This window comes from Eretmochelys imbricata, chromosome 1, assembly GCF_965152235.1.
Source record: "Eretmochelys imbricata isolate rEreImb1 chromosome 1, rEreImb1.hap1, whole genome shotgun sequence".
Classification (NCBI taxonomy): Eukaryota; Metazoa; Chordata; order Testudines; family Cheloniidae; genus Eretmochelys; species Eretmochelys imbricata.
In genome coordinates, this window is record NC_135572.1 from 237,477,019 (window position 1) to 237,765,376 (window position 288,358).

General features: G+C 42.4%; 6 protein-coding genes across 18 annotated transcripts in view; 4 read left to right on the top strand and 2 right to left on the bottom strand.

Moving 5' to 3' along the window:
• The first annotated feature begins 299 nt into the window (after positions 1 to 299).
• On the top strand, positions 300 to 65,959 carry TTLL12 (tubulin tyrosine ligase like 12). Its single transcript, XM_077825845.1, has 14 exons — positions 300 to 458; positions 17,342 to 17,517; positions 34,805 to 35,003; positions 36,017 to 36,176; positions 36,933 to 37,066; positions 40,438 to 40,514; positions 54,374 to 54,490; positions 54,589 to 54,783; positions 56,852 to 56,963; positions 58,869 to 59,020; positions 59,150 to 59,231; positions 59,746 to 59,814; positions 64,048 to 64,186; positions 65,268 to 65,959. The coding sequence occupies exons 1-14, from the start codon at positions 300 to 302 to the stop codon at positions 65,417 to 65,419; spliced, it is 1,923 nt and encodes a 640-aa protein (XP_077681971.1). The 3' UTR covers positions 65,420 to 65,959.
• A 2,688-nt stretch (positions 65,960 to 68,647) lies between these two features.
• Positions 68,648 to 91,072, bottom strand: TSPO (translocator protein). 3 transcript variants are annotated; one of them, XM_077825857.1, is made up of 4 exons: positions 90,932 to 91,072; positions 74,240 to 74,441; positions 70,006 to 70,144; positions 68,648 to 68,900 (listed from the first exon to the last, which is right to left on the bottom strand). In XM_077825857.1, exons 2-4 carry the CDS (start codon positions 74,419 to 74,421, stop codon positions 68,727 to 68,729), a joined length of 495 nt encoding a protein of 164 aa, XP_077681983.1. In that variant the 5' UTR covers positions 74,422 to 74,441; positions 90,932 to 91,072; the 3' UTR covers positions 68,648 to 68,726. The 3 variants fall into 3 exon arrangements, with proteins under 3 accessions (XP_077681983.1, XP_077681993.1, XP_077682003.1); XM_077825867.1 differs by lacking the exon at positions 90,932 to 91,072 and adding an exon at positions 90,823 to 90,901; XM_077825877.1 differs by lacking the exon at positions 90,932 to 91,072 and adding an exon at positions 90,410 to 90,810.
• Positions 91,073 to 94,311: 3,239 nt separating this feature from the next.
• On the top strand, positions 94,312 to 104,114 carry MCAT (malonyl-CoA-acyl carrier protein transacylase). Its single transcript, XM_077825890.1, is given in 5 exon segments — positions 94,312 to 94,596; positions 94,598 to 94,852; positions 97,248 to 97,335; positions 98,248 to 98,465; positions 98,781 to 104,114. Coding segments are annotated over 5 exon segments (1,269 nt in total). The 3' UTR covers positions 99,204 to 104,114.
• Positions 104,115 to 110,817: 6,703 nt separating this feature from the next.
• Positions 110,818 to 126,634, bottom strand: LOC144269887 (uncharacterized). The gene is made up of 5 exons (XM_077825904.1): positions 126,478 to 126,634; positions 115,376 to 115,520; positions 113,343 to 113,444; positions 112,046 to 112,166; positions 110,818 to 111,353 (listed from the first exon to the last, which is right to left on the bottom strand). Exons 2-5 carry the CDS (start codon positions 115,510 to 115,512, stop codon positions 111,252 to 111,254), a joined length of 462 nt encoding a protein of 153 aa, XP_077682030.1. The 5' UTR covers positions 115,513 to 115,520; positions 126,478 to 126,634; the 3' UTR covers positions 110,818 to 111,251.
• Positions 126,635 to 129,114: 2,480 nt separating this feature from the next.
• On the top strand, positions 129,115 to 162,974 carry TTLL1 (TTL family tubulin polyglutamylase complex subunit L1). 8 transcript variants are annotated; one of them, XM_077825974.1, is made up of 11 exons: positions 129,115 to 129,208; positions 130,128 to 130,202; positions 142,464 to 142,580; positions 145,785 to 145,993; positions 149,940 to 150,120; positions 151,517 to 151,651; positions 151,836 to 151,944; positions 156,212 to 156,247; positions 158,798 to 158,884; positions 159,940 to 160,103; positions 161,769 to 162,974. In XM_077825974.1, the coding sequence occupies exons 2-11, from the start codon at positions 130,174 to 130,176 to the stop codon at positions 161,896 to 161,898; spliced, it is 1,197 nt and encodes a 398-aa protein (XP_077682100.1). In that variant the 5' UTR covers positions 129,115 to 129,208; positions 130,128 to 130,173; the 3' UTR covers positions 161,899 to 162,974. The 8 variants fall into 8 exon arrangements, with proteins under 8 accessions (XP_077682100.1, XP_077682117.1, XP_077682108.1 ...); XM_077825956.1 differs by having other exon boundaries at positions 129,119 to 129,208; positions 156,212 to 156,355; XM_077825991.1 differs by lacking the exon at positions 156,212 to 156,247 and having other exon boundaries at positions 129,116 to 129,208.
• Positions 162,975 to 177,433: 14,459 nt separating this feature from the next.
• Positions 177,434 to 288,358, top strand: part of PACSIN2 (protein kinase C and casein kinase substrate in neurons 2) — a 120,629-nt gene continuing 9,704 nt past the window's right edge. The window contains exons 1-8 of one of the 4 annotated variants that reach the window (XM_077825926.1): positions 177,437 to 177,678; positions 222,076 to 222,194; positions 247,818 to 247,940; positions 267,202 to 267,358; positions 268,697 to 268,932; positions 269,747 to 269,902; positions 277,976 to 278,151; positions 279,499 to 279,619. In XM_077825926.1, the coding sequence (XP_077682052.1) occupies positions 247,881 to 247,940; positions 267,202 to 267,358; positions 268,697 to 268,932; positions 269,747 to 269,902; positions 277,976 to 278,151; positions 279,499 to 279,619 (906 nt within the window). In that variant the 5' untranslated portion in view covers positions 177,437 to 177,678; positions 222,076 to 222,194; positions 247,818 to 247,880. Of the gene's footprint in view, positions 177,679 to 208,319; positions 208,342 to 222,075; positions 222,195 to 247,817; positions 247,941 to 267,201; positions 267,359 to 268,696; positions 268,933 to 269,746; positions 269,903 to 277,975; positions 278,152 to 279,498; positions 279,620 to 288,358 lie in introns of those variants that run through there. The other 3 variants (XM_077825944.1, XM_077825916.1, XM_077825937.1) reach the window with 3 other exon arrangements.

The following is a 288,358-nucleotide window of genomic DNA, read 5'->3' on the forward strand; positions in this document are numbered from 1 at the left end:
GTGTGGTTGAAATCTGGAGGTGATTTTTTGCCGGTTGCCTATTTGCCAGCCAGCTAACGGGCTACGGCAGCGGCCGGGTGCAGCCCGGCTCTCCCGGCACTGGCACATGGCGCCGCGCTCTCTGCTCCGGGGGGCAGGCGTGGGGAGGAGGAAATAACCCCGGTGCAAACCACCCCTGCAGCGGAGGGGCCCGGACTGCGGGCGCTCGGTGATTCCCAGCCCCCGCGAGCGGCACGGGGAGCCCTGCGCCTTTAAAGCGAGTCCCCGCCCAGCAGGCTTTGGCGTCGTGCTCGCGGGCCATGGCAGGGAGACGCCCCAGAGGCGGCGGCGGCGGCGGCATGGAGGGGGAGCGCCCCGAGGAGCACCAGGCGTTCGTGGCCCTGCACGGAGCGGCGCTGGGCGCCTCGGCGGTGCCGCCGCTCTACTGGGAGCGCCTGCGGCACAAGCTGGAGAACGAGGTGGGCGCCGTGCGGGGCCGGGGCCGGGGCCGGGGCCGGGGCCGGGGCGTGGAGGGGGGGTCCCCCGGGAACATCCCTGGCAGGCGCCGGAGCCGCCTGCACGTGCTCCCCGAGGGTGGTACTTCCCTGCCGGTGTTCGGTTAAAGGATCTCCCGGCTGGAAGGGCTTTTCTCCCCGCTTTGTTTCCCAGGGAGCCCGCTGAACCGCTCCGCTCTCTTCTTCAGGCTGGCTTGGAAACGAAACTCGGCTCGCTTGGGCGCTTTGAAGTCGTGCGCGGTTGGCCTTACATCCTAGGGGAGGAACAGGAAGTGTGTGGAGAGCTTTTCTCTGGATCTTTCTACAAGTGTTTGAAGCTAATGATGATATTTGGCATCATCACAGTCTGTAGGTCTGGGTATCTTTAAAATGCTGCACAGATACCAATTAAACCTCTCTAGCAGGTGAAATGCAGCTGAAGTTATTCTTCCTTCCTCAGTATAGTTTGGCTTTCGGTGGCCGCTGGTGGGGGAGGGCCGTGACAAAGGGAAAAACTCCAAAAATATTAAACCACGCAGCAAATGCTCCTAGAACCCATAACAAAATAATAGTATTTTCTCTATATTCGCAAAAAGAACAGGAGGACTTGTGGCACCTTAGAGACTAACCAATTTATTTGAGCATGAGCTTTCGTGAGCTACAGCTCACTTCATCGGATGCATACTGTGGAAAATGTAGAAGATCTTTTTATACACACAAAGCATGAAAAAATATCTCCCCCCCCACCCTACTCTCCTGCTGGTAATAGCTTATCTAAAGTGACCACTCTCCTTACAAAGTGTATGATAATCAAGTTGGGCCGTTTCCAGCAGGTGAGAAAACCTGGATTTGTGCTGGGGTGGGGGGAGGTATTTTTTCATGCTTTGTGTGTATGGAAAGTGTAGAAGATCTTTTTACAGTATGCATCCGATGAAGTGAGCTGTAGCTCACAAAAGCTTATGCTCAAATAAATTGGTTAGTCTCTAAGGTGCCACAAGTCCTCCTCTTCTTTTTGCAAATACAGACGAACACGGCTGTTACTCTCAAACCTTTCTCTATATTATTAGTTTATATTGCAGTTGTGTGTAGAGGCCCGAGTAAGGATCGTGGCCCCCAATGTGCTAGGTACTGTACGAACACCCAAAGACAATGTCCTTGGAAAGCTTAAAATATAGACCTGTGCAGAGGAGGTTTCCTGGCAGTTTTGAAAAAAGGTATGAATCGATTTATTGCTCCATAGCGCAGGAGAGAGTGGAATTTTTTGTCAGCTGTGTTTTGTGAATCTAAAATAGTAAGCTATAACTAGGAAATATATCCCTAACATCGTGTAATCATTGATAGAAGGCTTTAGGGGTTTTGGAAGCTGACGGGTGGTGCTATGCAATAAGTGAGATCTAAAGAACATTGGGGAGAGGGCCTTGCTATATCATGTAGCCCCCAGCACTTGGCACTAAAGGGTACATTAAAAAACCAAAAGGAGTACTTGTGGCACCTTAGAGACTAACCAATTTATTTGAGCATGAGCTTTCGTGAGCTACAGCTCACTTCATCGGATGTGGCTGTTACTCTGAAACCTGTCATTAAAAAACCAGTGAGCTGTTGTATCTAAATATTGGTGTTTTCAGTAACCTTAACGTATCATGGGTTGGTGTGGTTTTTTTTTTAAAAACAAACAAAAAAACTCTCTTTATCAACCCATTTGACTTCCAGATTTGCCCACTTGGCTTTCTGGTTAAGAACAGCTCCATCCAGCTCTCTTGAGAGCCTGTAAGTGCCATCCTTTGAATTGGCTCTAGCTCTGGAGATTAGAGTATTATACCGAACTCTATGGGAACATGTACTGCCACTGCACCAGTGGACTTTCCCCCTTCATGTTTTCTTACTACAGACTGGCAGTAGCCACTTCAAAGTTACAACGGGAAACTAGCTTAAACTTTTTATGCTTAACTTGACTTTTTAAAACGAACCGGGAGGGGTGGGAGATCCACCTCATCTTCATTTACACAATTTCCCCCAAAATAATTTAGTGCCTGATAGCTCATCTGCACATCTTATCCTTGGGTACTAAATTCCTATGAAGTTCAAAAAATACAAAGAAAAAAGAGGTTCTAAAATGATGCAATTTAAATAATTTCTTGTTGTTGACTTTCTTAAAATGTCACTTTTTTTTTTTTGGTTTTGTTTTTATCATATGTCCAAAATGGTTTGGCCTAAAAACTCAAAATTCTGTCCCAGTCCTGAAACGACTTGCACATGAGTGACTTCATACACAACACATATGCTTAGGAGTCCCATTTGCAAGTTTTGTTGGCTTTGCTGGGGAGAAATTTATTTACATGTTTTAGGGGGAATTAGTGGGGGGGAAATTGTGATCATATTATAGGCAAGCCTGATAACACTGCTGCTGTTAAGGTTGCCACAGAGGTCTCATTATAAGACCCTGTTTCAAATTGCTTATGACTTTGCCAAACTTTAAACATTTGGGCTGAAATTTTCCATGCTGGTATCTGCCTCATGCTAAATTTTGTGGAAAATTTTGGTCAAACTGTTCATCTGTTTCAAAGAACTATTATTATTATTTTATTTTGGCCCATGTTAAAAACAACAAAAAGGTGACTTTTCCGTGATTGGAGCATGATTTGGAGCAGGGATGTGGGGGATGGGCCTTCATGATGGGGATGGGCCTGTGGAAAATCTGCCCCAAAATGACATTTCACCCACGCTCATCAGCCACTTGTAAGAATTTAACATCTAAATCCCTAAAGATTCTGTCTCTACTGGGCCCACTTGAGCATCTCATACCTCCTAGTGCAGACTTGCCTTTGCATGTGCCATCTGAGCATGCTCCCTCCAGCCCAGGGCTATAGGGCTGAAGCTGGAATTTCCTGGTAGTGGCTGCTCTGGTCTGAGGTGGGGCTGGATACCAGAACTGAGAGCAGGGAGTGAGTCTGTCCTGTGCTCTAGATGACGCCCTTACTGGGACCCAGACAGAATGGAGGAGGAAGCTGTCTGTCTGATTCTAATGCAGAGGGGACAAAAGCCACACCTGAGGAGTGAAAGGAGTAGATTGAGACAAGGAGTCTGAGTCTGGAAGTGGTGGGGGGAGGAGGGAGAAACTGCCTGGGGAGTTAGAGAGACAGACTAGCTTGGCAAGGAGGCTGGGAGCTGGGTGGAGAGGCTGGGAGTTGTGGTCAGGAGGGCAAGCGGAGGAGGGTAGGCTGTAGGTGGGAGTGCTTGAGGGAAAGAGCACTTGGGGCTGGGGGGCAGTTGTTGGCCTTATTGAATTCCGGGAGGCAACACGGAGACTGGACAAGGGAGACCAGGACTGACTGGATAAGCTAGGAACCAGTGGGTGGGACAGGGGAGGAGAGGTGACAAGGAGATGCAGTGGAAGGGGAGACTGGGATTGGCTGGACAAGGAGAGTGGGATGGGGAGGGTCGGGAGAGAGATAGATCGGATGTGGGACTGGGAGGAGGAACTAGGACTGCTGGGCTAGAAGATTGGGACTGAGACAAGGAGCCAGGGGTGGGAAAGAGAGAGAACTGGGACCGGGACAGAGCAAAAGGTCAAGCAGGAGTGTCAGCGCGGCCCCGACCCAGCACCTAGCTGGAGCGCTGGAGCTGGGCTGAGCCGCGTGGTGTGGCTCACGGGCCGTAGTTTGCACACCCCTGTCGTAGCCCCTGCACAGCTGCCTGCTTCAGGCGGTGTGGGAACCCACAGATACCCATTTTGTCAACAACAAAAAAACTTCAAAACTAGACTCCAGCGAGAGACTGTTGAATTGGAATTCATTTGCAAATTGGATACAATTAACTTAGGCTTGAATAGAGACTGGGAGTGGCTAAGTCATTATGCAAGGTAACCTATTTACCCTTGTTTTTTTCTACCCCTCCCCCCCCCCCCCCCAACGTTCTTGTTAAACCCTGGATTTGTGCTGGAAATGGCCCACCTTGATTATCATACACATTGTAAGGAGAACACTTTAGATAATCTATTACCAGCAGGAGAGTGGGGTGGGGGGAGGTATTTTTTCATGCTTTGTGTGTATAAAAAGATCTTCTACACTTTCCACAGTATGCATCCGATGAAGTGAGCTGTAGCTCACGAAAGCTTATGCTCAAATAAATTGGTTAGTCTCTAAGGTGCCACAAGTACTCCTTTTCATTTTTGTCATGGATATTTTTAGTAAAACTCATGGACAATTCATGGCTTCTGTGAATTTTTATTTTTTTGCCCCGAATTGTCCATGAATTTTACTAAAAATATCAGTCACAAAATCTTAGCCTTAATTATGATTCAGTCTTTATGTGATCACATTCTCTCTCTCACCCCCACCACGCTCCCAGACCCCTGCCTCATTCAGTACATAGTCTTGAGGGGGGAAATTTTATGTGCTCATGTGATTAAAGACTGTATCCTAATAAATGTGCACAATGGGACTGAATTAAGTTTGCAAAGGCAACCTAAATTCTGGCATCTCCTAACTTTTGAGTGCTTGATTTTGCAGCCTTAATAATCTTTTATCGTATTCACTCCTATCGCAAACTGTTCCTGTATAAAAATGCATATATGGGTGTAAGAGAGTGTGGAAAGAATAATAAAAATAGCTTGGAATAGGACTTACATACTCTCACACCAAGATAGGAAGGCCGAGGAATGAGTTAAGTAGGAGTTTATTAGAGGAAGGATGTAAACAGGAGGCAGTTAAAAGAAAAAAACAAAAAACTGGTGAAGTGGCTCTGAGTGCTAAATGGTTGCCTTGTCGGGAAGCTAAGAGGAACTCATAAACTGTCAGACTGTTCTGTTAAAATCAGACTGTGGCTTTTTGGTTTTGTTTTGCTAAAGAATGTCTGGTCCTGACTCCTTGTCTATTAGGGCAGGGCAGAGAAATGCTTTGTGCAGAGAGCTGCCATATGGTAGCAGGATGCTGTACTTGTTTCTCTGTTCCTTTTGCTCATGGTTGTAGTCCAAGTTACTCTGTTTGCTTGTACACCGAGCAATGTTCAACATTTTTAATAAATGTATATAGAGAAATTGGCCTGCTGCTGACACCAGGATCTACTGCTAAAGATGCTATTGCTCCCATAGAACTAGAGCGAAGGTCATCTGGGGGAGAGCTAGAAATTCAGAAGGAATTATGGTGAAGAGGCAGTGGACTGGGATAGACTGTAAGGAAAAGAGCGACACTGAGCTATGTTTCCTTACATAGAATGGGGAGCTCTCAGAGAGTCAGGAGTAGGAGGGGCAGGAGAAATGGCAGGCATGGGAAGGGTGGTTGAAAGGGATTGTGGGGTCTTCATTGTGGGGTCTTCATGGAGTAGAAGTTAAAGAAAACCAGTGAATCATGGAGTGGAAGAGGGGAAAGTCCCCTGTGTTTGGTTGGGTGGAAGGAATCTTTTCTCTATGTTAACTTAAGCAAGGCCTAAAATTTCCTAGCAATATAGAATTTTGAGTGTTTTAATGTAGATAAAAGTTCCCCTCTCCCTGTCAGTACCTCTACAATTCACACAAATAGAGCTCTTTCCCAACACAACCCTCAAACACATGTGCACACGCACGCATTCCTACCTTTGTTGGATGTGCCGAAACATGCAGGAGCTCTGTTTTAATGGTCTTCATAAGATGTTTTTGGAGCAGGTTTCCTCTCCTGTGAGTCATATATGTCGTTTGGACTTAAGTTGTTGGTTTTCTCATTTAAAAAAAACCTGAAATCTCCCAAACAAACAAAAAAAACTTTAAAAAGAGTTTAGAAGTGTTCCTGTGGGCTCTGCCAACAGCTAAAAATCATGTCACGTTTAATTACAAAAATTCTACGCTTCAAAACATTGTTACCTGAAAAGGTAAGAGTGTCTCTTGGAAATAAACCATTTTCCCATCCCCATGTGGGAGACTGCCGGTTCCCTCCTGCCATATACTTCATCCTTTCCCCTCCTAAAATTTGCATCTTATATACATCTGTAACAAATTACTAGGACATCATAAAATCCCATTTCTAGTATATTGTAATGCACAGTATTTTTGTACTGCAAAAAAGTTGCATGTATAGTTGTTACACCGTATAGTTCAGTACAGACTTGCACGACTTACGTAAGCCTATGAACCCCAACAGAGCAATCCGATTGTATTTATAATCATTTTTGCTGTTCTATCCACCCGCTACCCTATGAAGAAGTCCTGTGTGTTCTATAGCAAGGTGAACTTCGGTTCTGTGATAAGGCCTCTAGATTTTGGGGCATTCATTTGTGGCAAACAGAATCTTTGCAGTCGTTTCATTTCAGCTGGAAATTGAGGCTATAATGAAGCAGGAAAAAGAACAATACAGCCAGTACTAACAGGCTTTGTCACTGAGATATTATTGAATGGATTGTGCAGTGCTCCTGCACTTTCAGTATGCTGAAGATTTCTGTGTTGGTTGACAGCACAGCTACATTATGGAAATTGTCAGGGGTGCTGGAAGCTTTGGCAGCTGGATAAAGGACAGTTAGGGGGCATGCTTACGTGAGGAAGTAGGCTGGAATTGTGGGATAAGTATGTTAACTAGATGTTTCTGCCAAGGTAATATTCAGTTAAATGCTTAAGTGTCACCTTTAGTTTTCTGAGGTTAAAAACCCAATTGTGATGAATGCAGATTACCTTGAAAATATGAACGAGGTCGAGTTTGGCTGTCCTCACTTGGGAGCAATTCACACATCTCAGAACCATGTTCAAGGCTATCTTCACAAATATGGAGACTTCAACGGGTCATACTGAAAGGTGAACAGTCAGGCTGGAGGGAAGTTACGAGTGGAGTTCCTCCAGGATCCATCTTGGGGCCAGTCGTATTTAACATCTTTATTAATGGCGACGCAAAAAGTGGGATTGTGGTAATAAATTTACAGAGCACATAAAGTTGGAAGGTATTACGAAAATGGAGGAGGACTGGAATATCCTACAAAAGCATTTGGATGACCTTGAAAACTGGAGTAATAGAAACGGAATGAAATCTAATAGTGCAAAGTCATGTACTTGGGGACTAACAACAAGGATTTTTGCTATAAACTGCAGACTTCTTAGTTGGAAACAACAGTGAAGGAGAGAGACCTGGGCATATTGGTTGATCACAGCATGACTGGGCTGCCAATGTGATGCAGCCTTGGGGGGGAAAAAACCTAATACAGTCCTAGGATGTTTCAGGCGAGGCACTTCCAGTAGAGACGGAGAAGTGTTAGCTCTGTTATATAAGGCACTGGTCAGACCTCATCTGGAATACTGTGTTCAGCTCTGGTCTCCCATGTTTAAGAAAGATGAATCCAGACCGAACAGGTGCAGAGAAGGGCTAATAAGATGATCAGAGGAATTGAGAACCTGCCTTATGAGAGGAGACTTAAGAAGCTTGGCTTGTTCAGCCTATCCAAACAAAGACTGAGGAGAGAGGCGATTATTCTGCATGAATACATCAGAGAGATAAATACTTGGCAGTGAGAGGAGTTATTTGAGTTGAGGGCCAATGCTGGCACAAGAACAAATAGATATAAACTGGCCATCAGCAAGTTTAGGCTTGTAATTAGATGATGGTTTCCAACCATCCGAGGAGTGAAGTTCTGGAACAGCCTTCCAAGGAGAGTAGTCGAGGCTGTTATAAACATAAAGATAAGGGTAGCATAAAATCCCTCCTTGCAGCTGCACTGAATCGCTTTACCTGTAAGGGGTTAAGAAGCTTAAATAACCTGGTTGGCACCTGACCAGAGGGACCAATAAGGAAAGAAGATACTTTAAATGGGGGTGGGGGAAGGAGGTTTTGTTTGTGCTTTTTTGTTTGTTTGTTCCCTCTCCGGATGGGGGAGGAGGGGGAGAGAGAGAGAGAGAGAGAGAGAGACCAGGCAGAAACAACATTTCTTTTTTAAAAAACATACCTGAAATGATTTATTTAAGATTACAAAAATTGTAAGTAAGGCAAGGAAATGTGTTAGATTATTTTTTGTTTGTGAATTATTTCTATGCTAAAAGGTAGTTTTATTTTTGTGTTTTGTAACTGTAAAACTGAGTTTAGAGGGGGGGAGTCTGTGTTTTAAAATTTTGTTACCCTGTAAAGTTACCTTCCATCCTGATTTCATAGGTGTGATTCTTTTACTTTTTACTATTTAAAAAAAAATTTATTCTTTAAGAACCTGATTGATTTTAGCATCGTAAAGATAAAGGGTCTAGTTTGTACTTACTTTAAAGACAATTGGTTCATATATTATTCTCAAGCTTCCCCAGACAAGGGAGTGAAGGGGTTTGGGGGGATATTTTGGGGGAATAGGGACTCCAAGTAATCCTTTCCTGAATTTTTGTGTAAATCACTTGGTGGTGGCAGCAGTACCGTCCAAGAACAAGGAAAGGAATTTGTGCCTTGGGGAAGTTTTTAACCTCAGCTGGTAGAATATAAGCTTAGAGGGTCTTTCATGCAGGTCCCCACATCTGTACCCCAGAGTTCAGAGTGGGGAGGGAACCCTGGAAATAAACTGGCCATCAACAAGTTTAGGCTTGAAATTAGATGATGGTTTCTAACTGTCCGATGAGTGAAGTTCTGGAACAGCCTTCCAAGGAGAATAGTCAAGGCAAAAAAACCTAACTGGTTTGAGAGCTGAGCTTGGTAAGTTTATGGAGGGGAGGATGGTATGATAGGCCAAATGCTATTGTAGGCAATCTGCGACTGCTAGTAGCAAATATATCTGTTGGCCAAAGAGGGGACACTAGATGGAAGGGCTCTGAGTTACTGCAGTGAATTCTTTCCCAGGTGTTTGGGTGGTGGGATTTGCTGACATCCTCAATGTCCAACTGATCACCATATCTGGGATCGGGAAGGAATTTTCCCCCAGCTCATATTGGCAGAGACCCTGGGATATTTTTATTTTTTTTTGCCTTCCTGGCATTGGCCACTATTGGAAGACAGCATACTGAATTAGATGCACCATTGGTCTGACTCGTATCGCCATTCTTATGTTCTCTGCAGCATGGGGCACATGTCCTTTGCTGGTTTTAACTGAAGTAAGTGGTGGATTCTCTAACTTTAAATCATGATTAGAGGACTTCCATATCTCAGCCAGAGGTTATGCATCTGTTACAGGATTAGGTGGGTCAAGTTCTGTGGCCTGTGATGTGCAGGAGGCCAGACTAGGTAATCAAGATGATCTCTGCTGGCCTTAAAGTCTGTGAGGGATAGGAACTTTTTTTCTTTTTTCAATGCAAAAAGCTTAGATTTTTTTGTGGCAGACTTCAGTGGCCAAAGGTGTGCAAGGGTTGGCTTCCATGGCAACATCCATTGCCACAGAATCTCGGTTACATGGGGCCTCAACTATGTAAGAACCTAAATGTTTATATTGCTTAATGTACCATGGGGTTATTTTCCTTTTTGATATTTAAGAAACAAAGTAGAACATTAACAGCTTCTATTAATCGTAGAACAAAAAGCAGATGTAAAATTAACTGTGAGTGGGTTGGTGATAGCAAGTGATGAGGGATAATACTGCGGCGGGGAAATGGATGGATCCCTTAACTGTTCACTTCTAGGCATCTTAATATCTTGTAATTTTTAAAAAAATATGTAAAGTTGTTTTGGGTGTTAGCTGGTTTCATTTTTAATTCACAACGAGTTTACAGTGTGTGAGTTTATTGAGCTGGGGAGTAAGCTAGTGAGCAGATCAGGAAAATGCTGGTCTAAGGAAAACTGCAGCAGGAGGAACAAAGCTTTAGTTAAGTGTGAAATGTAATCCCTTCTCAGTTACAAGTAACACAGTGAACTACAAAATATTGGCCTATACATAAACACACAAAGTTGGTATGTTGGGGGTTTCTGTTATTTTATTAATACTGGTCAAACAAGGTTACAACCTTTTGCTAAACAACTGTATTTTCCATCGCTATCCAAACTCCAACAGTGATTATCTGCATTAAAGGGAAACTGAAATTACTAGCTCTCTGGTCCTGGTGTCCACTGGAATGTGTAACAGCAAATATATTCCTAATTAAAATATTACTTCAGTAATACTGCTTTAAAAACTCTAGTCGTCTTTATTCCAGCAGTATGTATGTAAATTCTAGCCAACACATCACTAACACCCTATCCCTCAACCCTACCCCAAGCAGAGTTCTGACCCCATAAAGCGGAAGTGCTGGAGACTCCATGAAATCCATTAGGGACTTTGCTGTTCCTATTGATTTTTGCATGGATGGTGCTCAGATACTCCAGTGACGGGCTATACTATAAAACCCTTAGATATTTTTCCATCTTCCCATCTTTCCTCCGTAGCAGCCCACCCACTATTCCTTCTGCTGTAAACTTGATGCTACAGCAGGTTACCCTAGAATGTAGAAGTATGGTTCCTGACTAGTTTTGCTTCACAGATGCTTAGTTGATTTTCCACAGTTCTCCTGCTAGGAGGATTAATAAAAATAATTATCTTGAAGCAACACTGGTTTGTGAGGTGCAGAGAAAAACTGATTACTTAAAGTGAATTCACTCAGGTAGGAAGCTGTTAGTGCTTAGAATTAGTGAGACTTTTAGGGGCTTGGTATTGTTTCCAGACTTGACATGTTAAACCAATAATTCTTCAGTATTTTTCCACATTTTTTTTCTTCTCAATCAGATTAGCTTTGTGCAAGTAATTCTAATGCCTTCTTAAACAATGTGGAGAGAACTAACGATCTGCCTGATCGTGTCTGGTCACATTTTGGACCTAAGTGGCTTAGAGAAGTAGCAGCTTTTGTACTAAGTTTCTGTCCGATTTGAAATCTCTTATGTTTTTTCTTTTTAAAAGTAGATGTTGGACTTGGAAACTATAAAAGCAGATATAGTTGAGACATTTCATGGTTGTGCAACAGACGTACAAGTTCACATCAGCTAGGATCTCAGAAAAGACTTATCTCGTAACCTATGTAATTAGTCTAGACTCTAGATCATGATCCTGCAGCTGTGATAGGAAGGACTGAAAACAAACCCCAGAGAAACTCTGACGATAGTAATAGAGGTAAGTGCATAGAAATTAACTAGCAGCACTGCATGAAATCATTCTGAATGCCCAAGGGTGAGTAAACTTGTGCATTTCATCGTTAAACTACAATGTAAAATGCATTTTTCTTTAATATAACTTGTAAAAAGAAGCCAAGCTGAAAACTTTCTTACCACTTGAGAGCTGATTGTAAAGGCAGATTTCCTCTTGGACTAAATCAGGATCCCTAATATGCATCAACACAATCAAGAGCTAGGGAACAAATTGCATTGATTGGTCTTGTATCCTATACCCAAACAGTTTAAGGCTAGGTTCTTGCCAGATTTAAATCTGTTGAGTTTAGTGAAGTTAAACCACAAGTGAATTTGGTCCTGTATTTTCAGCTTCTAAAAAGACTTTTTATGACATAAGTAAACAAAGGGACAGAACTACTAATGGCTGTGGAACAAAAACTTCCTGTCTCTGGCCATGTCCACACTAAAAACTTTGGTCAACGCAAGTTACTTTGGCTTTAACTGCACTGGCTTTATGTAGTGCTTGAGTGTGCGTGCGCTTGGCTCCTTTTGTCGGTGTTGTGCATAATCCTCAGGAGTGCCTGCATCAATGCACAGTGCAGTGCACCATGGGTAGATATCCCACTGTCCAACCTGCCATTGTACAATGCACTGTCTTTAGGGAAGTTTTGGCAATGCATGGTGGGACAAACGAGTAGCGCAGCCATGACTGGGAGCCAGGGGTCAACTTCTAAGCACGCAACTGCCTCCATCCCATACTGTCATTTATATTCCATAACTTTTGCACCTTTAAAAAAAATCCGATGAACGTATGCAGCCCTCCTCGTTGGCCACCATCTCTGACAGAGGCACGAAGCCTGCACGGCTTTGCACTCTTCTCATAAGCTTTTCAAGCACAGGATGCACAATCCTACTGTGTTTGCTGAGCCAAGAAGAACCAAATCAGTGCGGAACGCAGTAAGAACCAATTCAAGGTGGTTGGTGGTATTCATGGAGAAGTTGCAGATGGTGGAGTGCTGCTTCTGGGCCCAAAAAACGAGCACTGACTGGAGGGATCGCATCGTGCTGCAGGCTTGGGAGGACGAGCAGTAGCTGCAGAACTTTCAGATGTGCAAGGCCACGTTCCTGGAGCTGTGTGCCGAGCTCACCCCGGCCTTCCGGTGCAGGGACATCAAAATGAGAGACGCACTCACAGTGGAGAAGTGTGGCGATAGCACTGTGGAAACTTGCAATGCCAGATTGCTCCCAGTCAGTGGGAAATCATTTTGAAGTTGAAAAATTCACTGTGGGGGGGCATTGTCATGGAATTGTGCAGGGCTATTAATCGTCTCCCGCTGTCTAGAGATGTGATTCTCGCAATATGGAGGCCCGAGTGGATGGATTTGCAGAAGTGGGGTTCTGAACTGTGGTGGGGCAATAGATGGTACACATCTCTATTTTAGCCCCAGACGACCTTGCTACAAAGTACATCAACAGAAGGGGCTACTTTTCTGTGGTTATGGAGGCATTGATGGCTTACTGGGCACACTTAACTGACATCAATGTGGGCTGGTAAGAGAAGGTGGGTGACGCTCGCCTCTTTAAGAAAACAGGACTGTTCAGAAAGCTACAAGCAGGGGCTTTCTTTCCCAAGCAGCAGATTACCATTGGTGGTGGTCAAATGCCAGTAATGATCCTGGGAGACCTAGCCTTCCCGTGGCTCGTGAAGCCATATACTGGCCACCTTGACAGTACCAAGGAAAGATTCAACTACCTGCTCAGCAGGTGCAGAATGACAGTTGAATGCGCTTTTGGTAGATCGATGGGATGCTGACGTTTATTTACTCACAAGATTAGATCTCAGTGGGGAAAAACATTCCAATGGTTGTAGTCCCCTGCTGTGTCCTGCATAATATCTGTGAAGCAAAGGTGGAAAAATTGCTGCTCCACCTCCGAGGGCGGAGGTGGAGCAGGTGTCTGCTGAGTTTGAACAGGTTGACGCAAAGGCTATTAGAAAAGCTCGACGCAGATCTATATAGATCAGGGAGGCATTGAAAGAGAACTTTAACAGTGAACCACAGTAATGCATTGTGGCATACTGTGCTCAACCTGGCCTGGCTGCTGGGGGGCCTGTTAAGAGTTGTGTGGTGCTTGGTGTATATCTGAGAATATAACACTGTCTATCCACCTATTTTGCGGTGTTTGTTGTACACTTATGATTATTTTACTGTCCCTGATTGTATGAGTTGTTACACTGTAACAAGTGTTCTTTCAGAACTGCTAGGCATTCCGCAGCATATATTGTAAACTAATAAAGAATATTTATTTTAAAAAATATAATTTTATTCGGTAACTGACATACCCAGGGTACAGTCTGGACTGTTGAACAGCTGTGTCTCCTCAGCTCTCTAACCCGGGGTGCCTCTTACACTGCTTTGCTATGAGAGCTGCCACTTCTGGTCTGCACACACAGCCTCCAGCATGTAAGTTACTCCCAGTTATAGTGTTTGAGTGCTGTAGCCAGCTGCCCTTGAATTACGCTGCAAAGTCCCAGTTCCAGACTTTCCCCAGAAATGTACGTCTTGTACTGCCCAGCTCTATCCTGGACAATACTAGCTCATATAAAGTTCATTATTTTATTAATAGAAAGTGAGATGCACAAATCCTGTTATTCCAGATGGAGTTTCCCAAACACTTCAATTCAAACACATTGGTTTAGATCAAACAAGTTTATTAGGTACAAAAGGATAGATTCATTTTTTTAAATGAATATAAGTAATGAGGCATAAAAGTCAGAATTGATTACACGAAAAATAAAACTCAACTAATGCCTCACTTAAACTAGAATAAATTCAAAGCCAAGTCTCTCTCTCCATGTGTTTCAGCAGCTCTACTGGCTGAACTTCTTTCAGTCAGGATCCCTCCCCCAGTGCAATGCTGCTGCCTTTTGTTCTTCAGGTCTCTTGGATGCTGTAGGTAGAGAGAAAGGAAGGAATGATTTGGGGCATCTGCCCTCCCTTCTTACAGTTTTGTCCCTTGTTCAAGAAGCATCTCCAGCTGAGGTTCAAGAGATAAAACGTCCATGTGGACGAGAACACCAAGCTCTTTCTTTATAATATATATATTTTTTTATCTATGTCCCTTTTCTTGCCATTGAATACCCACTTAAGCATGTATTGGTCCATTTGACTTGCTTATGGCTGGCTGAGGCATCAGCTTGTCTTTTGTCTCTGAAGAATTGGTTTGGCCACTCCCCAGACGCGGAATATGTCTTAGTAACACAATACAGTGGAATCTGATAACTTATGTTGCCCACACATTAACAGGACAGTATTGACCAGTGAGTTATGAGTTTTCAAATGATACCTCAAAGGCATACTTGTACAAAGATTATCCTAATAGTATGCATGGGCTGAATACATGGATATAGACCATCACAGCAATAAAACCAGTACAAAGAAAAATCTGTGCAACTTAAAAGCAAAAAAAAAAAAAAAAAAACTTAATGGAACAGACTTTAACAAGGGGAAAGAACTTTCATGTCCATTTTACCTACACATACACTGACCTGTGAGAGTCATAGTTGCTGTATGTGAAGCTGTGATGGTCCTTAATGCTCCCCGGGCTGGAGTGGGAGTGGTAGAGATAGGGATATGACCCCTGATGCCAGGTGGAATATTGAGGGTAGGTGTAAGGAGGTGCCATAATGGAGTTCACCATTTACTGCAAAGGGAGGCAAGCCCATGATTGTTGAACCTGTAGGTCCAGAAGAGTTCGCAGCATCCATGTTTGCTGTTGCTGAAGCCCATTTGTGTCCTGGTGCATCTCCCTCTCTTTTCCTGCTGGGACCCCCAGGCCTTTCTCCTGTCTCCTTTCTTCCGGCTATCTGGAGGTTAGGTTCATCCTCCAGGTCCTCTGCTAACAGTCTGATGCAGCACTGTCTTGCAGTATCTCATTGAACATGTCATCCTGAAGCCTCTTCATTCTCCTCCTTATCTGGCTCAGGCATTCCATGGGTGTGAAGGGAAAGACCCTCAAGTCCGCAATGGCAGCAGCTGCAGATAAAACATTGTCGTGGAATGCTATGGAAAGCAAAACTTAAGATTCAGAACTCCCTTCCTTAGCTCCCACAAAGTTTTAAACAAGACATGCTCATTGACATGTCTGCTTTGGAGTGCTTGTGTATGGCACCACTCACAGCTCCAGCCATGGTGAGTACAGCCCACCAAGGGTGAGGGAAATGAGGGAATTTCTCGGTTGCATGAAACTATAAGTCTAGGGCAATAGCACTGAATATTGGCACCCTTTTCCACAGTGGGGGTGATTTTAGCTGATGTCCCTCTCTAGAGGGAAACAAAGGCACAAGAGAGCACAGCTGCTGCTGATGTCCCAAAGTCACCCGGGCCCATGTGCTGCTAGCCTTCTTACTGCAATGGTGCCTGCTGAAGTTATCGCTGACTGAAGTTATCGTATACAGAAAGTGTCCTGCTGTGGAGGAAGAAATAAGGCAGCCCTCCCTAGAAACCTTTGGGGGAAGTTCGCAGTGTGCATCCATGAAAATTGCATCAAGATATCTCAGGAGGATTCAAGGGATATAAACAAACTGCTCCCCGTGGTGTCCCCCCACCCTCCTGCCTATCTCTACAGAGAATGAAAAGCAGATAAGTGCTATCTCTTTTTGTTGTATCACTTCCTCTTCTGGTACGAGAAAATTAATGCAAGTCGATAGCTATGTCCTATTAAGTTGAGATTGCCATCACTTTAATGGGAAATAAATTTACACACTTATCCAAGGTTCCTTCCTCTGGAGTGGGCTCGCTGATGCTTGACTAGACTGCAGTGGAGTCTCAAACAGATCCTGGTTCATGACCTAGCTGGACCACCCAGTTGCATGTCCCGCATCCTCCTCCTTGTGCTCATTGTTCATACCAGGGGCCTGTGACCTGGGCTTCCTGGAGTGGTCTGTGGGATGGTAGTGGGGTCTCCACAAAATACGGCATACAGCTCTTTGTAAAAGCAGCTGGTCTGCAGCTCAGCATCAGATTGACTGTTGGCCTTCCTGACCTTCTGATACACCTGGTGCAATTCCTTTGCTTTCATGTGGCACTGCTGCTCGTGCCTGTCATACCCCTTTCTCCTGCATTCCCCTGTGCAATCTGCTCATAGATGTCCATGTTTCTATGGCTGGTCAGTAGCTGTTTGCACAGCCTCTTCTCCCCACAGACCTAGGAGATCCAATGTCTACTCCACGCTGGAGTGCATTGGGAACATGGAGCTGGCACAGTCAGTTGGGCAGTTGCACACAACAGTGGAGATCTGCTAGTTGTGGTCGTCAAGCTGGACAATCAAGGAAAAGGCAAGGGTCTTTAAAGGGGAGTGCAGTCTTCTGATTTCCATGACCCTTGGGCAGTGGAGTTCACAACCATAACTGGAACACTCAGCTCCTGGCATTGTGGGACAGCTGCTAGAGGGCTGTTAGGGTTGACATAAGTAATGAAGTGTCTATCCTGAGGTCAGTGCAGCACAAGCACATCGACCATGGCTCAATGCTGGTTGGAGAGATGGTGTTACTGTAATGGGGCAGTTACATCGGTGGGAGGCATGCACGGTTATGTTGACGCAAAGCTGCTTACGTTGACCTAACTTTGTAGTGTAGACCAGGCCAATGTAAACGAAATCTTTTTAATAACCCCTACCCCCCCAAAAAATGGGAAAGAATAAGTTTGTGCAATAGACTTTCCACCTCTTCTTTTCCAAACGCAAAATGTTTATTGAATCACAGGCCAAACTTGACTAGCCAGAACCTCTAAACGTTGGACTGTGTATGTCAGGTAACTTCAGGATAGATTGTAGTGCTACCACTTCAACTGAATGCTTCTGGTTATATGGTGCTTTCATTCTCAGGTGTTTGATGCTGGTGAGTTTTTTGGAATAATGCAAGTAGAGGAGGTGGAGGAGGAAGATGATGATAATGAAGAAATTGAAGGCGAATTGAAAAAGAAACCAAATCCTGGAAACGAACTCTGTTACAAAGTTATCGTAACAAATGAGAATGGGCTACAAGCAGCAAATCCCAATAGGTAGGTTCTAGTCTTCAGATTTATGCCAAATCTCCTTATTTGAATAACTTTCACTCCTGAAGTGATTGAGTATGTCACTTGTTCTGAAACTTGTTTGTTTAACTGCCTTCCCATAATTATTCTTTACTGAAGAATTTAATTCTCAGAAAGATGAACTGTCTGCATCTTGTAAAATGAGCCTCACAAATTGTATTTGATTGTGTGATCCTAGACACCCCTGTATTCATACCTTACACACTACTTGAATGATATCTGGACAATATAAGCCTTGTGAGGTATCCTTTAATAACCCATGGGTCAGTAACATCACTGTGAAATGTATGTGAGAATGCTATATGTGGAATTATATATAGTCACGGATATTACACTTTAAAGTCTGTGACCAAAAGATGTTTAAACCAGGGATGTCAGGAGGAGTTGATAAATAACCTCTTCCTTTTTTTTTTTTTGGGAGATATCCTAACCTCTCATGCCAGGGTGTGGCCAAATTCGGTGTGCTATTCATCTGTATCAAAGATTGCAGAAAGAAACCATTGCATTGTAAAAATCATCGGGGGGGGGCCGTGGGGGAGACAGCATGAAGTCTACACCAGACCGCATGGTGCCCACACGCAGCAGGGACAAGCAACTTCATCTTGGGATGCATTTCAAAGGTTTACTGAACTATACGCAGAGGGGAACAAATCCTTACGTTATCCTTCACCTGAGGAGACCAGGAAAGCCAGCACCTTGGACTGTGTGAGGATCCTGGCTAAGAGCTAGTCAGCTGTTTCTTCACCATCTTCCTTTTCAAGCAACTACCTCGAACAAAGACTGTAACTTATTAATGTAGGTCTTAGCTATTGGAAAAAGCATTTTTACTTGTTTGTAACCCTTTCTGTCTTAACTCCCTATGCTTGTGTGACAGGCATCGGTCAGTCCTCCGAGCCCCTAGGGGCGATGGAGAGCAATAGTCTCCATGGCAGGCCTCGGCCCCACCTCCCGGGCATTGGGGAATTAGCGGGAAGGTGTGCCAGCCGGAGTCAGTAGCCGGAGCGCCCCTGCCTGAGGGGCGCGCTACTGACTCTTGCCGGCGTGCCCCTCAGGCAGGGGAGCGCTGGCAAGAGTCAGTAGCACGCCCCTCAGGCAAGGGAGCGCAGGCCCACCCACCTCCACTGCATTCCAGCCCAGGGCCCTGACAGTGGCGGGAGGCGAAGGTCCCGCCGCTGGGTCAGCAGGGCAATCCACACCCGCTGACCAAACACACCCACCCCACGGTGTAGTTGGGCCCCTGGGCTACTTCCTACCCAGTCTCTCCCAGGCGGGCAGCTCGGGATCCTCCATCTCCTCTGGGTAATCTGCTGCGGGCAGCTCCGGTTCCTCCGGGTATTCCGCTGCGGGCCACCCCCGCTCCCCCTCAGTATTGGACTCACGCTGGCCCGGGCTGCAGTCAGGCCCCTCCAGGTCCTCTGGGTATTCAGCGGCCGGCAGTCCTGGTTGCCACAGGCCTTCCCCCCGGTCAGGCTCCACTTTGCCTGGGTCAGCAGCAGGATCGCGAGGGAGCAGCCTGTGTCTGTCTCCCTCCCTGGTGCTCTCCTCACTGGGCAGAGGGCCCTGCCCTTTGTACTTCCTGTCCCACCCTTCCTCTTCCGGGGATTGGTGGAAGCTTGGCCTGGCCTCGCCCACTCAGGCTCAGAGGGTGGCTCTTTACCCTCTGGTTCGGAGGGGAGCCACCCTGGCTCCCTACATACCCCACCCTTCAAATCCAGCTCCCGATCTTCGGAGCTGGCATCCCCACCTTCTCCGAGGCGGGATAGGAAATCCGCATTGGCGTTGTCTCGTCCCGCCCGATGGTGGATTGTGAAGGCATAGGGCTGTAGAGCGAGATACCATCGCATCAGCCTGGCATTATTGTCCTTCATCTTATTGAGCCATAGAAAGAGCTAGGGCCTCTTTCTCCACGACTGAGTAGTTCCGTTCTCTGGGGAACAGCTTCCGACTGAGGTAAACAATCGGGTGTTCCTCCCCATCCACCTCCTGTGAGAGGACCGCCCCAAGCCCAACGCCTGAGGCATCTGTCTGGACAATAAAGTCACGATGAAAGTCAGGGCTGAAGAGTATTGGATCGCTACACAGCCGTTCTTTGATGGTTCGAAAGGCTGTCTCGCACTCGTTGGACCAATGCACCCGGCGGGGACTGTCCTTGGTCAAGAGCTCTGTTAGCGGGGCCGTAATGCTTGCAAAGTGGGGCACAAACCGCAGGAAATAACCAGCTAAGCCCAAAAATGGACGTACTTGCCTCTTCATGGTTGGCACCAGACATTCCTGGAGTGCTTGGACCTTCCCAATGAGGGGGCAGACCTGTCCCCGGCCCAAGGTGTACCCCAGGTAAGTGGTTTCCTCCCGCCCGATTCGGCATTTTTTCGGGTTGGCCGTCAGCCCAGCTGCGTGGAGGTCCCGGAGGACTGCCGCTACTTGGTTAAGATGCTCCTCCCAGTTATTGCCATAGGTGACCACATCGTCCAGGTAGGCCGCCGCGTATTTCGTGTGTGGTTGCAACACCCGGTCCATCAAATGGTGGAAGGTTGCCGGGGCCCCATGTAGGCCGAAGGCATCTGGGTGAAATGGTATAACCCTAAAGGGGTGGCAAACGCGGTCTTCTCCTTGGATCTCCAAGGGGATCAGCCAGTACCCTTTGGTGAGGTCTAAAGTGGTGATATAACAGGCCTTCCCGAGCTGGTCGAGGAGCTCGTCGACGCGGGGCATCAGATAGACGTCAAATTTTGAGATGGCGTTGACCCTCCGGAAGTCAATGCAAAACCGCCAGCTCCCATCGGGTTTCGGTACGAGGACGACGGGGATCCGCCACTCGCTCTGGGAGGGCTCAATAACACCCAGCTCCAACTTCGCCTGGACTTCCTCCTCTATGGCCTCCCGCGTTCGCCTCGGCAATGGCCAGGTTGTGTCTCGGACCACCACACTGGGTTCCGTCTGGATCACATGGTAGGTGAGCGTAGTCTGCCCAGGTTTCATGGTGAACGTCTTGGGGAGAGTGCCTGTTCTTGCTGCTCGATGGTAAGTGTCTCTGCTAGCTGGGGTTCACCATTATCCAACTCCTCGGGTGGTTGGGGCCCCAGTTCCGGGGGTATGGGGCCACTATGAGCCCTTCCTGGTCCTGCCAAGGTTTTAAGAGGTTCACATGATAAATCTGCTTTTCCTTACGGCGACCAGGTTGCCGAATCTCATAAGTTACCGGCCCTGCCTGGCGGAGGACCTCATACGGACCCTGCCAGCGGGCAAAAAGCTTTGATTCCTCCGAGGGGAGCAGGAGGAGTACTCAGTCCCGTGGCCTGAATGATCGAGCCTGGGCGCCCCGATTGTAGTGTTGCTCCTGGGCTCTTTGGGCGGTGTTTAAGTTCTCCCTCGCGAACTCACCCGCCGGCGCCAGCTGCCCCTGCAGTTGTAAGACATATTGCGAGAGACCCTGTGTTGCGGACGGGTTGTGTTCCCAAGTCTCCCTCAAGAGGTCCAACACCCTGCGGGGTCGCCGCCCATAGAGGAGCTCGAACGGGGAGAACTTCGTGGATGCCTGTGGGACTTCTCGAATCGCCAGTAGTAAAGGAGGGAGCAGCTGGTCCCACTGGCGGAGATCCTGGGTGGGGAAACGCCGCAACATCCCCTTCAGGGTCTGGTTGAACCACTCGACCAATCCGTCAGTCTGGGGATGGTAGACCGCGGTCTGCAATTTCTTAATCCCCAATAGGGCATATACCTGGCGGAACAGCTTAGATGTGAAGTTGGTTCCTTGATCAGTGAGTATCTCCCGTGGGAGGCCCACCCTTGCGAAGATCTTCACGAGCTCCGCAGCAATAGTGCGGACAGTGATACTTCTTAAGGGGATGGCCTCCGGGAAGCGGGTGGCATAGTCCATCAGGACAAGGATGTATTGATGGCCTGCCATGCTTTTTGGGAAAGGCCCGACCAGGTCCATTGCTATCCGCTCAAATGGCACACCTATGACTGGTAATGGGACCGGGGGGCCTTCCGTACCCCAGCCGGGGCTGCATGTTGGCAGTCCGGGCACGACGCACAATACTCCTTCACCTCACGGTGGACGCTGGGCCAGAAGAACCTGGCCAGGACCCTGGCCACAGTTTTTTCCTGCCCTAAATGGCCGGCAGCCGGGATGTCATGTGCAAGCTTCAGGACACCCCAACGATGGATGCGGGGGACCACGAGTTGGGTCCGGACCTCTTGGGTCTGGGGGTCTCGGTCAAGGCGGTAGAGCCGATCGTGGTTGAGTTCAAACCTGGGCCACTGGGTGGTGCGCTGCGCCTCCACGACCTCACCAACCACCCGGGCCAGCTGCTCGTAGGCAAACCGGAGCGTAGGATCCTCCCTTTGATCTCGGCTAAAGTCCACCAGGTCAGGAGGGGGACCCGCTATTTCCAGGCCCTCCTGCCCGGGGGTGGGGCCTGGTTCCGCTCCAGGGTCGGAGCTCAAGTCAGGTCCTGTCCTCTTCTCAGGCGGGGCTCCCTCGAACGCCTCTTTGGTGGGTAGGGATTGGAGCATCTCGACGAAGTCTGGCCAGTCCCGGCCCAGGATCACTGGATAGGCGAGAGATGACGCCACCGCCACATTCATTAACTGCGTTTCTCCATGCACCGTAATGGGGACCCACACCGTGGGGTACGATTTTACATCTCCGTGGATGCACTGAATCCGTACTTCCCCGACGGTCCGCTGGGGGTCCAAGAAGAGCGCCTGGCGGACAAGGGTCTGCCCACAGCCCGAATCGACTAGACCCACCACGGGGACCCCGGCGACTTCCATGGCAGATGGGCCCATCGCTCCCCGGCACACACCAGGCCAAAGTTGCAGTCCATTGCCGGACAGCCCCGTTGCAGATGCCCATACTCGCCACATCGGAAACAAGTTCCTACTTCTGGGCACGCCAGCTGCGTGGGGGCACCAGTGGGGCCGCAGAGTGGGCTGGGACCTGGTGGTCGGGTTAAGCGTCCAGGGCCGGAGAGTGGTGTTGACTTAGGCCGTCGGGAAAACTCGGCCCTGCCGCCTTCTGGTCGTCGGGTATGGTGGGGTGCATTGGTTTGGGAGGTGGGTCCTCTCCGTTCAAGTTTTTGTGCATTGGGTCCAGGGTTTGGGGGGCGGGTGGCTGGTCCTATCGAGGCCTCAGCCTCGAGAAAGTCCTCCATACACGCGACGGCTGAGCTCATACTTTGTGGCCGGTACCTTAACACCCAAGCCCTCCCCTGGGGTGGGAGGATGTGCACGAATTGCTCAAGGATGACCTGTTCTGTCACCTCAGCTGCGGTTCGACGCTCAGGTTGGAGCCATCGGGTACCCGCGTCCTTCAGTTCCTGGGCCACCGCCCGGGGTCTGGCGCCCGGTGGGTAGACCTTTTCCCGAAACTGTCGCCAAAAGGTTTCCGGGGTAATGTCGAAGGCATCCAAGATAGCCGCTTTCACACAAGCATAAATGCAGTCCTCATCATCTGGGAGCCCACGATAAGCCTTCTGGGCTAGCCCCGTCAGGTATGGGGCGAGGAGTGTCGCCCATTGGTCAGGCGCCCAACCAGCCACTGAGGCCACCCGCTCGAAGATCACTAGGTAGGCTTCTGGGTCATCCTCAGGCCCCATCTTGGCCAGACGGATCGGTGGGACGGGAGGGGTCGGGGTGGCTGCCCGCTCTGGTTGAGCGCCACCATGGCCCGACCACAGGGTTGCAAGCTGCTGGAAGCACTGGGTTTGTTGTTCCTGGTGCTGGGCCCCCAGGGTTTGGAGCAACTGCTGCTGTGGGCGCCCAGCTGTTGCACGAGTTGGTGCTGCTGCTGTTGCTGGCTCTCAGCCAGGAACTTGATGATAAGCCTTTCCATCTCCATCTTTCCAATAGGGGAGCTTCGGAGGCGCCCTCTGACTCACCCCTTTCAGCAGGGGTTGGGGTCACCTGCCCGCATTCTCCACCACTTGTGACAGGCGTCGGTCGGTCCTCCAAGCCCCTAGGGGCGGTGGAGAGCAATGGTCTCCGTGGCAGGCCTCGGCCCCACCTCCCGGTCTCTCTCAGGCAGGTCGCTCCGGTCCCTCCATCTCCTCCGGGTAATCCACTGCGGGCAGCTCTGGTTCCTCCGGGTATTCCGCTGCGGGCCACCCCCGCTCCCCCTCGGTATTGGACTCACGCTGGCCCGGGCTGCAGTCAGGCCCCTCCAGGTCCTCTGGGTATTCAGCGGCCGTCAGCCCTGGTTGCTACAGGCCTTCCCCCCCGGTCAGGCTCCTCCTTGCCTAGGGCTTCACCTGGGTCAGCAGTAGGATCGCGAGGGAGCAGCCTGTGTCTGTCTCCCTCCCTGGTGCTCTCCTCACTGGGCAGAGGGCCCCGCCCTTTGTACTTCCTGTCCCACCCTTCCCCTTCCGGGGATTGGCGGAAGCTTGGCCTGGCCCTGCCCACTCAGGCTCAGAGGGTGGCTCTTTACCCTCTGGTTCAGAGGGGAGCCACCCCGGCTCCCTACAACTTGGTATCACTGAAACCTATGACTTCTTGTTTAATAAGCTTGTCTAACTTTTAATATACACTAATTCAGTACTGTGATTGAAATAAATGTTTGTCAACCCCCAATTAAATTAATGAGCTGAAGTATATTGAGTCTTTAAAGGAGCAACAAACTTCATATCTTCTGGGAATGTGCAGTGATGGGCTATGCATAGCAGAGACACATCTCTATGGAGCTCAGGGGCTGGAATTCAGTGACTGTTACTGTGAACCTAGGAAAGGTTAAAACTGGTAGAGTCTGGAGGAATTTTCTAGTGAGGAAGACTGGTGTGGGAGGGAGGTGACACACAGCTCACTCTTGCTGAGGCAGCGAGGTAGCACTGTGTCCCAAAGCTCTGGGTGTTACAGGTTGCAAGGATCACTGTTGTCTCTCTTTAGAATGTAGGAGGGCATGATCAGAAATCAGTATTTACGAACTGGGGAGCAGAGACTACTGGATAGCTAGTTGGTAGTCTCTGTTCTGTTACGAATAGCAGACAGTTGTCCATGATTAGTTACAGTTGTCTTAACAGCAGTTTCATCATTAGAGCCCTGCAAATCCACGGATATCCATTTTATATCTGTGGATAGCTGCAAATGTAGATATCTGTGGGCCATTTTTGCAGCTCGTGGACTGAATATGGATGCAAATTTTGTATGGCGCAGGTCTCTAAATATAGGATCTCAAAGGCTATATTTCCCCCATGCTGACTTATGCTGCAGAAGCAGCAGCCTTCCTCTCCAATGGACCTGATAGGGCAATGAAGTCTAGAGAGGTTTCCTAAATTGCTTGGCTGCTTAAAACGCCTAGATAGGAGCATGGGGGCTTTTGCTGCCTGTCTTGAGCTATCACCTCCCCTTTCCCTGGATAGGGAGGGGAAGAGGGAATGTAGGATCTCTAAGGTGGGGAAGCAGCCTAAACTTGCCAAGGCAGTCCCCCAGCAAAGCATATATTTAATTCTGTTGCCTATTTATTTCTTTAAGCCCTGTTGCTTGTTTGGGGGCTTTGGAGGGGGGAAGCTTGTGCTTTAGCAAGCCTATATTGGCTTCTTTGTGTATGTAATTGCCCATTCATTTAAATGAAGTAGCCTGTAGCTTTGTCATTGAAGTGTGTGGCTTGTTTTTGTCTTGGTGATTGGCAGTGGGCAGTGCCTCCAAAATGAGATTGGCTTGGTTTGGGCTTGCTATGAAAAGGCAGTGCAGTAGTTGTAGACCTGGGAGCATATGTGCTTCACACAACTGCTTCCTGCCTTTTTAGATCTCTAGTTCCAGAAGAGGTGAAAGTACAGCCAGTGTGGCGTAATGAGAGGTTTGTATCTCAACAAAGCTCTGCAACTGGGAACATACAACCTAGAAACCCAAACTGGACAGTCTCTACGTAAAAGAATAAATGGACACAAATCAGATGTCAAGAATTATAACATTCAACAACCATTCAATCTCTCTGGTCACTCAATTACAGACCTAAAAGTGGCAATTCTTCAACAAAAAAAACTTCAAAAACAGACTCTGAGAGACTGCTGAATTGGAATTAATTTGCAAACTGGACACCATTAAATTAAGCTTGAATAAAGTCTGGGAGTGGATGTGTCATTACACAAAGTAAAACTATTTCCCCATGTTTATTTTTCCCCCTACTGTTCCTCAGACGTTCTTGTCAATTGCTGGAAATGGTCCACCTTGATTATCACGAAAAAAGGTTTTTTTGTTTTTGTTTTTTTTCTCTCCTCCTGGTAATAGCTCACCTTACCTGATCACTCTCGTTACAGTGTGTATGGTAACACCCATTATTTCATGTTCTCTGTGTATATAAAATCGCCCCACTGGATTTTCCATTGCATGGATCCAGTGAAGTGAGCTGTAGCTCACGGAAGCTTATGCTCAAATAAATTTGTTAGTCTCGAAGGTGCCACAAGTACTCCTTGTCTTTTTGCGGATACAGACTTTCATGGCTGCTACTCTGAAACCTGTCCTTATGCAAGGCACTGAATTTAGCCTTATGGAGTGGAAATCCATCAACTTAATGGAAAAAACTCACAGATACAGACCTCATCTTCCATTCCAAATGCAAACAGGTGGACATCATACCAAAAGGACTGAAGGTAAAAAATCCATTACAATCTACAAACCACACAGACTGCTGACAGATTGTGCCACACGCACTCAAAGAAACTGCGGAACCGCCTGATCAACATCCTATACAGCAAATGGGAAAAATTAAGAATGAGCTCTCAAAACTGGATAGTCTCCAAAAAAAAAAAAAAAAAAAAAAAAAAAAAAACCAACCCTCCACACAAACTTTCTCGTGGCTGGACTTTACAAAAACTAGACAAGCCATTTACAACACACGCTTTGCTTCCCTACAAAAGAAAAAGGACACTAAACTACAACATGCCACAAGGGGCCACAACAGTGGTTCCCTTAACCCACCCAGCAATATTGTTAATCTATCCAGCTATACTTTTAGGACAGACGCTTCTGCTGGGCTATCTCAGGGCCTCACCTTCTGCCCTTACACCCCCACAAACATGATACAGTTCTGGGGTGACCTAGAATCCTATTTTCAACATCTCAGACTCAAGGAATATTTCCAACACACCTCTGAACAACATACTAATCCACAGAGACCTTCCTACCAACACTACAAAAAGAAGGATTCTGGGTGGACTCCTCCTGAAGGTCAAAACAACAGACTGGACTTCTACATAGAGTGCTTCTGCCGACATGTACGGGCTGAAATTGTGGAAAAGCAGCATCACTTGCCCCATAACCTCAGCTGTGCAGAACACAATGCCGCCCGCAGCCTCAGAAACAACTCTTTGACGACATAATCAAAAAGGCTGATAAAGGAGGTGCTGTCGTCATCATGAATAGGTCGGAATATGAACAAGAGGCTGCTAGGCAGCTCTCCAACACCACGTTCTACAAGCCATTACTCTCTGATCCCACTGAGGGTTACCAAAAGAAACTACACCATCTGCTCAAGCAACTCCCTGAAAAAGTACAAGAACAAATCTGCACAGACACACCCCTAGAACCCAAGCAGGGCTATTCTGCCTGCTAACCAAGATCCATAAATCTGGAAATCCTGGATGCCCCATCATCTCAGGTATTGGCATACTGACAGCAGGATTGTCTGGCTATGTAGACTCCCTCCTCAGGCCCTACGCTACCAGCACTCCTAGCTGTCTTCAAGACACCATTGACTTCCTGAGGAAACTACAATCCATTGGTGATCTTCCTGAAAACACCATCCTAGCCACTATGGATGTAGAAGTCCTCTACACCAACATTCCACACAAAGATGGACTACAAGCCGTCAGGAACAGTATCCCCGATAATGTCACAGCAAACCTGATGGCTGACCTTTGTGACTTCATCCTCACCCATAACTATTTCACATTTGGGGACAATGTATACCTTCAAATCAGCGGCACTGCTATGGGTACCCGCATGGCCCCACAGTATGCCAACAATTTTATGGCGGACTTAGAACAACGCTTCCTCAGCTCTCATCCCCTAACGCCCCTACTCTACTTGCGCTACATTGATGACATCTTCATCATCTGGACCCATGGAAAAGAAGCCCTTGAGGAATTCCACCCTCATTTCAACAACTTCCATCCCACCATCAACCTCAGCCTGGACCAATCCACACAAGAGATCCACTTCCTGGACACTACGGTGCTAATAAGCAATGGTCACATAAACGCCACCCTATACCGGAAACCTTCTGACCACTATGCTTACCTACATGCCTCCAGCTTTCATCCAGACCACACCACACAATCCAAGCTGTACGATACAACCGCATTTGCTCCAACCCCTCAGACAGAGACAAACACCTACAAGATCTCTATCAAGTGTTCTTACAACTACAATACCCACCTGCTGAAGTGAAGAAACAGATTGACAGAGCCAGAGGAGTACCCAGAAGTTACCTGCTACAGGACAGGCCCAACAAAGAAAACAACAGAACGCCACTAGCCATCACCTTCAGCCCCCAACTAAAACCTCTCCAACGCATCATCCAGGATCTACAACCTATCCTGAAGGATGACCCATTACTCTCTCAGATCTTGGGAGACAGGCCAGTCCTTGCTTACAGACAGCTCCCCAACCTGAAGCAAATTCTCACCAGCAACCACACACCACACAACAGAACCACTAACCCAGGTACCTATTCTTGCAACAATTAACTTAAGCTTGAATAAAGACTGGGAGTGGATGGGTCATTACACAAAGTAAAATTACTTCCCCGTGTTTATTCGCACGCACACACCCCCCACCCCCCCGTTCCTCACATGTTCTTGTCAACTGCTGGAAATGGCCCATCTTGATTATCACTGCAAAAGGTTTTTTCTCTCCTGCTGGTAATAGCTCACTTTACCTGATCACTCTCATTACAGTGTGTATGGTAACACCCATTGTTTCATGTTCTCTGTGTATATAAAATCTACCTATTGTATTTTCCACTGCATGCATCCAATGAAGTGAGCTGTAGATCACAAAAGCTTGTGCTCAAATTTGTTAGTCTCTAAGGTGCCACAAGTACTCCTTTTTTTCTTTTTGCAGATACAGACTAACACGACTGCTACTCTGAAACCATTTAATGCAGCATCTACTCCACCACTTCTGCCTAAGGGAAATGAAATCCACTGACGAGAGATCTCCGTAGTACAAGAGAGGTTCAGGGCTAAGTTTAGTCCTCACACTTATGCAAATTGTCCTATGCATCGGTGAAGGCATAATTTGAGCAAGAGCTGACTCTTGAGTTGACAGGATAAGCTCCTTTAATGATGCTTACGGGGTGCACAGCAGAATAAGTAGCAAGAGGCACAGAAAGCTTATATGACTGCATGAGGCACCTTTGTACAGTAACTCCTCACTTAAAGTCGTCCCAGTTAACGTTGTGTCGTTGTGTCATTGTTACATTGCTGATTGTCAAAGTTCCTTTCCCACTCTGAACTTTCGGGTACAGATGTGGGGACCTGAATGAAAGACCCCCTAGGCTTATTCTTACCAGCTTAGGTTAAAACCTTCCCCAGGGTACGAACTTTGCCTTGTCCTTGAACCGTATGCTGCTACCACCAAGCGTTTTAAACAAAGCATAGAGAAAGAGCCCACTTGGAGACTTCTTCCTACAAAATATCCCCCCAAGCCCTATGCCCCCTTTCCTAGGGAAGGCTTGATGATAATCCTCACCAATTGGTACAGGTGAACAGAGACCCAAGCCCTTAGATCTTAAAAACAATGAAAAATCAATCAGGTTCTTTTAAAAGAAGGATTTTAATTAAAGAAAAGGTAAAAGAATCACTTCTGTAAAATCAGGATGGTAAATACCTTACAGGGTAATCAAATTCAAAACAGAGAGAATCCCTCTAGGCAAAACCTTAAGTTACAAAAACAGGAATATACATTCCAACCAGCACAGCTTATTTTACCAGCCATTAAACAAAAGGAAATCAAACGCATTTCTAGCTAGATTACTTACTAACTTAAGAGGAGTTGTGAGGCTGCATTCCTGATCTGTTCCTGGCAAAAGCATCACAGGGACACAGACCCTTTGTTCCCCCCCTCCAGATTTGCAAGTATCTTGTCCTCTTATTGGTCATTTTGGGTCAGGTGCCAGCGAGGTTATCTTAACTTCTTAACCCTTTACAGGTGAAAGGGTTTTGCCTCTGGCCAGGATGGATTTTATAGCACTGTATACAGAAAGGTGGTTACCCTTCCCTTTATATTTGATACTGATCAATGAGGGAACATGCTCATTTAAAGTTGTGCAATGCTCCCTTATAACGTCGTTTGGCAGCCGCCTGCTTTGTCCACTGCTTGCAGGAAGAGCAGCCCATTATAGCTAGTTGGTGAGGGCTTGGAACCAGGGTGGACCAGCAGCCCCCCTAGCAGTTCCCCGCTCCCCTAAGTTCCCTGTGCGGCAGCCGCCCAGCAGGCTACCAATTGCCGGCAGTTCAGCTGTCCCTCCCCCCACTGCCATGTGCTGCTCCTGCCTTCTGCCTTGGAGTTGCTCCCGGGAGCCTCTTGCTTGCTGTGTGTGTGGGGGGCTAATGTCAGGGTGTCTCCCTCCCCCTGCTCCTGCACCCCGCTTACCCCATCTTCCATCGAGCGGGGAGACACAAGACAGGGCTCAGACGGAGGGAGCTTCCTGTCAGCAGCTACCGTTTCAGCTTGCTAATTAACTTAAAAAGGTAATGTACTTAAGAGTGGCGTCAACGTACTTAAAGGAGCAATGCACATCTCTCTCTCTTTCTCACACACACACACAGGGTGTGTGTCTCTGTCTGCCATGCTGTCTCCCCTCCCTCCATTCGTGCTGCCGTTTAGAGTGTGAGGCTACATTAACAATGGGTTAACCCTTGAGAGTTCAGCCAATTGCTAGTTCATCATTTAGCAATAAGGCGTCCCCTATGATGTATCCCATCCTTGACTTCACCACCTCAGTCAAGCTTCACAATCATCATCGCTGTGTACCAGTATTAAATTGTTTGTTTAAAACTTATACTGTGTGTGTGTGTAATAAAATATAGTCTTTTGTCTGGTGAAAAAAATTTCCCTGGAACCTAACCCTCCCTATTTACATTAATTCTTATGGGGAAATTGGATTCGCTTAACTTCGTTTCACTTAAAGTTGCATTTTTCAGGAACATAACTACAACGTTAAGCGAGGAGTTACTGTACTATATATACTACCTTACCTCCACAGTATTCTGTATCTTATGCAATTCACCTTGTATGCTGCACTCTGTACCATGCACTCTATGGCTTGTAACATGCAATTTGCACCCTATGTACCCCATTTATTCAGATTCAGCTAATACAGGTGAAAGTTCACTTTTCTTTTTTTTTTTTTTTTAATCATGTTGTCGGTTTGTCAGCTCAAATTGAAATTGTCACTGTTGCATCACCCCTCTGCACTTCCTTGCCAGTTGCCATCAGAAAAGTTTCCACATTCTGTATTTGAAAAGCCAGTGGTCAATGGAGAAAGAAATTGGAAAGAAATAATTAAGTGCTGGTGCATAGAGTTTGAAGGGAAATGAGAGGCAAATCATCAATTTGGCATACATTCAGATGCCATTTTAATGAAAAGGGGGATACTGTGTCTGTATGTGTTGCATGTGTCACGCAAAAAAATTTGTACTTTTAGTAGCCATAAAACCAGTACTTCAAAATTATTTGAACATAACCTGATTCTGGTCTACATTATTTATTATTTAAACATAAATAATGTAGACCATTAAACATAAATGTAGACCAGCATCAGGATCCAGTTTGCTGAAGATATTTACCAAGCAATGTGTCATTATCACATGAGACATGAAGACAAGTGTGACTCAGGAATTATTGAAGTGTGTAGCAACAGATGTAAGACCTTTCGAGGTAGTCCGTGGCAAGGGCTTCCTTGCATTTTCTCAGTGTTTGATTAACATGGGTGCCAGATATGGTCAGATGGATGCATGTGCACATACCATAACGTTAGCCCTGCATGCTGCACTTGTGGCATAAGAAAAAAGAAAACAAATCTGAAGCTGGAGCTGAAAAACATGCTTGGCACAGTGAGTGGAGGGGGTTACCCTCGATCTGTGGATGATTACAGAAAGGTTGCATATTTGGGAGTAACTGTTTGTTACATACAGTCACAACATGGTGGAGCGGGTGCTCTCAAACCGAGTCACACAAAGCACCCGCTCCACCATGTTATGACTGTATGTAACAAACAGTTACTCCCAAGTGTGACTCGGTTTGAGAGCAGGAAACCAAAAACTGCAGAGAACATTCGATCTGCTGTTTCTTGGGCACTCAGAAGATTTATTTTTTATATATACATAGCAGTACCAACCCGATGGTTTTCGTTATGGCCCGGGGAGCAAACATGGTTGCAGCCGTCGAGTCCTATGTGCAAATTAGCTGCTCAGTGCACATTATAAATACCATACTTGAGCAACAGAAATAGGAAGCAGTGACCAAACTGATCCACACATGCTGAAATCGTGTTACTTCAGGAGATCTGCACTTCAAAGCAGACTGTAGAAGTCTCCAAAAGGAGATATAGCAACACAGTGGAACAGCAAACTACTCCTGTTTAAGATAATTGCGGTGCAGTGGAACAGCATCTATGAAATTCTGACAGAAAAGGGGGATACTCAGCTCATTGATAGCATTGACCACAAGACCTTAAGCACCTTAATAGAGTTCCTTCAGCCCTTCAAGGAACCATCGGATATGCTAGAGCAGTCATCACAGCCCAGTCTCCACATGGTGCCCATTTGGTACAAAAGGCCAAAAACTCATCTCCATTTTTCCACCACTGATGTAGATAGTCTGTCAACACAAACCCAGCCTTGCAATGTCTCATGGAAATGGAGCCCGTGCACAGAGTAGTGGTTTTTCTGCACCCACAAATGAAGGGGATGAAAGTTTTCACTGAAGAGGAGAGACAGGAAGTTTATCAAGAGACCAAGAAGAATGTCTCATTGCAGCAGAGAAATATTCCTGCAATTAATCTTATTCTGCTTTCATCAGCTACACAGAGGCCATCACCAAAGGAAACGAAATAGTCACATACAGAGTCTTGAGGATTTGGATAGCGATTTGTGGAAGTGACAATGAGCAAGTGTCAGTGTATCCCCCGAAGCTGACCAAGAATGGAGATGTACAACTGCTGGATTGGTGGAGACAACACAAGCACAACTTTCCCCTTCTCAGCCGAGTTGCACGGTTTCGTGTGTTCTATCCCAGCACCCAGTGCACCCTCCCAGAGAGCCTTCTCAGTACCTGGGCACACAATTAATGAGAATCACACTTCACTTAAGCCAGAAACTCTGGATGATTTAATGTTTTTACACAGTAACGTTTCAAAGAAAATCAGCTGTCCCAAGGAAGACCTCTAAAATGAAGTCCCGCAGTTCAGGGCAAGTAGATAATTAAGCACTGCAGGGCTTGTATTGAAAAAGGTGAGCCCTGCACAAATTAAGCATTGTCTGGGCAGCCGGAGAGCACCTTCACCGCAGTCCTGCACCCATGTAGGGACACTGACCTGGAGTCAGGGAACACCTGCCGTTGTTGTTCCTCTAAAGTTAGTATTTATAAATCCTATTTATAAATAGTATTTATAAATTCTAACACTGGCTCAAGCAGGCAGACACATAGTGAAGGAAGGTACTAACAGTCCATCACATTTATAAATTTACTCAGACATCTAAATTCTGATATTCAAACCCCCCAGCTATTATAGTCTTGTGCTTCTCTTGAGTGTAAACTACCAACTTGTTGAACTGTGTGTGACTGGATTGGGACCAGAACGTTCACACATTTGTGACCTAATCAGAGTTTTGAAACTAGGTTTCCAAGGGTGAGATATTAAAGTGCTGCCTCTAACCTCTCTCTTCTTTTAATTTAAAAGCTAGAGCTTTTTGTTTTTCAGGGAATATGAGACATAGAAGCCAATAATGTGCATTATATGTGAGAGTTAAATGTTTGGTTTGGTTTTCCTCAAGAATCTCTTTACTTAGTAGAACTCTGAAAGGAATCAAACCAGATCAGTGTGAGAGAGAGTGTTCTAACCAAAGGCACGTAAATATTTCCCATTTTAAAACAAGTCATTCTACTAATCCTTTGTGATGAACTTCCTGCAATCCAAAAGGGGGCACTGATGGTCAGGTGATGCCACATTGTTTCTGAGGTGTTAGAGCAAGACTTTCAAAGCAATCAATGAGATATGGACACCTAATTTACTTGAACACTAGTGGGAATTTGATGTTCATGACTCTTGAGCAGCTTATAAAAATAGACTGAGATTTCTAGTAAGTGGGATTGAGTTGTGCTCCTGTATTTCTCTCTTTTTTTAGTGTCTGAGGTTGTTTGAGCAATGTGCTCTTACCCAGTAGTTCCATAATCAATCAATCAAATACGTTTATTAAATAATGTGTTCCAATTGTGGGCATAGGCTTGGGAGAATTCAATTTTTTTAAAATAATTTTGAATGATATCAGTGTTTATTTTTAAGCATTTTTGTTCTATTTTTAGTGATTGAAATTTTCACAGTTATGGGACATTGTGGTGTGTTCCGGACAGTAGGGGGGTCAGCCAATATTTAATAACATTAGACACTGGGACTCAAAGTTGAAGGTTTATAGCCGTTAAAACACAGATTGTCAGTATCACATGTCAACATATACAAAATAAATATCCTTAAATCAAACTAAGTTCTTCAGCAACATTTTTCTTTCTTTGCTTATCTGTACATTTGAGTTATTCTAGATGAAAATTTTTTATGTTGGTTTGTGTGTATATGGTGAAATTGACATTTACCAATAAAAATCTAATCCTGTCAAACATAATATGTAACACTTTCCTTTTTCAAACATGAATTACTCTTCACAGGCTCGTTGGAAGGTGAGCACTGCTCGCTCCATTTTATAGACTGGGGGAGAGCGGGGCAGGCAGGTTGGTGTATCAGAGGCCTCAGAGGAAATCCAGGATTGTAAACTGAGTTTCTCTTTCTGTACTTGAACTTTCAACCATACCTTTTATGGAAATCATAGTTACTGTAAGTACACTTAGTGCAGCCGAGGGAATACTAGGAAGATAATCCTACTTCTAGTGATGCAAAAAAACTCATTTTGGTGAAGAAATAACTTGGCTGTTAGGCTGTGCTTTCTTGCAGAAGGCTCTTCTCAACAAATGCATCTTGTTTTGTATGTGTGTAGACAAGAAGCTTATTGTTGTAACATTACTAAAATTCTATCCTTAGCATTTTCCTTATCGACCATGCCTGGACATACCGTGTTGAACATGCCCGCCAGCAGCTGTTGCACGTTCCCGGTCTGCTTCACAGAATGGCAAACCTCATGGGAATAGACTTTCATGGAGAGGTCGCGGATGAGGGAGCTATTGAGCAGGTGTTGCAAGAAATGTGGAAATACAACCAGACATACCAGCTGTCTCAAGGGGTAAGTGACTCCTCTAATCAAGAATATTGAACTGCTCTGCTGGATCCTGAATTTAATCATACCCATACATGGATAACTAATACAGATGTCTCTCTCCAATATAAAAACACTCCTTTTTGAGCCATTTAAGAATGGACTGCTGCTCAGAAGAGGGATAGCAAGTGCCTTGCAATTGTAAAAAGCAGTGACAAGCTGCCAACATTTTAACAAAGGGGTACCCATAAAGGTTTCCCTCTTAAACTATGAGAAGTTTCATGTAACAAGGAAGCGCATTCAGCAAAGAAGAGGAGTTAGAAGAATGAGAAATCTGTTGGCTGTTTTTCCTTTCTTAAACATTTTCCTTTAATTTACAAGAGAATAAACTCTCTATTATACCAAAATAAGGCAACATACAGTTAAGCAAGCAAACTTGCGTTAAGTGCTTTTGTTAGCAGTCAGTAATCATACATTGTGGTGTGATTCTGATAGATACTGTGGTGAAGTATGCTGACAAACAAAGCTGTGAAAGGGAATATTAGGATAACTCACTTCTTTAAGTGTTGTGTTCTTTGGTTTTTTTTAAACTTACTCTTCTGGGATGCAGGGTGGCCTAGAGGATAGAGCAGGGGACTGGAACTCGGGAGATCTGGGTTTTATTCTTGGTTGGGCCACTGGCCTGCTGGGTGACCTTGTGCAAGTCATTTGACCTCTCTGTGCCTCAGTTTCTCCATCTGTAAAATGGGGATCATGATACTGACCTCCTTTTGTAAAGCACTTCAAGATCAACTGATGAAAGGCGCTATACGAGAGCTAGGTATTATTATTACTATTCTACACTTTCTGCTAATCCAGAATTGTCTTAACTTTCATACTATCATCAGTTCTTTCTTCACTGGAAAATCGTTAAATCTTGGTCAGTTGAAACAGAGCACAGTAGTATGGCTTTAGCGTGAACCCCTAACCCCTTCTTTCTTGCGGCATTCTTTTAATAGCATGATGTGTAAGGGGTGTCTTTCTTCCCCGCTCCCTCCCAGACTGCAGAAGAGAAGGTTCCTGTCTGGTATATTATGGATGAATTTGGATCCCGAATTCAGCATTCAGATGAGCCTACCTTTGCAACAGCACCTTTGTTTTACATTCCTCAGCAAATTGCTTACACTGTTCTCTGGCCGTTAAGGGATCTTGAAACTGGTGGTAAGTGTCTGTACATCAAGTAAGTTATCTGTTTTTATCCAAAGTTTGGAACTCAGCTGAATTTACATACCAAACCAATTCTAGCTTACCACAATTCTGGTATAAACTTAAACTACCCCCACCCTCCCAACATCCTGTGTGTCTTTTAAAACACTAATACCTCTACCTTTTCAATGGAAAACCATATGATAGATATAACTTCTCACTCGCATCGTGACTCGCATTAAAGAGGATGCGGAGGCCCTCCTCTGCCCAGGAATAATGTTGTTGTTGTTGTTGTTAGAAAGAATTGGAGAGTTTCTCTTCGTTGTCCATCTGGACTGCTTTCGTTAGACAGCAGTGGATACAAAAATTACACAAACTACATTACAGGGACATTGTGTGCTTTACTTCGCAGCTTAAATAAAGTAAGGAAATGACAGATTTAAAACTGCGCATGTAGCCTTAATTTGGTGCCCGTCATCTGTCCTGTGCACTGAATGAGGCAGAGCTCCTGTGGGGAGGAAAATTAAGATTTGAACATATAGCTAACACTATCAGAATGCATACACAGGGAGCAGCCTAAGTAACATTTTAAATTACACATTTTAACAAACTACATTTTTTTTTTTTTAATCATTGCAGTTGTCACATAATTTATGGTTTAATTATGTCATTTGCGTGAACGTGGTATGGGAAGATTGTTGTTGGAAAATGACTAGCAACCCTACAATTACTTTTATATCCCATTTTCCCCCCCCCCCCTACCCCCGGTAGAGGAAGTGACTCGTGACTATGCCTATGGGGAAACTGATCGCTTAATCCGGAAGTGTATGTTGTTGCCGTGGGCGCCTACTGAGGTATTGGATGTTAACTATTCTACCCCAGAGCCATCAGAAGATCACTACCAGGTATAATTGTAATGAATCTTTGCTTTTAGGGTCTCTTTTATTAGGACGATAGCTTAAAACCTGGAATTGCTTTGGTTTTGTTTCTCTTCCTGACTGCAATATGAAGTATTAAGATTTCATAATATTTCTAAAATATTGCCTTATATAAATTTTAAATCCTATATAAGACAAAGGAGATGTAGTGAAGCCAGAAATAAAAATATATAGCAGTTCTAAAACTAAAACATTAGTGACTTGCCACATCTTGCAGTTCCCTTTGCTATCTCCCATCCAAACAGAGGCACAGAGTAGTCTAGTTCAAAGGCTTCTGACATGCCGTAAACCAAATTATGTGAAATTCATCATGCTAATTCAGCAGTTGGAGAAATTGCTAAATAGGTTCGTCCCGATTGGATTTATTGTTACAGAATATTTGGTCAATCCCGTAATATAGGAAGATTAATCTTTGTATGCAAGGAACAAAATCTTATTTCCAGCCTCATTATTCATTTTATGTTACAATTCTAAACCAATTAAATACTTCAGCAGGGACAACATTTCCAAGATGATGACTCTGCTTTTCAATTATCTTTCCCACAAATACTTCCCTTTTGAGCTTGTGTGCTGTGACAAAGAACTTGGTTATATTGTAAGGGTGTGAAGTGAATGTTCTCTTTTGGCCAATAGGGCTGCAAAAAAATGTGCCAAGACTTTCCAAAACAGGAGCCTAACTTTTATGCATCTGTGGAAACTGTTGATTGGTCATAGGGTGGATTGATTTTAATCATGGTTTAAATCAGCTGTTGGGAAACTTTTGATTGAAATAATTTATTTTAATCATGTTTTGCATTTATACTGCTTTTAAGAAAATAACTTATCCCATTTAAGAGAGGCTGAATCTTATTGGTGAATAACAATTTAAAAATGTTAATTTGCAACTAAACATAACCTTTACACTAAATCTGGTGCTATTTTTTGCTAACCAGGAAAATATGTTATATCTGTGTATGTTTATCTTTTTACTAGATTAATATTTTACTTTTTCAGGTTCAGTTTGGATGGAAATACTAAATCAATTAAAAATGCACAGAACAGTGTGTGTGTGTTTTGGGTTTGTGGGTTTTTTTAATTATTAAATTAAATAAAGCTACCTTAAATATGGGGGATACATAATCTCTGTGATAAGGAAAAAGAAAAGTTTATCAAAGTATGTTTTGCATTTAAAACTAATTTATAAAACAAAGGAAGTAATATTGGTAACTAGTGACCAGTCAGAAACCAGATTAGTCTGTTTCCACCCAAACAAATGAAAATACCAAAAATATTCAGTCTCTTATTACATATGTCAGACTTTTTTGAGGGGATAGTATTTGTTTTTGGAGGGCTGTATTTTCTTGGTTTAGAGACTAGGAGCAACATTTCACTTTTAATTTTGATAATGTTTGCTTTTTTGGGCAAAAGTGCCTTGAGCTCAGTATAAGGCATTTCTGTGCACAGTTTAATTCGGTTTTATAATGATCAGGTTAAGTTAGAGAAGTAGCATTTCTTGCAGCTGGTTGTCATTTTATCTGTGACAACGCAATACATCTTTACAAGAGAGATGACCTTTAGATCCCAGTTATTCTCTTTTCCATCTCATTCTGGTACCCACAAGAGTTGTCATGGGAACAGTTGACCGAAGCACAGGCCGCGTGAGTGCATGTTGCATTTTCATACCAATCAGTTTGATGAAATACCAGTGCAAAGTAACTCTGGGTGCTTGATGACCATCCTGTACACCAAGATAGGACACCATCCATTTTATGCAGCCAAGCAAAATTTAGAGATGAGTGCAAAATATCTGAAAACTTCCCTGAACACATTTGCAACTCATATTTTACATAAAAAAATATTTTTACAACTAACTTCACTCACAGTTTCTCCAACTTGAAAATATTTTATTTATAATATGTAACTAACCACTTACAGTTCATTAAACTTTTATGGCATCTTACTTTACTGAGGTTTCCTTCAAATTCTGCTGCATAAATTTACAATAATAATCTGTCCTGTCTTGAATCAGAAGGCCAATTTCCCCTTACATTGATCTGAAAGGCTTTAATATTTTGTATAGGAGCGTCACAGACATGATGCTTCTAACACAGAAGCATGTGGCTGGTGGATCACTAATCATCTCACTGTTACCCACTACTAACAGTACAACAAAGTAAACAAAAAAGCTATAACTTAAACTGGAATATTATTAACACTGAGTAATTTGATTTCTGTAACAGTATTTTGAAGTATTTTAAAAGCAGAAGATTACAATTTAAAGTGCAGACTTCTTTCTCACTGGGCAGTGAAAACAAGAAGTAATTTATATTCCTGCAATCCAGTCTCCATCCATTCATTCTCCATCTAATCCATTGTTTAGGCTTTTTGTTTGCATCTTTTAATTATAAGTAATTGAATCCCCAGCAACAATAATTTTAAGGATTAGAATCCTGTATCTGAACTAGATTTCCTGTCCCAGCAGTGTCCTATGTGGGGACAGCATCAGTGTATAATCTCCATTTTCAAGAGCTGCTGTAACTGTATCCAAAGGAACTAATTCATAGGTGCAACTGCTCCAGTTGCATGAGAGACCCTTTGCTTCTCATCCCAGATATCCCACACAGTTCCTTTGATGCAGGTTGCTGCAATGAATGGAGTGTGGCATTTTGTATTTTACAGTCAAATATGCCAATGACATCATGGATGGGGTTTTCCAAAGCACTCCGTGTTAGTCTACCACTAATGCCTTTGAAGTCAGTGATAAAATTCCCATTTATTTTAATAGGAGCAGAGTTAGGTCAACACAGCCTTCTGATATTCTGGCTGCCTCCCCAGTTTACAGTACATTAAACCATCATTTATGCAGTTAAGCTATACCTTGGCTGTCTTTTTAAAAAAAAAAAATCAATTTTTCTCAAACTCCCTTAGGACTCTAATTTATCTTTTGCTAAAAGACAATGTAATTGGCCAAGTGTGCAAGGGAACTTCTATCTAACCTGATGCTAATTTTTTATTTTTTTAATTTATTTAAATATAGGAGTGGAGAAAGGAGGAAGGATGAACTCTGAAGTGTTTGTGCTTCAGGGAAACTTCTATATGCCAACACTAATAAAACATCCAAGCACTGTTTTCCGTCCCATTGAATTTTTTACCTCTTGCATTTTTGTTAATTTTAATTATTTCTTTTTCACAGCTTCTCTGTTTCCATGCACTTTTTAAAAAAAAAAAAAAAAAAATCAATTCAATTTTGGCCTAAATTACTGTATACGTTCCTTTAACACGTTAAGATTGTGAGGTTTGATGGAAGTTTTCTCACTCTATTTAACACAAACTTGTTTGTTTTTTCTTTTGTTTTTTAGGCTATTTTAAACAAAAACAAGGAGAAACTGCCTGTGGCTATAAATCCACCAGTTTATGACAAGAATAAAATTTTCAAGTATGTATCTACAAACAAAATGCCTTTAAAATGCTTCCTGACCAGGACAGTTGCAATGTATACAACCTGAATAGGAGGCTTATCCTTTCCGGAAGGTTGGCATAGGTGCTGGGGGTGCTGCCACCGCATCCCCTGGCTTGAAGTGGTTTCCATCACGTACAGTGTTTACAGTTTGGTTCACTGGCTCTCAGCACCCCCACTATACAGATTGTTCCAGCACCCCTGCACAGGTGACATTATATACAGCTACGTGCTTGATCCACGCTTGGGATTCTGACTGCAGGACTTCCTAGTTCTTTGGTTGGAATCTGTCTAGGAGCAATGGATATTGCCACCTTTATAATTTTTACTCTGAGTTTTAGATTCTTGAAGAGATGCCACCTTCAGGATGAAAGGAATTTAGCACAACATGTTGGTGCTGGGGATCTCTATATTTTATTTATTTTAACTAGTGAATTGAATGTCCATGGGGAAAATTTTAAGTCTTCAGTCTATTCACAGAGCAAGTACAGCAGCAGTGGTACAAGTTTCCCCATGCTGTCTCATTGGATTAGACCATGCACATTCCATTTCTGATCTCTTCAGTTGCCCCTGTTACCAAAGTGTCACGTTTAAAGCTGGTCAGTTTTTTTTTTTTTTATTTCAACAAAATTTTGGGGAGAATACAGGTATTTCCCCCCCCCCTCCACCCCTCCCTCCCGCTTTTCCAACTGTCTTTGGGATATATGCCTTTCAGTACAACAGCGGCAGAAATGGCCCTAATCCTTCAGAGGAGGGCTGGAGGAAGGACCTGGTTGTGAAAGGTGGTTTAATAGGGTTTTAGAACAGGGTCAAAAAGTATGGTGGCATTGGGTGCTCGAGGGAATAGCTCTTAGCCATAGCCCCCACTCCAGTATAACGTGTGCTTCTGCAACAGATTTGCCATTAAACTTCTTGTATGATTTCAGTATTTGAGACCAGCCACCCAACCTCAATAGAATGAAAGGATCTTTTCAGTAAGTTATATAAGCATATCTCTTAATTATGGGCCATACAGTGGGATGCACAAACCTAAAGGACAAACATGGGAATTGTCATCTCTTCAGTTAGAAGCCCAGCCCGTTATTTGGGGGGTTTTGCTATACAGATCCATAGGCTAGCTTTTTTTTTTTTTTTTTTTTTTTTTTTTTCCTGAGGAGAGATGATTATAGAGCGTCTATTTTTCAAGTTGGGCTTCCCCCAGTTGTTCAGTTGTCCAGACACAGTTGAACTCTCATGTTGGAAAACCTGCAGAGGTAAGCAAGAGTTTGTTTCTCAGTGGGATTGCTGCTGCATGTCAGCAAGTGAAAATTAGAGGGCCAGAATATGAAGTATAGCAAGGATACGGACAACAATAACATTGCTCTGTATACCAGCTGTCTTTTCCCTACTAGAACTTCCATACACTGCCTCTCTTTCCCCAAGGTAAATGTTAGTTAAATGCCATTCACAGCAGGAATCCAAAGCCTTGCAACATTCGTGGTACTCCCCTTGGTACTTCTCATTCTTAAGGAATATCACCAGTGCTTGTATCTTCCCCCCCCCCACAGTCCTTGGTGTGGTCTCTTCTTGACATTAGATAACATCTAAAATAACTTATAACAATCCATCAAAGGCAGAAAGTCTCTGTTCTACATTTCAATCAATTGTAGGATGCAGCTTATTTCATGGGTGGGATAGGCCTGTTGGCATGACAGGCAGCTACATGGTGTGTATGTGAGAGAACTTTCTCCGCTCTGCGAACTGCTGTGTGGGCGCTCTGCTTCATGTTGTTGTGGGCAAGGGAGCCTAAGAAGGAATCAGAATCCATATCTTGTTGAGCCATTGACATTTGCCCCCCACCTCAGTGGCTTTCATACACTGTGGAGTGGGTTTATCTCGGGGCTGGAGAGCCTGCAGGCAGTGGCAGCTCTGTATCCATGTAAGCCCTGATGATTGTTGCTGGGAGGAAAATCGGGTGGGCATGCAAAAGCAGAGGGACATGCAGAGCCCAAATTTGGAGTTTTACATTCTGTGCCCCTTTTGTACAGGGAGGGCTAAAGTTCATATCCTGAAATCTGTTTCCAATCTGAATTTCTAAAAGGTGAATCATCGTCATCTTGCCTCAAAGTAGAGGTAGGACACAGAGCATGGGGAGGTGACAAATGTACAGAACAAATTCTAAAACCGTAGAACAAAGGAAATACTTAAAGAACAGGTTTCAGAGTAGCAGCCGTGTTATTATGTATTCGCAAAAAGAAAAGGAGTACTTGTGACACCTTAGAGACTAACATTTATTTGAGCATAAGCTTTCATGAGCTACCGCTTGCTTCATCAGATGCATTCAAATAAATTTGTTCGTCTCTAAGGTGCCACAAGTACTTAAAGAACAAATATTTGTAAAGGGGAGGTTAGTGATTACTGTTTTATGTAGCTTGAACTATTTCTACAGGGAAAATTTTATTCACTGGTGGTTGTCAATGGTTGTTTTTTATTTGTCAAGACAGTTACAAATTTCAGAAACAATGCTGTTGCGTAAATTTCTGGCACATAAAACACCCTTGTGTTAGGTCTGTTCTTTTTCTCTTTGTCTTAAGATCTTTTTCCAGCATTTCTCTTCAGTGCTATCAATCCTCCTTAAAGCTTCCAAAAGTGCTGAAAGAGCTGTCATCAGAAGAAATATTTTTTGTCTTGATCATTCTCTTCGGATTTGAGGTGTAGCAATTCACCCTCAACTCCAGACCCGTTCTTGGCATCACAGACCTTCATGGAGACTCTTTAATTTGCTCAGCGTCAGTGTGTTGGTCCAACATTGTTTGCACAACAACATGATTATATGGACCAAAACACTGACACTGAGCAAATTAAATTGTCTCCATGAAGGTCTGTGATGTGATAATAAAATGCAATCAATCTTATTCCCTACCCCCCTGATTTGTGTTGTGAATATGCAGGCTTTGATATGTTTTGGTGGTGGTAAGGAGGAAGTCATTCAGAAAACTCAAATCTATGCTGCTGCTTACTTTCCTTATTGGTTTTGAAGGATAATGATAAAGCTTCTAAATCAGTCAGATGTAACTTAGAATCATCGAAATGTAGGGCTGGTAGGGACCAGTTGCAGTTAGACATGTATCATAGGCTCCAAAATGAGATTGTGCATTTTTAGTAAGAGGTTTTGCAAATCCTAATACCTACCTTCGCATGCAATTTGAATTTGAAGAAAGGACTGTCATGGAGGTCTGTCTAGTCCAGTATCCTGTTTCTAACCCTGGCCAGTTCCAGATGCTTCAGAGGGAGGTGCTAGATACCCCCTAGTGGACCTTTGTAGAAAACCTGCTCATTGGGAAGTGTCTTGCAAGTCACAATAACTGGTTATGCCATTAATTGTGAGGCTGTAATACTTTCTGGTGTGAGAGAGCTAGAGAATATACCAGAGGTACTGGAAGTTTGTCTCTGATGTAATATGAACTGTTTATTAGACTAATTTTTTAAAATCCTGTTACATTCTTGTCCTCAATGGTACCTTGTGGCAGAGAGCTCTATAGTTCAATTATGTATTGTCCTATAAAAGTTTCCTTTTCAATTTTAAATGTTTTGCCTTTCGATTTCTTTGCATGTCCTCAGACTTCTAGGGAGTGGGGTTGAGCTGCAGCATCTTAAAAACCTGATCTGTTCCACATTTGAAGTGAGTGAAAAGGTCCTGCTCTTTGTGCAGAATTGTCTCCTTTGCAACTAATAGAAACAGACTCATCTGAGTTTGCTGACTCTAGCAGGCTCCCTGCAATCATTGTCGTCAAAAGGGAGAAGTCCCCTTGAACACACTGTGGACCATTCCTTTGTGTGGCTTTAGTAGTACAGGACTTGTGGTGCTGTATGCATCTTTTAAGAACAACTTGTAATTCCTGGGTTGGATAATATATTCATGAATCTTATGGTTTAGCTCATGCCATTGCCAGAATGATAGGTTAAAGCTGCAAGAGTGAATGTGGTGGTGTATCCAACAGTGTCCCTGACTTCCACCTGCTGTCCTTTCTGCATGGTTCTGGAAAACCATGTTGACTTACGTTTGGGAAAGGAGATACTGGAAAGCTATCCTCCCTACACAGGCTAAAGATGAGGTGGTTGTGTAGTCTGTCGTGTATGGTAGTTGTAAGGTGCATATGTCTGTGGGTAATGGAGTAGAGGGTATGAACTGTTAGATGCCTGACTTTCAACTCCCTTGGTAGTACGAATGTCCTTTGGCCCAGCCCAAACTGGGGACACACTGTATTGTGCTGGGGTATGAATGTCCCTGGTGTCTTCTTAATCTTAAAAGCCCTGGCAAAGCAGAGTGTTTTTTTCGTCAATAGAAGCATCTTTGTGAAGGCACCCAGCTGGCTCAGCAGCCCTGGTGCTCACTGAAAGATACAAGAATGACTTTAAAATAAACGTTAGGTTAGTGGTATCCCTTACAGCAATATCTTCCATGTGTCTGTAAATGTAGGTCAGTGTTATGAACTGTCTTGACAGTGTTCCTTGATAGCTGGACAGTTATTTTTATTTATTTTTTTTTTTAAAGGATATAGTTTTTGTGCTTAGAAGATTTTTTTTTTTAATCCTCCTCTTAAATTGTGTATGTGGTGGAGGAGCTTACTCTTTAAACCAGAAGTATAGAATAACCATATTTAGATCAGTACTTGCATTTCCCTGTGATGCAGTACAGTGCGGCACTTAGGCAGACCTATGTGAATTAATGCTCATGGGAAATGGATTTATTAATAGGATACCATGCTGGGAGAAGATGACCCACTTGTCAATTGAATTAATGATTAGCAGAAAGTACATCCAGCTCCTCTGCTGAGGAGAGCAGATGTCTGATGCACAGCTAGCAGCAGAAGTCTATTAAGATTTATTGGAAATGCTAAAAAAAAAAAAAAAAAAAAAAAAAGTAATGTAGAGGAGACTAGCCAGCCTGACACAATGTTGTCTAGGAGTGACGTGGAATGAAGACTTACTGAATGCATCAGCTGTCACTTGGAAGGGCCAGGCACCTGTTCCCCCTTCCCTTTGAAGTCCAAATGCCTTGTCTTTTGGCCCAGTATTAGCCACCAAATGGAGGAGGAGGAGGATGATCCGAGATGGGTTTCCATTAGGGCTCTCAAGTGATTAAAAAAGATTAATCGCATGATTAATTGTGCAGTTGATAATAGAATATCATTTATTTAAATATTTTTGGACGTTTTCTACATTTTAAAATATATTTATTCCAGTTACAACAAAGAATACAAAGTATTCTGGTCACTTTGTATTTTTTATTACAAATATTTGCACTGTAATACAAAAGAAATAGTATTTTTCAATTCACCTAATACAAGTACTGTAGTGCAATCTCTTTATCATGAAAGTTGAATTTACAAATGTAGAATTACAAAAAAAAAACCTCAATCCAAAAACAAAACAATGTGAAACTTTAGAGCTTACAAGTCCACTCAGTCCTACATCTCTTGTTCAGCCAGTCTTTCGGACAAACAAGTTTGTTTACATTTGCAGAAGATAATGCTGCCCGTTTCTTGTTTACAGTGTGGGAATAGGTGTTTGCATGGCACTGTTGTAGTTGGCATTACAACGTATTTACGTGTCAGATATGCTAAACATTTGTATGCCCCTTCATGCGTCAGCCACCATTCCAGAGGACAAGCTTCCATGCTGATGAGGCTGATTTAAAAAAAATAATAATTATTAAATTTGTTGCTGAACTCCTTGGGGGAGAAATGTATGTCTCCTTCTCTGCTTTACCCGCATTTTTTCATATATTTCATGTTATAGCAATATATTTCATGTTATAGCAATGTCAGATGATGACCCAGCATATGCGGTTCATTTTAAGAACACTTTCATTGCAGATCTGACAAAAATGCAAAGAAGGTACCAATGTGAGATTTCTAAAGATAGCTACAGCACTCAAGCTAAAGTTTAAGAATCTGAAGTGCCTTCCAAAATCTGATTGGGATGGGGTGTGGAGCCAGCTTTCAGAAGTCTTAGAAAAGCAACACTCCGATGCAGAAACTCCGATGCAGAAACTGAACCACCAAAAAAGAAAAATCAACCTTTTGGTGGTAGCATCTGATTCAGATGATGATGAAAATGAACATGTGTCAGTCCTCCCTGCTTTGAATCGTTATCGAGCAGAACCCATCATCAGCATGGACTCATGTCCTTTGGAATGGTGGTTCAAGCATGAAGGGGCATATGAATCTTTAGCGCATCTGGTAGTGAGTTAATCACATGAGTAAACTGCTGTTAATCAACAGCCCTAGTTTCTTCTTCAAGTGTTTGCTTGTGTCAATTCCATTCTAGGTGTGTGCACAGCCACGTGCACAGTCGTCGAAGTTTTTTGCCTTAGCAGTATCTCTAGGGTCAGCTGTGGTGCCCTCTTGAGTGCCCGGCACCAGAGGGGAAGGGGGCTTCAGGCAAAGGACCTCTGTCAGGGGACATGCCCGCCCCAGAGCTTCACGAGGGTACCACTGTGGTCTGACCCCCTAGCCCAGCCTGGGATCCATCTCCGACTCCTAAGAGTGGCCAGGGACCCTGGCTTCTCCTAGGGCCCTTGTTGCCCGAAGCAGCCCCGATGGCAAAAGAGCAAGCAGGTCATCTGGCACTACAGATGCAGTGGGCAGAGCAGCAGGTTCCAACAGCTAAGGAGCCATCCCCGGACGGGCAAGGGGAACCCGCCCCTTCCCTGGTGGTGCAGTCGGTTTTGTCATCTCCAAATTGGCAGTCCCCCCGATGACTTCAAGGAGCACCAGGTCCTCCTTAAAAGGGTGGCTACCAAATTGAACTTGGAGATTGAAGAGTTGGTGAAAGAGTCCAACCTCTTTAATGTTATATCCTCCACCACCCCAGCCCAGGTCGTGTTGCCCGTCTACCCAGGGGTCCTTAAGATTGCCAAATCGCTGTTGTAGACCCCCTCTTCCATTCTCCCTACTTCTAAAAAGGTGGAAAAGAAGTACTACGTCCCTGCAAAGGGATTTGAATATCTGTACACGCACCCTCCAGTGGAGTCATGGGTCATGTCCACTGTTAATGAAAGGGACAGGCAGAGCCAAGTCAGTGGCACACTGAAAAACAAAGACACCAAGAAACTGGACTTGTTTGGCAGAAAAATTTATTCAGCAGCCAACCTGCAATTTCAGGTGTCTAACCACCAGGCCCAGTTAGGCAGATACAATTTTAATCTCTGGGACTCCCTTAGCAAATTCAAGGAGACCTTCCCACACGACCGAGCCCAGGAGTTTGCCGGTTTACAGGAGGAAGACACAGTGGTGCGAGAGGGGCCTTCCAGATGGCCTGGGGTGCCACGGACTCAGCAGCCAGGATTTTCGCCTCTGCGGTGGTCATGAGGCGCAGCTCTTGATTACAGTCCTCTGGGTTATCCCAGGAGATGCATTCAGGACCTCCCGATTGAGGGAGTGGGGCTCTTCTCCAAGCTCATGGCTGCAAGGCTCTACGGACTTAAAGACTCCCGTGCCACCCTCCACTCCTTGGGCCTTCCTAGCCTGCTGAGGAATATGAAGCTGTTTCATCTTCCTCCGCTTCCCCAGTCTAGGTCCTGAGGGACTCCCGGCTAGGATAGAGAAAAGGGGTTTAAGTGGAGACACCCGTTGTCTTCCCATTCGCCTGCTCAGCCTGGCCCTCCCAGAAACCCAGGCATTTTTGAGGGTGCGCTTGAGGATGGCACCCCAGTACCCTCCCAGGATCCACCCTGCTACTCAACCACCTGCACCCCTTCCGGTTGGCCTGGTCACGGCTGACCTCAGATTGTTGGGTGCTCAACATAAGATCTTCAGATTACACCCTGCAGTTTGTGGCCAACCCTCCCACCCACCCCCCTTCCCTGTCCCTCTTCAGGGACCCTTCTCACGAGCAACTTCTTGTTCAAGGGGTAGAAAACCTCCTGCACCTGGGGGCAGTGGAGGAGGTCCCTTAGGACATGAAAGGGAAAGGGTTCTACTCCCGCTACTTCCTAATCCTGAAAGTTAAAAAGGTGCTGGACCTGAGTCGCCTCAACAAGTTGAAGTTTTACATGATCTCCCTGGTCTCCATGATCCCCACCCTGGATCTGGGAGACTGATACGCCACCTTGGACTTGAAGGACGCATATTTCCATTTTCCTGGGACACAGACACTTCCTCCAGTTTGTGTTGGGCCAGCACCATTTCCAATTCACAGTGCTGCCCTTCGGTCTCCTGTCAGCCCCGAGAGTGTTCACAAAGTGCATAGCACCAGTGGCCACTTACTTGAGGTGTCGAGGTCTTCAAATTTACCCTTATCTCGACGACTGGCTAATAAAGGGCCAGTCCTGGGATCTGGTGCAACAGCATCTCGATCTGGTTTGCTCCATCTGTCACAACTTGGGGCTGTTAATAAATGAGAAAAAGTCAACCTTGGTTCTAGTGCAGCTCATAGAGTTCATCGGCATGGTCCTCGACTCTACTCAGGCCAGACCTTCCGCCCCGAGACCTGGTTCCGAGTCATGGCAGACCTGATCTTGTGCATGGAAGCCCACTCTCTTACCACCGCTCATGCGTGCCTGCAACTGGGCCACATGGTGGCTGGCACTTACATGGGCCGGCACATGCGGCTCAATCTCAGGCCCCTGCAGGTGTGGCTAGCGTTGGTCTACATCCCCAACAGACACAGAATTGACTGTGTAGTCAGGGTCCTGGACCTCATACTGTCATCACTCATATGGTGGCAGAATTCTGCTCTGGTGTTGGAGGGAGTTCACTTCGTGGCTCCATCCCCATCAGTGACCCTCGTCTCTGATGCGTCGGGCCCGGAGTGGGGAGTCCACCTGGGCGATCTCAGCACACAAGGTCATTGGTTGAGTCACGATCGCTCCTTACACATCGTCAGGGAGTTCGGAGCGGTTCGCTTGACCTGCCAAGCCTTCCTACCTCACATAGAAAGCACGGTGGTCCAGGTCAGGAGGGACAATACAGCTGCTATGTTCTATGTCAACAAGCAAGGCGGGGCCAGATCATCTGCCCTTTGCCAAGAAGTCCTCAAGCTTTTGGACTGCTGTGTACAACATGATATCCATCTCATAGCTGCACGACACCACACCACGCCCTACCCCCACCCCAAGTCCAGAAACAGTTTGGCAGATAGCCTCAGTAGGGCCTTCTCGTCTTGCCATGAGGGGTCCCTTCATCCAGAAGTGGTCAGCCTCATCTTCCAGAGGTGAGGGACTCCCTGGGTGGACCTGTTCGCATCCAGGCAGAACAGGAAATGCCACTTTTCTGTTCGATTCTGGGGATTCACAGAGGCTCCCTGTAGGACGCTTTTCTGCTCCCGTGGTCGGGGCTCTGATGTACGCCTTCCCTCCCGTGCCGTTAATTCACAGGGTCCTCATGAAGATCAAGCAGGACAGGGCAAACATGATCCTCATACTGCCGGCATGGCCACGCCAGCACTGGTTCAGCACGGTGCTGGGCCCTCTCTGGCTGCTCCGTTACAGCTACTGCTCCGGCCAGACCTGCTGTCCCAAAACCACGGCAGTCTTCTGCATCCAAACCTGGTGGTGCTGCACCTGACGGCTTGGCTACTGCATGGTTAAATGCAGGGGAGCAGGAATGCTCGGCCAGTGTCTAACAGGTCCTGCTGGGCAACAAAGTCCTTCACCAGAGTGACCTACCTGGCCAAATGGAAATGGTTCGCTTGTTGGACCTCGGATAAAGGCATTCTGCCTGAGCAGGCCTCACTGCAGTTAATCCTGGACTACCTTCTACATATCAAGCTCCCCAGCCTGTCCCTTTCATCTATTAAGGTCCACTTGGCCACTATCTCAGCCTTCTATCTGCTGCTCAAGAGTAGGTCAGATTTTGCCTAGGACGTGACTGCCAAGTTCCTCAAGGGCCTCAAGCACCTCTATCCGCCTATCAGGGACCCCGTCCCTCTGTCAGACCTGAAACTTGTTCTGTCACAGCTTCCGGGACCCCCCTGTTAGAGCCTCTGGCTTCCTGTTCTCTCCTTCTCCTTTCCTGGAAGGTCCCATTCTTGGTTGCAATAATATCTGCCTGCAGGGTCTCTGAGATTAGGGTGCTTACCTTGAAACCACCCTATACGGTCTTTTACAAAACCAAGGTCCAGCTGCAGCTACACCCGGCTTTCCTGCCCAGGGTAGTCTCACAGTTTCATACGGGCCAGGACATTTCCTTACCTGTCTTTTTTTTTTTTCTAAATCTGCACAAGTCAGAGAAAGAGCATAGGTTGCATTCTCTAGACGTCAGGAGGGCATTAGCCTTCTAAATTGAAAGGACCAAGCCATTCTGCAAGTAGACGCAAGTGTTTGTCGCAGTGATCGACAGCGTGAAAGGTCATCCAGTATCTGCTCAAAGAATTTTTTCTTGGATCGCTCCCTGTATTCCCTGCTGCTCCGATCAGGCAAAGGCGCCCCTTTGGGCGATCATTACCACCCATTCAACCAGGGCACAAGCCTCTTCAGCAACTTTCCTAGCCAAGTGCCTATCCAGGAGATCTGTAGGGTGGCCACCTAGTCATCTGTCCATACATTTGGATCCCATTACACGCTTACCCAGCAGGCCCAGGATGATGTTGGCTTCAGTAGAGCAGTGCTGCAAGCCGCAAGACAGTGAACTCTGAGCCCACCTCTGAAATTACTGCTTGTGAGTCACCTAGAATAGAATAAGCAAGCATGTGAAGAATAAATGGTTACCTACCTTTTCGTAACTGTTGCTCTTAGAGATGTGTTGCTCATGTCCATTCCATCACCTCCCTTTCTCCCTCTCTGTCGGAGTTGCCTGCAAGAAAGAACTGGGAGGGCGTAGGGCTGGCGGCGCCTAATATACCGACGCATGAGCACAGCACTCAAGGGGACACCCCAGCTGACCCTCTGGATACCGCTAAGGCAAAAGTCTGCAACGACTCTGCATGTGGACGCGCACACGCCTAGAATGGAATGCATGTGAGCAACACATCTCGAAGAACAACAGTTACGAAAAGGTAGGTAACCGTTTTTTCCATTCACTGGTTCTCTTCTACAGCTGCAGGAGGGATTTTATTTTGAAGAAAAACCATATCTGATATACACCCAGCTTTTAGGGCCTGTTTCTCCTGCTGATTAGGCTAGAATTTAGCCACATGCCCATGTTGAGGCTGTGGATGGTAGTGTCATGGGTACATGCTGTGATGCCCACCATTTTGTAAAGTAAGTAGATTTAAATTAAATCTGGCAAGTGCAAGCTGTAGGAGGGGCAAAGGAAGGCAATAGCTTCCCCTAGTGGCGTCAGAAAATACTTTAGCCAATGACTTCCACTTATGACATTGGGATCTTTGTTTGCCCCTTCCAATATGTGTACTACAGGGCTGGCTTCCTTCCTTTATATAATGAAGTTCCTAGCCCCAGCTCTTCCAGCGTCTGATGTTAATATATCCATGCCCTAATTATGAACGAGGGCCTCATATTCCTACCCCAAGGCAGGCAACCATCATTGACCTGTCTTACAGATAACCTTGTGCAACCTGTATTACCTTATTTCAGGCAGAGCTGTGACTAGACCACAGCTATGTAATACGACAGACCCAAGTCTCAACCATGCTGCCTTTCGGAATGAATGCACCAGAATGAATGCACCAAATTATGTGCCTGGCTATGCTGCTTATATCCATTGATCTCATCACTAAAGCACACTCTTCTCACAGAACTGGCAATGGAACCCAGGAATCCTAATACCTAATGTTCCAGTACTGTTCCACAAATAATTGTGTAACAGACTGGCAAAATGTTTCCATACTGTGCTCTAGGGGCTTATTCACATAAAGGACAATGAGCTAGTACTGCTACCGTTTACTCCTGTAGTTCAAGGAAGGGACATCTTTGCTGTGGAACTGAAGGCCCTGTTCTTATCATGGGTCCAAACCTTGCTCATGAGCCACGTGGGGGAAAAACAATGTGTGGTCATGTAATTAAAGACTCTGTAATGGATAGGCACACGGCAGCTGAACTGAGGTTGCCTGGGCAACCTCGGTTCTGGCACTTCTTAACTTACCAAAGCTTGGGTCAGGGGTGCCCAAACTGCCGCCCATAGGCCGCACGTGTCCCACCAGAGCATTTTACAAGGCCTGTGGCCTGCTTCAACACTAATGGCAGATTGATTAATGTTTTCATGTTCACATCATTTTAGTTTACATGAGTGTGTGTAAATAGACAATACTGTACATAAATGGTCTCTATCTAAATATATACAAAACAAGCCGAATTTAAAATATAATTCAGTACAGGTGACTTTAAATCTGTTTGGCGCACACAAGGTTGTGCTTAGGTTTATGTGGCCCTTTTTGTAATAAGGTTGGGCACTGCTGACTTAGGTAAAAGACTATAAATGTCACATCACTCTTTGTATACCATGTATATATAAAAGTAGCATTTGGATGCCTCATGGCATTGCTGAAGTACTACCAAGCCTTTCAACGTTAAGCCGTCAGTCTGAATCCAGCCCAGCTCTGTAGGGAAGCAGTTCCCATCTAATGCATATTTGGTGGCCGCAATGTGAGATGAGTGTGGTGGGCCTTGGTACCAGCTTCCACATCAAACTTGCCACTATGCTTTGCACTGATTGGCAGACTTGGAGGAAAGGCTAAGAACTGTAAGGACCATGGGGAGAGTATTATTACTGTTACCCCTAGCTGAAGCTGCCAGATTGGGGTTGAAGCTTCTGGAAGGGGGTGGGTGGATGCATGCATGTGTTTGTAAAACTTCCTCTACTTCAGCCCTGTAGACAGAGGACTTAGTTCACCAGGGATGTCAAGCTGATACCTTTCACCTGCACTAAATTCACACAACTTTTTAAACTGAATATTAACATTATGTGCAAATACCTTATAACATAATTTGTATAATATGTTACACTTGGAGTTGCACAAAACTTGGCCTCAATGTGTAAACATCTGACATTTTTCTCTTCTGAAGGATGTCTTTTTCTCCCCCTTAACAGTAATGGAATATGAGGGGTCCAGCTGCAAAAACACATCCCTTGATGTGTCCTCTAATTAGATAGCAGTAGAAAAGGTGGAACAAAATCCTATATAGCCTGACTGCATCACGAACCAGTAGAAATGAGGAGGAGATGAAATGTGATGGTTCTCTGATGAAGTGATTAGCTGTTGTTGACACTATTTGTCTAAACGTCTGCAAAGGCAATTTTGGACTATTTTGTTTGTCTCCTCCTTCTCTTTAATATTTTTTTCTCTACATCTTGAACTGTTAGTCTCCCTTCCAAGCCACAAAGCCACCATAAAATTCTCTCCAGATTGCATTGCTGCTGAGTTATTTGGACTTGCTAAATAGCAAGGTCGCTTGTTAAACTATCAGATAATCTTAAACTGGGATTTTGTGTTGGAAACTCTTAAAGTATCAGACTCAAAACATATAATTTAGTTTTCGTTTGCTTTGTAACTGTTTTTTGCTACATTTTAAAATAGCTTTAAATGTGAATATCTTCATTGAGGATTTGTTGTGTCCCACCCTACTTGATGCTGTAGAGCTGCTTCTGAATCTGTAAGATCAAGTTCACTTCCTCGTTAGCAGGGCTGCAATGAGGCAAACACTGGAATATGACTTTTCTGCATGTGGAAAATAAAGACCTGATGCTCTGAATAAGAACTGAGGGTGCTCAGCTCTTTCTATTTACCATCAAGTATGTTTGCATAATTAAAAAAAAATTGACGTTTTAGAATCAATTAACAAGTGTAGTTCTTTTGTGTTGCATGTTTTTTGTTAAGATAGCCATTAGTTTTGATTTCAAGAGGGGAAACTGCTCTCTCATTGACAAAACATGTATGTATCTTTTCCTTTCTCCCAGGGTCTATACAGACCTTCCCCAAATCCTCAACAACTTGAAACACCCACGTTTTGAGTTTACCGAAGATGAGGGAGAAGCAGACATCCTCTACAACTTTTCCCACTTCAAAGATTACAGGTGACAGCTATTTCCTTGCAAGTACAAATTATCTGGCTGCCATATAAAAAGCTCTGTTCCATGGAGTGGTCTTTTTAAGTGATCTCCATCTCTTGTAGGAAACTAAGTGAAGGGAGGCCCCATGTGATGTTGAATCAGTTTCCATGTGAGCATCTCCTGACAGTCAAGGATTGTCTAGCATCCATATCTAGACGAGTTGGAGGGACGGAGGGGCCAAAATGGCTGCCTCGTACTTTTAACCTTCACACAGAATTACCCCAGTTTATCAGCTATTTTCAGCAACGCGAGAGGAGGTAGGCCATGTTGCTGTTGCTTGTCTTGCAATTTCCTAACCAACTTTCTCCAAGTACCAGCAAGTGCATGTTTTGGTTTAATTGGATTAAACAGCTCTTCTTCTGCCATTAATTTGTACTAGCTGCATTTCACTTATGTTCTAGTGGATTTTATCTGAAAAGTGTGGGCTTTACTTATTTGTTTTAATTCCAAAATATGTATTGTGACATACTGTGAAATATATAGGGTGGAATCATTGACTCCATTGAAGTCAGTGGCAAAATTCCATTTTACAAATGTACGAAGATTTACAACTTTTGTGTGGGCAGATAGCTTTCTCTGTGAGCCAATGGCAATTTAAAGCAGTTTAAAGTAGAGCAGTGATTGTGCCCAGTTTTCTTGGTTAAAACACATTTCCAAGCGGAAGTCAAATTTAGAATTAACCTTGGACTCCCTTAGAGAGGCTGAAAGAAAACGGACTCTGATTCTCGTTAGGCGTTCTGTGTTACCTTACTCATAAGCACTTCCTGTCACAGCAATCTCCTCCGGATCCAGGAGAACTGACCGTAACAAGGAATTTGTCTGGTAGGATACGTCTGCGCTTACAGCCGTGTGTACAGAACAGACCATGCCCAATTGGCATGGAGACCATGCCCTTAGGCAAGCAGAGTAGATTAGAATGCCCTAGACACCTGAACCCCAGGTTTTATACTGTACACAGGGCTCTCTACACACCAATCAGCACTTCTTTCATCTGCAATGCTATTTTTAGCAGGCTAATGTCCTGCTGGCAGAGCCTTTCCCCACCACTGTGAAAGGCTCCAGCAGCAGGGAAAGGGTTTGGCTACTAGAACCTTTCACTGGGTCATGTAGCTACACACTGTAGTGACAAATGTGGACACTTGCCTTTCACTGCAGTGTGTAGCTACACATGTCCCTATACTCGGCATGCTGCCATAAAGCGTAGACGTACCCTTAGTGAGGGACTGGGGGCAGTTGCTGTCTTGCTCTTTCACCAAAATAACCCCTATCTTGTCTCCCAGTTAGCTCCCTGATTGTCCTGGGGGTTGTGATTGATAGATGATCCTGGAACCATCTAGCTGCTTCGCTCTCTTCTCAAGACACTGTTTCTTTACCTCCTGAATGGACTTAACCATGAGGGGAAATTTTAAATGTATGTTCTTAGCCTGTAGTATTCTGATTGTTGGTTAACAACAAGTATGTGCAAGAGGTGATCATGAAGCCAGAGTGTGTGTGTTGGGGAGGGAGTTTCAAAATCAACTCTTTCAGTGAAAACACAGATCCTTCACTAAAACTAGTACTGCACACTGGTATTAAAACTTAACCACAGGCAGGCTTCCAGATCACCTAGAGAACCTTCTCTGCATGCCTTCACAAATTCATTGGGGAAGACGGGACCTCCAGGGTCACCTTGCTATTGCTCAGTAGCATGAACAGACTAAAGACCTGCATATCGCTCCTACTTTGTCCAAAGCTTTTTGAAGAGTCCAGCCTCTTCAGATATCTAGGTAGTGGAAAGAGAGTGAGGAGAAGGTATGCTCTCCTGAGCTTGACAGGTGCGTTTGGGCAAGGGATTCACATTACTATGTTCAGTGTTCAGTCCCCAAAAGAATAGCTGTCTGTTATGTAACTTGATTGGCTCAGAGGTGGCCTTGAGGAACCTAATTTACAAGTTTTAAAGCACCCACCTAGAATGTTCTCAAACTTTGTGATCACCTGGTCAGAATGGGCTCTTGACCTACAAACAAGCACTTATGATGTAGTAATGTATGTATGAAGGAAAAAGGGATTTTACCAGTGGAAGTATGGTAGGCCCTTGCTGAAAAAGAAAGTGAGAGCCCCCAAAATCCTAGCTCATGTCAGCTGTGATCCAGGAGTCCTTGGTTCTTGCACCCTCCCCTGCTGCATCGAAAAGAACATTCGGATTGGTAATGCATCGGTCAGTATCAGCATGTGGTTCAGAATGGAGGTTGGCCAGTAAAACATCTAAAGATAAATGAGGTGCGCACTGACATGCTGTGGCCTTGACTGAGTTTTTTTTTTGTTTGTTTGTTTGTTTTATTGTAGGGGAGAAGACAATCATTGGATATGCAAACCATGGAACTTGGCCAGAAGCCTAGACACCCACATCACCAACAATCTTCACAACATCATCAGGCACAGGGAAAGTAGCCCGAAGGTTAGAGGAAAGTAGGCTTCCCACTTGGTTTGAAGCAAGGTTTTTTTTTTAACTTGATGCTCTTTGTAAGAATAAACAAGAGGGAAAATAATTTCCTTCTTCAAGAGGTTGTAATAGCTGGTATATGTTTCTGAGCATTTGCACATTAAAAGGGTGAACTCTTGATGAATTCATATTGAAATCTTAGCGTTGTGCGGTGTTAGAATATTTTTCTATTTGCTCGTAGTAGACCATGTCTGTCTGTTTAGGACAGAAATAAAATTTTCCCTGACCGTAATGAATGCTTAAATGTGTTGCTCCTTTTATGCTACTCAGTAAGAAATCTAGAAGATGAATTCCCACTTTCATGTAGCTTCTGTTGGCTGTAAATATAAGAAAGTTATTGCTACTTCCCTCAGGTTGATCATTTCTCTGTCTCACTGTTCATATGCGCAAAATGCTTCTTCCACCAATGATGGATACATCACATGGCTTTTTATAGGAAGCCAACAGTGTGTGGTCTTACATCAGACTGTCACACAAGCTTTATGTCCCGTGACTTAATAGAATATCTGTTTTGGACTATGTGCCTTTTTTGGAATTCCAACATCAAATTAAAAATGCATGAAGAATTACAGCATCCTTTAGTTCAGAGAAAGCTGATAATATATAAAGTGAGACTGTTTTGTTTGGTTGTTTTTAATACAATACTTCTTAAAAAAAAATCTGTTTAGTTTTTCTGTAAACTAGCCATTATTTCAAAAGCAGTTTTAGAGCTGTGTTTCTATACCAGTTAACCAAAACTAAGCAGTGTGTAGTTAAGGAGACAAAACAAAATGTTTTTTATCTTATCAAGCACCTTGTAAACAAAGGGGAAATGTGTTTTTAACAACATAATCAAGGTCCTAGGTATTATGGATCCAGTTTAATGTGCTGCAAGACATTCTTAACTTTTATGGCATCCTTGATGGCTGCCCTTGTTCCTCACCCCATACCCCGAAGTCTCACTATCTCCCCTCCGTCCATGCTTACTTTGTTCATTGGTAGCTGTCACACACCACCTCTTCCCCTAGATCAGTGGGTCTTAAAGCCGGCCCGCCACTTGTTCAGGGAAAGCCCCTGGCAGGCTGGGCCTGTTTGTTTACCTGCTGCGTCCACAGGTTCGGCCAATCGCAGCTCCCACTGGCCGCCGTTTGCTGTTCCAGGACAATGGGAGCCGCAGGAAGCAGCGGCCAGCACATCCCTCAGCCCGCGCCACTTCCTGCAGCCCCCATTGGCCTGGAGCGGCAAACTGCGGCCAATGGGAGCCACGATCAGCCAAACCTGTGGACACAGCAGGTAAACAAACCAGCCCGGCCCGCCAGGGGCTTTCCCTGAACAAGCGGTGGACCAGCTTTGAGAACCACTGCCCTAGATAAATGAACACCAGCTCGTGGGGCTGAGGGAACTGAGAAGTTGGAGTAAAGGTGACTTCAGAGTAAAAGCAATTATGCTGCCATTTGTATGGCCATATAATTGCATTGCAAGTGAGGGCCTGAATTTTTTTGGTGGTGAAAAGTATCCTTGGACAACTGGAAGATGTCCGGTCATCTGAGGAGGACCAAATGTTGGGTTGGATTGAATCTTATGAAAAGGTTTATAATGTAAGCAGAGAATTAAATAGAAGATTTCAATGGAATGAGGAGGGTAGTACTTTAATTCTGTATGCTGACCTGATAAGAGAGCTTGCACTCAGGCTATTTGGCTACAAACAAAGGCTACGTTGCTTATATTGAGAAACTTTTTAAAAAGGAAAACTTGGCTTAATGTGTGTTGGTAGAATATCTTGGACTGTCCGAACCCACTGATACTTGTTTCTGTCATCACCTACTGTGCATCTCATTCCTTAGGGTTTAATTGTGTTCAATCTCTGTGTTTTTGTTTTAGGTAGTGTCTAAGTATATTGAGAGTCCAGTATTGTTTCATCGGGAAGATGTGGGGATGGTTAAATTTGACATTCGTTACGTTGTGCTTCTGCGATCCGTAAAGCCACTCAAGCTGTATGCTTATGATGTTTTTTGGCTGCGGTTCTCAAATCGGTAATAACCTTTTTTTTTTTTTTTTTTTTTCTCCTTTCTAGGAGTGAAGGAGTTAGCAGTATTAAATTGTGATCCCTTGCCTTTCCAAGATCTTATGTAATTAACAGTGTCTCTTTCTTTATTTGTTAGCGCATTTTCACTTGATGACTTGGACGACTATGAGAAGCATTTTACTGTCATGAACTATGCTTCTGGTGTAACCTTAAAACAGGTAAGCAAGTGATACACGAAAAGCAAATGTCTTCAGTCAATCAAGATGCTGGTCCTTTATCTGTGACTGTCACCAGATGCCCTGATGCATATCCACCCAAACAAACTTGACAGGTTATATCTGTTCTGATGCAGCTATTTTCCCAGATTGCAGATCCAGAGCAAATAGTCATAGATTATGGCACAAATTTTACCTCTCTAATCAAATCCATGTAAAAAGTATTAAAAGGACATCTTACCACTGCCAAACTGATGGTTTAGTGTATGTTTTCACCACATAGTAAAAAGGACTGTCTGGTAGAAAAGCTTGGAACAAATAGTTCTCATTTTTGCACTTTCTAGACAGTGAAATTCCCCAGGACCTTATTTGGATTTGTACCATGTGTGTCGATACATTCTGCAACTCATTACTCCTTCCTTTTCCGCCCTTTTTAAAAAAAAAAAAAAAAAAAAATCCTAGCTCCTGGTGGGAATAATCTAGCAAACCAATCTCTAATGCCATTAAATTATTTTAGGTTCACTATGATGAATTTATTCCTCTGTTTGAGAAGCAATATCCTGAATATTCCTGGAAAACTGTGCAAGTAAGTCACCAATCCCTCTTATCCATATAAGATGTTCACTACATTTTTCTTTTAGGCACAGATGTTTTTCAAAAGTTCAGGTGTTTTTACCAGGGTAGTGAGTAAATGTCTCTTCAGTGCAGCAAAAGCCAGTAGTCCCAGAATTTTAAAGTCTGCAAATACAAAATGCTCAGTCATCTGTGTTACTATTATATTACGGTTTTAAGTTTTCCTCCATGAAAAGTTGTCATGGTATACTGTGCTTGGGAACAAAATTGGTGTACTGATGGACAGACAGTGGAAGCAGAAGGCTGTATGTTTCCAAAAAGTTGCAGAGCTTGGTGGAGAACTCACCCCTAGTTGCAGAATGGCGCATAGATTCTAAGCTTTCATTTAAAATACTAATTTGTCACAATCATGAAGGCTGGCAAAACCTGGATTGTAAACAGACAGTGGCTGCAATGATATATCCACATGAATCTGCACGAAGCCTGAAATGGTACTACTTAACATGTGGACTGGTCCTTCCATTTCAGTAGGTTAACGCTGCTATTGAAAGATGACCATTTCAATAGCAACACGGTTAACTTTTTTTCGCTGCTGAACTTTTAAGCAAAGTTATTTAGAAACTTTGACCTCAGCCCCAAACTGCTTCCCCAAGATATGGAAATAATATCAAAATAAGAAAGAGTCTACTGTACTGATTGAGGTTTTGGTATTTATTTTCATATTTAGTCTCTTAACTACATAAAGCTGCTGCTTAATTTGTAATCTGCATCACTCTAACAAAACAGCTCCAAGGACCTTGTTATAGAATTGAGGTCCTTCTTGCAGTGTAGTACACAGCAGGCTGTTCTGAAGGGTGTGAATGCACACACTAGCCATTCTGGCATAGCAGATGGAAATGAGTACTTTACCAAGTACACCTTTCTGGTTCCTGCTCTTGAGGTGGTTACGCTATAAAGTTGGCTAGCACAGAGCCTACATTTCGATGCCTTTGGGATTTTTTACTACAAGAGAACAAAGGGCAAATGAATAGTTTAAAAGTGTAATGTCTCTGTTCTTATAACTCAGACCCTTAGCCAAACATATTGAACTAAAATTTTTCCTTTTAGGCTGAACTTTCAGTTGCTGTCCAAGCTAACTCTTAATCTTCATACATTTAGAATTCCATGTTATCTGAGCTTGATATAAAAGGCAGAGACCCCTAAATGTCCTGTCACCACAAAAGTGCTTTAACATGGCCAATTCCCTAGTGCCAAGATATGTTTGAACTATAGACCTGTGTAGAAGCTCCAAATGTGATAAGTCTACAAATGAAAATGAATAGAGGGTGGATTGTGAAACAGTCACCTTGGGTTATTTTGTGGTGGTGGGTGGCTCTCAAAAGAAGAAATTGAATGTGAAGGTAACTAGTCAATAGTTTGTTTTCCTATTTATCAAGAGCCAGGAAGTACAGAGGTGGTTGGTTAAGCATTTGATCCTGCAGACACTTACTCATGATTTTAGTCGATTTCACTAGAACTACTCACGGAAGTAAAGCTATTCAGGGTATATGAGTAGTTGTAGGATAAGCCTTAAAATTACACAAAGGAAAACCTTTTTTTAAACAGTGGCAAAGTATCCCTCAAGGAGTATTCTGGGCAAAGTGCCAAGATTTAGACTTTTTTTATGTTTACAGGAGGTATATTTTACTCTAATGTGGCTTGGATATTAAAAACTCCATGTACCATAACTCTTTGACATCCTTTTATTTGGTCTCCATATTATATCGAGAAATGTCATCACAGTGTGTTCAGACTGGAAATTGTTCAGTTTTTTTTAAAATTTGGAATCTTCTTTGTATGTTTGTAAAACGGTGAGAGAAAAGTGGATTGATTCAACGGGATGCCAAAACTTCTGAGCTGTAACTGTTGGTATTCACAGAACAACTTTCCTTTCCTTTTTAGGTTTCAGAGTAACAGCCGTGTTAGTCTGTATTCGCAAAAAGAAAAGGAGTACTTGTGGCACCTTAGAGACTAACCAATTTATTGGAGCATGAGCTTTCGTGAGCTATAGCTCACTTCATCGGATGCATACCGTGGAAACTGCAGAAGACATTATATACACACAGAGACCATGAAACAATACCTCCTCCCACCCCACTGTCCTGCTGGTAATAGCTTATCTAAAGTGATCATCAAGTTGGGCCATTTCCAGCACAAATCCAGGTTTTCTCACCCTCCGCCCCCTCACACACAAACTCACTCTCCTGCTGGTAATAGCTTATCCAAAGTGACCACTCTCCCTGCAATGTGCATGATAATCAAGGTGGGCCATTTCCAGCACAAATCCAGGCTTTCTCACCCCTCTCTTCCCCCCCCCCCCCCGGAAAAACTCACACTCACACTCACACACTCTCTCTCCCTCCCTCCCTCCCGCTGGCAATAGCTCATCCAAACTGACCACTCTCCAAGTTTAACCAGAATGTCGGGGGGGGGGGGGGTGTAGGAAAAAACAAGGGGAAATAGGCTACCTTGCATAATGACTTAGCCACTCCCAGTCTCTATTTAAGCCTAAATTAATAGTATCCAATTTGCAAATGAATTCCAATTCAGCAGTTTCTCGCTGGAGTCTGGATTTGAAGTTTTTTTGTTGTAAGATAGCGACCTTCATGTCTGTGATTGCGTGACCAGAGAGATTGAAGTGTTCTCCGACTGGTTTATGAATGTTATAATTCTTGACATCTGATTTGTGTCCATTTATTCTTTTATGTAGAGACTGTCCAGTTTGGCCAATGTACATGGCAGAGGGGCATTGCTGGCACATGATGGCATATATCACATTGGTGGATGTGCAGGTGAACGAGCCTCTGATAGTGTGGCTGATGTTATTAGGCCCTGTGATGATGTCCCCTGAATAGATATGTGGGCACAGTTGGCAACGGGCTTTGTTGCAAGGATAGGTTCCTGGATTAGTGGTTCTGTTGTGTGGTATGTGGTTGTTGGTGAATATTTGCTTCAGGTTGGGGGCCTGTCTGTAGGCAAGGACTGGCCTGTCTCCCAAGATTTGTGAGAGTGTTGGGTCATCCTTCAGGATTGGTTGTAGATCCTTAATAATGCTTTGGAGGGGTTTTAGTTGGGGGCTGAAGGTGACGGCTAGTGGCGTTCTGTTATTTTCTTTGTTAGGCCTGTCCTGTAGTAGGTGACTTCTGGGAACTCTTCTGGCTCTGTCAATCTGTTAATTTACTATTAATTTAGGCTTAAATAGAGACTGGGAGTAGCTAAGTCATTATGCAAGGTATGCATCTATTTCCCCTTGTTTTTTCCTACACCCCCCCGCCCCCCGACGTTCTGGTTAAACTTGGATTTAAACTTGGAGAGTGGTCAGTTTGGATGAGCTATTGCCAGCAGGAGAGTGAGTTTATGTGTGTGGTTTTTGGAGGAGGGTGAGGGGGTGAGAGAACTGGGATTTGTGCAGGAAATGGCCCACCTTGATTATCATACACATTGTGAAGAGAGTGGTCACTTTGGATGGGCTATTACCAGCAGGAGAGTGAGTTTGTGGCGGGGGGGGAGGCGGAGGGTGAGAGAACCTGGATTTGTGCTGGAAATGGCCCAACTTGATGATCACTTTAGATAAGCTATTACCAGCAGGACAGTGGGGTGGGAGGAGGTATTGTTTCATGGTCTCTGTGTGTATATAATGTCTTCTGCAGTTTCCACGGTATGCATCCGATGAAGTGAGCTGTAGCTCACGAAAGCTCATGCTCCAATAAATTGGTTAGTCTCTAAGGTGCCACAAGTACTCCTTTTCTTTCCTTTTTAATTTGCACTCCACCTGCTGAGGTAGCTTCAGAAGTGTAGTGCTGTACATGGACATGGATTCCATTCCAGCATTATAATACTTTTATTTGTAGGGTTTTCTGTAGTATATAGTAATGAGATAAATTCTGGGTGCTCAGCACTTAAAAAAATCAGACCAGTTATTAGGTACATTAAAATATAAATCTAGAAGCTTAATTTCAGGCCCCTATTTTTGAAAATCATGGATGTGGGTGGGTGTGAGGGAACAAATATTAAATTATTCCTGAAGAAACTTGACCCCTTTTTTTGAAAGTCTGAAGGTTCTTGTTGTCTGCAGGCTTGTCATTTGTGATGACATTTACAGTTTGAGATGACTCATAAATGAAACTTTCACCTACAAAAATCACTTTTATGGGGTTCTCGCAACTATTTGCATTTTATTCAGAAACTGACTTCTCTTTGACAATAGGCAGAGATTTTTAAGGCATTTGCTGAATTATTCCAAGCTGCTTCAGCTAAACCTGCACCGTTTGGCATCTGTGATTATCCATCATCGCGAGCAGTATATGCCATTGACCTGATGCTTAAGTGGGATACTACCAGAGATGGTAAGATTGAATTTATTCTCTCTCTGTTTTTTAAATTTGGTTTTTTTGCTCAAAGTTTTTGCTGTTTTTTAAAAAAAAAAAAAAAAAAAAAGGTAGGGCGGGCTCCATGATGTTTATACTGAAACAGACTGTTTTGATGTCTGTGGGGTTGTATATGTGCGAGGGTGGAATCCAGTCTCCTTGTTAGTAGTAATAATGGTGGAGATACTGCCGTACATCTGTCTAATTCTTTTTATTGGCTCTCGTCTGCTGTTGTTTCTGCTATGCTGATGTAAACATTTGAAGATAGGTGGGCATAATGCTTTATAGCGATCGGTTAATTCTAACCGCAAGCAGCCTTTCCTATTGTGGTGGTGGTGGTACACCTGTACAAGGAGAGCAGTCTCTACTAAAAGTAATTATTATAAACCCCATGATTTAATTCCACTATAATCATACAGGTAGGAAAGAGAATCTACGTTTTTTGTCTTACTCTTCAAACATTATTGCAATTCAAAAGGGAAACGCAACCTCCTGACCTTATTTTAGGGGTGAGAGGAAGTAGAGGGCTAAGTGGGGAGGTTCTGGGGCCTGTGGTGTAGAGGAGGTCAGACTAGAATCTTGATCACAATGTCCCCTTCTGACTTCGGAATCCATAAGTGGGAGGGGAGAAATTTTGTGCTGCAGCTGAGGAACCCAGCTCTGTTTCTGTAGCAGGTGAACTAGAGAGAACAATAGAGCAATACAAAGAGCAAAGGAGGCTTGTTGCCTAAAAATAAAGGGGGAAGCAGTCTTTTTTGGAAGGTGCATCTCAACGTTGTGGTTAAATAAGAAAGACACACTAATTCTGATCTAGTTAAACCAGTGCCCCTTTTTCTCATATGGACAAGGCCTCAGATTATGGCATTTGCCCCAGGAATGGGTTTGGTGTCTCACTACCTCATACTGTAGGCCTCAAAAAAACCCTCTCTGGGTATGTAGTAAGAGTTGACCATCTTCAGCCTCTTTCTATGGTCTCTACTACAGCAAAAGGAGGTGGCTCCCAGCGTCTCATGTGTACCTGGTAGTAAAATGGAATGTTTTGTTTTCTTTTCTTTTTCAGGGAAAAGAACTATGCAGCCTCAGGTCCTGGAGGTGAACTTCAACCCTGACTGTGACAGAGCCTGCAAATACCACCCTACCTTTTTTAATGATGTCTTCAGCACCCTATTCCTGGATGAAACAAATAATTGTCATGTGACCTATGTTGTTTAGGCCTAGAAGGCTCGACCTGGTTATTTGTTTCCTTTACAGATATGCTTAACAGCAATATTTATATCTCAGTTCTATGAGCTGCTCATGCGACTATTTTCCGAAAATGGTAATGAAGGAAAACTTTTATCAGTTGAATGGGCATATACTGCACTTGTAATCAGTAGTCTGTGTTTTCTTGTCTTGTTTAGTTCTAATCATCAACTTGTGTTGACTTAAATGTCTTATTAAAGCCCAGAAAAGTATAATAGTAACTGGAGCAATCAGCTGTTGTTTCTTAGGTAGCCTAGTATACCTAATTTGCATAGCAGGAAGTGTTGTACACGTTTTCTGTGTCTGCATTAGAAAAATAATTTCCTGTATCAAAATGTCTGAGGTCATACATCATCTCTTCCTCTCTGTGGAATATCATTATCTTCCAAGCACTAAAATGCTTTATTCCCCAAATTGATGTGAATTATCTTACTTTAGGGTTGCATCTGATAACTCCAGTGAGCGAACATTTATGAAGCCTGTTTGTAATAAAGTATTGCAGCAACATGAGAGTTAGTTTTTTTTCAATTAAAGGTCACTATACTTTCTCAAAAACTAGTCAGAGCTGCTGTCATCTTTTTAAAGTTGAATGAGGTCTATGAATATATCCCAATCTAGTAGTTTTGGGCTGTTTAGCATGCATGGTAATGCTGAAATTAGATGGAAACTGTAGCTTCTCTGTCACATATCAAACAATTCATTCCTTTGCCACAGCAATTAAGATTGAATATCATCTGGCAAAATTCTCATTGAGGTCAATGGGAGTCTTGCCTATCTAAGGATTTGATCTCAGATACCAAAATGAATAATTAATGAAGAACTGCACTATAATGAGCTAATTGGGACTTCAGAGGGGTGGGTTAAGGGCCATTACAGTTGCCAAAGGTCTGAAAAGACCTGGAACAGTATTTTATTTTAAGTAAACAATGCAAGAACACAGTATCCTTTTAATCTTTAGCAATGTCTGTATCAAGAGTTATGGCTCAGAATTTTGCCCCTTCCTAAGTAGTACTGGCCAAATTAAACTGTTTGTGTGTGCTGAGGAACAGTTAGTTCACATTAGTATTCTGCTTTAGCCAAACACAAGTTACACTTTTCTCAAACAAGCTATTGGGCTCACTATGGAGGTAACTGGGTGAAATTTAATGGCCTTCAGCCTAGATGATATAAGTGTCTCCTAACAAACTCCAACATCTTATGCTAAACCTTGGGGATGTTTTGCATCACGGATCTCAAACTCGAATCACCACAAGGGCAACATGAGGACTAGTACGTTGGCCCGAGGGCAACATGAGGACTAGTACGTTGGCCCGAGGGCAGCATCACTGACCCTGCCCCCGGCCCCGCCCCCACTTCACCCCTCCTGAAAAGTGCTAAGCGCTGCCAAACAGGTGTTTGGCAGCGGGAAGGGCCTGCATGTAGGCAGAGGAGCGGGGACTCGGTGCACTGGGAGGAGGGGAGCCTGGCAGGCCACAGGAAATAACTCCGGGGGTGCGAAGAGCTTGGTGGGCCGCAGGAAATAACCCCGCAGGCCGTGTGTTTGAGACCCCTGTTTTACACTGTATACATGCATTATTTATTTCTTGAAGTATTATAGCATTAAAAAGTGATATTAGTTAAGCTTTATTTTTTTGATAAACATTGTAACAAAAACTAACCAATTGCAGATTTTAAGCAAAGTGTACAAAGATACTATTTTAAACCGTCTTAATCTGCAGCAATCATAGATAGCTTCTAGCCTTGCACTGATATCAAGGAAGCAAGCAATATCACCAGTTATCTTTCAGTCTTCATGTAGAAAAGGGTTGATTATGCCATAGAACTTTTTTTTTAAAAGCAGATCTTCCTAATGTTCAATCTGAAGAACTGTCTGCCAAGCACTACCATATAATAATTCTGATTTCTGAGAAGCTTAGTTTAAAGTTACTTGATATACCTAGGAAACATGGCAGTAAAGGAGAGAGGCAATTTCAGGGCAAGTGAAAATTAGTCACTGCTGGAAATTGCTGTGGATCTGGGACAGGTTAAAAGAGGAAGGTTTAAATCCTAATAGTGTAAGTGGGAACTGGGAAGCATGGTCATAAAAGAAGTAGTAATGTGCTAGCAGTAGAGGAAAGGTAAAACTTCCTGTCCCAGGTACCTTGTACAAAAAGTTCCTGTTTCTAGTTCAGCCATTTACAACTCTGTGCCTTCTGGTCTAAGACTGCAACACTAATCTTGAAGCAGCAGAAACATCTTGTACCTGTCTCCAAGCAGCTAAAGGGGCACCAGCAGCCAGACATCCCTCCAGGGGAGGCAGCTTGCTCTGCTAGTAGACGAGAATACTAGCAGTCTGCTAGTGAAGCATCCAGGTTCCAAGCAGAACAAGTTAAAGGCACTAATTCATCTTTCTGTGATTTTTTTTTTCCCCCCTTCAGGTGCTCGTTGGATATACTCTTTGGGCGCTGTCATCAGTTCCTGACTGTGTGCTTTGGATTTTCTGTTGTCTATTTTTTTAGCCAAGTAAATTACACTAGTTGCAGTGGTAAGGAAATGGGGAGGGGAGGCAGCTTTCTTCTAGTTGCAGAATCCTTTTGGCTTTAGCCCTTTTAAAAAAAAACAACATGGTGTAAGACTAGTAAGTTCCTTATTGTTTAATATGTTTGAAACCTTCCCCCACCTCTCAACTATAATGGTCCAGGCTGCAAATTATACTATGCAGTCTAAGTTTATATGCACAAGTATGGGAATTCTTCCTCCATATAAGGCCTAATTGTAAACATTTCTAGGCACAGTGCTTTGAAGACAAGACACTGAAGTCAGTACAACAGCTGACAGGAATAAGCACTATGCCAAGTGGTATAAGGCTGAAGGATCAGGCGGATACTGAGTAAATTAATGTGAGGAACAATAGTCTGAAAGTCATTAATGGACTTCCATTTCTGGACATAATCAGCCCCCAATTCACATTAATTGCCAGTAATAGTTAAAAATGCTATCCATTAAATTATTTTTTATATGTAATCAACAGCAGGGGCAATAGGAGAGGTTGCAGATTAAACCACTTCATTGACTGTGCTATTAAATTCACTCATGCACACATTCCATTCGGATTGTGTAGTAAGCCAGCATTTGAATGTTGACATGAACACCACTTTGACTGTATTTAGACGAGACCTATTTTTAACTGTCTAATACAGTAAGTACTTCAAGCAATAGTAAAACAGGATTGCAATTTTATTTGGGAAATGCATAAAAAAATCTTCCGCCTTGACACCTTCTACCAGAAGATTCTGTATTAAGATTGCTTCTTGTTTTTATTGTCCTTCCAGATGCGGTAATTGAGCACAGAAGCCAAAGTTAACCAAGCTAAATAAGGGAACATCAAATATGCTGCTCTCTTGTTGACATGGTACCAGGTGACAGTTGTAGCTGTTGCTGCACCACTAGTGAGTAGGAGATTGACCAACCCCTGAAACAAAATAAGGTGGTTAGTGTTATTTTACATGCTGCATTTTTGTTAAGACAGTACGTAGATATTTGCACAAATTCAGACTAAACTTTTTTATAAAGAGTTCTGAAACACAGTGGAAAGTACATGCTTAAAAAAACTTAGAATGCCTCTTGCTGATACATGAATGTGTGCAGAGTGGGGCGATCAGTTTGGAAAAGGAATCATTTGCTCTTAACAGGACTGAACTGGCTTTGGAGACATTTTCATACAAATACAGAATAAATGCAAAAAGCTAAAATTAATACAACATTCAGCCTGAAATGTCATGTTTTAAATTCATAGCATTCACATCAATAACTCCAAAAATTCCAAAAGTTAAGTTTTGTGTTTGAATTTCTTTACTTCAGTATTTCAGGGATGGTGGATAGGGTGGTCTCCTGCAATTTAGGAGACTGCTTCAAATCCCTGCTGTGCTGCAGATTTCTTGTGTGACCTTCCACACGTTAGTGTTCCCATTTCCCCATCTTAAAATGGGGATAATAGTGCTTCCCGACCTCACAGGGGCACTGTGCAGATAAATACATTAAAGGCTCCAAGGCACTCCATTACTATGGTAATGGGGTCATGTAAGTATCTAAGAGAGCTGTGTAGTAAAAGAACCAGCCAAGTAGTTCATAGTGTGGTTTATGTCAGAGACTAGCTTCCCCTTCCACCCCCGGACAGCAGAGAATAATTAGTACTATCTAAAATTGACACTGAATTACGAGTCATCTCATAGTAAATGAATTTTCACAAGAACTTGTCTAAAGGACCCCTAGGAACTTTACCTTGGCATAGCTGTATTTACTTTAGTCACATGAATTATAACTTCTGTTAACAAAGGGTTGGAAAAAGACACAATTGAGAGCTAATAATGTAATGACATTGTAGATAAATTATGCATAATCTCGTATGACCATATGAGTAACAAGGGAATTTAAAAAATCTGCTACTTAAGCCAATTGTTACTTTCTATATGTACCAAAGTTAATTTTCAGAATAAAAAATTCCAAAGTCGCTACCTTGTAACTGACTATGTAAGGATACGATGAGACTTTAAATGTCAATATTACTTTACACTTACCCATCCTATTTTGTGAGCTCCAAAGAATATGGGAGTCCATGCCCAATTTAATGCCAGCTGCCCTGCATACAGCCCAAGTGGAACCATTGACTCTTCATTGAAACCTCCCAACTCCTTCCATACCAAGTAAGAACCATATCTGAATAAAATGAAGTACTCTGGCAAATTATACAATATAATACGTAGATAATTATTAACACATACTGTGGCAAACTAGGTGACTTTCACAGATAAGGCAAGAAAATTTTTCAAAGAAGTCTGTGACTATCTTATTTTCAAAAGTCACTTAAGAGTCTAAGTGCATTCACTTGCAAGAGACTTAGGCTGCCAAGTGACTTTTGAAAATAGGATGGAGTATCATAAGTCATAGTTTTGGGCTAGAATCCAAAATTGAAGTGCTGATTTATTGTGGAACCTTCAATATGTGGTTTTCACACCCCTATGCAATTCAGGCAAAATGAGAGAGTACATGGTACTGAACCATCCAATAAAAGCAGTAAATAAAAAATTTTGCAGTGGCTACTTTCATTCTTGGATATAGGGGAGCAGACGAACTACTGCATTTTGGACAAATAGAAGTTTGAGTTGAGACCTGAAGACTATAAAGGAAGCAATTGCATTAGTCTAGATGAACTGAATACATTAACAAGAGTTTCGGTAACTAAGTGTTCATTGTGTGGAATACAAAGATTGTTATGTCAGAAGTTATATCAGCAAATTTTCAAAACTGGGAGATAATCCGGGGTCAAGTTGAATGAGTAGGTTCCTAACTGGAGAGTGAAGTGTTGGATTTAAATGTCACATCACCTCCCTCTATTTAATGAAGTGCTTGTCATTTTTAAGGTATTAATTTTTTTTAAATGAGTTAACAGAAGTTAAGGCTGAAACAGGCAAAAAGTGAGGAGAGAGAGCAGTGGTGAATTTGGGTAGTGTCTGCATAGAAGTGATATTTTCATAACCACATTAGTGATTGTTTTTGACACCTCCTTTCTGAAATCAAGAGTGAAGAGAATAGGAGAGAGGAGCTTTTCTCCTGTCAGTGAAATCCTCTTGGTACTGGTTACTGGAAGATCTTCCAGAATACAGTTTTGCAATTGCAAACATACCAGAATTCTCATTGCAATCCATGCCCTTTTAAAGCCATAGAATGGTGCATTCTGGGATAACTTCTTAGTTCACTGAAGGTAAGACAGGATTACTCAAGGGTGAGGGATATGAAGCTCAAGCTTATTGTGTGCTGAAAGCCTCCCACATAGGGTTGCCAGGCGTCTGATTTTCAACCTGAACGCCCAGTTGAAAAGGGATGCTAGCGGCTCTGGTCAGCACTGGGGAACCATGACCAATGAGCGCTGTGGGGGCAGCGTGCTGAGCCTCCCATGTGCCTAGGGGCTGCAGGGACCTGGCGACTGCTTCCTGGGAGCCATGGTAAGTGCTGCTGGGACCCCGCTTCCACTCCCACACCCAAAGTCCCTCCTGGAGCCCACACACGGCAACACCCTGCCCCAGCCCTGAGCCCCATCCTGTACCCCACACTCCTCATCCCTGGCCCCACCCCAAAGTCTGCATCCCCACCCAGAGCCCTCACCCCGCTTCTGCACCTGACCCCCCTGCCCCAGCGTGGTGAAAGTGAGTGAAGATGGGGGAGAGCGAGCGATGGAGGGAGGGGGGATGGAGCGAGTGGGGAAAGGGCCTCGGGGAAGGGGTGGGGTGGGGCAGGGGTGTTTGGTTTTGTGCCATTAGAAAGTTGGCAATCCTACTCCCACAACCTGGTTAGCTGGATCATTCGGCACAGAAGTCCACTCCTTTTTTACTTTTGCTTTGTAGTTCACTTTAAAGTGTTAGTGGGTACTCGATTTCAGGGCCAGATGAGTATGTATTTCAAAAGACAGTCTGCTCCTTTGTGGTAGTAATTTGCCAGCTGTTTCAATGTAGTTTCATACTGAGATGAAGTCTACATTATAGGTAAGAATGCAAATTGAGTTGTGCACCTAGCTGGGCAATGGGGAGCTCCATATGCAGGCTTTGCTGTATAAATATTATTGAGCTCTTAAAAATTCACCTGCACATTTTTAAGCAAGATAGATTTTTAATTGTTTAGCTACAGATATGCATCTAAGACATCCACATGACTTTACCAGAGTTCAAATTCACTCACATGTAGCATGAATAAGTTTATTTTTTTATGTGGAAGTAAATAACCCAAGCTTGCATGCTGGCTGTTCCTTTTCTAAGGGCACAATTTGATATGCTGTCAATTTAACCACTATCCTCCCAAACAAATGCTTTTAAAAAAACAAAAAGGTTTCACATTTCTCCATCACTAGGAAACACCTAGACACAATTCAGCTTCCAGATGATTTGTGAAACTGTTGTTTAATAAGCAATTGCACTTGTACACAGATATAACTTTGGCTTCTGCTCTTGATCTAGATTTTCTGGCAAATTTGTAAAGTATAGTTCAGGGCCAGCCCCTTAGTTACACAACTCTTTGGGAGTGCTAGAGCTCTGCTAGATAATACCAGTATTGCATGACACAATCCCCAGACTCTTTTGTATATGTTAAATGCAAATAGAGGAACTGGATTTGTTGGGCACTCTGAGGAATCTCTGTGATGTTATGTATACGGAACACAGTGATCTGGTTTTGAGCATGATTGAGGCTCTGAGAAGAAACACTTAACTCCCCCTGGGATTAGGATCATTGTGATTTGTCATCAAGAATAAGTATGATTAGGACATTAACCATGGGAGGGAACAGAATAACAAAAAGATACTTTCTGTTTGCTTGAGGAGGGGGAAAGGGAAGGACACTATGTACTGAGCTGTAAAAGACTAGAAGTTTTTCACAAAAGAAGAAAAGACCAAAAGGGAGAGAAAATGGAAGGAGTGAAGGTGAGTGGAAATTAAGTGATAAGGCAAAGGCAAGAAGAGACATGATTCAGCATTTGTTTTTATGCATATTGCTTCACTACAATATTTTGCAACAGCGAACACTAAAATTAAGGAAATCTGTAGCATCCCATCATAACGACTTACTCTTAATTTTCTAAAAAGTTTTCCTATTTGGGGCTGAACTTTCCAGACTTAATAGGCAAAAAGAGCGCAAATTTGAGGAAAATCCCTTCCATTTTATTTGAGTTATAGAAGAGTTGGGCACTGTAGTAGGTTTGTGGGGAAAGAGACAACTCTGCTTCAAAGAAAAATTACTTTCTGCAGGGATCTGCGATAATGCAACTATGGCTGAACAAAAATGCATTAAACATGGTGTAGGGCTAGTCCTCCATAAAGAAGATGTGAAACAAATTGCGGGGGCTGAGTGTCACTTTGGAGCATGTTCATTGTGCAAGTTCTCATAGCCTAATGTGGCCTCCCCTCATGTGACATCAGTTAAGGAGGCTGGGAGAAAAGCACTTTCTCTTGCTGGGCTGTTCCTGGGACAGTTTTGTGAGGGAGATCATACCTGTCTAAAACACACAAAACAGTCCAGAAAAAAATCTACTTTACAAATAGTTTAGCTATTTTTAAAATGAGATGGAGTGATTAGAATATTTTTTGTATTACGCTTCAGCTTTTCTTTTAAAGTACCAATAGGTCTGATATTTGGCCCAACACACTTGCATCATTGCATCCCTTTTCATCATTGCCCATTTATTTGACAGTAATAGCCTAAGCTGTCATCAGTATTTTAGACTAATTCAGTTAGAGGGCAGCAGACTGTACCAGATAATGTGACCCAGATTAAAAGCACAGGTTTTTATTAGTGTTTTATAAGACAAGGGTTATAGATTCCAGTAAATTTAACTTACTCTTTACTGGAACAATCCAAATCTCAATCCCTCATTTATTTACTAATACAGTTAATTTTAGCTAGAAATGTCAGAGGACACATATACGGGCGGAAATGATTAAAAAACTCTTTCAATTAGTCAGCACATTACTTCACAGTTCTATTTCTCTTATTGGGGCGGTCAGAAGCAAATCAAAAATTCCTGCATTTAATACACCTCCCTTGTGAATACACATAAAGGGCAGTGTTTCCTAAGCAAGTGCTTACCTGTTGAACATTGCAGAAACAACATCGTCGCTCTTATAAATTAATTTAGTCTATATATATGCAATAACATAGCTAACTAACGTTATGCAATATGATTCTTTTTAACAATCCAGCTTTGCTACTGTACATTAAGCAACCATCAGACTAGTTAAGTGTATGTACACAATATAAAAGACATACCCCATTGCTGTATACAGAGTTCCCCAGACAGGGCCAAACATCCAGTTAGGTGGACGCCAGGATGGCTTCTCAAGAGATTCATACCATATAGGGATCTCTCTCTTTGTTATCATGCCTCCCAAAAACCCTCCTGTATGGGGCAAGAGTGTGAAACCAACAGCCGGGGCCCACTTCGGTACCATTTCCAAGACAGACGCTGAATCTGAAACAAATCCCAAACACCTGAATGTTTGTTTGCAAAGTGAATTTTTTAGAATAAAACTCTGGCCAAACACTTTCAGATTAAACAGATTTATTTAAGAGATAATTATTGTACTACTTAACTCCTCTTCCAGGGCCTGATCTAAAGCCCATTTAAGTTAATTTAAAGACTCCAGGCTCACAGGCAAGCTGGAACACCCCAAGGATTCTTTTCAGTTTTTCTTTTATAGGCAGTTTTAATCTGATGCATTGTTTATGATTCTACCAACAAAGATTTCTTGATCAATTATTCAGTCAATCACTGCACCCAATACACTGCTTCCTTACTCATTCATATCCCCTTCCTTGAGCTTGCTTAGCAGAGGTTACAGGTTTAAAAACAAACATCCATCTTAAATAGTCTCTTCAATTTTCTGGGGCTGATCCTCAGCTAGTGTAAATTGTTTTAGCTCCATTGACACCAGCTGAGGATCTGCCCCTATATGTTTATCTCTCCAGTCAAAAGGCTTCAGTCTTGTCAGGTGCTGAACATCCACAATTCCCTTTGAGCTCAATAGGAGTTGTTGGACATTAGTGCCTTGCCTGGTAAGCCTAAAAGAGAGACTCTCAAACCCATATTTGGATGAATGTCAGTCATTCACCTCTTACCCCAATTGCTTGTATATTGGTGACACTACTAGGTTTTCTTGGCATAGCATTTTACATAGATGGATGGTTTGGTGACAAGATGTAGAACCCTTAAAAAAAAATTTTAAAAGTACAATTTACATAGTGCCAAACTGCATTATCCCTCAGTTTATTTATTCATGGATGAAAATATGTGTATGTGAAATTCACCCAGGTGCAGAGGGTCAGCACAAGGCTTAGGACCAATATAAGCCCTCCAGCCAACAGTGGGTATAAGCGTTGGGGGTGAAGCTTGCCTGGTTGCCCTAGCTACATTAGCAAAGCAAAGGTAGCATTAAGAGTAAATAAATAAGCTGGAAAAGCTCTACCCCAAGTTTTGTGGCCAAAAACCACCTGCTATATACAATCCATATATAGGTTGCCAAAATAAGGGATTAAACACATACCAAAAAGGATAAAATAGAAAAGACAGATTTTGAAAGCATAGTAGCCAAGTGCATGCAACCCTTTACTTTTATTATTTGCATAGGATTATAATCTTGCCCAGTGCTTTATGTGACGCAGAGTAAGATATAGTCCATTGTTGTAGCTGTGTTGGTCCCAGGATATTAGAGAGAAAGATGGGTGAGGTAATATATTTTATTGGACCAACTTCTATTGGTAAGAGAGACAAGTTTTCGAGCTTAAATAGGGTATGTCTGCACTGTAATTAAACTCCTTTGGCTGGCCTGCGCCAGCTGCCTCAGGCTCACAGGGCTCTGGCTAAGGGGCTGTTTTAATTGCAGTATAGACATTCAAGCTCGGGCTGCAGCTAGGTTTGCCAGGCATCTGGTTTTCAACCGGAACGCCCAGTCGAAAAGGGACCCTGGCAGCTCCGGCCGTTAAAAGTCCAGTTGGCTGCCCCCACAGGGGCAGGCAGAGTGCCTATCCGGCTCCACATGGCTCTTGGGAAGCTGCCAGCATCTCCCTCTGGCCCCTAGGCGTAGGAGTGAGCACGGGGCTCCGCATGCTGCCCCCGCCGCAAGTGCCGGCTCTACATCTCCCATTGGCCGGAAACCTTTCCGACAACATGTCTTTCGAGATCTATGAGTTGTGCACATGCCTATCACAACGTGTGGTGTACCTCATCCAGTGCACTAAATGCCCCAGAACAACTATAAGGGTGAAACCAGACAATCAACTACACTCTCACATGAACTCGCCCAGAAAAATAAGACCAAAACACCCTATCACCTGTGGGTGAACACTTTTCACGAAACGATCGCTCTATATCTGACGTGAGTCTCAGACCTCCTTCTCAAAGGAAATCTATACAACACCTTCAAAGGATGAGCCTGGGAGCTTAAATTTGCAACTTTGCTAGACACTAATAACCATGGACTGAATACAGACACTGGATTCATGGCTTTTTACAACAATGTGTAACCCACTAACAACCCCACTCCCAGCAGCTCCCCCCCCCTTCTTTTTCTCACTATGACTGGAGGGGTATTAACAGGACACTTCACTTTGAATGGTCCCTTGAAATTTTGTGTTTACTACTTATGCTAAATAACGTATTCCACCTTGTATTTAGCTGTGACATTGAGTATGTTTCCCAGACCTGAAGAGGAGCTCTGTGTAAGCTCATCTCTCTCACCACAGAAATTGGTCCAATAAAAGATACCAGCTCACCCACCTTATCTCACAAAATAAGAAACTAATCCTGAAGAACGGCTACAGAGAGTGGAAGAGGGGACACAGAGGAATAACACAATACTGAAGGTCAGTGAAGTAAAAGGAAAAAAGAAGAGCTGTGAAAGTGCTAAAAAGAGAGAAAATAAAGATGCAGGGGGTGATTAGTTGTTTCAGAGGCAAGTCAAAGAAATGTGTCTCTTTGATTTGTTAGGGACCTTGGTTAGCATGATATGAATGAGTGAGAGCAGAAGCCAGATTGGAGAGGATCAAGGAAGCCCTGGCAATAGCTGTAGGCCATACAGACAAGGATTTTAAATGCAATGGGGAGGGGGACGGATAGACTGGAAAAGCAGCTGGGATTGAGAGAAGAATTTTTTCATGAGTGGGTAAACAAGAATGTGCCATTAGCCTGAGAAAGAAGCCAGAGGGGGGAAGATGTTTTGAAGATAAAAGAGAAGATGGAGAGAGCGTGCATGCCCAGGAATGGATAAGAGACAGAAGGGAGTGGAAGGGTTGGAGGTGGAAAGAAGGAAGAAATCGGAGCCAAAGTCTGTGCACAAGAGGAGGGGAGAAGAAAACATCCTGCTGAACAGTGTCAATTAAGTCTTTGATGGAGGAGGGAAAGCTGGGAAGAGAGTTAAAAACCTGTCCTGTGTAGTTTGTTGCTACAAGTATTGCTGTTGTGCCTCTTACCTAATATATTCTATATGCAGAGTTCAAAACTTATTTTTACCAGGTCGTGTTTTAAATGCAGCACAAGAATTGCAAGTTCGCACGTTCCTGCATTATTTCTTCTTAAATACCCCTGTGGGAGAAGTATCTCTGTTGAAGCACATACTACTTCTCGGGAGTATTGGCGACATGAAAGTGACACAGTGCTACTCACTTTCACTATCTAATTCTACTGGGACCCAGGGGAGTGACTATCTGCAGGACCAACAAGCTCCGCTGGGAACAGGATTTCCTAGTAGTTGTAGAGGATCATACCTCTGCTGCTTTTACAGAGTAATTTGGAAGGAGTCCACTAAGAAGGTGAAAATGATTGTGATCCTATTGCTCTGCTGTTCTTATGGTCATTGCTGGGGAAACATGGGGCTCAGTTCCCCACTGCCCTGCAGTTTGTAGTTACTTGTACAGTGGATGTAAAATGATATCAGATCAGAGCTGTAACGTTTTGCACCCTCGGTAAGTGAGTACACAAAGGACAAGTTAGTGGAGAATCTGGCCCAGTATGTATAGGAGCAGCAATACAGGGATCATTGTGGAATGGGGGAGAACAGGAAATGAGGGAAGACACAAGACCAGGAAATATCCACAAAACAGGAAGAGGAAAGATGTGCACAAACAGAGGGGGAGGAGGAGAGAGAAGGAAGGGAGCGCTGCAGTAGTGGCAGGACATAATTTGGGATTGATTTGGGTGCCCTGCCCTTTGGGCTAGTAATACTAATTAGTAATTATATAGCACTTTTCAAACAGAACTCAAAGCTTTTTGCAAGGGTTAGTAAGCTTCTTTATCCCTATTTTCAGAGCTGTCCCTAGGGAACGGCCAATCGGGGCAACCACCCTGGGGCCCTGCGCTTTGGGAGGCCCCACGCTTCATGAGGAGGCGGGTGGGGGGATAAAGTGATGGGGGTGAGGAGCAGTCCCCATACCAACTTCCCCACAGCACCTCCCCATCCCTCCCAGCGCTTACTGTTGTTCAGCAGTTTTGCAGCAGCTGGAGGAACTGGAGTGGGAGGGGAGAGGAGCAAGGGCACAGTGCGCTTGGGGGAGGGGCGGAACTGTGCAAGGAAGAGGTGGTGTGCAGGTGGGGCCTTGGGGGAAGGGGGGGAGTGGGGGCCGGGCCTGGGCAGAGCCAAGGGGAGCACCCTCTGGCAGATAGAAACTCGGCGCCTATGTCCCTGGGCCCCGCACCCCCCATAGGGACAGGCCTGCCTATTTTACAGAGGGGATACTGAAGTACTGTGACTTGCTCTAAGACACACACCAAGTCAGTTGCAGGATTAAGATTAGAATTTAAGTTTCTTAACTCCCAGCTCCAGGCCCTGTCAACTACACCACAACCATCCCTAGATGTGGGAGCACTATAATTCAGGTATTCAATCCCTGGGGATTAGCAACTGGTACCAATCTCCAATGAAAATCAATGGCTGAGTGAAAGAGCAGCACTGATTGATTTAGGAAGCCATGTGCAGCCCTCCATAAATGCTCCATTGGGCCTTTAAAACGAGAACAAGTGAGTGAAAGGAGGGAAGTGGGAGGAGAGGGATTCCCAGAGACACTGTTCCTGCAAAAAAGAGTAGAGCTGGAAACAAAATGAAAGATTTGGAAACAAACCAAGGATGAAAGAGAGGAGCAATGCACAACCAGACAGAGGTGATAAGAAAAAGAAGTAATGCATAAAATTCAAACGTGGTGATCAGAGGAGAAAAATATTAAAAGGCCCGATTCCAGAAAACCTTATTCTTAGGTGTCTTCCTTACATGAGTTTTCCAGTTGTAGGAGTTTCTGTTACACAAGAGTATAAAGAAGTAGCTATTGCTTAGACCTGAGATGTGTAAGCACTGGAATAAATTGCCGAGAGAGGTTGTGGAATCTCTATCACTGGAGGCTTTTAAGAACAGGTTAGACAAACACCTGTCAGGAATTACCTAGTTATTATGTAGTCCTGACTTGAGTGGAGAGCACTGGACTAGATGACCTATTGAGGTCTCTTCCAGACCTACACTTCTAGGCTTCTATGTTCTCCTACCACACACCCCATCTTTGCTCTAGATTTCTTAACACCATGACAAATTAAGCAAATCACATATAAAGCAGAATCTGCATTAGTTCCAAGCTTTTCTGACTTTACTTTTAGAGGAATTAAATGGCTTTCAGTTGCATTACTTTAGTTTCCCTTTATTTTCAGAGAGGAAACCAGTTATAGAGCTTACAAAATGCATTTCATAATAGCTGCTTGATAAGGAGTGTTTTCCTTTTTAAAAAAAAAAAAAAGTTCAAAGTGGATTCAGGCACTATACTTGTGTTCCGTGTTATACAGCACCGAGCATAAGGAGTTCTGGTCCATGACTAGGGCTCCTAGGTGGCTTCACAATACAAATACTAATAACTAATAATCCACCTGCTCTTAAGTCTGCTGACCTGTTTTGTGGTTAAACAATCACATTTCCTATTTTGTATGATGTTTTTCTCATCCTTATTCCTGTGCGAAAGACCCACACAAACAGGGGGAAATGACTAACAGGGTGAGTATTCTCCAGTAAATCACGTTGTTGAAAAAATAAAAAGTTAAGGCTGGAAGTGTTTCAAGGGATTCCATCCATCACCTAGAAGGTTACATTTTTCTTTACAATTTTTTTTTTTAGTTCAAAAGCCTGGAAGTAAACAGACAGGAATCCATCCAGTTCCCACACTGCCATATAAAACTTTTAATCCCTATAACACCAACCACTCTTAACTTTACCCCATTATTTGTTCTGTACTGGAAATATGCAGTTAGATGTATAATATTTATTAAATGTGTAGGAAATATTTAAAAAGTAATATACTTGTAGAGTATATAAAACTGTCAGATCTGACCTTCTCAGAGTAGGGTAAAGTATTTTTATTAATATAATTTGAATGACTGATATTTGCTGTTTGTAGCTTTGTATCTAAACCTGGAAAGTATATACCTTTTAACTATGGTGTAGCAACTAAGTTTGTCACCTTTTTGTACTGAATAATATTGTAGAATGGGTTAGTGATTTTATAACCTCCAAGTAAATTTGTTATTTTGATCTTTATATATCTTTGCAAATGTTAGATGATAAAGCTAAAGCTCAGTGGGTGGTGTAAGTTAATTGAGGTGATATTGACAGATGAAAGATTATATATGGTAGAGAGAAACTGGCTGGATCTTTTAACTATTCATTTTCTAGACTTAATGGTTGGGGATTATTTTATAGTTGTAGGACTTTGTAAACGATATGTGGGTGTTAAGTGAATTCTCTTGAAACACTTTAAACTTGAACAATACTCATTTTTTTGTTTGATTAGTTGTTTTTTTTGTTTGGGACTTACCCTGTTTTGAATAAGTGCCAAAAGCTTAACCTGGGATGGTATTATGTTAATAGAAGGAGAGGCCTGCTATAATGGACCCCATGAGAATCACTAAAACAGGGGTCCCTTCCTTAGACTTTAGCCAGTCTAAAGCAGATATGGGGAGCTTGGTGGGAGGAAAGGTACACCTTGGAATAGAGGACATTAGAGGGAAATACCTCTCATGGTTGCCTGTATCTCCCCTTGCATGCCTACCCTTGGTCCCCTATAGCTCTTATCCCTCATCTTCTATTCCCTACTATTATCCACCCTCTCCCAAAGCTTCCCCATTCTGAGACCAGGAGCATGGCTCTATGTTGCCCTTTCATATCCCCTATCCCAGCCCAAAAAGGAACCCTACAAAAAGTGAAAACATGGAAAAATTGCTAAGGAGGAGTACAAAAGAATAGCACAAGCAGGTACGGACAAAATCAGAAAGGCTAAGACACAAAATGAGTTGCACCTAGCAAGGGACAGAAAAGGCAATAAGAAAAGGTTCTTTAAATACATTAGGAGCAAGAGAAAGACAAGTATAGGTTGGCTACTTAGTGAGGAAAGAGGGCTAATAACTGATGACATCAAAAAAGCTAAGGTTTTTGAATGCCTATTTTGCTTCAGGTCTTCACTAAAATGATTAATGGTGATTAGATTCTAAACACAATTGATATTAACAACAAGGGGGAAGGAATACAAGCCAAAATAGGGAAAGAGCAGATTAAAGAATATTTAGAAAAATTAGATGTATTCAAGTCACCAGAGCCTGACGAAATTCATTCTAGGGTACTTAAGGAACTAGCTGAAGCAAGCTCGGAATCATTAGCAGGTATCTTCGAGAACTCAATGGGTGGGTCCCAAAGGACTGGAAAAGGGCAAAGATAGTACCTATCTTTACAAGGGGGAACAAAGAGGACCTGAGCAACTACTATCGGTTTGTAAACTCCTAAAGGATAATAGAATCATAGAATCATAGAATATCAGGGTCGGAAGGGCCCTCAGGAGGTCATCTAGTCCAACCCCCTGCTCGAAGCAGGACCAATTCCCAGTTAAATCATCCCAGCCAGGGCTTTGTCAAGCCTGACCTTAAAAACTTCCAAGGAAGGAGATTCCACCACCTCCCTAGGCAACGCATTCCAGTGTTTCACCACCCTCTTAGTGAAAAAGTTTTTCCTAATATCCAATCTAAACCTCCCCCACTGCAACTTGAGACCATTACTCCTCGTTCTGTCATCTGCTACCATTGAGAACAGTCTAGAGCCATCCTCTTTGGAACCCCCTTTCAGGTAGTTGAAAGCAGCTATCAAATCCCCCCTCATTCTTCTCTTCTGCAGGCTAAACAATCCCAGCGCCCTCAGCCTCTCCTCATAAGTCATGTGTTCTAGACCCCTAATCATTTTTGTTGCCCTTCGCTGGACTCTCTCCAATTTATCCACATCCTTCTTGTAGTGTGGGGCCCAAAACTGGACACAGTACTCCAGATGAGGCCTCACCAATGTCGAATAGAGGGGGACGATCACGTCCCTCAATCTGCTCGCTATGCCCCTACTTATACATCCCAAAATGCCATTGGCCTTCTTGGCAACAAGGGCACACTGCTGACTCATATCCAGCTTCTCGTCCACTGTCACCCCTAGGTCCTTTTCCGCGGAACTGCTGCCTAGCCATTCGGTCCCTAGTCTGTAGCGGTGCATTGGATTCTTCCGTCCTAAGTGCAGGACCCTGCACTTATCCTTATTGAACCTCATCAGATTTCTTTTGGCCCAATCCTCCAATTTGTCTAGGTCCTTCTGTATCCTATCCCTCCCCTCCAGCGTATCTACCACACCTCCCAGTTTAGTATCGTCCGCAAATTTGCTGAGAGTGCAATCCACACCATCCTCCAGATCATTTATGAAGATATTGAACAAAACCGGCCCCAGGACCGACCCCTGGGGCACTCCACTTGACACCGGCTGCCAACTAGACATGGAGCCATTGATCACTACCCGTTGAGCCCGACAATCTAGCCAGCTTTCTACCCACCTTATAGTGCATTCATCCAGCCCATACTTCCTTAACTTGCTGACAAGAATACTGTGGGAGACCGTGTCAAAAGCTTTGCTAAAGTCAAGAAACAATACATCCACTGCTTTCCCTTCATCCACAGAACCAGTAATCTCATGATAAAAGACGATTAGATTAGTCAGGCATGACCTTCCCTTGGTGAATCCATGCTGGCTGTTCCTGATCACTTTCCTCTCATGCAAGTACTTCAGGATTGATTCTTTGAGGACCTGCTCCATGATTTTTCCAGGGACTGAGGTGAGGCTGACTGGCCTGTAGTTCCCAGGATCCTCCTTCTTCCCTTTTTTAAAGATTGGCACTACATTAGCCTTTTTCCAGTCATCCGGGACTTCCCCGGTTCGCCACGAGTTTTCAAAGATAATGGCCAATGGCTCTGCAATCACAGCCGCCAATTCCTTCAGCACTCTCGGATGCAACTCGTCCGGCCCCTTATAATAGGGTTATAAGGAATAGCCAGCATGGATTTGTCAAGAACAAATTATGCCAAACCAACCTAATTTCCTTCTTTGATGGGGGTATTGTCTTTGTAGATGGGGAGAAGCAGCAGAGGTGAGATATCTTGATTTTTGTAAGGCTTTTAACACAATCCCACATGACAACTTATAAGCAAAGTAGGGAAATGTAGTCTAGATGAAATTACTATAAGGCATGTGCACAACTGGTTAAAAGACTGTACTCAAAGAGTAGTTATCAGTTGTTCACTGTCAAACTGGGAGGACATATCTAGTGGGGTCCCACTATGGTCAGTCCTGGATCTGGTTCTAATCAATATTTTCTTTAATGACTTAGAGGGGAGAGCCATTATAAAATTTGTGGATGACACCAAGCTGGCAGGGGTTGCAAGCATTTTGGAGAACAGGATTAGAATTCAAAATGACCTTGGAGAATTGGTCTGGAATCAATAAGATGAAATTCAATAAAGACAAGTGCAAAATACTTCACTTAGGAGGGGAAATTCAAATGTACAACTACAAAGTAGGGAATAACTGGCTCGGGGGTAGTACTGCTGAAAAGAATCTGGGAGTTATAGGAGGTCACAAATGGAATATGAATCAATAATGTGATGCAGTTCTGAAAAAGGCTAGTATCATTTGTAATACATAGGAGGTATGTGTCCTGCTCTACTCAGCACTGGTGAGGCCTCGGCTGGTGTAGTGTCCCATTCTGGATGCCACACTTTAGGAAAGATATGGACAAATCAGAGAGAGGCCTAAGGAGAGCAACAAAAATGATAGAAAGTTTAGAAAACCTGACTTATGAGGAAAGGTTAAAAAACCCTGCATATTTAGTCTTAAGAAAAGAAGACTGAGCGGGGACCTGATAACAATCCTGAAATATGTTAAGGGCTGTTATAAAGAGGACTGTGATCAATTGTTCTCCATGTCCACTGAAGGTAGAACAAAAAGCAGTGGGCTAATCTGCAGCAAGGGAGATTTGGATTAGATATAAGGAAAAACTTACTAAATATAAGGGGAATAAGGTTCTGGAACAGGCTTCTGAAGAAGGTTGTGGAATCCCCATTACTGGAGGTTTTTAAGAACACAGTGGATGCGATGGTCAGGGATGGTCTAGGTTTACTTGGTCCTGCCTCAGCACAGGGGGCTGGACTTGATGACTTCTCAAGGTCTCTTTCCACCCTACATTTTTATGATTCTATGTCCCTCCCCATGTTTTCCCATCCAGCACTTCTGCTCCTCGGCATTTCTCCCAGTATCCTACTCACTCACTCATCCCCCCACCTCTGCCAGGTGCAGCAGCGCACCCTTAGGCTGCAGCAGGTCAGTTTATACTTTAAAAAACATGTTAAAATAATTAAATTTATTTTGTGTACTCATGGTAACTGCACTAGAGTGACCCCAGCCATCGCAACAGGAACCAGAAGAAATAAGGAAAAAGAAACAAAATACAACATTCTGCCACTTAAGGCAGGGTGTTTCTCCACTATGGCCCAATACATGGGAAGCTATACTCAAGATTTCCTTCAGCCTTTTCCCCTTCTCTCTGAGTAAGGGCTGCGGGGAGGACAGCAGAAAGGGAGCAAACCACAAAGGAAGGGATGGTTTGCTTCAGCCCAGAGGAAAAGTAAATAGTTCTTAACCTAGGCGCCAACTCTGCGGGTGCTCAAGGGCTGGAGCACCCATGGAAAAAAATTAGGGGGTGCTTAGCACCCACTGGCAGCCAAGCTCCTCTACTTCCTCCCCACTCCTGCCCACCTGTGGCCCCTGTCTATCAACTCCTCCCCCTCCCTCCCAGTGTCTCTTGCATGTCCTGGAACAGCTGTTCAGCAGCATGCAAGAGGGGCTGGAAGGAAGGAAGAGGGAAGAGGTGGGGCGGAAAGAAGTGGGGTGGGGCCTGGGGCTGAGCAGGGTTTGAGCACCCCCGGGGAAAATTAGAAGCTGGTGCCTGTGGTTCTTAACTTTAAAGTCTTTTGTAAACTGTTTAGCCTTTCTGTGAATGCAAAAGAGCCAGCTTCCCACTTCCTCTTTCTTCCTAGCTTGGGTGTTTCCTGACCCAGTTACCTTCCAGCTCAGGGAGATGAGGAAAAGAGAGAACGACTTTTGTTGCCTCCTCTTTAAATCCCTGTTTTAGAGCGCTATTTACTAACCCCTTCTTTATCTGTCTTTGTGCTGGGCATGTATACCTTCTCACATCATCTTTAGATTATACATCTTTATAATTTTGCCACTGACATTACCCTCATCTAAAATTAAAAACACTAAAGGGCACTTCTTGCAGCATGGCCAACAAAACAAATGGTTTTGGTGTTTGTAGGCCTCACCATTTTGGGGATGTGAGGAGATGGAGGGAGGAAAAAAAACCCATTAGGAATAGTTTCAGAACATCAACAGCAGGGAATATTTTGCAACAGCACAATTTCATAACTGCTTTTCTTGTTCACTCCCTCTCCAAAAAACAAGCATCCAAAAACAGAACCAGAAATTCTACCATGGAATGAGATGTGGCATGCAAAATCTCAGGGGTGAGGAGGGAGTGGTTTTTTTCTGGGGTGTTTGCTGGAAGAGTGGATGGTTAGTAATGAGAATCCCGTTTGTTTTAATTATGGAGTGGCTATTACAGCGCCATACCTCAGAAGAAACCATGACACTGACTAAACAAAAAGAAAAGGAGTACTTGTGGCACCTCAGAGACTAACCAATTTATTTGAGCATAAGCTTTCGTGAGCTACAGCTCACTTCATCGGATGCATACTGTGGAAAATACAGAAGATGTTTTTATACACACAAATCATGAAAAAATGGGTGTTTATCACTACAAAAGGTTTTCTCTCCCCCCACCCCACTCTCCTGCTGGTAATAGCTTATGTAAAGTGATCACTCTCCTTACAATGTGTATGATAATTGAGGTGGGCCATTTCCAGCACAAATCCAGGTTTTCTCCCCCCCAAACACCCCCCCAAACAAACCCACTCTCCTGCTGGTAATAGCTTATGTAAAGTGATCACTCTCCTTACAAAGCTATTACCAACAGGAGAGTGGGTTGTTGGGGGCGGGTGAGGGGGGGAGAAAACCTGGATTTGTGCTGGAAATGGCCCACCTCAATTATCATACACATTGTAAGGAGAGTGATCACTTTACATAAGCTATTACCAGCAGGAGAGTGGGGTGGGGGGAGAGAAAACCTTTTGTAGTGATAAACACCCATTTTTTCATGATTTGTGTGTATAAAAACATCTTCTGTATTTTCCACAGTATGCATCCGATGAAGTGAGCTGTAGCTCACGAAAGCTTATGCTCAAATAAATTGGTTAGTCTCTAAGGTGCCACAAGTACTCCTTTTCTTTTTGTGAATACAGACTAACAAGGCTGTTACTCTGAAACCTAAACAAAGAGAGTTGTCAAAATGCACAAAGTAAAAAACAAATCTAGATAAATGTTTTTTCTCACTTATAATAACCTTAGATGTTGTCTGTAACCATAGAAGGAAACAGCACTGTAAATTTAAGTTGGTGGTATTTATCTAAGGACAAAATTTGTGCAATATGATATGTAGGTTTGGAAGGATTAGATTTTTATTGGTAGTATACTAAACATCAATTTCACTGTGCACATACACACCAACAACAAAAAAATCTATCAAAATGTATAGATAAAATAAGAAAAATACTGTCTGAGAACTTTAGAGTTTGATTTAATGATATTTACTTTGTATATTTGGACATGTGATATTGACAATGTGTTAACTGTTATAATGCTTTAACTTTTTGAATCTGTCATTTCCATAATTATCATCTGAACCCTCCCCATAATTTTCTGCAACTCTGAACATTTCAATCAATAAAAACAAAAATTCTGAAAACCCATAATTTTGCACAACAAAATATAAATCAATAAAAATTGAAAAAAGCTTAAACATCAATATTATCAATAAATTTAAATTCTGTCAAGCCTAGACTCTCAACCTTTCCAGACTCCAGTACCCCTTTCAGGAGTCTGATTTGTCTTGAGTACCTCCAAATTTCCCCTCACTATAAATCTACAAAATCAGACATAAAAATACAAGAGAGTCACATCACACTTACTGAAAACTTGCTGACTTTCTCATTTTTACCATCTAATTATAAAATAAATCAACTGGAAGATAAATATTGTACTTAAATTTCAGTGTATAGTAGATAGAGCATTATAAACAAGTCATTGTCCTTATGAAATTGTAGTTCATACTGACTTTGCTAGTGCTTTTTATGTAGCCTGTTGTAAAACTAGGCAAATATCTAGATGAGTTGATAGACCGCTGTGTACCCCCAGGCTACACCCTGGTTGAGAACCACTGGTTTAGTAGATGTACTTCTGTGACATTTTGTACTAACCATACACTTTCAGGACATACTTCATTCCTAGATTTGAGCTGTACTATTCATGCCTGGTAGTCATTAATATGTGAATCACCATCACCAGATCTGTGTCTAATTGGATGAATTATAATCTTTTGGGCAGCCACAAGCAGAAATAGGTAGCTTTTGCTGCTGTGGATATTTGGGTATTTGACAGCAGTGAGGAGTCCAAAAGGAACCCTAGGCTGCAGATTGACTTAACAACCTGAGAGCAGATGCCCTTGATAATGGGGGATGTTATAGGAGAAGCAAGTTATTCAAAGCATTTGTCTTTTCCCACCAGCATTGCTTCAGTAGGGCTTGGGTTCAGCTTTAGCCAGTTGCTCTTCATCCAATTTATCTCAACTCAGCATTGAGAAAAAGGGGAGAAGATGCTGTTTATATTTCATAAAAAAAACAAGCGTAGGGCTGGGTGGTGTCCCTATACCAGAAGTGTGCAAACTATGGCCCGCAGGCCACATTCAGCCCATGGGACTGTCCTGCCTGGCCCTTCAGCTCCTGGCCAGGGAGGCTAGCTTCCACCCCCTCCCCCACAGCCACGCCAGGGATAGTCAGGGGACAGGGAGCGGTTGGATGGGGCAGAGGTTCGGGGTGGGGGGGGAATGGGGAATGGGGGGGGTAGATGGGGGGGGGTACCGGGACCGGGGGTGCTGGGAATGGGTGGTCAGGGGACAAGGAGCTGGGGGGGGGGTTGGATGGGTCAGGGTTCTGAGGGGGGCAGTTAGGGGGCAGGAAGAGGGAGGGGGCATATAGGGGGCAGGGGCCAGGCTGTTTGGGGAGGCACAGCCTTCCCTACCCAGCCCTCCATACAGTTTTGCACCCTGATGTGGCCCTCGGGCCAAAAAGTTTGCCCACCCCTACCCTATACTATTGTCAGTTCAGCCCGTGTTGTCTCACTGACTCCTCCAATGACTTCACTTAGATGTTGAATAAGATGGAGGGGAAGACTGAGATTCCACATTATGGGATTCCATGGAGGAGGGTTCTGGGGGAAGAGTAATATTTTCCCATAATGATGACCCTTTGGTCTGAGAAGATGATCTGGCAGTATTACTTGCTATTCCGATTCATTTTCACCCCACTGAGTTAAATGACCCCATTCCTTTTATTAAACTGCTCTACGAAATGACTCACTGTTTGATGTTTCATAACACCAAACCAACGCCAAATGATTACACAAGCGCAAATGCAGGTTTGCATACTTTCACTTCTTTTTCTTGTAATATCTCCATTTGGTGCTCACTTTACTAAAGTGTGTTTCACTTTAGCCTTTCATGAATTCACTCCATTTCATGACATATAATCAGTCAAGAGAACACAAACAAGCATCCTCTTTTTTCCCCTTTAGGTAACAGGCAGAATAAGCTTGAAGTACATATACCAATTTAAGTAATGCATTTCCTCTCTAATAAAGCTCCACTAGTTTAAAATCATACTCAAACTATCTCGACCTACCTGGAAAAGCAAATATTGACAATATGAAATTCTGGATTTGAGAGGCTGGAATTCAAGGCCCCCATGAAGCCAAATGAGATAGGAACTGGGACAGGGAAGAGGAGTAACACATGCAATAGTCCACTAGCTAGGGCTTGATTCATTGCTGCTGGCACAGGAGCCAAACTGCCCCAGAGGTTTTACTGTGGTAGGGCAGCTTAAAACTACTGTGGGTTTTAGCACCAAAGGCTGAATCAGTGCATATTCTGGCTCCCTTGGTCCCATCCTCTCCCTATTTGACACCACCCGCTTTCTGTGCTTTGCTGGCCAGCTCCAGGTGCCACAGTAGTGGGCATTTGCACTGCTATAAACCCCCTTCTGGAGGTATTCTGCCACCATGGTGCTACAATCCAAGTTCCACTAGTGGAAGCCTGTATTACATAAGGGAAGGTTACTAAGCAGTATTTCCCATCCACTGGCTAGAACCAGTGATCCTTCCCAACTGTTTTCTTGTTGTGTTCATATAAAAATAAAGAAGAGAGAAAGAAAAGGAAACTTTCCTGAACATTTTAACTGTAATACTTCAAATGACAGCAAGCCCCTATAAATTAATTGTTGATCCAACAAGAACATTATTAGCATACATTTTATAGCATTTGTATTAATAATTATCAACATGTCCCTCAAACTATACTATGTATCTATCCGGAATCATTTAACCCAGCACTGAAATGAAGCCACCTCCAGTCTGTAACTCAGTAACCAGGAAAATGAAATGTACATAACAGGCATGGCAACACTGTAGGATGGATAAAGAACAGGAGAGAGAATCCCCCTAGGAAGAGGGCTGTGGGAGTAAGAGCATGCACACACACCCTTCCCCTCCCTGAAAGGGGCATTGCTCCCAGCATTTAAGCAGTGTGGTCTGCACCTGCCAACGGAGTGAGTGCAGGGCAAGACACATTGTAAGGATCTCTCCCCAATTCCCATAAGATGATCAGAAAACACACAGTAAATGTTAAATTTGGCATAGAATCACAACAGCTCTCCCTCGTTCACCCTGTATAACCAAGCTATGCTAACATGGAGCAAATAAAGTAGCGCTAGTAATAATTAAACTCCCCCCATCTAGGCATCCGAGGAAGTGGGTATTTACCCAGGAAAGCTTATGCTCCCATCCGTCTGTTAGTCTATAAGGTGCCACAGGACTCTTTGCCATCTATGGTGTATCTCACCTGAGAATCTCCAAGTACTTTACACACCGTTAAAGAGGCCTCCCAGCACTGCTGTGAAGCAGTCACGAGGACTGTGTTTTACAGATGAACTAACCACAGGTTGAGTGACTGGGCCGAGGCGAGGAATCCCACGCCTTGGCTGTATCGCTACTAGGCAATGCACATAAGCAGGTGCTGCTGTTCCTGCCGACCCGGTGCTGGCTGCAATATGTGACACTAGAAGACGGCCTCCGTGTTGCCAAACCCAGCACTGTGTGGCACCCTGGGGCTAAGCCCTCTTGCTGTTACCAGTGTCTCATCGGCCACGAGGTGTGGTATAAGGTGCCATTTCCCTCCACCCCTGCTGCTTCAGCCAGGCCGATCGACTTGCACAGGTGACACCCTCCCCTTGCTCCTGCGGCAACTGTGCTTACTGAGAGCTGCTTCCCTTCGAAATTAGCCGTTTCCGCCTCCCCGCGCCTTAATCCGGAGCCACTGACGGAAGAGTCTCCGCCACAAACTCATGCCCGGGGAGAGACTCACCCGCAGCTCGGCGAGGCAGAGGAGAGCTCTAGGGACCCGGCAGGGGTGCGGCGTCCCTCCTACGCGCAGGGGAACCGCAGGAGCGGCGGCGGCATGGCAATCGGGGGCGGAGCTGGGTGCTTTGGTGGCGGCCCGGCCCGGGCCAGCTCCAGCACGCACGGGGGGAGGAAGGGGGTGGGTGGTTTGGGGAAGTCATTATGTGAGGCTTTTGTTGTCGTTGTTTGTCTCAAGCCTCTCCCGCTCCGGCAGGAGGCGGAGGAGTTTGCAGAGCCGTTTACTGTATTTGAAATTTCAGCGCACTCATAGGCGTGGCCTACCCTAAAGGATCGCACAGCTCCAAGGTTAAATGGTCTAAGTTACTGAGCCCCTTTGGTTCTGAAATAGTTTAAGGTGCCCACGCTATCCAGGGTAAAAGGGTCCAGCTTGTCCACACCCAGCACTCCCTCCAGCGACTGCTGTGGCTGAAGATTGCAGCAGTAGCTCTTCTACTATTCCAGACCTAGTTCTCTCCTCTCTTCATTTTGTATTTCAGAAGGAGACCTGGTGGTTTAAAAAAATGGGGAGAAAATTTATTTTAAAACCAAGTTTTTAAAAAAGTCGAAATAATAAAAATATACAAGTTTTACTTTTAATAGGATATGCTGGGTCTTTATTGATGTAAGGGAAGGGTGCCAGTCTGAGCCAAGACCAGCCAAGTACAACCTGGACTTCTGCTGGGTCTGTGTGGAAATGGTATGGGAGGTGTGCACTGAGCTGTCACTAAGGGATGGGCAGTAGTATCATGCACCTGCACATGGAGGATCACTTCAGTCTAGAGTAGCACAAAAATGGTTCTAACTGAACCAGTGCAGTCTACAGTGGGTAGAAAATTTTTTTGGATCTACTGTACTTGTAATGGTACTTATAGCACGTTACAAGTGCTTTTGTATGTGCAAACTCCCCCCCCCCCCCGTAAATCTCAACTTATCTCCTTGTGTAGAACTCATCAATGAAATTGTTTTTAATTGTTCACTTTATTAATATAACTTCTTAAGCAAAGCTTTATGAATGAAACAACATTCATTCATAAAACTGATTACCCCAATAACTGGCTAATTGAGTTTCACTTTCAATCCAATTGCTGCTTAAATCACAGAAACTTACACTGTTTCAACATTGTAACTTCTGCTCACTGTTTGTCATTCCTTACACTTATCCATATTGTAACTCAAACTCCATTTTAACTTGTCCCAAACTCCATTTTAAAATGCTCACTTCATTTTGTAAAAGCTTGCTGCAACCTTCATTTTTGCAAAACCCTGCTGTAATCTTATTAGTTTAGTTTAGATGTGTGAATGAGGATGTATGGATGATGGAATCAACCTCCAGCCCCAGCCTGTCCTGATGAAATAAAGTGTAAACACCCAACGGCTGAAGATGCAGACAACAGCCCTGACAAAGTAAGAGAAGTCCACCCTCAAAAGAAAAGAACAAAAGTACAAGTGAAGAAACATCAAAGCCAGGTCCTAGGCTGAAAGTCATGCCTGCAATTGAAGGGTGATCAATCACACCGGACCCAGAGGCAGCGTAACCTATAGACTCTGGATTCAAACGAAAGCCTACAAAAAGGAGGGTCAGATGGAAGACTTTGAAGAGTAACATTCTGCTGCTAACATGGAAAGGCATCGGTGCATGCCCAACAGAGACCCCGCTCTTCCTTGTGCCCCGCTTTCCTGGCCAGTTAGCTGCCACAAGCTACAAACCCAAGCCACGAACTCAAGCTACATTCCGGACTGGTAACTATACAGCAGCTGCAGAACCTATGTGTGTGTATGAACGAATGTGTGAATGAATGTGAAACTGAATGAAATGTTATAGCTATAACTGACTGCCTACTATGATTCTTTTTGTATTCACAAAAGATCCTGATGTTTTTTATTTTACTGGTATAACACTTGTGGTGTTCCAGCACCTAGTGGATGATACCTGCTCCCTCAGGATCCAGTACCTTCCCCACAGTCCCATTTATCAATTAAGGGAAGAGGGAGTTGAGGGAGACTAGCTGGCCCACCTGAAAGGGATCCTGCCTGCTTCTATCTCTGTATCCTAGGAGACATAAAAAAAGAAAACCATTAGTTCACCAATAAAAAACTAATCCAATCCCTCCAATATTAAGGGCACAACACCTAAGGCTTATGTAATAAATACCTGGGAAAGAAAAAGAAACTACCTTGCATTTCCTATCAACAATAGGAATATCCCAGAGGATTATGAAGATCAAAACAGTAGCTCTCTTCAGCTTTCATTTTCAGTAATGACTATCAATTATTTGAATATAATTCCAGCTACATTTTCTTCTCAGGAAAAAAAAATCAAATATATTAGAACAGCCCCCATTGAAAGTAACATATTCCATCTGATCTCTTTCCTGTTTAGTTTGTCTGCTTACTTGAACCCTTAGGTTATGGGGTATGCAACCATGTACCTCTTTGTAGGCCTGTTTGAATTTGTAAATGTCTTTGGTACAGAACCCAACTAAAAGATTTGCCTAAACTGTTACATTAAGCTGAGTTAAGGGTTACAGTTACAATCCATTTTTCTGTCCATCTGAGAGGAAGAAGTGGATCCAGACAAAGTGCAGCCCCATTTACTCCTTAGACATCTTAATAGCATGCTATTGGCACTTGGTGGTCAATAGTACTGAGAGCCACTCAGTGACCTCAAGCCCTATAAGCGTGGTGTGGTGGTTTCTGTCCAAAACAAGACTGTGCAACCCCTCCAACAGGGCTCTCTCTGTGTAGCATCCTGGCCTGAAGCCTGAGTGTGAATTTTAATAAATCATGTTGTAAAGGTTCTGCAGTTACTTGGTAAACAGGTTGCTCCAATAAATAATTTACAGGAACAGTTTAAGAGCAAGAAGCTCAAGGCCAGCCCTCAGTGTAGGAAGTGGGTAGCCCCTGTGGTGTTACAGACAGTGCTTAAAAGTGGCCTGAAAACAGTGACAGGGCTGTTATAATTTGGGAGCACGACTTTGGTGAGGCAGAGCTCACAGTGCACCCCTCAGCTCCATTGCTATGTTATTTTATTGCCTGATCCAGGAGTTGTGACTCCTCCCCCCGCAAAGCACTGGTTGTTAGGAGCTAAAAGTCGGGCGGAAGGGACTAATGAGGAGGTGGGACTGAGCGTAAGGCAGGCCCTGGTGTGGTTATGGAGAGGTGCGGGTGGGGTGGCCTTTGACAGGGGGAGGGGCTGCTCCCGGTGTGTGCGGTGGGGCTCTCCGGTGGGTAAAGAGTAGGGGGGGGGGGGGGACTTTTTAGTTGGGCGGAACCTTTCTCTCGCCTCCTCTTTCCCGGCGCGGGGAAGCCTTTTCCCCCCGGCCTCAGGCGCGCGCCCGGAGCTCCATGTGGGGCCGCCAAAGCCGCGCAGGGCTGAGTCCGGTTGCCCTAGTAACGCGGGCTTCGGTGTGGGCCGGACGGGGCTTCGCCTCCCTCGCGGGACCGGCGATGAGCAGCTGGGCCGCGGCGGGGCGGCGGCTGAGCGGCTGCCGAGCGCGCGCCGCCCTCCCCGGAGCCCCCGGGCGCGGGGGCAGCTCGTGGCCCGGCGGGGGCCGAGCCGGGAAGCTGAGCGAGCTGCTGCAGAGCTCGGTGGCGGGCGAGGAGGAGGAGGAGCCGGCGCGGCGGCGGCGGCCCCCCCCCCCAGGAGGGCACGGTGCTGCTCTTCCCCGGCCAGGGCAGCCAGTTCGTGGGGATGGGCCGGGGGCTCCTGCGTTACCCCAACGTCAGGGACATGTTCCGGGTGGCCGAGAAGGTGCTGGGCTACGACCTGCTCTCGCTCTGCCTGCGGGGGCCGCCGGCCGAGCTGGACCGCACCCTGCACTGCCAGCCTGCCCTCTTCGTCGCCTCCCTGGCCGCCGTCGAGAAGCTCAACCACCAGCAGCCCAGTGTGAGTGGCCGGGGGGGGCGCCCAGCCCCGGGCTGCCCTTCTTGTCTGGGGCGTGCCCCGGCCCGCGGTCCGGTGCGGGCTCGACGCCCTGGCGTCCCGCACCGCGCTCTCTGGGCGGAGGTATCCGCCGCCAGGGTGTGCACCCCTGTGGGGTGGACCAGGGCCAGCTTTCTAGTTAGGCACATCATGCCTAGGGCAGGGTGACCAGATGTCCTGATTTTTACAGGGATGGTCCCGATACTGGGGGCTCTTTCTTATATAGGTGCCTATTAACCCCTCCCCCGTCCAGATTTCTCACACTTATTACCTGGGGTCACCCGAGTAGGGGCCACGATGCTTAGGTTTGCCAAGGGTCTCTAATCCCACAAACCCAAACACCCTGGCCTCGCCCCTGCTCACTCCATCTCCCCTCCCTCTGTCACTCGCCCTTCCTTTCATCAGGCCGCAGGAGGAGGTACAGGCTGCTCTGGGAGGGAGTTTGGGTGCAGGAGGGGGCTCAGGGCTGGGGTGCGGGGGGTGCAGGAGGGGATGAGGGGTTCAGGCTCCGGCCGGGCAGGGCTTACCTCAGGTGGCTCCCGGAAGCGATCGGCTTGTGCAGCTCCTAGGTTCAGGGTTGGCATATGGCTCTGCGCACTGCCCCTGCCTGCAGGCACCGCCCTCGCAGCTCCCATTGGCTGTGGTTCCCGGCCAATGGGAGCTACGGAGTCGGAGCTCGGTACGCCAACTTTCTAATCACACAAAACCAAACACCCTAGGCCTGCCCCTTCCCCAAGGCCCCACTCCTTTGCCCCTTCCCCAAGATCCTGCCGCCGGCTCACTACGTTTCCCCTCCCTCTGTGGCTCGCTGTCCCCCACCCTCAGTCACTTTTTCTGGGTTGGGGTGCGGGATGGGGTGAGGGCTCTAACGGGGATGCAGGCTCTGGGTTGGGGCCAGAAATGAGCAGTTCAGGGTGCGGGAGGGGGCTCCTGGCTGGGGCAGGGAGTTGAGGTGCGGGAGAGGGTGAGGGCTCTGGCTGGGAGTGTGGTCTCTGGGGTGGAGCTGGGGATGAGGGGTTTGGGGTACAGGTGGGGGCTCCAGGCTGGGGGGGTCAGGGATTTGGAATGTGGGAGGGGACTGTGGGTTGAGCTAGGGGGTTGGGGTGCAGGAGAGGGCTCTGGGTTGGAGGGGGGCTCAGAGTTGGGGTGCAGGCTTACCTCAGGTGGCTCCCAGACAGCAGGGCTAAGGCAGGCTCCCTGCCTCTCCTGGCTCCATGCTGCACCCTGGAAGCAGCCAGCTAGGCCAGGGGGCTAGGAGATTCTCTTGCCTGTAGGCACTGCCTCCCCCAGCTCCCCCTGGCCACAGTTCCCGGCCAATGGGAGTGCAGAGCCATTGCTCGGGGCGGGGGCAGCACACAGAGCTTCCTGGTTCCCCTTCCTAGGAGCTGGACCTGCTGACCACTTCCGGGACGCAGCGCAGTGCCAGGACAGGTAGCCTGCCTTAGCCCTGCAGTGCTACCGATTGGACTTTTAACGGCCCAGTTGGCGGTGCTGACAGGAGCCACCAGGGTCACTTTTTGACTGGGCATTCCTGTTGAAAACCGGACACCTGACAGCCCCTGCACCTAGGAGCCAGAGCAACGTGCCTATCGCTTCCGGGAGCCATGTGGAGTCAGGGTAGGTAGGGAGCCTGCCTTAGCCCCACTGCACTGCCAGACTTTTAGTGGCCTATTTAAATCTCCCGGATTGGTTTCAGTAGCCTCTTGGAGATGGAGGCTGATTGTGGGAGACTCTTGGCCTGCCGGTGTTCTAGTGGCACCTTACTTCTCTAAGGTTTCAGAGTAGCAGCCATGTTAGTCTGTATCCGCAAAAAGAAAAGGAGTACTTGTGGCACCTTAGAGACTAACAAATATATTTGAGCATAAGCTTTCGTCAGCTACAGCTCACTTCATCGGATGCATGCAGTAGTACTCCTTTTCTTTTTACTTCTCTCAAACTGTGTGCAACACAAAGGTCAGCTGTAGCGGGGAAGTGGGGGGGAGGAGCTGAAGATGCTGTACCTAGGGGCGCCTAAGATGTAAATCCGGCACTGACGAGGACCCCTCTGTGAGACATTCATTCAGGTCCATGAGCTCGCCCTGCATGTGTAAGCCTAAATGTTCCGAAGTGACACCTCATTTTAGGTGTGTCTCTTTTTGAGTGTCCAACTCAAAACATGATGTGCCTGTTACTAATGCTGAGTGACCTCCACTCCAGTTGAAGTCCATGGGAACTGTATGTGCTTAGTACCTTGGAAAACCAGCGCAAGGTGTTCAAAGTTGGGCATCCAAAAATGACATGGTTGCTTCTGAAATTTTGGGCTTTGGTTTTTCTCAGGATATCTTGATATGGTCTAATTTGTTTTGTTTTATTATTTCAGGTCATTGAGAGCTGTGTTGCAGCCGCTGGGTTCAGTGTTGGAGAGTTTGCAGCCCTAGTGTTTGCTGGAGCCTTAGATTATACAGAAGGTACTTAAAGGAATATTTCTAATGTATTAGGAATCATATTTCAAAGTGGTTTCCCCTCCACTCACATACAACTCTTCCAAAACACCTCTCTATGACAACTTTTCCTTGCTGCTTCACCTCCTTTCCTTCCGAATATACATTTCTAAATTCAGTTTCTGCTTAAGCCACTTAATACAGTATTTCACATTTAAATAAAAACCATTACATATTATATACGCATAGTCATAAAAGAAACATATTTTAAGCCTGATCCTGCAGTTTATTGCATGTGGAGGAAACATTTTTCTCAGTTGGAATGAAGTTGTGAGAACAGAATCAGTCCCTACTTCAAAGCTAGCTTAAATAGCTAGTTTAGATACTTGGGTTGTAGCATACAGAAATTGTTTCATTGTGTGACAGACTGTTAAGACGTTGACACTAAAAAAAGTTTCCTAGATTTATTATTGATGAGGATTATAATTGGTTATAAATAAACTAAATTTACTATAAGCCTAGGAAACTTGTAATTTAATACATTACAAGAGGATTATATTAATATTTTTTATAAAATTTTTAATATCTTGTGAAAATTAAAATTTTGTAAGTACAATGTTAAATGTTTTAGTTTTTGCCTTAAACTTGCTTTCAGAAAATTTAGAAATGCTAAGCTACACATTTTTAGGAGAACATATGATTACTGACTCTAAACACTGAGAAATGTAAATTATATGTAACTATTTTGAATTAAATATTGTGAAGCATTCACTGTTGGACTTCTGTAAAGGAAAGAGGTGTATATGAGAGGGATAAACACAATTTATATTAATGTTCTTTTTTGAAAGGTTGCTAATTGTCTACAGTATAACATTTTAATGAACTTAACCATTTTTTTCTGAAGTTTATGCTTATTTAGAATTTTTGTTCTCTCTCTAGCCTTGTACGCAGTGAAAGTGCGTGCTGAAGCTATGCAAAAGGCCTCAGAAGCTGTCCCAAGTGGGATGCTATCAGTTATTGGTCAACGTGAGTCAAATTACAACTTTGCCTGCTTCGAAGCTCGTGAACACTGTAAATCATTGGGTATAGAAAATCCTGTGTGTGAAGTTTCAAATTACCTGTTTCCAGATAGCAGAGTCATTGCAGGCCATTTGCAGGTATTACTTCAAAATAAACATCTAAACACATTTTAATAATAGTTTACCATTCTATAGATCTGTAGGAAGGTGAACAATATTGGCACAACTTTGGCCAATGTGAACATGTCAACAAAGTATATCGTTTGGGTTTCTGCAGTCCATGTCCAATCGTATGTTGTGGTCAAGTAGTACTTTTCTCTGAACTGCATGATTTAGGTCCCTGGGGGAGGATAAATTTAGTATGTGTTTTTGGAAGACGGACAAATCAGATTATTTACTTTACAGAATTCAGGGCAAAGTGATATTAATCAGGGCTTTTTCTTTTTCTTATAGGCTTTGGAATTCTTGCAGGAGAATTCCCGAAAATATTATTTTAAGCGAACAAAAATGCTTCCAGTCAGTGGTGCTTTTCACACAAGACTCATGGAACCAGCAACAGAGCCTTTGGCTGAAGTTCTAAAATCAATTGAGATTCAGAAACCATTCATCTGTGTCTATTCGAACGTTGACAGCAAAAAATATATGCATTCAAAACACATTCAGCGTTTGTTAGTAAAGCAGCTTGTTTCACCTGTTAAGTGGGAACAGACTATGCATGCTATATATGAAAGAAAACAAGGAGTAGAGTTTCCTTATACATATGAAGTGGGGCCTGGGAAGCAGCTAGGAGCAATCCTCAGAAACTGCAATTTAAAGGCTTGGAAGCTGTATAAACATATTGATGTTTCAGAAGATGAAGAAGCAGAGGAAATGTAGTTCTGAAGGAAAATCCACATGATTCCTCCCTTCCCCCCCCCCCCCCCCCCGCTTAATTTTAAATGATTTTATCACTCCTGAAAGGCAGATATGACAACCCCTGAAGACTGAAGTCCTCTCTTTATCTTATCCCCAGAAGAGCTCAGCACACACAATTGCAATGCAAGGTTTCCTTCCCCATATTACAGCTCCAGCATGCATCAGACTTTACGTGGAAGGATCACTTCTAAGGTTCGGCCATTCAACCTGTCATTTCTGAGACAGCCAACAAAGATGCCAGTTCACTATTAGATTTGGGCCCGGTCCTGCAAGCAAATCCACATATGCAGGCCCTTTTACCCATGTGGAGTTAAGTTGAAGTCAGTAGGGTTGTGTCCATGTGCAAAGGTCTTTTTGCTTGGATCTAGTTGCAGAATCAGGCCCTTTTTAGTATTATTTTCGTTTTTGGACTTCTGTTTATTAGGATCAAGAATTAATTTAGATAAACTATTGGAGTATAACAACTTTCAGTCACTACCATGTTTTGTTTTATAAGGTATCTAATCAGTGGGACAAATAACTGAAATGCTCTTTTTTTCTTTTTTCTTTTTTTTAAATTTTGTTTCTACAGGAAAAGTTTTATTTTTTTCCATGAGTCAGATAAATTAGGAAATTATTAGAAATACAGCTTTTTCTTAAGGTTGCATTAATAATACATTATTTCTAAAGCTCTTCCTCCATGAATTAATGCTATCCGTGTAGTAATTACACAAAGTCCATCTGTGGAAGGAAGTGTTTTCCTTCCTCTGTGCTCACTGTGTTTCAAGATCATTGTAGAGGGTTTCCTTTCCTAAGTTACCAGAGGCAGATGTGACCTTTTTCACCTTATAGGCAGTGCCACCCCTCTCAGAAGCTTTACCAGAATGCTCTACCACCAGATAGGTATAAATAGTAGGCTTGAGTTCCCTGTCTGTGGCACTTTTTTAGATAATACAACTCAGCCAGTTAGTTAGTTATTGGGCCAAGCTGATCCTTTGAACCTCTTTTAAGGAAGCAGAAAAATGGCTATACTAAATTTTTGCAGCTTCTCCTTACCCCTGTGCTTAGAATAGGGGCCGCAAGGAGTGTTCGAAGGTTAGTGCTAGAAAATACTCTATGTACTTCATCCTGCTACAGCCCTGAATAGAGGATCTTGAGTTTTTTGCCACAGCAATAGGAGAGGAATTCAGGTGCAGGAGGAGAGCTAGATCCTTCTACAGCAACAGTAAAATTATCTTCCCTTTCTACTTATGGGTTGGAGTGTGCTAAGTTGATGAGCAGATCGTATTGGTCCTCTGTGCCATACTAGGTGCAGTTCCTTCCCTTCAGGTTAAACAACTGAAGCAGCCCCACTGAAGCCTCTGCGCCCATCAGTACGACTACAAGCTTACATTGTATATGGGCTAGGCTCTCTCTGAACAGTGGGTGAAATAATGGTGCCTTGGGCCCCCTTTCCACCTACTCAGCCAACTAGTGGAGGTGCCCATGGAAGTTATGGGGTGGCTGTTTGCCTCCATAACTAAGGAGGCAGTCTCTACTTTCCGTCTAGCCCTGCATGGCATTCCACTATATGGGATGATTGATGTACTTAAGGCATATTGGATTATGCAGTGCCACTCACTGATCCTATCAAGGTTCTCTAGGGAGCATTCCTAGCCAATGGTTGATGAATTAGGCCCTTAAATGAAACAGGTTCTTTTCTTGTTGCTCAATGTATTAATGAATCTCCAGCTTCAAACAAGCATTCATTTAAAATAAAGCGTATTGTGTCTAAGAATTAATCTTCCCCTGTAGAATCCAGTCCTCAAACAACAAATCTGTTAGCAGTTTTAAATGTAATCCAAAAACAGAAGAGATTATTATTTTGAGTTTAGATGCTGCATCTCATTCAGTCTAGCCTCACAGCCATAGGGAAATACGACTCTGAAGCTTATTATTAAAGACAAGATGTTTGTGTCTATCTTCCTCAGACGGTACCAGACTGCCCATAGGAAAAAACATAGGTTTAAAAAAAATCAGAGAAGAAAGAACAAATTCTCATCTGGTAATTATCCCTGAGGCTCTTATGACACAGCCTTGAGTCAGAACTAGGGGGAAGAAGAGAAGGGTGAAGCCAAGCTATTTCCATGGCACCTATTTGAGACTGTTGAAACAATCATCATCCTGGATATTCAGCCCAAACATCTAGAGGCGCTTTATTTAAAAAAATGCAAAGCTCCATACAAGTGAGTATTTCTATCAATTAAAAAAGCTGTGCAAGCCTTTGTAATTAAAGGCAGAATAGAAATTCTCCACTGAAGTCAAACAAATGGAGTGACTAAAAAGTTCTGTTTGTTATTGAAGGACAAAAAGACTTGTTACCAAAGGTGGCAACTGCTGCAGCAAAGGTTAAGGACATCATTGTCATCTCTTCTTCCAAGGCAGAACTACTAAAAGCCCCTGAACAGGAAGATTTGAATCAGTACTCAGGTCTGACAGCAAGGTGGTGGTATCAGTCTTTTGATTTCCTGTAGCTACATCTTGCTTTTCAAGGGCCATTCTGGCATGGGCAGGTGAAGTGACTAATCTGAGTCCATCAAAATGCAAGAGTTTAAAAACAGTGTTTCAGAAGTCACAGCCTACCTGAGTCTATGTACTAGAGGGTTACCAGGCTGTATTAATTGGATCTAAACTTTGGATCCCACATGCATCTAAGCTGGCTGGGTGTGGGTAACATCCAGTCACTGTTTCTGGCTCTTGGACTCTGAGGCCCATGTGGTGCAGGCTTCCTGTCTGAAACCCATTCTTTGGATAGGAGACTCCACCATGTAACTGTGCTGAAACCCAAGACCATTGCTGAGGCTTCCTAACTGTCCCAAGTCACTTATGGATCCTTCCCCAGAGTCTTGACTCCCCCCCCCCACACACACACACACACATCCTCTGGTTTATAGTTTAATTTTTCAGGACATGTGTCAACTAAGCAACAGAGAGTTCGCACAGAAATTCCTTCAACATTCATAGCTACCACAGGAGAGTTACAGAACGACGCAAAGCAATGAATGCGTGAACACACAATCCCCACCTTCACCACTCTTGAGAGGCCTTGGGTTTTTGTCAGCATACTTGGGGAAAGACAGTGCTCCTCCACAGTATCTTGTATTTCTTGTGATGGGCTGGCTAACTTGCTTAGAGAATTTGTTCCTCTTAAAAACTGTCTGAGACATTTTTTCTCCTCTTCCAAGATGGCTGTTCCATGCTCCAACTCTCTATTAGCTGTTAGGCTGAGGGTAATGAAAAGTCAATTGCTCTCCTGATAGAAACCCCATTGCCTCCAAGGGTAGAATTATTCAATTGTTGAAGGCTGTAAAAGGGTAGGTGGCCCCTTAAATGAAACTGGGCTCGGTGCTCTTCTTCAGTCCAGGTGCTCACAGTTGGGCCAATTAAGAGGGTAGTGCAGCAACCCAGGGGGTATAAAAGGTCAGTTGGGTGTCAAAGCAGCCTGTCTGAGTCAGTTAGGAGAAGACAGCTGTTAGAGACAGAAGTGGGTCCTGGGAGAAGGCTGAAGGTAAAGAGAATAGCAAAGGGGTTTGCTGGCTGGTGTCATCCAGGCTAGGGCTGGAGAGTGTTGGAAGCAGAAGTAGCAGTGGGAGTTGCCTCCTGGCCATAAGCTAGAGCAAAGAGCTTGAGAGTGCAGGGGAGCAGCGGGGAAACTTACTGCTGACATCTCTAGTACTGGAGAGCTGGATGCATGGGAATAGCAAAAGGGCCAAAGGGAATAAGGGAATGCTTCCCTGGTAAAGATCCTCTCCCAGCATAGAAGTTTTTGGGGAGGTTCCAACTAGGAAGAGCAGGGTTGTACTCTAGCTGGAAGGACTAGGGTGGCTTGCAGAGGGATAGAAGAGGCTGGACAAGGAGCCTGCATATGATGGAAGACACTGAAGTATGGTGAGAATGATCTCCTGGTAGAGGGCCTGGGGGGGGGTCCTGCTGGAAAGAGGAGGGGTTTAAGGACTGTGCACTGGGGGTTATATGGACTATGTTTTAAGAAGGTTGTTATGAATTACTTGCACTATGTTTTGTTAACAAACTTAACTGACTAGAGGATAAGCTTGTGTGATGTACTGGGAACTCAAAAGGGAAACCGAGGTGGCGGGGGGGCACTTGCAGGGTTGCCCTGTGGCTATGAGGGTGCCCAGAAGGAGGCCATGTGGTTTATAATGGCCTGGGTTCAGCTCCCCAGACACAATCTCTTCCTGCTACAAAATGAAAATTCTAATCCACACTGAAGACTACAATCTTAAATGCTATTCATAAAACAAAAAGAAATTACTATAATACATGGACATAGACATGTCCTCCAATCTTATGTGTAGTGGGAGAACTGTTCACTGTTGCGCTATCTCCAAACTCTGAGATTTCCAGTGTTATTAGTGGCTTTGAACGCTGGTAGACAAACCTTTTTGCTTTGTTGCTGGAAAAGTGATACATGGGCACAATGGCTCATTGAGAACCTCAAATAATGTGATGGTAAAATAGGGAAAACTATACAGCAGAAGTGGCAGATAATGTCCCTCTCTTTTACCAAGCAACACAAAAAGAGCTACTCTGCAGAGCTACTAGTCTAGACTTGTGAGATGAGACTATGTAGAGGGAGATTTAGAATGGGAGGAAAGTAAAGAGCAGACAGTACCACCAGATGTTCTGCAATTAATATAGTTTAACCTGAGATCCTCTGTCTGGGGAAGTAGTGCCTCTAGGAGACAAGACAAAGATTTGCACAAATATAGGAGATGGCCAGTGTACACTACAGTTGAAACTTTACTAACAAATTTAAACATGCTTTTTGCTAGCACAACTTATCTGATTGGAGGGCCAGATTGGGGTTTTGCCCCTCCCTCAAAAAATTGATATCTATGACCTTAAAAAAAAAAAAGGAAAACCTAGAAAAATGCAGGAAAATAAATGCCATTACTTATTTTCTTCTCAATAGTTGCACAGAAACCAATACAGTCAAAGAATCCTCTACAATGTACTTGATATTCTTTGTGGTCCTGAAACAGAATGGGGATTCAAGGCACTCAATAGATTTAGTCAGAAATCAAGACCGAGATCTTAAATAACATTTTGTAGCAGCTCTGTCCCTTCAGAACTTTTACTCTTTAAGAGACCTAAAAGCAATTACATTCCTGGATAGTTATCTGCTGGATTGCTGCAAGTCCTAGCATTTCTCTTGTCACAGGAAGTGCTTCTAGTATAAGGCTTTTGGATACTGAAGTTTCTGAAAGTTAAAAAAATTCAAACAACTGATTCCTGGAGGGCTGCTGTGTTTACCTGTTCCTGGATAACCTTCAGCTTTGCCCACTATATGTATTTGTATATAGTAGGTGTTGGCGGTAGCTACCAGTGAGGTGCTCTGCTCTGGTTCGATGATAAATCAGCTGCGTATGTGTTCCCTCTGTGTGCTGCCCCAGCTCTGTGCAGACAGCTGACACAGCAGACCCCGAGAGAACCCCCAAAGAACACAGACTCTAGTAAGATACGAAGGCACCCGGCCAGGTTTATTGTCAAATGAAGCACAGTAATATTTTCCTATAGACTCTACAGGACCTTATACAAATATGTGCCCCCTGGCAATGGACGCAGCTCAGTCAGTGGTGGGACACTCCACTGCCCCCTAGGCTGGACAAAGATATGTGCTCCCAGACCTACTTTTATACAGTTGCAGGACAGATTACTCATCCCTACTGACGTATTGAGGTACAGCCCCTTGCCTCATTAGGGTGCTGTCTTCCCCCTTTGATCATGTTGGTTCAAACAAACAGATCTGTCCATCATGCTGTCCTTTTGACCCTGTCTTTGGGATGCACCTGGCTGTTCCTTGTTGTATCTGTGAAGTATCCTCATATCGGGCTGTCCAGGTGCCATCTTGGTACACGTTCCTCTTATTACTACTTGTATCATTAGCGTATGCTTTCTAGGAGCCCTTTTCTTGCCAAGTTCTGCAATTAGGGCCTGCCTCTGGCTCACAGTCCAGCTTTGCTTAGCAATGCCTGGAAGTACTTTGGTTCAGACTTTAGGCGTCAGACCAGGGCTCTGATACAAGGGTTTATGTTTCAGGGCCTCTTACTACAGTAGGGCTGTCCAGCAATTAAGCATGACTTTTTTTAAACTATGATAAACAATAATAGTATACTATTTATAAAATATTTTGGATGTTTTCCACATTTTCAAATATATTGATTTCAGTTACAACACAGAATACAAACTGTACAGTGCTCACTTTATAATATAAATATTTGCACTGTAAAAAATAGAATTTTTAGTTCACCTAATACACGTATGGTAGTGCAATCTCTTTATCATGAAAGTTAAATTTAGAAATATAGAATATTATACAAAAAAAACTGCATTCAAAAATAAAACAATGTAAAACTTTAGAGCCTACAAGTCCACTCAGTCCTACTTCAGCCAGTCGCTCAGACAAACAAGTTTGGTTACAATTTACAGGAGATAATGCTGCCTGCTTCTCATTTACAATGTCACCTGAAAGTGAGAACAGGTGTTCTCCTAGCACTGTTGTAGCTTGCGTTGCAAGATATTTACGTGCCAGATGCACTAAAGATTCATATGTCCCTTCATGCTTTAAGGGACCATTCCAGAGGACGAGTCCATGCTGATGATGGGTTCTGCTCGATAATGATCCAAAGCAGTGCGGACTGACAGATGTTCATTATCTGACTCAGATGCTACCACCAGAAGGTTGATTTTTCTTTTTTGGCGGTTCAAGTTCTGTAATTTCTGCATCAGAGTGTTGCTTTTTTAAGACTTCTGAAAGCATGCTTCACACCCTGTCCTGATCAGACTTTGGAAGGCACTTCAGATTCTTAAACCTTGGGTCAAGTGCTGTAGTTTTCTTCAGAAATTTCACATTGGTACCTTCTTTGTGTTTTGTCAAATCTACAGTGAAAGTGTTCTTAAAACTAACAACATGCTGTGTCATCATCCGAGACTGCTATAGCATGAAATATGTGGCAGAATGTGGATAAAACAACGCAGGAGTCATACAATTCTCCCCCAAGGAGTTCAGTCACTAATTTAATTAACACTTTTTTTTAAAATGAGTGTTATCAGCATGGAAGCATGTCATCTGGAATGGTGGCAAAAGCATGAAGGGGCATACAAATGTTTGGCATGTAAATACCTTGAAATGCCAGCTACAGAAGTGCCATGCAAATGTCTGTTCTCAGTTTCAGGTAACATTGTAAATATAAAGCGAGCAGCATTATCTCTTGTAAATGTAAACAAACCTGTTCCTCTTAGCAATGGGCTGAACAAGAAGTAGGACTGAGTGGACTTGTGGGCTCTAAAGTTTTAAATTGTTTTTTCAGGGCAGTTATGTAACCAAAAAAAAAAAAATCCATATTTGGAAGTTGCGCTTTCATGATAGAGATTGCACTACAGTACTTGTATGGGATGAACTGAAATACTGTTTCTTTTGTTCATTTTTACAGTGCAAATACTTTTAATAAATATAAAGTGAGCACTGTACACTTCATATTCTGTATTGTAATTGAAACTAATATTTGAAAATGTAGAAAAATACCAAAATATTTAATAAATTTCAATTGGTATTCTATTTAACAGTGTGATTAAAACTGCAATTAATCACAATTTTTTTTAACTGCAATATTTTAGTTAATTGCATGAGGTAACTGATTAATCAACAGTCCCAGTATATAGTAATGTTTAGAGATCCCAGTCAAGAGTGCAAACCCATTGTTTAAAGCTCTGGGCAAATGCAGAGGAAAAGACAGTCTCGGCTCCAAAGTGTTTACAATCTAAGAAGAGAGACCAAGAAAATAAGCAGACAAAATGTAATAAAGGGGAAAACCTTCAGTATGTAAGAGTAAAATATGCAAGACTTCATCTTCAAGTTTACTTTTTCTTATATAACTTACAATTCCATAAACTTTACTGGTTGTGGAAGTCTGCAGACATCATGCAAGATGTGCAGAGAATGAATTCTTGCCTTATTCACTCTGCTTGTACAATATGTACTTTAAGGTTGTAGAAAAATGTATAGGGATACACTATATTAATTGGGAAGTAGTCTGATCATTTAACTACAGGCTGTATTAAAGAGGCAAAACTGTACAGCCTTAACTCAAGCTTCTCCTGAATTTGGTTTCTTAGTGGTTCAATCTTAACATCCTTGTAATAGGAGAAAACTCAGTCCACACAGTGAATAAATCTATTATAGATATATTTGAAGAGTTTAGAAAGCAGTGTTAAAGAAATTAAATTTCTATGTAACTCTTCATTAAAATATCATACAGATTAAAAGAATAAATTCCAATGGTAATCCAAGAGCACAATACGTCTGAAAGGCAAAATTAATTGAAAATAGTAGGCCCACAATCTAATTACTGGAGTAAATTAAGAAGTTGTTTCTGTGGTCTGAAATTGCTCTTTGCCCAGACCTCTCAGTACAAATTCCACTCTTGGCATGTGTAAACATTAACTGTAATAAAGCAGACAAAGCCTCTCTCTGCACTTTATCTTCTACTATTGTAGACTGTCAGTTCAATGTTTAGATACGAATGGTTTCAGTAAGTATTCAGTAAAATATGCAGTGGATCACTAGACGGGTAATAGATTTGTTGGAATAGGTCAAGAGGTGGGGACTATGTTTTCTAAAGGTTGACTTACATGCTATACTAGGCATGTCAATGTAATGTTAGAATTTTTGCAATCTTAACAAAGTGAGGAGTCCTACCTAGTTTTACCTGATGTCTCATCTCTTTTGTGATGTTTCCATGCTGTCTTCACCTCTAAAATAAGATCTATTACATGTGACCTCACTGTTCCTAATGAGAGGGGGAAGGCAGGACACCAATCTCTACCTATAAATGCACTTTAAAAGCAAACATTTTGTATTGCAGCTGAAAGACAAATGACTGTAGTGTAGTTTGTTACAGTGCAACTATCCTCTCCTGATTGTAGCTTAAATAATTTCTCCTAGTCCTGAAAAACCCATATTTCTTCCAAAAGGTGGACTGCATCATTGTTAAAAATATCACCTCCACTTTGTCCTAGGCCATCTGTTATGGAGGAAATTTGGGATGGTAGTCTTCTTTGTGGCTGTGCCTAGTGTTTCTCTTCTTACTAGAAAATTCTTGTGTGCTTCAACACCCTGGCTGCTTATAAGAGCAGACTGGACAGGTAGAGCTGAGCAGAGCATGGCACAGTATGCTTTTGTGCTTCTAAAGCAAACCATAAATAGTATCAAATCTCATCTTAGATGTACCACCTAAAGTCCTATCACTTTTTTTTTCTATTGAATAGTTTTCCAGGAATCTGAAATGCCAAATTTTAATATTAGTTTGTATCATAATGAGCGTTTATGTATGTTTATACTGCAGGCTTAAACGTGAACATAATACTCTTGATCAAGGGGAAGCATGATAAAATTCTTCCTTAGCAAATGTGCCCAATGCTAGAAGCAAAGAGCAAGAACATAATATACAACCTGATCTGAGACAGAACACCGAAGTGTGGTCTTCAGCTTGAGTGTGTTGCACTCTTGCAGTTCCTGCTTAATTAGGGAGAAATAGAGACTAGAGGAAAAAGCACTTTTTTTGTCTAATATCTATCTTCTGTAAAGTAGGTTTAAACCAGACAAAAATCAGTCAAGCCCACAGCAAACCACTCGAGACAACTATCTCAGAAGTTTTGACTGCTGCACTTCCACAAACAGAACAAGCAGCATCAGCCCTCTTAATTCTGTCCCCATCAATAAGGCTGACATGACACATTTTGTAAATATTCCAAAAAGCCTGCCTACATAAAGCAGGCAAGAGGATGCCCACAGGTATTTGCAATTCCATATCATACATCTACTGGAAGACTGTAAAAAAGGGGAGGAAGAGTGTGTGTTTTAGTATTTTTCTGTGCTGGGTAGGAAAACAGTGATAATGGAAAACTTTCATATTTAAGTAAGAATCTTACATCTGTGATGCCGAATTGACACTTCCTAATGTTGTATACTCCCATCCTTCCACCTGCACTGACACAAAGCACAACAGGAATCAAAACCAATGCAGTTCCTCCGCACAGGGGAGAGGGCAAGCAGGATGCAAAAAGGTGCACTCAAGATCCAAATGACCTGAGTTTATAATCCCCTGAAAATGCTGCTAATAAGCTTTTCTTAAAAATAGCCATTGTCTGATGATTTTTGGAATCCGACCACAGCCACTTGTGGCTGTTTAATTAGATACTCCTTATTTCTGTGAATTTTAATTGTTCATACTTGATAAACAGAATTCTCTGGTTGTTGTTGCTCCATTCGTGTGATTGCAGCAGAACGCATGTAATAGAATAGTTTTAAAACCATAAATTCATTCACTCTAGGTGCAGTCTTCACACAAAAAAGACAACACAAGTTACCCCTCTATACTCCCCTGCTTCTGTGTAAACAGTAGCTACCATGCAAGTTGTACAGAGCGAGCAGGAAGTAATGCCATTATTCTTTTTATATTGCTGAAATGATTCAGCTAGGAAGACAGTATCAAATTGCAGGCTGAACTCCTCTAATATAGACTGTACTAACAATCAGTATGGATTTTTTTTTCCCCCATCTTCCACTGAGTATTTACTTTAAAATATTTTCTTTGTGATCTATTGCAAAATCCTCTTACTGAAGACAAGGATAGAGCAAATAGTTCCTAACCAAAAAGTATGGAACATTTTGTTCATGAACCAAAATTTCACTGATCCCAGATCAATTTAGACAACTTACAGCATTAACAGGACTCAGACTGAGAAGAGCTGGTATGCTTAGAAATCTGATACAAATTGAATTTCCTAGTCTGCACCAGCTGTGTAAACTTTCTTTAAAGACAGATATTTTAGAATTTCAGTGAACCACAGTAACAAATGACTGATCAAAGCTTGAACAGCCACCATGGCGTAAGTATGCTTTTCCTTATTCATTTCAGTAAAATTTCCTTAATAGCAACTGTGCTCTGATTGCAAAGAAGGAGAAAACAAAAATAAACTTGCTAAACTGGATTGGTTTTAGTGTACATTGCACTCACAAAACAGTTGTGGCTTCCAAAAGAATAGGATATATTTCAAAAGAAATTCCCAGGAGTTGATTCTTTCATAATCCCTTTACATGATTTTTTATTTTGGGGACCTTGGTGCAGCAGGGTAAAATCCTGGCCATAGTGAACTCAGTTAGAGTTTTCCCACTGACCTCTATAGAACCCAGGATTTCACTCCAAGATCATAGGCTCTGGACTATATAAAACTTTTAATTCCTCTCCCTGTCCTACCAGGGAATCCTTGCACACTCACTGGGAAGAGACTATCCAAGGCATGATTGGATCTAGCATGAAGAGGCAGAGTTTCAGATAATTTAGTTGCTTACCCTTAGCCTAGCTCATCCTTCTAATTTATAATGAACTGTCATTCTACATGCTAGTTTTAGCTGACAAATTATGAGACCTTAGGACATTTTGTACTGTCTTAATAATATGACAGTCTTCCACTGTACAACAATATATATTTTTCCACATTTTGAAAAAGTGAAATAGTTGACTCTGGAAAAATATTTCAAGCAACAATTTTCATTTTAATTTAAAATCTTTACGATTTTAATCTTTGCTATAAGTTTTACAATGTAAATGTTAAAGGATGACCAGCAGTCCTTCTACCTTCCCCAAACCAACATTTAAAAAAAAAAAACACACAAAACTTTAGGTAATTTATGTTGCATATAAAGGAGACAGAAACAGACTCTTTAATCACCTAGACTTACACATTTCAAAACTAGCAATTCAGGCAGTTATCCAGCAACAACCCCATATTATTTTAAACATTTTTCTTTAAAAAAGTATGAAACAGCAGTGACCCAGCACTAGCCTAGGTTTTAAATATAATAGGGATTTCATTAACAACACTTTAAAAAACAAACTAAATGCCACCTCCTGGGTGTTAAGTACAATGGCCATGTCCAGCAATGACCTCCTATTGCAACTCTTTATATTAGTTCTGCAATCCATAACTGACAGTCCACCAAAATAAGATGACAAACAGGGCTGCCGGCATCAACTTCTGGCACATGGACTTAAGAGGAAGCCTAGAAATCTGTTCATGGTAGGGAGGGGGAAAAAACAGAAGCTTAATTAAAAATCACAAGGAGTAGCACAGAAAAGGTAACCTGCACACACAACAGTAAGTTTAATATTAAAGTAAGACAGCAGACAAGCTGCTGGAGCAAGGGATTGAGAACTGGGACTCATGGGTTTTAGTTTTGACTATCAGATGTGTATGTAATTTGTAAGGTACTTGAGGGTTCTTCAAGATACTAGACAAATATAACAAACAGTTCAACTTCTTTCATCTAGAATAGGAGTAATTGCGCCCTTTTACACTGAAAAGTCCCTTATTTATACAAACTAATAAATCCAGACAAACTCTAGAGCATCACCGATGTCCATGGGATTCTGGACAGGCACAAGGATCTGCCCACATGGATCCAGTTGCAAACTCAGGATTTAGTCAGTGCTTTAAAGGCACTTGGATATATATATGAAAGAGAGAGCGCTGTTTCTATATCAAAGGGAATTTTCAGAGTAAAAGGCTGAGCAAAGAACACAGGCTAAACAAATAGGCCCAATCACACAGTCACGTTACATGCTTAACTTGCTGACATCTCAGTCAGTTAGGCACGCAAAGGAGACAGGACCCAAAGTCACAAACTCCACTTGATGCTTTTGTTACTACTCACTTTCCCAAAACACAAAGTTGGGAGGGTAAAAAAATAAAACAAAGCTTACCCATCTTCCACAGGGAACAACTCTCTTAGTCCAACCATAGTTCAAAAGACTTCTGAAACTTTTTATAATACTTTTCCAAACATGCATATGGAGTATTTTTAAAACATTCACAGCCATCCTGCTAACACACAAAACAAGAGTGTGATAAGAGAGTTATCCTGCTAACTGAGATTCAATTTACAAATGAGCGGGGAGAACGGGGGGGACGACAAAGAATGATTTGTTTTAAAACAAATCTAAACTACCACAGCATTCTTTAAAAGTTAGGAAGAACTGTGAACAGAAAATAAAATTAAAAGCTGTTTTTTCCCCTCACACTGACCAGACTTGTATTATCTAATACCCTCTACAAATTAAACTTGAGGTTCTGCCCATAATATATGAAGGGGTGGAGATGGGTTTCCCTCAATGTTCTGCCGTGGAAAGTCCCTAGCACAAATAGTAAATTCTATTATCCCTCTTCCCAGGTTATTGGTTTTGTTGTACTTCATGTCTTCTTCCATCTGCTTATTTGTTCCCCTTCACCACAGGATCTGATCACCTCAGTCTTAATGTATTTATGCCCCCCAGGTAAGGAAGTATTTCTATCTCCATTTTATAGATTAGAGAAAATAGGATTTGCTTAAGATCACACAAGGAAGCATGCAATGGCAGAGGAGAGAATCCAGCACCTCAATCACATGACCATCCTTCCTCCCTAAAACGTACAGCTGAGCAATCTAACAATTACCCTGCTGAGTGGCTGCACAGGCACGATGGGGCAAGTGTGCTATATGTTTTCAAGGGCTGCAGTCAATTACTTCCCTGTCATGGAGCAAGAGGGGAAAAGAGGCAGAACTGTGTCTGAGGAGTGCCTGAGGCATAAGCTTCTTGGGGTGGTGCAGCTTACAGATCTCTTCCTGCTCAAGGATGTGTCTGAAGATAGTCTAGCCAGTGTGGTACTCAATTTCAAATACTAGTTTAAAAAAATACTTTGTTTTAATCTTGTGAATTGAGGCAGATTGAGTTAAGGGAAACAAAACTTGCATTAGGCACCATTATACTCTTTATCCCCCCTACCCCTGGAAATATACCAGAATCAGAACAATCAAAGACAACTTCCTTTTTTAGATATTCTACGTACATTAATACTAGTAAATAAGAGGTACATTTTTTATCTGTTGATGCAACAGAAAAAAGTGATTCATTACAGTGCACTGACTTTATCAAATACCGCATATGACAAGTCTATTTAGCTAATGAAAATCTAATACTAATGAGTATCTGTACACTGAAAATATCCAATAACATGTTTTACCCCTGTGCAAGAAGAAACAGCATGTCCTCTAACTTCCTAGTGTATGTGCTGTTAAATTCATCCCCAATGACTGCCAGCTGATGGCCAACTTGGGTGGCAGAGCTGTAAGAAGTATTCAGCACATGTTTGTCAAAGAGGAAAACAAATGGTTATAAAATTATGATTAAAGCACGCTGAAGATGTTAAACACTACATACCAGTGCTGATTATCAAACCTGTTTAATTATTTCACTAACAAAGCATACAAGTAGGGCACTTACAAATTTAGCACCAAGATTTTTTTTTTTAAATGGATACCTAGAATTGGGCTCCTAAATCCATAGTTGGGTGCCTAAATAAATGGCCTGATTTTCTGAGTTAAGTATTCAGCACTTTTGAGAATCTGGCCACTTGTTTAGATAGTTCTATCAGAGGTGATTGAAAAACAGACTTTTTGTCATGGGGAAAATTGTGATATTTCAACATTTTCTGAACAGGGATGAAAAGTTGAAATAGCGGAACTTTTTCTGGAACAAAAATTTCAGAAAATTTTAATTTGGACATGTCAAAATTTAAGGTCATTAAACAACTTTTGCCATGGAAAAATGTTGATGTCGATGAAGCCCCATTTTCCAACAGGAGAAATTTCCATTTGAAATCTTTCAGCCAGCCCCCATTAAATATAGAGATGAGTGCCTACAAGTAGGCTCCTATTTTTAAAAAAATCTTGGTCTAAATGCATACATATGATCGATCCTGTCCTTGGATACACAGTCAATCATGGATATGTATCTTGTTAATCCATGTTTATAAAGCATCGAGTACCTTTTAAGTAAGGAGTAAGTAATGTAAGTGCAAAGCATGATGGTTTGGCATTTGGAGTAGGAATTTCAGAAGTGCCTAAAAATGACTTAGGAGCCCAAGTCCAATTGAAAGTCTATGGAACCTGTAGTCCTCAATCGTTTAGGCACTTCTGAAAATGCCACCCTTTGTCATTTAAAAGGCTGCCTCTTCACCTATAACCAGTCATGATAGTTGAAATTGACTTATGGTCTTGCCGTCAGCTTCCAGAGACAACTTCTGGGGCTGTAGCAGACCTCTTTGTGGGCAGTGGGCTCAAATTAATTTCCCTTGGCGATCTATCAGAACTCAGTAAGCTTTAAAACAAGATAGAATACAGGCACTTATTTTGTGCAGTATTTTGATGTGTTGTCTGAACAACAAAATATCAGTAATAGAATTTCTATCTGTGGACAGTTCTGCAAACACTAGTTTTCTGAACAACAAGTGTAGTCTAGCAAATAAATTATGCTACCCTTATGCTCCAGAAGGATCTGTGAAAATACTGCACATCCATGAATAGACATTAAAAAGACAATTTGACAGGAAATATGTAAAATGGTTTTACATCCCTCTGCTAAAGGTATACATTCATTAGTTGGGGTATGTAAATATCTACTGTATATTTAATCTATGAAGAGTGTTGCACTGGCAGAATTATGGAAAAAGTCTCAGTAAAACTTGGATTGAGGTTTCAAAGGCAAAAAGAAGGATTAAATCAATGGCAGAAAAGCAGGTAGACTGAGACTAAACACCTGTGTCAACAATAAACCATTGCTTTTTGGAGGAGAGAGAATGTTTTATTCTAATAAACCATATAGAAATTTTCATAAGCATGGAAGACAGCTTAACACCCCCCTGAAACAAAGTATATTTCAGAAGGCCTTAACAAAAAACAAGTCTTTATCCCCAAGCAGCTCCTCACAAGAGGTAGCTAGGGAACTCTGTAAAATATGGCTTCCTCAGCTGCTTGTTACAACAGCTGGGCTTCTAATGAACAGCCACATCTGCGACTTCATGCTGCATAGAAAGGTGAAATCTTCTAGTGCAGAACAGTCTTGTGTGATCAATATTAAGTGCTACAGGCCACTACAACCATATTTATTCTGTGTTTCGTGAGTTTTCAGAGTAATCGTTTGGCATAGTAAATATTCCTAGTCAGACGGGGATTTTGTACGTGGGTCTGGGAGGGGAGAATTAGTACAATATGATACCTGATATTAAACTCCATTTGCTCTGTGTTGTCTGGAACTGTTAAGAGTCTATTCTGGATTTCCTCATTTGGTACTGCTACTCCGTTCTGGTCATGAGAGAGAACAAAATGCCTGGGGATTCTTCTTGGTTGAGACATATTTTATTCTGAAAAAGGAAAGTAAAGAAAATCCTTAACATTCTGTTCAAATGTGTTGTAAAGTGCAATATTTTCATTTTAGTTACAAATACTGTTTTAAATAGCTAGCTATTCTTTCAGACTTGAGCATTTCTACATTGCCAGGCAGAGACTAAGGGAACCATTGGTTTGTTTAAGCCTTCTAAAAATGGTCAATGTATGTTCAGTAGCTTACATTTTAAAAGAAAGCAGTTTATCATACTGCTTTTTGATTTCAGCTCATTGCAACAGAATATTCTAGAAATAGGAACATAATTAAAAGAGAGGTGAAACTACTAAGAAGTTATACATACATCAAGATACCGTTCTGTAATGTTTGCAGCACTACTACAGGGAGCTGCCTAGACATGTAAATCGCTCCAGCTGACTAAGTTGCAATTCAGAAAGCTACCTAAACGCACACCCAACTTTAATGGGACTATATACATGCTTAAAGTTAGGCGCATCTTTAAATACCTTCCTGAACTGGGACTTAAGGCTCCAATCCTGCAATCCAAGCTACAAAGAACTCATTGCAGTATCAGAGTGTAGAGTCTCAGTACTGCAACGATTAAAGCATACGAGTGATTTTATGCACAGGAGCAGTCAAGGGGCATGTCTATACCGCAATTAAACACCAGCAGCTGGCCTGTGTCAGCTGACTCAGGCACGTGGGGCTCAGGCTACAGGGCTGTTTAACTGCAAATGTAGATGGTCAGATTTGGGCTATAACTCTGGGATCCTTCCACCTCACATGGTCCCAGAGCCTAGGCTCCAGACCGAGCCTGACTGTCCACACTGCAGTTAAACATCCCCACAGCCTGTCAGCTCATATGGGCCAGCCACAGGTGGTTTTTAAATTGTAGCGTAGATATACCCTCTAGGACTACTTGTATGCACAGTTACTGGTCTGCTTAAGTCTTTGCAGGATTAGGGCCTGCAGTAGAACGTGGTCCTGCTCTCATTAAAGTAAATGGCAAAATTCCATGGATTTCAGAAGAGACAGGAGCAAGCCCTTAGTACTTCTCAGTAGCTTTACCTAGATTACCAAAAACATTGAAGATCTATTAAGCAGCAATCAAGAAACCTACAGTAAAATATAATGCTTCTACTGTAGTATTCATTAGTGGGTTTTTTACTTGGCTTCCATTACAAAGTAAGATGACAAAGCTGTGCAATGAGACAATTTAAGAAAGTATGCAAACACTTGAGCAACCACCTCACTCTCTTAGGTCATTGCTTGGTAGTTACAGGTGGCTACGATGGCTTTCCTTTTGGTCCTTGGGGCTCCGACTGCTGAACTTCTTGGCTGACTTTAGGACATAATTCATTTTTGGATGGCATATTTTTGGACTACCCAGTTTTTTGTCCCCTCCCTTATCTTTAAATCCCTAACTACTTCATCTTGTATTAGTTTGAGAACTAATTCCTTTGGTTGGTCTGCCGTGAAAATGGATTTCCCCAGGCCAGATTCCTTTGTCCTTTTAGGCACTCTATCTCTGTGGGCCAAATAACTATAACACAGACACTACTCAGTTATGGAACTAAATGAGACAAAGATATGTCATGTTGTTGATCATGTTAACTTGTTTTTGAATTTCACAGAATGCTGATAAAATTATGTGAAAATTGATTTGAATTGCTTATACGCAATTGCTTTTTAGATTGTATGCTCTTTGGGACATGGCCTATGTCTTTCCTCAGTATTTGGAAAATGTCTTGTAGTTAATGGGTACTACCACAATATAAAATATTTAACAATTATTGTATACACATTCTTGCATAAATAAATGGCCATAAATACAACTGGAAGCTGCCAATGAAAAGCTGATAATATAGTATTTGACTCTACAAAACTAAAGAATCTTCCTGTTAAGAAAACTTGATATGATTACCATCTTTTATATAAAATAAGGAATTTCATGGCTCAGTTATGCATGGCAACAAATTAAAGTAGTTATAGCAATTATTTGTGCTAAATAATTAAATTTTATTTGTATCATTTACATTGTAATTGCCAACCTATTCATATTCTAATTTTTTTCTTTTTCTTTAAATGTATCCAAATTTCCAAGAGGCAGCATGGCTTGGCAGTAAGAAGTAGACCTGGCAGTCAGCAGTTCTGAGTTGTTTGGTTCTGCCACACCCCGCCCCTCCACTACTGAGTTGCATTATGATGGACAAACCACTTAAAGCTAGATTCTGCCACCCTTATTCATGAAGAGCAGTATCTTATTCCTTTATTTCAATAGGCCTACTCAGGGAGTAAGGTATCACTCAATGAAAACAAGTGATTAAAATCTGATCCTATTTTACAGGATAGGTAAGTTTCCTAACCAGTCATTGTTTTAAAAAAAAAAAAAAGTAGTTTTACATGATATATCGGTTTCTAAAATCACCCTGCCAGTTACCTTTAATGTTTCTACCCCCTGCTGCTGTATGAGTAGTCTGCGCAGGAATAGTCAGCACTGACTGACTGAACAGGGAAATAGTGAAATTGATTAACAATCCAAAAAGTGCCGTCAAATGTGCAAAGTAAACATATTGTAAAACTAGAAAATATTTTCTCTCAAGTGCGATGCTCCTTGCAATACTAAGAGATAAAAATCACACTTCCATTTAAAAATTTAAGATGACAGTGTCTTTTTTAATGTTTTTCAAGCACTTAGTCTCTGACAAAGGTGCTGTGGAGGTGTAGAGGATTATTATATGGAGTGAAATATACAGGTATTTAACTCTGATATTAAAACTACACATCACTATTTTTATAATAACTGTCTGTGGACTGAACAATAGTGCGTTGAGGAAACTTCTCTAAAAAAGGTATTTTTTCCCATATCTAGAATAGAAAGAGAGGTTGGTTTCAGATTCAGAGACACACAGTGGAAATATCTATATCTGTAGGAGATGAAAACTGAGTTCTGAAAATGACCTATAATAAGACAATGTACCACAGAAATCAGACATGTAAACAAACCATACAATACCATGGCAAAAGCCTAAAGCACAACATATGTTACCTCACACCTGTTATAATACCTTCCTCCCACAGGCTAAAAAAGAAACTGTCTATATATATATATATATATGGTCATGCTGTTCAGAATTCAGCTGCAGCCGGGTATGCTGTTTTTGCCAACCAACTTCTCTGAATGTTAGAGCAAGGAAGATCTAACAAAGGGGGTATTTATAATAGTATTCCATGGTGTTGGGAGTGCCCTGTCAGAGGCAGCCTTACAAGGACTACGGACATGCTGAAGACATACAAGACAAATAGGTTAGTTAGTGTCAAAGCAGAAGTTTAACAGAATGTTTTTGGTTTTGAAAATGTTGGGCCAAATCAGGCCCTATAGTGATGTAAAAACTGGGTGCAAAATGGCATATATATTAATGCTGCAAAAGCAGCATTATTCTGGCCTGTTTTCTTTCCCGACTATAGCCCTACAGAGAGCTGGGCAAGGGAGCAACTCCCTTTGCTAGAACACTCCTGAAACCGATCTGGAGAGCCCGCAGAGTGTGAATTTGGACTCTGGTGAGCCTAGCAACTGACATAACTATGATGCTCCACTTGTCCCTCCTTTTTTCCAGCTATATATGTGGAAGAGGTAGACTGAATTTGACTTGTAGAATGTAGGTAGGTTGTGAATACCTTAACACTTCTATATCTCTTTAAACATTATCTAACCTTTTCAGCTCTGCAGAGAGAGAGGGATGTAGAAGCTCTATATGGTCAATAACCTGGTCAAACTAGCATACATGCCAAAAAGGTCATTCTCCTGTGCATGGCCCTGATTCAGCAAAGCATATGCTTAACTTTAATGGGACCATGGACGTTAAACTTCCTGTGTTTAAAGTTAAACATGTGCTTTGCTGAATCAGGGCTTAAATCCAGATTTTTTTTTTTTTAATTCTTAATACCTAACTCTAGGCTAAGTATAATGCCTCTGAATTAACATAATTATGGTTGGATGATATAGCACCTTTGGCAGAGAGAGTATCTGAACTGTCTTCTGAATTTTACTGGGGCACAACTTAAAAAAAAAAAAATCACACTGATTGATTAAAATATTTGACCTACTATTGTTATAGGTAACATCTAAGACTGTTAGAAGAAATAGGAGGGAAAATCTTTCCTTTGTAGATTTGACAGCACTTTGTGTCAGTTATCTCTATTTGTGCTATATCCACTCAGCAAAAGGGGACAGGAAAACACCTTTTAAAAATAGGAAAATGTGGTCGTAGCAGGGGCAGTTGGGGACAAACCTAGGACCTGAAATTAATTTGAACTCTTCTTCAATTTGACTACATTATGTGGTTGTTAGTATCCTTTAAGAAGGCAGTCACCCTGATATTTCAATCTAAACAGTTTAAAAATTGTCTTTAATAGAGCCATGTCTTGGTAAAACAAAGTGAAACTAAAGATATGCTATAATGAGTGTGCAGTCATTTTAGAGACAGTTATATGGGGAGAAAACATACATGCCCTGAAAATAGTATACTAGGACTGACCAATCTAGTTGCACTCTTGGGGGCACAATCCTGCAGTTTTTACTCACTTGTGTAGTTCAATTCTTTTCCAGGTGCCTACCCATGTAAATAAGGACTGCAGGATGGGACCTCTTACTCCTTTACATTCAGGTATCAAGGCATATCTCAAACTGTTTCAGATTCTACCAGCTGCATATGCAAACTGAAATTTAAATGGAAAACAAATAAAGGCTTGGCTGTTTGCATACATGTCTCTACTATATATCCTACTATCCAAAACATGACGTCATGCTCACCTTTGCAAATACAAATCCTATACAAGAGGACACCTCTTTTGTAGAATGGCAGAGGATTAAGCGCTAATTAGCATAAGAGATAAAGTAGTACATTAGTATCTCTCTCTGTTGGACGGTACTCTTAAAATCCCAAGTTATTACATTTCAGGAAGCTCTAGGTACTATTAGTGCTTAAAACTCGGGGATAAATGACCAGTATTCATTTTTTCTGGTTAGGCTTCAGGATTAATTCTCAATTCCTTAACAGATCAGATGCAGCAATCTGCTCATCCTTTGCTTCCTGCTATTTTCTCTGTCAATTTAACTTCAGTGATCTTGGCCACAGCTTAAATGCAAACAGTTCTTAAAACAGCCTCAAATTGTTCTTAAAGGCACATTTTTCTAGGACTATAACATATGCATTGTATTTACTTTATTCATTTCCATTACATTAAATTAGTTGTATAACTAAGCCTTTACCTCAGAATTTGTTATGAATCAAATGGTTGATTACATTGATAAACCCACTCCTTAAGTAACACTGATAACCTGCACACTGGAAGAAAAATCCCATGCTGCAGACTTTAAATTGCTGATGCTTTTTAAACTGCAGGTCTTAAGTATGTTGACAGTGTCTGCTGAAAGCATACAAGACGCTTTAGGATGAAACCCTGGCCCTACTGCAGTCAATGACAAATCTCCCACTGGCTTTAATCGTGCCAGGATTTCATTTATCTGATTTTGCACTTAGACGCTACAGTTATGGCCACCCTAGAAATAGCTAAGATAGTTTGCCAAATGTCTCACAAATAACCATTGGCTATTCCTGCACTGACAAGACTGCCATTTTTGTAATTTTTTTTTTTTTGGTTGTTCCTAAATAATTTTAAAGACTGATTTGTTAGTCCTCTTTTTAGGAAAAATAAGTTTCCTTCATTTTGTGACAATTACAGAAATATCACTATCTTTTCATATTTCCCTTGTTCTACTTGCTCTCAGAACAATACTAGCATAATTATCTCCATCCAGAAAGATTTTGCTTTAGTATTTGTTACTTTTGAAATCAGAATTTACGTTTTGTTTTCCCCACTTCCCCCCAAAAGGCAAAGAATTTTTAAAATTAAGTAAGATTACATTTAAAAACTACTACCCCCTCAAAAAGAAAAGGAGGACTTGTGGCACCTTAGACTAACAAAATGCTCAAATAAATTTGTTGGTCTCTAAGGTGCCTCAAGTCCTCCTTTTCTTTCTGCAGATACAGACTAAAACGGCTGCTACTCTGAAACCTACCCTCTCAAAAGTTGTCTTAAAGCAAGCTGTGGAATGTAGGCATGAAAACATTTGTATTTTTGGTAATAGGTAGGTAGACCACAAAGCAGCAGAACATATATTTTCTTCTATTAGGGTATAAATTCCTTCTAATATATATATATATATATATATATATATATATATATATATATAAAAATATATTTTGTTCTGGTGTTTTTGTTTTTAGTTTTGTGCTAATAGTTCAAAAACGACACTGGCAAAAAATAAATTTGCCTCGTATATGGATATTTGTGAATGTTATGTTGCATTTTCACTACAGTTATTAGAGCTGAGCTTCTTATAAAATCTAACATCTGTATTTTTTCAAATCAATTTGAGATATTATCCTGGACTACTTGAGGACCTGATCCTGCAGTCAAATGTTAAGTGCCTACAATGAGTTCATTTGCTGGACTCTAGCATCAGGGTCCACTTTTATTGATTGGGCTGAAGAATTCAGACCTTTACTAGTATCAGGCTCACCCTTAAGGTGCTGAGCATGCTGACGAGGTTCCAGCAAAGCATCTAAACGTGTGCTTAACTTTAAACAAATGAGTAGTCCCATTAACTATAAATATATGAATAATCCCACTTAAGTCAAAGTGGTTAGCTGCTTGGTTGAATTGCAGCTGGAGCGTTCAGCAACTTGTAGAGTCAAGCCCCTTGATAGTCGTCTTGTATAGGATCCAATGGGATTCTCCCTTCCTGCTGTTAGATTTTAAAACTGAGACTCTCATTTAATTTATTCACCATTTATGCTGTCTGTTTACTTTTTACACGTTAGTTCACACAATGAAAATAGTTCTTAGTTTCACTTTTTGGGTCTTATGTACTGCACAATACTATTGTATTGATGTTTATTAGTTCTTGGAAATCCTTCTTATGTTATATTGTGGTGGTATCTTTCACATTAAAGTTTGTTTTTTAAAACATAGTCATAGATTCCAAGGCCAGAAAGGACCATTGTGACCATCTAGTCTGCCCTCCCATATAACATAAGCCATAGAACTTCCTCAAAATAATTCCTAGAGCAGATAGTTTACAAAAACAACCAATCTTGATTTAAAAACTGTCAGTGATGAAGAATCTACCACAATCCTTGGTAAGCTGTTGCAATGGTTAATAGCTCTCACTGTCAAAAATGTACACCTTATTTCTAGTCTGAATTTGCCTAGCTTCAACTTCCATCCATTGGATCACGTTATGCCTTTCTCTGCTAGACTGAAGAGTCCATTATTAAATATTTGTTCCCCGTGTAGATTAATCAAATACCCCTTAACCCTCTCTCTGTTAAGCTAAACAAACTAAACTCTTTGAGTTTATCACCATCACATTAAAAGGAACAGATTTTTGTTGTAGTAACTGCTGGGGAACTCTTTGCTATACATTTTTGCCAATCAAAGCATTATAAAGCATCTCTCTAATGGTATTCAAATCGGTACCATGTGTAGCATCTCAAGAGACATGGTTCTTAAACCAAAGACCAAACAAGCAGAGATCGCTTAATTGAAGTAACTGCAGCCTGAGTTTCCAAACAGGAAGAGAAGTCGTCAGGACTTTCATTACAGTATCCCCTTGCTTTAGGCACAATAGTCACTGCTGTTCATCTTAGCTGGTGTTAAAGTTCCTCATATTAACGGTGTTGGTTGCCCTGTCCATCTTTAGACATCGTAAACTTCTGTCACTTAACTTAGCCAAAGAAGGCTCAGCACATGTTTAAGCTCCCTCCCTCAAATAAAGGATGCTTTTTGAATTGGGGCCTTAATCCTTTGTAACTTTGAATAATTTTGACACTTTTTTTCCTCATTGAAGTACTGGAGATTACAAATGGAGTAGAAACATGTTTTTCAGTGTGTATTTTGCTACATATGTATTTAAAAATAGATTTAGAGACTTCAGTGTTTACTTTGTTAGGCATGGTATAATAAACAGTGATCACATAACCATGTCAAGTCATGTTACCATAGACCTGTAAGCAACACTTCCACAATTGTTGTAAACTGTAACTGAAGCAGCAAAAATGCAGCATTTTATTCAGTTGGACTGGACATGTTAGAAATGGCATATGAAAGACAAATTGTTTTATAATACTTTTGGAACTGAATCATTCAAAACTTTTAAAGATTACTGTTCTCTCCTTCTCTCACAACCACTTTTGAAAGAAAAATAAGGGATAACAGTGTGTCCTTAACTCACTCGCTTTCGTGGGTTTGTCACAACTAATGTGACACTCCCATTTTATCAAACATTTTTTGTAATTGTTTTTTAGAAGAGGAGATGAGGGTAAACTACATATTATTTGTTCACATTCCTTGGGTAAATACACAGAGCCCGATATTTCAGCCTTTATTCATGGAAGGGTTGGATTTTAATGTGATTATCTGTGGATCCATTTCTGCCATCCTTATTCACCTTAGGTCTGATTCTGTATCACTGAAACCAATATAAGTTTTACCACTGACTTCACTCAGAGCAGGATCAAGCCCATTATGCAGTACCTTATTCTGCAAGCAGCCCCATTGTCCAGTGGAGTGAGCTACTACGTAATGTGAGCAGAGTTTGCAGGACTGAAGCCATAATTATGCCTTTTCTGTCACCTTTAGATACTGTCACTGACACTATTTGTACAAAAAATCATTAAAGGACGGTTCTGGGGAAACAAATTGACCAAGTTGCAGTGGACTATCTTCTTAAATTTTTGCTTTGTCATCATGTTTATATCTAAAGTGGCTTTTTAATATAAAGAGGGACAAAGCACCTTCAACTAACAGGCTGAGTAATTTTTATTTTTTATTATATAGAGTCAAAAAAATTTTTTGGAACACTCAAACTTTTAATGCAAGATTACCCACTGCACTTTTGTACGTATGTCAGTGGTGTGAAGGGAATAAAGATGGAGGAACATTTTTGTCTTGTTTTTCTAAAAGGAAAGAGGGTTTCTGATAAGACTTAAAATATTACAGTTCAGCTTGAGGCTAATAGTCACGTTTCAATTTAAACTCCTGTGTATCTGGTTTATAATAGGACTGCTATCAGTCTTTACCACATTTGTGTAATGGCACTTTCTGATATGGTCTAAACTTTATCTGAACTCTTTACACTGACTTTAGTAAAGCACCACCTGGATTAACTCAAGATTGTTTTAGTTGTACTCGTAACAGGGACTGAGAGTTTATAAAATTGTATGGATTTATTAATTCTAACACTAGCTCAAGAACCTTGCCATTGCTAACTTCAGCACTCAGGATATGTAAACATTTCTACAAATTGGGGAGGAAGGCAGGGAAAAAGCAATTGAATAATGTTCTTAAATTTTCAGGGACAATCTGTATCACCTACAAATTTAGTTATAAAATTTAGTCTTTCTTCAAAGGCCTTTTAATTTTATTTCCTGGTTTAATAAGAGAGAAAGTACAAATTCTCGAATTTAATTTCTTTGTAATTTGTTTAGAATACATCTAGACTACAGTAGCTGAGTACAAAAAGATACTATCCCTACCAAAGAAATTTTTTTTTTTTCCCTTCAAAAAAATACACACTACATGTCCCTTTTAAAACCCTGCTGTAAAGTAAACAATCCAATAAAATCACCAGCCCGGCCCCCATTCCACACAGCACTATCAGATCTAGGCCTCCACCCCATACACTATTGGTCTTAAAAATAAACATTTATTGCCTAAAAGGATTCCATACCTTTTTGCATTTTTAAAATTAGTAGATCCACCCAAGTTACAACTAATGAGTTATTCACTCTAGCATATGGAAAATAAATCTCTAAAGGGTAAAAAAAGTAAAGACCTGATTCTGAACCCATTACAGTCAATTCCAAAATGCTGCTTGATTTAAATAAATGCAGGACTGGATTCTCAATTAGTGCAAGAGGAAATGTTTTTGAAATGCACATGATCCTTAAAAGCAGAGAAACAATATAGTCTTATATATATGGGTCAACCTACTTCCTCCTTTTAAAATCAAAGCTCTAAAAGCTTTTTAGTTGTTATGGCAGGTGATATGCTTCTTCTGTTGTTGCCGTCAAAGTTTAAAAAAAACCAAACACTTCGACGTGTGGTTTCTAGTGTCTCAAAAATAAGAAAAGGAGTACTTGTGGCACCTTAGAGACTAACTAATTTATTTGAGCATAAGCTTTCGTGAGCTACAGCTCACTTCATCGTGTGCTTTGTGTGTATATAATAAGATCTTCTACACTTTCCACAGTATGCATCCGATGAAGTGAACTGTAGCTCATGAAAGCTTATGCTCAAATAAATTGGTTAGTCTCTAAGGTGCCACAAGTCCTCCTGTTCTTTTTTGCAATTTATTTGAGCATAAGCTTTCGTGAGCTACAGCTCACTTCATAAGAATGAGTTTGGTTGGTTTTTTCTTTAAACAAACCCTACCCAGGTTTGACCAAACCGAAAGCTTATGGCTGTATACAAAAATTACGTAGTCCCTCTCTCATTGTACCAAAAAAAAAATAAAAAATAAAAAATCGCCTCCTGTAATGCTACAGCGTGCACACTACACCTCGGGACAAGCACACGCGAGGCCGGGGAAGAGAAGCAGTAAGACCTCTGAGAAAGTAATAGGAAGGGGACTGAAATCTCGCCTCGAGCGAGCACATCTCTCAACGCGCCGCCACAAGTTACAGTGCCTCTTTCCCCTCCACGCCTCAGCGCCCGGAGGCAGAGGCTTTGCGCGGCGGGCAATAAACAGGGGCTGAACCCCCCGGCCCTGGTCAGCCCCAGCGCGCCGGGCGGGCCAGCGAGCCCCTCTGCAGGCTCAGGGCACTCCCCAGCCCGCTCCGTGCACCCGGCCGCCTTGGAGGCGAAATCCTCAGCATCCCGCGCAACAAGTGTGCCGCCGCCGCCCCTACCTTAGCTGCGCTTGCCGTCGCCGGCCGGCGTGGAAGCGACCGCTGCCCTGCGGACACAGAGAGAGAGAGACACACAAGCCTTAGTGCCCCGCGAGCCCCCCCGTGTCCCGGGCTCGTCCAGGGCCGGGGCTGGCCCGCGGACAGCTAAACAGGGGCACCGTACTCACCGCAGCGTCACTTGCGGAACGGCCCCTATTGTCCGCGCTGCGCCTGCAGCCGACTCGCCGCGCCTCCCGCCCAGCCTGCGCCGCGCCCCGCCCTGCTCCCGCCGCCCCAACCACGGCTCCCCGGCCCGCCCCTGGGTGGGAGCGCCGAGCCGCCCGCCCGGCCCCGGCGTGCGCTTTGTGTGCTTCTGCCCATGCCCGGCCCGAGCCGGAGCCGGAGCCGGAGCCGGGCCGTACGTGCCAAGCGGTGCGGACCTCTCCCCCCACCGCTAGCCTTGCAGGCGAGAGCGGCTGCTCTTTGCACGGAGCGCGGCGGAGCCTGCCCCAGATGTTCCCATAGCGACGCGGAGCAGGGGCGGGAAGGGGTGCGGAGCTGCGAGGAGCTCGGCGCGCCGAGCGGCGTGTGCGGAGGGATGAGGAACTGAGGGGCCGGGGTGACGAACAGGAGCGATACCTGAGCGGAGAAGAGCTGAGTGGGGCTGGAGGGACGAGCGGAGTAGGAACTGGGGAGGAAGCTTTTCTGATCGATTTCCTGTTTTCAATAAATGTCGACCAAAGTGGGATTGTAGCACTTTGACATGAGGGGACTCTCCAGCCTGGTTTTTCTCAAAGGGCTAGTCATTAAGCACCCCCCTCACCCCCCCGAGCCAGCAAAACACTTAAACACAGGTGCTTAATTTTAAAGCATGTGAGTAGTCTATGGCACTACTTGCTTGTTTACAGTTAAGCCTGTGCTTGAACGCTGTGATGGATTGTGGCCCAAGGATTGGATACTTGCAGCTGTCAATCCTCCACTTTTGCTAAATTCAGAAGTGGTTGAGGGAGCTCAGCGCTTCACAGGATTCCACAATACTCCATAGTATTGCTCAAGGAAAATTACTTTTTAACCTGTTTTGTTACCCCCCAAAACAGGTTTTAGTGTGCCACTAGAATAACCTCCCTATCACCCCCTTAATCTAAGGTATGGATCTCCAGGGTAGCTAAGGAAAAACTTGGGAGACAAAGATACAGCCTTTTGATAAGTGATTGACACAGGAAGTATCTTTTCATTAATGTAACTAACAATCCCTAATACAATAAATCTAAAAACCTAAATAAAACACAAATCCCTTATTGCAAGTTAAATAGGGTGACCAGATGTCCCAATTTTATAGGGACAGTCCCAATTTTAGGGTCTTTTGCATACAGGCACCTATTAGCATACAGGCACCCCATCCTGATTTTTTTACACTTGCTATTTGGTCACCCTAAAGTTAAAGGGCATACAAACTGCAATTGCATACAATCCAAGTGATTCTAAGTTATCGCACTCTGTTACAGATGGCCAGTCTGCAACAGATCACTGACAGGAGTTCTTAAATTGTACTGTGTGTTACATTTATAAATTACAGTTAACACACTCTCATACATATTAATACTAAACTATGATTACTCTGGCAGGCTTACTCTGTCCTGTTGGCTTTCTGGTGCTGTTGTTGTAGCTACCTTTCTCAGTCAGCTCTCTTCAAGTCTCTTGCCAGTTCAACTGCTCTCTACCTCTCACCTGCTTAGCTTCTCTCTGAATTCTTCATCCACTCCTTACTTAACCATCTGCCTTTTATACTGTCCTGTCAGCTGTCAGATCCTTGCTGCACATGCTTGTTGTCTTACCAAAGATTTTCTGCACCTGCTCCCTGCCAAACATTCTTATCAGTAGGGCCCTACCAAATTCGTGGCCATGAAAATGCATCACGGATCAGTGAAATCTGGTCTTGTGTGTGCTTTTACCCTATACTATACAGATTTCGTGGGGGGAGACCAGTGTTTCTCAAACTGAGGGTCCTGACGCAAAAGGGAGTTGCAGGGGGAGGTCACAAGGATATTTTAGGGGGGTCATGGTGTTGCCACCCTCGCTTCTGTGCTGACTTCAGAGCTGGGTGGCCAGATAGCAACGGCTGCTGACTGAGGGCCCAGCTCTGCAGGCAGCAGCACAGAAGTGAGGGTGGCAATACCATACCATGCCATCCTTACGTCTGTGCTGCTGTTGGCAGTGGCTTTACCTTCAGAGCTGGGCTCCTGGCCAGCAGCTGCTACTCTCTGGCTGCCCAGCTCTGAAGGCAGGAGTGCTGCCATCAGCAGCAGCCCAGAAGTAAGGGTAGCAGTACCACAAATCCCCACCCCCCTACAATAACCTTGCTACCCACCCCCCACAACTCCTTTTGGGGTCAGGACCACCCCTATAATTACAACACCTGAAATTTCAGGTTTAAATATCTGAAATCATGACATTTATGATTTTTAAAATCCTATGAGAGTGACATTGACCAAAATGGACCCTGTATTTGGTAGGGCCCTACTTATCAGATTGAATGCATGCCAACAATGCCTCATTCTTGGATGCATGCCAGTATTGCAAACACAGTGCACATGCTCATTGCCGTTGTTTACCTCAGAGCTATGATTTGCTGACCTTATCATCTGACCTGCAGCTTCTAATGGTGGAGTGACTTTTGCTTATTCAAAATAAAAGCTAGGGGCACAAAATGGAGTCTGAAGAATTTCTCTGGTGTCAAGAGAAAGCAATTGAGGTACATTTTAGTGTGTCTCTGACTGATCTTTAGGAGGGATAAATATGGCCATAACATCGGGAGATGTTGATTACGTTCCCAACTTTATTTTGAACAGCTTAGAGAGTATGGAAGGATGGGTCTCATAGAGGATAAGAAAGTCATATTTTCAAGGTCAAAGTCTGAAAGGACTTTCCTAAGATTTTTATGTTGGTAATGGGAAAGAGAAGATTTTGGAAATAGAGCAGAAATAAATCATTAAGGCTTAGTGATAGATTGAGGCTGTGTTAGAATAAGGAATCAAGGAATACATGAGAAGGGAATATTAAAGTAACATGAGAATACATATTTTAACATTTTCTTTGGTGATGATTCTCATGGTGGAAAAAAAGTCGTGGAATTTGTTGAGGTAATAAAGATTACTATTATTCATAAATTTGTGTGTTTGTATATAAATACACACTCAAAGGCCTTATTTTTGCTATAAAATTTTATATTAGAATTTGACTCTAGCAAGTTTAACACTCATGCTGATCAAAGCTTCAGAGGGGTAGCCGTGTTATAGACTAACAGACGTATTGGAGCATGAGCTTTCGTGGGTGAATGCCCACTTTGTCGGATGCATGTGGGTATTCACAACGAAGTGGGTATTCACCCACGAAAGCTCTTGCTCCAATACGTCTGTTAGTCTATATGGTGCCACAGGATTCTTTGCCGCTTATGCTGACCAAAGTTTGCAGTCAGTGTAAACAAGGACAAGACATATTCAACATTGTGTTAGCTAGTCACTACAGGACTGGCTTTAGGGCTCCAAATAAGCCTTCTCCCACATTGCCAGAGTGCGAATGGATTGATGGGTTTCATTTCTCAGTGATTTTCTTCATGTGTAACGGGCCCACCTGCGAGGGGTATTAGTGGTCTGTTTCCTTCCTTATTGCAGTTGCATATACAGAACGGAAGACCTGGAAGAGATAATCCGCTTTCATATGGTCCACTGGAGATGGAAAGTTTGTTGGTAAGTTTCCTGCCCCTCCAGGTTAAGCAGGAAAGAGAAGATGAAGTCAGGCATGCAGGGTCCCAAACACAAGGCCACAACTAGTCCCTCCTATTATGTATATGGTAAAAAAGTTAAAATGTTTCTCCTACTTGAAGGAGGATGTAAGAAAGATGGAGTCTACTTGCTATACTCCAGCTATCAACCCTTGAATACCCTCCTCACACCTTTCTCATTGAGGTTAGTGAGGGTGAACAGTTTCACTTGAGGAAAAACATTAAAAAGGCAAAACAAAACTACTGCTCCATGCCTTATTGTCCTGTCAAATAGGGAGACTGGATCAATTCATGCCTGTAAAAGGACTTTGCCCTTTATTTATTGTATGATATCATCTCTATGGCACAGAAGGTAAACAACATAAAAAAGCGAAACAGTGGCATAGATACTGAATTCTAAATCAAGTGAGGCTGTCCATAGATTACACAAACCATTTTTTCAATGTAAAAGAAAATAAGAAATATATAATAGATGCTTTCTTTCCTACCCCTAGTGAGTGACCCCAAGGATCGGTTGCAGGATAGTGGTCTTTCCATTGCCTTCAAGAATTCAAGGGGCTTTGGATCAGGCCTTAACTTCTCTGAAACTCAGCTGTACAATGAGTATGATACTTACCTTCAGTCTCACTTAGATGTGTTATGAGACTGAGATATGTAATGTTTACAAAGTACAACCCTCAGATAAAAAGTGCTATGAAAGTTCAAAGTATTTTATAAGTATTTTAAAAGGGGATTGTATTTATTTATTTTAAAACTATAATTTGTTAATAACTTATTTGAGCTTTTTTTACAGGCAAACTCCTCTTAATCATCTGATAATTTAAATCTTATTTTGATTGTGTTTTGCACTGCATAAGGCCTCATTCCAGCAAACATTTTTACACATGCTTAACTTTTAATATATAAGAAGTCCCATTCAAGTCAGTGAGACTACTCATGCTTAAAGCAAAACACATCTATAAGTGATTGCAGAATTGCATTGATCCTGCTATAGAACTTTTTTATAATTATAAGCATCCTGGTAAAGCTGTGTTTGGCCTTAATTACACAATATTCTGAACTATAATTTTAAAAATTAAAGTACATAATATAAAAAGTTGAATAAATGTATTGGTAAATTGCAACTATGTTGTATATCAGTGGTTCTCAACTTATTTATCATTGTGGGCCGCAGGGACCAGGTGGCAGGGCAGTAGCAACCCAGACCCCGATTCTGGCCCCCGGATTCCTGCTGCGCAGCTGGCCTGGACCCCCCACTGTGTGCAGTCCCCCAGGTCCATTTAGTTTTTCTCACTTGTGTCAGTTGTCACAGTAGATATTTTTTCATGGTTAAAGGAGGTCCTCTCCATGACTGTTGTCACGGGCAGTGGGTGACCCCTCCCCCCAACTTCTTTGGGGAGGCTAGTCCATTGGCCTTGCTTTTCCAGCTGAGGCCCTACCCCCACCCACTGGAGCCCCAACCCATCCCTCAGAGCTGGGCCGAGCTGCTGGCCCCAGTACTGGGACGCCCCACTGCCGCCCTGGGCCACTGAAAGGCCGGAGCTCTAGGCCGCCGGTTGGAGTTGAGTGAGCCCCCCACCGGCTTCATGTAGAGGGGGAGGCAGAACATGGGTGGGGCCACAGCGTGAGGCAGGGAAGGCTTAGCCTTCCCTGGCCTTTGATACTCGCCACCCATGACTGTTGTATCCTGTCATTTCCACTGCATATGACACAAGCAAGAAAATATAGGGCTTTGTAGGCTTTAGTCCCATAGATTCTAAAAAATTGTGGAGTATTATTAGTCTCTTCCAAGAATTCATATAATTAGATTCCATTATTGCTTCATAGTTATGTCCCTGGAACTGACCTTATCACCTGAATACAAAGCATAAGTATTATATTCAGATTGATTTATGGATTTAGCTGTTATCTATCTAGCTGTTTCATTCCAGCAACTGCAAAAGTTTACCTTATTTCACCTATGGTCAGGTTATTCTATTTTTAAATGTGATCAGTTGTCTAAATCCATTACTATTAATCATTTATTTCTCCCTTTATTTCCACTATAACTCTTCTGGCCTTTACAGTCTGTTACGAAACATGTACTTAGTTTTCTATTAACCTTATCACTGGAGGTCAGATTCCTTACTTTCCTCTGACATTCTGCAAGGAGTTCCACTATATAGTGTCTAAACTTAAAATAGCTGTTGCTTGCCATATGCTGGCACTGATGCCGCTAATCTATTAGGTGCATGACTCACCTATCTTCTGGCATCTTTCTTTCAAGGTCCTCATAGCACAGCTGACTATTCATGTCAGCAAGTGTCTATGTGTTATTCTTTATATTATGCCTGAGTGTGCCAATTGCTAATCCTGGGACCAATCCTGCTTCCACCAAAATCAATAAGAGTTTTGCCATCACATTCATTTGGAGCAGGCTTGGGCCACTTAACCTCTCACTTTCTAGCAACTAGCTTTTTCTTATTTCCAGAGTAATTTGAAGAAGGAGAAAGAGGTGTTTAAGAAAGAAATAGACTGCTGAATAACACAGCAATATAAATTAGTATATGTTTCTAAGATGGTCAAACAATGGATGTCAGTAGTAAAATATTCTATACCAGATAATACAAAGCAGTATCTAATTTATATATTATAGGAGGCACATGTAGTAACACCTATAATAAAGTTTGTCTGCCTCTTTCCAGTATAAAACCATGTTTTCAGTTGCATTAAATTTGCTGAACTTTGACCACGTGGGCTGAAATTTTCCATTGAGGGTGTCTGCCTCAAGCTGAATTTATTTATTTGTTTAATATTTCAATAAAAATGCTTCAGCCATTACTAAGAACAAGGTTAAGGAAAACATGCATAATTTTGCTCATGTTCAAATCTTTCTTAAACTGTTTTATTTTTAGAAGCTCTAGCGCCTTCATGCCTTGGAGCCGGGACTTGACATTTGGCTGGGGTTGCTTTGGTGTCAGGGATGTAATTTTTGCTGTTCCCATGAAAATACACCCACATTTGACCAAATCATGAGCATCTGAAAATCTCAGTTTGCACATGATTAGTAGAAGCTTCTTTGAGTTTGGCAGCTAAAATCTCTGAAGATTCTGTCTGTACTGAGCATGTTCTAACCCAGGTCTGCAGGGGCTCAGTGGAACTTTCTGCCATTGATCCTCCTAGCCACAAGGGACAGGTGTGGTTCCAGGCACAGGAACTAAAAATAGGACGGTCTTTCCTATGCTTTCATTGCTCCACTCCTTTCTGGTGCCTACACAATGAGGAGGAGTGGATGAACAGCCTGACTTAAATGCACAGAGGACTAGGAGCTGGGCCTGGGGAAGCCAGGGAGTGGGATGAGGATTTGAATCTGAGGGGCCTGGGAGGGTGTCTATATGAGGTCGCTGACTGCAACAAGGACAAGGTGGAGAGGCTGGGGCACAAATGTTTGTAACCACTAGACAGTGCCCTCAGTATCTGGAGTAGAACGCAGGATTCCTGAGTCTTACCATTCCTCTGTTGTCAGCAAATATCTGTGAAATACGCTGGCAAAACATCCCATCCTTCTCTAGTGCTAGCCCACACCAAAGATGTTAACCTGCTATCTGTTACTCTGTTATCTCAAGAGGCAGAGGTCTGTGCAGTGGATCTGAAAGTTCTAGCCCTGTTGATGAACCATGTGAGTGTCGATATAGTTCTACATGATGGAATTTCTTTTATTTTTTCTGTTTTTTTTTAACTCTAGGAAATTACATTTAAAAGACTACATTAAAGTTGCGAAGTTGCCATTAAAGTTGCAATGTTAAATACTCAAAAGTTAGGAAATGCCAGCATTAAGGCTGCCTGTGCAACCTTAATTTGGCCCCATGTGTGTATACACTGTGATTAAGGCTAAGATTATGTCACGGAAGTCACAGATTCTGTGACTTCCAGAGACCTCCCTAACATTTTCCACTTCATCCCTGGGGAAATGGTAGGGTGACTAGATAGCAAATGTAAAAAATTGGGACGGGGTGGGGGGTAATAGGTGCCTATATAAGAAAAAGATCCAAAAATTAGGACTGTCCCTATAAAATCGGGACATCTGGTCACCCTAGGAAACGGGGCTGGAGCTGGTGAGAGCTCTGGAGCTCCGAGCTGCTGCAGGTGCGAGAGGTCCCCACAGCTCCAGGCCACAGCAGGGGGCCCGTAGCTCTGAGCAGCCACGGGCGGCAGGAGCCCCTAAAGCTCTCTGCCACCTTGGGTGGCTGGCGGACCCAGAGCTCCAATCCACCACAGACGGCAGGAGGACTCTGGAGCTGCCAGCCACTGTGCAGGGACCCTGGAGCTCTGAGCCACTGTGGGTGGCAGGGGGACTCCAGAGCTCTCAGCCACTGCAGGCAGCAGGGGAACCCCGGAGCACCCAGCCCCAACCCCAGAACTCTGAGCTGCAACAGGTGGCAGTCACCCCAGAGCTCCAAGCCGCTGTGGGCACCAGAGGGTGCAGCTGCAGCGGATGCTGGACCACCCCCTCCTCTCCCACAGCAGGGTTCCAGCTCTCACCCCCCATCAGCCCAATTTTGTGTCAGTTATTTCTAGTAAAAGTCAGGGACAGGTCACTATTGCCTGATTTTTGGGAGGCTAATAATATTTAGATAATACGGGTTATAGGCTCGCCAATTACTCAGATCAGAAGATAATAAGGTTCTTGTCCCAGAATCAGGCTACACAGAATTTACAGGGACCCTTGAGATGTATGACAAGGAAACTCACGCTGAGAACAAAATGCAGCCTTAAAGCCTTTTATTGAGATAAATGGAATAGTAATGAAACTGTAATCAAATAATTAATCAATTACAACCGCAATAATATTGTTCTAATAATACATGTGGTATTATATACTATAAAGGCTTTTCAATTAATATACTCACACCCTTCCTTGATTACCTTGTGATAAAAGACAAAAGACCAGTCTTGCCTCTGGCATGTCAAGAGAATTCAATGTTCCAGGTTCTTGAAGTCTTGAGTGAGAGGTGAAGAATTTAACACTCCAATAATAATTTTAATATTAATGGAAAACAGAAATCAGATAAATCAATATCTTTAGAAGAAAATAGAAAACAATTTGCACAAAACTTTTGGGACTTAAGCTTCATTTAAAAAAATACTTCCCTAATATTTTTTATTTGACGCTTGCCAACTTGCCTTTCTTTTTATTTCAGTTGCTTGAAACAAACTAACAATGAATGAGCTGAACCTACCCAACATGGTGGTTGCCCCTTTTATAGGGCCTGAGCTCTAGGTGCCCTCCTTCCTTATCCAAACTTAACTCGCTCACCCACAAAAATGTTAGGATACACTTACTCTTTAGGGTGGCATGTTTGTACGTATTAATGACATATTCATAACCATTAGTGACCATTAGCTCATCCTCACCTCTGTTATTTCTGTCCGAACTGGTTGTTTCCATGTTCTTTGTAGTGTATCTGTTAAATCTGAAAAAGGCCATGAACTTGGGTGACCTTACCTACCAACTTGATTTAACATGCCCACTTTTCTCTGTTAAAGGTTCCAAACATATATACTGCATGCTCTAGCTCATCATCACCTATCTCGAACATCTGTATGCTAACTTGGCCTAGCTCAACAGATAGGATGTGGACTGTAGGTTCCTTGCATTACAGCTAAAATACTCAAATACAAACAGCCAAAATACTCTAATTATAATAACAAATAATAAACCTAAAATATAACAAGTGGTTAAACTCATAAGAAAAGATATATAGGCAAGCAAGCAGGCTAGCCTTATAGGCTACATCACAGGCTTCCGTGAATTTTTGTTTATTGCCCATGACCTGTCTCTGACTTTTACTAAAAATAACCATGACAAAATTGTAACCATAATTGTGGTATAGTCTTTAATTACATTATTATATACTGCTATTTTCCATGGGGGGAGGAAGGGCTGTAAAAGTCTGGGGATGGGGGTGTAGAGTGTGTGTGTGAATAGTAATTTCTATACTGCAGAGGGTGTCTGGGGGCAGGAAGGAGCTCTCTACAGTGACAAGGTGTCTGTAAGGGTTGTAAGGGGTCTCTGTAATACAGTGACTGGCTTTTTAATTTTACAAGCAAACACTTTCATTCTTTCTCACATGCTGCCCCTCATGCTTGGAAAGAGTTCTCCCATTTTCCTCTTTCAAATTCGTCCTTAAAACTCTTCTTAGCTCTGATGCCTGTAAAAATGTGACAAGCTTAGGCAGCTGGTGTGCTGAGATTGCTGCCTATTATGCTGGCAGATAGTGTCTTCTTGTGCTCCCCCATTTGCCTGTCTGTCTCCACCTGTTGTCATGACTTATGCTTATATTGTAAGCTCTTTGGGGCAAGGACTGTCTTTTTGTTCTGTATTTTTATGGAGCTTAGCACAATGGGGTCCTTGTCCATGACTTGTGGCTTGTGTGTGCTTCCATAATAAATAATAAATAGGGGGGGTGGCTATTAGGGATGTACGGGTCTGGGGGCTCCACAGTGCAGAGGGTGTTAGTGGTGTAGAAGGGTGGCTGTGTAGTGCTGGGATGTCAGAGGTCTCTGGTTCAGTGGGTGGCTGTGAGGTGCAGGGGTCTTTGGGGTCTCTATGGTTCAGGGGTGGCTATGCAGGTCCAGGGGTCTCGTTGGTTCAAGGGTAGCTGTGGTGGGGTGTGTGGAGTCATTTCAGTGGTTCGGGCATGGTTGTTCAGGTATGACGGTCTCTGTGGTTCAGGGATGGCTGTGTGGGGCAGCGATCTATGGGGTCTCAGTAATTTGGGGGTGGCTGTGGGGAGGGCCAAGGGAGCGTCTGGGCTTTCAGTAATTTGGGGGTGGCTGTGCAGGTATGGGGATCTCTGGTTGGGGGTGGCTGTGGGACAGGGCTCAGGGGGTCTCTAGGATATTTGTGATTGGGGGTGGCTGTGGGGGTATGGGGCTCTCTGGTTGGGGGTGGCTGTGGGGCAGGGGTCAGGGGGTCTCTAGGATATTAGTGATTGGGGGTGGCTGTGCGGATATGGGGGTCTCTGGTTGGGGGTGCTGTGGGGCAGGGCTCGGGGGGGTCTCAGTAATTTGGGGGTGGCTGTGCGGGTATGGGGGTCTCTGGGATCTCAGTGATTGGGGGTGGCCGGCTCTGTGTTATGGGGGTCTCTAGTAGCCGCCGCCCCTCCCCCGGAAGTGTCCCTCGGCGGGGTGGCCGCGTCCCCTGTTATCAGGGAGTGGCTCCGGAAGCGGTAAGGGCGGCGGCCCTGCTGCGGCTGCTCCCGCTTCCCCCCCACGGGATGCTCGCGGCCGGCCCCTCTCGGCAGCGCAGGCGGCAGCGGGGGCGCATGGAGCCAGCGGGACTGGACGGGCGGGGGCGCGGGCCGTAGCGGGGCGGCGGCGGCGGCGGCCATGGGAGCGGCTGGCGGGGTGTGAGGAGGAGCCGGGGAGCCCCAGCCGGAGTCCCGGCGGGAACAGCCCCCTCCCGCGGGCAGGTGAGAGCCGGAGACCCGGCGGGGCCTGCAGGGGAGGGACCCCCATGGCGGGCAGCGGCTCCCGCTCAACGCCCCGCGCCCCAGGCGGCAGCGGAGCGGGACGGTGCTCGAAAACCCTTCGCGCAGCGACGCACCCGCCCCCCGGGGGGGGGAACCCCTCCCCCAACACACCAGCCCCCGCCCACGTTGGGGGGGGGGACCCGCCTCCCACAGCTCAGCCTTCCCCAACCCGCCACATGCTAATCCCTCTGTCCCTGGGTGCCAGAAGGGGGGATTCTGCCCCAGCTCATCTACACTGCTGCTGTGGTGACAACCCATGTCACGCTGATCGTGTATTGCTGTGTCTCAAGCCACTCTATACCCTGTACTCGTGATATATCTTAAATGACCTACTTTATGGAAATGTACATTGAAATACACGTCTGTCTATAGAGACTGCTGAAGGGCCCACTCACTTTCATGTCTTGGGGCTGATTTTTTAAAATTGTATGGGTGTAATGGTATGTATTTTAATACAGGTTTAAGTATACAGAATTTAATTCTGCATAGCCTTGACACTGGTACTCCTTGGGGCTCTGACCCTGTAAATGCTTACTACCCAGTGAGTTGGTACTACCATGAGTTCCTAGTCTGTGATTTTTTCCATTGTGACAATGGGACTACTCTCAGTAGCAAACGCTATGTTCAGTAGTAAACGCTTGTGGGAGTGGGCCTATGGAGTTTGTATTTATCTAGTTTATATTTATCACTTTATATGTGATGTGTTTCTAGTCATTCTGGATTACTGATCTCTCTAGTTCCGATTAATTTACTTATATTTTTATTTTGTTATGTGTCAGTTCATTGTTCGTTCATCAGTTCATTTGTTATGTAGCAGTTCAACTTTTACTGTTCAGCCCCTGTTTATTTGATATTTAAGAACTTTTAAAATATACCCGGTATCAGATAAAATGATCCTGCAGTTTTCTTAGACAGGCCAAACTTCCACTGACTTCGTGAGATTTTTATATTAACTTTAATTGGTGTTGCTTGAGTATGAACTCAGAATTGTTCAGGGGGTTGGGGTGTGGGAGGGGGCCTAGGGCTAAGGAAGGGGGTTTGGGGTGCTGGCTCCAGGAGAGGGCTCAGGGCTAGGACAGGGGGTTGGGGTGCAGGAGGGGGCTCAGGGCTGAGGAAGGGGGTTTGGGGTGCTGGCTCAGGGAGGGGGCTCAGGGCTGGGGCAGAGTGTTGGAATGCAGGATGGGATAGGGGGTGCTGGCTGTGGGAGGGGGCTCAGGGCTGAGGAAGGGGTTTGGGGTGCACGAGGGGGTTTTGGGTGCTGGCTCAGGGCAGGGGGTTGGGGTGTGGGCTCCCGGTTGGCAGTGCTTACTGTGGGCAGCGGGACTAAGGCAGGCTCCCTGCCTGCTCCGGCCCTGCGCCGTTCCCAGAAATGGCCAGCACGTCCCTGCAGACCTTGGGGGAGGGCATGAGGCTCCGTGTGCTGCCCCTCCCTGCAGGCACCGCCCCCGCAGCTCCCATTTCCTGCAGTTCCCCCTTTCCGGCCAATGGGAGCTGCAGGGATGGTGCCTGCAGAGCCCCCCAGGGCCGCTGGGATGTGCTGGCCACTTTCAGGAGCGGTGCGGGGCAAGGGCAGGCAGGGAGCCTGCCTTAGCCCTGCTGTGCTGCCGGATTTTTAGTATCTGGAGATCGTGGTCGACTGGATTAACCAGTCAATCGTGATCTACCGGTTGGTAACCACTGATCTAATCACACTTGCGGGGAAGGGGAAGTGGAGGAGGGAGAGAGGCATATAGGATATAAATCCCTATAGACTGAGCATTAGATATTGGATTAAATTTATAGCCTTAAAGTATTACCTATACTGATTGTAGCCTTAAAGTATTACCTATACTGTTGAATATACGGTGTTACTTTCCTATAATCTTTTTCAGAGTTACTGTAGCCCGTTGACAAAAATATTTTTGCTTGCCGTTATTTGTAAATACATTATAAAAAATACAAAGCTTTAAACAGTCTAATTATGCATCCTACTGGGATAATCAAATCATCCAAATATCCTGAGTGCTAAATTTGAGTCTCTTGTAATATTGACCTCCCATTAGATCTTGAGTCCTTTAAAAATAGGGACATCAAGATTTAATGTTCCTAAATGAGACGAAGGATGGTCTTGCGGTTTAGACACTGGGGGTTAAATTCTGTGCTTAACTTTGGCACACACTTCCTCTGTCACCTTCAAAAAGTTACCTAATCTCTCTGTTGCCCTGGTGGGGATATTTCCCATCCTCATCATTGTGTTGTGAGGATAAATTCACCTACATCTGTGAAGAACTCAGATGCTACAGTAAGGAGGGCCTGTTTAAGTACCTAGATAGAGTAGGTGTGTGTGTTTTAATTATTTAAAAAAAAAAAGGCAGAAAAAGAAACTTTGTAGTAGTCTTTAATCACCACGTAGAAGCAATAAAGGAGGGTACAAACACAGTTCATTTTTCCTGTAGCTTTGAAATTCACCTTTTACCCTGGAAGGTGGTTATATCCCCAGAGTTTAAAGAGGGGAGGGGACTAACTAGTCTGCTGTGGTTTAATAGACTGGAGGAGTCAGTTTTAAAAATCTCTAGAAGACGCTCCTCACAGGTCTGAGTGCATGACCTCCTTGGGAGCAAGATACCAGAACTACTAACTGAACCTCTCTCTCCCGCCTGGTCGTGTAGAGCTGTTTTGCTAGGCCAGTATCTCCTATGCGTTAATTAAGAAAATATAGGATGTGTTGTAATATTTTAGTAAAAAGATAGCCCTGCGGAAAAGATGCCGTGGCAGCCAGCTTCCTTTGTATTTAATTTTGGTTTTCAGAAATTAGTTTATTGTGCCTCTAGTTTGTAATAGATTACTTTGAAGTGAAGAAAAGGGCGAGAAGCCCTGAATGCTTGCGCTTTTAATAATACAGTGAGATCACATATATTAGTGAGTCATTTACTGACAATGAAAAACAGACTTCCCTTCAGTTAAATGAGCCCTTTAAAGCCTTTGCAGGATCAGGACCTAAGATAGTAGAAGGAGGCACCTGCCCTGAAGAATTTACAATCTGAATAGACAAGACAGACAAAGGTAGGAGAAATATAAAATGGAGATAATACTTCCTCTGAGGGTTGAACTTGAACCACAGAGAAATTAAGTAATTTGTCCAAGGTCCCATAGGAAGTCTGTAGCAAAGCTGGGAATTGAATACAGAATTCTCCTTCCTCTGTAGGATGGAGCACGGGTCACTTGCGGGAGGATTTTCTGCACCTTGAAGTCTTTAAACCATGATTTGAGGACTTCAATAGCTATTTTTCAAATAGCTATGTGGGGAGCTAACTAGGCAACTCCTCCGGAGTTCAATTTTAAAAGTAACTTTTGGATTGAATAGCAACATTGGGGTTTTGCGTATCATAACTTAACCCTGTTGAAGACAAAGACCGGTCATCTTTGGCTCCACTAACCAATTTAATTTGCATAATATTTAAACCATGCTCTTCCAATTAGTTCCATTCTGCCAGATGCCTGCACCCACTGAGATCTTCAGTGACTTCATTGTAACATGTCTCTTAGATTTTTTTTTTTGATTGTGTATTGGAAGGGTGTTATGCAGCTATGTGAGAAATGAGATATAGGAAGTGAGCTCTAGATGACAGGAAGTGACTGTTTCATCAGGGTGTGGTTTTTAAGGGCTCTTCTTCAATAAGCATTGTGAGGACCTTGACTCGGGAGATTAGTAATGTTAACTCTCTTGAGAGTTGCTTGTCAGTGTATCCAACCAGAAGCAAGTTGCTAACCAGCAGTTGTATGAAATAAAGAAACAATAATATGAAAAACAACAAGGGGATATTGAAATTAAATAAAAAAATTATGTCCTACAGTATGCTGTGGATATTTGATAGAGGATTCCCAACACAAATCCTTTACATAGTCTCACATTGTTGTTTTCATAGTTGCTGAGTAAGGTGGGCCATGAAATATCTGCCATTTAAAAGAGACATATTTTCATTTAAGTGTTGACTATAAGTGATAAAATTTCCAGTGCACTAAATTTTATTTTGTAAACATTATCCAAGATAAAGGCAAGTTGGTGGTCTCAGTTCAGTGGACAGATAGTCACTAACACAATTGATGCTAATCAGTACTCTTGTTAGCAGTTTTGGAGAGGCCATAGAGACTTGAATTACGTTCTCATTCCTAAATATAGTCCCTTAGGTGAGATTTGAGAGACACTGTCAGGGCAGCATGAAAGAGGGTTGCAACTACTGCTGCCCATGCTATATCTGTTCTGGGAATACATATAGGACTTCAGTCTCTAGTGCTAATGCAGCCATCACCTTTCTTAAATGCTGAATGAATTTACTTCCTCCTCCTCTAAAAAAAGTTAAAGGTAAATTACCCTGTGGATACACTTTCATTTCCCCATTTGGATTTATCTGGTCTGTATTGGGAGCTTGATAGATTCATGGAAGATAGGTCCATCTATGGCTATTAGCCAGGATGGACAGGAATGGCGTCCCTAGCCTCTGTTTGCCAGAAGCTGGGATTGGGTGACAGGGCATGGATCACTTGATGATTACCTGTTTGTTTATTCCCTTTGGGGCACTTGCCGTTGGCTACTCTCAGAGGACAGGATCCTGGGCTTGATGGACCTTTAGTCTGACCTAGTATGGCCCTTTTTATGTTCTTATGTATCAAGTACAAAATGAAAGAGAGGCAGTCTTGAAAGTATACAACGTTACAAGTTGATTTTTCTTTAGGATAATGGCAGGAAAAGTGAAATGGGTAACTGACATAGAAAAGTCCGTGCTAATAAATAACTTTGAAAAGAGAGGATGGATTCAGGTGGCAGAAAATGAAGACTGGAATTTTTACTGGTAAGTACATATAAGAATTCTCATAATTTTCAATTTGTGACACATTTTCAAATGTACTTTTCCATAACTAAAACCAGTGTTAATGATTTATTGTTAATGTTCACTAATGTCTTGTAACATTGAGAGGGAAGCATGCCTCCATTAAATTGCCAGTGTTTTCTGCAGCACTGCAGGGCCTTGATCCTACAGTTACATCTGCATGAGGAGACCCTTCTACCTGTGCAGGCCCCATTGAACTCAGTAGGGCTCCCCATGGGTGCACGGGTCTGTCTCTAGTAATCCAGTGGCAGGATTGAGGCCTAGGAGGTAGGTGTGGTTTTTTTTTCTTGGATTGTTTCATGGGTTTGGGGCGGGGGGGAAGGGGAGAGGTTGTTTGTTTTGAAAGGCTGCCACCTGAAACATATACAGTGTAGTTTTAGCTATGTCAGTCTCAAGATATTAGAGAGACAAGGTGAGGTAATATCTTTTAGTTTTACTGGACCAACTTCTGTTGGAGAGAGAGACAGACTTTTGAGCCACACAGAGATCTTCTTCAGGTCTGGAGAAGGTACTCTGAGAATCACAGCTAAATGCAAGATGGAACCGATTGTTTAGCATAAGTAGTTAGCATCTATACTAAGGGACCATTTAAGGTAGAGTGGCCCATTAACACCTCTACTTTCATGGGGCAAAAAGGGGGATTAGTGTGTTACAGATTCTTATTACAACCATCTGTACCCCACTAACCCCCCTTTTTGCCCCATGACTGCAGAGGTCCACTTTTTGCCATGGGCCCGGCTCCCTGCCCCTCATCAATCCACGAGGCCCCACCCTGCCCCCCCCGGCCAGGCTGGAAGCTGCAGCCTGGTCCAGGTAAAAGTAGCCCAAGTAGCAGGGAACTGTGGACCTTCCACCTGCCTGGGGGGAGAGGGCCTCTGAGAGCAGCCCCCAGCCTGTGCCCCCATCCCCAGGCTCCCCGCCAGGGCAGACTGAGGGTCTGCATCTCCCCACAGCTGTCCGGGTGGCTCTTACCATGTCCCAGCTGCAGCTCGTCAGGCATGACCTGGGGGCCCAGAGCCCGCACCCCCTCCCACATCCCGAGGTGCCGCCCCCAGGTCATGCCTCATGCTCCCCCCGCCACACTTTTAGGAAGAATCCCTCGCCCCTGATTATTGGTGTTTTAATTCTGTGCTGCTATGGCTCAGAGTGACACTGGTAGCCAACCCTCAAGCATAAAGGTCTCACCTTGGCTTCCACCAGCCTAACTGCTCTTTGCAGGGTGACCCCAACTGCCCTTCTGGTTCCAAGTCTCCTCAAATTTGTCCACCCTGAGTTCTTAATCACCAGACACTCAGACTTTTCCCCTTTGGTTCATCACCCCCAAAGGGGAGAAACCAGTCCCCCAGATACCAGCTTGCTTTGGCGCACACACTCCACACCAGAGACCTGCTTGGGGTACAAATAAACAAAAAGTTTATCTAATAGAAAAATCAGAGATTCAAAGATGAAATTGTAAGGGGAAGCAAACACATTCAAGTGACACAGAAAATAAACGTAAAGCTATAACCTTAGGCTTTACATTTTCAAGTGAGATAAACTTCACTTTCTAACACAAGTTGCCTATTGCCTCTGAACAGTTTCCCAGCATACTCCGTGTCATAGAGAGGATCCACGATTTCACAGACAGCACTGCCAATTGACTGTCCTTTAGCTTCTGAATGGAGACCTCAGTTTCAAGCCTCCTATTTGAAAGGGCTTTTTCTTTTCTTTTGTTCTCTTGTCTTGGCGACTTCTGGTTATTCAGGGTGGGAAAGCTCTAGCTGGGATGTCGGTGTTTTCTCACTAAAGCTATGTCTACACCTCACAGCTTTTAGCGACACAATTGTGCTGCTACAGCTGAGCCACTAAAAAGCGCACAGTGTAGCCACTGTTTGTCGGCTCTCCTACCGACAAAAAACTTCCATCTCGTACCCTCTCCCCCAACGAACAGCGTTGTCAGCAGGAGAGTGCTCCTGCCAATAAAGAGCTGTTCACCCTCATGTCTTGTCGTCGGCAAAACTTTTGTCTTTCTGGGTGTGTGATGGTGTGTGTGTGTGTTTTAACACCCCTGAAAGAAAAAAAGTTTTGTCGTCCAGTTGCCAGTGTAGACATAGCCTAACTCTAATGACCCATCCTTTGTCTTTTCCTGGATTGTACAATATTAGGTGCTTGGAGCTAGTCTTTTCTGTTTGGGGAGGCAGACCCTCCCTGCCTGATGGCACTACAAATCACAAGCACCGTTTTGTGTATACGTGAATTCTTAAAGTCATTATGGTCTGTATATAGATCTCATAATGACCATTAAGTTTAGAACATTACAGACTTTCATAAAAGACCTTACTCAGCATTGTATAGAATCAGATGATTCATTTGCCTGTTTGGAATTCAGGCCTCTTGTCCTGTTGGAGTGTCTGGGCCTTGATTGTCATAGTCAGTCACATTAAAAGGTGCAGATCTGTGACCCTCCCTCTTCTTTCTTACGTGAGGAATGAAATAGTTAGCAATGTGGATGTCAAAGTGGGACCCACAACTTATGGAGATGAATATTGCAGTTCACACCTCCCAGTGCTATTGTTCCAGGCTCTTTGCAGACTCTCAGATATGTCTGAATCGTATTCATATTTTTGAGGTTTCCTTCAAACCATAGGTTAGATTTCTTTTCTTTTTATAGAAAAGGAAAGTTGAGATTTTGAAGAACAAGATAGTAGCTCCAGAGAGGTGCTGCTATGGTGTGTGAGCATCTATTGTGTATTTCCAAGCCCTGTTGAGGACTGATTGGCCACTGATAGTGCCAGGATAGGATGGGCACAAGTTGATTCCTTTCTGTCCCTGCCCTGGTTTCAGAACTGATGTAGGAGTAAATAGTGCCTGTAGGCCTGCAGTCTTGTCTGGAGGGGTTTCATCTGGATTCATTAACATTGATTCAGGATGTGCTGAAGTTTCAATCATAACCTAAGTATACATCCTATAAAGAGAAAAGTTAAACACAGAGAGAGGGCACAGATTCCCTTAAAAGTAGTATTCCTTAACATTATGGTATGTTTGGTCCTTTTATCTTTTAATCTTCTAAATTCAGTACATTAACCAAAGTGGAATTAGAAGATAAAGGAGACAACAACTTGATTGTCGTCCTTTTGAATGCTGTTGCTTGGGAGGAAATCATCTGATATTTGTTTCACCTTCCAGGATGAGCGTACAAACCATCCGCAATGTTTTCAGTGTGGAAACTGGTTACCGGCTTTCTGATGACCAAATCGTCAACCATTTCCCGAACCACTATGAGCTGACAAGGAAGGACTTGATGGTGAAAAATATCAAGAGATATAGGAAAGAACTAGAAAAAGAAGGGAGTCCTCTTGCAGAGAAAGATGAGAATGGAAAATATATTTATTTAGGTATATATTTCTGACTGCCAGCATCATTCTTGTTATTGACCACACATAGACTATACATGAAAAAAGTTTATTTTGTGATAATAGTAGGATAAAACTGCAGATTAATGCACTTTAAACAAAAGCAGTACTGGATGTTGGAATCTGTTTGGGATTCTTGCCTAAGATAGATAAATTTACATGTCACAGCTTTAGTATGATGCTTTCAGAAAATTTAGTGCTCAAAGATGTCAGAAAGTCTTGGAGACAAAAATTGCGTATTTTTTTTATTTGCAGAATAGGTTTGGTGTGGGCAGTGAAATTGCAAGCATCACCAAATTACCTGTCAAAGTGCCTCAGTGCTGCTCTTTAAAGACTATTTTTAAGGGTGCCATAATTCAATGTCCACATTCAGTCCTTAGCATCTTTGCTAGTATCTTGTCAACGGTATGTTTATAGTCGTGGTTCTAATTATGTAGCAGGGCTGCAACCAATAACTGAGTTCCCATTTCTGTGTAGTCAAACAGCCATCAGATGGTAACAAAAATTAAAAATTCTGTGCAATATTTTAAAATTCTGCAAATTTTTTGTCAAAATAATATAATATAATCAAGCTGGTTTCAGTTATTTTTGGTAATTTAATTAAGCTACAATACAATAAATGGAGAATGGGAGTAGGGAGCATTGGAGGAAATCACCAAACCCCCTTTGTATAATAGTAATGTAGCTAGTACTGCCCCTTTACTTCTAGTTATTAGTCAACAAATATATGCAGCCATATGCTCAGTGTTACTGAAGAACAAGTGAGGGCTGGGGACTCAAACTCACAATTTATACTGTCTACTGACCATCTCCGAAAATGTCAGTTGCAAATAGTTAACGGAGCACATTTTGATAGGAAATTAATTGTTTCATTCCAAAAATTTTAGACCAGTTCTAATCACTAAAGCACCATAAGCATTTATAAGGCCATAATGTCCTTTACAGTAAGGCTCCTTTGTACCACTGTGGCAATGTAAAGGAGCCTTAACATTTTTTACACCTGTTTTATACTCCTGGGGAATTCACTAAGCAGGCACGCAGCTACGTTCTGCTCTGCCTGAGGGAACAGAGCCTGCCCCACGCCTACCTCTTCAGAAACACCCCAAAGCCCTGCCACTCCATGCCAAGTGTAGTGAGCGAGAGAGACAGTGTGTCTCTCTCACACACACGACTTCGCAGCCCCCACCGTGAGGTGATTTGTTTCTACCAGCTGCTTTGAGTGCCCAAACCAAACTGCCTGCACTGCCGGGGAGGAGGTGCATGACCGCTCTTGCGGCTTCCCTTTGCTTCCCTGTCAGAAGTCATTTTTCTGCTGGGAAGCAAAGAAATCTGTGGGGGCCATGAATTCTGCGCATCCACAGTGATGCAGAATTCCCCCCAGGAGTAAAATGTAGGACACTGCCTTGGTTGGTGGATTTTTGAACCAGTGTCTTGGATAAAAGGCTCCATCACCTGTTTATTTATCCTATAACTTTCTCCTCCTCTACTGCTTCACTGCTGATCCTCCACACCAGTGTCTGTGATGTTGTATTTTGTTGATGATTAATGATGTCAGAGTTTGGGATGGGTCTCTGGTGCTTTTGTGGATCTATCTAAAACTTGATGTCTGTTGAATCACTAGATGGGAGGTAATTCAGTTGGAGCTTTGCATTTTTTTTAGGACTGGGATCTGGCTAGTGTTTGGGGGGTGTCAGGAGCGAAGTAATGGGGGCCATTTAACATTTAGTATGTGGGTAAAATTGCAAAATGAAAACAAGAAATCCCAGATGTTTTTAATTCCCTTTTGATGTTTGCATAACTTTATTAAGTATACTAAATTTATTTAGTTAACCCCTGCTACTCTGACCCCTGAAAATATAGCAGCCCCAAAAAAACCTTTCTTGTGCCACTGAAGAGAACAAAAAAAATTGCACAGAAGATTTTGATGGTAGTAGGTCATGGTTAAGGCTAAGATTTTTGTCATGGCTATTTTAGTAAAAGTCATGGACAGGTCCTGGCCAATAAACAAAAATTCATGGAGCCCGTGATCTGTCTGTGATTTTTGCTGCTCCATGGTTTCCCCTGCAATGTGGTGGCTGGAAGTTATGGGGTTCCACCTTTGCCTGCAGCAGCTGGAAGCTGCATGGGGGCCCCCTCTGCCCACGGTGACTGGGAGCTGCAGGGTGACCATATTTCCCAAAGAGAAAACAGGACACCCCCAACTACAAGCCTGAGCGCCCCCCCCCCCCGAGGACCCCTCAGGAGTCTGTCACCTGTTGCTGGAACCTCGCAGGGGACCTCGTGTCGCTGCTGTCACCTGTTGCTAGAACCCTGCCACGGTCCTGCTGGCTGCCAGCTCCAGAGTCCTGCAGTCCCTGGAGCTGAAGCACAGAATATCACGGATGTCATGGAAGTCATGGTTTTCAATAGCCTTAGTCAGGATATTGTTCTTGCGTGTGAACAAGCGAGTAAAAAAAAAAAAAGTCAGGCTCACTCACCACACTAACTAAAAGAACACACCCAATTCTTAGTATTTTATATAGTATATTACATTTTCAAAGCTCTTCTCAAACATTGCCTTGAAAGTTAATGGTTGAATCTTCTACAAATAGAAAAAATGAGGCAAAGAGGCTGTAACTTGCTCAGGGCTTCAGAGGCAGTTAATAATTGGGATTAACGCTTGGGCATTCCTGGTTCCCTGTCCAAAACTCAGAGTACTGAACCATATGCCCCTCTTGTATACCACTACTCACATGTATGGAGGAAGACAAATCCAATTGCAGACACATGTTTTAAGCTTCTAAATTGGTGCTAATAACAAAGTGAATGTTATTTTAAATTGACATACTTTGGGTGGCCCCTTTTAAAAGTTACTCTGAATCACTGTCACAAAAAGCCATTATTTCCCTTTTATTGAGGTTAAGAATTTTCTCACTTTTTAATCAGAACTATACCTCACAGTTCTGGAAGTGTGGTTGAAGGCAGGTATATCAGTTGTAGAATAGTTAAAGCCCTTTTCCCTATGAAGTGGAAGAGGTTAGCTCAGATTAATTATGGACACCTGAATCTAATTAACCTCTTCCATTAATGGTGAAAAGAGAAGAGGGTTGAGACTCAAGCTGCAGAAGGGTTGTGTTTATTAAGGGGATAAAGAGCTGATTTTTCCTATAAGGGAAAATCTAGTCTTTATATCTGTTTGGAGAGAGGGCCTTGGTTCCCAGCATAGTTGGGCCCAGAGTGGGTAGAGAGGGTGGTTGGCAATTGGTAGCCAGCAAAAGAAGAAGCAGTACTCTAGTGGGAGTTAGGAAATGTAATTTTTCTGTGTTTGTTTAAAGAAGCCTTTGGGCCAACCCTAAGGCCTAAACAGTAAATATTATAAATAAACCAATGTGAAGTATTAAACCTCCGGAGTGGGACTGATTTACTCCATACCCTCTCAATGCAGAGAGAGAAACTCTCAGCCCTGATGTGACAAAAGAGGTGTGTTGTTACGGAATCAAAAGAAGAAGGATGAAAGAGGGTGTTGGGAAGGTTTGCGGTTTCATGCAGAGACTTAGCTGTGAGATTCTAGAACTTTTTACCAACTATTTCATAACTAAAAGAGCTTTCTCTTATTCGTGGGACAAAATATTTAAAGCCTTTACAAGATTTTTCACTTTAGAACCCACCAAGTTCCATTTTTTCCAAGTTGTCCCAGATTGAGGTGTCAATAGAGGAGGTTTTGGAACAAATTGCTAAATTAAATAGCAGCGGTCACCAGGATCAGATGGTTTTCACCTAATAGTTCTGACTATGTTCTCTTATATCAAAAGGGGGTAGATCAGACAAGGACACAGGAGTCAATCTGTACTGAAGAATGGAAAGCCAGCGAAGATATTTTTACTTGTATACATCTGATATCCTTGCTAGATCTAATGTTCTAAATCTTGCTTTTTGTTTACTGATTTAGATTTTGTGCCTGTCACCTTTATGCTCCCTGCTGATTACAACCTGTTTGTTGAAGAATTCAGAAAAAATCCTTCCAGCACCTGGATTATGAAACCTTGCGGGAAAGCTCAAGGGAAGGGGATATTTCTTATCAATAAACTCTCTCAAATTAAAAAGTGGTCTCGAGACAGTAAAACATCTTCGTAAGTTTAACTTCCTTCCCCCCCAATTTTTGTGTATTTTGTAATATTCTATCACAGTCTGGCATGCTTAATATCAATTCACTAATGGAAAACTCTTTCCGTCCACCAAACCACTTAGCGTTACTTCATTGTAGTTGCAATTTCTCATTTAATGACTTCCTGCTTCAAACAGCTCTTAGTGCCAATTATTGCATTTGGTGCCATGTGGCACAAGCACTAATTCAGTGAGCTACACTATATAAATATGCTTTCTGTGAAGGTGCAGGGTTAGTATGCCCAGTTATGTGAGGAATAAAATTGCATGGGCAGACTGGAATAATGATTTTGCTTAACAGCATTGAAGAATTGTGAGTTAGAGGAAAGTCTTTCACTTCTAGTAACTGACTTCATTTTCAGCCTGAGGAAGATTGTGTGACATTGTACAACCCCATCCCCAGTTGAACTATGAAACTCTTCACTGTTCTGAGTAGAAAAGCCCAGTCTGCATGGACTGCCTTTAATAAGAGGCCTGGCGAGAGAGGAGCTATTAGCTGGGGCCTATTAGGGAGTTAAAGAGCAGAGCTAACAGCTGGGCCTCATGAATACGGAAGTCATAAAAACTAAGACTTTCATTGAGGTGAGAGAGAGGAATAAAGCATCCTCATAATGAGTCAGAAGAGGAAGAAGTTTGGGGAAAGGGACCATGATCCTCGTTTTTGTCTCCTATCGCACCCAGCAGAGAGAAGGAATGTGGCTGCTCTACCAACAGAAAAGTCTGTATTGCTTTACCTTTTTTGTTAGCCCATTCTGATTAAAAGAGTAACCGAGAGACAAGTAGCCTTCCAATACAACAGCAACCTGAAGAACTGCTTTGTGCTTTTTTTTCTTAGTTGTCTTTTTTCCCCTCAGGTTTAAAAATGTTGGTGACCGCATTTCTGAGAGGAGGGGTAGTGAACTTATAACAGTCAGATCTTATTGAAAAATACTGGTAATTTAAGAGGCAAACTGATATTGACATTAACGTGGCTTGATGGTTTAAATCATCAATATTGACTACTGATAAACATAATTGCAAAAGCCCCAATTAGTGACGCACTCAAGTCTGAATTTAAGAGTTTTGCTAAATAAAATAGCTTGTTGAGTCAGAGCCTAAATTCTCTTCTTATAACAGTGAAATGTAAAAGACTTAAATGGACAGCTAATCTCACTCATTTGTTTTAGCTACGTTTTTGTACACAGTGAAACCAAGTGCCCTGCGCACATTAACCAGCATAATATTAAAACTTAATTGAAGAGTGATATAGGATTTTAGTAAAGTAAGAACTTCATTACTTTTTGAGAGACTGCTTCTAAGGGAGGGAAACATTTTAACATTTAATCAATACATTCTGAAACATAAAATATGTACTTTTTCTAGGTTTGTATCTCAATCTTCTAAAGAAGCCTATGTAATTTCTCTCTATATCAACAATCCGTTACTGATTGGTGGGAAGAAATTTGACCTGCGCTTGTATGTTTTAGTGTCTACGTATCGTCCACTGAGGTGTTACATGTAAGATCAAACTAATTTCTCACTTTTAAAATAAAAAAAAAAATAAAAAAATGTTAAGATGTAATTCAGGCAAAAGATTCTGCACGCATTGTATAGAGAAATTTACCAAGCATCTAGTATTTTAAATTGCTGTTTTCCTCAACTCTAGTTGCATTTAACATATTAAATATCTTTTTTGTTTCAGGTATAAACTTGGATTTTGCCGGTTTTGCACAGTAAAATATACACCAAGTACAAGCGAATTAGATAATATGTTTGTACATCTCACAAATGTTGCGATTCAGAAACATGGGGTAAGTGCTTGAGTTTTAAAAATGCTAATTTAATAGAAAACTGGATTATTTTAAATGGCATAAAAATGGAATATAAGTGCTTGTGTATTTTGTTCTGTTCTTCACACTCCTCCTCCTCATTATGTCATCTGAGCTAAATATTTGTTATGAGTTTTATTTGCAAAACATAATTGATTCATATTACTTCAAAAACACATGAGATAATAGATGGAACACAGCGCAGCACTATAAGGTGGATATTTTCAGTTTCAAATTGCAACAGTTAAAAGCGTATGTATTGATAAGTCTATAAAACTGTACCTAAGCACTAGCATTTTTAAGTGGCCATAAATGTGGCTATAGATAAATGTACAGCTTTGTACCTCATATCCTCACCCCAACGATCAATAATAAATACTTAATCAAATTGTACCTGATTATTTTGTATTTTACATTTTTGATACAATGTCTTAAAATAGATTAAATATAGTATTTTAAATCGTAAAGTCTTTAGGGCAAGGTCTTTCTTCTACTGTATTTGTACAGTGCATAGTACAACAGGGCTCAGATTCGGACCAGGGCCTCTGGGGAGTACTGTAATAATAATACAAATATTAAACATTGTTATATTCTGACTTTAGTGGCTCTAAGCACAAGTAAATTTGAAAGACAAGGTCACTCATCAATGAATGCTCTTCTCCCCCCCACCCCCCCAATACTGAATATTCCTTGTCATCTGAGAACTTAGCTCTCAAAAACATTCCAGCCAGCTAACTGATAAGATGGGACACAAGGAGAATTGGTCTTGGAGGTAGCTGGGTCCAAAGCTATTTAGAACTTTATACGTAATTGACACCCTGCATTGCACTAGGCAGTGAACAGACTGATGAGGTTGAGATTGGAGTGTAGGTTATAGGTACACGTGTCCCGGTTAGCAAGTAGGCCATATTCCCTATCAGCTGGATTGTATTACTGTTAAGGTTAGCTCTACTCCCAGTAGTGTACATTAGAGTAGTCCAGCCTAGAAATGAGGGAGGAATGAGTAATAGTAGTAAAGTCTACTTAGGAGAGGAAAGGCCAGCAGAAATTGTTAAAACACACTTCTTTCAACTTATAAAGAAAGCAACACAAAGAGTAGTGGATCTTTGTGGAAACTGCTAAAAGGGTCCTTGAGAGTGATTTGCCATCTTTTGGCAAGAAAATGAGTCTGAAAAGCATGAGCAAAGCCTGTGAAAAGTAACCCTTTTCACCTCTGAAGCGCCCACAGACAAGTCAAAATCTGTTCTTCTGCTACATGAAAGCTCTGTAGCTATGGAAGTGATCTTAATCAATCAGATAGGTAAATGCTAGAACAAGATTCTTGCTTCTTGTATAAATTATTATGAGTGCCCAAATTATCCCAAGATTAAGGTCATGAGTTTCCTCTGAAATCTTAGTTCAAGTCTAGGGAAATTAACTTTTAACTTAAATTATGTATTAGTATTCCAGTAGTGCTCAATGCTCCCAATCAAGATTGTGGTCTCTTTGTACTATGGGTGGTGCAAACACATGGGAAGACATAGTCCGTCCCTCAAAAAGTTTATAATCTAATTTCTGATATTATCAAGCAAGCACGTGAAACAAAACAACAGGAACAAAGGGGAAGGGAAATTCTCCTTCAGTAATAATGAATAAACACTTGGATATTTGGGGCTAAATCACTGAACTTCTGTGTGTGTGTGTATGTAAACAAAATAACGGCAATCCCTTCTGTCTCTGCCTAGCCAGTATTGTTTGGAGCTTTCTTGTAGGCCTCATGGCAGATATACGTAACACAGTGTGGTCCAGTTTGCTATCATGTTCTTTGTTAGGCAGCACATGATATGCAGCACTCTATCCAGTCACATCTGCTCAGTCTTTCAGGACAGGTATTCTGGACTCAAAGTGTAGATTGAACAGGGTTGCAGCTTTGATGTACATCCCCTAGCAGGAATTTGGAATCTTAAGAAGTTTCTCGTGGGGCAAGTTGTATGAATCCTATATTTCAGATGCTTCATTCTGTACAGGTTCTCAGACCATACAAAGATAAGCACTGTAGAAAAGCCTATAAATAAATACAGAGGCTTCTCATGCTTTGTTCTCAGATGGGTAAACTCAGTCTTCCACTAAAGTTTTATTTTTGTTTCCAGGGCATGTGGTGGTTTATAATTTAGTAGCCTCACAAAATAAATAACGTTCTTGGAAACTCTCTGAGAAAAGCCTTTATGAAGCTAAAAAATATACACTGAGAGTTACTGTAACATTCCCCAGGGTACAATCTGAACTGATAGATAGCTGTGTTTCCCTCAATTCTCCAACCTGGGGTGCCTTTTACACTGCTTCGCTATGAGAGCAACCATTCCTGGTCTGCTCTCTCACCGCCTTCAACATGTAAATCACTCCCAGCTATATTGTATGAGTGCTATAGCCAGCCACTCATCAATTACACTTCAAGGCAACACCAGCAAACTCCCAGTTCCAGACTTTCTCCCAGAAATATGTGTCTTGTACTGCCCAGCACGGGACAGTACACACTCATGTAAAGTCCATCAGTTCATTAATAGAAATTATATGCACAAATCTTACTATCCCAAATGAAGTTTCCCAAACACTTCAATCCAAACACACACTGGTTTAGATAAAACAAATAAGTTTATTAACTACAGAAACATAGATTTCAAGCGATTACAAGTAATCGGGCATAAGAGTCAGAATTGGTTACAAGAAAATAAAAGGTAAAACACAATGAATATCTAACTTAAAAGCTAAATGAATTCAAAGCAAAAGTTTCTCTCACCACATGCTTCACCAGTCTTATTTCTACCAGGACCACTCCCCCCAGTTCAGTGTTAATTTCCTTGTCCTTCAGGTGGTGTTGATGCCTGAGAAGAAAGGGAGGAGTATTTTGGATCCTCTGTTCCCTTTTCTTATAGTCCTCTTTTTCTTTGAAAATCATCTCCAGCTGAGGTTCAGGAAACAGATGGTTTGTGGGAATGAGAACCTCCAGCTGTTTCTTTTCCAAAATGTAGATTTCTTGCTCACGCACTTTTTCCTGCCAAAGAATGGCCACTTAAACAGGTGATACTACATTTGATTTTGTTGACACCTGGCTGAGGTGTCAGTTTGCCTTTTGTCTTTGAGGAACTGCTTTGTGTCTGCTTTTCTAAACTTGGAACGTGTCTCAGTAATATTATACAGTAGAATCTTATAACTTTACATACAGTGTTGTCACATATTTTACCAGGACAATAATGATCAGCAAATTATGAGTTTCCAAATGATACCTCACAAGGCATACTTTGTACAAAATCCATTTTGTATTGTAAAAAGGGTGAACATAGGGATACAGACCGTCACAGTTACTCTGGAGCTTCATTAGTGTGTGTCTTGCTTTCCAGTTCTGGAGTACCCTCAGTTTGTCGCCTTTGCCTTTCAAGCACAATATATTTCAAAGCTTCACAGGTTAGCTTCCTAAAAGGATAAATATGTGGGATAAATACAAAGTAGCCTTCTTTTCCATTTACAGTTGCAGTACAGTCTAATATTCTAGTGGTAGCCAGATATACTTTTATCAAAATTATGAATTAAAAATTAAAGATCACTCTTGTCATTGTTTCTGTATGTTCATGACTGAGACTAGTGCTGGTGTCTCCCAGTAAGTGCTGACTATTAGATCAAAATTTTTTCCTGCTGGAAAAAGACTGACCACTCACAATAGAAATGACTGGTCATATTTCATGTGTTTCAGAGACTTTCAAACTTGCTGTCAGTGCTACATTTTTAAAAAGGTTCACTTAACAGTGGTTTAACCATTGTTAAATTAACCACTCTTCATGTCCTCCTCTCCAGTGAAACAACCCCCTCCCCAAGCCTAACCCTTTCCTTTCAGTCTTGAAAATCTGATCTCCCAGTCATTCCAATCCTAACCTGCATTTCCTGTGTCCTCTCCTACATCGTTACTGTCAAAATGCAACTTCTGTTTGATTGTTGTTCTTATGTAATTGTAATTACCACAAGGCAAGTTTTAACACTTGTTTTTGTGACTTGCTATGTAATTAGATGTAGGTGATTTTAAATGTGTTCTGTGTTGCACAGAAGGCAGTGCAAAGTAAAAATTGGGGCCTTACAGAGCCTGCAAAATGTCATACAGTAAAAGTAGTTTTAAAAAATAAACTTGTACGTAAAAACAAGTGTCAGTTTGTATGGATGAGAATACATTGCTGAATAATTGCAAACTCCATGAGACTGAATTAACTCCTTAACTCTGTAGGATGACTACAATCATATCCATGGAGGCAAATGGACAGTGAGTAACTTGCGCTTGTATCTAGAGAGTACTCGTGGAAAGGAGGTCACTAACAAACTGTTCGATGAAATTCATTGGATAATTGTGCAGTCGCTGAAGGCTGTTGCAGTGAGTAGTGTTAATAGAATGCTGCCTGTGTTGCCCTCATGGCTGCAGACTTTCAATAATCATGAAAACAAATTTACAGTAAAGAAAAAAACTAAAGCAATTCATTTCCTGCTGCTGGATTGTTGTTTTGAATGCTGATGCTCTCATGCTGCTGTCTTCCTTTTTTGTTCTTTTTAAAAACTGTGTCACCTCTCAGTGTCCCTGTAAAGCTGAGAGTGCTTGGAGAAACCTGATTGGGTGGGCAAGCTGTTTGTGTGTATCTTAAATGAGTAAATTAATATCTGGGGTGCTGAAACCATCACAAATTCTTACTCTCATTTAAAGTCACTTTATACTGCCCTTGTGAATTACCCTAAGCTCTGCCCAGAGCCATGATGTGTTTCAGTAGTAACAAATTTGTCGTAGGAGGAAATAACCTGGGAAGACAACTTGTCAAACAAAATGCCAGGGTGTTAAGGTTCTTTCTTCCATTTTGTTTAGAGAATTTGTATAACTTATTTGCAGCTCTCTGATCTGTGAGTAATATAGTTATCCCAAACTCATGCCAAAAAACTGTGGCACCATCATGTTTCACCTTTCCTCCTGAATAGCTTGACAGAGCTTTATAGTATATGGGTAACTTGCAGGCATTTACAGAAGGCAGTTTCCCAAAGTGCCAAATTAGATGGTAGAACAGGGGTTGCCAACCTGTGGCTCCGGAGCTGCGATGCGGCTCTTTAGAGGTTAATATGCAACTCTTTGCATAGGTGCTGTCTCCGGGGCTGGAGCTACAGACATTAACTTTCCAATGTGCCAGGGGGTGCTCATTCCTCAACCCCCTGCTCTGCCCCAGGCCCTGCCCCCACTCCGCCCCTTCCCCCGAGCCTGCCATGTGCTCACTGCTTCTCTCCCCACCCCCCAGCCTCCTGCGCATGCGAAACAGCTGATTGCAGCAGGTGGGAGGGAGGTGCTGGGGGCTGGAGCAGGGGGAAGCTGATGGGGTGCTGCTGATGTATTACTGTGGCTCTTTGGCAATATACATTGGTAAATTCTGGCTCCTTCTCAGGCTCAGGTTGACCACCCCTGTGCTAGAAGAAAAGGCAGCTCATCCCAATATTAACAGAATTGTAAAAGAGAAGAGAAACAATGTGAAGAGCGGAAGGAAAACAAATAATGTACAGAGGAGGAAGTGTTCTGATAGCTTCATTGCTCCTTTCTATTTCCTAAACTTAACAGGAGAAATGCTTTTCCTTCCTTCCCCTATGCCCTGCAAGACTGAAAACCTTTCAATATTAATTTCTGGAAACCATCTCTACTGACCTGTTACAAAGGGTTCTTTAAATCAGTGGTTCTCAACTTTTCCAGACTATTGTACCCCTTTTAAGGAATCTGATTTGTCTTGTGTACCCCAAATTTCACCTCACTTAAAAACTACTTGCTTACAAAATCAGACATAAAAATACAAAAGCGTCGCTGCACACTATTACTGAAAAATTGCTGACTTTCTCATTTTTACCATATAATTATCAAATAAATCAATTGGAATATAAATTTTGTACTTACATTTCAGTGTATAGAGCAGTATAAACAAGTCATTGTCTTTATGAAATTTTAGCTTGCACTGACTTTGCTAGTGCTTTTTATGTAGCCTGTTGTAAGACTAGGCAAATTATCTAGATGAGTTGATGTACCCCCAGGGGTATGCGTACCCAGGATTGAGAACCACTGCTTTAAATGATCCGGTGAGTGGTGCACAGGAGAAGCATTCATACTTTAAGACCTTAGCTGATGCTGGAAAATGAGTGATTTTCTTGAGAATTTCCATCCCAGCATTACTCAGTCCCTAGTCTGTTTTAGTTTTTATGACCATAGTGGACTTGAGATAAAGATAATGATATAGAGATAAAGTATTTTAAATATAAGGATCTAGTCAGTAACTGGGGTTGAACTCCATCTTTGCTGCATCGTTACAATGCTATAATAAACATTTGGATAAGTTGTATTTAATTTGAAAGTGAAAGTGTTAATGATTAGGTAAATTTATATATTTATATATAAAAATGAAAGTATTTCTAATTTCATGTATGGCTTGAAAGCCTTTAACACTCTCTTGTCTTCATACTCACCAGATGCTGTAAGATACACAGGTGAAACTGAATGAAAGCTCTGTAGTCAAATATGTTCTGTTAATACACTGATTAGTATGATAATACTCAGACACCGCTTGAGAAGATGACATTTTTATAAAAAACAAGTCCTAAATATATTAGTAAAATGTTATTGTATAGGGAAGTCAGAGCAGAAAATTTGTACTAAGAAAACTGCCATAGACAATTGGTATTATATTTGTACATGATACCTAGAAAAATAATAGTAGAGAAATATAATAATGTATAATCTTTCAAGTTACCTAGTAAATCTTTCTTCTTTAATATGCATACATTTCTTCTTAACTTGTTTCAGCCTGTAATGAACAATGATAAACACTGCTTTGAGTGCTATGGATATGATATTATCATTGATGACAAGCTTAAGCCATGGCTTATTGAGGTAAAGTTATGTACATTTTATAAACAACCCTTATCACCGTTTCCTTTCACAGTATACATCTGTTCTTTCAAACCTGAGCTTGAGTTTTCCCTTTTCCAGATGAAGGTGTTTAGGGAAGGGTGTTGGAAAGTAAAACGGGCAACAAAATGGGCTGTGAGAGTTGCAGGATATCAGAATTCAGGAGAAACCTCTGTTCTGGTCTGGTGAGCAAAAATCAAATCCAGGTCCATTCATGATGTGCTTGGACTCCAGGAGCTGTCTGAAGGCCAGCAATCTTACTACTGCACCAGTAGCTGGAAGATTGGCACTGGCTCAGTGCAGTGTAACTCCAACTCTGCTAAAACTCAGATACTATGTAAAACACAGCTTAAAATTGTAGGAAAGCTAGAAAATAGGGGATACAAATATTAGAAGAATAAGCCTGAAATAATGCAGGGTTGTATACATTTATTGTATGAATTATATAAACTACTCTGGTATGGTTAACTCCTGTCCAAACCCCATGTCTCATGTATCACTGCCCTATTCTTTTCCCCTACATCTTATCTGTATACGTAATGGTTAAGCATACATTTAAAAAACTGTCAGATGACTTACCCTCTTTGCCAGCCAGATAAATGTGTGAAAATGGGGAGTTCAGAGGAGGGATACAGGTAAAAAGCAATACACCAAAATAAAGAGCCCCACAGATCCATATGTAACAACTGCTAGGAAGGGGCAAAGTGAGTGAGAAACTTGCCTCTTCTTTATTTGGTGTGAACTAAAGGTATAAATCCCCAGCTGCTGCTTGATTAGCATAGCTTCCAACAAAAATCTACAGCTATTAGAATAGGGTCAGGAAAGACCCTAAGGAGAATGAATGATACTTCAAAAATAAAATCTGTAGGAAATACACTGTTTCCTTGCAATGGTTTTGTTCAAAGAAAAGGCTCTATGCTGAAATGCTGATGATTAGTTTATAGGGTAGAATTCATTATCATTGTACGTTCTGTCTGTGTGACCATATTTTAGTCAAAAAGAAGTTGCTGAAAATGAAATGTTTTTGTTTTTAATAGGTCAATGCTTCCCCTTCTCTTACCTCCAGTACAGCCAATGATCGTATTCTCAAATATAATCTTATTAATGACACACTTAACATTGCTGTGCCTAATGGTGAAATTCCAGACTGTAAATGGAATAAATCTCCACCAAAAGAAGCTCTTGGAAATTATGAGATTTTGTAAGTTTTAGCAATGTCCTACGTAAATATGAACATGTCCTTCTTGAGAGAGAGAAGATTAATTTAGAACTATGTAGATGTGATGAAATTCATCCAGATGTGGAGGAAAAATATAAAGTGCTCCGTATCACTTATTTACCATGTTTAGGGCTGGAATAGCAGCTTCCAAGGGTTTGCACTCCTGCCTGGGGCCTTAGTTGTGGGTAGATGTCCCCTTCCTGGTGAGCCCCTGCACTTCACCTTTAAAAACATTGATTTATTCAGGGTATATGTTGGTGAAATGAATTTCACTCTTAAAGATATATCTAACAGATATATAGTATGTATTTTAGACTGCGTATAAGGCATGGGTAACAGTTAAATGCATTATATGTACCAAGAAAATTTTTAAAACTCTCTTAATTCATAGGAATGATGACACCCAACCGTTGTGATTCATTGATGGGATGTTAACAGTGAATTTAACCTGGTATAATGAATGTGTGATGCAGGGGGAAATTAGAAAAAGAGTATCCCTATTTTAATGTATGAGATGGGCTTACGCATTTAGGGGGATGCTGAATTTGTAATCAAATTCCCTATTCCATTTGAAACCAGTTTCAAAAGCTAAATGTTTGAGAGCCTGGTCAGGAATTAATAGTACTGTAGTACAGTATGTTAGCTGACCCACTAATTCATGCCATCTATTTTATCTAAGACCCCAATTCTGCAAATACTTATGCATGTGAGTAAATTTAGTCACATACATAAGTGTTTGCAAGATTGGAGAATACCTTTATAATTAATGTTAGCTATGTGATAGCTATGAACACTGATGATCCGCATTTAGTATTAGTTAATAGGTTCAGATGGAATCCTGTTTGACTGAAAAATATTGTAGCTGTATCTTTTTATTTTGATTATTGACATTTATATATTTAGAGTCAAATTCTGCCTTTGGATGCCTCCAGCAACTGTTAAATCAATGGATAGTGGGATTATCTCAGACCATACTGAGTTTGTACATTTAAAGAGATACTTGTCACTGTGGCAAGCTTCACAAAATACTTATCAAAAATACATTAAATTGATGGGTACTTCTGATGTTGATAGATTGTGTTCAGATTGAATCTTATATCTTGACTATCTAATCAGCCCACCCTTTTTGCTTAATTCTATTAACTTTGTGTCACAATCCAGCTTTTCTGATGTTGCAGTTGTTTCTGTGTTTGATACACTGGATTGTGACATGACTGAATAAGCAGCAAGCTAATGTTTCTATTTATGCACAAGTCTATTAGTCACAGGGATGAGAAAAAAATGCAGAAGTACATGCCTCAAATAGTTTCACAAGCTCTACAATTATTTGTGTCTGCTGTAATAGAAACTCTGAGGATGATGTGCCTGTTTTTCATAAATAGTTACTGAAGTATAATAAGGCTCATTTTATTATAGTGTCATAGGGTTCAATCCTGTGAACACTTACTCACATGAATAACTTATGTGAGGAGTTGCATCTTAAAACGAACTATTCATGTGGGATGAGTGTTTATAGAATAGGATCCATACTTTAAAAATGTGAATGCTAAATATTAAACAAAAAAGATGTAAGGAAAGGTCATTCTTATGATCTCTGCTGTCCAGTGATTAGGAGACTGAGAGACTGAAAAAATAATTATATTTTAGGTATGATGAAGAGTTGGCACAAAGTGATGGAGCTGATCGTGATTTGAGAAGCCGTTCTGGGCAATCCATTGGACTAAAAGGAAATCGAGCAAGAGATTCAGGAAAGCCTGTGCTCACCACGTGGAAGTAGTGACAAAATCAAATTAATATCAAATCAGTAATATCTTACTGAAACTCAGTGCTATACTCTTGGCAGAAAATTTTGAACTGAACACTCTGGCTTTGGACAGCTTTCTCTCCTTTGGACAGCTTCCTTCTCTATTGTGTATGGGAGTTAATAACTCTGAAACAGGACAAAACACATCAAAGAAATATTTGTACCAATATGAGACAGGTTTGTATGAAACAGGCTTTGTAACGTGAGGTATCTAATCAGCTATTCTAATAGTAAACTCACTAGTTTACTGCAAGAGTATTATGCTGCATGTGGCTATAGCAAATCAATTGTAATGTAAAGAATTAACATATTAATTGCATTAAATTTTTAAAAGCATAACTACTCAGACTTGAGAACCATGGATATTTTTTCAACAAATGGCTGTTTTCACTTATAACTCTCTTAAAGAACCTTCTTAAGAAATCTGATGTTAATTCAAAGTATTCATTTTTAAACGAACCACTGGTTTGGTGTGCAAGATTTTGTTTTCCAGACTGTATATTGTAAGTAATCTATCTCTACACTTGTAATTATACAGTTTTAACTCCTTTGTAATGAATTAAGTGTGTAAAAAATTTGTGGTCAGGATTGAGTATAGATTCTGTAGGAAACCTAGAAAAAATAGAATTTTGGACCTCAGGGTGTCATTTCTCTGTGTTCCAGGATTAATCTTGAAAATAGAATCTAGAAAGGTCAGAGGTGATGAGTATTATTGTTGTATAGTTTACATTGGCATGATGACAATTAAATTCCTTGATACAAGTGCAGTCTCTTCTGGCAACATTTACAATACAAGCCTTGCTGAGCTGTGATTGTCAATGCACAGTTAATGATTTTTAGCTAATGTTGAGATTTAAAAATAAATAAATCCCAAAATGCTGAGATTTTCAGATGCATTGAAGCTATAACTCCTCCGGAATTAAAATTACATGGAAGGGGAGAATCTCTCATATAGCAAGTTGCTGTGTTATCACATTTGACATTTATTTTTACTTCTAAGGTGATTTTGGACATACCTGAATAAACTTCTTCCTGCTTTTCCTCTTGAACATACTGTAATAAATGTCAACCCCGCTGCTCAGTGATGCCTGTAAATCTTTGCTTGCATCTATACAGCTCTTTATATATGTGTGCGTAGACATAGGTATGTCTGTATTTTATATATTTTATGTTCTGTAACAAAATTCCATTGCATTTAATAAGCCATCTCCTATGACTCTGATGTCAGAAGGTACAATAGCTACAAATAGCATAAAGCGACATAAGTTAAAAAGTCAATGATTGCAGTCTTTTAACTTGTAGAATATTATATATATAAACTAATCAATTGTATGATTGGCGGCTACCTCTGATGTCACAATTTTAGCACTCATCAAGAAGATACTCAGAGCTGCTTTAACATACAGCCCAAATTTTGCGGGAGAAAGAAATCTCCAAAAGTACTTGAGCTATCATAATAAATCTCTGCTGAGCACCTGGATCTCCCTAAAGGATTAATAGCTATATAGAATGAATGAGGGACATTTTATATGCAATTCTAATCATTGTTGATCTTGTAGGTTCTGTTTACATATAGAAAGTCAAATGCAAACCTTGGCATGTCTTTCCACCAAATCCCTGGTCCTTTAAAGTTATGGAAATTCACCCCTTTCGTTAGGAGCACTGTAATAGGTCATCAGAAGATTGTGTCTCGAACTGAGATTAAGGAGTACTTTTTACATGATAAAGAAATTAAATCCACATAATTTCCAGCTCCCTCATGTATTGTTGTGTACCTCATTCTGGGTTTTGTTTGTACATTTGAGCCTTGGCAGGGTGAGACCTATGTCTGGAATAGATTTCTGGTATTGAATGCCATATTAGTGATGACTTGTTTAAGGGCAGATGTTTCCTCCTCCACCTCCTAGGCACTTGTTGCTAGGAAATGTGCAATGGTTTAGGCATTTGGAAATATTACACTGCTGTAAACAGGAGTATTTTACAGCATGGTTGATTTCTTAATCTCTTACAGCTCCATTTTTTTTCTAATTTCAGAACATCCAAACTGTGATTCTTGGCTCTTTCTCCCCTTTCTACATCCCATCCATGCACAGTGGATCTATCTGGTAGCATTTGGCTACATTCATTCTCATAGTTCCATTACAGTAGCCTCGCTAATACTATCACTGTTATGTATTGTGTGTACTACCTCATTACCCTTTTTCTGTATGAGGACTTTATGGGGTGAAGATGGTGTATGGAGAAATCGGACTGTTTGCAGTCAAGATCAGACTCTTTGCCTTTATGTATAATGAAGTTTTATTACACTAGAGTCATTGGGACATTATTAAGCCTGCTTCTAAGATGGAGCTAATGTGGACGAGCAGGAATAGGCCTGGGATATGTTGTATTAATGGCAGTGGAATAAATGGGTCTAGAGTCAAAGATAATAGTATGATCCTGGCACTGTACACCATTAAAGAGTTAAACATCATTTGGGGTTTGGAGTACAGGAACATTGACCATTTCATGGCAAGCGCGTTAGAAAATTAATACAAATGTTTGGAAAATTATTGGATACACAAGAGAAAAAAGAATAAAAACCCAAACAAAGCATATTGAAATTGAGTGGTTATGCAAAACACTTAAAACCTATTAAAGGCCCCTTTTTAGACAGAGAATAACTATTAGTTTCTTATTCTGTCAAGCAATCCTTTTTAGTGGGAAAGAAATGGTTAGTCTTGTTAAGTTTCAAGTGGACTGCTCTGCATGGTCATACTTTTCCTGTTTTTTACAAGACAGTCTAAAGGGGAGAAGATAGGATAGCAAAGCAGTAGGGGAAATACAGTATGGCTTTCATTGATCTCAGTCACAGATAGATGCTTTGAGCTGTCAGATAAACCACCTCAGCTATTTCTCTGAACCCTGGCTCACTTCCCTGGTCTGGGATCCCATCTCAGTGGTCTAGTCAAGTACCTCTCCTTTACTGGTCCTTCTCAGGCTGGGCAGAGTTGGATGAGCTGTCTCATCCCACCATACTGGTGCTGTGCAGTGCAGTTGGTCTCAGGATCAGGTGAAAAACCGAGGCGGGGGGACATGAGTAACATAGAGGGAGATGGAAAGGAATATGAGGGAAGGGAAGACAGCAGGATCTTGCATGCATCAGACTGGGGTCCTTCATGGTCCATTAGTGATAACAGGGTGTCATCACTTGTGTGCAGGTCTGGGTGTCCTGATGACTGAGGGTCCCCAATGAAGGGCACAGCCTCTGGAGTGGGACAGAGACCTGCCTGCCTTTTCCCAGGAGTCCACTGCCATTTTAATTCTCAAAGTCCACCCAAAAGGGCGTGATGGGTGGAATAGCCCATACCCTTGTTACTTCGTCATCCAATTTGTCCTAATTGGCAACACATTAATTTCTGATTCCATTCTCCCTTTGTTTGCCAGTTATGATCCTTACGCCGTCCTTGGGTGGTATCAATAGATGGCTCCTTTTTTGACTAATCCAGTCTTATTTTTCTAACTCTTGCTGACATAGAGAAACAATTTTATGTAACAGGCTAAGTTGGATTTTCATTACCGGACAATTTAGAGCGGTGGTTTTCAACCTTTTTTCATTTGGAGACTTATAAAAAATGTCAAATGGAGATGTGGACCTCTGGAAATCTTAGACATAGTGGGGTCCACAGACCACAGGATGAAAACCACTCCTTTAGAGGACCAGGCCACTGCACAACAGATAGCAAGGCCAAGTGCTACTTTTACAAGCGGAGAGACTTGCTGCAGAACACACCCGTGATGCCGCTGCTCAGTTCTGGCATCCCACTGACATTCTAAAGAATAAGTTCTTTGAGGAAGGGACAGGATATTGCTGCACATTTGTACATGGGGCCCTGACTTGGTTAAGGCAGCTCAGCATTACTGCAATATAGGTGATAGATGATGATAATCTGTATATGCAAGTGGCTCCTACCTGATGCTGTTACTGTTGGCATCTCTGGTGTTCCATAGTTACTTCCTTAACACTTTTATGTGTAAAGAATGTGCCTTGTTGCCTTGGCTTTGCCTATTCCTTATTTCTAGGACACTTGTTGTCTTTTAGAGATGATGATCTCCCTCAATATTTTTAAATCTATCTGTAACATACTAACTTTATCCCAATGTACATCTCTCCTAGAGATTTAACTTCCATTAATTCACATTCAGCATTAACCAAGTTGGGACATAGTTGTTTCTAAGACCTCCATCATCCTGTGACAATTAAGTGCAACTAGAAGGCACTTGCTGTCATTTCTTGGGCTCCTGCCTTTGAAATTCACATCCCTGTGACAAACAGTGGAGTGCAAATCATTTCTATTTGGTTTATCTCTTGTCTGTTTTTTTTAAAAATTGTTTTATACCTGATACAGTGATGACAAATCAACAGTGGTTCATTCCTGCTATTCACATTGAGTGTTTTTATGTAATTGTTTTGTTTTAAAAAGGGGAGAGGTGGAAGGTGTTCAGGGGTTCACCTGTTACAGACCTAGGCGTTCTTTAAATCAAAAAAATAAATAAATCTCTCCCAATCATGTTGTCTTCCTCTGCTGACTTTGGGTGAAGTTGCAGCCCTGTTGAAGTCATAGGAGTTTTGCCATTTAATTCACAAGAGCCAGGATTTTGCCTATGGTGTATACTAAGTTTATATTTATGTGTTTGGGTCACACATAATATTCTCTCACACAGAGCACAGCAAAGTTATAGAACATCTGTATATTGTTTATATTCTGGACGTTTTAGTAGTGTAGCTGTCATTTTGGGCCTGAGGCTGGTTCTCATCTGTGTTCACTTTTCTGTTGGGAAAGTATATTCTTAATTTGTTTTTTAACACTGTGGTGAAGTATCTTTGAAAAATCGTATTTTACAAGCCATAACCTTCTCAAAATGTTTCTGAATGTAATGTGATCACAGGTTTTTGTATATAATTTATAGTGATGATAGGAAATTCTGACTTTAATTTTAAACACCCAAACGTTAGCAAATTCAAAGTCATGGCCATGACTCAAGCCTCTTGTACACAGCAAAGTATTTTATAGTATTGTATAAGCTGTTAATTTTATGTCTTTGTAACGGTCTCCTGCAGACCCATAAACATGTGTGTAACAAGTCCCTTCCAAATAAGATGACCATATAAATAGTCAAATTAACTGAGTCCAGTGGGGCTAAATTCACTCCTTTTCCCAAATTAAGAGTTTGTGTGTGGATATAAGTGAACAACCAGAGATTTGGTCCTTGTCTTTTAGACGAAAAATTAAATTGTTTAGACTGCCACCAGAATGACTGTCTTCCTGATCCCTCTTTGTTGTTAAAACAATGGGTCACAGGGTGGATGTATTGGGCTACTTCCCTTTCTCAAGTCCTTTTTCAAGCAGGCTTTGGCAGAGGTAAAAATTATTATTCTTAGTTCTAATATATAAAAATTTAACAAACACGGGTATACGAAATGAGAATAGAAAAATTGTATAAAATATGTGATTAACCACTATCTTTGTGCTCAGCACTGTAGAGAAAACAAACAGGAAGACATTCTCTGCCTTGAAGAACTTACAGATAAGTGAGACAAGATTCAGAGAGCAAATCACAGGCAGGAACCTCAACTGTTAAACTGTGTGTGTGTGTGTGTGTGTGTGTGTGTGGTCCTAATGAAAAATAGTGCTTCTTTAGAAGGAACTTAAACAAAGTAAAGATACAGGCTACAGCTATACGAGAGAGTTTAAAGCAGCAGAGCTGCAGTAAACTCTAAATGTAACTGATCTAAGCCAATGGGAGTGAACTCTCGTCAGCTTAGCTACTCTAGCCCAGCGAGCGGCGGTAGCTATGTTAGCAGGAGATGCTCTGCCGCTGACATAGCGCTGTCCATGCTGGCGCTTAGGTTGGTGTAACTTACATTACTCGTGGCCAGAGCCCTCCCCTCCATAGGTTTGGGAGGCCCCCGCACTTCAGGGGGGGCAGGGCAGCCCAGGGGGCTAGCATGGGCCTGGTGCCGGCAGCAGGGGTTGGGCCTGTGCCCCATACTCACCAGCCCGGGCGTTTATTTCCTTTTCTTGCCCACAGCCCCACAGGCTCAGGCTCAGTCTCTGGCAGCAGCAGTGAGCGACCTGGCCCCACCCCGCTCTGCTGACTCCTGGCGTTGCCTGCCGCCACAGGGTCCTAGCTCCCCGCAACCACTAGTGCCAGGGCAGGCTGACCCCGCCCTTCTGCCTCAGATAGACCCTTCCATTTTCCGATGGGACCTCCACCAGCACAGGGGGCCCCCAGGACATCTGAGTGCCAGCCAGTAGTCTCCATTGTCCCTCACCCATCGTCCAGCACTGGTGTCCCCCTAGTGCCCCACACCTCCCCCTTGCACTGCCCTTTCTCCCCCCTCCCAGCACTGGGTAGGGTCCTCCAATGACACCTCAAGGCCAGGGCCAGCCCTTATCACTCCCCTGCCTCAGGGTCCTCCTTGCCTTTCAGCTCTTCAGCCTTCAGGTCCTTCTCCCCACAGTACCACCCACCAGGGACTGGGATCCTCCAACCATCTGCTTTTCCGCCTCCCCTTCCCCCTCCCAGCCCCCAGAGAAAACAGATCTCCGAGACCCTCCTCCATGCTGGAGGGTCCTGGGGTCCCCCAGCACCAGGGCACATATAGGCCCTCCGAGAGCCACCCAGTTCCCGAGACATGGGCTCTCAGTGTTGCGAATGTGTAATTACATTTTCAAAAAATCCACTGAGGGTAATGAGACCATATGCACCTGGGAAGTGAGTTTGCTGTAAGGAAGTCCAGGAAGGTGGATTTCAGAATGTAAGCAGCGTGACACTGATCGTGATCGGTGAGTTTTTTTTTTAAATTATATGAACTTCATTATAATTATAAAAAAGAACTACAATATAATATAACATAATTATACAGCTGGGCGCTATCAATATTTAACCTGCCGCCAGCCGCTGCCCTTGAAGTTCACTCTAACCAGATTTCCCCTGTATAACAAATATTAAGTAGGGCCCCATACAGGCTAATTTGCCCCAGGCTACGCACCCCCCTAGGGACGCCCCTGCTCATGGGGGTGGTTTTTTCACGGTCCCGAGCAACATAAGTTATACCGCAGCAAGTGCTAGTGTAGACATAGTCCTAGTACACGGAGCGTGACAGCGCGTTGTTTCATGTATGAGGACAACATGGCCTCAGGCACAGATCCTCAACGGTATTTAAGTGTCTAATTCTCATTGCTTAAATACCTTTTGCAGATCTGGGCCAAAACAGGAGTGGGAGAAGGAAACAAAGGGGGCATATACATATGTTTATTTTAAATTGTTTATTCCTAAGGAACACAACCCTGTACTGCTCATTAACTAAATCTAAAATTAAGACAAAACTGACAACAGCCACTCTCAGGTCACCCAGAAAGTTTTTTCTAGCTGGACTGGGAAAAGCCTAAGGCTTACCATGCTCTCATTTGAGAGTAAGAGATTATTATGATTATGAGCCCCTTAGTCCAGTACAGCGAACCTTTGCACTCAGCCAAGCAATCCTAAAATGTGGTCTGTTGTGCAAAGAAGTTTGGCAAGACTTGGCAGCTGCCCCAGGGGAGCAAATACATTGGAAAGACAGTCTGCAAAAATTCTGACTTCAGCTAGTATAACTTGACAGGCAGAGCTAAAATAGGTAAACTCCCTGTCCCTAAAATACTACTCTTCACATGCTCAAGTGATTATTGGACTGACAGACAGCAATGTATGAATAATTAAACAGACAAGCACAACGCAGGCAGGATAATTATTATAACTACATCTATAAAGGGGATATTTATTGCCAGAATTGGATATGTAGGTGAAATTTACTTACTAGACACAACACTAATGTTTCTTTCTATTAATTCTTTAGTATGGAGATGATAAAACTTTCACAAAGAACAGCTTTCTACTGCTGCTTTAGGAGCTTTATTAGAATAAGGGAAATAGTATTGTTCCTAAATCTACTTTTTCCATCTGCTTCACAGTAGAACTTCTGCCTAGAATGTCCCCTAGTCCTTCCTGCCTGGCTTCCTGCTATAGAGTTAAAAAAACAATGCACATGTTTACACAGAAGACAGACGGTGCTAAACTATAACACTGGAACACAACAGATCAGGCTCATCTATCTGGAGAATAATGCTCTGTAATTATAAACAGTTCTTCTTAAGCAATCACCATTCAGTTTACACAAGTGGGTGTATAACCAGAAGATAATTTACATTGTGGGTCTGATTTTTAAAATAGCCTCTTTTAAGCCTCCACAGTTGTGGGAACAATTTCATGCCATCTGGTAGTTTGATATTTAAATATTAACTGTTATAGTACTGACATAATAACTACTCAAGATAGTTAAGTCTCAGGCAAACTGCAAAGAGCTACAAAAGGATCTCTGAAAACTGGGTGACTGGGCAACAAAATGGCAGGTGAAATTCAGTGTTGATAAATGCAAAGTAATGCACTTGGAAAACATAATCCCTACTATATATATAAAATGATGGGGTCTAAATTAGCTGTTACTACTCAAGAAAGAGATCTTGGAGTCATTATGGATAGTTCTCTGAAAACATCTACTCAATGTGCAGCGGCAGTCAAAAAAGCAAACAGAATGTTGGCAATCATTAAGAAAGGGATAGATAATAAGACAGAAAATATCATATTACCTCTATGTAAATCCATGGTATACCCACATCTTGAATTCTGCATGCAGATGTGGTCGCCCCGTCTCAAAAAAAGATATATTGGAATTGGAAAAGTTTCAGAAAAGGGAAACAAAAATGATTAGGGGTATGGAACAGCTGCCGTATGAGGAGAGATTAAAAAGACTGGGACTTTTCAACTTGGAAAAGAGACGACTAAGAGGAATATGATAGAGGTCTATAAAATCATGACTGGTGTGGAAAAAGTAAATAAGGAACAGTTATTTACTCCTTCTCATAACGGAAGAACTAGGGGCCACCAAATGAAATGAATAGGCAGCAAGTTTAAAACAAACAAAAGGAAGTATTTTTTCACACAATGCACAGTCAACCTGTGGAACTCCTTGCAAGAGGATGTTGTGAAGGCCAAAAGTATAACAGGGTTCAAAAAAGAACTAGATAAATTCATGGAGGATAGGTCTATCAATGACTATTAGCCAGGATGGGCAGGGATGGTGTCCCTAGCCTTTGTTTGCCAGAAGCTGGGAATGGGCAACAGGGGATGAATCACCTGATAATTACCTGTTCTGTTTATTCCCTCTGGGGCACCTGGCATTGGCCACTGTCAGAAAACAGGATACTGGGCTAGATGGACCTTTGTTCTGATCCAGTATGGTTGTTTTTATGATGTCCACAGTTAATTGACCTGAAGAACTGGAGGCTGTTTCTGAAAAACAGCCTCATAATTGCATTACTCTTTTGCCAAAATAAAAAGAAAGTATATAGTTGAGGAAAACTGATTTTGGCAGTTGTTTTATTCAAACAAATTAGATGAATTTATTTGAAAGGTTATTCATCTTGATTTCTAACAGTAAAAAGGTGCCCATTTATTACTCTGAGCATTTCTGATATGTGTGTATGTATTAAATTACAAAGAAGACAGAAGTAGGAGCAAACTCAGAAAAAGTCCAGCAAATTCCATTCTCAAATCAACCCCATAGCTGAGACTTTCCCAACTATTATGGTGTAACCAGTGGCTCTCAACCAGGTGTACATGTATCCCTGGGGTATACAGAGGTCTTTCAGGAGGTACATCAACTCATATAGATATTTGTTAGTTTTACAACAGACTACAGAAAAAGCACTAATGAAGTCAGTACAAACTAAAATTTCAAACAAGTACTTGTTTATACTGCTCTATATACTATACACTGAAATGTAAGAACAATATTTATATTCCAATTGATTTATTTTATAATTATATAGGGAAAAATTAGAAAGTAAGCAATTTTTCAGTAATAGTGTGCTGTGACACTTTTGTATTTTTATGGCTGATTTTGTAAGCAAGTCGTTTTTTAAATTTTAAGTGAGGTGAAACTTGGGGGTAAGCAAGACAAATCAGACTCCTGAAAGGGGTACAGCAGTCTGGAAAGGTTGAGACCCACTATTGTAACGTACAATACTTTGTAACTTACACAAGATGCACCTTTAGATGTTCTTTAGATTATTCTGTTTTCATATTTTATATCAATATAAAAATAAATTTATAAATCACCATCTAGTACCATTACAGCAAATTACCCACTAGAAAAGTAGGCACAGTATATAATGACTGATCCAAAATATTTCACATTGGAAAAAATAAGATAGATATACAAACAGCCTCTTCCAAATAAGTTGACCATTTAAATGGTCAAATTAACTGAGTCTAGTGGAGCTAAATTAATTTCTCTCTCTCAATTCAGAGTTTGCTGTGTGGGTATGTATGAACGCTAAGGCAACTATATTGTCCCTAAAGAAAATGGTACTTGTTTGAAATCTTAAAATTTTTAAAAGATTACAGATATTATCTGTTTTGTAGTTATGACGGACTCTTACTGAAGTGATGTAAATATAAGAATAACAAAAACATAGCTATACAACATGCAACAACTGAAGGAATTGGGTGGAATTTCTATGCAGAGAAAGCCATCTGTACATAACAGAGCATATGGGAGGTATCAAAGGACACAAAAGTATATTTAAAAATAGTTAGACAGTATTGCTAATAGTTTGTTTCTATCCACTACTCATGCAGAGTTGAGAGGAAATCAGAGACGTTTTGGGGCAACTTCCTGTTCTGTTCCTAATACCAACACCAAGAATTTAATTGTCCACCAGGAGGCCAATGTGAGCTATCAGCATTTGGCCCTCCTATTTAAAAAAAGATTAACTAACCTTTGCCAGGCCAAATTTGCAACCATTTAGCATACACTAAATCCATTCAAAAAGGCTTGAATAATCAAGGTCCACCATGAATTTGCGTGTGAGCTAATATTATTATTTCGGCCATTAGTTTCTCATGCCTAGAATACACCAGAAAATAATTTAATTTGAAAAATTAGATTTTTTTAATTGTTCCAGTCAAAATTATTTAAACTATTAATGGATGCATCAGCATCTCTCACTAAATAATTACAGTGGCAGAACTTTTTAGCTTATCTCATCGTGCCAGAAGGGTCCGGTAGGAAACACTCAATCTGGCAGTAGATATAGAAATATGTGTAGATATAAGTCTCACTTCATTCAGTAAAAGCAGAGACCTCTGAGCCTGAATATGTATATAAACAGATTCTTAATCTAAAATTCACATTTTATGAATGGGAAAAAATTATTTGAGAAAATGTTTATGTGCATTGTTTGAGCATTTGATTATGAGAGTGTATAATGTGTATGGTCCTAATTCTTAAAATTGTTAATCATGTGCTTAACTTTACTACTGTGAATAGTCCTGCTGAAGTCAAGTAAAGCATGTTCATAGGTGTTTGCAGGATCAGGGCTTCTGGGTGTGTGTGTGTGTGTGTGTGTCTATATATATATATATAGACACACACGTGCACACAGACACGCACACACATATATATCTATATATCCATATGTAAAAACAAATTTTGCTCTCAGATGTAAATATAGTATAATTTCATGTGGAAGTCAATAAGCTGATCAAAGATATACACTGAATGATTTTAACAGTGCTGTATTTTAATTGCTTCCAAACCACCCCCAAGAAAATGGGGGAAAGTGCAATTAAAATTATATTATTATAGTATTGCCTTCTTGGGTGTCTGAAAGACTTCCTAGTCATTCTTTAAAAAAGAGTGGGAGGCATTCTAAGACCAGAAGAGGGTCTTAGCCACAACTAAAGTATAAATAGTAATCCTTAATATGGTGCACTAGGGCAACCAACCATTCAAATATTAAATTAAGATGCATTATGTAAATTGTCTTAATTTTTTCTTTCAATGTAGCTTTATTCTTTCTTTCTGCTTTCCTTTTACATTATATATTCTTTTGTTTTTCTTTATTTTCTATATTGTAATTTTTTAGAGCTTATTATAAATATGGGAAATTGACATGAAATATTGGAAAATATGCAAATATAATTGTATTTGACAGTGTAATCTCACACCAGCCTCAATGTGCAGTGTTAAAAATCTTCATCCAGATTTTAGCATAAAACTGTTGTTTAAAAATATTCAGTTCTGTTCATCCTTCCATTCCATTTATGTACACTTCAGCTAGAGATTCTTATTGATCCTTTTAAAGCATCTTCAGGACATCACAAGCTTGGCACTGTGTTATGATTCTCAGTTCCATACAATATTGGGGTCATGGAGCCCACTCTTGGAAGGCCTCTATGCATCATTAAAGTAATTTGAGTTCCATATGCAGAGGGCTTGCAGGACTGGGACTGGCATACTGCTTTTGCACCAAAACACAGGAGGGCCAATTTAGTGTATCCATCAATATAAAAACAGGTGTATGGAGAAATGAGGCATGTACAAGTCCACACACAGTGACAGATCTTTAGATGAGTAAGGAATTGCCGTCTTCAGCTAAAAAGTCAGCTCTGAATTTTTTTTGCAAATGAACCTGGACCTAATTGTATATAGCTTTGCACCTTGTGTAGCCATTTACACTATTGTAACATTGGTGTAAAATTAGAGTGATCCTCTGACTTACACAGGTGATAGTGTTTTATATACACTTGCTACTCATTTTGCACGGGTGCAAATGACTCAGAATGTGCAAGGCAGTGGATAATCACGTCTCAGAGGAATAAATTATTCCCATTATTTTGCCACCCAAACCCACAGTTCTTACTCAGTCAAATTCCCCTTGACTTCAGTGTGCCTGAATATGGACTTCAAGAGTGGACCAGTGAACTACAGTTAGTTTCTGGTTCATTCTATTTCCTAAATCTTCTAACAAGTTTGAGCATTTTTGGATGATGCATTCCAGCTAAAGAAATAAACAAGTGCCTAAGGGAGGTTGAGGATGAGGAAAGTTTAAGGCCCAGATCCTCAAAAGGTATTTAGGCACCTAACTGGCATTGAAATCAATGGGAGTTAGGTGCCTAAATATCTTAGAGGATCTGGTCCTAAGAGCTTTGGTAAAGGTGAGTTTTAGCTCAGATAGTGTTCAGGCAAAATGAAAATAATAGAATTTATGATCATGTGAAATAGTTTGTAATTCTATGTGAAGTTAACTGATTGACACAAAGCTTCATTTCATACTGCGGTGGGAAAGTCTCCATAGGGGAATAAAACAAAATGGAAAAAGGAATGTAAGCAAATAAGTTGCAAGCATCAACTTCTTTTTAAACTCGGAAGCATTGACCTTTTCCTATCCAATATCAAATGAAGTCCTATGACTGTAATGAATCTGAATCATATTTCTGGGGATATATCTTCTGAGGGTAAAATTCATCCCAGTGCAGAGGCCTCATAACACGCTCCTCACTGAAGCATTGCTTAAAAGTTGCAGAGTGCCTTGTGTATGTGCTACTGCACTAGGATAAATTTCACTCTCAGAGAACAAATATAACTCTAATTTATGTTAATGAGTTATGCACATGCATTGACAGAAGACTATAATACTCTTGTGACAAAAACTGCCATAATAGAAGAAGGAACTCTAGAGCTGTATCATAGCCCTAGGAGCTGATCCTCTACTCCTACTACCTTCCACCCAAACTGTGCAATGTGAGAACATTGTAGGCAGGCTGGCAGCAAGTGCAGAAGGTGGGAGGAGAATTTTTAAAACTTAAGGGGAAAAAAAAGAGTTAAAAACATGGAACTCCTAATGAGAGACAAGAGAAAACATAGGATGGGGGGGGGGGTGCGGTGGGGGAATTAAGATGTTGTGATTACTGTAGTCTTTGAGCTGGACTTTAAGAGGAAATGCTCTTCCCCTGTTTAAAATATATAGGTTAGCAAGGGCAGGAACAGGATAGGAGAAGAATTTTACCAATGGTAAATACTATTCAAGTACAGTGCATTCCAGTGATAGAGGAATAACCAAAGAATGTTATTGTAAAGGTGACTTGTTCAAGGACAACCTCAATCTCACATGTAGTTGACTGACAGAAACACTAAGGCCCATGCATTTTGATTCTCTGTGAATTATGGGTAGGGCCCGACCAAATTCACAGCCATGAAAAACACGTCACAGACCATGAAATCTGGTCTCCCCATGTGAAATCTGGTCTTGTGTGTGCTTTTCCCCTATACTATATAGATTTCACAGGTGGGGGGGGAGCAGCATTTCTCAAATTAGGGGTCCTGACCCAAAAGGGAGTTGCAGGGGGGTCAGAAGGTTATTTTAGGGGGGTTGCCACACTAATTTCTGTGCTGCCTTCAGAGGTGGACAACCAGAGTGTGGCAGCTGCTGACTGAGGGCCCAGCTCTGCAAAAGTAAGGGTGTCAATATCATGCCATCCTTACTTCTGTGTTGCTGCTGGCGTCAGCTCTGTCTTCAGAGCTGGGCTCCCAGTCAGCAGCTGCCACTCTCCAGCTGCCTAGTTCTGAAGGTCCTGTTTCCACCACCAGCAGCACAGAAGTAAGGGTAGCAGTACTGCAACCCCCCCTACAGTGACCTTGCAACCTGTGCCCCGCACAACTCCTTTTGGGGCCAGGGCCCCTACAATTACAATACCATGGAAGTTCAGATTTGAAATTTAGTATTTGTTAAATCCTATGACCGTGAAAATGACCAAAACGGACCCTGAATTTGGTAGGGCCCTAATTATGGGCTTTGGTTGTCAAACAAGAGGGGTACTCTGTTACTGAAGGAGGCATCCTTAGGATGAGAAGCAAAACTGAGGTCTTGACCTTTCTGAGCCATTAAAAATTCCTTGACACTTTTAAATTCTTGATCAAATTCCAGTTCAGGAAAATTAATTTTTGCTTTCCTACGTTTCCACGGTAGTTTAAATTGGACAGGACATTTTTCTTTACTGCCTATGCTAAAATATTGCGCAGTATTACTTTTGTGCCATTAGAGAGCAGCCATGTTCATCTGAGAGAGCTGGCTGCAATGGCGTGGTAGGCAAAGCGTTAGGATTTTTTAGCATGAAGAGTACTATAAAAATGTGTAATATTTTGATGAGATGATCACAATGAAAGAAAAAGCTTCTTTTTCTGTGAGGTCTAACCCTGAGATCTGTATGTTACCAGTCTCTGAGAAAGTACAGAATTAATAACAGTATTAGTAAAATCTAAATAGTAATATTGAATTATCAATGTTGGGCCATGGATTGATTCTGTAATAAACTTAGTTAATGCAAACAGCGCAATGACATTTTTTAAAGTATGCATTTTCTGAGCACTTTGCCCTCAGGTAACGTATCTTCAGACGCGCGCCAAGGCAAGCTTTTATTTTACGTTAGCGGCGAGAGCATCGACAGCTCAGCACCTAGGACCGACACGTTGACCGCCTCACGCCCTCACCACTCGCCCACCCCCTCCCACTTTCAACTTGCTCTACCTCCCTCGCTCCGCTTCCTCAAATCCCTTCGCCGAGGAAGTGATTTTGATCGACAGTGGAGTGCGTCAATGGGATTCTCTTCTGCGCTGCCGGGAGGCGTGTTCACACGTAGCTTTCCTTGTCCAATCAGAAGCCCGCTCTGCAGCAGCCAATGGGGGCTTGCGGCTCGCGGGCTGGAGCAAGGGGGGTGGGCGGCAGTTGGTTCGGTTGGAGCCGAGCGAAGCAGGGAGCTTCCCGCCCGACCTCGAGTCGCCGCAGAGGAGACGAGGAGTCGCCGCTGCCGCCGCCGCCGTCGAAGGTGAGGGACGCGCCGCCGGGCGGGACTCGTACCCCGCTGCCGGGAGGGAAGGAGGTGGGGGCTGCGCAGCCCCGCCACCCTCTCCGGCTGGGTCATCCTGGAGGGGCGGGGCCCGGGCGGGCCGGTGAGCGCTCCCCCTCCCGCCCGGTTTCCATTGGGCGAGTGATGGGGCTGCAGGGGCAATCGCCGGCCCCGCCGCCGCCCAGTGACCCGGTATCACCTGGCGGCCGGGCTCGTGTGGGGAGCTCGGGGTGTGGGCCCCTGGGAGCGTCCTGCAGTCTCCAGGAAATAAAGGGCGTGTCCTGTGAGGAAGCCCCCAGGAATAGGTCCAGCCAAACGGGCAACCCGGGGCGGGGGGCACCCAGCCCCTCATCTCGATGGGGGGCGCAGCTTGTGCCGGGGTGGGGAGGTGCTGGAGGGCTAAGGAGCTGGGAGTTTAGCGGGGAGGTAGGTGGTGAATGGGGCAGCGGGGGAAGGGGCTGGGAGTTTGAGGTGGTGAATGGGGGCAGCGGGGGAAGGTGGTTCTATTGCTGCACGTTGTGTCTGCTTCTTTGACCCACTGGCTTGTTTCTGTTCAGCACGAGGGTGGCAGGGTCATTCCTCTCCCTGGCCCCCAATCTGGGGTAGCTGAGCTGAGGAAGGTGGAGCTTCCCTTGGGGAAGTTTGGGGAGGGCAGGGCGACAGGGGGGCCAGGAGAATGGCCCTGGGAAGGTTCTGATTCTGTACCAGGGAAGGTGAGAGCTGCTTGGTGAAGTTGAGTGAGCCATTTGGTAGGGAGGGGGGAGAACAGCCATAAAACTAAAGTGCTCTCTCCCTTGCTCCCCAAATCCTAAGACAATCTAATGCAGTATCTGGTTGTGATCCCTGCACTACCCAGACAGCCCACAAATAAAACAGTCAAGTGTGATTCTCCAGTGAGAGGAATTTGAGAGTGCGTGGTGTCTTCTGAATACCGGTAATGACACAACGAGGCTGTGCTGCCTTCTGTCACCACCCTCTTCCTCTATGCTCCTTTTCCTTTTTTCCAGGAAGAATCATCCTACACAGTGAAACATCTTTTGACTTTGTTGGAAGTGGGTTGAGCCCACTGAGACTGACTGGTATCTACAGTATCTGGCTGTATCTGTCTTTACCAGCCAGTTGGTTTAACTCTGGTTGAAGGTATTCAGAAGCTGGTATACCCAGTCTATACATGCCTCCTCTGCGGGCTTGTGCGCTCGCTTGCTCTCTCTCTTTCTCTCTAAGAGCAAAGGAGACCAGAGACTTGTGAAAGTGGCCCCACCTACTTGTTTACACAATTTAAAACACTCAGCTTTCTTGGTGGCCCACCATTCTGATTAAAATCAAGGACGATTAAAGTATTTTAAACTTAGGATGTAAATTCATTTAGCCTATAATTATTCCAATAAGTTTGATAAGTCTTTTTCCTCATAGCTTGGTAAACATGTCAGAGTGCTGTGTTAAATGTTCTTAATGTGCTCCTATCTACACCTGACTCCCATCTACAGACTAGTTGAAAGGTAGCTAATAAGGACTGTTTTCTCTTGTTCTCCATTGGAAAGTTTCCTTTGTGCTCGTTTGAACGTAAATCAGGGCTTGGCCAGCTACTGTGCAAGGTTATGCCAACTAAAATACAAGGCCAATAGTTCAAAAAAGTTATAACAGGTGTACTAATGTTTTGCTGATATTGAGCTGTTGATGAAGGTGGCAGTATTTGAGAAATGAGAGAAAATACTGTGATGACTTAGGTTGTCTGTTGGTCTCTTTATTAAACTAGTCTAATATAATTAAGACAATCTATGTAAAACCTTGGTTTTTTTGCTCTCTTTGGTGTGAACAAACATGACCGACTTAGTTTAATTTCTCATCTTTAAACTGAAATTATAAGGCAACATGCACATTGTACATTCAGCATATAGAGCATTCTTAATTATGTTTTTAAATATTAAGTTTGATGATTGGTTTATCTTCCATACCACACTTTATCACTGTCTGTCTAGAATTACTTATCAGACTTAAATGTATTCTCTTTTGAGACAAAAATCTATTATATGTTCTTCTAGTTATGACTAAACTAGCTTAAACAAGAGTGGGTGTTAGAACACACACACTTAAAAGTAAAGATTGCTTGGGGAATGCAGCTTCATACCAAAGGTCAAGCAGCAATACTTCAGAAATAAGACAGCATATACACACACATAGTTTGTGGTGAAGCAGGCTATTAATGGTTGACAGACACTTCAGACCTGTCTTGAAATAAAGTTTTGGTAGCATTCCTTTTCTCAGCTCGAGGCTCCTTCCTATCAAAAATGCATATGGCCTAAGGATCTATATCTGTGATGGCTAATGCTGAAATTAACAAATACAATTGTTTTAATTGTGTGGGTGGTGTTTGGTTAGTGATATATGTCCGTGTGGACATAGATGATGATAAAGCTTTTTATAGCCAAATGTGTTTGGGTATCTGGGAAGGCCTGTATAATTCATGAGTTGTCCAAGTAAGTGGCAATAGTACTCTCCAGCATTGTACTTCTCATTTTATTTTTTATTTTAGTCTTTAGTTTACTTCCACTCTGTAAGTACATTTATATAATGACTTTCAGTTTATGCTGTGTCATACAATGTAGGAATTTGTGCAATGGTCTTCCTGGAAAAATATTTGATCTGTGAATGTCTAGAAATAACTTTTTCAGGCAAATGTCTGAATGTAATACTTTTCCAAATTAGGGTGTCTCTGCTTGTTTTTTATACCAGTGGTTCTCAGGCTTGGGTTTATGGACCACTGTTCTCTTTTCATAAAATGAAATATTTTGAGAACCATGGTCAGATTTGGGAAGGTAGGCAGTCCTTGAGGAAGAGGCTTAATTACAAAGTGGTCCACAGAATGAAAGTATAGAAAATTCTAGATGTTGACATGATAATGCTGTCTTTTGTTAATGTAGAAGCTCTCAAGAAATCTGGCTAATAATGCAACAATTTCTTGTAGTTATCCGTGAGTATGTTTTTTTTTTTTTAAAAAAAAACAGTTTTCAGTCTCTTAGTTACTGGACTTGTACTTGGAAAAAGTAGTTTCAGATCGTGAGTGACTGACTCAGCTCAGGAAGGTTGTATGCAAAGATGTCCTTAAGTTACTTGTGTTCTCTTCTGATTCTGGGTTGTTGAAAATGGCACAAGGTGCCACTGACCCTAAATGTCATGTCTTCTGTGTTGGCCATTGAGAGGAGGTGACATAGAGCTTCATGGCGCCTCTGTCACCCAAAAATTGTCCTATGGTCAGGAGAGCTTACAGGGGCTAAGTAAAAGAGTAATTTTCTGCTGTTGGAATGCTAGAACTTTCTTTATGTATTTCAGGCTCTGGTCAGTTATTTCAGATGAATCTTTTGTGTAATAACTTTCTCAATTCCTAACTTTAGGTACGGGGTTGTTGTTTTTTTGTTTTTTGTCTTTTAAACTAAAGAACATTTCAGTGGTTTGATGCCTAGAATGCCCTCTGAGGTTGCATGAAATAAGTGGTCCTATTCAATATCTATTATTTTATCCTCTCACACTATCTGTCATTAATGTAATTTTTAAACTTGTCTTCCACTCTCATTAAATATACAGGTCACACTAGTGTATTATGTATTAGTGCAGTTTCAAGTGCACAGTAGGTTAGTTTCCAAGGATCAATATTATTTTCTGTACTCATTTTTTCAAGAGCTATTTATCTGGCTGCATTAAACTCCCAGATGTGTTGGGTAAAGGGAAACTTTGGTGCATTTACTTTGAAGGGTGCTCCTTTTCATTTGATTTATAGGCATACTGAGGAAAATGAGCAAACTTTCCTTGTCATACAGAAATTAATATGCTAAAAAGCTGTACTTAGCTGAAATGGTTTCACAGATACCAGTTATTTATTAGGTTTCATTTAATATTAAACTAGTTTTTCCATTCAAACAAATTATCAGTTTGGGGTTAACTTGAAATCATGAGGAATTTCTTTTTGGCACACGAAGGGGAACAGAACAGGAAATAGCAATACCGATGTACTTGTGTACTGAGATACAGCTAAACACTGAATCTGTTCAGGTGGAACTGTGTGATTTTAATACTGTGCTGAAATGTGTATGTTGTCTGGATGATTAGCTCATGAGGATTGATAAATGATTTTGATTGAAGTTGAACTTGAGAAGGCAGACAACCTACTGTGGGTATTCAGTGAAAAACAATGTTTAGAATCTGTTTCAGAGTAGCAGCCATGTTAGTCTATATTCACAAAAAGAAAAGGAGTACTTGTGGCACCTTAGAGACTAACAAATTTATTTGAGCATAAGCTTTCGTGAGCTACAGCTCACTTCATCGGATGCATTCAGTGGAAAATAGAGTGGGGAGATTTATATACATAGAGAACATGAAACAATGGGTGTTACCATACACACTGTAACAAGAGTGATCACCCTATACCGGAAACGTACTGACCGCTATTCCTACCTACATGCCTACAGCTTTCATTCATACCACACCACATGATCCATTGTCTACAGCCAAGCTCTACGATACAACCGCATTTGCTCCAACCCCTCAGACAGAGACAAACACCTACAAGATCTCTATCAAGTGTTCTTACAACTACAATACCCACTTGCTGAAGTGAAGAAACAGATTGACAGAGCCAGAAGAGTACTCAGAAGTCACCTACTACAGGACAGGCCCAACAAAGAAAATAACGCCACTAGTCATCACCTTCAGCCCCCAACTAAAACCTCTCCAACGCATCATCAAGGATCTACAACCTATCTTGAAGGACAACCCATCACTCTCACAGACTTTGGGAGACAGGCCAGTCCTTGCTTACAGACAGCCCCCCAACCTGAAGCAAATTCTCACCAGTAACCACACACCACACAACAGAACCTCTAACCCAGGAACCTATTCTTGCAACAAAGGCTGTTGCCAACTGTGTCCACATATCTATTCAGGAGACACCATCATAGGGCCTAATCACATCAGCCACACTATCAGAGGCTCATTCACCTGCACATCTACCAATGTGATATATGCCATCATGTGCCAGCAATGCCCCTCTGCTATGTACATTGGTCAAACTGGACAGTCTACGTAAAAGAATAAATGGACACAAATCAGACGTCAAGAATTATAACATTCAAAAACCAGTTGAACACTTCAGTCTCTTTGGTCACTCAGTTACAGACCTAAAAGTGGCAATTCTTCAACCAAAAAAACCTTCAAAAACAGACTCCAATGAGAAACTGCTGGATTGGAATTAATTTGCAAACTGGATACAATTAACTTAGGCTTGAATAGAGACTGGAAGTGGATGGGTCATTACACAAAGTAAAACTATTTCTCCTTGTTTGTTCCGCCCTCTACCCCCCACTGTTCCTCAGACGTTCTTGTCAGCTGCTGGAAATGGCCCACCTTGATCACTACAAAAGGCCCGTCGTCTCTTCCCCCCCCCCCCCCCCCCCCGCTCTCCTGTTGGTAATAGCTCACCTTAAGTGTTACAGTGTGTATGGTAACACCCATTGTTTCATGTTCTCTATGTATATAAATCTCCCCACTGTATTTTCCACTGAATGCACCCGATGAAGTGAGCTGTAGCTCACAAAAGCTTATGCTCAAATCAATTTGTTAGTCTTTAAGGTGCCACAAGTACTCCTTTTCTTTTTTAGGTTCTATGTTAGTAATGCAAAGATCACCATATCTTGAATCTCATTATTCTTTTCTCTGATATCCTCCAGGGAGACATGTTTGATGAGAGAAGGTTGGAGTAGAATCAGGACAGTAGGACAGAATTTCTGTGGTGTGTAAATGCAGAACCTCCCTTAGTGTGCACTTAAAATAATTTGAGCAATTCTGTCTGTTTGAGCTTTTGTCAGCTATTGCACATGGGCATTGTATAATATTGAGTGCACAGGATGTGTCAGTATTTGAGGAGGCACCCAACCCTTATTGATAAACAGGTATAGAAATAGGTATGGGTAAACATTCAACAGTAAAAAGTTGAGCTAGATCTGAGGAAAAAATAAAATACCTCTAAGGCTTTGTGATGATTATTGGTTCAACAGTTTAAATCATGCAAATATTTAAAAAATGCCCTGGCTCAGATACCACATTTGTGATCATGGTATAAATATTTTGACAGTGTTAGAAATCTGTATCTTGAAGAGTTTTTGGTTTTAGCTTAATGCAAGGCATTAACTCTTTCATGCTATTTATAGGGGACTGCTGGCAATTGAGAAAAGCATCTAAAGTCTCTTTGCTCTCTACGCAATAGTAAAAGGGGAAAGAAAGTACGGTAACCTAGTTTATTATTCACTACTTCAGGAATGGAGAGGAAGAGAGCAGATGGAATGGAAATAGCACATCAAAGCACAGTTCCAATCCTATTTTACATGTAACAGATCAGTGTTGAAACTAATTTCTCTTTTCAACACTCCTTAAGGGATATACTTGCAGATGCAGAACAAAGGAAAAACAGATTCCACAGGAATATGTGCAAGGTTCGTAGATAATCAGTGATATTGTAAACTCCTTTGGAAAACACATGTTTAAAATCTTCTGACAACAATCACTATCCATATACCTGGAAATCATTTTGGACTCTAACTGCAAAGTATAAGATGTCTACTCACCCTGAAATTGAATGAATGTGATGTTGTAATCTTCACTACAAAGTGATTTATTTGCAGTAACTTGATATTCATTGTGTCTATATCATCATGTCTTTGATGTGATGGCAGTAGCACAAGCATCTGACTTATTAATTTGATTGACTTGTTTCTTTGATGTACTATGTTAAACTTGGGTCTGCTGAGTAGCAGCATGCTGCACTGCTTTTTAACTGTTGTGCCAACTGCAGATAAGTATTTGCTAAGTTCCCAAAGGAATGACCACATTAACTGTAAAATCGGCAAAAAGTCCTGTGGGACCTTATAGACTAACAGACGTACTGGAGCATGAGCTTTCGTGGGTGAATACATCCGACGAAGTGGCTATTCACCCACGAAAGCTCATGCTCCAGTACGTCTGTTAGTCTATAAGGTGCCACAGGACTCTTTGCCGCTTTTACAGATGCAGATGGCTACCCCTCTGGAGCATTAACTGGTAACTCATGTCACAGCATGCTGCTTTTTGGAGGGCCATAGCAGAATATAGTCAATTCAACATGACCTCTGGGATCTGAAAATAACTTTTAACTGTTTGTACAGAGTGCCTTTCCAAGCATAGTTAGTATAGTCACTAGGCACATAGTGAGGTATGTGATTTTTGCATTGGTGTATGTGGTTAGTAACTTATGTCAGGAATAAATACAGCCACAATTTTACTCCTTTAAACTCACTCTTTTGTAGGCAATGAATTTATAGCTAACATAAAGGGGAGAGCAGACATCCCTGGCATAAAGAAAAGGAGTACTTGTGGCACCTTAGAGACTGGTCTTCTGCAATTTCCACAGTATGCATCCGATGAAGTGAGCTGTAGCTCACGAAAGCTTATGCTCAAATAAATTGGTTAGTCTCTAAGGTGCCACAAGTACTCCTTTTCTTTTTGCGAATACAGACTAACACGGCTGTTACTCTGATCCCTGGCATATTAATTCTAAAGGGGAAATTTAGGGTACAAATGTCAGCTTGTGATAAAAGGAGCCATAGGACAAATGAATTTGATGAAAACCAAAGAGATGCCTGTATTATGCCTCCAGTGTTCTCTCCTAATGGGAGTCTTCTTGGCAATCTGACAAATATCTAGGTCACTGCTGAACGCAATAACACTGTTCTTGTCAGGAGATGTAAGAAATCCATCAAATAGGTATAGATAGGCTAAGGCACTTTTGCCTGTCTTTATGGATCCATGTGAATATTGTTTAAAATGAATACAGAAAATAAACTACCTAAATATCATGTTGCCATTCTCAGTCCTTGAATCATCTTTAAGTGTTGTCTTCAGAGTCTTAGGGGCTGGAAAGAGGACCCAAGTGGTTCTAAACAAAAGCTTCAAGGGGTTATTTTTAGCTGTGTTTACATTATCTAATTCTAATTTAAACTATAGCAAATTGCATTTAACCCTGAAATGGCAGCTGCACCAAGTTGACAGTGGGGTAATCTTTGGGGTGAATGTTCCTTGGTGGAATTATCTTTCAAGATACTTATCTCATTCCATGCTGAGATGGCACTCTTGTTCCACAGTAGTAGAAACCAGTTGTTTTGGCTGTAGGGACAGAGGGTGGATCCCGTTTACTTTACACAAGACCTTCTGTTTAATCCTTGTGTATTAAGAAAATATTTTGAGAACATGGTCAGTTTTGTGGCATTTAAACACACATGCATACATTGCCAAATGGAAAAAAAAAATCAAGCAGTTAACTGCAGTTTCAGCAGTTTAACCTTCTAGAATGTGAGAGATATGGAATATGTCTGCAGCTGAAGACCCTTCTGGCCAAAGCAGTTAGCTAATATTCCCCACTTTGCCCAGGTAGTTTCCATTAGGAGGGGTTCTAAAACTGGCGGTTGGGACACCTCAGGGGGTTGCAAGGTTATTACATGGGGGGTCATGAGCTGTAAGCCTTCACCCCAAACTCCGCTTTGCCTCCAGCGCTTATAATGGTGTTAAATATATTTTAAAGTATTTTTAATTTATAAGGGGGGGGTCGCACTTAGAGGCTTGCTATGTGAAAAGGGTCACCAGTGCAAAAGTTTGAGAACAACTGCGTTAGTATAACAAATTGATGAGTTGGGTATATTCTTTGGTGCAATTCTGTTTGTTTGCAAAAAAAGGAAACAAAATCCTGTTTCTCCTAACAGTAGAAACAAACAGCAGGCAGTTTCCTTGCTCACAATTTCCAAGTTTGCCTCTCCAGTGAGTTCTTTGCCCCGAGGAACTCTGTTTCGCTGTTTCTCTCACTTTCAGCTGGCTTTCTTGGCTGTTTTGAAAGCTGTGTGAGAGAGAGAGAAGCAAACAGTCCCTTATTCCCTGTATTTGTAATCAAGGAACCTCTTGGCTCACATGCCTCTGCTTCTGATCAGGCCTTGCCATGTGGCCCATTGCTTTGGATGGTGGCTTCTGTTACCAGCTACAGCTGTGTAAAAGGAGCTTAATTGGTCCTTCTGCTTCACCTGAAAGATGGCTGTTTGGCACTCCCATCAGCTTTAACCAGGTCTGTGACTATCTGTAGATGAGACCAGCCGTTAACACCTTCCAGCATGAGAATATGTTAGAGGCTGCAGATAATGTTCTCTACCAATAGGGTTAGAAGAGTGGACATCTCTTGCAGAGCAGAAACCATAAATGATCTTGTCACCTAGAATTTTTTTTTAAGAAAATGAAAGACTTAGATTTGAGTTTGAAATTAACTTTGAAAATTCACGAAGAACAACTTTCAGTCTGATGGGCTATGTAAATATTCAATATTAAGTATGTACTCCAGATGTCTTACTAGACCCCAAAATAATTGCTTTCTGAATTTTTCTGAAAGATGGTTATGGTGTAGCAAGGAGAAGTTTCATATACTGTATGCCTCGTACCTATCATAGCTCACTTTTGGGAATAAGTGTCCAAAAGAATGGACTGTCAGTGAAGATTGAGATAAATGATCTTTTGTTAATGAAAAAAACTAATCCTTTCTGTTGTACATTAAGTTGTAAATATGATTCCAAAGAATTATGCTGCCAGTACCACTGGTCCCCTCCTCTCCCCCACCCCCCAACCCCAACTAATTAATTGAATGCAAAACTACACCAGGAATGGAATGTTAGTGTTCTGCTAAATGAATTAAGGTTAAATGAAGCTATCCAATTTCTACACAAATAAAATGAGCACTCGTGATGTAATGTGGAAGTCTTTTTCTGGAGCTGTGTGACAACTAGCTGAAGTGTAGTCCAACGCCTGTTATCTGCAGGATCCAATTGTATGGGCTAATGTAGTGGAAACTTGGAATGAGTTTTTTATTTGTTCCCTTTCCTCCTCTTCTATTTTTTCCTTCTTGCTGTTTTATAGTTTCAAATATATCTGAAACATCCACCTGAGGGTATGTCTCTTACCTAATATCTGTCCTCTTGTATAGTGCTATTTGTAGACAGGCATTGACATTTTGTAGAAGTGCCTACTGATGTCATTTTATACATGTAATCTTTGACTCTTGCTTTTGTTTAATTTAAAAGGATAAATAACTTGAATTATCCAATTGCACACAGTATAAATGCCAACAGTACATTGCGTTGTAAGATTAGTTAAATATTAGGGTGCCTAGAGCTTTTGTATAAGTGTTTATTTAAATCTTAATAAATAAAAGCTTTTATACCAAATGCTGCTGAGGACATATCAGACAGAGTGGTAAAGATTGCATAAATACAGTAGAGACACTCATAGCTGAATTCCATTGTTCTTCCACAACTCATGTTATGGGAATTGCATTCTTAAAGGGATGATGTATAGGCGCACTTGCTTTAAGTTTTGAATTATCATACATTTATTGGGTCTTCACTGAATTTAAATGCATAGCACCATATAACAGGTTAAAAGTTGTTAACTCTGTACTATAAACTAAAGGGATGCTGAAAATAGTTCAGATCCAAAACTCACAAAACTGAAGGCATGCAAAACCTCTTGTACTCATGGAACCCCAGTATTGTGCTAATGCATGAGAACCGGAACTGACAAGTGATTCTCTTCTCCCCCCCCCCCCCGAGCTGAATGAAATTCAAAGTATAAAGGAAAAAAGCCTCAAACAGTTTACAGCTAAAGATTTTTAGAAATAAAGAGCTGTGTGCATGAATGTGTTTACTGCTAAGTATTCTTGTCTTATGTATGTTACAAATGCTATGTATTAAACAAGTAAACACTAAACAATCTATGAAGGCACCCTAGCAGCTGCACAGGTAAAATTGCACTGAGATTTCAGTTAATGCCAGATTAAAATTCTTCTATTTTCCTCTTTTTAATCATTAACAGTTGGAGACTATATTCAAGCCTACCAGTGCAAAGGACAGTTCTTCTTTGAGCACTGGTCCCTATGCATATTGCACACACAGATATGGATGCAGCTGAGACTGGAGATTTGTAGCAAGTAGTGTCTGTTGATCTGTGCCTACCCAGTTGCCATTCTCGTCCTTTGAACTGAGGGCATAAATGATGGTGTGGGCCAGTGCCTTTCCAGTTTCTTCTTACCACCGCGTGGTTTGAGTTGAAATCCCATGACTCCTTTACAATCCTCCTCTGTTACAGAAACTGTAAATATACATAGTTTTTAGTAAGATTAGATTTAGTGTTTTTTGTATAGATAATATAGTTGTCTAGTTCCTTCCTGCCTTGGGAAGATTCTCTCCACAAAGAAAGGCTATACCCAGATTCCTGGGGTTTAAGAGTGGTATATCCTGCCCTTGCTCCTGCTCTATCATTGATGAACACCAGTATTGTCTTGGGGAGGCTCACCGTTGCTGCCAATTTCAACATATGCCGTTGCTTCCTTCCCTGAATCTGTGAAGGATAAGAGCTCCATGTATAGAAACACTCTGTGGAGACAAGGCCATGAGACCCCAGTTAGACCCAGTGTAACGATGCTGGTTCTGGTGGGACCCAACAGAGTGCCAATTCAGGACAAATTGCTTACAGCACAGCAGTTACAGCCCAAGGCTGGAGTTCCTTTACTAATTAAGGCAAACCAAACCAGCCAGACAGAGGAAGACTTTGGTTTTACCCCACTGGCTAACCATAAGTCACACGAGCAATTCCCTTAGACGCTCCAGTTTCCCAGAATCATCACCAGTGCCACTCGTTATGGGGACAAATGGTTATGAAAACCAATGCCTCAGTAAAAAAGAAAAGGTTCTCTCGATCCCAAAGGACCAAGCCTCAGACCCAGGTCAGTATAACAAATCAGATCTTGCCTATAAATCACACTGTTGCCAATCCTTTAGAATCTAAAGGTTTATTCATAAAAGGAAAAAGATACAGATGAGCGCTAGAATTGGTTAAATGGAATCAATTACATACAGTAATTGGATAAAGAAAAGAAATACTAGTGGCACCTTAGAGACTAACCAGTTTATTTGAGCATAAGCTTTCGTGAGCTCATGAAAGCTTATGCTCAAATAAATTGGTTAGTTTCTAAGATGCCACTAATACTCCTTTTCTTTTTGCGAATACAGACTAACACGGCTGCTACTCTGAAACCAGTAATGTCATAGTTCTTGGTTCAGGCTTGTAGCAGTGATAGAATAAACTGCAGGTTCAAATCAAGTCTGGAGTACATCCACTGCTGGGATGGGTCATTCAGTCCTTTGTTCAAAGCTTCAGTTTGTAGCAAAGTCCCTCCAGAGGTCAGAAGCAGGATTGAAGACCAGATGGAGATGGGGTATCAGCCTTTTACAGTCTCTTGCCATATGGTCTTTGCTTTTTGTCCCAAGGACATGCTATCCAGCACATGGCATAGAAAAATCTTAGAGTTCTGTCCATAGGCAGGTCCCTGCATATCTTGCTGAATCACAAGGTGTCTCTGCCTTCTCTCAATGGGTCAGTTGTACAGCTGATGGTTCTTAATGGGCCATCAAGCAGGCTAGGCAGAGCTGACACCAACTTGTCTGGGATGTCACCCAGAAACATAGCATAAGTTTGAAGTTATGAATATTGGCTCTATACTGTCTGTATTTCAACTACTAAAATGATACACATATACAGGTAACATAATTATAACCAGCCAATCATAACCTTCCCATAGACACCTCACATGACAACCTTTGTACAATATTTGCTGCAAATATATAACAGTGATCTATATGATTACAGATTCTGTCAATAACGTCATACCCAGGCTGAGGAGACTGTCCTCATGCAGCAACCTCAGATACTGAGCAGTGTTTCTCTCTGAGCACGAGCTCTGGAGAAGAGATCAAAACCATGAAGTCTCAGAAACCCTCTCAGAAGAGTATGGAATATAAATATAAGGACAGATCACCATTCAGATCTGCCTCTAAGGGCATGGTTACACTTGCAGATGAAGAGCGCTTTGAGTGAAACCTGCCTTCAGAGAGCTCAGTAGGGAAAGCGCTGCAGTCTGTCCACACTGACAGCTGCAAGCGCACTGGTGTGGCCACATTTGCAGCACTTGCAGTGGCATTGGGAGCAGTGCATTATGGGCAGCTGTCCCACAGAGCACCTCTTCCCATTCTGGTGCTGTGGCTTGTGGGAAGGGGGCGGTGGGGGTGGGGCATTCTAGGTCCTGTCCCAACACCCAGTGATGCATCGGTTCACATCCCAGCAATCCCTGTGCTTCCGCCCACATTTGCCGCCATGTTTCAATGTTTTTTGTACTGTGCGCTCTGTCTTCCCTTTTGGTGTGTGGGAATGGAGCCCGAACTGCTGAGGAGTATGCTGACGAGTTTCGCCAGCATGTCACGTTTGGCAGTCGAGTTATTCCTTATGGTCCAAAGTGACAGTGAGGGCTCCGATGATATCGACTCGAGTAACGCATATGAGGCTCATGGACATGCTCACCACCGTGGAACACCGCTTTTGGGGTTGGGAAACAAGCACTTAGTGGTGGGATCACATCGTCATGCAAGTCTGGGATGAGGAGCAGTGGCTGCAGAACTTTCGGATGAGAAAAGCCACTTGCATGGGACTGTGTGAGGAGCGTGCCCCCTCCCTGCAGCGCAAGGATACGAGATTGAGAGCTGCCCTGACGGTGGAGAAGCGGGTGGCTATTGCAATCTGAAAGCTGGCAACTCCAGACAGCTACCGATCGGTTGCTAACCAGTTTAGAGTGGGAAAGTTGACCGTTGGAATTGTGTTGATGTAAGTTTGTAGGGCCATTAATCGCATACTGCTCAGAAGAACTGTGACTCTGGGTAATGTGCATGACATTGTGGCTGGCTTTGCACAAATGGGTTTCCCGAACTGCGGAGGGGCGATAGATAGCGCACACATTCCAATTCTGGCACAAGCCCATCTAGCCTCAGAGTATGTTAATTGGAAGGGGTATTTCTCTATGGTTCTCCAGGTGCTTGTGGATCACTGTGGGCACTTCATTGACATTAACGCAGGCTGGCCTGCGAGGGGCATGACGTACGCATCTTTTGGAACACTGGTCTGTTCAGGAAGCTGCAAGCGGGAATTTTTTTCCCAGACTAGAAGATCACTGTAGGGGAAGTCTGAATGCCCATTGTGATCTTTGGAGACCCCGCTTACCCTTCAGTGCCGTGGCTCATGAAACCTACACAGGGAGCCTTGACAGCAGCAAGGAGAGATTCAACAACAGGCTGAGCTGGTGCAGAATGACTCCGAGTGTGCTTTTGGCCATTTAAAGGGCCGCTGGCGCTCTGTGTATGGGAAGCTGGCCCTGGCCGATGACTGCATCCCCGCAGTTATATCCACGTGCTGTACCCTCCATAACGTTTGTGAAGGGAAGGGTGAATGATTCTCTCAGGCAAGGAACTCGGCGGTTCAACACCTGGAGGCTGAATTTGTACAGTCAGAGAACAGGGCTATTAGAGGGGCCCAGCGTGGGGCTGCAAGGATTAGGGATGCCTTGAGGGAGCAATTTGAGGCTGAAAGCCACTAGTAATATCTGGTGCCCTGCACGGGAGTGAAGTGCAGTGGTTCCAATGTTAGTAGGAATCTGTGTTTGCTTTGCTGACTTGCAGTGCCTGTTGCTTTCCTGGGCTAGGGTTTTTTTTATATTTTTGCATAAAGAATGTTTTCAAAGCCAAAAAATCCATTTATTGAAAAGAAACACAACTGCTTGGGAAACAGAAGGGGCAAGGGGGTGGGGTGGGGAACGGTACAATCACAGATTTGCGTATGTCCTGTTATCATACTCAGCCTTCTTGTCTGGAGTGCTGTGCAATGAGTGCTGAACTTCAGGATGGCTATACTGCATGGTGATGGGGGTTGTGTGCAGGGGTAAGGGTCGTAGTTTTCAAGGCTGGGTGGTGAAGCTACAGGTGTTGGAGGCAGCTGGTGGTAGTAAGAACCCGGATGTTGGGGAAAGTGGGTTGGAGGTGACATGAGGGCACAAGGGAAAGAGTTCTGGGACAAGGGCTGTATGGGGGGGTCGGGCATGGTAGTGCTCTGCTTGCATGGCTACGAGTGCCTGGATCGAGTCCGCTTGGCGTTCCGTTATGCTTATCAGCTGATCCGTGCTTTGCTGACGAAGCACCGCGCTTTTGTGCCGGCGCTCCTCATTCAGCTGGCGGATCCTTCTTTCACTGTCCCGCCACTCCTGCGCTTTTTGATTTTTCATTACTTGAATGCTGCGTTACTTCATGCAACATATCTTCCTTGCTTCTACGTGGCCTCTTTCTGATTCTTTGGGGTCTTTCGGCCAGTGATAACATGGGCGGCTGAGATCTCAAGGTTGCATCTGTAAAGGCAAATGCAACACTTAACAGAGGCAGCATTGTTCACGTCAGTCAGAGCAAGGATTCCCCCTAACTTAAGGACAAGCAGTCTACACAATAGCATAATTTTCCCATCCCAAAGTGAGCGCACATAACCCACGGGAGCCCCAAAATGGTGAGTAAGCACAGGGTCAAGTGTGACTGATTGTTTCACGGCTGTATTGTCCTCTGGGTTTATGTGCCTTGGGGAGAGCCAACAGCAGCAGGGGGCCCCTATACTGAACACTGGTCCCCACATTTTCCACAGGAGTTCATCCTGGAAGATATCTTCTTGCTGAGGGTAAAGTAGGAAGCAAGAAAGGGTCTTCTGCTGCCATGCGGCTTCTGCCCTGTGTGCAGCAATGGTCCGCCCTGCCCCTCACAGCACAGTGGTGCGGACAAGTTAGCCTTAGTGAGACAGGGACCACAGTGGCTCTCCCGAGAAACCTGCGCAAGCTCATTGTCCAAGTTCTGGGTGAGACCTTTGAAGAGATCACTGAGGCAGATTACCGTGATGTGAGAGAGCACATCAGTGCCCTATTCTGCGTTCTAGGCATTCATGCGGCCCTAACCCCAAGAGCCCGCACCAAATAACTTCCTTCGCAAAATAAAAGCCGCTTACTGGGAACCTTCTCTGGTGTTTGTCCTTCCCCAAGCACCGGCTGCCACGACTGGCTACCTTCCTCCTGGCTTGAGAGCAGCTCGGGATTCTGGGGTGTCTTCCTCCGCCTCGGGTACCTCGCTCCCTCTTTGCTGCTGCTCCTCTTCCTGCCTTTGCCTTGTTGAACTGGGCTCTGAAGTGTCCATGGTGGTACTCGGAGTGGAGGTGGGGTCGTCCCAACTATCGAGTCCAGCTCTTTGTAGAAATGGCAGGTCGCAGGGGCAGCACCAGAGCAACTGTTTACCTCACGGGCTTTATGGTAGGCATTCCGCAGCTCCTTCACTTTAATCCTGCACTGCAGTGCGTCCCGGTCATGGTCCCTTTCCATCATGTCCCATGATATGGAATCATAGAATATCAGGGTTGGAAGGGACCTCAGGAGGTCATCTAGTCCAACCCCCTGCTCAAAAGCAGGACCAATCCCCAACTAAATCATCCCAGCCAGGGCTTTGTCAAGCCTGACCTTAAAAACTTCTAAGGAAGGAGATTCCACCGCCTCCCTAGGCAACGCATTCCAGTGTTTCACCACCCTCCTAGTGAAAAAGTTTTTCCTAATATCCAACCTAAACCTCCCCCACTGCAACTTGAGACCATTACTCCTTGTCCTGTCCTCTTCCACCACTGAGAATAGTCTAGAACCATCCTCTCTGGAACTACCTCTCAGGTAGTTGAAAGCAGCTATCAAATCCCCCCTCATTCTTCTCCTCTGCAGACTAAACAATCCCAGTTCCCTCAGCCTCTCCTCATAAGTCATGTGTTCCAGACCCCTAATCATTTTTGTTGCCCTTCGCTGGACTCTCTCCGATTTATCCATATCCTTCTTGTAGTGTGGGGCCCAAAACTGGACACAGTACTCCAGATGAATACAGGGGGACAATCACATCCCTCGATCTGCTCGCTATACCCCTACTTATACATCCCAAAATGCCATTGGCCTTCTTGGCAACAAGGGCACACTGCTGACTCATATCCAGCTTCTCGTCCACTGTCACCCCTAGGTCCTTTTCCGCAGAACTGCTGCCTAGCCATTCGGTCCCTAGTCTGTAGCTGTGCATTGGGTTCTTCCGTCCTAAGTGCAGGACCCTGCACTCATCCTTATTGAACCTCATCAGATTTCTTTTGGCCCAATCCTCCAATTTGTCTAGGTCCCTCTGTATCCTATCCCTGCCCTCCAGCGTATCTACCACTCCTCCCAGTTTAGTATCATCCGCAAATTTGCTGAGAGTGCAATCCACACCATCCTCCAGATCATTTATGAAGATATTGAACAAAACCGGCCAGGGGACCGACACCTGGGGCACTCCACTTGACACCGGCTGCCAACTAGACATGGAGCCATTGATCACTACCCGTTGAGCCCGACAATCTAGCCAACTTTCTACCCAACTTATAGTGCATTCATCCAGCCCATACTTCTTTAACTTGTTGACAAGAATACTGTGGGAGACCGTGTCAAAAGCTTTGCTAAAGTCAAGAATCAATACATCCACTGCTTTCCCTTCATCCACAGAACCAGTAATCTCATCATAGAAGGCGATTAGATTAGTCTGCCCAAAGGTATCGAGCACAGCTGGGACTGGACAGCTTCCTCCCCCCAAACACTGATGAGGTCCAGCACCTTGCCATTGCTTCATACTGGGGATCGCTTGGCGCGTGGAGGCAAGGTCACCTGGAAAGATTCGCTAAGAGCACTCCACGCCTGGCTGAGCAAACAGGAAGGGGATTTTCAAAATTCCCAGAGAATTTAAAGGGTGGTCTGATGGTTGGTCACCTGAGGGCAGGGCAGTAGAGTTCAAAATGATGACCAGAGTGGCTAGAACAAGCATTGCTCTAGTGGGGGCGCACAAAATGTTATTCTGCTTGCCAAGGTGGAGTACTAGGAGCGCTCTAGCCGCGGAGTCAGAGCGCTCTATGTGCCTTGCCAGTGTGGACGGGTAGTGAGCTAGTGTGCCTGGGACTCCTTTAATGCGCTCTAAGTCGTAAGTGTAACCAAACCCGCAGAAACAGAAGACAAACCAACTCCCAAGCCAGGTGTCAACAAAGTCAAGTGGATTATCACCTAGTTAAATGGCCATCCTTTTTCAGGAAGAAGGGTGCAAGCAAGAACTTTACATACTGATAATAGAACTACAGGCGAGGGGTGTTTACGCACCCTCCTCCCCCACTGTGTAAACAGACTGGCTGTTGCCCGAACCCCAGCTGGAGATAATCTTTAAAGAGGGGAGAATGGTGTAAGAATAGAGAACACACACAACACAGACTACCTCTCTCCTCCATACTGTACCTTTCTACTCAACTCCTCTCTGCTCAGGGTAGCAACAATGCCTAAAGAGACACTGAACTGGGGGAGGGGTCCTGTCCTGAAGGCTTTCAACTAGTAAAGGCTGCAAAGAGCAAGTGGTGAGAAACCTTCTGCGCTGAATCCATTTAGCTTGCTAAATTAGGTATTAGTTTGCATTTTATCTTATTTTCTTTGTGACCAATTCTGACTTCTATGCCTCATTACTCGTAATAATTTTATATTTCTATAGTTAATACACTGGTTTAGGTAAAATAAAACGAATTTATTTGGATTGAAGTGTTTAAGAACCACCACTTGTGACAACAAGGTATGTGCATATCGTTTTCCATTGATGAAGTGACAGACTTCATATGAGCTTGCCTTGTCAAGTAGAGAGCTGGGCAGTACAAGATGCACATTTCTGGGGGAAGGCCTGGGACTGGGAGTTGGTTGGTGTTGCCCTACATATAATTCGTGAATGGCTGGCCAGAGCGTTCATGTAATTCAGTTGGGAATGATTTTGCATGCTAGAGGCTGTGTGTGAACTGACAAAGAGTGGTTCTCACAGCAAAGCAGTGTAAAAGGCACCCCACATTAGAGAATTGAGGGGACAACTGTTCAACAGTTCAGATTGTACCTTGGGGAATGTCACAACCTTATCCATAATCCCCTCTTCTATGTGGACCAGTTCTCCTCAGAGCCTTTTTGACACCAGAAGAGACTACCTTGTGGAAAAGAGGATTCTCCCCAACCACGTCCACTAGCTAGAACACTATCCCTTTGGTATTGCCAGCCTCACAGAGTGGAACAGGAACCTAACTTTTCATTGGACAAATCTGATGTTCCTGTTGAGCCTTTACCTCCGAGGAAGACAAGTCTAACCTCTTAGTGTCCTCAACTTCTGTACATTGAAGCATCACTTCAAGGCTTCTCCATAGCATTACTTATTGGTGTGCAGGGGGAGCTGACTCTGGAAGTCCTGGGGTGGGAGGGAAAGGGCTGTATATAGAGGGTGAACATGAGGGTTTTTGATGTGAGCTGGATGGTGGGAGAGAAGCAGGGCCAGAGAAGAGCTGCACTTGAATGAACCTTCTATTTTGATGAGATTTGGGATGTTGACTCAGAGCATAGAGTTCATTGGCACAATGTTAGATCCAAGGTGGCAAGAGTATATTTACTTCAGTAGAGGCTTCAGACCGTGGTCAACCTCATAATGTTCACCCCAGTGCTCCAGAATAGCCTTTTCAGATTCACAGGACATATGGCAGTATGCACTTATGTTACACAATATTCCAGACTGCATCTTTGACCTTTACAAGGGTGGTTGAGATACGTGTATCTGCCCAACAAGCACAGCGTGGATCGGTTGGTTATTATCACTCAAAGTCCTGTCTCTGACAGGGACCTTATGGTATCCACCAGCAGAGGGGTGTGTAGGGTTACAAGGTTTAGTATTGTGTGTATATATATAATATTTCTCCAAAGGTGTCTTTTAACATCTGCTGAAAGCTTGTCACACTGGTCATCATAGTAATTTCAAAATGTACGTAGGGATAATATGTAAGGAGTTATACACCCATACTGAAAATTATGTTTTTAAGGTCTGTCAGATGGGGCTGATTGCCAGAAGGTGAAAAGTGGGTTTCTTTCAGGCAGAAGATGCTTATCTATCTATCTGGGTATATGTAGATTTAATATTGTAATCTTCACAATGAACACCTACCTACAGTCTGAGCAAAATGCTAATCAAATAATTGCAAAACTTGAGAGGAGATTCTAGACAGGAAGAAACAAGTAGCAGAGGGTTACCCTGTTTAAAAGTGAACACAGTAGATCATTGAACGACATCTGGGGGTGGAGAAGTACGCCGTTATCCTTCACCAAGGGTATAGGCTGCCAGCTGGCTTGTCTTATGGATGGAGGGTCCCATCCTGTCTGTCTCCTGGGAGAGAAACTTTGGGGGAGCTAATTTTTTATGACATGGGAATTTCTTGTTAAGTTTAGGCTCTAGAAAACGTTATGATTTTATTTTTTATTTAACCATTTGTTTCTTTTAATTCTACTTCTCAAATCTATTGTTTGTTAAATAAACTTCTTCTACTGTTTGTTATAAATATGTCTAAGTGCTCTGTGATGAGCAGAGTGGTGATCCTGAGGTGTAAGTGGTAAACTGGTGCATATTATTCCTTTGGTAGTAGAAGATCTGGGAATTCTGAGTGTCCAGTGCATTGGGGATGGGCACTCCAGGGGGTGCTTGAAGGACTCAGTAGAGTGTGCCTATTGTTAACCTGTAAAGAGAGAGCAGAGCTAGAAGAGACCTGGAAGTTGGTGTTCATGTTGCTGGAGGCTGGTGGTGTAGGGAAATTAATCCATCGCAGGCACAGACAAGGCTTCCTCATGTTGAAGGGCAGGTGGTAGTGAGGTGCCTAACAACCCTGGGTACCCCTGGAAAGTGTCAGTGTCCTCATCAAATTGAGGATGGATTCAACACAGGTGTGCAGTGGAATGTCTTTTCCAGTACTGCTACCAACAGAGATTCTAGTTATAGATGTCTCCACCCAAGGCTGTGGAGTGTCACAGTTTAGGTAACTACAGCTGTATTTCCCCTCTGTGGTCTAGCAAGGCACTCCCCTCTAGGTTTCTGGCTCCTCAGTTGTCACCTTTCTTGGGCAAAGACTTGCATCTCTCTCCTTCCTGCACAGTTCCCTGCCTACGCTTTAAATTTCCCGGCAAGTAAATTACCCAAGCAGGCCTGCTTTACTGTCTCCTCAGAGGCTATAAACAGCATACTGTATATACTCGTTCATGAGCTGAATATTTTTGGTGGTAAAGTGACACATCAAAGAGCAGGGGCTTATAAATGGGTCTACACCAAAATTTGATGATTTTAAACTCTATGAAATCATTGAATTGAATATCTAAATATATCGTTTTGTTTACCTGGAGCATCTGCAGGCATGGAGCCCCTCAGTTCCCTGTGGCGGCGGTTTGCCGTCCCCAGCCAATGGGAGCTGCGAGAAGTGGCGCAAACGGTAATTCTCCAGTTATAAGGTCTGACACAGCTTTTCCTAAGCAAGCACATTCTGTCTTAAAGTGAAAGCATTACAGAGAAAACATATTACAACAATAAGAGATCCTACGCATATGTTAATAAGCTTATCAGAGATCACCTTAGCTCCGGTAGGAGTCACTCCTTCAATCCCGACGCAGGAGCTCTGTGGTTACAAGTTCATAACTCGTTCTGCTCAGAAACAGAACCCCTATGCATAACTTAGCTTCTCTGTTTATACAGCCTGAGTCTTTACCTACTCATGGTCTTTGCAGATCAATCAGCCAGACAAAGGTCCATTTCTCAAGGTGAAGCTTCCAAAGACTGAGGTTTGCATAACTGTGGGGGTACATTTGAGTATACCTCCCTCTAGAGATTCCCTGGAAAACCCATTTTCTTTAAAAGTTCATTCTTGTCTGGCACATTGTTTCCACTAGTCTTTTGAAGTTCATATCTTCTTAGGGTTTACCTTAGTCATGTCTCCACTCTAGAGCCATTATGTACAATCCCACAATAATATATAAACATTTACATTTTTAATGAACTCCTAAGATACTTAAACTTAATTCAATAAGGGTTGTCCAGGATATTGTATAAAAATTGCCAAATCTGTCGGTGCATCTCGCCCACTTCTGAATTCAAGGGAAATGGCCCCCTCAAGAGACCTCACTACATGTAATTCGGAGCAATTTTGTTGGTGTGCAGGGTTTGACAATATAAGTGTTTGTGGACAGCACCACAGAGATTCATTACTTCAAGAGGCAAAGGGGAGCCAGGTCCTCACCACTATGTCAGGAATCCATACATCTCTAGAATTGGAATATCTGTCATCAGGGAGCATTCGTGGCCCTTCACCTTCCTGGCAGGTAGAATACCTTAGCAGACATACTCAGCACAGAGTTATCTGAGAATCACTATTGGTATCTTAAGAGTTCAGTCTTCCACAATGTCTTTTGCAGATGCGGGTTCCCACAAGTGAATATGGTTGCAACATGTCGCAACAACAGATGCCAGAGATTCTGCTCCAGGGGAGGCATGAGCCCTCAGATGCCTTTCCCATTTTGTGGCTCCTGGTCTTATATATGTCATCTTTACAATACTTGGGATACTGAGAAAGCTGATGAAAGATGCCTGCCACATTATCGTGGTCACCCTGACATGTGCAAACTCACCTGGGCCAGTTTCTGCTCTCCAGTTTACTGAATCTTGATTAAGGAAATTAGATCAAGCAGGTCAGGCTAAATGATCAGTCTGTCTATCATAAGGGCAGCTAGTTCCTGCAGCCAGACCAGACATCTTTGCATTGGGCAGCCTGAATCCTGGCTGGATGACAGATGCAGAGAGAAGCTGTTCTGTTGAGGACATCTTACTACCGAGTAGGAAACATTTGACCAGACTGATGCACGTGACCAAATGGAAGAGGCTTTTTATCTGGGCATTGAGCAACAGCTTTCACCATTGACAGCTCTGATTTCCACATTATCAGAATAATCATAATTATCCCTAAATTCCATAAGAATGCACCTGGGAGTTGTCTTTGCAAGTCACTCCCCTGTCCAAGGCCACAGCATTTTCTTGCATCCCGTGGCAGTGAAGCTTCTAAAACGGCTTTCCCATGGGTTCCCTGACCAGTGGGAAAACTTACCTTAGTGGGATTTAATCTGGTTTTCACTGGACTGATGGATTTCTCCATTCAAGCCCGTGGCTACTACCTGGTTCTTTACTATGTTTTCATGAAAACAGCTTTTCAAGTAGTCATCACATCAGCCAGAGAAGAGGGGGAGATCCAGACCCTTGTAACAAGGCACCCTTGCATGTTCCTTTATAAGGACAGTTTGCCTTAGACCCCACCCAAAGTTTCTATCCAAGGTAGTCATTTTCATATCAGTCAGTATTTATTCACACCCTGGTTTTCTTCCCTAAATTCTTTTCACCCAGGTAAAAATGAAAATGCCACATGCTAGATATTGAGAAAGTTGTCCTTTTGTTTAGAAAGGACCAAGCCATTCAGGTGCATGCCTACACGCACATATTCTCTTGCTGTCCAAGTGGGTCTCGGACTGTATTAAGACTTGTGGATTTTTAGCTAATTAAGAGCCCCTTGACAAATTCGGGCTCATTTCACTAGGGTTCAGGTGGCATCTGCAGCCTGTCTGGGTGGCATCTCCATAACAGAGAGATGTAGGGCAACCACATGGATCTCGGTGTTCGCTGGTTCAAGTGTCCAGATCAGATGCTAGGCTTGCTGGATGGTCCTGCAATCTTTAAGTAGGACTTCTCTTGCCTGCCTCCAGGGCCTGGGCAATTCTTATTACTCAACAAGAGTGGAATCTGTGTGAACAGTCATTCAAAGACAGAACAGTTACTAGCTCTACGGTAACTGTGATTCTTTGAGCTGCGTTGTCCACACAGATTCCATAACCTGCCCTCCATCCCTGCTAGTCAGAGACCTATTCTCATGGGATTCTTTATGGTAAAAGAAGTCAGTATGGGTTGCAGCTGCTCCATCCGTTGTGCTCTCTGCTTTGAGAGAGTGGCCAAGGCGCAGGCCTCAGTGGACAATGCTGTTCAAAAGAATCTAATCTTGCATGTATGGGATCCATGTGCGCCAAGATTGGAATCTGTGAGGGCATGTAGAGTAAGTAACCATTCTTTAAATGTTGGAATATTTGTGTAATGTTAACACTGGATATATATTGGGGTTGTCTTAGATATGAACCATTGTTACTATATCACAAGCTTTGAGTAATGAATGCAAGAAAAGATAAAGTAGGTACACTTTATGAGGAGAACATAGTTCTTCTTTCACCTATACTAGGAAGAAAATAAAAATATATACAAACTGGGGATCATTAGTGCCTGAATACACCTTTTTCAGAGACTAGTTTCTGGCATCCTAGTTTACAACATGAAGTGTTGCAAGCAATACCATACCATTCATTATATGAGGAAGATTAGACTAAACTTAATATGGCTTTCACATACTTCACTGAGGTGGGGATGGGAGTTTACTAGTACTACAGTGATGATCTTACTGGATTTCATGTGTCTTTTCCAGGAGAAAAGAGTGAAAGCTTTCAGTGTGTCTTGAAGTAACACTGAAACCCTTAGAAGCTCTTGATGCTTGTCATTTATGTAAAGGTACTCTTACTGTGGATGCACAACATTTATTTCACATTTCTTAATATATAATGGATGAGATATTAAGTTTCTTGGTTTATTAGCCTTGAAGGACTTGGATTTCACCAAAGGTCTTGAACCATTTAACTGTATTTTCAGTTCAATTGCATAATGTAGCTGTTAACTGAATTTCTACAAGGGGTACATAAGTTTTTCCAGGACACTTTTTAAATGTCTTGTTTTGATGGACTACTTTTTAGAAGAGAGTCAATTCATGGAGCATTTGTCATGCTAGTTGAAGCAGAAATTCTTGCAATCAAGCATTTTTGAATTTGTAAGACCATAAATCACTCTATTTACTATAGCAGAAAGAGACTAGAAATTTGGGAAAATGAGCATGTGCAATCAAAGTTTAATCTCATTTGATTAAAAAATGACTTAGAGTTCCTGAACATATGCATATCTCTTTATACTCTTAGTACACTACTTGTTGATTTGGGTGGTCTCTGCTTTTGTAACTGACAAGCAGTAAGTCAATCCAAAACTTTGGGACCATTCTTGGGTTCCTTTCCTAGCAGTTGTGATGTCCTTCCCAAGTTTCTGTTCTTCTTTTAGTGGGGACAGTTGCAGTAGTGGTGCTCCTTAGGGACTTTCTTTAGAAAAATGAATGGTTGGTGGGTCCAGGGTCAGATATAAACAGTATTAGTACTGTATCCTTCCTCTACTGATAGCCTAGGAGTTCTGAGAAAAATCATTTGTTTATTTCTGATCTCTTCTGACTTTTTGGTCATTTTTTTTAGAACTTAAAAGGGACCTCTCAAGGTGATTTGCAATTTTATATGTTAATGTTTCTCCATCTTCAAACAAAACTAAATTCAGACATGGTGTAAATACTTTTTAGTTGCTGATTTGCAGGATTAAGCGTGGATTGGGAGTTGGAATGGAGTTATAATCCCTGGTTCTGATATTTATTTGCTGTGTCCTTGCTGATCTGTAACCTGTCTGATTCTAACCAATTAAGGTGCCACTAGTACTCCTTTTCTTTTTGCCAATACAGACTAACATGCCTGCTACTCTGAAACCTGTCTGATTCTGTTTCACTAGCTGTAAAGGTAGGAGTAGTGGTGTTTTTTAAATCTCAGGGATGTTGTGAAGCTTAACGAAAGTCAGCAATTACACAGCACTTTACTATTAGTGAGTGCCAGAGGTGGAATATTCTAGCTTCTGGTCCTGGGTTTAATCCACTAGACTATGAAGCACTGCCACTCTCTCCCACCTGCTTATTTATGTGAGTTTATGAATTTTTAATAGGATAGGGGGATGTCAAGGCAATATTATGTAGAACTATTACATTCCTCTTCTTCCTGCACTGATGCAGGTGCGCCAGTGCAAGATCTCTAGTGTAGCTGCTCTAAACTGATGGGGGAGCTGTCCTGACAACTTAATTATCCATCCTCAATGAGCGGCAGCAGCTATGTTGGCAGGAGACGCTCTCCTGCCAACATAGCGCTGTCCACGCTGGTGCTTAAGTTGGTGTAACTTCTGTCACTGAGGGGGGCTTATCTAACCCCCTGAGCAACATAAGTTATGCCGACATAAGTGGTAGTGTAGACACAGACTTAGTAAAACAAACAGCTTAATGTACACAGAAAACATTGTAAATTGTACTTTGGAATACTATGAATAATGTTTAAATAAAAACTATTAGTAAAAAATATATATAATATTCATATTCAAATACAAGATTGCAACATAACATTTTCTATAGTTTAGCACACATTCCCCTCTGATCTTCTCTTGGATGACTTCTCATCTTTTTCGGGTAACCATAATGTGTAATGTATTTCATCTGGACTCCTTAGAGCTTAAGAATAATGAGAGCATCTCAGTCCTTTCAGACTCTTCAGAAACCTGTTAACAAGCAATCCGGGGATCTCCACAGATAGCAGCATTACAGCCCTTGGTTTAATAGCTGACTGTGTCCCCAGTTGCTGGGGAAACAGATATCTGTATCATGTATCCAAAGTGGCATAGGTATTGGGGTCATCATATAAACTAACCATTTCCTGGCTCTCGCTAGGGGCTCATCACTCTCTACAGGGCACTATCTTCTCCCAATAGGCCCAGCTAAGTCAGGCAAGAATTTACCAAACTGTTGTCTCATTAAATGCTGCCCCATTCTCTCTCTTTAACTAAGACATAATCCCAGTTTGAAGCAGTTAGCTGATAGCTAAATGTAAGTTCTATAGGCTCTGTAGCCACTAGGGGAAATGCATGCACCTCCCTCAGCTCTCCCACTAGGTCCATAAACCACACTGTGATGGATCAAATATTTATCTTAAAGGAAAGCTTCCCTATTAAGTAAAGCTGGAATAATACACTCACCTGTATCCAAACTGGTACAGGGATTGTGATCCAGCCCTCTCAGAAGTTACGTCTCAGTCCTTTGTGGAACAGCCATTGAGTCCACAGGGCTGTCTTTAACTCCTATCTTTATAATGCATCCGATGAAGTGAGCTGTAGCTCACGAAAGCTTATGCTGAAATAAATTTGTTAGTCTCTAAGGTGCCACAAGTACTCCTTTTCTTTTTGTGGATACAGGCTAACACGGCTGCTACTCTGAAACCTATCTTTATAATGTTCCCCCTTGCACTCTGGCTCAACTCTTGGAGAATGACTGGGTGTTTGACTTCTCAAGTGAATTGCCCACACCAAAATTTTCCTATATAGCTTCAGAAACAGCTCATGAGTATGACTAGTAACTGCCATGCCCTATTTCTTGATATTTCTGGACCCTTCTAGGTGAGTTGCCCTGGCCTGTACTCTGCAGATGTGCAGACAGTACTTTAATTAAAATGTATACTATTTCCAACTGGTTCTCTCCCTTTCTTTGGTCCAAACAAGGTCAAATTCTGCAGTATAAAGCACATGGGTTTCACTTGCTTCAGTGCAAATTTTAGCCCCTCTTTCCTCCACCCTATTCCCAGCTGCTTCAGGAGGTTTTAAAGAACATGAAACCTAATATTTCACCAAATTTTCCTGATTTTTTTTTTTAACAGCTTTACCTAGCTGTGGAGTGCTGATCAAGAACATATCTCACTGTGTCAGCAATGGTCTGTAAGATTGTCATGCTTCAGTGAAAATCACAGGGTGGGCTTAGGAGTAAGGTTGGATAGGACCACTCTGTCTAGCAAGGACTCTACAGTTTTCTCCAAATGCTTTTAGTTTTTCTTCTAAGAATCGTAATAACTAGCTCAATAAAGAAACTGTATGCCCTTGCCATCAAAAAGTTTTCCTAATGTTCAAGGTACGTATAGTCTCAACTTCATACTATCATGCTGTGGGAAATGACTCAAGTTAGGGTTTGGCTGGTAGCTGCTGTTGGTTAATATTGCTAATTTTTTAATTCTGCATCATACTATGCAGGTTTATTTCACCATTCTTTAATTTCCAAAAATTGTGATGTCGTTTCAATGTGAATTTAATATTTCTTTATCTTGAATATGATTAATTAACATGAAATTGCATCCTCCTAATAATTCCTTTCTCTACCATCTTAATTTTTGTTCCTTCCTGCCATCATATGAAGACTGAGCACTTTTGAATTGACAACCTTCAGTATTTAACAGCTTGCTGATTTAGAATTCTTAGTTCTTTTATCCATCTTTTGTGTCAGTCCATATGTTTGGTTACTGCTCTTCTCTGCAAGCAGGTAGACAGTGTTTTGGGACTCTTTGATGATCATGCTTTGCATTTGAGGTGCTTACCGGTTACCAGAGTTCAGCTGCTTCTAGGCAGCAGATGGAGTATCAGTACCATTGTCAGAGGTAAACCAAAAGGAGAAAATTGAGCAGGTCTCATAGGCCTATGAAGATTTGTATGAAGAAGCAGCTGCATACCAGTGACTGCAGCACCTCAAGACATTGACATTCTATAGGTTCTCAGTCCCGTGAGTAGAAGTCCTGACCTCCCAGGTATACAACACGGCTCATTCTTTCAAGAACTCCAAGGCCAGGAAGCATCCACAATACTCGGCTTTTATTACACACGTCATATCCCACATTTCCTGCAGAGTTGTGGAGGGTGTAGAAGACCAGGAGAGGGCTTTTGGCTTAAAGAGAAGGTATTCAAGGTAATGCTGAGATCCTCCGTACTCCAGACTCTTTCTCAACTATGGGGTCATGGTTTAGTTCTGAGATTGCAAGGGGAGGTCTGCTGAGGCAGGTGGTATCCAGGAGAGCAAAGAAGTCCACCAGTCTACCCTTCCATCTCCTTTTTAAAGGGACCACTTCCCCTTGGATTACCAGTTGATTCATCATTGGCAGCCTCTACCAGCTCTGCCTAACCAAATGTTGGCCTCTTTTGTAGCCAAAAGCTGGTTGCTTAATATCCCCCACTCCAAAGTTTTCGTATACTAATTACCTTTAGATTATATAAAGAAAAAGTTGTCTTTCAGAGAGAATAGTGTGTAACTTGCTTTGTCCCACTCCCCAGTATCCTCTAACATATGGACCAGTATTCTAGAAAGAACTAAATTCAATAGCAATGGTCTCCTATCAGACAGATAACAGAACTGGGATCATTAGACTCTGCAAACAGTAGGTTATTCTATAGAATTTACATAAAATATTTTAAATAAATATTCAGATTTGAGATTATCTTGAAAAGTCTGTCAGGCTGTCATATCTGTATTAGAGGGGGGAAGAATGCAAGGCATGTATTCTATATATTTGTCACTCAATAAAAAGGATTTTACAGATCAGTGTTGTACTTAAAGAAGGTGTGAAATACTGAAAAGGGAAGCTATAAATGTAAAGTCATGTCAGTTGAAAAAAAATTGTTTCAAGTCCTACAACTACCCCATCTGATTTATTTTCTTTAAGTTCATTTTCCTGTTCAGAAAGGTTTCTGTTCCCTGTTTTTGTAAAATACTTGCACAAATAGGGAACTGACACTGGAACAACACAGAAATATATTTTCCTCTGTTACAGCCAACCTGTGGCTCCAGAGCCACATGGGGATCTTCAGAAGTTAATATGTGGGTTCTTTTATAGGCACTGACTCCTGGGCTGGAGCTACAACCGCCAGCTTTCCAATGTGCCGGGGGGTGCTCACTGCTCAACCCCTGGCTCTGCCACAGGCCCTGCCCCCCTCCAACCCTTCTGATCCCCTCCCCTGAGCCTGCAGTGTCCTTGCTCCTCCCCCGCAGAGCCTTCTGTGCACCACAAAACAGCTGATCGGGAGGTGTGGGGAGGAAGGAAGGGGGAGGTGCTGATTGGCGGGGTTGCTGGTGGGTGGGAAACGCTGGGAGCAGGTGTGGGGAGCTGCTGGAGGGTTGCTGACATATTACTGTGGCTCTTTGGCAATGTAAATCGGTAAGTTCTGGTTCCTGCTCAGGTTGGTCACCCCTGAGTTACAGTAATCTTGGGTGTTACTTGGACCAACCGTAGAAGTGGGAATTTGAAGAAGGGTAAAATTTTCAAAAGTCTCTAAGTGACTTAGAAGTCTGTCTCTTTTGAAAATGGCTATTAAGCCCTAAATTTTGTCTGGAGTCTCTTAATCTTACACAGCGTCCAATCTTTATGGTAGAATTTTTTGATATATGTAATTCTTTCACTTAATGCAGGATAAAAATTTGGGCTTTCTGGATCTACAGGGTTTCTTGGGATTGCGGACTTCTCTGAATATTGTCCAATATCAAAATCTACTATCCAGCAGCCTATATGAAAAATGAGTTTGCAGGGTTCAGTAGTTAAATACAGGGTAAATACCTTGGTGAGTTAGCCCATCCTGCACTATCATGTGCTGGATGGGAGAGGAGTGTTAGAATTTTGCTGTCCTTGGACTCTCCTCAGGAAAGAATGGGTACATCAGACACCCATTTGCCAATCTGCTGAAAGAGCTTTCTCTTCCTACCCCATAGTCTCCTGACTGTTTTGTGGAGGGTGGTGGGGTGACTCTGCTCATTCCTAGGACTAGTGTTGGTGCTATATATAGCACAGTGATTGAGACATGTTTTGTTTTACAACTGGCATTCAGAACCTGGTATGGATCTGTGAAACTGACAATCTTAACTTTCATTCTGGTAGGGCTTGAGAAAGCTGTGAGTAGCAGCAAAGGCACTGAAGTGGCCATCCTGAGCCTGTAGACAGATGGCACTGCATCAGCTTACATTCAACAGGTATTTTTAAAGGCTAGAAACATAACATTTTAAATGAAATCTTAAATGCTGCTGAAATTGGCAATTTAAGCCTCCTCACTCACTAGGCATAAGAATGAGAAGGGGGATTTTTCACATTCTGAGGGTGCATATTTTAATGTCATGTCAATACATCCTGTGTTGCAATTCTAAATCAACCCTATCACTTCTAAGTTCTACTGTTCAGAGTCTCAGCCTGAAGAATATTCACCAACCCCCATCTTTTCCCCAATAATCTTAGCAGAAAAAGTGCCTATACAATTTTCTGTGTTTGGATTATTGGGCAGAGTAGCACTTTCTTGAATGTCACATTTTCATAGCACAACTGGGTGAAGGAAGAAATAAACTTCAACACAAACTCTAGTCTGTCTAGGAGAAAAACTGACTATAAATGGGGAATTCCTTCTAAAAGATCTTCAAAATAAGAGATGCCATGTAGTGTTCCCTCCGTGTATAGCTGTTTGCCAGTGTCTGAGCTCTGGGCTATGCGGTAGCATCTCTTTGGGGCTTAGACCCTGAGTGGATTTCCACATGACATTCCAGTTTACCTGATTATATGAAAATCAAAGCACTTCCATAAAATAATATGAATTCCACAGGAATTAATAGATCTCACAGGTGCTTGCGGTTGAACCACAGGTCTGGAAAATATAGTAGTGAACACCAGTGTTTATGGCTGGAGCTCACCTGGGCAGTGCATTTCCCCAATGATGGGGTCGGTATCCGAGAGGAAATGGTAAATAAGCTGTCTGAAATGAGAGTTAGTACTTGTATGCCTACATTTTCAAGGCAAAGTCAAGCATACCATCAAATAATGAAAATGTTTAAACATCCTTCAACAGAATAATATATGGAAGAAATCTTCCTCTTGAGACTATGGGGAGAGAAATATCATAGCCTTTTCAGTGAACTACATACCATGAAACTGGTTGTGCCAATTTCTAATAATTAGGAAAATGATAAAGAAATTATTTGAATAGGTGTGCACGAAATGTGGGTCACCCACAAACTTTTAGTGACACAAAGCTAACTACATAAGTAGTTTTCAGCTGCCCTTATCAAGGGGCGAATATACTGTGACAAACTAGAAATCACGCTCTGCACTTGTAGTTAGGCTTCGCATGGGAGAGATCATGATGCAGTCTCAAACTAGGGATGTCAGGAATTTGGATAGTTTAAATATTCTCCAGTGTGCAGAAAACTCTAAGGCATAAAAGGCTTGATTGTATGTGCAGTTATTGGAATTCTTGTATACAGGACTAGTTAAGGACTTGAACACTAATTCTAATTGTGCAATTTTCTACTTTAGCATGGAGAATGATCAGGAATAAAATGGGCCACAACACATTTTCAGTACATATCCAGTTAAATCTTGTTCTGATAAGATATATGGGGCAACTAAAACCTCTAGTAAACCGTAGCTGCAGATCTTGTTCTAGTTTTCAAGGTTTTACTGTTGAGTTTCAAAATAGCAGAGTGTCTGATCCACAGAGTGGGAGAGTTGCAGATGCTATCCTGTAAAGAGCCAAACATGAGTGTCTTAAAGGTTTTTCTCAACAGTTCTTGACTTCCAGTCTAAAGAGTTTTTCTTTCACTTTAAACAAAAGTTTTACATTTTGTTGCAGCAGGAAAGGAATATATTTTACTGCCTATGTGTTAAGAAGAAGAAAAGGAGTACTTGTGGCACCTTAGAGACTAACAAATTTATTTGAGCATAAGCTTTCGTGAGCTACATATCACTTCATCAGATGCATGATGTGTTAATAAGGTATGTAAGAGGCAATTTCAGGTACATCTTCAGAATATCCCAAAGGCTTGGATGATTATTTAGAGTGCTGTGTAATTTCCCTCTGTTTTACCTAGGTGGGTAAAGTAATTATCAGTGAAGGCATTCTTCAAACCTCAGTCAAACCAGAGCTGTCTTCTTATAAGGCAAAGTGGCAGAGGTCACACTATATAAGAAATATGCAAGACAGTAGCCTGGGCTTCAGTTCATCTTTTTGTCCAAACAAGTAGTGGGTGTTTTTGTTTTGTTTTTTTTTAAAAGATGTTCTTTTGGGATTCCATGGGTGCAGCGAAGAGTAACTCTAACTTGGCTTTTGAGTTCTTCAGTAAGAGCCCACTCTCTCTTACAGGATTAGCTGTAATATTGATCATGTCATTCTAATTGTTCAAATTGTCATTTCAAAGTCTCAGCTGTTAATAATAAGCTATCCTCCCCTTTGATAGAGGATGTCAAACTTCAAATGATTTTTCTTATTCTGCTGGCATTGGAGAAGTGTACCCAGACATTTGCATTAGTACAGAAAAGTGTAAGAAAATTTTACCCTTCTGGGAATGGAACAGTTGAAGGAGATGTTTGTATTCTGAGTATTGTAATAAATGCTATTTCATCAAATTTCGTATAGAACTTTTCTTATGATAGGGTCTGATATGGTTTCAGGAAAGTGAGTGATTACTGAAATCTCCTTAAAGCTTCTATTTACTACAACCCTCTGTTTTCAGGAATTTACTATGAACATCACTGTTTCTAACTACGTACCGTTTTCTGTGTAGAAATAACCTGTAAATATATTAATATGAATATATTAATACACTGAGTTTTAAATTTGAAAATTGAGCAGCAGAGTGTTGGGGACTAGTGGAACACAAAATAGAATAATGAGTTAAAGATCTTTATATGATAAGAGAAACCTTTATTCCTGTCGTTTCCATAGCTAACATATCGACAGGCACGCCCTTATTCCAGTTTTCCATTTGGTTTTCATAGAATTGCCGAACAGCTGGGTGAATAAAAATCAATATTTTACAATAAAAAAACCTGATTTTTTTTCAAATTGGATTTTTAAAATTTTGTTTAAATTATAACTTTCTTTTTAAAAGTAAACCTGTTTGAAATGAAATCTGAATTTAGTATAAAATTAGGGCTGTCGATTCACTGCAGTTAGCTTGTGCGAGTAATTTAAAAAATCACTATTAATCACAGTTTTAATCGTTGCACTATTAAACAATAGAATACCAATTGAAATTTTCTACATTTTCATATATATTGTTTTCTGTGATGTAACTGAAATCAGAGTATATTTTTGATTACAAATATTTGCCCTGTAAAAAGTGATAAAAGAAATAGTATTTTTCAGTTCACCTCATACAAGTACTATAGTGCAATCTCTGTTGTGAAAGTAGATGCAGACAAATGCAGATAAAACTGATTCCAGGGAGATCGTTGCTGTGGTGAAGGACAGCATGTTAGTTGTCAGGAAAGGGCACTGCCATGGCCAAAGATAGTATGGAAAAAGAGATTCAGAGGTAACTCCTGGAGGCAATACAAAACCAATATGCCCTGTTGCAGTGCATGTTACTATTAAGGCAATAGGCAAGGTCCCATTGCACACCAGCCCCCAGCCATATTATGCAGCCCCTGGACAATACAAGCTGCTGGGAACAACAGTAACTCCTTCCCACTGTAGCAGTGCTCCCAGAGGCCATTCCTCTCCCAGATCCCAGTTCAGGGAACAGTGGTACCTGGGACCCCAACTTTTTTGAGCTGCCTTATTGCCCCATGTGACTTTGGACCTCAGCATTCCATCCTGGAAGTCCCACGAACCAGAAGAGGCAGAGCCAAGATGTATACAAACTCCTCACTTAACATTGCAGTTATGTTCTTGAAAAATGCGACTTTAAGCAAACCGATGTTAAGCGAATCCAATTTCCCCATAAGAATTAATGTAAATGGGGGGGTTAGGTTTCAGGGAAATCTTTTTCGCCAGACAGAAGACATTATATACATATACAGTATAAGTTTTTTAAAGAATTTTAAACAAACAATTTAATACTGTACTCAGCAATGGTGATTGTGAAGCTTGGTTGAGGTGGTAGAGTCAAAGGGTGGAAGAATGTGGATCATGCGGCTGCTCCTCTTGCTGTTCTTGCTGAACTTTCCCAATTCGGAAAAACACATCTTGCGATTGTTTTGCTTTCTTTTTTTTCTTGGTAAATTGCTTTATAAGAATTCATTACATGACCAACTCCCCTAATCACTTTGGAGCTTGGTTCCATGTCAGGATCGTAATCATTAAGGATTTGCAAGCCAGCTTCAATCATTTGGAAAGGCATTTGGCAGTCAAGTTTTGATGGGTTGGTTCTTCTTTTACTTCTTGGCCTTCTTCTTCCATTGCTTTCATCACCTCTAGTTGTATCAGATCTTCATTGGTTAGCTCTTCTCTGTGTGATTGCAGAAGTTGTGTAATGTCTGCTTCTTCCACCTCATCAAAACCTACTTTCTCGGCCAAGCCAAGGATCTCTTTCTTCATAGCAGGGACATCATCTTTAAATCCTTTTAAGTCATTGGCACATTCAGGCCACAACTTCCGCCACACACCATTCATGCATGCCTGAGTAACTTCAGCCCAGGACTTGCTGATGTTATCGATGCACTTGAGGATATTGTAGTCACACCAAAATTGCCAAGTCGTAGGCTTGCCTTCCCCATTGGTGGCTCTGATGAGCTGGTTGAAAGTACGGCATAAGTAATATGCCCTAAATGCAGCGATGGCTCCTTGGTCTCTGGGTTGGGTGAGTGATGTGGTGTTAGGTGGCAGAAAGACAACTTTGACTTTTTTGCACAGGTCGTCCAGGTTGATTGGATGAGCCGGTGCATTATCAATAAGTAATAAAATCTTGAAATCAAGATTTTCCTTGGCACAGTATTTCTTCCATGGCAGGATGGCATAGAGAGTCAGCCATTCTGAAAAAATAACTCCAATTATCCATGTCTTCTTATTGGATCTCCAGATTGTAGCTTTAAACTCTCAGCTGCTTTGGCCTTAGAACTCTTAAAAAGATGATTTATTTTACATGCATGTAAAAATGAGGGCAAGGAAGTGGTGTAGACTGAAGGCTGATTGTACATGAAGGCTAGTTGAGTGCTTCACCATCAGAACATAGTGTATAACATAAATATATATTATACGCTATAATATATATTTATATATAAGCTCAAATTTAACAAACTTTTTCTACAAATATAGGAGAAAAACCTGAATAATTGTAGGAGGGGCTGGTAGCACTGTCTGTTAAGGTTGTCTGACAATTCCTATTATAATATTGGAGTAACTGTATAATATAAACCTGCAGTCCCAGGGAGAACTTTTCTTCCCTTGGCTGCATTAAAGGCTGGAGGAAACAATATGTAGGTCTGGTTTAATTGATTAGTTATAGGAGTTGGATTTGAATTACCTCTTTTGAGGTTCAAGTTTGATATCTTTTTAATTCTAAAATGGCTTTGTTCCTGAAGGTGCAGAAATCATTCGTCTTTCCTTTAATTTACCTTTTTTCCAGTGGTTCACTAAGTATACTTTAAATTGAAATTAAAACAAACTGTAACTGCTGCTTTGAGTTGCCTGTTGCATCGGAACACAAATAAATTATTGATGTTAATAGTGCACGGCTTGTTGCTGTTTGACTACAGAATCAGTAAAGCAAAAAAGAATAAGAGGCCTGTGGCAAAATAAAGTGAACTCTCAAATAGATCACTGTATCCTGGACTGGTAATTCTGTGTCTGATTTCTTCTCAAATTGTAAGTCTCGTTTTTTCCTCTGAGGGTGGGTGACTGTAGGGATTACAACAATGCATATTAGTACATTAATTTAATTAAGGCTATAGTTAAGGTTGCCAACTTTCTAATCACACAAAAGCAAACACCCCTGCCCTTCTGTGAGGCCTCGTCCCCCGCTCACTCCATGTTTCTAAAGGCAACACCTTTTTGTACACTGTGAAAATTTTAGTTTACTACTTTAGTGCTAAGGTGACTGGCTTAAGAAAGCCTGAATAAACTTTCAACTTGCTAGTTAAACTACTTGTAAGATTTTGAATTTGTTAATGACATTAGTATTTAAAGGGATATTTTCAGACCTATGATTTAGTAATGCAGTAATTTTTTTTATTTAAAAAAAACCCTAAATACGTGAAAATTTAAAAATATCAGTGAAGTCTTCAGTTTAAATCAGCACAAATATAAATGCTTAAATTCCCTGTAAATGCATGTAGCAATCAATATCCCCTTACAGTGTTGGCAACCTAATGCTGCAGTGTGAGAATCTGAAAGTGAAATTGGCTAGAACAGTAGTTCTCAAACTTCCGTGCACCGCGACCCCCTGAAATTACTACATGACCCAGGCTGAAGCCCTTGGGCTTTTGCTTCAGCCCACCTGGCCACAGCAAGTCTAATGCTGGCCCTGGCACTTTGGGGTCCCGACCCACAGTTTTGAGAATTGCTGGGCTTAAAATTAAAAGTGAATGAGGAGGCCTAATCTGGACCATGGTTTAAGTTGGAATAGCATTGGAACAGAGTTCAAACATGATCCAAAACTCAGCAGTCTCTTTTCAAGCTCTGTCTTGTCTTTGTCTTTATCTGCAGTGAATAAGATTCAAAAGGTAAACTGTCTGTATTTATACTCATCCTGTCATATTGCTCGGGCTTGCAGGAGTGAAATCAGGAAGGCCAAATCTCACCTGGAGTTGCAGCTAGCAAGAGATATTAAGAGTAACAAGAAGGGTTTCTTCAGGTATGTTAGCAAAAAGAAGAAAGTCAAGGAACGTGTGGGCCCCTTACTGAATGAGGGAGGCAACCTAGTGACAGAGGATGTGGAAAAAGCTAATGTACGCAATGCTTTTTTTGCCTCTGCCTTCACGAACAAGGTCAGCTCCCAGACTACTGCACTGGGCGGCACAGCATGGGGAGGTGGTGACCAGCCCTCTGTGGAGAAAGAAGTGGTTTGGGACTATTTAGAAAAGCTGGACGGTAACAAGTCCCTGGGGCCGGATGCATTGCATCCGAGAGCGCTAAAGGAGTTGGCCAATGGCTCTGCAATCACATCCGCCATTATCTTTGAAAACTCATGACGATCGGGGGAGGTCCCAGATGACTGGAAAAAGGCTAATGTAGTGCCCATCTTTAAAAAAGGGAAGAAGGAGGATCCTGGGAACGACAGGCCAGTCAGCCTCACCTCAGTCCCTGGAAAAATCCATGGAGCAGGTCCTCAAGGAATCCATTCTGAAGCACTTAGAGGAGAGGGAAGTGATCAGGAACAGTCAGCATGGATTCACCAAGGACAAGTCATGCCTGACTAATCTAATTGCCTTCTATGACGAGATAACTGGCTCTGTGGATGAAGGGAAAACAGTGGACATGTTGTTCCTTGACTTTAGCAAAGCTTTTGACACTGTCAAAGAATTATGGGCTGGATGAATGGACTACAAGGTGAATAGAAAGCTGGCTAGATTGTCGGGCTCAACGGGTAGTGATCAATGGCTCCACGTCTAGTTGGCAGCTGGTATCAAGTGGAGTGCCCCAGAGGTCGGTCCTGGGGCTGGTTTTGTTCAATATCTTCATAAATGATCTGGAGGTTGGTGTGGATTGCACCCTCAGCAAGTTTGCTGATGACACTAAACTGGGAGGAGTGGTAGATACGCTGGAGGGTAGGGATAGGATACAGAGGGACCTAGACAGATTGGAGGATTGGGCCAAAAGAAATCTGATGAGGTTCAACAAGGACAAGTGCAGAGTCCTGCACTTAGGACGGAAGAATCCGATGCACCGCTACAGACTAGGGACCGAATGGCTCGGCCGCAGTTCTGCAGAAAAGGACCTAGGGGTTACAGTAGACGAGAAGTTGGATATGAGTCAACAGTGAGCCCTTGTTGCCAAGAAGGCCAATGGCATTTTGGGATGTATAAGTAGGGGCATTGCCAGCAGATTGAGGGATGTGATCGTTCCCCTCTATTCGACATTGGTGAGACCTCATCTGGAGTACTGTGTCCAGTTTTGGGCCCCACACTACAAGAAGGATGTGGAAAAATTGAAGAGAGTCCAGTGGAGGGCAACAAAAAAGATTAGGGGACTGGAACACATGACTTATGAGGAGAGGCTGAGGGAACTGGGGATGTTTAGTCTGCGGAAGAGAAGAGTGAGGGGGGATTTGATAGCTGCTTTCAACTACCTGAAAGGGGGTTCCAAAGAGGATGGCTCTAGACTGTTCTCAGTGGTAGCAGATGACAGAACAAGGAGTAATGGTCTCAAGTTGCAGTGGGGGAGATTTAGGTTGGATATTAGGAAAAACTTTCTCACTAGGAGGGTGGTGAAACACTGGAATGTGTTACCTAGGGAGGTGGTGGAATCTCCTTCCCTAGAAGTTTTTAAGGTTTGGCTTGACAAAGCCCTGGCTGGGATGATTTAGTTGGGGATCGGTCCTGCTTTGAGCAGGGGGTTGGACTAGATGACCTCCTGAGGTCCCTTCCAACCCTGATATTCTATGATTCTAAAGAACAATTTGGTGTGTTTAGCTTAAAGGTTAAAGTTAACTTAATTAAAAATATAATTTTCTTATCTATTTTAAGCACTAGAATGTCCTTAAATATTTTTAGTCTCAGATCTGAATAATTTTCTGTTTTCTTGTAATTCTAAAGTACCTGCTTCAACCTTTCAAATTTTGATTTGGAAAGAGTTTGAATAAAAAGCTCCATTGTTCATGCATTTAAAAGTAACAGATCACTGTTTTGTTAAATGAAACAAGAATTAGAAAGGCCAGGTGTGTCTTTCATGCGGATAGTACTGAAAACTACATTCCTCTGAGCTCTGGAGTCAGTAAGTTCTGCACCATTGCCAAAAAAAGTTCTGCTGGATAGAGGTAGAAGTGATTGTTTTAAGGTCTGATCTTTTTGAACCATTGTGGTTGGAAATGAATACTTTCCAGTTGCATAAAGTAACTAAATAGTACTAAATGATAAATAGTCATTAGCTTGATAGCACAAAGATAACTATTAGACTGCACTTTAATATCTTTTGGGAGATGGGTGTGGTGTCTGAAGAGTGGGTGTACCTTGATGGTTTATGCAGTCATTATCTTTGAGGGTTAGACCTTTTGTGTCCCAGAAGGGTATCTATCAGTGACAGCTGCAATTTCTTCTCTTGGGCTCAGTCTCAACACCTATTTAGATGTGTTTAGGCCGGTCTACACTTAAATCTTTTGCCAGTATAGTAAGGTTGGTTAGGAATGTGACTTTTAATGACATTTCTATATTAGCAAAAGTCCTAATATATGGATGCAGTTATATCATCCAAAAAGTGCTTATGCCAATATAGCTTATTTCACTCAGCAAACCAGTATAACCGAACTGTTTTGGCTGGTATAAGCTGTGCCTACACTAGAAAAAGGTTTTGCAAGTATAACTATACTAGAAGCCTTTTCTAGTGTAACCTGGGACTTAGAAAGTATGGGAAGAGGACACAACCTCTATTCCCTGTCCTAACCTTCAGAAAAAAATCCCAATGACACACTACATAGGAAGGTCTGTGTCTGCCTTTCTCTCCCTACTTCCTCCAGTTTGCTCTGTTGCTGTGAGGACCAGATTTCTTATTATTTCCCCACCTACTCATCTTTCTTCATTTTTAGGTTTACCTACGTTATTTCAAGCAGAGCCTTCTGTTGTAGGTAGCATGTCATGCCAGTCAGTCCTCGCTAATAGTAACAGGAAAGAAATTTCTGCTAGGGATGGTTTCAGGGATAAAATTAATCTAAACGAAAAATCACTTATCTGAATGGTTACTACTTTAAAAAAAAAAAAAAAAAAAAGCAAAAGCTCTCGTTGCACTTTAAAGTGAAACAATTTAGTTTTCTTGAAATTAGTTACCTTTATCCTACTTCTATTCCATGTCAGCATTATATTAGTGATTATAACCCCCCATACTCTTCCTGAAACACAGTAATCCAGCTTTTTAAGTCTGTAAAAATAGAAACGTCATAGCTAACTCTTAACTAGGGGTGTGCATGTGTATTTGTGGAAATTGGTACCACAACAGTTTCAATTTCACTGGTATAGTGAAAGAGAGAAAAAAAAACTCCACTTTCTCCTTTAACTCTTCACTAGGCTAATCATATACTTAAAAATGTCTTCAGTGAATTCATACTTTGAATGAAAGATTTACATTTTGAACATTCAGATTTATTATAGTATGTAGGAAAGGCAGTCCCGACATATTACTGCGGTACATAAATATCAGGAATGGTTGTGGAAAAACCTGAGATCTGTGAGAGCACTGCAATGTGAAGGAATGACCTTAGTTTGAGCTACAAGGATTTCAGCAGCCAACAGGAAATGATGAAATGAGCTCTGAGAGATTCTGCTTGTGGAACTGGAGGTCATACAGAGCTGTGTAGGGAAAAGACAGGTACTGAAGCTGGTCTGTGAAGTTATGCAACTGAACTTGGCGTCTGAAAGAAAAATGTGAGTTACTTACGGTGTACATTTTATTAAGGTAGACCTTATGCAAACTGCATGTTTAATGAATTGTTAAACAGCTTTAATTTTTTTCAGAGCCCTACTAGGTTTCAGCTGCTTTGTACAAATAGTTTGAAATTATTTTGGCTGAACTGATATTTAGCTAGCAGCGTGAAAAAAATACTGAATGAGTTTGGTAAAATGATACCCTACCTTATTAAGAGAGGGTAGGGTATTAGCTAAAATCCATGGAAACATTCTTTCACTTTATCAGTATGGTGATCATATTATTTGTGGATTTATGCTTTTGCTTAGCATTGTTTCTATTTTTGTAAGTACTTTACAGATATATGCTCTGTCAGATTCCAGAGTACCTTGCTTGACAGCTTATCTTGAAAGAGTTTTCATCTCTGGGGCAATACCTTTATTACGATTTTCCAGTTTCCATCTATAATCATAGAATCTTGGTGTATTCATGTCATTCTTCTTGCAGCTAGAGAAGTAGTTACTTTGCCAAGATTGCTGTAAATGGTGTTTCATGCCTTTCTGCTAGGGAATACACAAAATTCATGTCCCCTTCTTATTCTACCATCTTTACTACTTATCCCCACTCCCTGCCTAACAAAAACAAACCAAAAACGCAACCATTTAGGGGCTAACAGCATAACTTCGTCATGCTTCCAAATACCTTTGGCTGTTGTGCAAACCATAATACTACTTTCAAATCTGAGTTTCCTACATGGAAAGATGGAAGTAAAGCACTGAGAAAACAGTTTTTAATATTTAGCCTACATAAAAGTTGGTGTAAGTAGACTTATATTGAAGTAAGATTTTTGCTATGAGGAGGTTTCATATGTGGGCATCTGTGTAGCTTACTATCCTTTCAATTATCCCAATTAAATCAACTGTGTAGCTATTTCTCAGTGTCATGCTTTAATTTATAGCCGGCGATATGGGACAAAGATTACACAGTGATACACTCCAGGTTTCTATACTTCTGTAAATTAATAGTTTTAAGATATAGTAGAATTATTTATACTTTGCAAATTTTCAATAATAGTTTCCATATGCACTGTTTAAAATGACTCTGCTACAGAGAAGTTGAATGTTAATGTTCGGGACACCAAATTGATTTAATTTCTTTCAATACCAAGTTGCTTGAAAGAATTGCTGACAATTACATGCTTTTCAAAGGTAACCTGATTGGGTGGGGGGGAAGAAATAGTCTTGTGCCCCTTTTTGCTGCTTTATGACATAAATGTGGCCTGAAAGGTTTCAATCACAAGAGCTCTGCTTGGTTTTTTATGTTAGAAATTAAGGTCAGTCAGGTTGGAAGACTTTAACAGGAGAAGCAGTGAAATGGGTAATATCACAAGAGCCAAGGGAGTGAAAGTTGGGCAATTGAAATGGGAAGGGATTATTCATCAGACTGAACTTTCTTTAAACATGTTTAGCTTCAACAACTAACAGTTTAAAGAAAAAGAGCCTTCACTAAAGATTCAACACTTCTGCTCCTTCAATTAAGGTACTAAAACTCAAATTGTTCCTGAGACCTCTCAGTAGTTCTTCAGCAAAAACAAGGAAGGACAGTTGTGATATACCTGTTATTTCTAAAGTAAATAAGCAGTTAGAAAATCCCAAAACTTTTAAAGAAGGCCTCCAGGATTTTTTAATAAAAGAAAGTTTAATTCTGTGCAGATCATCTTTGAAAGAGCTACAATACTGCAACATTCTGTACAATTTTTCAGTCTTGTAATTTGAATATTTCTTTTTTCTAATACTTCTTTCTTTTCTAATTATACATGTGCTTGTGCTCATGCACACACTGTATTCATATAAATGCTTAATTCTTTGGATACTGCGTGAACACATCCCACTCTTTCATTTGACTGCCAGAATGGAAAATGCAGGTATTCTGTGAAGATTTAATATAGGATGAAATAACTGGTGTTCTGGTGAGTGTTCAGGTTTTTTTGGGGTGGTGAGAGTACAAGAGGAAAAGGAGAAACTAATCAGCTCTAATTACCATCATTATTTAGCAAAAGTTTTGTCCATTTAAAATGCTCTTGATTTTACACAAAATTATATTGCTGAATGACTATAAAAATTATATAATCTGAAATATTCCCAACTCTCTTCACAAAAGATAAAGACAAGTTGGAAATAGCTTTAAACTTTCTTGTTGCCTATGTTTCAGATTACTGAAATGGAGAAATAACTACAATTTCAAATTACTCTTCATTATTTAGGATGTCTGTTTCACTTATTTACATTTCACTCAGGTTGGTCAAAAATGTTTGTTTACTTTTCTTTCTAGCTCTTTTGCATTAGGTGCAATATTAGTGTTTTTTAAATCAAAATGGTCATTTTTAAATTTAAAAATTACATTACAGGGAGTCTTGTAAAAAGCCTTAATTTAAAAACTTAAATATAACCAAAACAGAAACTTAATATTTTGGACCTAATTACCCAACAGATTGGCTGTATATTTTCATGGTTTCTCTTTTATAGCAGCAGAAGAGAGTTGCTGTCAAGATAGGAGACCTGGTTGTCTCTTAATTCCCTCTGACTTCATCCTGTTATTTCTGTTTAGGGTTTCCAAATGTCTAATTGGACAAACCCAAACACCCTTGCCGCACCCCTTTCACGCCCCTTCCCCAAACCCTGCTTCTTCTGCGAGGCACTGTCTCCACTCACTCCAGCCTGTTCCTCGCTCTCCCTCACCCTCACTGACTTCTACTGGGCAGCGGGTTGAGGTGCAGGAGGGGGTGCAGACTCTGGGCTAGGGGGTGGGGCCGAGGGGTTCGGAGTATAAGAGGTGGTTCCGGGCTGAGCCTGGGGAGGTGGTTGGGGTGCAGTGGGTGCAGGAGGGGGTGCAGGGTGCGGGCTCTGGGAGGGAGTTTGGGTGTGGCTCTGGGCTGGGGTGAGGGGGTTGGATTGCAGAAGAGGGTGAGGGGGGCTGCGCTTACCATGGGTGGCTCCCAAAAGCGCATGGCACATCCCTCTGGTAGCAGCTCCTGCAGGGGAGCAGGGAGCTCTGTGTGCTGCCCCTGCCTGCAGGCGCTGCCCCCACAGCTCCCATTGGCCGCAATTCCTGGCCAATGGGAGCTGCGGAGTTCGGTGCTCGGGGCCGTGTGTAGAGACCCCCTGTCCTCCCCAGGGGCTGCAGGGATTGTGCCGGCCGCTTCCGGGAGCGGCGAAGGCAGTCATGAAGCCTGTCTTAGCCCCACTGCACTATCAGACTCTTAGCACCCAAAATCTCCCGGTTTGGCTGCAATAGCCTCTGGGAGATAGGGCCTGATTCCAGGAGACTCACGGCAAAACTGGGAGGGTTGGCAACCCTACTCCTGTTGTATTTGCCAGGAGGTTTGATACTCCTTTCTGTATTCTGTGAACCATAATGAACATCTTAATTCAAAAGCAAATGTTGTCCACAGCAGGAATTGAACCCACCACATAGTAACTGCTCTTACTACTCTGGCTCAAGAAGGTGTCTTTCCATAAACCCTGTATCTAGAAATGTGTGGAGCATGGGCTAGCTTGATGGTGGCAGTGGGTAAGTCTATACTGCAGTGTAAGCTCAGAGGTCAAACCCTGGATCAAGCGTAACGCCATTTCTGTCTACACGCAAATCATGCTAACTCAGGGCTTGGACCCAGGGTCCCAAGAATTGCACAGTGATGGAAGTTCTGAGCCTGAGGTAAGCCTGACCCAGGGTTCAAGAATTATTGCTTTGCAGTGTATATGCCGCCACACTGGACTTGTGCTCTGGAAGTCCTTCAAAAGTATCTCACAAACCCAGGGTCTGACTTTTTGTCCTCTGGATAGTCAAGTTTGGTGGACAGTCAGGTTTTCCCAAACTGCACCATAAACAAAGGGCTAGTGTGGCCCCTTTTGGGAGGGCTCTAGGAAGTCTGGGATATGGGTGGTTGGACTCAGTCCTGCACATTGCAGTGTAGAGCCTGGATCACCAAGTTGGGACCCAGGGTTCAACAATTCCTAACCTGGGGTTACAAATGAGGGTAGACATTCAAGCCCTAGGTTAACAAACCCAGTGTCTGCAAACTAAAATTCTTATAACCCTGGGTTTACATTACAGTGTAGACCTACTCAGTATTGGTCTTGGGCCTCACTCTCTGCAGTCTGTGCAGTCTACTGTGATTGCAGCTTAGTGGAGACTTTAACTTCTACTCTACATTTGTAACTTTCTGTACCTGTAACGCTTTACATTTTTTCTCCTCTTCTGTTCCTTTTTTCTAGAAACTGAAACTAGAAGGGAGCAGTTACAGCTAACATATAGGATGTAGACTTGACTGTGTGAATGCTGGAGTATGAAACTTCAGGCAATGAACTCTTAGGGGTAGCACTGCTTTTTGTTAACGTTCAGGCTTTAGAGAGCTTAGCGTACTGTAGCTTGCCTTTGCCAAGCTATTCTTGTCCGTTAGCTGGCAAACAGACGGTAGCACAGTTCCTGTGCCTTTGAAAGGCTTCAAAAACAGAATCACCTCAAAATACTTTTGAACCAAAGACTTGGGAAAAGTTTCTTTGTAATGATAAAATTAGTCTCGGACTACCTTAAATCAGGTTAGCCATGAAATGTTCTATATTAAATTTAAGTATGCTAGAAATTGTGCTTGATGATGAAACATGAAAATATTTGGGTCATCAATGTCAAATGTATTAAAATTATTTTTAAACAGCTTCCTAGGAATGTTACTTTTATACACTAATCAAATAAAATGGGAATGCTTGTTTGGTCCAACACTATACATACATGTTCCTGAAAGTAAACTAACTGTACTTTTTACATGTGATTTACCTGTCCTTTTTTCCTGGCCACTGCGTTGTGTAGTATGTAGACATCAACATTCGGTATTCTTCAGAGCAGCATAGCCAGTAAGTGGACTCTAGGGGTGAGACACTCCACCAGACTTCATAATTACTAGGAATTTGAGTTTGCATATCTAGAAACTATTTGATAGAGAAATCAAAGATGGAAAACTTGGAGGAACAGAGGGCAGGGACGGGGAAAACTTCTCTCTCTCCCAGTACTTGGTTGATACCTTTGTGTGTTGAGATACATAGAAATAAAAAGTTAAAAACAAACAAACAACCCCAACCATTTAGATTTTGGAATTTTGCAGAGCATCTATAGTGACATTTCATACCCATAAACAAGAACACTTCTCGTTTAGTAGTTTGATACTCTGAAACCTGTCAATATTGAATCAAGACTAACAGCCGTGTTAGTCTGTATTCGCAAAAAGAAAAGGAGTACTTGTGATACCTTAGAGACTAACCAATTTATTTGAGCATAAGCTTTCGTGAGCTACAGCTCACTTCATCGGATGCATACTGTGGAAAGTACAGAAGATCTTTTTATACACACAAACCATGAAAAAATGGGTGTTTACCACTACAAAAGGTTTTCTTTCCCCCCACCCCACTCTCCTGCTGGTAATAGCTTATCTAAAGTGATCACTCTCCTTACAATGTGGATGATAATCAAGTTGGGCCATTTCCAGCACAAATCCAGGGTTTAACAAGAACGTCTGGGGGGGGGGGGGGGGGAGGAAAAAACAAGGGGAAATAGGTTACCTTGCATAATAACTTAGCCACTCCCAGTCTCTATTCAAGCCTAAGTTAATTGTATCCAATTTGCAAATGAATTCCAATTCAACAGTCTCTCGCTGGAGTCTGGTTTTCAGGTTTTTCTGTTGTAATATTGCAACTTTCATGTAGTAAGCTATTACCAACAGGAGAGTGGGTTTGTGGGGGGTGGGGGGTGGTAGGGAGAAAACCTGGATTTGTGCTGGAAATGGCCCAACTTGATTATCATACACACTGTAAGGAGAGTGATCACTTTAGATAAGCTATTACCAGCAGGAGAGTGGGGTGGGGGGAGAGAAAACCTTTTGTAGTGGTAAACGCCCATTTTTTCATGGTTTGTGTGTATAAAAAGATCTTCTGTACTTTCCACAGTATGCATCCGATGAAGTGAGCTGTAGCTCACGAAAGCTTATGCTCAAATAAATTGGTTAGTCTCTAAGGTGCCACAAGTACTCCTTTTCTTTATTCAATATTGAGCGTTAAGTGACTTTGCATCATGGATTGTTCTGCAGTGGAATCCTTGAGGGCATCTGAGTAATGCTTTCACTAAGAACTGCTGATTTGACAAGAAGCATTATTGATCAGGGAACCAGGCAGCAAACATACTCCAGGGAGTTAATGTATCTGCTTTTAAAACATAACAAATACAGCCTTTTATAATATGGTAAAAGTAACTTAGGTCTCAACCTTTTAATTTAATTTTAGTTCCAGTATTTACCTGACTGCTGTCTCCTCATATGAAGAATCAGATTCTGCTTGTTAACTGCAGAGATTGTGTAAAGCAGTGTTTCTCAACCTTTTTGATACCAGGGATTGGCTAGCTGCCTTCCTAAACTGTGTCAAGGAGATCTCAGGGACTGGTGCTGGTACATGGACTTCATTGAGAAACACTGGCTTAAAGGAATGGTGGGAAGGCAGTGTTAACTACTCTCAGATATCTTATTGGCCTGAAAGAGACACTAGCACAGCGTTTCTCAAATGCTGCCACTGTGGCTTTTCTTGTGGCCGCAGCCTCCTGGGCTGTGATTTGGCGGTGGAGGGGAAAAGCAGTGCAGCTCCCACTCCCCCGCAGTTGGTCCTGGATACACTGCTTTGGAGTTGGTTGCTGGGGCCTCCAGCAGGGGTTGGGCCCTGCCCATCTCTGGATACACCAGGGGCACAACGCTGGAGGAGCAGGCAGCCGGTGAGTTTCCCACCTTCTTGGGGTGATGGGGCTCAGGCTTTGGGCTTCAGCCCTGGGGTGGTAGGCTCTGGCTGTGGGGTTTGGGGCTCTAGCCCCGGGCTTCAGCCACCCAGCTTCAGGCTCTGTCCCTGGGTCCCATCCCCTGAGCTTCAGGCTCTGGTCCACAGCTGCCTCCCTCAGGCACCCATCCATCCCCATCGCCCCTGGCCTCCCCCACCTTCCCTGACTCCCCAACCAGGGCTTAATTTGTTCCCAGGCTTGCCAGGGCTGAGTAAGTCTGCTGTGAAAAGTGATACTTGCATGTTTAATATCAGTTTTTATAACTGACATACTAGCTAGCAGTAAATAAATGACCATGATTTGGACATGTATATGTGCATATCTATTTGTTTTTCCTGAAGCTAATTAAGTATTTTAGGAAAGTGTCGGAGTGGCCACCAGCGAGAGTTGATGGCCGCACTCTGAGGCCACCAAGTAATTTGTCCTGAGAACCCCTGCACTAGCAATCCATGTTCAGTTGTGGTTCAGCTAATGAGTCTGACCTTTGCAGACAGCACTGCATTAATTTGTTATTTTAAAGGGTGTTGCCATCAGTCAACCATGTAGGTTGATATTTTATGGAAAATCAGTTGACTCCTAATATTCCTAAAATTGTTGCACCTAGGTCAGATGTTGTCTCAAGCAGCATTGTAACTGTACATAAATATGCATATTTGAGTTTTTCTTTACATGTGCCAGAAATATCCGTTGCACTGTAAAGGGAGAAAATTGAGCTCATTTGCTACTTTACAGTGCTATAATCCTTGATGTGTTTGCTCTAAAATAGCTCTAACTCAGGGCTGGGCAAACTTTTTGGCTTGAGGGCCACATCTGGGTATAGAAATTGTATGGCGGGGGTTGCTCACAAAATTGGGGGTTGGGGTGCAGGGGCGGGGATGAGGGCTCTGGCTGGGGATGAGGGATTTGAGGTGCAGGAGGGTGCTCCGGGCTGGGACTGAGGGGTTTGGAGGGGGATCAGGGTTGGGTTGGAGTGCGGGGGGGAGGGATCTCAGGGGTGCAGACTCCAGATGGTGCTTACCTCAGGCAGCTCCTGGAAGCAGTTGGCACATCTCCACTCCGGCTCCTATGTGGAGGCACGGCCAGGAAATTCTGCGCACTGCCCTGTCCGCAGGCACTGCCCTGGCAGTTCCCGTTGGCCATGGTTCCCGTGGCCAATGGGAGCTGCGGGGGGCGATGCTAGGGGCAGGGGCAGCATGCAGAGCCCCCTGGCTGCCCCTACGCATAGGAGCCAGAGCAGGGGACATGCTGCCGCTTCCAGGAGTTGTGCGGAGCTGGGACATGTGTGCACGGAGCGGTCCCCGACCCTGCTCCTTGGCTGGAGCGCTGAAGCTGGGCAAGCTAATTTCCCTGTAAGCTGTGCAATGGCGCAGCAGCCTATGTAGCGCTGCACAGGTGCTTAGGGAACCTGTCTGAAGACCTGCTGGGGGAGAGACGCCCCTTCCCTGACCTCAGCTCACCCTGCGGCCTGGACCTGCTGCGGCTGGAACGGCCCAAGCCCAGGCGTGGTCGGAGTGGCCCGGATCCAGCCACGATCAGATCAGGCCCAGGTGTGGCTGGAGGAGCATGGCCTGGCCCAGGGGAGGAGTGGCTATCCTTCAGCCCCAGAGCTCCTGTGGTGAGGACAGGTGCCTCTCTCCCCCCAGCCCAGGTGCTGCTGTGGGAAGAGAGCACTGGGGGAGGCTTCTCTCCCCAACGTGGCCCTGGAGCACCCTCCTGCACCCCGAACCCCTCATCCCCGGCCCCACCCCAGAGCTCACACCCCTAGCTGGAGCCTGCACTCAACCCTCTGCCCCAGTCCATAGCACCTCATCCCCAGCCAGAGCCCTCACCTTCTGCACCCAGTCCTCTGCCCCAGCCCTGAGCCCCTTATCCCTGCCCCCACCCAAAGCCTGCACCCCCAGCTGGAGCCCTCACCCCCTGCACCAGCCCTGAGCCCCTCATCCCCGGCCCCACTCCAAAGCCTGCACTGCCAGCTGGAGCCCTCATACCCCTCTATGGAGGTGTCGCACATCACCTCCATATTGGTGCACATAACAAAATTCATTCCGCACCTGGGTGGGAAAAATTAGAGGGAACACTGGGAGCAAGCCCCTAACCCTGCTCCCCATCGGGAGCTCGATGAAAAGTTCTGACAGGCCAGATATGGCCCGCGGGCTGTCGTTTGCCCATCCCTGCTCTAACTGCACAGAAAACTATGTAGATATCTCTTTTGAATTTAAGTTACAGTGAATGTCTTGGCATAATTTGTCAGTTAAAATATAAACAAAATTGATGTCTGCTGCAAAATACTGAGGGTTGTGTTTTCATGGAATTGTGGTATAGAAGTAGAGGATATGGTCCAAGTTTAGTACAATTAAACTACTTCTCAGTAGACTTGTTTTCATCAGTGATGAATCAGATTTGTTTCAACAATTTCCGCTGATCATGTTTGTGGATGAATAGGAAGGTGGTTGGAGGTGAAGGTCAGAGGAAAGAAAAGAGATTTGCAGAGACAAGGAAGAGAAACAAGAGGAGGATGGGAAAGGAAGAGAGCAGAAATGGTGACTGTAGAAGGGAATACTTTCTCACTGAATGACACTGACAATATGGTACTGAACAAATAACTAATAGTTCAATTACTATATAAAGGCTGTAGTCTACCCTTGATTTTTGTACAAATCTCCAGCTGACATTGGTGGCTGTCCTGGTACGTATTGAGAATAATATGGAGTCCAAACGTATAACATGGCCCACAGCTGGCAAAGTTAAAAACGGAATTGAGCCCTCTCCCCAACACTCAGCATTTTTATACTACTTTGTACATTCACTGTACTACTCTCATTGACTTCACTTGAAGTTGCAGAAGCATTTTCAAACCTGACCCATGTGTCTAAAGTTGGGCACCCATAAAATAAGCAACAAATAGTTAGTGGCCACCTGGGGGTGGAGGGTGAGAAAACCTGGATTTGTGCTGGAAATGGCCTAACCTGACGATTACTTTAGATAAGCTATTACCAGCAGGACAGTGGGGTGGGAGGAGGTATTGTTTCATATTCTCTGTGTATATATAAAGTCTGCTGCAGTTTCCACGGTATGTATCTGATGAAGTGAGCTGTAGCTCACGAAAGCTCATGCTCAAATAAATTGGTTAGTCTCTAAGGTGCCACAAGTACTCCTTTTCTTTTTATGAAAATTTTGGCATCTGTAACTTCCCAGCATCACATAGGAACTATATGGCAGGATTCAGTTCTCCAGGGTATCGTTCAAGTGCTTAAATCACAAGAGGATCCTTTCTCTTCCTGTAATCGTCTGCTCTATTCACTACACACATTCCACCTATTGCAACAAAGGAGGCAGGGATCCTACAGACAACAGCTTCATTCACTATACAACCCTGTTCATTTCCTGAGCACTGTGCATCCAGGACACTGAATGAGGCAGGGAAAAACCCCCAATGATCGTATAATTAGACTGTGTCATAATGCATAAGCACAAGGGGTCTGAATTACATTTGCACAGCTAGCCTTCATTCTGGCACTTTCTAACTTTTTAAGTGCTTGACTTTTGCAACCTTAATGTTCTTGTAATATTGTTTTTTGGATGTAAATTAAAATAAAACTAACTCTAAAGATATCATTTCAATGATGTTAACTCCCCACATGAGTCGTCAGCAGTATTGGATCCTTAGATCTATTGTACAGATCTCTACAACTTCAACTACAGAGGTAACTGATATCAGTAGTAGGCTGTTATCCTTTGTGGGCTAGTAACAAGAGGGGGATGAGACACAATTTGTCAGTAGGTTTCACAGCTGTTTGCTAGACGGCAAAGGAATGTTGAGACTTGGAATCTTGGTTCTATTTCCAGGTTTTTGAACAGGTGCTGTAGTGGGTTAGATCTTTCTTGCCCTGTCCACCCCAAATGCTCTCTCTGTCTCCTAATATTTACTCCCAACAGCTTGTGCCTGTGTGCCATCTCCCTGCCCTGTTCCTCCCCACTCCCTTGACTTATCCCATTGAATTCCAGTCAGGTTCCCTCCTCGTGAATACCAGCAGGGAAGAATTGAAAGCACAGGAGAGATGGGATCCCTGCATTTAATTCCTACTCCTGTTGCCACAGAGGGCCCTCATTGCCAGGAGAAGCTCCTGAGCTGGAGCATGCCCATTAGACACAGAATCTTCTGACAATTTAGCTACTAAACTCTAACAAGCCTCTAACTGTGCATACTGAATCCCCCCTACCCCCCCCCCCCCGGCCTATAATTTAGCCAAATTTGGATGGATTTTCACTGAGAAGACAAAATTCTCTGCTAAGTTTCTGGTCCCTGCTCCAAATCAGAGAGAGTAGAGTTTTTCAGTGAAACAGTTGTAAGAAATTTTTTAACATGGGCAAAACTTATTCTTCCTTAATCTCATTCCGAGAAACAGCTGAAATGTTTAAATAAATACATTTTGCCTTCAGGCAGACACCCACCAGGAGACATTTCAGCCTGAATTGTTGAAGTTTGGCATTTATAAACAACTAAAACAGCGTCTTTATAATGGGAAGTTTTAGGCAACTTAACTGTTGGTGTTGCTATCAGCTCTTCTTATGACACGTTTCATTTTGGCTCCTGATATTGGGAACCTTGTGGACAACAGTGACACTGATGAGATTCATGTCCATTTCATACTACTGCTAATTGGGAAAACTATGAACGGCAAAGGTAGTTAAGGCGTAGAGCAGTAGAAACTTTTTTACAGCATCGAGAAGCTTGGAGTAAATATAGAGCAGTGGTGGGCAGCCTGCAGCCCGCGGGCCAGATGCGGCCCATCAGGGTAATCTGCAGCAGGCCGCCAGACCATTTGTTTACATTTCCATGGCTGCCTGTAGCTCCCAGTGGCTGCGGTTCGCTGTTCCCAGCCAAACGGAGCAGCGCGGAAGCTGTGGCCAGGCCTGCGCCGCTTCCTGCAGCTCCCATTGGCCGGGAACAGCGAACTCTGGCCACTGGGAGCTGCAGGTGGCCAAGCAAATGTAAACAAACGGTCTGGCGGCCCGCCAGCAGATTACCCTGACAGGCCACAGGTTGCCTCCCACTGGTATAGAGTAATGAATCCTTAACTTTTGTATACAGGATCCACAGATCCATTAACCAGTGAGCTCTCTGTCTACATGAAGCTGCGTAGGCTGAGCCAGACCTTTTAGATACTGATTGCGAGATACGCTTAAGAGTGTACCAGTTTTCATTCTGCGTCCGTAGCTGGTAGCTGCAGGACGTTTACCAAACTTCCTGTTGCAGAGCAAAAACATTTTATACAATTAGCCTTCTGTAGTTTCTGGTCCTCTCCTACATTGCGAAGTTGAGGTTCTGGTTCTTGCCTACTGCCGAGACTCCATTGGGGATTGTTCTCAGCCCCTGCACACTCAAAAATGCAGCGTAGAAGAGAAGGGGAAGAAAAAGGGGAAAAGCACAGATGTATGCTGTTTGCTCCAGCCCATTTGGAATGCCTAGATGGGTTAGATGGCCTGTGCCTGCTAACGGTGGGGGTGGGGACAACCCCAGAACAGCTTGAGTCTTGCCCAGCCTTCTGGCAGTCGTCGTCATCCCGTCTCCTTCCCCCCTCCCCCAAAAAAGCAGCCCCTCAGTGCAGCTCCAAGCTGTTCTTCTGCCTCAGCTCCCAGCTGTGGTTCTGCTCCTACCTCTGCCTCTCCCTGCTCTGGCTCAGCCGCTCCGCAGAGCGGGGGCTGGGCTGACCACACCATGTGACAGAGCAATCCAGGAGGGGTGGGGGCATGCAACCCTGCATGTCCCCCCACACTTCACTATCATGGGTATCTGCATATTCTGTGATCAGGAACCCTTCACATCACAGTAGAGGCAGCTGGGGCAAGGACCTTCGTAGGGTCCCTCTCTTGAACTAGGATCAGTAAACACAGACCCAGAGCAGCAAGAACACTGGATCCTGGAGCAGGTTTCAGAGCCAACAACCAGGGGAAAAACTGGAACATGACCCCTCTAAAGAATGGGACACGCTCCCCTTTCATGGTGGTGCATGTGTATGTGGCTACAACTGTGGTCCAGGTTCTTATGCCCGTGCTCCCTACTCCTTAGAAGTGCTTGAGGGGGGAGAGGGCTGAAGGGGACATAGGAGAAGTAGTCAAGGAGCACGGAGCACAGATGTTCCCCCTTCTCCAAGGGATTTTCTCAACGACCTGCTGTCAGCTCAGACAGAGGGTGCCTCAGTCTGTCCACAGCCCCCTTCCTCTGGGGCTTCCCTTCGAGCACTCAGTCCCAGGGTATGCTTTCCCCTTTCAGGGCCAGAGCCTGATCCCTCTGAGAGGCTTTGTCATCACCAGCCTCAGTTCATTGTAGGGTTCAGAAGAGTGTTCATTTTTCAAATTTAGCATCATGGACCTGTATCTGGCATAGCAGTTTTTCTCTAGCAGTGTCCCCCATTGTGCAGAATCAATCAAAGCCTCCATCTCAGGGGATGTATGCGAAGGTTTTAGTACCAGGCAAAAAGAAGGGTCAGGTCCGGGGAATTGGACTGCTTCCTCTTCAGTTAGGGGATTCCAGCAAGAGGTTCTTCCTGTCACACCAGATGGCAAGAATCCCTGGGGCAAACTGGAAAAAGAGAAAATGAGGGAGGTGCAGTGTCTAGTCCACACAGTCATCTGGCTTGCTTTCTTTCCCAGGTTCTCACAGGACAAAACTAAATAAAAATCCATTTATTCATATCTGAACACTGGTGACGTCAGAGTAGAATTTCTGGAAGCCACCTTGACCTGTCGCTAGCTTTTAGCACTCAGTAGCTGACCTCCAGTGAGCTGCTGCACACCATCTAACCATCTCTTTCCTGGTCATTCCCTACTAGGATGACATTCCACCTCTCTTTCCATGGTAACTCGCTTGAGGTTATTTACATCTCTATGCTTGATGTCATCAAAATACATAAGTTTGCCCCTGTTGATTTCTGACAGCAGGGTCTGCTTCTCTCTAGTAATGTTTCTAGCAAAAGCATTTGTTGTTTTTTCCATCAAAGGGGGATGCAAAAGTTTTCACAGCACCAATCTCAGAAGCTTCGGTTTTCTTGTTAGCAGCATTCATTTCCCATGATTCACATCCATATGTTGCTATGGAAAAGTTAAGCTTTTCACCAGTTGAACCTTCATATATTTGGAGATGCCATCGTTTTTCCAAACCTTAGTAAGCTACGGCCATGGCTGAGTGAGCCATTTTTAGTCTTCCAATTTCTCTGAAACAGCCTCCTTTGTTGATTATGTATGGCTATGTATAAGATATGTCAAAAAGGCTGTACTACTCAGGAAATCTAGGAACAGACCCAAAACTCCTTCACCTATGTCAGTGTTCTGGTGCTTGATTTCCCCAGGAAGGGGCAGCTCTAAGAAGGAAGCACAAATCCACATCTTACAGGCACAAGAGCGACCACCGCTCCCAAGAGAAGGAGGCGGGTGGTGGTGGTCGGGGACTCTCTCCTCAGGGGGACTGAGTCATCTATCTGCCGCCCTGACCGGGAAAACAGAAGTCTGCTGCTTGCCAGGAGCTAAGATTCGTGATGTGACGTAGAGACTGCCGAGACTCATCAAGCCCTCAGATCGCTATCCCTTCCTTCTTCTTCATGTGGACACCAATGATACTGCCAAGAATGACCTTGAGCGGATCACTGTGGACTACGTGGCTCTGGGAAGAAGGATAAAGGAGTTTGAGGTGCAAGTGGTGTTCTCGTCCATCCTCCCCATGGAAAGAAAAGGCCTGGGTAGAGAACAAGGTCAGCTCCCAGACTACTGCACTGGGCAGCACAGCATGGGGAGAAGGTGACCAGCCCTCTGTGGAGAAAGAAGTGGTTTGGGACTATTTAGAAAAACTGGACTTGCACTTGCTGAGGGTGCAATCCACACCATCCTGGGTAGAGAACAAGGCTGACCTTGTTCTAAAAGCCCTGGCTGGGATAATTTAGTTGGGGATCGGTCCTGCTTTGAGCAGGGGGTTCGACTAGATGACATCCTGAGGTCCCTTCCAACCCTGATATTCTATGATTCTGAGAGTCACTTGGTATCTTTCAGAAAGGGGGACAACTTTTCAGATTCAGAACAGAACCCACAGGAGGGGAAGCAGGAAAGTGCTTCTGAAACACACCCACAGCTTGGATGGATCATTCAGTCCTTTGTTCAGGGACTTTGTACAAACTTTTCATTTGTAGAAAAGTTACTCCAGAGGAAAGAAGTAGGAGTGAAGACACAATGGAGATAATGCAGCTGACCTTTATATTCGTTTTACCATTTGGCTTGTATTTCCTGTGTCCCAGACACAAGCTTCACAGCACATGGGCATGGAAGAACCTTAGGGCATGGAGACACTGGAAACTTCAAAGCGCTGTCGTGGAAGCACTCCCGTGGCAGTGCTTTGAAGTGCGTGTGTGGATTACCAGGAGCTCTCCCAGCACTCCTGGTAATCAACCTCCACAAGGGGATTAGCTCTGAGCGTACTAGCTTTAAAGCGCTCTGACTTGCTGTGCTCGGGGGCGGCTGTGTGTGATTTTTCACACCCCTGAGCCAGCAAGTTAGAGCGCTATAAAATGTAAGTGTAGCCAAGCCCTCAGAGTTCTGTCCATAAGCATACCAAATGCCTTGCTGACTCATAAGGTGTATCCCATAGTTCCTTTCAATGGGTTCATTGTATAACTGATCTCCCTTGATGGGCCATCAAGCCTGCTTAGTGTTGATGCCATTCTGTCTGGGGGTATCACCCAGAAACACGGCACAAAGACTGGAAATACAGATATACCATACATATCTCTAACTCACAATACAAAGGTGATATAAACATATAAACAAGATTATCATATTTGGCAAATTATAGCATTTTCGTAGATACCTTACATGGCATATCTGGTCAGATTCCTTGCAGTATTATAATATTGGTGTTAACAATCGTAAAGTGTCTCCCATATTTCATAGTCTCACAATAAGAGTTCAGTTTATTGCATATAAGCTCATTAGAAAGTTCCAGTCTGCAATTGATATTAACCTTTTGAAAGCTCTCAGCTGATGGGCTCTTCATTGTCTCTGGCTGCTCTCTTTGCTGTCAGTGACTGACTGGTCTGGTTCTGCTTCTGTAATAAAAATGTAGGCTGAGAGTCCATTAGTTAATGCATCTGTGTATCTTGTAGTTCAGAGGAAGTTTTCAGTAAGTAAAATAAAATTTTCCTATTTCCCATCAGTGCCATAAGAACTGATAGAAAATTAAGCAACTTGTTTAGGTCAGTTTGGCGTAAAACAAAGAGATGTGGAGTAACTGTCACTTTTCATCACGTTCTTAAACTGGACGTTAAGAAATAATAGATGAATTGGAGGGCATGACGTGTGATCTAGAGTTAAGCTTCTTCATTCATGCAGATGACATCGTACAACTGGCAGATGTGAATTAATGGTACTCTTTGCTACTTTGGAAAATTGGTGTAATCGAATTGTACTTACAGTAAACGCCAAGATGACAAAGTGGTTGTATCTTGGGAAAGGGACAATCTTGTGTGTACTTAGGAAGCTTGATCAATGCTGATGATTCTACCAAGGGTTAGGTTAAAAGGAGATGTACCTTAGCTATGAATGCTGTAAGAAATTCACAAAATCATCAACTGATAAATTTTCACTTTGGTACAAAACAATATTTTTATCAAACCAGTGTACTTAACTCTGTGGTCAAGAAGCAGCTGCAGTAAATGAGAGAGGAAAAAGGCTGGAAGCAGTGGAGATAAGGTTTGTATGTTTGTGTTTTGAAAGATGGCCAGTGTAAAGTGGAATTATTTTAAGACCAATTAAGTAAGAAACAGAAATCAGGGTATGGGATTGGCTACAACTTAGAAAATTACAGTGGTGGGGACACTGCAGAAGACAGACGATAGCATCCCAAAGAAAATGATGCAAACACAACCAAGGTTAGTCTGACATAAAGGCGACCCCTGTGTAGGTGGTGGGATGCTGAATGCAAAGACGTGACGAGGCTGGACTTTATATAGGAATAAACGATGGAAAAGAGTGAATGGCGACGCTGTGACTGCTCCCTGTGACAGCAAAGATTTTTTGGGATCAAAGACATAAGTCTTAGGAAGGGAGCATATCCTGAAAGATATGGAGGATTTGAGAACTTCCATTCCTGCTAGCCAGAGACAGATCCAACAGATGAAGTGCCAGAGAAGGATTCAGAGACTAGTACCTTTCCATGAGCTGGGGACTCTGATTTTTAACTTTGAAAATGGGAAATCTGTGGCCTTTTTTTGCCAGACAACCTCTTGGACTCTGCCTTCAGGTACAGTTGAAAATCTATGCAGAATCAATCTTTTCTCTTTCGGTAATCTGGAATGACAGAATAAAAATTAGGAATAAAATATTTTCATTTCCCTCCTTTTTGGGGTAAATAAACTAAAAGTGTGAAAGACACGGTTCAGATTTTTCTCTTGTGCAAACTTTTTAAAAATTTCTGGGGCGTGGGGGGAAGAACCAAGCCCTAAAGACAAATGTGTTTAAAGGACTGGCTGTTCTATTAAATGTATTTCAACAGGACAGTATGACTCATTGTAGCTTAATGCTGGTATGTCATTATTTGGTTTATTTTTAAATAGTGCTGTACAACCAGAGTTGCTGCGCTATTTGTTGCCATGACTTCACAATATTTCTCTTAATATGCTTGTTCATACTTTCTCATAGCATAGTATCTGGCATATATAAATATTACAATTAATCAGAATTTCCTGAATCATAGTTATTTTCTTGCTTTTATGGAAAAAGTTTTCTGTTTTATGCAGTTTTATTTTAAACCCCCCCCCCCAAACACCTGTTCTCTGTATCTATTCAGAAAATATTGTTCCATTGCAGCCTTGATCTCTTCCAGTTTTCCAACTAGTTTGTCAACTTAAATGGTCCTAAAGTAACATACTCTGAACTTTTTAAATTGAAGGTGAATTGACATTACACCATTACTACAGAACCTTTTTTTCCCAATTTTAACATTAATGATCAATAAAATAGAATTATTTTAAAAAGACTTTGGTTTCCTCAAATCCAAAGCAAACTCTAATGCTCATTGTATGAAGGCTTTATTTTAAAAACACTAAATAGGCTATTTAATGGCTTAGGTAATGAAATGGAGTAAAATTTTAAAATGACACCAAGCTGGGAGGAGTTGTAGTTAAGAGGACAGGATTAGAATTTGAAAGCATCTTGACAAATTGGAGAACTGGTCTGTAATCAACAAGATGAAATGCAATAAAGACAATTGAAAAGTACTATATGTAAAGAAAAATCAGATGCACAAATGCAAAATGAAGAATAATTGGCTACGTGTTACTGTAGAAAAGAATGTGGGGGTTGTAGTGGATCGCAAATTGAATGAGCCAATAATTTGACGCAATTGTATGGGAGGATACTATCATTCTCGGCTGTATTAACGGGAGTGTCATATGTAAGACAAGGAAGGTAATTGTCCCCACTCTCAGCACTGGTGAGGCCTCAACTGGAGTAGTGTGTCAAGTATTGGCTGCCACATATCAAGAGAGATGTGGACAAATTGGAGAGAATCCAGAGGGGAGCAACAAAAATGATAGAAGTTTTAGAAAACCTGACTTATGAGGGAAGGTTTAAAAAAAAAAAAAAGGCACATTTAGCTTTGAGAAAAGAAGACTGAGTGGGGAGCTGATAAGTCTTTAACATATCTGAAGGCTGTTACAAAGAGGAGGGTGACAAATTCTTCTCCCAATTCACTGAAGACGGGACAGGAAGTAATGGGCTTAATCTGGAGCAAGGGAAATTGGGTTAGATATTAGAAAAATCTTTCTTAATGATAGCTATGTACTGGAATATGTTTGCAAGGGATGTTACCTGTGTGCATGTAAACGATGGTGTGACGGGTTAGATCGCAGAAACCCCCTTGGGGCTGCCAACTGATGTGCCAAGACTACTTCTGCCCCTGCTTTCCCTGCCAGCTTGGGACTCCAGAACCCTGTCTTATTGAGCCAGACATGCCAGTCTGCTCCAACACAGACCCAGGGCCTGAACCACATGCCCCAAAGCTGCAGACTTAGCTGAAAGCAACTTAAGTAGTGTTCCTGTCTTTAAGAGTCAGATGCTCAACTCCCAATGGGGTCCAAACCCCAAATATATCTGTTTTACCCTGTATAATGTGTATACAGGGTAAACTCATAAATTGTTCAACCTTTATAACACTGATAGAGAGATATGCACAGCTGTTAGCACCCTAGGTATTAATACATACTCTGGGTTAATAAGTAAAAAGTGATTTTATTAAATACAGAAAGTAGGGTTTAAGTGGTTCCAAGTAGTAACAGACAGAACAAAGTGAATTACCAAGCAAAATAAAATAAAACATGCAAGTCTAAGTCTAATACAGTAATAAACCTGAATACAGATAAAATCTCACCCTCAGATGTTTCAGTAAGTTTCTTTCACAGACTGGCGCCTTCCTAGTCTGGACACAATCCTTTCCCCTGGTACAGCCCTTGTTCCAGCTCAGGTGGTAGCTAGGGGATTTCTCATGACTGCCGCCCCCTTTGTTCTGTTCCACCCACTTGTATATCTTTTGCATGAGGCGGGAATCCTTTGTCCTTCTGGGTTCCCACCCCTCTTCTCAATGGAAAAGCACCAGGTTAAAGATGGATTCCAGTTCAAGTGACTTGATCACATGTCACTGTAAGACTCCATTACCCACTTGTCAGCCCACAGGTATACAGGAGACTTACAAGTAAAACAGAGCCATCTACAGGTAATTGTCCTGGTTAATGGGAGCCATGAAGATTCCAAACCACTATTAATGGCCCCTTTGCATAACTACAATAGGACCTCAGAGTTGTAGTTCATATTTCTAGTTTCAGATACAAGAGTGATACATTTATACAAATAGGATGACCACACTGAGTAGATTATAAGCTTTGTAATGTTACCTTACAAGAGACCTTTTGCATGAAGCATATTCCAGTTACATTATATTCACACTCATTAGTATAGTTTTATAAAATCATATAGAGTGCAATGTCACAGATGGGTCTAGATATATGTTAGGGGTGCAATACTTTCAATAGTTACACTGGAACATCAGTGACAGAACTTCAAGGGAATATTGAATTTTAAATAGGTATTTTCAGCTTGCAGTTAAGTGAACACTTGTGGAAAATAAGTGGACTTTTACCCAGCGGCACTTGTTGTTCACCTCTTGGCAGAATGATTCCTTCTAATCACTACTTTCTTTTCTTTTTTTAGGGAATTTCAGTTAAATACTTTTGCATGGTGTGTTCCTATTTTAAAAAACTACCAATACTACCTATATTTTAGTGACATTGACTTATTCTGTGTTTATCTCATAAACAGATAATTGTCAGTCCATAACAAAACTCCATTCTAACTGCAGTATAGTAAACATGACACAAGATGGGAAACTGTTTTTCTTTGTCTTTCACGCAATCCCAGATGACCATACTATTGTCGCAGTCCATTATGATTTGGACTGACAAAATACATTGTTCTGAAACATATCCAAATTTTTCTCTAAAACCTCTCTAGATAAATATTTTCTACATAATTAACACAGCTTTATGCCAGGACATTTTTTGTTTGAATCTTTATACTAGAGATCTGTCCCCACTTCTATTTGATTTATCAGGGAACTGTTAGCTGGATTATCCATCTAAGTACTACAGTACATATTTACTATTTAATTTGGTTAGCATTGTTTGGAAAACTCAGCACTTTTTTTTTCTCTGTGCATTTACATATGTAGATGACACTGTGCAAAAAAGACATTTGTCCTTTATGTGGAAAAACTAATAATATTTAACAAGTTATATTTTAGTTTGTCAATAATATTAAACAATCCCAGATAAATATGGTATTGCCCTCATGATGTTATATTTAGAGTCTAACTAGGAAAAAAGGTGTGTTTTTAATTTGTGTGGTCATGCTCAACCCTGATTGATTAAGCTTATTAAGGTTACTTGGGGGAAGAAGGGATTGCATCTGTTGCCCATCAAATATAAATAGTACTTTATCCTTTTGAAAAATAACAGATAAAATGTGTAAGATAAGGAGTGTTTGAAAGGGTTGAGGGTCCATTTTAGGCATGTATCTTTGCATATTTTATTCTAAAATCATGTATAAAAAGGCTAACAAGTAGAATAAAGATTAATGCTATTGGATATTGAGGAGCATGTGACATGCTTAAATCAAACATAGTCCTTATAATTGGGAGGATATTTGTTTTCATTTATTTTCCCTTTAAAATAATTAAGCAAAGGGAAACTCTTGTTTAAGGGCTGCTCTACACTACAAGTTTGTCGGATTTAGCAGCGTTAAATCGAATTAACTCTGCACCTGTCCACACAACGAAGCAATTTTTTTTGACATAAAGGGCTCTTAAAACTGATTTCTGTTCTCCTCCCCAACGAGGGGATTAGCACTGAAATCGACATCGCCATTTCGAATTAGGGTTAGTGCGGACGCAATTCGAAGGTATTGGTATCTGGGAGCTATCTCACAGTGCACCATTGTGACTGCTCTGGACAGCACTCTCAACTCGGATGCACTGGCCAGGTGTACAGGAAAAGCCCTGGGAACTTTTGAATCTCATTTCCTGTTTGGCCAGGCGAGCTCATCAGCACAGGTGACCATGCAGTCCCAGAATCGAAAAAGAGCTCCAGCATGGACCGCACAGGAGGTACTGGATCTGATCGCTGTATGGGGAGAGGAATTCATGCTATCAGAACTACGTTCCAAAAGACGAAATGCCAAAACATTTCAAAAAATCTCCAAGGCCATGAGGGACAGAGTCTACAGCAGGGATTCAACACAGTGCCGCGTGAAACTTAAGGAGCTCAGACAAGCATACCAGAAAACCAAAGAATCAAATGGACGATCAGGGACAGAGCCCCAGACATGCTGCTTCTACGCTGAGCTGCATGCAATTCTCGGGGGGGGGGGCCGCCACCACTACCCCACCCCTGTCCGTGGACTCCGATGATGGGGTACTCTCTGCCATGCCTGAGGATTTTGCGGAAGGGGAAGATGAGGAAGAGGACGAGCTTGAGGAGAGCACACAGCACACCGTTCTCCCCAGCAGCCAGGATCTTTTTATCACCCTGACTGAAATACTCTCCCAACCCAACCAAGCCGGAAAAGGGACCTCTGGTGAGTGTACCTTTTAAAATATAATACATGTTATAAAAGAGAGGTTTTTTTCATGATTAAGTAGCACTGAGGACTTGGGATGCATTTGTGGCCAGTACAGCTAATGGAAAAGTCAGTTAATGTATCTGGGGATGGAGCGGAAATCCTCCAGGAACATCTCCGTGAAGCTCTCCTGGAGGTACTCTAAAAGCTTTTGCAGAAGGTTTCTGGGGAGAGCAGCCTTATTCCGTCCTCCATGGTAGGACACTTTACCATGCCATGCTAGTAGCAAGTAATTTGGTATCATTGCATGGCAAAGCCTGGCAGCATATGGTCCCAGTGTTTGCTGGCATTCAAGCAACATCTGTTCTTTATCTCTCTGTGTTATCCTCAGGAGAGTGATATTGTTCATGGTAACCTGGTTGAAATAGGGGAATTTAGTTAAGGGGACATTCAGAGGTGGCCATTCCTACTGGGCTGCTTGCCTGTGGCTGAAAAGAAATCCTCCCCGCAGTTAGCCACGCTGTGGGGGAGGGGGGGTGGGATTGATGCTGAACTGTTCGTGTTTGGCTAGCAGGGATCTTCCCTGATACCAGCCACGCGGTGGGGTGAGGGGTAAAGCAATCATCCCAGAGAATTGGATGAGGGGAGGGGGTTAGTTTGGTTTCTGCTGCTGCACGTTAACAGGAAAACTGCAGCACTAAATGGCCAACTCAACATGCTTTGCTTGGTATGGGAGAGGAGGGCGCTGCTGTTATGAAGGTTGCAGAAGCCGAAAGACTATGGCTTACCATGGCCACCTGCAAGCCGAATTCTGTTGCCCGGCACTGCATGTGTGATCTCTAACACCAAAGCCACAGGCACTCAATATAAGATGCAAAATGTGACCTTGTACCAAAATCACATGTGTTATGTAATGTGAATAGTATTGTTCACTGTGAAAGAGTATAGCCATTGTTCTGTAAAATGTGTCTTTTAAAATACTTCACTCTCTCTTTTTTTCCTCCAGCAGCTGCAAATGTTTCAAGCCTCCCTCCTCCATTCCAAAGGCTATCTCAAATAAGGTGGAGGAAACAATGCACGCACGATGAAATGTTCTCTGAGCTCATGCAGTCGTCCGGCACTGACAGAGCTCAGCAGAATGTGTGGAGGGACACAATAGCAGAGTACAGGAAAGTGGCTGATGAAGGTGAGGAGAGGTGGCGGCAGGAAGATCAGAGGAGGCATGAGGCAACACTGGGGCTACTGTGGGATCAAATGGACATGCTCTGGCATCTGGTGGAGGTTCATGAACGGCAGCAGGATCACAGACTGCCACTGCAGCCCCTGTTTAATCGCCCTCCCTCCTCCCCAAGTTCCATAGCCTCCTCACCCAGATGCCCAAGAACGCGGGGGAGAGGCTCCGTGCACCCAACCACTCCACCCCAATGGACAGCTCAAGCAACAGAAGACTGTCGTTCAAGAAGTTTTAAAGTGGCCTTTTCCTTCTCTCCTATCCTCCTCCCACACCCCACCCGGGCTACCTTGTGAGTTATCTCCCTATTTTTATAATCAATTAATAAAGAATACATGTTTTTTTTAAACAATAGTGACTTTATTTCCTTTGCAAGCAAGCTGTGATCGAAGGGGGGAGGGCGGGTAGCTTACAGAGAATTTAGAGGCAACCAAGTGGGCGGGTTTTCATCAAGGAGAAACAAACAGAAGTGTCACACAGTACCCTGGCCAGTCATGAAACTGGTTTTCAAAGCTTCTCTGATGCGCAGCTCTTCCTGCTGAGCACTCCTAACCACCCTGGTGTCTGGCTGCACATATTCAGCCTCAGCCTCCCACCCCACCATAAACGTCACCCTCTTACTGTCACAGAGATTGTGGAGCACACAGCAAGCAGCAATAGCAATGGGAATATTGGTTTCGCTGAAGTCTGAGCGAGTCAGTAAACTGTGCCAGCGACCCTTTAAATGTTCAAATACACATTCTACCACCATTCTGCACTTGCTCAGCCTATAGTTGAACAGCTTCTTACTACTGTCCAGGGTGCCTGTATACGGCTTCATGAGCCAGGGCATTAAGGGGTAGGCTGGGTCCCCAAGGATAACTACAGGCATTTCAACATCCCCAACAGTTATTTTCTGGTCTGGGAAGTAAATCCCTTCCTGCAGCCATTTAAACAGACCAGAGTTCCTGAAGATGCGAGTGTCATGAACCTTTCCCAGCCATCCCATGTTGATGTCGGTGAAATGTCCCTTGTGATCCACCAGTGTTTGCAACACCATTGAAAAGTACCCTTTGCAGTTTATGTACTGGCTGCCCTGGTGGTCCAGTCCCAAGATAGGGATATGTGTTCCATCTATTGCTCCACCACAGTTAGGGAATCCCATTGCAGCAAAGCCATCTAGTGTGACCTGCACATTTCCCAGCGGGTCGCTACCTTTGATAGCAGCAGCTCAATGATTGTGTTGGATACTTGCATCACAGCAACCCCCACAGTAGATTTGCCCACTCCAAATTGATTCTCGACTGACCGGTAGGTGTCTGGCATTGCAAGCTTCCGCAGGGCTATTGCCGCTCACTTGTGAACTGTGAGGGCTGCTCTCATCTTGGTATTCATGCGCTTCAGGGCAGGGGAAAGCAAGTCACAAAGTTCCGTGAAAGTGCCCTTAACCAGTCAAAAGTTTCGGAGCCACTGGGAATCATCTGAAACCCGCAACACAGCGGGTCCCACCAGTGCGGTCCCACCAGTCTGTGCTTGTTTCCCGGGCCCAGAATTGGTGTTCCATGGCATGAGTCTGCCCCAGTAACACCATGGTCTCCAAATTGCTGGGGACCGTGGTTTTAGAGAAATCTCTGTTCATGTCCTCATCACTGCGCTGCCGTTGCCTCCTCGCCTGGTTTTTCAGGTGCTGGTTCTGCATAAACTGCACGATAATGCGCGAGGTGTTTACAATGGTCATAACTGCTGCGGTGAGCTGAATAGGCTCCATGCTTGCCGTGCTATGGCGTCTGCTCAGGCAATCCAGGGAAAAGGGCGTGAAATGGTTGTGTGCTGTTGCTTTCACGGAGGGAGGAAGGGTTGACTGACGACATTTACCCATAACCACCTGCGACAAATTTTTGGCCCCATCAGGCATTGGGAGTTCAGCGCAGAATTCCAATGGGCAGCGGGGACTGTGGGATAGCTACCCACAGTGAACCGCTCGGAATGCCGACGCTTGCCACGGTACTGTGGATGCACGCTGCCGAATAAATGTGCTGAGTGTGGACACATGCACTCGACTTTATATAATCCCAAAAATTGAATTCTGTAAAATCTGAGTATTTTCGTAGTGTAGACATGGCCTTATGGTACCTATAGACTCCAGTGAGTTAGATATTGTTCTGTGAATCAGTTGAATTATTTCAACTATCTTTTTGTTTTTGCTTGGGATTATCTGCATCTTTGCTGAATCCCTACTTTAACTCCTTCTGTGCACTACATGGCCACCACCTTTTTCATGTGAATGTGGAATAGGGTTTCCAGCCCTCCAGGATTGCCCTGGAGTTTCCAGAAATTACAGATTAACCTTTAATTAGAGATTGTCATGTGATGAAACTTCCAAGAATATCTCCAACCAAAATTGGCAACCCTAATGTGGGGAAAAAACTTGAGTTCAAAGTGCAGCATTTCTAGCTCCAGAGGCAGTGGTTGATCATACAACAATTACTTTAATTGTGGTATTAATTCAAGAGAATTTGCTAAAGGCTAGTGACTAAGGGCTAGTCTACATTGGCAATGCTAAAGCACTGCCCTGGCAGCACTTTAACATGGCTTGTGTGGTCACAGCAGAGTGCTGGGAGAGAGCTCTCACAGCGCTCTAAAAAAACCACCTCCATGAGAGGCATAGATACCAGAGCTGGGAGCACAGCTGAGTGAGTGAGAAGGTTGCAGTGCTGTAAATTGCCAGTGTAGATGAGCCCTTAATCTTTTAGAAAGAAACAGTACTGTTAAAGTCAGTTGTCTGGTATCCTACAAAATCCTTGCACAGAACTTTACAAACAAAACTATCCTGCTCAGGGAACATGCATCATGCATTCCCCTCCCTTCAGCTTTTATCTGGAGTGTGAAGGATCAGCAAAGCCACTAAAGAGATATGGACCTTTTTTAGTTTTAGTGATTAGTATTTTGTAAAACATTGTGTTGTGCTAAGTAGCAAAAGAGCACACACTGTAATATGGTAAAATGTATCACAAATGCAGTCAAAAGCAACAGTGTGCAGGATTTTCAGCTGCTAGGGGAATTAACAATTGTTTCTCAAGATTGGTTTTTCACATGGTACATACAAATTTTGGCCTAGAAGCATTAGAAAATGGTGTGTGTGTGTTAGTTAAAGATTGTACATTTTATCCCACTCTTATGTTGCTGCTGCTTAGACTGTGAGCTCTTTGCAGCAGAGGCTGTCTTCATGTATGTCTTGTAGGCACTACCTAACACGTGGGTGCTACTGAATGCTATACATTTTATTATATCTTTTGTTTGGTGGCAGTTTCCGCCAAAAAAAAAAATGGGTGCATTAATAAAGGACAACTCCTTTACACACAGGAAGGTAAAGATTTTTGAAAAACTATTAAACCAACTACACTGGGATATTGGTCCTTCTTGAAGTGACCGGAGAGTAGGAAACTTCTGATTTATATCTACTGCAAGTGTATTTAACTCAACTATCCAGATTATTTTATTTAGGAAACCAAATAAAACCTCCTTATCACTTAAATTTGTAAGATCACATTTTCCTTCTCATGTCATTGTATCTTTTTTTGTCTTGAGGGTAGAGAGGAGGCTCTCTTTTCATTTTTGATGTCTTGTGGGTAACATACTTTTTTTTTTTAAACCTCCTTCTCTTGGGTCTAGAATCTTCTAGTTGAAAATTTCAGTAATGGCTCAGGCATGTTCTCCTCTTCTATCCCAACATGTTTTGTGGCCTTGAATACGGCAGATGAGATTTATAAATATAAATAGATACATCTTATAAATAGAACATCCTATTGCTGAGAAACTGTTATATACTTTGTCTTTCAGATTAAAGGTATCTGACTTTTGAAGTTAATAAAATATTTGAAAGGGAGGGAGGGAGGGAGAAGCTTGCAGGTGGAGTAATGAAGGAATCTGTGCTTATAGCCACCCGAAAAAGCTTGATCCTTGTGACCTGTATAAAATTGTTTAACCATTAACAGGTTTGGTACTGTAATCTTATAACAAGAAATTACATTTTTCCATAACTGGTTAATACATGCTTAACAAATTACTGAAATTTATATTCTGTATAAATTTATGTTCTGATGGGGTTCAACAATTTTCTGATCTCCAGTGAACTCAGTCAGTTAGGTACGCTTAATGAAAAAAGGTCTCTTAACAGTAGTCCTTATACAATTTGTCCATTTTCTTGTCTTTATTTGTCACTCTTAGATATAAGAACTTGTTGGATGAGCACTATAGGGAATACAGCATTACTGTCTGATGACAGCTGCTACTCTTTTAACAATGTTTTTGCCATGTATGAGAAGGTAGCCTAGGTTCAACATCTCCAGCCATCGCTTCCTTTATAAATGTGAAATATTAGTTTAAAATCCTCAAAAGTATTCATATAAAGCCACTCAATCCTTTGGTATCAGGATTTAAACCTGAAATTTCCTTGAATGTGAAAAAGCATTAATTGCTTAGCGGCAGGAATTCTGTCAGGCTAAATTTCATTTGCTGTTCTGTGCTAGTTGGGAATTGCTTTATATTTATGGGTGCTGTATCTGTTTATGGATTTAGCTGGAGAAGCACCTACTTGCTAGGGTAGAAAGAGTTAATGAGCCAACATTTAATCTTGGGAAACCTGGCCTGGAAACTTGGCTAACTAGGTCACAAGTAGGTCATTTCCTTGACCCACTTGCCAGTGTGACTTCCTTGGGGCTGTAATGGGTCATCTAGCTGTATGAGAAAACAATCCTTTCTCTCCATCCTTTTTGTAAATGAGAACAGAACGTTAAGATTCAGAAACTGAAATTATTGAGCTGTAATTTGTCTACAAAATTTAATTTAGATAAGGTTTTTGAGTATAACTTCTATTGCTATTGTAAATTAATTATAGAGTCTGAGTTTATGCTTAGTTTACTGTTCTGTGTCCTCCCTAGGTTTTTGTTAGTCAAGAGAGCCTTGCTAGCTAGATTGAAGTTGTATTAACATCCAGGCAAGCAGTGTTCAAATAAAACTCTGGGTCGAAACACTGAAATTCTTATGTACAAACCAACTATAGCGCCTGCCGTACAGCAGTGGAAAGACTAAAATGGCACATTATGTATGTTGGGGCTGATGTGGAGGGATGTTGAGTGTTTAGTAAGACTTTGTGTTTGTACACAAAGTCTTACTAAACACTCAACATTAAACCACTACAATGGCAGCTGTACTGCAGAGGTTCAGTGTCAACACTAAATACAGCAACGGGAGGAGTTCTGTTGCTGTAGTTAATCTACCTCCCTGAGAGGCAGTAGCTAGCTTGACAGAAGAATTCTTCCATCAACCTAGGGCTATCTACATCAGGACTTGGGTCGGCTTAACTAAGGGCATGTCTGCACTTACCAGTAGATCAGCACTGCTGCAATTGATGTAGTGAGTGTTGATTTGGTGAAGACGTGCTAAATAGATGGGAGAGCACTCTCCCATTGATTTGTGTAATCCACCTTCCCTAGAAATGTAAGGGAAGTTGACAGGGGATGCTCGCCTGTTGACACAGCACAGTGTAGCCACTGCGGTAAGTGGATCTAACTGCATTGACTTCAGTTACATTATTCACATAACTGAAGTTGTATAAGTTAGATTGATTTACTATGGTAGTGTAGACCGGCCCTGTGTAACTAAGTGGTGTGGATTTTTCATATACATGAGTGACATTGCTGGGTTGACTTAACTTTTTAGTGTAGACATGGCTTTCGTAATATATGTAGGTGTGTCAAACATGTAATACTTAGTTTGCTGTTGCTGGAAGTAAGGATATAAGTAAGCAGTAATTGAGCATATATTGGTTTGGAGGGGGTATTGACAATTTTCCCGTAACATTTAACTTTTAGACTAAAAGTCTATGAAAGAAATGGATACTCAAAATCATAGCAAATTATGGGTAAATTTAATGTTTACTAATGTTTTCTTTGTCCTTCCTACAGATTTTTGAAGATCTGGTGCTGATAATAGAACACTGAACACTTGCAAGCTCTCCAAACATAGAAATGTCTGGATCATATGATGATTCTGTTGGAGTAGAGGTTTCTAGTGATAGCTTCTGGGAGGTAACCTGAACACTCTTATTATAAGATACCGTGTTTCCTTTTAATTCTCACCTCTTCCATAGAATACTATGATTTCTATGCACATATGGAGTTACAGGCAACTAAAGATAAATAAAATGTGTGATTATTTTGAAGTTTAGAAGTAGCCTTTGGGATAGCAGTGACCTTTCATTTTTGGCTCAGTTCTGTCAAGTTAAAAGTTTATAAACTGAAAATGCTGACACACAAGATCACAAATGCCATCCATTTTAATAGGATATGGGATTCAGTGTACATTTTTATAATTTTTCTGCCCTGTTAGGAAGTCTGTGTAAAATACTTTCTTCTGTAGCTAGAGATTGACAAAACCTAAGGAGTATACTTAAAAGCTAATGTAACTAGGTCTTTAGCAGTAAAAATAATTGTATTAAAAAGATTTACTGAATATATTGATCTTCATAAAATAGAAATTTTAATGTTATCAAATTTTAAAATTAAGAGTAAGAAACAATATGTTAGAATGAGATCTTTGGAATAATGTTGAAGTAAGCTCAATGTTCTAGGGTGCAAGTACTTATTTTGTGACTGGTACTTGTGGGTCTGATCTATGGCAAAGCAGAGACAAATGGGTGAGGGAAGATGTTCAAATATTTCCATAATAACTGGGGTCTTGCACTATCAGATTAATTGGTTTGTTTTGGCCTGATCTCCCATCAGGCAGCTGATGATTTAGATGCTTGATTTACAAGTAGGCTTGGCAAAATTAGATTTTTGTCTTTTTATAATCTTAATGTATAATATCAATGTTGATTTTTAAGCGTTTCTTATTTTTATTGATTTAAATTTTCACTGTTGTACAAAATTATGGGTTTTAAGCATTTTCCCCCATTTTGATCGATTTAAATGTTCATAGTTGCAGGAAATTATGGGGGGGCCAGACAGTAAGTTAATGACAATAGACATTGAGATTAAAAAATTAAAGCTTTGTAACTGTTTAACACACAAATTAGTAACATCACATGTCAAAAATATACAAAGTAAATATCCTTAACTCAAACTCTAAAGAAGTTCTCAAAGAGCATTTTTCTTTGTCTGTAAATTTCTGTTATTTTTGATGGATATATTTTTTTCATCAGTTTGTGTGTGTACAGTGATGTTTACTAACACTTACTGATCAAAAAATCTAATCCTTCTAAGCCTATATACAAGCAAGAGTTATTACATTTTGATTCTGGTTTCTCATTAATCTTGGATAAGATATCAAGGAAATGCTTAGTTTGACCAGTTAAGGTTTCTATTGGACAACAATCAAACCAGCTGCTGTATAGTTTCTTGGAAGACTTCTGTGGTTGAAATGCCTCACTCACTCTTGGAGAGATTCTGGATACCACAGCATAAAATCTTGAATGGGCTTTTTGTCTATTTTAGGAAGTTCTAGTCCAGTATTTTCTTCTCAAGGAATATCTGCTTTGCAATAAAAATTTGCTACTTCAGTACAATGGATCTACTCTTATTTACAGCTCCTTTTGAGGCAGAAACCAGACTTGTCAGTCAAAGTAGGCTGGGACTGGCCACTGCCCTGAAGACCTGACCAGACAGCACAAACTGCCTCCGACAATTGTAGGAAGGCAGTACCAGACCTGCTCAGAGCAACAAGAAAATTGTTCAAGAGTATTTTCCTGTCCGCCAGCAGTTTATTAGGGTCATATAAAAAACCCCAAGTCTTTTTGTGGTGCTTCATTTGTCCAGACCTTTCTTTAGTGGACACTCGAGCAGAGTCAACAAGTGAGCAAAAAACCTCCCTCTTGAATTTTTCTTCTGAGCTTCCAATCACTCATCTCTGCCCTCATCACCAAACTGTCTCTTCTTTCGGTGAATGAGTTTTCTTGAAGACAGGCTCAACTCCTAAGTTTTCCACCATTTCTTTGGCAGCAGTCATGGCATCTTCAAATCCATTGTCTCTGTAGGCCACAGTGAAATCCAGGCAGCTTCTCATCAGAGTAGTAGTGGTCATGATGTCCATCAAATGTGTTTGTATTGCCTTGCTTACGGTGTTTACTTAGAACAGGATATCATGCCAAACCGCAACTGAGACTAGAAATTTGAAGTCAGGGATCTGGTTTGCCAGGCAATGAGCCTGGCGTCAGATTCCGGCCTCGACCTTACTTGGTTGCGCCAGGTCCATCAGGGCATCGTAAACCTCAGTCACTTGGTACCTCACTGCCCTTTCCCTGTCAGTACGATTCTCCAGCGAGTGTCACTTAGCAGCTTCACAGTCAGATTTATAACATTGCCGGTAAGAATCTTCTACCTGATAGTTGATGCTGAAAACAGGACGTATATCCTTTGCAGTACTCTGAAGAGAGAAACTCAATCTAAAAAAAGATGCTGCTGCCTCTGACACAACCAGGTTCAGGGAATGGCGGTCGCAAGGCACAAAGAAAGCTCTCGGATTCAGTGCAAGGGTCCTTGCCTGGACACTACTGTTTCTTCCTTTCATGTTCACACTGTTGTCATAGCCTTGGCCACAGCAGTCGTAACACTTTTTTTTATTTTATTCTCGTTCAAAACTTTACTGGAAAAGGCCTAACAGAACTGTGCATGAGAGTCATCCATAGACCAGAAAGAGAGAAAATGTTTCTTTACTTGGATACCGACAAATTTTACTGTAAATGACATCTTTTCACTGTGACTTTACGTACGGCACTCCTGACATTATACAGTGTATTACTTTGCTTTGCCAAGCCACAGCAATACGTTGTCAAGTGCCTTCCTTGCCATAAGGTCAGTAAATTTATTTTGAATTGTTTTGCTTCAGGAATGGTCCATAGCTTCTTTACAAACTACACAGTGTAGGTGGCGCCAGAACAGCCAGCAGCATGAATGCAGCCTGCTGCTGGCTATTCTGGTGCCACAGCGGCCTCTGGTGGGTAAAAGGCAGAACTGCAGCACTTGGGCACAGTGTATTTTCTGCAGGGAAAAAAATTGTGCATTCTCAGTGGCGCAGAATTGCCCAAGGAGTAATTTGAAGTTCATCATTGCACCCTGCCTGCAGAGCCAGGTTAGGACAGAGAGTGGGGCACACAGGGCTGCTGAGGGGGGGAGGAGGTGTCACAGTCTGGGGTTCAGAATGGCTAGCGGGGGGATGACTGGGACGTGGGCTCAGGATCTAGTGGGGTGACATCATTGAGCTGGGGCTGAACGGGAGTGGGGGCTGAAGGGCCACATAGGAATGGGGGGAGGAGGCAGGAGAGAGACATGCGTGGTGTAGGGACACACGGGGACAGCGGCAGATGTTCCTGACTGAATAGGAGAGGCTTGGGGTCAGCCAGGGTCTGAATGGGGGAGGATCCCCAATTCCCTAACAATCCCTCCCGCCACCCTCCCCCCAAAAAACCCATTCCGTACTTCTCCCACCCACATCCACCGACCCTCCAGGTTCACTCCAGGCTTCTTCCCTCTTCCTCAGCTTCTCCATTACCCCTAACTCCCCCAAGCCTTTTGCCTTGCTTCTGACAGGTACAGGAATAATGTTTCTGTGTTGTAGTTTAAATTAATTACTCAAAATTCTGTATTAATACTCTTAGTAAGGAATCTATTTGTCCAAAAGAAATTACCAAAATCTTTTTTGGTCTGTATTGTTACAGGCATATTTGCTTACAGGTATTTTGAAATAAATTACCAAAATAATTGAAACTGATGTGATTATATTGTGTTATTTTGACAAATATATGCAGAATTTTTAATTTTTTGGCACAGAATGCCCACAGGAGTAATATTTGAAAAAAGTGATAGTGTGCAGTGTCACATAACAATGGTAAAGAATCAGTCATTTTCTCTTAACACGGAGAAAGGAACTTTATTAGAATAAAGAAATCCGTATCCCTAAAGCTGTGCTCTCTCTTGCTCTGTAGATCTTCTGCTTAGATTCTTCCCCAATACCTCCTTGCCTTGCAACTTGCTATAGATTTAAGAGAACCTAATCTATTTTACCATTATTCATTTATGCACAATCTACTTGCAGCACCTGCTTTTTATTTTAAACTATGTTTCAGTGTATATTCTAGCTTCTGATAAGTTCAAGCAAGACTATAGCTAATCAGTGAATAATTAAGCCATATAGCAATCAGTGCCACCATTTTGGTATTATGTGCCATCGGGATTCAAAGCTTTTGCTTTTCAGCATTTGGAGGCAATATGTTTCTGTGGAAAAGCTTGATTAAAAGAGTAATGCAAGAATTCTTCATTGAGATCTCAGGAGCGAATGAGAATTTAGCAAGGCTCCTGCTGTGAATAGAATATGAATCAAAACTATCTGATATATTTAATTGTGCAAATCCTCTTAGATGTTTTTTCTCTAGAGGAACTGAACATAACATAGGAACAGCCATACTGGGTCAGACCAGTGGTCCATGTAACCCAGTAGCTTGTCTTCTGACAGTGGCCAGGGCCAGATATTTCAGAGGGAATTAACTGAACAGGGCAATTTTGAGTGATCTATCCCATGTTGTCCAATCCCAGATTCTGGCAGTTGGAGGTGTAGGGATACCTGAAGCTTGGGATTGCATACCTGACCAACTTGTCTAATAGCCATTGATGGACTTATCCTCTCTGAACTTGCCTAATACTTTTTTTGAACTCAGTTATACTTTCAGGCTCTACAACATCACCTGGCAATGAATTCCACTGGTGGACTGTGTGCCTGCTACCTATTAATTTCATTGGGTGACCCCTGGTTTTTGCAGAGAGAGGTTTTATAACACTTCCCTGTTTATTTTCTTTCTACCATTCATGATTTTGTAGACCTCTGTCCTATCACCTTTAGTTGTCTTTTCTAAACTGAAAAGTCCCCGTAATTTTAATCTCTCCTCATATGGAAGCTGTTCCATACCCATAATCATTTTTGTTGCCTTTCGCTGTAGCTTTTCTAATTCTAATATATCTTTTTTGAGATGGGGCGACCAGAACTGCACATAGTATTCAAGATGTGGGTGTACCATGGATTTATATAGCAGCATTATGATATTTACTGTTTTACTATCCATCCCTTTCCCAAGGATTCCCAACGTTAGTGTTTTTTAATGCCATTGCACATTGAGTGGATGGTTTCAGAGAATTATCTGGAATGACTCCAAGACTTTTCATGAGTGATACCAGCTAATTTAGATCCCATCATTTTGTATGTATAGTTGGTATTATGTTTTTCAATATTCATTACTTTGCATTTATCAACATGGAATTTCATCTGTCATTTTGTTGCCCAATCACCCAGTTTTGAGAGATCCCTTTGTAACTCTTTAGTCTGCTTTAGACTTACCTATCTTGAGTAATTTTGTATTGTCTGTAAATGTTGCCATCTCACTGTGTACCCCCTTTTCCAGATCATTTATGAATATTTTGAACAGCACAGGTCCCAATACAGATCCTTGCAGGACCCCCATGATTTAACTCTCTCCATTTGGAAAACTGATCACTTATTCCTACCCTTTGTTTCTGTTTTTTTAATCAGGTATTGACCCATGAGAAGAGCTTCCTTCCTATCCCACGTTTGCTTACTTTGCTTAGGAGCCTTTGGTGATGGACATTATCAAAGGTTTTCAGAAAATCCAAGTATGCTATATCTACTGGATCACCCTTGTCTACGTGTTTGACGCAATCAAAGAATTTTAAAAATTTAGGTTGGTGAGGCATAGTTTCCCTTTGCAAAAGCCATGTTGACTCTTCCCCAACAAATCATGTTCATCTATGTGTCTGATAATTGTGGTTTTTACTATACTTTCAACCAATTTGCCTGGTACTGAAGTTAGGCTTACCAGCCTTTAATTGCCAGAATCGTCTCTGGAGCCTTTTAAAAAAATCAGTGTTACATTAGTGATCCATCAGTCATCTGGCACAGAGGCTCATTTACGTGATGATAGGTTACATACCACTCTTAATAGTTCTGAAATATCATATTTGAATTCCTTCCAAACTCTCCATCTGGTTCTGGTGACTTGCTATTGTTTAATTTACCAGTTTGTTCGACAACCTCCTCTGTTGGCACCTCAGTTTGGGATAGTTCTTGAGATTTGTCACCTGAAAAGAATGGTTTTGGTGTAGGGCTCTCCCCAACATCCTCTACAGTGAAGACTGAAACAAAGGGTTCATTTAGTGTCTCCAAAACGGCCATGTCTTCCTGGAGTGATCCTTTAGCAGTATAGGTCCCACTGACTGTCAGGTTTTCTGACAAATTTCTGACTAGTCTGGCTTCCTGACTAATTTACTGTTAGTTTTTTGTGTCTTTAGCTGTTGGCTCTTCAAATTCTTTCTTGGCCTTCCTAATTATACTTTTACCCTTGACTTGCCTGAGTTTATGATCCTTTCTGTTTTTCTTACTAGGATTTGACTTCCAGTTTTTAAAGGATGCCTTTTCACATCAAACGGCTTTTTATTCTGTTATTTAGCCATGATAGCATTTTTTTTGGCTTTCCTACTGTTCTTTAATTTGGGGTATCCATGTAGTTTGAGCCTCTATTATGGTGTTTTTAAATAGTCTCCATGCAGTTTGCAGGCATTTCACCCTTATGACTGTTCCTTTTAATTTCCATTTAACTGACTTACTCATTTTTGTAAAGTTCCCCTTTTTGAAGTTAAATGCTATTGTGGTGGGTTTCTTTGGCATTTTTCCCTACAAATATGTTAAATTTAATTGCATTATAGTCACTATTACTGAGTGATTCAGCTATAGTTAGTTACCTCTTGCACCAGATCCTGTGACCCACTTAGGACTAAATCAAGACCTGGGTCTCTGCTTGTGGGTTCCAGGACAAGCTGCTCCATTGATGATGTCTAGAAATTTTATCTCTGCGTACCTTCTGAGGTGGGTACTATTACCCATCAATATGAAGATAGTTGAAATGCTCCATAATTATTGTGATTTCTGCCTTTGTAGCCTCTCTACCACCTTGAGCATTTTACAATCACTGTCACCATCCTGGTCAAGTGGTTGGTAGTATAGTCCTTACTGCTATATTCTTATTGTTCAAGCATAGAATCTCTATCTGTAGAGATTCCATGGTACAGTTTTTGATTCATTTAAGATTTTTATTTTTTGACACTCTGCTTTCTTTCACATACAGTGCCACTCCCCTACTAGTGCAATCTACTGTAATTCCAATATCGTAGAACCTCAGAGTTACAAACACCTCAGGAATGGAGGTTGTTTATAACTTTGAAATGTTCATCACTCTGAACAAAATGTTATAGTTCTTTCAAAAGTTTACAACTGTACATTGATTTTCTACAGCTTTGAAACTTTACAGAAGAAAAATGCTGCTTTCCCTTATCTTTTTTTAGTAGTTTATGTTTAACATTGTACTGTACTGTATTTGTTTTGTTTCTTTCTTTCTTTCTTTCTGCTGCTGCCTGATTGTACACTTCCGATTCCAAATGAGCTGTGTGGTCAGCTGGTTAGTTTGTAACTCTGAAGGTCTACTGTATATTTTGTACTGTGGTGTTATTATGTCCCATTGATTCTTCTCATTCCACCCAGTTTCCTTGTTGCCTTTTATATCCATATCCTCATTTAATGCCAGACACTCTAGTTCACCCGTCTTAGTATTTAGACTTATAGCATTTGTGTATAAGGACTTGTACATTTTGTCAATCAGTTGCTTGCTTGCATGTGTTATATTTAAATGGGGCTCTTTTTCATTTGACTGTTTCTCTTCAGTTCCTACCTGTACTTTATCAACTTCTATCCTCTCCTCTTTACTAGGATATAGAGAATCCCTGTTAATAGATCCTCCCTTAAGAGATGTCTCTGTTCAAACCCTGTGCTCCTCTGCACCTGTCAGCTTTCCTCCATCCCTTTGTTTAAAAATCCTCTACACATTTTTTTAATTTTACATGCCAACAGTCTGGCTCCATTTTGCTTTAGGTGAAGCCCATCCTTCCTGCAGAGGCTTCTCCTTTCCCAAAAGGTTCTCCAGTTCCTAATGAACCAAACCCTTTCTTCCTTTCACCATCATCTCATCCACTCATTGAGACCATGCAGTTTTGCCTGTCTAACTGGCCTGGCATGTGAAACTGGAAGCATTTCAGAAAATGCTACCATGGAGGTCCTGGGCTTTAATTACATACCTAACAGCCTAAATTTGGTCTCCGGGACCCTTCTGATACCTTTCCCTATTCTCTATTGAAATGATATACAGAAACTAATACAGATTAAGTAAAACTTAATTTCAGCCATTTGGATACTTACTTCTCCTGGAGTAGATTAATATTTCTGGAACAAAACGGTTTCTGTGTAGTTGAATTTTAAAACTAAAAGCTGCTCCTTATTTAATATTTTCTGAACTAGTTATTGTAACTGATCTTGGTAGCCTCATGGTCTAGTTATATTTGTGGCTGCATTAAATGAGCAAATAATTACAGTGACCAATACTGCTCTTTTTATCTGCATTTGGTCAGGCGGTTGCAACCTCTTTGGGATGCAGGTCTTCCTGCTGTGGTTTGTGCCTTTGTCATCTCTACAGTGCATTGCGTTCTGCATGGGCTAGATTTTACATCCATTTGGAGGCTGAGGCTAGCATGGAATATGGCAGCCTCTTTAAGGGGATTATGTGGTCTGTGATCTACACTGACTGCTTATTAGCTTCTAGATGTAGTTTGATCGGGAGGTTTGGGAAGTTGCAAAGCTACCTATTCTTCTTCCCTCCTACCACAATTGAGATAAGTGTAGGCGGTTGAGCTGGAACTCCCTTGACATAGCAGAGAGGCATCTTCTGGTAGTGCATTATTCTTAAAATCATTCCCTTGTGGTCCAAAATAGCCTGAATGTATTTACCTTGAGAGCATGCTACGAAGCACATTTTTTCCTTGAGCAGGCATTTAGGAAAGACTGAGGGAGCTGGGTGTGAAGATCTCTTGGGAACTTGGGTTTTTTAATAAATATGCTTAGGCTCACTGGGTGTGTCTGTCTGTGTGGGGGGTGTACTACTTGTTGTGCATTTTATAATTTTTATATTTAGTTTTTAACTGATGGTTAAAGGGTGCCCATAACCTAGGACTAATGTTCTCATAGGCTTAATAAATAATCATAGACTCTTATGGTGCCTCCTTTGGCAGGAAGTTGTTGCATGTGGTATTGCCTCTGTAAATTTGAACACTTTCTTGTATACCTTTCAAATTGTTTTCTGGCTGCAAAATTTTTGTTCATGTTTTACTGTCATTTTTACTCCTGTTACGTTGCTACTGGAGGTCATGGATGCAAAGGTGAACACTGGCAAAATTAAGGTAAAGCAGTCTCCTTTGTGTGCAATAGTAGGAGTAGCTGAGTCCTTTATTTTGCAGCTTTTTTGCCCTAAAAGGGTGAGGGCTGGTGCCAGGAGGCACCTGGAGAGAGCATGTGGTCCAGAGGGCGAGTGCAGCGCTAATGGGATTTCCTGGTTTTCTGGGGTGAGGGCTGGAACAAAGTTGTGTGTTAAGTAGTCAAAACGTGAGCTTCTTTGGCCCCTGGAAGGAAGTAGTCTGTATCGGACTGCTAGGTTCCTGGAGAGAGGCAGAGGTTCGAAATAGTTGCTGCTTGAGACAAAGCACTGGTTTCTAGCCTCTTTTGCGGGAATCCCAGATATCTACGTGCGCTTTGTTCCTACTGCTGTTTAGGGGAACTGCACTGTTGTATATTTTGCAAATAAACAAATGACACTAAGAAAATACCTGACTCTAGTTTCTGAGATGTTTGCATCAAATGGGAAGCTGATACACAGGGCCCCAAATTTCTGCTGTTGCTTGGCAAAAGGGCAACACTACTATGAAAATCTGAGACTCTGAATATGCAGGGGAATAGGCAAATCTGCTTTTTCCTCAATCAGAAACAACTTCTTTCTATTAGCAGGTGCACTGACCTACCCATTAAAACTGAGAGTTTTCAGTCTTGGGAAACCTATAAATACCTTGTGCTTTGCAGACGTGCTGTTGTCTTACCTATATAGTTGTTTTATAAAGTTGTATGGAGATTGAAGATTCCCTGCAAGCATCAGTGAGCCTGAATAAGAGGAAATGTCTAAGGGGAAAAACATATGTTTTCGTATTAATTACAAAATTTTAAAAGTGAATTAATTTACTAAATTTTGTACTCATGATTAAGACCAGCGATTTAAATAATCATGATTGAAATCAATCCACCCTGACATAAATAATAGTCAGGTCTGCCAGAGCATAAAACCATGCTTCTTAAAAAGGACTGGCATTTGATGGCTGTCAAAATAGAAGCAGCACAGTTCAGAATTCTGCACATCTCTACACCCATGTTAAACAACTTCTGTGGAAATAAATATTTTGCTATTTGTGAGAGGAAGGTAGTTCAAGTCTCATTCATTGACAACTCTATTGGTGTTTTGGACTTCTGATTTTCAGCAGTCTTAAGTATTTTTTAAGAGAACCCCAACATAGTTTTATTTAAAAAATAGGTGAGAAATTGCACTAAATGATGACCCACAGACACAAGAAATTAGATATTTATTTTTTTTGTCTGAAAGTTAGCAGCCTTTTGCAATGTGTAAAAGCATCTCAGGATTTATTTTTATGAACCGTGGGAAGCATCCAGTGAAAAATTGCCTTTTTAGGCAAAATAGTTGTCTCAAATATCAAGCGAAAAATAAAGAGAGATCATATCCCGGCAATTCTGGCAGAGATGTACAAAAATGCAGAAAACATTACCAGCTGGGATTCCTGCAGTTGGCAGAGACTGCTTACAACAAAAATTAAGATGAGGAGAAGCATGTATTTGTTTTTTGGGAAATTAATATAACAATAAGTAATTAGTTTACTTTCTATAAATCAGTTGAGTTTACAAAACTTGTTAATGTGCTCTCTAACTGAGCTTTGCTTGTCATTAAGAATTTGATAAGAGAAACATATTGTGCCTTGGTGTGAGGAGATAGATTTGATGAACTCCTTGAGGTCCCTTCCACCTTTACATTTCTATGGTTTCAATAAATGTTCAGAGAGGTAATCAGTTTTCCCAGACCAAACTGATATTACTCAAATAAATTGGTTAGTCTCTAAGGTGCCACAAGTCCTCCTTTTCTTTTTGCGAATACAGACTAACACGGCTGTTACTCCAAAACCTGATATTACTGTCAAACTGTTTCCTCCCTCTTTTCTAGGATTTATTCAGTTAGTTAAATTTCTCAACAACAATTAAAAAAATATCAGTGGCCAGCAAGCTGCACATTACCAGAAGAAAGGGTACAAAAGCCAGATAGCCACCTTACTTCTTTCTGTAATTTGTCTATTCCTCTATTATATTAGATATTCTGAAAGCAGTGTCAAGCCTCTGCCTTTCTGACACTGCTAGCAAGGCTGCCATATATTAAGATGACCCTTTTTGGTAGGGGAATGTCCTTTAGAACTAGAATTAGGTCTTGTCCACATGAACATGTAGTTCACAGCAAGCAAGGTATGAATCTACCCCATGCTAACATGCCACAGACCAACTATATTGTGGACCCTGCTGATGTGCAGTAACAATTTGTTAATGTACTTTGATCTAGTCCTCTTTGAAACTAGAGTAGGTCAAAGCGCATTAAGAAACTGTTACTGTGTGTCAGCAGGATCCACGTGACAGTTGGTCCGCAGCAGGCTAGTGCTGGGTAGATTCACGTTAGCTTTTTACAAACTAGATGTTCAAATAGACAAGCCCTGTGAAACTCATTTAACTTACATGAAGGGTCAGTGACTCAGAACTGTGAAATTCTGTGTCCCAAGTCAATCTGTGTCACTGTGTCCCTCTTGTGACTGTTGACTGGAGAATAAGCAAGACACTTATTTTCACTGTTATGCAGTGTACTCCTTCTATCAGGAGTCATAGCAGTAATAGTGCTCCCTATCTAAAAAGCTTATTACCTCCCAGGTTTCTTCAAGTAGATGCAGACTTCTATTCCAAGTAGTTGTGTGCGCACCCCGTGCACCGGAGCTGGAGACTTCTGCCTAGTGGTACTCATAGAGGGGCAACGCTCGAACCTGTAGCACTTCCCCTGGCTACATGAGATGGTAGCACTCCAACTCCTCTCAGTTCCTTCTCATTGCCCGATGGCTGGAGTTGGAGCTCTGTGTGGTGGTTGTTTTACAACCTCAGAATTTATCTTCTTAGCCTATGTTACCAGGGTCCTGGAGTGCCATGCTGAGATTGCTCAATTAGGGCAAACTGCAAAGAATGAGGCAGACAATCCCCAAAACTGGTGGTTATTGTGATACTTAGCTTTACCAAGCCAGCAACAAAACAGCTTCTACAATACCTTCTTGGTTACCCAGAAGCCAATAACACAGTTCCCTTAAAGCAACCCAGCCTGAGGCATCCTCCCAGACAGCCAAGTCAAATATGGTGAGGATTATTGAAAATCTTGTTAATCATATAAAAAGTTCTACCAGTTCCAAGGGATTGGATACATTACCCACCAAGTTAATGAATATTCCAGATCTTACCCAAATACACGCTTACAGCCAATTCTTATTAACTAAACTAAAATTTATTTAAAAAAGGAGGGAGTGTATTGGTTAAAAGATTATACATACAGACATGAATATAGTTCTTTGGTCAGTTTCATAGTAGAGATGGTGAGCTCTAGAGTTGCAAAGAGTTCTTTCAGAATTAGTCAATAGGTTGTCCAATTTTCAATAACAGGACTATCCAAAATGTAATTGGAGACCTCTATCTTGTGGCTCAGACTTACCCTGATGAAGCATAAGCAGATTTGAGATGATGAAGGATCCGGTCCCAAGAGCCCTTTCTACAGTTTTGGGCATCCTCTTGACAGCACGCAGTCCTCAGGTGAACAATAGTGACTTTGAAGTAACCTGTTTCCTAAACATCACCGGTAATTAGCTGTATGGATTAACATAAGGCAATTGCCTATCTCCCACCATTTGCAGGTGATTTGATATATACTTCAAAGAGAAATTGAGACCGTGATATCACTACATTCACAGTTGATTTAAATGTTAATATCTCCTTTTGATCTCTGAATTAACAAAATACAGCGAGAGACAGGAACTGTTTGATTACGTTCTAACAATATATATGTAAAAACACAAAAACCCAAACACTATATGCTAATATGTCTCTAAAGGTTGAATCTGGGTCAATTAGCTTGTAAGTTGCTTAACCCTTTCTGGCTGTGTCACAGCCTAATTTTATTGTACATAGTTAATAGTGTTAGAGTAAAAGTTATAGCATATAGTATAGTTAGGACCCTACCAAATTCATGTTTCATTATGGTCAATTTCACAGCCATAGGATTTGAAAATTGACAAATTTCACATTTTCAGATGTTTAAATCTGAAATTTCACAGTGTTGTAACCGTAGGGATCCTGACTCAAAAGGGGGATTGTCGATGGGTTGCAAAGCTGTTGTTGGGGGGCATGGGATTGCCACCCTCACTTCTGTGCTGCCTTCAGAGCTGGACTCCGAAGGAAGCAACCGCGGAGCTTCGTTCAGCTGCAGGAGGTTCCCAGAGGTGGTGGAGGGTCTGAGCTCCCCCCTGAGAGTAGCTGTGCAGTTGATGGACAAGTTCTGTCCCTCCCCAGCCCAGCTGGAGCTAGGAGCTGCTTGCCTGGGGTGCTCCTAGCAGTAGGGGGAAACCAGATTTCACAGGGAAGGGCTTATTTCATGGTCCACGACATGTTTTTTACGGCCATGAAATTGGTAGGGCCCTAAGTATAGTGTTAGCGGTAATACTCCCCTCACTGGGGCTCAAACATTGCCCTTCATTCGGAGTGACTATTCCTAACAGTGACCCCCATATGTGGTGCTTGCTGTGCCTTGGCGAAGCCCACCTTAAAGAGCACTGTTCAGTTTGTAAATGTTCAAGAGAGGACTTAGGTTGACAACGCAGGATGTTCGCCTTAAGCAGCACCTGCTTGAACAGCCCATGAAGCCTGACGCGATATTGTGGCCTTCCTCAGGCCACAGATTGCCCTCTGGCTCAGAAAGTGCTGCTGCTTCTCGTTCCAGGGTAGGGTCTCTCTGAAGAAGCACAGGAATCATTCTCCATTGTCGGTGCCAAAGAAGAGGTCGTATAAGACCAATTGGGAGCACTGCAGGTCCCGGGGCAACTCTTCTGAGATGTGATGCAGATGGTTATTCCACGACACACGCTACATTCCCTCTGTATTGGAGTCTTTCCCTGGACATTCAGTGCAAAGGAACTGACGGGGTTCGGGGCAGCGCCACCTCATACAGCCAGGGGAGGGGCTATAGGCACGAGGCACAAGCGCCACCCCTCTAGGGGTACTGCTAAGCAAAAAGCTCCGGTGTGTGGGGTGTGCACAGACCTGCTTACAGAGGCGATGTGGGGGGGGCATGTGGGGTTATTTCGTCGTCGTCCCCGATTTGCTTTTTGGCTTATACTGAGCATGCTCTCACAGACTGAGCATGCTCAGTAACACTGCTGAAGCTGGCTGCCCTCACTGCCCTCCCCCCACCACCACCACCTGTGGCAGGCATGGGAATACACATCAGCATCACATCTCAAAGAACCAGTTACAGAAAGTAACTGATTTTGGAACTAAAAATTTAAATCCTCTCTTGTCCCTTTGTTGGTGTTTCTTCCCCACTGGCAGGACTTGGGAGTTCTTTGGAAATATGAAACCACAAACAGCATGTTGGGAAAAACACAACAGTATATGCATAAAATAAAATGAGCAAAACCCAACAGTGTATAAGAGATCTGATTGATCTTAGAGTCTGAGTTATTAATTGCCTGCCTTATTGAGGCCCAGAACTCTTATTTGCAATACAGTTCCCCGCCACCCCCAATCTAAATTCTCAGAAATCTCATTAGATTTGGTAATGATCAAATAGATGCTTGCCTCTAGTCCAGCAAAACCAGTGCTCACACCACCAGGCCCACAGTCAGCTCCTCCACTCTGCCACCACCAATCAGGCCCTGTCTAGAGAAGTCAGTGCTGACACTGCTAAGAATCTGAGTAGTAAACACAGATCAGGGTGAGACCCCTGGACTAAATCTGTGATCTCTCAGAAAAAGACCCTTTCCCACCTTTGAACTTAGATTCCTTATCCATTAGACTCCTGGGTCAGGCTGATTCACAGGGTGTATATTGCACCATTCACGAGCCTTTTCATAAATACAATTAAACTTTTAACTAGGGCTGTCGATTAATCTCAGTTAACTAATGTGATTAACTCAAAAAAATTAATCGTGATTAAAACAATCACAATTAATCCCAGTTTTAATTGCACTGTTAAACAATAGAATACCAATTGAAATTTATTAAATATTTTTGGATGTTTTTCTACATTTTCAAATATATTTATTTCAATTGGCAGTGAAGTCACAATAATCTATCAAATGGGATAGCTTATAGTTTCTCGATGTCAGCATTTTTTATTCTTATACTTTTAGAGCTCTGGTGAAAAGTACCTGTCTTTACAGCCCTGGAAAATGATAGCCTATTTTAACCACAGAATGAATTAATATAAAGCAAGCTTTCCACACTGTCTTGCCAATGTGGTTCCATCCCTAGCTGGAGTAGGGGACCATCTCTAGGAATAAATGGTAAATCATTTCCAACATGGATGCAGTTCTTAGCCAGCAGGGGTTCTGGGCGTGATTGTGGGTTTTGTGAGGTAGATGCCTATCCACTAGGAACTGAAAGATAATAGATCATCTTGTTTCATAAGCCTCTGAATGGTTGTTTGAGAGTGGCAGTTTTAAGCCATTACCAACATGGCCAGAAACCTAGAACTAAAAGGTTCTGTCTTATATTATGAATACTACAAGGCATCCAAGTTCTATTAAGTATTGGTATATTAAATCCTATGATCTTGGTAAAAATTTTAAATTTGTAGTATTAAGAAAATATTCTGACTTCCACAGCCATAAAAGTCCCAGAATGTGTAATTAGACACACAAATAACTGATGCTTATATGAGGTTTCCTTTAGTGGTGGAAGGTAGCATAACCAGTTTTGATAGCATTCAGCTGCAGAACTTGAACCAGAATAATTTTTGAGCAGATATGTCTGTTCCTCCTTCATCAAGAGTCTGATGAAGATCTCTTTTTGTACTGCTCAGTTTTTTTCTTAATTTACCTAAACTTTGTGTAATTAGTGTAAAGTCATATTTGCTGTTAGTTGTCAGTATAAAGTGAATCATCTCCCAGTTTCTGTTGAAAGTAAGGGAAATGTTAACATTTCTCTGTTACTGGATGAAAGGTGTATGGCATGGGCACTTTGCCCATTCTCACTTGAGATTGTGGTGACTTTATTTCTAGCTTGTCACATCCTGTTAAGCAGTTATTTAACAATGAATACACTGTTCTTTGACAAGATTAAAACAAATCACCTTTGTATAGCTAAGCTAGATCAGGTGTCTTTTTGGGAGGAGAGAGGGTAGTAGGTTAGTTGCCACCTGGCATTCTTTGTTTTGCTGAAATGAGTATAGCCCAGTAATTAAGGAATGCTGAACAGATTACTGTAAGGGCATTAGTTGTCAAAGTCAAACAATATTGTCATTTTTGGCATAGAATATTTATGTATGAAATATCAGCATAGCCATTGATGAGCTGAAAATGAAGTGTGGCCTTTTACCTTAATGTAGAATACAATTGCTTTTGTTTAACCCCTTCTTCTAAAAGTGGGAGGAGTATTCTAAACGTGTACACCCGTTACTCCTGAGGGCATTCTGTGCCAAAAAATTAAATTCTATGCCAAAAATTAAAAATTTTGTGCACAATATTTTCAAATTCTGCAAGTTTTATTTGTCAATAAATAAATGCAGAGGCTCCATCATGGCAGTGGGGAGTACAGGCCACTGGCTGCATGAAGGTGGGAGATCACCCTGCAGCCTCCCCATCTCCCACCCCAAGGACACGGACTCAGTGGTGAGGCCAGATGCAGCAAGTATGGAACAGGCAGGATCCAAGTGTGGAAGGGCTCAGTGTGGGGGATCCAGGTGTGGGGTGAGAGGATTGTGTGTGGGACAGTCTGGGTGCAGGCAGTTCAGTGGGGGGATCTAGGTGTGGGGGGATCTGGATGCACAGAGGCTCATGGGGGGGGTCCAGATGCAGGGTCAATGGGACTCTGCAGGGGCTTCCAGGTGAAAGTGGTTGGGGCTCAGTGGCGGGGTCTGGGTACTGGGAGAGTGGGGCTTGGGGGCGGGGTCTGGTGGCAGCTAATTGGGGCTCAGTGGCATGGGGATCTGGATGTGGGGGCTCAGGATGGGGCTCATCAGGGTGGGGGTTTGAGTGCAGGAAGCTCAGTGGGGGGGTGGTCTGGGTGCAGAGGTGGAGGTCCAGAGGCAGGGGATCGGGATGCAGCGGTGTCCAGATGCAGGGTTTGAGGTTCAGTGGCGTGGGATTTGGGTATGGAGGGCTAGGGGGGTTCTGGATTTATGGGGTGAGGTTTGGAGGGGGTGTCTGGGTATGGGAGGTCCAGATGTATGGGGGTTGAGTGGATGGGGGAGCAGCTCTTCATACATCTGGACCTCCCATACCCAGACACCCCCACCAAACCTCACCCCATAACCAGACACCCCCACCAAACCTCACCCCATAAATCCAGAACCCCCCGTAGCCCTCCACAACTGAGAAGCGATGGGGGCAGGAAGCAGGGGAGGGATGCTGAGCTTCCTGCAGCTCTGGGAGGTTTCTGGGGGTGGGTCTGATTCCAGGAGCCACTGGCTGGTGTGTCTCCAGCCCTGCGGCGATTAACCTCTCTGACGGCTGCTTCTGGTGCCTGAAACAATGATCCTGCACAGCTAGGGAGTAGTGAGTGACTGCTCATGCAGCTTCCCTTTGCTTCTTGTCAGAAAGTCACTTTTCTGCGGGGAAGCAAAGACGTATGCGGGGAATATGAATTCTGTGCATGCGCAGTGGCACAAAATTCCACCTAGAGTAACCCGTGTACTTGATTGTAGAACTATTCTGAATCAAGTGGATTTACAGATAGGTTACTTTGCTGTCTTGTTCAGTTTTCAGTCATTTACAAAGTTATGTGCTAAAATTTTGTAAAAAGTAAACCTAAAAGATTTGGTGAACAGCTTCATGTGTTTAGGACCTCAGATCACTATCAGACAGTGTCTAGATGTGAAGACGTCAAATACGTTTTAATATGAAATACTTGAATACAAGTTCATCCTCCACCTGACAACCAAATTCTGTGTTCCTTTGCAGTTGAGTGGTTTTGACAAACAAGTTGAGTAACTAATTCTCATATTTATAGATTGGACAAATTCTATTAATTGTTTTTAAATGTTTACAAAAGCTTTAGTTCACCTTCACAGTGCCTGTGGTTTTTTTTTTTTCCTCTACTGGCTGCACATTAATAATGGACCTGGTGTTGGCTCTCAGTTTCTTCCCAAATGGAACTTTACAGTACCTTCTAGAGCTAGCTAATTACTTACTCCATATTTTAATCTGTTTCACTGTTAAAAATGTGCTGCCTGTCCTCTGAGTCTCTGCCAGACTTGAAGTGGTTGAGCTCTTCCATGTTGCATTCTTAAACTATGTACTCCTTCACCCTGGAGATTTCATTTAAATGTCATACTAAATGTAAATTTCATAGTGCTCCTGTATTCATTCATTCTTAACTGTAGTTTCCATAATACAGAAAGGTGCAGTTTGTTTTAACACATTGAACAGCAAAGTAGGACGTGGCTATTGAACCCCTTAGTGATGGGTGTTAAAGTAAAATCTTGTGTTTCTGTGTTGAGGTTAAAGTAGAAAATCAGGAGGCAAAAATTAGAATATTTTATTATGCAAACATCAAATAATACTGTAAAGCAATTGTTCTTAAGAAAAATTTCTCCTGGTGACGAACTTAAACTGCAGCCATAATTACGTTACAAAAGGGCTATAATTTTATTACAGTCCTAGATGCTATTAGTGCAGAAGTGCTGATGTTAATGTATGTTGGTGATTCTGTTTTTATCTTAGTGTAACTTTCAAAGTGGACCACTCTATTTTTAGCAGGAAAGCATGCAGTGTGACCCTTGAGCAACAATGTTATTGGCTCGCTGTAGTCTTCTGTAAAAAAAACATGGTACTTGAAATTAAAATCTCATGTTCAGCTCTCCTCCTTAAAAGATAAATTTTCTCATACTTTCTTTTAAGTTAACTTAGCCCTTTCTGTTGAAAATTTATGCTATAAACAGTGGATTCTTACTGTTTGGTTCCCATTTTCATGCTGTTCTATTAATTGCTGATAGACTGGAGATTTGCCTCTCTTGTGGCCCACAGCTTTCAAGTAGCAATTCCTAAATATTTTTTGTATTCCTAGGTTGGAAATTATAAACGTACAGTAAAGCGAATTGATGATGGTCACAGACTTTGCAGCGATCTCATGAACTGTATTCATGAACGTGCAAGAATAGAGAAGACCTATGCTCAGCAACTTACAGAATGGGCAAAAAGATGGAAACAACTTGTGGAAAAAGGTAACCAAAATGTCATGAGATGAAGAAAATATTTTCAAAAGGAGCATTGCAACATTAGTGATTACAAGGTGAAAGGGTGCACAGAATTTCTTAGTCTCTTAATGGATTCTTTACAAAAACACCAAATGCTGTAAAAGATGAGCACAGTTATCAAAACTAAATTAAGGCATCCACTCCTGTACCCGTGACTTGCTTGCTTGTTTCATGTCAAAACAAGTGAATCTTCCCTTCCTTGCTCAGAGGTTCTTATAGATGTATAGTACAAGAGAACTTTTCAGGTAAGTAGTGGTAGAAGACCCACTTTATGAAGACTGCAGTTGAATATTAAGAAGTCAGTGGCAGTTCTGGTGGCGTATCAGCAGTGAAGGGACTGTGAATCAATTTCAAGGAAGGCTGCTTTGACTGTGATTAGTACATAATTACAGAAGATTTGGGCATCATGGTGGACTCCAAATTAACACGAGTGCCCAGTGTGGTGCTATGACCAAAAGAGCAAATACGGTTTTTTAGTATATGAACAGAAGTCTATCAAATAGGCTGTTAAGATTATATCAAAATAGCGATACATCAAGTAGGGAAGTTATTACCTCTGCATGTGGCACTAATGAGGCCACTAGTCGAATACTGTATTCTTTCATAGTGTTTATAGAGGCACAAAAATTTTGAAAAATTGGTGAGGGTTCAGCAAATGATGGAAGGACTGAAAAACATACTGTATGGTGAGACTTAAGGAACTCAATCTATTTAGCTTATTGAAGAGATGGTTAAGAGGGGAATTGATGGTCTACAAGAACCTACCTGGGAAGAGAATATCTGATGATAGAGGTCTTTCTAACAGTCAAAGGCATAATAAGATCCAGTGGTTAGAAGTTGAACCTTGAAACTGAAAAAAAAGGTGTTATTTATTAGAGAGGGTAATTAACCTCTGGAATAATTCACCAAGGGATGTGGTGGATTGCAGTCACTACAAATCTTTAAATCAAACTTAGATTTCTTTCTAAAAAATATGCTATAATTCAACCTCACATTGAGTTTGATGTCAGAATTAATGGTTTAAATTTTATGGCCTGTGTTATGCAGAAAGTCAGACTAAATTATCGAAATGGTTCGTTCTGGACCTAAAATCTATTAATCTTTAATTACATAATGTTTAAAAAAAGCATGAAAATACACTAATCTCTAATTTAAGATGTAAAATACAAAAATAGGATTATGGATTATGTACAACTAAATACAGTATAAGAACTCAGTATCAAAAAATAGCTTGAGATGGCTTTTTAGGGATGAAAGTCCTGTGTGTTGTGATTTATTGAAAATGATTTGTCCTGTTGTGTTTAGGTCCACAGTATGGAACAGTAGAAAAGGCTTGGCATGCAGTTATGTCAGAAGCTGAAAAAGTGAGTGAATTACATCTAGACATAAAAAGTGCACTGATGAATGAGGACTTTGAAAAGATCAAGAACTGGCAGAAGGAGGCCTTTCATAAGCAAATGATGGGAGGATTTAAGGAAACGAAAGAAGCAGAAGATGGATACAGAAAGGCACAGAAACCCTGGGCAAAAAAGCTAAAAGAGGTACAGCAGTAGCTTGCATGTTGTGCGTCAGTATATTGATACCTCATAGAAATCACTAAAGTGAGAAAAAATACAGTCTACTGGATTCTTTCTCAATTAGATGTCTGCTGAGCTGTAGCTCACGAAAGCTTATGCTCAAATAAATTGGTTAGTCTCTAAGGTGCCACAAGTACTCCTTTTCTTTTTGCTTCAGAGCCTCTTCTGAAGAAAAATCTTCTCTTGATATTTTCTCAGTAACCACTGCACCCTCTCCAACCTCAGTAACCTGAGCATAGTTCTGGAGAAGGTGGAGTTAACCTATTTTTCTGCCCTTTTACAGCATCTGTTTGTACAGATATAGGATTTAGGACTTAGTTGAGGCACATGCTACAGGAAAAATGAGTTCAAGGAAAAACATCCTGCGAGAAATGGAGAGACTGATTGGTTGAACATTGTGTCTGTTATTTAAAGGTGTGTATGGGAGGGGGCTCACGGGGGAGACACAGGCACAAGCAAAAAATTTTATTCAGGGCTTTCTGAGAGGCATCACTGAATCTTTCTTTCCTCAGTAAGTTTATTAAGCTAAACTGAGTGACAGTAACTTATTTTGTATGGAAGGAGAATGTCAGATCTTATAATATTTAGTTTCCTCACGCTCGTTCTCCTACATTGTGTTGTGATTAAATTGCTTGAGCATAGCAATGGGTCTGATTGTAAGGTTCTTCCAAACAAAATGCCAGTTTTTTCATGACAGTGAAGTTACTCATTCATACATAGCTGCTGCTGATTATTTGTAAATTGTACCAGACAGAAAGATTCAAAACTTCATTTGTAGGTGGAAGCTGCTAAGAAAGCATACCATGCAGCATGCAAAGAAGAGAAACTGGCTATATCCCGAGAAATGAACAGCAAAGCAGATCCAGCACTGAATCCAGAACAACTTAAGAAATTACAAGACAAAGTGGAAAAAAGCAAACAAGATGTGCTAAAGGTAAACTCTGCATGCTAGTGTACTGTTCACATTTAACATTCTGTGCATGCTACTTTGCAAATCTGTGTATGGAATATATGCACAGCGAACTGCAGTACAAGCGAGTGCGATGTTGGAGTGAGAAACTCATTATATGCAGCAGGGCACATTTTAAATTATGGTCCTTGTGCCAGAGCCACAGTGTTAGTAACACATACAACCCTCTCTCCACAGCACGTGTCAAGGGCAGGTTTGTAACAATAACAATGGTAATATATGAGCCTTACACAGTACTGTTGCTTCCAGTATCGCAGAGTGTGGAGGGAGAAACGGAGTTCTAGGGGTGGGGTGAGGACTGAATTACCCTTTCAGTTTAGAGGGGCCATGAGCTGGGGGTAATAAAGCTTATCTGCAACATGCAAATTGTCTTATTTGACTGCAGAATGTACCTCTTTAGCACAGTTAAATAGTGCATGAAAGGCAATTGGGTCAAATTGATGCTATGTTAAAAAGAGTAAATGTTTCTGTGAAATTTCCCTACCAGTTGCCCCATTTGGGCATCCTTTACTCACTCAGATCCTCTCTGCTCTTTTTCTTCTCCCCCTCTTTTGAGTGATTTCCCCATATGGGGTGCCATTCTCTGGGGTGTAAGAAGGGGAAAAAGCAGCCTTGCCTTTCCTTGAACCCCCAGGGCTCAGCATTACATTCTTGTAGTGATTTATTAGCATTATAGATAGATGTAGTAAGTGTTCTCGTGTACATATTCAGAGCCTCACCTTTAATAAGTGTCCTATATGTTCCCATTGAATTGAAAGGACAAATAATTAATATTCCCAGACCTATGTGAATTCCTTTTTTATGTCTGTAAGTTGTACGGTGCAAAGACCTAGTCAGAGATAGATCAAAGAACCATACATTTAAAGGATAGATCTAACTTGATTTGATTTAGCTGGTTCTTGTCAGTTTCTCTTATAACTTTAAAATATAGTTTTTGGTAATCACAATTTTTTGTGATTAGAGTGACTTTGTGTAAGGCACATTCCTGATGCGTGCTCAGTCTGTTGCTTATTTACACAGCAAGACAGGCCCACCTCACTTTTTCTCCTGGAGCACTGTGAGAGCTTCTTCTGAATCAGAGGGAGAAGGGCCCACCAAGCCTGATCAGGCTCCATCATCTAGTGCTCCTGTGAGCTGAGGCTCTACTCGAAACTCCCAGGCTCTCTTTATTTAAGACATCGAACACTTCAACTACCAATCCTGATAGAGCAGCTAAGACCTCGTCTACCCAATCATCAAAGGGGCTGTGGGAACAGTGTCTTCCTAATGAGCGCAGGCCTAGGTCACCCACCCAGGGGCCTAGTAAAATGAGGCAAACATCTCCTCAAGTCTTGCAGCCAAAAGGCAGTTCTGGCTCAAATAGGTCCCTCTGATATTCAGCACTGGACCAGTGAGAGTACCCACAGTACCTCTTGAAAGAGCACTCCACAGCTGACCTGGTACCAACCCCTGTATATCTATTTTGATTCAGTCTGTACCCAGGACTGCCAGCTGCAGTGCAGATGCTTCTAGCACAGACTTTCTGTGCCTTCTGTACCAAGTGATTGTGTGCTGACTGCACAGCCAGAATCAAGCTTGCTTTCATTGTCTACCTTTTGCCTCTGTACCAATGAGCTCTACTGTTCAGGTTGTGGGTGGGATCTGAGATCACCATATGACACTAGAGAGGTTAGCTCACCTTTTAGAGTAAGAATATTTGGTTGAGTCTCCCTTTTTCAGCATAGTAGGGAGGTATCGCCAGTTGATAAGAGTGAGATAATAGTAACAGTGGATTCGATCATTAGAAATATAGATAGCTGGGTTTATGATGACCAGGAGAACAACATGGTGAATTGTTGTTCACCAGCTGGATGCAAAGATTGTGGATCTCTTGAGACATCTAGACAGGCTTATGTGCAGTCTTGGGGAAGAGCCAGGTGGTTATACATGTAGGCACCAGTGACATAAAGAAAGGTAGGAGAAAGGTCCTGGAGGCTAAATTTAGGCTGTTAGGTCAGAGACTGAAGTCTGGGACGTCCATGGGAGCATTCTCTGACATTCTTCCAGTTCTACGTAACAGGTCAGACAGACACAGGCAGAATTGGAGGGTCTTAATGCATGGATGAGATGATGGTGTATTGAGGATGGGTTTAGGTATATTAAGAACTGGGGAACCTTTTGGGAAAGTAGGAGCCTATACAGGAAGGATGGGCTCCACCTAAACCAAAACAGAACCAGATTGGTGACATGTAAAATTAAAATGTTGTAGATGAGGTTTTAAACTAGGGGCTGGGGGAAAGTTGACGGGTGTGGAGGAGCACACGGTTTGGACAGACATCCTTAATGGAGGATCTTTTAATGGGGATTGTCTATATCCTAGTAAAGAGGAAAGGCTAGAAATTGATAAAGTACAGGCAGGAACTGAAGAGAAACAGTCAAATGCAAAAGAGTCACATTCAATTACATTGCATAATGGCAGACAGCTAAAAAGTGACAGATTTTATAAGTGCTTATGTACAAATGCTAGAAGTCTAAACACTAGTATGGGTGAACTTGAGTGCCTGTTATTAAATAAGGATATTGAGATAATAGGTATCACAAAAGCTTGATGGAATGACGATAATCAATGGGACACGGTAATACCAGGGCACAAAATATATAAGAATGACAGAGTAGGTTATGTTGGAGGGAGTGTGGCACTGTATGTGAAAGAAAGCATAGAATCAAATATAATAAAAATCTTAAATGAATCAAACTGTACCATAGAATCTTTGTGGATAGAAATTCCATGCTTGAATAAAAAGAATATGGCAGCAGGAATATACTACTGACCACCGGACCAAGATGGTGATAGTGACTGGTAAATGGTCCGGGAGATTAGAGGGGCTATGATAATTAAAAACTCAATAATAATGAGGGATTTCAACTATCTCCACATTGACTGGGTACATGTCTCCTCAGGACGGACTGCAGAGATAACATTTCTAGACATCATAAATGATTGCTTCTTTGAGCAGCTAGTCCTGGAACCCACAAGGGGAGAGGCAGTTCTTCTAGTCCACAGTGGAGCACAGGATCTTGGTCAAGAGGTGCATAAAGCTGAACCACTTGGTAATAGCGACCATAATGTAATTGAATTTAAATATCTTTGGGGAAGAGGGGGATATCAAAGAAGCCCACTACAGTGAGATTTAACTTCAGAAAGGGGAACTATGCAAAAATGAGGAAGCTAGTTAAATGCCAATTAAAAGGAACAATCACAAGAACAAAATGCCTGCAAGTGGCATGGAAACTTTTTAACACCACAGTAGAGGCTCAAACTAAATGTATAACCCAAATTAAAAAGCATAGTAAGAGAATCAAAAAAGTGCTACCATAGCAAAACAACAAAGTAAAAGAAGTGGTAAGAGGCAAAAAGGAATCCTTTAAAAACTGGAAGTTAAATCCTACTGAGGAAAATAGAAAGGAGCATAAATTCTGAGAAGTGGAGTGTAAAAGTATTAGGTAGGCCAAAAAAGAATTTGAAGAGCAACTAGCAAAAGACTCAGAAACTAGCAGCAAAAAAATGAAATACATTAGAAGCAGGAGGCCTGCTAAACAATCAGTGGGGCCACTGGATAATCAAGATGCTAAAGGAGCATTCAAGAAAGATGAAGCCGTTGCGGAGAAGCTGCATGAATTCTTTGCATCGGTCTTTATTGCTGAGGATCTGAGGGAAATTTCCACACATGAGCCAGTCTTTTTAGATAAGACATCTGAGGAACTGTCCCCTATTGAGGTGTCAGTAGAGGAGTTTTTGGAACAGAATGATAAATTAAACAATAGTGAGTCTCCAGGGCAAGATGGTATTCACCCAGGAGTTTTGAAGGAACCCAAATATGAAATTGCACAACTACAAACTATGGTATGTAATCTATCACTTAAATCAGCTTCTGCACCACATGACTGGAGGATAGTTAATATGATACTAATTTTTTAAAAAGGGCTCCAGAGGCAATCCTGTCAATTACAGGCCAGTAAGCCTAACTTCAGTACCAACTAAATTGGTTGAAACTATACTAAAGAACAGAATTATCAGATACATAGATGAACACTATTTGTTGGGAAAGAGTGAACGTGGTTTTTGTAAAGGGAAATCATGCCTCATTAATCTATTAGAATTCTTTGAGGGGGGTCAATAAACATTTGGACAAGGTGATCCAGTGGATATAGTATACTTGAACTTTCAGAAAACCAAACTTAAGCAAAGTAAGCTGTCATAGGATAAGAGGTAAGGTCCTCTCATGGATCCAGTAACTGGTTAAAAGACAAGAAACAAAAGATGGGGATAAGTGATCAGTTTTCAGAATAGTGAGAGGTAAATATTTGTGTCCTGCAGGAATCTGTACTTGAACCAGTGCTGTTCAACATACTCAGAATCATAAATGATCTGGGAAAAGGGGTAAATAATGAGGTGGCAACATTTGCAAATGATAGAAAGTTACTCAAGACAGTTGAATTCAAAGCAGACTGCTAAGAGTTACAAAAAGATCTCACAAAAATGGGGGACTGGGCAACAAAGTAGCAGGTGAAATTCAGTGTTGATAAATGCAAAGTAATGCACATTAGAAAACATACTCCCAACTATACATACAAAATGATGGGATCTAAATTAGCTGGTATCACTCACAAAAGAGATCTTGGAGTCATGGTGAATAATTATCTGCAAACATCCGCTCAGTGTGCAGTGGCAGTCAAAGCTAACCGGATGTTAGGAAACATTGGGAAAGAGATAGATAAGAAAGAAAATATCGTAATGCCACTATATAAATCCACGCTTTGAATACTGCTTGCTGTTCCAGTCTCCCATCACAAAAAAGATATTTTAGAATTAGAAAAGGTACAGAAAAGGGCAACAAAAATGATTAAGGGTATGGAACAGCATCCATATGAGGAGAGATTAAAAACACGGACTGTTCAGCCTTAAAAAGAGACGACTAAGGGGGATATAACAGAGGTCTATAAAATCATGAAGGGTGTGGAGAAAGTGAATAGGGAAGTGCTATACACCCTTCACATAACACAAGAACCAGGGGTCAGCTTTAAACAAAAGGAAGTACGTCTTCACACAACGCACACTCAACCTGTGGAACTTGTTGCCGGGGATGTTGTGAAAGCCAAAATTACAACTGGGTTCAAAAAAGAATTAGATAAATTCATGGAGGATAGGTCCATCAATGGCTATTAGCCAAGATGGTCAGGGATGCAACCCCGTGCTTTGCGTGTCCCTTACCTCTGACTGCCAGGAGCTGGGACTGGAGAGTGGGATGGATCACTCAATAATTGCCCTGTTCTGCTCATTCCCACTGAAGCACCTGTCATTGGCCACTGTCGGAAGACTGGCTACTGGGCTAGATGGACCATTGGTCTGACCCATTATGTCCATTTTTATGTTCATTCACTTTTTTCACTCTTACAAGCCCTACTGGTCTGAGAGGGAATCCAGGATTCTCCTTTATAAACACAGACCCCTGGAATCCTTGTGGGGGGACGTTCACCCTAATATCTGCCCTCATGGCTTGCAGCCTCTTACACATATAATATACAGTCTTGCCCTACTTGGGCCCTTAGGGTATGCAGTCAGTTAGGAAGTCTCACTCTAGTGCCTTCTCTAGAGTAAGAGCTCCCTCTCTTACAAGATATCATAGGTCAACTCAAGAGGGACATTTGGTAGAGCTTCACAGCCTGCACCATTAAGAACAGGACAGTGAGCATGAACACCTGCAGGAAATGGAAGAGTAACTGATTTCGAGCAGCGGTATCTTTTTTTATTACCAGACGAGAAAGATGGTGCCTTCCACTTAGAGCCATCCAGATTAATTTAAAATCTGCCAAACTCACCGAGCGCACCTTCATGCTTAAGACCTCCAAACTTCCCAAGAAGCTTACCTCCAAGTAAATGTTAGAACTCAGTCATTAGCCTAGCGTGCACAACGTTTGTAGCTGTGCTATGTGAATCAGCTACTGAAATAATGACTGACAACATGACAGCAATGTTTTGTCAATATAAAAGGAGTGGCATGGTCATCTCCCCCTTCCTCTGCCAAGAAGCAATTAGTCTCGAACAGGCATATTCCACGCTAAATCGCACCAGTGGCTCTAGCAGGCTTACAGAACATCCTGGTGAACCAGCTCAGCAGGCAGTTTTCAGATGACCTTGAGTAGAGGACTTGATCCTGCAAAGCATCTTCCATAGGATATATAAAAATAGATCTTTTTTACTACAGACTAGGACAAGAAATGCCACATATTCTGGTTAAAGGGGGGCTGGCTGGCGCCCATGCTCCATGTTGGATTTTCTCTTTATCCCATGGGCACTGGAGATCATGTTCACCTACCCACCAATCACATTAATACCAAGGGTCTGAGGAAACTCAAGCAACTTTCAACAGTAATGATCATTCTAGTCCCAGGTTGGCCCAAACAGTTATGTTCTTTAACCTAATGAACTTGTCAGCACAGTCCGTGATCACAGTACCTGTTCTACCTGACATCAATTCTCAAAACAAAGGTCAGATGCAACCCAGACAAAGTATCTTTACCTCAGATAGTGTAGATGCTGGCTGGTTAACTACCATTGAAAGAAGTTGTTCAGCTGAAATCCAGAACATCTCGGTGCATAGCAAAAACCACTCTACTAGATTGATCTAAATGGAAAATATCTTCCTTTGGAAGCTCTAATTTCTGCTATTCAGGACTGTCTTCTATTCGTAAAGCATTCAGGACTATCCATTGGCTCTGTAAGGGTACATTTGGTAGCAATAGCAGCACATCACTTCCTGTTTCAGGGGTTGCATGCTATTTTCTCACCATATAGTGAATAGATTCCTCAAGAGCCTCATTCATGTATTTCCCAGTTCAGGAATCCCCTCCTTCCTGGGACCTCAACATGGTATTAGATGGTTTAATGGGACCATCTTTGAGCCCTAGCAACCTGCTCTTTATACCATCTATCCATAAAGAGTGTCTCTTTAGTTGCTGTAACATTAGCTTGGAGGATAGAAGAAATTCCACATGGCTGGTCGACCTCACACGATGTTTCACAAAGACAAAGTAATTTAGGCCACACTCTAAGTTTTTGCCAGAATTTTCTTTATTTGTACTTAAATCAACAGATTCTGCCAGTTTTCTTCCCCAAACCCCACAAACTAAGGGAAAGCTGAGCTGCGCAGCCTTGATGTGGCTAGGGCTCTTTTATATTACCTGGACAGAACAAGACCCTTCAGGAGCTTCCTTGGGCTGTTTTATACCATTTGTAGATAGGGTTAAAGGTCAGGAAACATACCCATTTAGACAATCTTTGCGTGGATCTGTATTAAATCCTATTATGATATAGTTAAATTAGATCCATCCTTGCATGGATTCCATGACTCACCCTCCATTCCTGCTATGGAGTCCTATACCATCTGGATTCTGTATTAGTGAAGGAATTGAGAGATGGCTGGGCCTGCCTTTTGTGTCCTTGGGTGGTGGCATGCAAGAGCATCCAGAGTACAGCCACAGCCCCAACAGACGCTGCTAGCCAAAATAATCTGATTTTGTGTGCATTGGGCATATGTGTAGCAGAAGTGGAAACCACATGGACAGCACTTTTTGAATCATAGTTACTGTAAGGTAACTGCTCTTTCTTGGCTGTCTCCTGATCTTATCACCAAGTCATCTGAATGCATCTGCTTTACAGATGTCTCTGGAACTCCTACATATGGTACTTAAAATGCTTAAAGAAAATGGAATCTAGATAGCCCTAGGTGATTCATATTCTCATTAGCTCAATTGCTTTCAATACTTTTACAAGATTTCATTACCTTGCAAATGAAAATTGCCCCCTCTTATGGCAGTCTGAGCTGTTGCGTAACACATGACCTAGAACAAATTAACTTTACTAAGATAAATAAAGCAGATGTTCCTATTATAGTCTCGATATTGATTGTTACAGTATTGACCAGTTCACCATTCTGTGAACCTCTTGTTATAGGCAATTAGTAACAACAAGAACAACTTGCACTGCATCTTTTTCAGACAAAAGAAAAGTATGAAAAATCACTGAAAGACCTGGATCATGTTACACCTCAGTATATGGAAAATATGGAGCAGGTATTTGAACAATGTCAGCAGTTTGAGGAAAAACGTCTGCGTTTCTTCCGGGAAGTGTTACTAGAAGTTCAGAAACACCTTGACTTATCTAATGATGTGAGGTAAATTTAAAAGACTTAAAACATTTCTTGCTAAAATTGCTTTAATGTGGCCATTAAATATTGTGCATCCAGTAAACTAGAGTTTACAATAGTCTTTCTAAAGTATGTGTCTCTTATATGGCATTAAATCTAAAGATTCTAATAATTCAATGTTAAGCCATTTCCATTCTTTAATTTATTACTTTTGTCCAGGATCAGATGTTGGGAAGACGATGCTAATCTGGTAGCCTGCTTTAAAATTTAGTGATTTGAGATTTTATTGTTCCACTCTTAATTAAGGTTTTCAGAAGTGAATGCTTGCCAATTATTAAAAAGAAATCCTCTTTAGAATTTAATTTAGAATTTAGATTTTAGAGTTTAGAATATAAAAATGGCAGAATAGAAAGTTAAATATGCTTTTAGTGGCTTGAAATAACACTTGGTTCTTGACAGGCTAAACAAGAATTCATTAATCTCAGACTACACAGATATAACTGCATAAACATGTCTGAAACTAATTGTTAAAGGGACAAGACTGAAGTAGTACTGGAGATACTGAAACAATTTTCCATTTGAAATGGATTCAAATGTGAGGTAACTGTTTTAAAGAGAGTCCACCATTATTTGGGATCTTGCCCATATCTTTGTTCTGAAGGCTATTTTTACACTTCATCTATTTCTCTTTTCTTGCACAGATTACTCTAATTGCTGACAACATTGCCAAGAAATATATATTGTATGGAAACATAATGGCCAATTATTGGGTTAATTCTTTGTATTAAAAATTCATATCCCTATTGACTATACTTCAGATTTCTGGCATTTCAGGTTTTTCTAGTTTAGCTTAATTTTCCTAGTAAATATGTTTATGAACATAATTTACATTAGAATTAATTAATTCTACACTAAAACTAGAATAAAAACAGTCTCCAGTCTAGACTAGGCAAGCTGGATGAAAATCTGCATAACTGGGTTTTTAGGTAATATTATAAATGAGTTCATACAAAAACTGGTAAACATTTATCACTTATAATTTGCGATCACTGATTAATGGCTACACAGAGGGTGGTACATAAAATGACTTAAATAAAACAAACACAACCTTGAGAGTTATCAAAAACTCAATATCTGGGCTATATAGCTTTTCTTTTTATTTTGCCATTATTGCTAAGTTTTGCACAAGAATTTCATACAGATGTATTTGTCCTCATGTAAATCATGGTGTTCTGGCTCATGTAAATCTTGGCTCATGGTGTTTTGGCTCATGTAAATCATGGTAAAAGTATACATTTTTCTATTCTGATTAGTGGGTTTATCAGATTTCTAGCAAACATATATGTTAAATGAGAAAACAAATTTGTCTTCTAGTTACAAAAATATCTATCGTGAATTGGAGCAAAATATCAAAACCGCGGATGCTATTGAAGATCTGAGGTGGTTTAGAGCTAATCATGGTCCAGGGATGTCAATGAATTGGCCTCAATTTGAGGTAAGAATTTACCCCTTTTAAAAACCTGTTTTTTTGATACTTGACTTTCTTTTCTTCTTTTCCTTAATGGAACAGTAATTTTTTGTTTAAAAAGCTGAATATTCCTTGCCTCCCTATTTTTCTCAACTTTTTTAATAGTTTTTGGTCACTGAATCTAACACTTGTAAAAAGCTCTGATAGTTAAAATCATTCATATGTCACTTTTGTGGGTGAGTTTGTTGTGAACTATGCTTTTGCTGGCACAACTGTCTCTCGCTTCCAGATAAAACATCCTTCATACTCTGTGCTATGACTTGGACTTTAACTCCTATCCTGTTAATATCAACAAGCAGCTAAATGAAGTACAGAAAGCAAGGGCTTTGCTGTAAGAAAACATAACTACTAAACCACTTGTAAATTGATCCTATTGAAGACTTGAGTGTTTAAAAATCCATGTAAAAGTCAAGAATTATTTTTACTTAACTTGTTTCCAACACCTATACAGAAAGCAGTAGTAAGTTTCACTATAAACTGTAATTGCTACTAGATACCATTAAGAGCATCCTGAAGACAAGTTTCTATGTAATTTACTCCATCTTTCTAGTTATCTGTTTTATATACTGGCAATTAGTTCACGTAACGTATCACAAGGCAGGAATCTGGACTGGATGTTGGCCATATAAACTTGTTTTGTAGTGGCTGTTAACATATCTTCCCCAAATAAAATGGGTGCTAAAAGTATACTTAATGGGAAGGAGCAGAACTTTTTAAAAAGTTTCAGCTAATTTGGGGGCACCAAGTTGATGGAATTAAAATGTCACTTTCCTCAGTAAGGGAACATTGGAGACTACATGCTTGAGATCACTGCCTGGGAAAATGCATTTTAGCACTATTAATGTGTTGTGGTGATTTCTTTTTTGTTTTGTTTTTAAATATCTTGTGGGTCAGGGGGCGGTTTCCACATGGATGAAATGCTGGTATCAGGATACTAGTGGAGTGAGGATGGGAAAGCTCAAATTTAAGATAAAAATATTATGCTGTTGGGTTTCTTGGTGTGACGTTTTGAATGACATGACTACAGTTGCTTTTTATGCATGTGCTGTGCCAGGCCTTTTGATATATAAGATGCAGATACAAATATAATGTAAGTTATTATTTTTCTAATAGAATAATATAATTTTTTCTTTACATGCAACAAGGATGAAGTAAGTAAAAAATTTTATGGTCATATTTATAAATGTTGTTGTCATACACATTAAGTATGATTAAAGCAATGGTCCTTGTTAAGTTATGGTACTGTAAATTTCCAATTTATATCTATACAAAGTTGTTCAAAGAACTTGTTCTCTATTGAAAACAAATTGATGTCTGCTTGTTAAGACTGATAGAGCTTACTAATTGTGTAAGCCAGGGGTAGTCAATTATATTTTGTCAAGTGTCAAATTTCTCGGTCAAAATTCAGCTCCCCTTCCCATACCCCCCAGTTGCCCCCCCCAACTCCCCGATCACTCGTTGGCTCCCCACCCAAAGAGTAGGGTGATCATATTTCCCTAAACTGAAAACGGGACACATGGGGGTGGCTTGCACCACCTGGTGTTGCTGCTCCCCCCCCAGTATTCCTCTGTGCCCCCAGTTGAGCCAAGTAGCAGAAATGGGGGCAGGGGGGAAGAGGAATGGGTATGGGCTGGGATCTGGGCAACAAAGCATGGTGTGAGTGTGTGTGAGTACTTTTGAGCTCAGAACCAGGAGGTGAAGCTATTGGACTACGATCCAGGTAGTAATGTGATGCTGTTTTGTGGGCTGGGTTAGCAGAGACACAGGAAGGAGGCATTGGGAAGTGGGAGGGATCAAGGAGACTCCAGATACCACCCCTAGAGAGATAGTAGGAGGCTGGGATGTGGCAGAAATGGGGAAGGAAAGAGGCCAGTTGGGGTTGGAGAGGGACTGGCGAGGGCTCTTGGGACTGGCCTCGAAGGATGGTGGGTGGGGAGGACACGAGGCCAGGGTGGGAGACTCTGGAGTCCAGTTGGGAGCAGGAGGCATCGGGGGGAGGGAGTCGGTCCCCAGAATGAGGGGTTGGGTGCAATTGGGACAGGGTGGGGGTATTGGTCCCTGGAGTGAGGGGCTGGGGGCAATCGGGGTGGCAGGTCAGTCCCTGGAGCAAGGGGTCTGGGTCGGGGGCAATCTGGGCACAGACTGAGGGGGGTACTCCAGTCCCGGCTCAGCTGCAGCCTCCATTGAAAAGTGTCTGGAGGTCTGGATTTGTCCTCCGGTCTGCCTATTGACTACCCTTGGTGTAATCCAATGGTAATACCAGCATGTAGAGCTTTCAGATTCATTTTTTAAACTTCACTTCATTTGAATGCCTATTTGAGTTCTTTTCCTTTTTGTACAACAAACCCAACTCTAGCTTCTTCTTCGAGTGCTTGCTCATGTTGATTGCATCGTAGGTGTGCGTGGGCCCACATGCGTGGTCGTCGGAGACTTTTGCCTTAGAGATATTTGTCGGGTCACCTGTGGTGCCCTCTGGAGTGTTGCGCTCATGCCGTGGTATATCAGGCTCCGCTGGCCCTACACCCTTTCAGTTCCTTCTTACGGCCCGTGGTGGTCAGTCGGAGTGCCTCTGTCCCTTGCTTTGCAAGCTGTCAGCGTTTTTTTCCCCTCATATCTCAGCCTGGTGCTTCCAGCTGTAAATAGTTCAATCATTTGTTTGTTAGTTGTTAAGCAGCTGTTAAGTGTTCAATTAGTGTCCCAGTGGGGACTTTGCCCCAGGTGGGGCATGCCCCGGTCTCCGGGTTTTAAGCCCTGCTAAAGGTGAAGCAAGACAAAGCAACTGTTACCCTCATAGCCCCAGCGTGGCCTTGTCATCATTGGTTCGGCATGCTGCTGAGTCTTTTGGCAGCTACCTCACTGCAGCTGCCTCTTCAGCCGGATCTGCTGTCCCAGAACCACGGCAATGTGCTGAATCCAAACCTGGCGATGCTGCACTTGACAGATTGGCTACTGCGTGGCTAAGTATGGACAAACGGTAGTGCTCTGCTGGTGTCGAACAGGTCCTGCTGGGCAGCAGGAAACCCTCCACCATGGCTACCTACATGGTGAAGTGGAAGCAGGTCACATGTTGGGCCTCTGATCGACACATTCGTGCTGAAGAGGCCCTGCTGCAGGAGATCCTGGACTATGTGCTGCACTTTAAGATCCAGGACCTGTCGCTATCTTTGGTCAGGGTACACCTGGCGGCCATTTTGGTGTTCCACCCTCTATTTCAAGACAGGTCGGTCTTTGCCCATCCCATGATGGCGCGGTTCCTGAAAGATCTGGAGCACCTGGACCCGGTTGCCCCTTGGGACCTGAATCTTGTTCTGTCAAGGCTCATGCGTCCCCCTCTTCGAACCTTTGGTTTCCTGCTCTCTCCTGCTTCCCTCCTGGAAGGTTGTCATCTTGGTTGCTATAACTTCGACCTACAGCATGTCCGAGATCAGGGCGCTCGCATCAGAGCCGCCTTATACGTTCTATATATATATGTTCTATAAGGACAAGGGCCAGCTGCATCTGCACCCAGCTTTTCTGCCCAAGGTCATTTCCCAGTTTCATACTGGTCAAGACCTAAACTTACCGGTACTTGGTCCAAAGCCTCATGCGACGGATGAGGAACGCAGGCTGCACGTCCTGGACGTCAGATGGGTGCTGGTTTTCTACATAGATAGAACCAAGCTGTTCCATAGGTCAACACAATTGTTTGTTGCTGTTGCAGACAGGATGAGGTGTTGCCCAGTGTCTGTCCAGAGAATCTCATCTTGGATCACAGCCTGCATCCACTACTGTTACGAGCTGGTGAAGGTGCCCCCGCTGGCAATCATGAGGGCTCACTCGTCTAAGGCACAGCGTAATCGGCAGCCTTCCTTGCTCAGGTGCCTATCCAATAAATTTGTCACGCCGCAACCTGGTCGTCCGTCCGCACATTCTCATCTAATTATACACTGACCCAGCAAGCTCAAGATGATGATGGCTTTGGCAGAGCAATGCTCCAATATGCAAGACTGTGAACTCTGAGCCGACCTCAGAGGATTCTGTTTGTGAGTCACCCACAATGGAATTGACATGAGCAAGCACTCGAAGAAGAAACAATGGCTACTCACCTTTATGTAACTGTTCTTCGAGATGTGTTGCTCACATCTATTTCATTACCCATCCTCCTGCCCCTCTGCCGGAGTCCTCTCAGAAGGAACTGAGAGGGCATAGGGCCAGCGGCCAGGAGGATATAGCGCGGCACTCCAGAGGGTGCCACAGCTGGCCCTACTGATACTGCTAAGGCAAAAGTCTCTGACTGCGCACGTGGGCACGCACACGCCTACAATGGAATGGACAGGAGCAACATAGCTTTAAGAACAACAGTTACGAAAAGGTGGATAACAGTTTTATTTTACCCTTAAGTGTGGGAGATGTAGAAGAAACCATAGAATACCATGTGAATTCAAGATTTTCCCTAGTCTGTCCATTTTGTCCTTTGTATTGCTGCAGTGTTGTCACTTAATTCCTGCTTTGAATTAACATTCAATTCAGGATTGACTTTGCAGACTTTGCAGTTCAACTCTTCACTAATGCCTGCCTGTCTACCTACTCATATGCCTTTGAACGCTCCAAAATATTGAGACAGAGATACTTAAACCATGAAAATCATGGAGTTCCATGATCAAACTTCAGTCTTACTGATTTTTTTTCTAGCTATTGTGATAGATCCAGGCCAGTTGGGTACAACGGAGTAATAGAAGGCAGATATACTGGCCACTGGATAAGCAGTTTTCTGTTCCCTGACTGACCAGAGCAGGGGCTGCTCCAGACTAGGGTTGACACATGACTCCAATTAACCTGCAGAGAGTCAGGTGAGGCCATTAAGCTAATGCGAACACCTGACTCTAAGGCCCCTCTGATAATATAAAAGGGCTCACTCCAGTCAGGCCGAGGAGAGCCAGAGGAGAGGAAGTGTGGCTGAAGGGCTGGGTAATGAACACACCCTCAAGCCACTGGCAAGAGAGCCGTAAGGTAAGGGTGAAGATGGTGTTGAGAGAGAAGTGGGAGAGCTGTGTGGAAGTGGCCCAGGGAAATGTAGCACCTCTGGCCGTGAAAGGTCGGCTGCTAACAGCTGCTGCCATTAGGGTCCCTGGGCCAGAACCCGGAGTAGAGGGTGGGCCCAGGTTCCCCCCAGCCCGCCACTACAGAAACACCTCCTGGGATGGGAAGACAGGCCCCTGTCAGGACAGGAGACTAAACTGTTTTGGACTAAGCCCGTAGGGACAACAGAGACTGTGGGAGTTCTCTCACCAACCTCCTTGCTGGCTTATGATGAAAAGGGCTCAGTAGACTGTAACCCTAGCCCTAGAGAGAGAAGGGCCATGAGGAGGGTCGCAGTGAGCCTCTGAGGCTAGCATAAACTGCCTGGAAGTGCAGGATCCACGGGGACAAGGTTGGAGCTCTGCTACAATATAAAATAATGGGTTTTAGAAGCAATAGCTCAAATATATTAAATTAGGGAGTTGTACCTTAAGGACTTAAAGTGAAATGCAAAATCACCACATTTCATGCAATAGGTCACTTCTGAGACAGTTTACTTGTTTAACAAGTTGACTTTCCCACAGATCATTCTTGACATGCTGCTTATCTTTTAAACTGAAATCCTGAAAGCTATATACATTACCAGTGCCTGGCTGTTCTGTAGCAGTGGAAGAGCACTCTGTGTACTACCTGTAGTGTCTGTTTGTGGTTTCTCCCTTAATTTTAGACTCCTGGCAGGTGGATACAGTCATCATGGGAAAGTTTGGCATTTTTAGAGGCAGAGAGATAGAATGTAAAGCTTCAGTTGGCACAAAAGTTAAACCAGCATATTGCTTCTGACATTGCCAGTGGTTCACTTTACTCTTAATTTCCTTGCTGATATCCAGGGCAAAGCTTTAATCTTTATGCTATTTGTGCAGAACAGCTGTATTGATTCACATAAGCAATGGATCCTTCAATGACTGTTTCCTTGCAGACCCATAAGCTTGACCATAAGAGAATTTTGGTGCTCTCACTTTTTAGAGAGAGAATTTAAAAAGGTATTCTGCTGCCACCTTCCTAATCCTTATTTTGTTTATGTATCAAAGGTAAAGGTTTTCCATTGTCTGTTGATGCACTACCATGTTTTGATAGTCAAAGTGAATTTCCCTCCCTTCATCGGGGGAGGGGCGAGGAATGTTGGGAGTGGAAGCTCCCTGTGAATGGGGAGAGAGGAAGGGGGAGGTACTGAGGATTAGGGGGACGGTTCCATGCTGGGAAGAAGGATCCTGGGGCAGTTCCTACCTGCTTTCTGGCCCATTCCAGCCCCTCTGGGTTTCATTCTCTGCTCCCCAACCCGATCCTGGGCCTCACAATTGCTGTTCAACCCCTTCTGGGTCCTGCCTCCTGGCCTGATCCAAGTCCCCACCACAGCTGCTCGGGCTTCTCTCGGTCCTGATCTTGGGCCTCATAGCTGTTGCCCCACCCCCTGTGTCCTGCTCTCATCAACCCCTCCAGACGAGTTTATGCAGGGGCAGAAACTTCCACAATATTTCCCTTGTGGGGGCACTACTCCCTTCCCTTCTGCCACCTCTGGGCTTTAACTTTCTTAAAACTAGAAACAGACAAGGTGAGGAAAAAAATTAAACAAAGATTAGGTCTACTGTAAAACTGTAGGCTAAACATATGTCAAAACTAGAGGGTATTGGAAAAGAAGAATATGCATACCAGACTATAACATACTTCTGGGAAATTCTGCGCAACTGTGGCACAGTGGAAAAATGCCCCCTACAGATTCCATTTGCTTCCTTGCAGAGAATGGTTTCTGTGGGGAAGCAAAGAGTAGCTGCATCAGTACTCACTCACCCTTCCCCAGCAGCTCAGACCTGGCTGTTCAGGCAGCGGGTGGGGGGTCTCGGGATGCCCTGGTCACCCAGGGACGTTAGTCCCAGCTGCAGGGGGGTGGGGGGAGGAAGGAGACTGAGTACCCATTCCTCCTTCCCTGCACGGAGCAACTGGGGCTCGGTCAGATCAAGCCCCAGAAACTTCCCTTGGCTGCAGGAAGCTCCGCACCACGGAGCTTGGGGGTGGGGGGGAAGGTTCAGTGGGGGGTTGGGTGCGGATGCACGGAGGTTGGGTGGACAAGGGAGCAGCTTCCTGTACAGTGACCCCTCCCTTCCACGCACCTGGACCCCCCCCTCCCACTGAGCCCCCTCCGTATCAGGAGTCCCCCCACACCCAGACCCCCCACACTGCACCCTGTCGAGTTTCACCCCCTGCATCAGGATTCCACCACACCTGGACACCCACCCCACTGAGCCCCAACCAGCTGTACTCTGACACCCCCCCACACACACACACACACACTGATTCTTAACCATCTTCATCTGGACTTCCCTGCACAGTCCCATTCCCCCTGCACCCAGATCCCTGCACCGAGCCCCTGTGCATCCAGGTTCCCCCTTGCACCCGTATCCCCATCAAGCTGTCCGCACCCAGATTGTATCTAGTACTCTTTAGGGAATTCTTTACCAAAAAATTTAAAATTCTGAGAAGTTCTGCATATTTTAATTGTCAAAATAACACAAACACAATAACAATATAATCACACCATTTTCAATTATTTGCTGACAAGTATTTTGAAATAAATTACTAAAATAATTGAAAATGATGTGATTATATTGTTATTTTGGCAAATAAAATATGCAGAATTTTAAAGTATTGTATGCAGAATATTTAAATTTTTTGTCACAGAATATTTAATTTTTTGGCACAGAATTCCCTCAGGAGTATAGAACAGGGTTAAAAAAAGAACTAGATAAGTTCGTGGAGGTTAGGTCCATCAATGGTTATTAGCCAGGATGGGCAGGGATGGTGTCCCTAGCCTCTGTTTGCCAGAAGCTGGGAATGGGTGATGGGACAGATCACTTGATGATTACCTGCTCTGTTCATTCCCTTTGGAGCACCTGGTATTGGCCGCTGTCAGAAGACAGGATACTGGGCTAGATGGACCTTTGGTCTGACCCAATATGGGCGTTCTTATGTTAGCAGTTTTCTACTGGTCTGTGAACCACTAGTTCTCTGAGGAGAGTTTGCTGGCTCCTCCTTGTTTCCAGCTGTAATATCATATTAAGACAGCTAAAAATATTTTAAATCATTTTTTTCCAGTGACTGAATAGGAAGTGAGGTAATCTGAGATTTGTTAAGTGATTGAAGAGCCCCGATACTAACAGTTGTACATAGGATCAATATTTGTATGCAGAACAAAATATGCCAAAAACAACTCAGTGAACAGAAACTATAACTTACTTATATATACTGTGACGGGGCAAGGCCAGATGGCTATAGAAAAGTAGTGGGAGATAGATATATTGACTCCAGGCTAAGCAAATCCCTGGTACCAGGTTAAGTGAAGTGGAAGCTGCTCCAGGTCAATTAAGACACCTGGGGCCAATTAAGAACTTTCCAGAAGGCAGGGAGAATGCTAGGTTGATTGGGACACCTGAAGCCAATCAGGGGCTGGCTAAAACTAGTTAAAAGGCTCCCAGTTACTCAGGTGGGGGTGCATGTCAGGAGCTGTGGGAGGAAGTTGTGCTGTTGGAGAGGCTGAATAGTACACACCATATCAGGCACAAAGAAGGAGGCCCTGAGGTAAGGGTGAAGTGGAGCTTGAGGAAGTGAGGGCTGCTGTGGGGGAAGTAGCCCAGGGAATTGTACATGTCATGTTTC

Coding starts and splice junctions, on each gene's coding strand:
- TTLL12 (XM_077825845.1), top strand. CDS start 300: ATGGCAGGGAGACGCCCCAGAGGCGGCGGCGGCGGCGGCATGGAGGGG. Junction 36,177..36,932: donor AAGGGATCTTGAAACTGGTG/GTAAGTGTCTGT, acceptor TACCCCCGGTAG/AGGAAGTGACTCGTGACTAT. Junction 40,515..54,373: donor GACAAGAATAAAATTTTCAA/GTATGTATCTAC, acceptor CCTTTCTCCCAG/GGTCTATACAGACCTTCCCC.
- TSPO (XM_077825857.1), bottom strand. CDS start 74,421: ATGGTACCGAAGTGGGCCCCGGCTGTTGGTTTCACACTCTTGCCCCAT. Junction 70,145..74,239: donor ACTCTGTATACAGCAATGGG/GTATGTCTTTTA, acceptor CATTTTATTCAG/ATATGGTTCTTACTTGGTAT. Junction 68,901..70,005: donor GAGCTCACAAAATAGGATGG/GTAAGTGTAAAG, acceptor ATTTTGTTTCAG/GGGTTGGTCAATCTCCTACT.
- LOC144269887 (XM_077825904.1), bottom strand. CDS start 115,512: ATGTCTCAACCAAGAAGAATCCCCAGGCATTTTGTTCTCTCTCATGAC. Junction 113,445..115,375: donor CAAATGGAGTTTAATATCAG/GTATCATATTGT, acceptor TACTTCTTACAG/CTCTGCCACCCAAGTTGGCC. Junction 112,167..113,342: donor CTGTTTCTTCTTGCACAGGG/GTAAAACATGTT, acceptor TTTGTGTGTTAG/CAGGATGGCTGTGAATGTTT.
- TTLL1 (XM_077825956.1), top strand. CDS start 130,174: ATGGTCCACTGGAGATGGAAAGTTTGTTG. Junction 156,356..158,797: donor AGTCGCTGAAGGCTGTTGCA/GTGAGTAGTGTT, acceptor AACTTGTTTCAG/CCTGTAATGAACAATGATAA. Junction 160,104..161,768: donor CTTGGAAATTATGAGATTTT/GTAAGTTTTAGC, acceptor ATTATATTTTAG/GTATGATGAAGAGTTGGCAC.